This window comes from Pelodiscus sinensis, chromosome 6 (assembly GCF_052426305.1).
Source record: "Pelodiscus sinensis isolate ZL-2025 chromosome 6, ASM5242630v1, whole genome shotgun sequence".
Lineage (NCBI taxonomy): Eukaryota > Metazoa > Chordata > Testudines > Trionychidae > Pelodiscus > Pelodiscus sinensis.
In genome coordinates, this window is record NC_143057.1 from 47,523,674 (window position 1) to 47,812,031 (window position 288,358).

The 288,358-nt window shown below is 42.1% G+C and overlaps 2 protein-coding genes across 5 annotated transcripts; both read left to right on the forward strand.

Annotated features, from left to right (window-relative positions):
- Positions 1–32,817: 32,817 nt before the first annotated feature.
- SPIN1 (spindlin 1) lies at positions 32,818–146,095 on the forward strand. Of its 4 annotated transcripts, none has more exons than XM_075931859.2 (7): positions 32,818–33,098; positions 82,865–82,939; positions 111,018–111,244; positions 126,636–126,684; positions 134,210–134,463; positions 136,104–136,337; positions 142,304–146,095. In XM_075931859.2, exons 3-7 carry the CDS (start codon positions 111,193–111,195, stop codon positions 142,501–142,503), a joined length of 789 nt encoding a protein of 262 aa, XP_075787974.1. In that variant the 5' UTR covers positions 32,818–33,098; positions 82,865–82,939; positions 111,018–111,192; the 3' UTR covers positions 142,504–146,095. The 4 variants fall into 4 exon arrangements, with proteins under 4 accessions (XP_075787974.1, XP_075787976.1, XP_006131957.1 ...); XM_006131895.4 differs by lacking the exon at positions 32,818–33,098 and adding an exon at positions 33,290–34,112; XM_075931860.2 differs by lacking the exon at positions 32,818–33,098 and adding an exon at positions 33,290–33,890.
- A 25,529-nt stretch (positions 146,096–171,624) lies between these two features.
- On the forward strand, positions 171,625–180,681 carry NXNL2 (nucleoredoxin like 2). Its single transcript, XM_075931862.2, has 3 exons — positions 171,625–171,754; positions 172,064–172,477; positions 180,072–180,681. The coding sequence occupies exons 2-3, from the start codon at positions 172,176–172,178 to the stop codon at positions 180,238–180,240; spliced, it is 471 nt and encodes a 156-aa protein (XP_075787977.1). The 5' UTR covers positions 171,625–171,754; positions 172,064–172,175; the 3' UTR covers positions 180,241–180,681.
- Positions 180,682–288,358: the final 107,677 nt, after the last annotated feature.

Below are 288,358 nucleotides of genomic sequence, written 5' to 3' on the forward strand. Positions count from 1 at the left end.
ACTAGGTTTGACCTCGGTAGAGTAAACTTTGCCTCAGGTGCTTGGACTACACATATTTCCTACTTGATAGCTTCTCTCTTGATATTCCCTAGGATATTCCCTGGTCTTTGCCCTTATTTTGTTCCCTGTTGGTTTCTTCCTGATAGCTTCCTTCTCATTTAACTCAAACACATTCAGGCAAGATAATAGCACGCAGGTGAACTGAGGTGAATGTGATTAAAAAGCAAAAAACACACAACTCCCCTATCCACATTGCTCTCACATTAAAGAAAGGACTAAGCAGGGGTCACTTCTCATGGGACAGAGATGTGTTCTGGCACACTTCCTGGATGGTGCATTCATTATAAAGTCCTCTGATTTCAAGCTTCACCCAGTAAGTAAAAATTTCAATAACCAAATCAAGGTTTCACAACACTGTATAAATATTCTTCCTCGTGAGCCTTCTTTAGATTTAACTCTGTGTTCAGGTAGGATAATGTCACAAGTAAACTGAAGTGTACCTGGTATTTATAGAAAAATGTACACACTCCATTCTCCAAACCAATATTTTGAAAAGTGTCTGAATCATTTCCTTTGGAATATTTAAATAGTTTGAGCTGGCAAAATATGAGCAAGAGATCTATGCTGGGCTAAGTGAAAAATCTAAATTTTGTCTCTCTCTAATTGTCATGGGTTCTTAATTTCCTATTACTAAAAAAGTCTGAGTTGACCTAAATATAAAACTGTAACAGTAATAGTTTTCAAATTAAATTACTATATTGTGTACTTTTCCTTTACATTTTCCTTTACATGACCTCTGTATAAAGTGATTGACTACGTATAGGCTGCGTCTAAACTACATCCCTTTTCTCGAAAAGGGGATGTAAATTAGACACTTCAAAATTGCAAATGAAGCCAGGATTTAAATTTCCCATGCTTCATTTGCACAATAGCAGCCACAGTTTTTTTTTAAATGGGGTTTTTCGGAAAAAAATGGCTGTTTAGACAGGGATAGATCAAAAATAAAACCCTTTTTCGAAAGATCCTGTACTCCTGAAAAAATGAGGAGTATAGGATCTTTCAAAAAAGGGTTTTATTTTCAATCAGTCCCCATCTAAACAGCCATTTTTCTTTCAAAAACCTCCATTTCGAAAAAACCCGCAGCCTCCATTATGCAAATGAAACACGGGAAATTTAAATCCCAGCTTCATTTGCAATTTCGAAGTGTCTAATTTACATCCCTTTTTCGAGAAAAGGGATGTAGCTTACAGACAGCGATAGTTTGTCAGTCAGTAGGATATATGGTTGCCAGAGTTGTCAAAGAAGCAGCATAATTTTTAATGCACATTGATATTATTACACACATTATTATGGGGGAGAGGCAATGACCTCTATACTGAAGTTGCCTGACACTTCCTAGAACTTCCATAAAAGACTAATTTCAACCTAGAACAAACATTTCTACCCTGGAGTAAATATTTGTGAGGCTTCTACACTACCATTTATAACCATGCTAGCTACCTCACATTGACAGGAAATCCATTCAATCAAGGTAAAAAACAAATAGTTTAGTGCAGACAAACCCATTTAGGCTTGAGAGTTTTTGGCCTTGGATTTGTTTCTACTATACGTTTTACCTCAAGTGAATCTTGGATAACATAGTTAGACAGTGAAACTGGTAATACTGTGTATTGCACTATATGCCATTTGTTTGGCTTCACACCACCGCTGAAGGTATAAATAAAGCAAAAAACAAACAAAGCCACCTGGGTTGCATTAAATATACTGAATTATTCTAAAACATTTTTCTTAATATTAACTTTTTGAAAATTGCATGTGTGAGAGAGAGATAGCTGGGTGTGAGAGATTTAAGTGATGCAATACATCTTCGTGTTGGTACCCACCAAGTACTCTTAATGAACACTAATATAGGAATATTTTTACCTCTACCATTCTTTGAAAAATTTCCAAATGTATCCGTGTGAATGTTGACTTTAATAGTGTTACATTTTTGTAAGTGAGGTGGATAAAAAACACTGTGGTTTTAAATAATACAGCTGTGACAACTTAATTATTATTTTGTTTCACCAAAGAGGAAGAGTTCCTAGGTTCCTTCTGTAACAAATGTTTATGCAAGACAGGGCAATAATATCTCAGCTGTTCCTAATCAGACAGGACTTATTCTTTCTTCATCTAAATTTCCCAGACCCACAAAAATACTATTCCCACTGTTTTAAAGTAACTTAACACTTCAGATGTTTGCGTAAGTCCTCTAGAAATTTGCCTGCATTATGAATCATGGAAGAACACCCCACATTGTAAACAAAAAATTCTTTCATCGGAGGAAGATCATTTTTTTTTCTAAGAATGCATTCTCCCCCCATTCCTAGATTCAGGCCAAGTTTTGCAATAATAGACACAAGATCTTTTGCATGTGAGTGGGAGGGGGTATAAGGATCTTGTGCAAATGGTTTTTTTTGCACAAAACAGAAGCACCCACACTGCTTCTTTTTGCACAAAAACCTCTTGCGCAAAAATCAGCAGCAGAAAATATGCTAATGACATTGTGACTCATGTTAATGAGCCCCTCATTAGCATATTTTCTGCCGCAAAAACTTGCAGTGTAGACTTAGCTGTAGCCCAAGGGAATCATCCACTAGAAAATTTCAGATAAAATAGTAGCAATCCTTGGAAATCAAGGGCAGCTGAAAGTGTACGTCTCCATCTCACACAATTTTGTTTTCCCTTTGGCTTCCACTACTTGTTCTTGTGGTCTGTGAATTGTGTCCTAATTGCCCCACGTAAAAAACATACCAAAATGTGTCTTCCATTTCAACTACAATGCTTGTCTTTCCTATTGCCATTATTTAATTGTGGTGTCTGACAAAGGATTATTCTGTATGAAACACCTGCAACTAATAAAAGAAAAGCAGAATACTTTAGTAAAAGTATTCTTAAAAAGCAGTGCGCATAACTCTAGTCTTGTCTGTTTTTAAGCCTTTTTGCCCCTGTTGGGATAAAATGAATATCCCCATTTTTAATATAAAATATATATTTTTTAAAATGTGGTACAACAACTCCCAAATTCCAGCAATCACAGTTCTGATTAATAGTGCAACTGTATATGTTGGTATTTATTTTTATAGCTCCAAGTTTATCTGGAAAAAAGAACAAAATTATACTATGTTACTTGTGCATCTTTCCCTCTTGTTTTAGTGGGACTCACACTCATGTAAATAAAAGCATAACTTGGCCCACTATCTCTTTTTCATTTCCAAGCCAGTCTCTCTCTTTATATTCTCTAAGGGTATGTCTACACAGCAACATTATTTCAAAATAACTAGCATTATTTTGAAATAACTTAGTCCATGTCTACACAGCAGGTAGTTATCTAATATATAAAGGAGAATGTTTGTATGTTTGTGCGCTAATAACTTGGACACTATAAGAAGTACTGCAATCAAACTTTGCATGGGATAACCTTTTATCCAGGAGAAAGTTTTAAGGTACTGTGGAAGGGAAGAGATGAGAGACCGACGCTTCTCCCCGGGGCTGCACAGAGCATGGTAGTGCGAGGAAAAGCGGATTCCCGAGGGAAGTGGTGGGCCTGTCACTCACTAAGGCTGGCGGAGGGACAAGAAAGCGGAGGGCGGGCTCAGGCACGGGCAGCAGGTGCACGGCTCCCTTCCCCCTCCCTACCCTCAGTCTCCTCACCTCAGTTATATCAACAGTCAACTCATATTTCAACAATGTATACTGACAAAGCGCAAGGACAGTCACTTAAAGTAGTTGGAATTGATTTGGAGACATCTTGCTTTTCCCATGGACAATTCTATGTTGCATGTTCAAGAGTTGGAAGTGGAAAAAAATTGTACATATTTGTTAAGAGTAATGAAACAAAAATATAGTTTACAATAAAGTTTTTGATGATAACATGTCAAATTGGTTGTTTTATACTTTTTTAAAATATATTTTAATCCCCATAGAACTCAGTGCAACTTTTCTACCATTCAAAAACCAGTAATAGACTACTGTTTTTCTAAATTTTGTTTCTCCACTTTTCCGAGCAACACCGGGTAACTCCCGCTAGTTTTGTAATAATGTCAAAATACTGTCAAGCTGGAGGACTTCTTACTCTAACTCCTGTAACCCTCATTGTACAAGTAGAGGAAAGTCAGAGGAAGAGTGTTCTATTTAAAAATAAGTGCTATGTAGACACTCCCAATTTCTAAATAAGCTATTTTGAAATAAGCTACACAATTGATGTAGCTCAATTTACATAGCTTATTTCGAGTTAAGCCCTAGTATGTAGATACACCTTCAGTATCATTTGTCTTTCTCTGTTACCCCTGCAGTAGTAATAGCTTTTGGATTGGATTTTCTGAAAATACTCAGTGTTGATCCTAACCCTGCTCCCAATAAAGTTAGAGGTAATTCCAGCTCAGTAAAAATTGGCTTTCATGGAAGCAAGTGGACAGAGGGCTGCAGATGGGAATTTAAGAGGGAGGGAAAGAGATCCCGCCACTGAACAGGCTGTCAGGTGAGTGTACTAGCTTTTGGTGTGAGTGAGCTTGCTCGACGGTTTGGATTTTGATTCTGATGTCAGGTGGTTTCAGTTACTGTGGCAGTTGGGTTTGTGTATCTTGGAGTGTTTGATGCTTTGTTCCCTTGATTGCCTTTGATTAGCCTCAGGATCAGCCTTCCCCTGTGAGACTAACGAGGGGATAGGCCTAACATAAGTGATCAGGCTTTAAAAGCCAGAGGCAGAGCGACCAGGGGAGTGAAGGGGACAGGGGGCTGCAGATAGGAGAGTTTGAGGCAGTTTGAAAGAGGAAGGCCTACAATGGTCAGGAAGACCCACAACACCTATGCTAGCATTGCTTCTGTCTCCTCCACCTGCGCCTGTAGCCAGACAGACCACCTGAACATGGATGCTTCTACCGAGATCCTGAAGTGGTTTTTCATGTGGCTTGCAAATCCCACTTACTGAAATCCAGGCTTTTAGTTCAGGCACGAGCGCGTAACCCTCTCACGCCGGGGTTACGGCCCTGTGAGCCTGCCGTCTGTAAGCTCTTTCGTGATGCATACAGCTTGGTTGAATCGAGAAAGTGAAGGAGGGGGATGAGGGCTAGGGGGACCCGGGCTCCCCTTTCCACCGGGACCCAGCTCAGGGCCCTAAGGGTTTGGGTCTTTAGCCCTTACGTGGCTGACGGGGTCCCACCCCGTAACGCGTCAGCCCATGGGCACCAGAACGGCCCTGCCCCGGGCTGCTTCCTAGTCTCCCCCGCGCTGGTCTACCTCTCCAGCGGTGGCCTGTGTCAGTCTGCCTGCATCCTCTTCCAGCATCCGGGGCTTGCTCCTCAGCTGGGAGGGGAGGGATTGCCTCCCTGGTGTCTTCCCCCCTGCTCTGGCACCGGTCCTGGCTTTAAATGCCCCACCGGGGCTCGCGTCTCCAGCGTCCACCCGCCAGCCCTCCTACATCGCGGTGTAGGAGGCGGGGCTGCGTGCCAGCTTGGCCCGCCCCCGGTGCGCTCAGGCTTGCTGGCGCAGCCGGGAAACGCCGCCTGCCCCTGCCCCGCGCCGGGCACGGGGAATGCAGTGTCCCAGTGGGGACTCCACAGGGGCATGCCTCCTGGGTTTTCTGCGGGGGTTGTGGCCTCCGCTCCCCTAGGTGAGGGCCTGGGTCGGCCCGTCACACCATCTAATGTAAAAGGTGCCTGCTGGTGGAATCTCTCAGGAAGCAAGTGGGAGAGCTATAGGAGGTGGCTAGGCTAAGGAGCATCCAAATCCATAAGCAATTCCTGGACAGTATTCATGTCGAGACAGCTGAGGTAGCTGTCCCACTACACAAAACTGCTGACACACCAGTGGTGGAGGAGGAGATGGCTCAGGAGGGAACTGGCAGCTAGTCACTTCTGGCAGCAGGCAGTGCTCCACCCCAGCTCCCAACCCTCCTACTGTGGTACTGGGAAACCATTATGCTCATATTGATACAGGAGATAGGGAATCACCCCCCTACAGCTGAGGAGAAGAAGCCTCGTACTCTCAAGTCTGGGAGGTCTGTGCCACCACTGCGAGGAGGAAACATAGGGTAGTGGTGGTCGGAGACTCTCTGAGGGAGATGGAGGCACCCATCTGTCGCCCTGACATATCATCTCAGGAGGTATGCTGTCTGCCAGGGGCCCATATCCAAGATATTACGGCGGCATTGTCGATGATGATCCAGCCCTCTGACTACTACCCCATGCTACTCATCCATGTGGGCACTAATGATACCGCAAGGTGTGACATTGGATGGCTCAAAAGTGACTACAGGGCTCTAGGTATACGGGTGAAGGAATTTGGCATGCAGGTGGTATTCTCTTCAGTCCTTCCTATCAAAGCTAGGGACCTAGGCAGAAACAGGTGCATTCTGGAGGTGAATGCTTGGCTGCAAAGATGGTGTCACCAGGAGGTCTTTGGCTTCCTCAACCACAGAATGCTATTCCAAGGAGGACTGCTAAACAGAAATGGGGTTCACCATTTGAGGACAGGGAAGACCATATTTGGAGGCAGACTGGCTAACCTAGTGAGGAGGGCTTTAAACAAGGTTCGACAGGGACAGGTGACCAAAGCCTACAGATAAGTGAAGAACATGGAGACCTGGGAGATGGGTCAGAAATGGGAGAGAGTGTGGGCTATAACAGCAGAGAAAAAGGAGAGACAGGCAGAACTGGGAGGCAAGATCAAATCAGTATCTTAGATGCCTATATACAAGTGCAAGAAGTATGGATAATAAATAGGAAGAATTTGAAGTGCTAATAAATAAACACAACTATGACAGTGTTGGTATCACAGAGACTGGGTGGGATAATACACAAGATTGGAATATTGGTATAGGAGGGTACAGATTACTGAGGAAGAATAGGAAGGTGGAAAAGGGAGGAGATGTTGCTTTGTATATTAAAAATGTATACACTTGGGGTATGTCTAGACTACATGCCTCTGTCGCTAGAGGCATGTTAATTAGACTACCCAAAATAGTCAATGAAGCTGGGACTTAAATATCCCCAGCTTCATTAAAATAAAAATGGCTGCCGCGCTGTGCCAACTCAGCTGATCGTCGGCACAGCGCGTGAGTCAAGACACGGATCAGTCGACAAAGGAAGCCTTTGTTGACCGCTCCCTTATGCCTTGTGAAACAAGGTTTACAGGAGCAGTTGACAAAGGCTTCCCTTGTTGACCAATCCGCATCTTGACTCACCCACTGTGCTGACAATCCACTGAGCTGGCACGGTGCGGTGGCCATTTTTATTTTAATGAAGCCAGAGATATTTAAATCCCAGCTTCATTGACTATGTCGGGTAGTCTAATTTACATGCCTCTGGCGACAGAGGCATGTAGTCTAGACATACCCTTGGACTGAGGTGGAGATGGACGTAGAAGACAGATTGAGAGGCTTGTTGAGAGCCTCTGGGTTAGGCTAAAAGTGGTAAAAAACAAGAATGATGTCATCATACTAGGAGTCTACTACAGGACACCTACCCAGGTAGAAGAGGTGGATGAGGCTTTTTTTTTAAACAGCTAACAAAATCATCCAAAGCACAGGATTTGGTGGTGAGGTGGGACTTCAACTATCCAGACATATGTTTGGAAACTAACACAGCAGAGCACAGATTATCCAATAATTTCTTGGACTGGACTGGAGACAATTTTTTATTTCAGAAGGTTGAAAAAGCTTCTAGGGAGTAAACTGTTCTAGATTTGATTTTAACAAATAGTTTGAACCAAGGGGTTTGATTCGAACTAATGGAACCCGGAGCGCACTTCCTGGTTCAAATCAGCTGGCGATCAGAATAGCGCGCGAATGAGATTATGCTAATGAAGCACAGGATATTCAAATTTCGGTGAGCTACATTTGCATCCCTATCTTGAGATAGGGAGCAAGTGTAGACGTACCCTATGGCAAAAGACCACCTTGGCTTAACAAGAAGACCTTACATGATCTACAAATCAAAAAGGAGTCAGATAAAAGTGGAAACTAGGACAAATTACTAAGGATGAAAATAAGCAAACAATACAGGCATGCAGGGGCAAGATTAGAAAGGCAAAGGCACAAAATGAGCTCAAGCTAGCTACAGACATAAAGGGAAACAAGAAGACATTCTATAAATATATTAGAAGCAAGAAGAAGACCAAGGACAGGATAGGCCCACTGCTCAGTGGGGAGGGAGAAACAGTAACAGGAAACTTGGAAATAGCAAAGGTGCTTGTTTTGGTCTTCACTAAGAAGTCTGATGATGAAGGAATGCCTAATATAGTGAATGCTAGTGGGAAGGGGGTAGGTTTAGAAGATAAAATAAAAGAAGAACAAGTTAAAAATCACTTAGAAAAGTTAGATGTCTGCCAGTCCCCAGGGCCTGATTAAATGTATCCTAGAATACTCAAGGAACTGACAGAGGAGGTATCTGAGCTTTTAGCTATCATCTCTGAAAAATCATGTGAGACTGAGAGATTCCAAAAGACTGGAAAAGAGCAAATATAGTGCCCATCTATAAAAAGGGAAATAAAAACAATCCAGGAAACTACAGACCAGTCAGTTTAATTTCTGTGCCAGGAAAGATAATGGAGCAAGGAATTAAGGAATTCATCTACAAACACCTGGAAGATAATAAGCTGATAGGTAACAGCCAGCATGGATTTGTAAAGAACAAATCATGTCAAACCAATCTGATAGCTTTCTGTGATAGGATAACAAGTCTTGTGGATAAGGGAAAAGCAGTGGACATGGTATACCTAGACTTTAGTAAGGCATTTGACATGGTCTCACAGGATATTCTCATCAATAAACTAGGCAAATATAACTTAGATGGGGCAACTATAAGATGGGTGCATAACTGGCTGGATAACCATTCTCACGGTATGTCTACACTACCACCCTAGTTCGAACTATGGTGGTAATGTAGGCAACTGGAGTTGCAAATGAAGCCCGGGATTTGAATTTCCCGAGCTTCATTTGCATCTCGCCGGGCGCCGCCATTTTTAAATGTCCGCTAGTGCAGACTAGGTAGTTCGGACTAGGCTTCCTATTCCGAACTACCGTTACGGTAGTTACGAGGAGTAACGGTAGTTAGGAATAGGAAGCCTAGTCCGAACTACCTAGTCCGCACTAGCGGACATTTAAAAATGGCGGCGCCTGGCGAGATGCAAATGAAGCCCGGGAAATTCAAATCCCGGGCTTCATTTACAACTCCGGTTGCCTACATTACCACCCTAGTTCGAACTAGGGTGGTAGTGTAGACATACCCTCAGAGAATAGTTATTAACAGTTCACAATCCTGCTGGAAGGGCATAACAAGTAAGGTTCTGAAGGGGTCTGTTTTGGGACTAGTTTTGTTCAATAACTTCATTAACGATTTAGATATTGGCATAAAGAGTACACTTACTAAGTTTGCAGATGATACAAAGCTAGGAGGGGCTGCAACTGCTTTGGTGGATAGGGTCATAATTCAAAATGATCTGGACAAACTAGAGAAATTGTCTTAGGTATATAGGATGAAGTTTAATAAGGGGAACTGCAAAGTACTCCACTTACGAAGGAACAATCAGTTAAACACATATAGAATAGGAAGCAACTGTCGAGGGAGTAGTACGACAGAAAGGGATCTAGGAGTCATAGTGGACCACAAGCTAAATGAGTCAACAGTGTGACAATGTTGCAAAAAAAGAAAACATGATTCTGGGATGCATTAACAGGTGTGTTATGAACAGGATACGAGAGGTCATTCTTCTATTCTGCTCTGAGCTGATTAGGCCTCAATTGGAGTATTGTGTCCAGTTCTGGGCACTACATTTCAAGAAAGATGTGGAGAAATTGGAGAAGATCCAGAGAAGAGCAAGAAAAATGATTAAAGGTCTAGAGAACAATATGAAGGAAGACTGAAAGAATTGTGCTTGTTTAGTTTTGAAAGGAGATGACTGAGAGGGAACATGATAGTGATTTTCAGGTATCTAAAAGGGGTGTCACAAGGAGGAGAGAGAAAAATTGTTCTCCTTAGCCTCTGAGGCTATGACAAGAAGCAATGGGCTTAAACTGCAGCAAAGGGAGGTTTAGGTTGGACATTAGGAAAACTTCCTAACTGTCAGGGTGGTTAAACACTGGAATAAGTTGCCTACGGAGGTTGTGGAATCTCCATCTCTGGAGATATTTAAAAGCAGGTTAAATAGACATCTATGACGGATGTTGTAGGTGGTACTGGGTTCTGCCATAAGGGCAGGGGACTGTACTCGATGATCTCTCAAGGTCCCTCCCAGTTCCAGTGGTCTTTGATTCTATGAAGTAGCCAGGTCAATGCTAAGTGCTTCTGAAAAATCTCATCCCTTCAATTTCTTCTCCTCTTGCTTAGTCACACAAACCTTCCCTTACACTTCCCTGCATAACACCAAACTAGAAAACGACATTTTCAAGTATCAGAGGGGTAGCCGTGTTAGTCTGAATCTGCAAAAGCAGTGAGGAGTCCTGTGGCACCTTATAGACTAACTGAAGTGTAGGAGTATAAGCTTTTGTGGGCAAAGACCCCATGCATCTGACGAAGTGGGTCTTTTCCCACGAAAGCTTATGCTCCTACACTTCAGTTAGTCTATAAGGTGCCACAGGACTCCTCGCCGCTTTGACATTTTCAATGCCATTTCACAATTATTTCATCTCAATTTTCTTGTATCAAGACTGAACTAATCATTCATTCGTTGGCATCTTTTCCAATAGATTGTGAACAATAACTGCGTTAAAGAATGGTATAGCATCACTTTCCTGAATATAAGTAACACATTAACTATTTTTAAAAACCCTGTACACTGTCACAGCATATGAAGAATGAGTGGAGAATACAATCTTTCTGACAGTCTACTTTACATAATCTTAATTTGTGGTGATGGATTGATAGGAAAGTATTGAGACCCATCATTTCTTTTTCTTTTTGTCACAGTCTATTGCCACTTCAGAACATTCAAATTTATAAAGATGTCCTTTACAATGGCTTGCTCACTTATTTGGGGTTTTGTTTTGTTTTAGTTTCACGCTCTCTCTCTCTCTAATTCCTACTTCAGCTTTTCTGAATCACTTTCCTTCGAAGTGCCCTTGCTTCTGCACTATGTGTCAAGAAACCACAGTGTTATGACAAGCCATTTGATCCACAACTAGGGTTCTTTCAGTTTATAGTAATATTTATTCTTCTGAAAGACTCTCTCTTGTGTGTTCTCTTTACCTCCTCTTAGATTACGGGAAGCATATATTTTCTCCAAGTAGGCATCTGTCTTAATAGCTTCTAATTTTTCTCATCAGCTGTGATCTTTCTTTCACAACATTTACACTAAATATGTTTGTCTTCTACATATTCATTATGAGTCTGTTTTCTTACTCTCGGCTCAACAACCTATTGCTTCAAGGTCTTCTGGGATTTCGACAAAGTGCTTATGAGCTGGCTGCTGCTCTTTCCTTTTTAGTGTCACTTATCTTTAAAGGGTTCGGAATGCAGATCTTCCTCAAGAAGAAGGGAAACATTTTGGTAATTTAGTAAAAAATAATAAAATAAGAAATGTTTTAAAATTGCCCATTCTGGTATTCTTCTGTGAAATGAGACTAGCACTAGGTAGTCCTCTTTTCAAGATCAGTTAAACAAATCATGCTCAGACCTAATCCCAATTAGATATATATCAGTTTTAAAGACAAATTCAAATTGTTCTTAAAGGATGCATAACCAATTAAAACCTCTTCTTTGCATCTTAAACTATACTAGGGGGCTGCACCCTCTGCTTGCTGTGCTCACCTTCTCTCTTGGGCTGCTTTCACTTCACTGGGGCTGTGTCAAGACTGCATCTCTCTGCTGACAGAGGGATGAAAATCAAGCACTTCGGAAGTGCAAATGAGCCCGGGATTTAAATATCCCAGGCTTCAGTTGCATACTCACGCTTGGGCACTGTGCCGATCACGCACAAAATATGAGGATTACAGGATCTGCCGAAAAAGCTCCTCGCTGTTGGCAGAGCTGCGGCTACACTTTACTTTCACTTTCAAAAGGGCGCGTGATTGGCACAGTGCCCAAGCGTGAGTATGCAACTGAAGCCTGGGATATTTAAATCCCGGGCTCATTTGCACTTCTGAAGTGCTTGATTTGCATCCCTCTGTCAGCAGAGGGATGCAGTCAAGATGTAGCCTGAGAGAGCCTGTTGATGCTGATGACGTGATGATGTCATTCTATCATCTGGCAGGAAAAACTTTTTTATATATATCAAGAGAGAAGAACAGAATGCTTGCCTCTCTAACACACAGCTATGGAGGCTGCCCTGTACTGTTCAGGCATAGATACTGTGACATTCTAGCAGGATTCAGGCTTGACTCCTTCAACCTTGTGGTACTTACTAAGGCTATGTCTAGACTGCAGGCTTCTTTCGAAAGAGGCTCTTTCGAAAGCATCTTTCGAAAGAGCCTCTTTCAAAAGATCGCGTCTAGACTGCAGGCGGATCTTTCGAAAGAGAAATCCGCTTTTTCGAAAGAGAGCACCCAGCGAGTCTGGATGCTCTCTTTCGAAGACGGCCTCTTTACATTGAAGAACGCCTTCTTTCGAAAGAGGAACTTTTGAAAGAAGGCGTTCTTCCTCGTGAAATGAGGTTTACCGCCATCGAAAGAAAAGCCGCGTTCTTTCGAAATAATTTCGAAAGAACGCGGCTTGAGTCTGGACGCAGGGGAAGTTTTTTCGGGAAAAGGCTACTTTTCCCGAAAAAACCCCTGAGTCTGGACACGGCCTAAGAGTGTTAATCACAGTGTTATCCTGATGCCTGGTCATAGAGATTGGCTGGATAATATACAAACACTAATACAGGAAAATAAGTGATTATAAAATTCAATCCTGTTTGCTTAGATAGAGCGTCAACAAAACTCTCTAGTTATTTGGAAGTGACAGGCTGCCAGTAGTGAAGTAACAGAAGTCATTTTAACATCTGTGAATGAAATGCCTTAGCTCTGTTCTTTGACTATCTGTACAATTCACATCTCACTTAGCATTACAGTATTGGATTTCTTATAGATCATATCAATCCAGCTACATGCTTGCCTTAATAAAATTGAAGGTGCAGGGCCAAATTGCGGCTGGCCTCCATCCTGGGATGCAAACAGCAAGCCATGGAGGCATTTAAGGAGCTTCTCTACATCTTGCAACATTGACCATAATTACAACCAGGCTTTCTTGAGAGAAGGGACTTTCTCTGTTAGTGGGTTGAAAAGTCATATGTCAAAAAAGATGCTAGATTTATTTTTTTTTAATTTTCAGATGAAATCCAAGAACCTGAAAGCAAGTTCTGGGTTTGGGTAGGCTGAAATCTCATAACAATGCAACAATACAGAAGAGGAAAGAAAATCAGAAGTGTAAGGGCCCTTAATCTCGTCTCTCTTAACCCAGGAGACAGTGTGCCTGAGGAAACTCACCTCTAGCAGTTGGGCCCAAAGAGATATCTTTAAACAGTGGCTGCATCCAAGGTCTTATGTACTTCAAAAAGATTAGGAGGACACATTTTGATATAACTGAAAGGATCCATTGCAGAGCTGATACACCCTAGTACGTGTCAGGCTGGAGAAGAGACATATTGCAGCCCCACAGCCAAGTCTAAAGGGTGTTCCTATGAGGTCCAGTGTCTGCATTTTTTTCTGAACCCCTTTATTAATCCCCTGCAGTGCAGCCCAAAGCCAATATCATCAGAGCAATCTGGGCCACTACCCCAAGGTAGGTGGTGGCTAGAGTAGGGAAACCTAGGCCTTCCCTCTCCACTAGGTTCTGATCCAGAGCCCTGATGGTGGCAGACTCACCTGCCACCAGCTTTGCAGGGATCCACACTAAGCCCTTAACCAGTTCTAAACACACACACACACACACACACACACACACACACACACGTCTTTTCCTACCCAAGTCTATGAAGTCTCTGATTCAGTAGTTTCTGTACCTGCTGCAACATCCTCTGTGTGAATGTCTAGATCTGGTCCTGTTTGGCTGTCTTCCAAGTCTTGGAGCACAAGCAGTCCACCTGCTGGAGCTCCCTGTGCACCTCTTTCTCCTCCAGGAATCAGCCTAGACTGAACTCCTCTCAACCCATACTGAACTCTGGTTCCATATGGAGCATGCCCAGCACAGCAAGAGGGGCATTGCCTCTTCTGCTAGCAAAGATGGGTTAACCCCTGGTGTGCCAGTGTGGCACTGATATAGCCCATCCCAGGATCTATTTAGTAATCCCAGATAGTTGCAACTGTGGCAGACAAGGCAGTGGGCTGCAGGAGTCTGGTGGAGGGCAGGTACACAGAGGGTATGTCTAGATTACGTGCCTCTGCCAACAGAGGCATGTTAAATAGGCTACCCGACATAGTCAATGAAGTGGGGATTTAAATATCCCTGGCTTCATTAAAATAAAAATGGCTGCCACGCTGTACCAGCTCAGCTGATCGTTGGCACAGGGCACGAGTCAAGACGCGGATCGGTCGACAGAGGAAGCCTTTGTCGACTGCTCCTGTAAACCTTGTTTCATGAGGCATAACAGAGAAGATGACAAAGTCAACCGTTCCGCGTCTTGACTCATGCCCTGTGCTGACGATCAGCTGAGCTGGCACAGCGTGGTGGCCATTTTTATTTTAATGAAGCCGAGGATATTTAAATCCCCGCTTCATTGACTATGTTGGGTAGCCTATTTTACATGCCTCTGTCGGCAGAGGCATGTAATCTAGACATACGCTGGCAGTTGGGTGAGTGGATTCCTGTTCCCTGCAGAAGCTGCCAGAGATTGCTGCTCAGCAATTAAGAAAGGTGGGCACCCAAGATTCATTAAGAGCTGGCCTGCATCCAGTTAAGGCCTGCTGGTCCACTATAAAAGACTTCCCTTTAGGTAAGGGAAGGAGGGAAAGGAGAAGAGTGATGGATTGGAAGGGAGGAAGTGTAGAGTGGAGTAGAGCTGAAGGTTGCAAGTGGGAGAGGTTTCACCAGGGAGAAGGTACTGTGTGTGTGCTTGGGAAAGTGACCCAGGAAGAGGCTGTATTCTGTGGGGATAAGGGCAAGAGCCCTACTAGTGGCTGCTACATAGAGCCCTTGGCTGGAACCCAGAATAAGTGGGTGGGACTGGGTTTCTCCCAACCCTTCCCATGCCTGCTGGCCTGCCACTGGGAAAAAGAGTGGAGCCTACGACCATGGAAGGGGTTTTCCCTAAGCTAGTGACTTGCCTGTAATGAATGCCTTGTTAAGTGGGGACTGTTGCTTCTGGGAGAGACAAGAGGCAGTGGGAGGGTCACTGCAAGCCTGAAAATCCTCTAGGAAACATGGACCCAGGGGTTATAACTAGCTCTCTGCCACACAATATATTGACAGCAGAGGTGAACTCTATTATTTCCTTTCTGACTGGTCCTTTGTTATTAATGCACAATGGAGAAACTGTCAAGAAACAAGAGAACAATTCAGACTCTAATGAAAAGCTGACACTGAGAAGATCAGAGTGGGAGATTAAATACCCTGAAAGACTCACAGAGACTTGCTAACCAGCCTGGAGAAGGGGTATTTGAGGAAAATCAGTGGTAAAGACTCGCTCAAGAGTGATGAGCTGGTAACTGCTCCTCTCTAAGCAATTGACACATAGGATTTATGGAAATGTACTAGATGAGTTAAAAATTTAATGTATGTGTTATTAGATAATTATTAGCTGTTTATAAATATGTATACGAGTTCATTTGTTTTTCCTTAAGAGAGAAGTTGTAGAGAGATGTTTATAGCAGATTGTAATTTAGAGGTTTTCTCTCATAAAGGACAATATTAGGAACACAGGAGTTTGGAGGTGTACTCTCATGATAGGGATTGGGAACACCAAAGGGATGTGAAGTATCAGAGGGGTGACCGTGTTAGTCTGAATCTGCAAAAGCGATGAGGAGTCCTGTGGCACCTTATAGATTAACAGATTTATTGGAGCATAAGCTTTTGTGGGCACAGACCCACTTCGGCAGATGCATGTTGTAGAAATTCCAGAGGCAGTTATAAATATACAGGCATAAGAAAAGAGTACCAATCAAGAGTAAGGATGTGTCTAGACTACATGCCTCTGTCAATGGAGGCATGTGGATTAGACAGATAGGCAAAGGGAAATGAAGCCGCGACTTAAATAATCGCGGCTTCATTTAAATTTACATGGCTGCCGCGCTGAGCCGACAAACAGCTGATCAGCTGTTTGTCCGCTCACCGCGCTAGTCTGGACGCTCCCTTGCTGACATCAAAGCCCTTTGTCGGCAGCCCCATTATTCCTCGTGGGACGAGGTTTACCGGGGCTGCCGACAAAGGGCTTTGATGTCGGCAGGGGTGCGTCCAGACTAGCGCGCTGAGCGGACAAACAGCTGATCAGCTGTTTGTCGGCTCAGCGCGGCAGCCATGTAAATTTAAATGAAGCCGCGATCATTTAAATCGCGGCTTCATTTGCCTTTGCCAAAACAACAAATCTACATGGCTCCGTCGACGGAGCCATGTAGTTTAGACGTACCCCAAGAGAGTAGAAACTGCTGTTGTAGTTGGCTAGCCATTCACAATGAGGTTGATGGATTTTCACTCCATATGGCTAAATGAAGTGCCTTGCATGGTGTCAAGTATCAGAGGGGTAGCGAATGGCTAGCCAACAAAAGCAGTTTCTCCTCTTTGGTGTTCATACCTCCACATCAGCTGCTAGAAGTGGGCCTCATCCTCCCTGACTGAATTGATCTTGTTATCTCTAGCCTTGCTCTTGATTGGTACTCTTTTGTTATGCCTGTATATTTATATCTGCCTCTGGAATTTCCACTAAATGCATCGGATGAAGTGGGTCTTTGCCCATAAAAGCTTATGCTCCAATAAATCTGTTAGTCTATAAGGTGCCATAGGACTCCTCATCGCTTTCACAGGGATGTGGTTCACCATAGAAGCAGTTCACCATAGCAGCTCTCCAGTTTGTTTTATTGAAGTTTTTTTTCTGTCTCATTGACTGGTTTGTTTATTGAATGAAGCCCAAGATTGTAACAGTAGGGAAGTGCCAATGATGATTCTGGGGAATAGAGCCTCCACCTTGCTCCCGTGGCTCATGAAGCCACACACTAGCCAGCTAAACAGCACCAAGGAAAGAGCCAGCATCTATTTCAGCAGGTTCAGAATGACAATTGAACATAGTTTGGTAGATAGAAGAGATGCTGGTTGTGTTGACTCACTAGATTGGAGCTCAGGGGGAAAAAATATCGCAATGGTTATAGCTTCCTGTTGTGTTGTGCATAATATCTGTGAGGTCAAAGGGGAAAAAGCCACTAAAATGGATGGTGAGCATAGAGCTGCTGACTTTGAACAGCCAGACGCAATGGCCTTAACAACAGATCTGGTTTCAAGATTAAACTAGATGGGTTTATGAAGGGGATGGTTTGATGAGATAACATGATCTTGGTAACTAATTGTCCATTCATTATCAGTGGGAATAGTTCAATGGAGGGATGATAGGAGTTAGTACAGAGAACTTTCTGGGTGTCTGGCTGATGAGTCTTGCCCACATGCTCAGGGTTTAGCTGATCGCCATATTTGGGGTCGGGAAGGAATTTTCCTCCAGGGTAGATTGGCAGAGGCCCTGGAGGTTTTTCACCTTCCTCTGTAGCATGGGGTACAGATCACAGCTAGAGGATTCTCTGCATCTTGGGGTCTTCAAAGTATTTGAAGGCTTCAATATCTGAGATATAAGTGAGAGGATTATTCTGGGAGGGGTGGGTGAGATTCTGTGGCCTGCACTGTGCAGGGGGTCAGACTAGATGATCATAATGGTCCCTTCTGACCTTAAAGTCTATGAGTCTATGAACAGCTCAGTGTGGATTTAGGCAGAACCCTTCAACAGTCAGTCGCAGCAGTGTTCTGTGCTGAAGTGTTCTCCCGACCTGACGTTTTGGGTGTGTCATGTAGCAGGTCCTTTTGATCACGACCTCACGCGTATTGCCCATACTGCCACACTAAAACCCCCCCACAAGAAAAACACAGGCCGCTGAGGCAAATCCAGAGACAGATCTTGAAGTCCCTCGGGTGCTCAGCACTGTTCTCAGTAAACGGAACTTAACTTGGCAAGCACCTGGGCCAGGGGCCTTGAAGCCTCAGTAAACGGAACTTAACTTGGCAAGTACCTGGGCCAAAAAGATAAGAGCAGGGACACAAGCTGTCCCATACACTAAGTTAATGAGCACTATAAAACAGGACAAGATAGGAATAAGAGAAATGAGCTGTCATATACATCTGTTAACAAGAACCTGGAGCAGGGAAGCAAAAACATAGCTAGCTTTCACGTGTGCCAGTCATGTCTGCATCAGACACTGACCACAATGCCTTGAGACAGACATCATATCACAAGGAAGGAAGCGGATATCAAATAACCCTAATATGGTACCGGATGTCAAAAATTATAGTGTAAAGCACCCTGCGCTCTAAGCTCGGGGAGGTTCCGTATCAAAAAATAGAAGGCACGTATCATCCAGCCTGGCTGAGGGGTTGATCACCCAAGGCCACCTCCCACCCACCGAATCACGAAAGGGTGTACGAATCCGGAACATGCTACGCGTTATTTTGTGTTTGTGTATCGTAGTTGTTCTGGGCTCGTGAGTATTGCTTACTATATTGTATTAACCATTTCATATTTAGAGGTTGTTAAGTATATGTAGATTAATGACTAACTTCACCAGCTGTTCAAAGATAACCATAGAAAGATTGGCTACAGGAGGAGATTTTATTATTGCTGTATTGGTTTTATTTGTTATATTCTTTTTTTGCATGCTGCGCTGTCTAAGACGAATCAGAGACAGTGATCTAATATAATCAAATTGTAGTTAATAAAGTTTGTAATTGATTAAGTGCATTTAAGTCTCGGGCTTTTCCTCCTTCGCAGCCCCAATCCCTTGCCACAAAAAACCACCCCTAAACAATCCTTGAACCTCTGGTTCATCAGGGTGCTGCCAAGAACTGTGTAAACATAACCATGTTTTCCTTATGCTATAAATTGTGGTGCTTGCTAATATGTTTAGGAGTACAGTTTGCTTGGACTACCACTACGCATTCTGCCATATTTGTTATGGACTAAAAGATCATTTGACTCTCCAAAAATAGAACTTTAGTAAGTGGGGGAGGGGAGAAATAGTGCAGAAATTCAGTGTGAAAATAATTAAAAAAAACAAAACTCACAGGCCATGTTGTACACACACAAAAGGGCGATAATTTAAATGAGAAAGGATGGCAAAGAGAGGAGAATCTGCAATTATTGGATATGTGGGTTAACCAGGGTTTGCAACGTTTGAGTTTGGTGTGTGAGAAGACCTATTATGTCCTGAAACATTTCCCTCTCCTTGTCCTGCCTAGACTCTTAGACCTTTTTCCTGTCCTCTCTTTGGTTTTCTGTGCTGTCAGTCATATTGACCCTTTGCTCACAGTCCAATGTGTCACTGGCTTGCAGGATCTTACATAATCTTCCTTCTTCTCTTTTTCCTCCCTTCTCATCACCAGGTTCAGAAGTACTGGAAGGGGCACCCCTCAAGGGTGCCACACCAGAAACTGATAATAAAAATGGACAGATTTGCATTCAATTTATAGACACAGGGGAAAAAGGTTTCAAAATTCACCTCTTTCCTCTCCCAAACATGCCTTTTCATAAACAATGCTTATTCATGCTTCTGCTTTGGAACTCCTTGGACAGCAGTGTTCACTAGTCCCAGCTGGGGTGAGTTTGGCCTGCCAGGATCAAGCAGTGAAAGATTTTCTGTTGCATTAAGCTATAACGTTTCTGACCCTGTGCCATAGATCTAAGCATATGGCAATGACACTAAATACTGGCATTATTTTCCCACAGCCTGTGGTGATTTGAGCTGATATCTCACTCCTGAGGGCCACAAAGACACTGAGACCATGTCTGTTACTTGCATCCCAAAGCTGTCTGGACCCATATGCTGCCAGCCTGCTGCCTGCACTGTTGCCAGCTGAACTCCTTGCCAAGTTGTGTTCAGAAGTACTGTGGGCATGGAAGGGGCAAGACTGTCACACCAGAAGCTGCTAATAAAAATAGACAGATTTACAGATGAGAAAGTGCTCCTCTGTGGAGGAAGAAACAAGGCAGTCCTCCACAAAAATCTTCATGAGAAGATTGCAGAGTATTTCCATTAAGGTTTCACTGAGAACTTACAGGAAAACGGACATCCCTATATATTTAAACAAAACACTCTGTATACCTATCCCAAAAGGTGAATGGAAAACACACTCCAACTCTACCTCTATTGTATCATTACTTTGTCTCCTATGAGCAAATCATGGAAAAGTTGTTATCTATGTCTTTTTAGCTGAGGAAAAAGATGGACACCATCTTTAAATTTAAGCACTGTAAGGAAAAAAGCATGCACACACACACTTACCTGAGTTCCTGCCTCTTTTGTCAGGCTTATCTCCTCTCGACTGTGGGACTGGCATTATGGCAGCTTCAAACAGGTCCAGGCCCATAGTACTGTGTTTCTCATTCTTTCAGCTCCTCCTCACTGTTCATGGCAGGGGTTTTTGTCTCAGGCTCAAGTAATGGGCAGGGTGCTTGTGTGATCTCTGTCAAGTACGACATGCAGTGCCTTGTAGAAGTGGCAGGTGTGCAGTGCAGCACCACACCTACTGGTGCACTCTGTGGCCTTGTCATATCTTTGAAGAAGCTGCTTCATTTTCACCTGGCATTGCTACTGATCCCTATAATACCTTTTAACCTGTACCGATCAAGCAATTTGCTTATAGATATCAGTGTTTCTCCGGCCAATCCATAGCTATGCCTGCACAGCCTCTTCTGTCCACAGGCCCAGGAGATCCTGTACCTCCGGTCTATTCCAAGTAGGAGCACATCTATTACATGCAGCTGGTATGTTAGTTGGAACACTACACACAACAAGGACAAGCTGCTAGATGTGCATATTAATGTGGGCAATTGGATAAAGGGATTTCAAAAATGTCAGGATTTTAAATGTGTGAGTAGCTTGTGAGGCTCCTGGCAATGGAGGTTAAAGTGTGATCAGAACAATCACTGTTGCAGGGATTCGGGTGTTGTGGGACAGTTGCTGCAGCACTGTAAGGGTTAAACACAGGCTATCGGTCTCTACACTATCCCAGGAGGTCAATAAACAGCTGTACACTATTTGGGAAGGTGATTTTACTGTGTCATTGTAATGGAGGGCCTAGGTTGTCCAAAGACAAACTTGAGCGTATAGACAGATGCACAAGTAGATCAACGCAAGGTGACTAACAACAGCCTAGCTTTGTAGAGTAGACCAGGCATTAGTCACTTTTCCTTCAATGCCAACTCAAAATGGATTGATGCTTTGATTATTTTTTCTTTTTATATAGCCTAGACAGATATCTTTAAAAAATGGGCTTTAACCAGAAGTATGTGCCTTACCCACAATGCTCGATTCCCTGCAACCATGATTGTTCTTATCCCATTTTAAATTCTGTTGCCTAGGGGTCACACAAACCACTCACATATTGAAAATCCTCATACTTTTGAAATGCCTTTTCCTGATTGTCATAAGTATATCTAACAGCTTGTTCTTGTTGTGTGCCATTTCCCAACTCACATGACAGCTCCATGCACTAGATGTGCTCCTGCTTGGAGTAGACAGGAATTCATTATGGATCTTCTGGGCCTGTGGGCAGAAGAGGCTGTGCAGGCACTTAATTATAATCATCTTAATTATAGTAGCACTACATAGCTGCACAAACTTAATAATGTAGAAAGAAGATACCATAACAAGAACAGAGAATAAACAATAAATAATAGCAAATTGTGTAACACATACCTCATCAGATTTTGCTTTAATCATGTGTAAGATAAGTTCTATTATAATTTTAAAGTGCTCTGACATAGTTACAAACTATTTAAAAGTCATGGAAGCAAAAACACAGAGGCTTTATTTATACTCTGTATCTTTATAGAGGGGGAGGAAGTTCACTTTCAATTTTTGTTAAGAAACTTGTGTCTGTATTTCAGACTCTCTTCTCCATCATCAGTACTGTGTTTCTGAAAGAAAAGCATTTTCATATTTGCTGTTGGGGCTACTGGGATGTGATGTAAGGAGGTCATCTCCTTCCTCTGAGATTTCTTTACCAGTTTTTTCCCCCTTGCTATGTTTGTTTCTGTGTTATCACTGTTAGGTTCCCCAGGGGAGCAGTAAAACACAAAGCACAGATGGTACATGTCTCTCAAATATTTCCTAGCTTGATATTCAACAAAACTTCTCAAGTTGAAAATTGAACATTTTTTTATTTGAAAATTTCCTAGCTTGATATTCAACAAAACTTCTCAAGTTGAAAATTGAACATTTTTTTATTTGAAAATTAAGTTGCTAAGGATCACAAGGTCGTTGCAAAGGAAATAAGGAAGAGAACACACATACCTGAAATATACTCCTACTTTGGTCTTTATGGAATTTGCATAGAAACCACCAGGAAAAAAACACATTATTTGTCTACCAGAAAGCAAATAACATATAGTGTACCTGCATTGCAAGTGTAACTCATTCGAGATTGCCTCTTGCTATGACTGGAGAAAGTCTTTTGAAAGATGAGACCCCTCTGCATGATGAATAGTCACTTATGTTTTAAAGGGGTATCTGGCTAAGAGTAACTTTCTCTCTTGACATTTATTAGAGTATCTCTTCAATAGTGTGTCATTAGCTCGTATCTGCTAAGGGCATGAGATTATTCATTTACAAAAGGGGATAATGGAGTAACTATGCTTGAAAAAGGTGAAGGATATTGCTAGTAGGAGACAACATAATGGATGGATGCACACAAAGTTATGTCAAAATGGCTAGTTTTGCCAGTACCGCCTTTTAGTGTAAACCTACACAATGTAAATTTTCTGCTACAGCTCCACTACTTCTCTGGTACTGATCACTTTTTTAACTCATTCCACTCTTTTGAACTCTCTGATGGATGAATTAAACCAACAGTATAAATGTCAATGTTTCAGATTCTAAATGTGAGCCATCTTTAGCTGATTCTCCCCCACCACTTCTCAGGTTTAGGGATTCCGTGTTTCTCATTCCAGACAAGGCTGTGAGTTTTTGCAACCTTATTTCTCTGGGAGCAGAGGAATTTTGATCTGAAGTCAAATGGTGTGATTTTAGAATAGACAGAGCCTTAGAAATACACTGGCTTATAGACAGCAAATAGGGCACTTTCCTTTGCAAGCTGGGCCTTTTTCACTTGCTTCTGCAGAATGTAGGCTGTCATTAAAAATAAACAAACAAAGCCCCAAATCTGCAGAAGTATTTAGGAACCTAACTTCCATTCTTTTCCCTGCAAGTTAGGCACCTACACATGTTTGTAGATTGGACCAAAACCTTTTTGATTGGGAATACCTTCTGAATGTGAAAGTCATTACTGTGATGCTGCAGACTGATATCCTAAAATACTAGAGACATATGAACTTGCTTCATTCATATCATTGAGGTGTTATTGCTAAAGCCGGCCACAGTGACACTTATTTGATCCACACATACTGTGAAAAACAATGGAATCAGAGAACCCTTGTGTGACACTACACTCCATATTTGTCATAATATTATTATGGTATGATTATGGCATAATTATGATGGTTTTTGTATTCAATTGGTCATGTAATGCGCCATTGGGAAAGTTATGATTGGCTAACTCTGATTATCCTATTTGTATGCATATCTCTATGTGAAGTTATGAATTTTGACTATGGATCTGTTTTTCAAATGGAAAACTCTAGAAAACACCCACAGCTAGCTTTTCAGACACAGTGATAAACAAACCAAACAGTGCTAATGGCTCATTGGTAAAGACAATGGGCTGTGGAATAGCAGAGCCTTTCTGTGGACATTTCTGCCAGCCTTTAAGTAAGTGTTTCTCAATTGGTGCTCCGCGGACCTCTGGGGTTCTGCAAAGCGAAAGCAGGGGTTCTGCGAAGAGCCAAAACTCCCCCGCCGCCTTTGAAAGAGAGAGAGCCAGCTAGCCAGCTTCTTAAAGAAGCAGCACACTTGTTTCCCGTTCCTCCCTGGCAATGCAGAGGCATAGTGACGCAGGGGCAGAGAGAACAGTTGCTCCTGGCTGGCACACTGGAGGGTGCCGGACAGGAGTAACCCCATGTGACCCACAGCGGGGCGGGAAGCACTTCCCCTCCCCAAAGGAGCCGCCACGTGGTGCCTGAACAGCTGGGGCTGTGGCACCCAGCAACTTGGTTCCGCCACCTTTGTGCGGGAGGCCATGGGGGGAAGTCAGGAGACCCGGGTCTGTGCAGCTCCGGCTGTGCAGGCAGCACTCTCTGCCCTGGGACTCACCACACCCTCCCCCGCAGGATGACATCGCGGAAGTAAGTTGCTGGAGTGCAAGAGCCTCTACTGCTCAGGCAGCGCACACGCCAGCTGTTTGAGGAGGGGAAGTGCAGTCGCACACTTCCCATAATCCAGAGGTACTGCAGGGTTCCCAGGTACTGGTCCCAGCTGCCCCTGTCCCCTGCCCAGACCCCCCACGAGTACCTTGTCTCCTTCCCCCACCAGCACTATCCTCAGAACCCAGCAGCACCCTGTCCCCGGCCCCAGCACTCTGCCGCCCACCTCAGGACCCTGGCCCTGACCCCAGCACCTTTCCTCTCACCCCAGCACCACCCTGACCCCAGCCCCAGCACCCTGCCACCCACCCCAGCACCCAGCACCACCCTGTCCCCAGCCACAGCACCCTGCCATCTACCCTAGCACCCAGCACCACCTTGTCCCCGGCCCAGCACCATGCCACCCACCACAGTACCCAGCACCACCCTGTCCCTGGCCCCTGCCACCCAACGCAGCACCCAGCACCACCCTGTTCCTTGTCCCAGCACCCTGCCATCCACCCTAGCATCCTGTTCCTTGTCCCTAACACCCTGCCACCCAACTACACCCTGGCCCCGGCCCCACATTTTATTTAAAAATGAAATCTGGCCAACAAACCCCCATCTGTCTGCAGCATCAACACATTCCTGAACACACACCCCGACACTAGATTTCAGCCTATCATACACTGGAACCCCCTGTCCTGAGCCTCTTACATCCCCAAACTCCTGCACATCCCCACATCCTCTGTCTTCTGCCACAACACTCCTGCACCATTCACACATCACAAATCTGTGTCCTGAGCCCCTCACATATCCAGCCCAAACTCCTGCACCCTCACATCCACAAGCCTGTGACTTGCTCGGTACCACAACCTTCCACCTTAGCCCAACACTCCTAAGCCTGGAGCCCCCTCCGCAAGCCAGCATTCCCTTCTCCTGCATCCAAATTCCCTTCCAGAGCTTGCACTTCTCACCCCTTCCCATAGCCAAATCCTTCATTCCCACTCCAGAGCCCGCACCTCCTGTCTCAACCCAGTGAGAGTGTATAAGGGCTGGGGATTGCAAGTGATGGAGAGGAGGGGAACAGAGAGGATGGGGCCTCAAAGGGGTGGGGTCTTGGGGAAGGAATGTGATTTTCATGCATTGGTGGGTCTGCCTCCCCCCTCCTTTTTTTTTTTTTGCTTGACAAACCAAGGGGTTCCTTGAAATTCTGAAAAGCTGAAAAGGGTTCCATGGCCAAATAAAATTGGGAAACACTGTTTAAGTAATAGCTGCTGTGACTTTGTAAGGGCATGTGATCAGACCAAATGTCTCTGCACTTCATTTTGGATACCTGTATATTTCCATGAATGGGGCTGAGATCTGCTTTTTGAACAAAGGGTTCTCACCATATGCTAAAGCTATATAAGGCAAGGAGTGGTATCATCTGCTGTTCTTCTCTCCCCACTACTCAACACCTAAGGGAAGCCCCTAAGGAAAAGGACTTGGAATGGGGGAGAGGAGCTGAAGCTGCAAATTCATATAAAATCGTTCCAGGATTTTAGGCATCATAGTAATTATCTCTTTGCGATGATGTGTAATCACCTACAATCTGTCTTTTTGTAGTTAATACATTTTTTTTTGTTTTAACCCAAAGCAGTGTACCTTTAAGTGAGTGACAGGGGGAGGGGGAGAATCTCAACTTGGTTACCACAAGTATGTATATTCCTCTCCACATTGAAGGAGAGGTGAATTGGATGGTAAATCAAAACTGGTCGGGGGCAGGGGGCAAGTGATCAGGGCATGCCAGTACAGATCTGGAGTCCTAGACTAGGGGTTATTTCAGCTGAGCCTCTCTATTGTTGGTTCATACAATGGCTGCTCAGCCTGAATGTAACTGCAGCTGGGTGTGTCCCTGCCTGTGTGAATGCTAGTGGAAGTGTAGGACCAGGAGTGATCTATAGCTTGTCCCTACAGTACAGTGTGAGAGGTAGCCTACTCTGGTGAGTCAGAGGGCTCTGTGGTACTGCAATTCCAGGTGGTACACCCAGGAGGAGCCCATCACACCCCAGATAGCAGTTATACTCCATCCATATGACATATCTTAACCATATTGTAACCAGGTCATTTAATATTCATGTTAGTAATAGATGAAACAGTCTATGTGTTAGTGATTCACCCAGAAACCATCATATTCCTCATTTATATAAGATCTTACATTTAACACATGCCTTGCAAGGTATCGGGGGAAGATTATGAGATGCTGAAAGTAATTTCTCTATCGAGGTTTGTATAATAGAGGTTTGTATATTATTAATGCATATGAAGTTATGAGACTGTGTTGTATGGTTGTCACTAAAGCATGCTGTAAGCTGGAGAATCAGCCAGATATTAGCTGCCCAGAGATAACAGAAAGGACAGTGGCCAACACCGAGGCTGTGTCAGGCAGCTATCCACAACCACTGTCCAGCATTGTCCAGCTTCAACTCGATTTCTCACCTGCATGAACCACACCAGACATGCCTGGGGTTACGTTCTCCAAGCACATGGGACTGAATGTATAAAACAGAAGATAGTGACCAAATGCTGGGGCTTTCTCCAACCTATGCTAAAAGCAACCAGGACACTGCGAAGACTCAACTGAGGGGACTGACCCAGATTTCAAGGGTGAAATCTGTGTACTATGAACTTCAATACCCAGTGAGGTAAAAAAAACTGCTTGATCTAGTTGTCCAGCCTAATAGGGTTGAGTATTTAGACTGCATACTTATATTTTCTTTTCTTTTGATAACTATGATGACTTTTTGCCCAACACTTCTAGTGACTTGAATTCTAATTTTTGTAATTGATAAATTTCTTGTATTGTTTATCTTTGCCAGTGAGTTTGCATGAAATGCATGACAAATCTGCTCAGGTTTTACAAAAGTGGGTGTATGTCCACTTTTCACGGAGGAAGTGGTGAAACAATTAATAAAATTGCACTGTTCATCTTGAGCAATGAAGAACAATGTATTCCTGGGGTAAAGAGCTGGGAGCTGGGGAAATTTGGCTGGTCCTTTCTTTGTGTAATTTATAGGTGGTTCTGGGAGCATTTATGAAATCTAGCTAGGTGTATGGGGCTCCCCATGTGGTTGTACTGAATGAAGGCTGCACCTGGATGGGTTTGTTGACACTGGAAAGACATTGGGGGCATGTCTAGACTTATGAGAAGATCAATGTTTTGGAGGTCGATCTTCTAGTATTTGATTTAGCGGGTCTAGTATAGATCTGCTAAAGCAAACACTGATGGCAGCCCGCACTAGCATTCAGTACTCCTCCTTCTGCAAGGAGAAAGGGAAGCCGACAGGAATATTTGCTCCCATCGGCCTCCTGCAGTGTGGACGGTAACACGGCTCAGTTTAAGGTAAGCTGACTCCAGCTATGCATTTTGTGTAGCTGGAGTTGTGTACCTTAAGCCAACCTGCCTGGTCTGGTATAGTATAGACCAGGTCTGGGAGAGAGAACCCAGTCTGGAGACAGTTAAAAGGGCACAGCTATCTGTGAAGGAAGTTATGAGCTGTTATTGTGGGGTTGTTATTGAAACATGCTGTTAATTTCTGAGCTGTCCACTTCTAGCTCTTCAGTGACAACAAAGGAGATGACCCACACCCAGGCAAGTGCTAAATGACCATTAATCAACAAGAGAGATGTAAACTAGAGATTTCCAGTTCTATAAAAGAATTGTGAAAGTATCACACAATGGGGATTTCTCAACTCTGTGACTCAGAGAGGCCCACCAGAACATGTCTGGACTAGTAGTTTCCAGGACTGAAGCTATAAAACAGGAATGGGGAACCTTTATTGGGTTGGGGGTTGCTGACCCACAGACAAATCAGTTGAGGACTACACAAAAGTGAGAAGCAACCTACCCCCAAACAAAAACACCTCACTCATGTGACCCTTGATTGAGAAACAGAAAGACGCTCCCCGCTTCCCCTCACACACTAAAGCCTAGGGGGCCCAGGCTAGTAGATTGTGTGGGCCCCATTAGGCTCTGGGGTGGGGCCAAAAATGAGGGGTTAACTGTGAGGGCTTGGTGGGTCTGAGATAGTGGTAGTGTGCAGGAGTGAGTTTGGGGTGTGAAGGCTGGGCAAGGGTGGGGTGCAGGAACAGAATGGGGGTGCATCAGTGGACTGGAGTTTGGGGTGTTACAGGGATGGAACTTAAGCACCAGCTTCCTGGTGCTGCAGGGGGAGCTGTGAGCCTCGGGGGCTGGATTCAGGCAACCCAGCCCCCAGGCCATAGATTCCGCATGCCTGCTATAAAAAAAAGGGGAAAGTGGCATCATAAAATTACCTCTTCCTACTCTGAAGGCAACAAGAACACTGGGAAGATGAAGATTTGAGCTGAGGAGACTAGTCTGAGGCTAAGAAGGAAAGTTATAAATGGTTGTAACCTTGCTGCAAAATCATAGGGGAGAGGAAAAAAAGCTTGAGCCAAACACTGCTTAAAAATAAGTAGTCCTGTAGCACCTTAGGGTATGTCTATACTACCCTCCTAGTTCGAACTAAGAGGGTAATGTAGGCATACCGCACTTGCAAATGAAGCCCGGAATTTGAATTTCCCGGGCTTCATTTGCATAAGCGGGGAGCCGCCATTTTTAAAACCCTGCTGGTTCGAACCACGTGCAGCGCAGCTACATGGGGCACGAACTAGGTAGTTTGGACTAGGCTTCCTCGAGGTGTACCGGTAGTTCGGAATAGGAAGCCTAGTCCGAACTACCTGGTTCGAGCCCCGTGTAGCCGCGCTGCACGGGGTTCGAACCAGCTGGATTTTAAAAATGGCGGCTCCCCGCTTATGCAAATGAAGCCTGGGAAATTCAAATCCCGGGCTTCATTTGCAAGTGCGGTATGCCTACATTACCCTCCTAGTTCGAACTAGGGGGGTAGTGTAGACATACCCATAGATACTAACAAAAAGATTATTAATGTTTAGATTGTATGCTTACTTTTTCTTTTCTTTGCTTACTATCTCTGACTTTTATGTCTAACACTTACAATCATAAGAATGGCCATACTGGGTCAGACCAAAGGTCCATTTAGCCCAGTATCCTGTCTGCCTAAAGTGGCCAATGCCAGATGCCTCATAGGGAGGGAACACAACAGATAATCCTCACATGATCCCTCTTCTGTCACCCATTTCCTGACAAACAGAGCCTAGGGCATCATTCCTATCCATCCTGGTTAATAGCCATTGATGGGCCTAACCTCCATGAATCTATCTAGCTTTTATTTTAATAACTTAAAATCTATCTTTTTTATGCTAATAATCTTATTTTAATGTTTTTATCCTTACCAGTGAGATTGTTTGTTTGAAGTGCTTGAGGAATCTGTTCAGGTTAGAAAGGCTGGTGCCTGTTCACTTTTCTTTGGCAAGCTAATAAGTTTTCATTGTTCAAGAGGTCTTGAGCTGTGCAAGACAGTCTATTTGTAAGTGCAAAGGAGAAAGGGACTTAGGAGACTTGCTTGTGTTTTCCTGCATATAGTTCATGAGTGGCTTGGAAAACATTCATGCAACATAGCAGGGTATGCCTCTGCATGTTAACAGTTTCTGGAGGGATTTGCTGCTCATCACTGACAAAACAGTGTGAGAGTCTGGAGAATTAGGGGGACACAGCAGTTCCATGGTTCTAGGTTGTATCTGTAGAATCCCATCACAGTGGTTAGTTCAGATTACTGCCTCACCCATTCACCCAGTTTTATCATTGGTTGTTTGGCAGAGAAGAGTATGTTTGATTAGATTATGTTTTTCATGTATTGCTTGCATTTGTAAAGCTGTGAAAAAGTCTTGATTTTATGTTCTTAGGTGAATGAGTATTATTAGGTGACAATGGTGTTCTTATTTTATATGGTTCCATCTGAAATCTTTGTTTTCATATCTAACTGTATGAGGATTATGTTCTTTTGAAAAAATTTTGGAATCTTTCACTGGGTCTTTAGCTGACTACCTTGTGCAGATCTCATAAATTAAACAGACAGGTCATACTGTTCAGAGTGATTTTCAGGGAACACGGAAGTGCTGCAGGAAATGATCTTAATGACTCAATAGGAGACACTTTCCCCTGTGAGTCTAGTGAAATGTAAAACGATGCTATCCTTTGGATTACTTGTCACTTTCCACAAGAGGTGTTGCTTCTGGTCTGAATTGTAGGTGAAATTCCAAGCTCTCACAGGGAAGTTTTCCACTCGGAGCTGAAATTGGTGATGTGCAGTAAGAAAATTCATAGTTATTTTATTTTAAAAATTTACACAAGCTCTGTTTCTTTGGACCATAGTAAGAAGAAACTGCATTTATATACCAGGATTCCCTACAAAGGAGAGTTAAGAAACTATTTCCATGTCTCAAGAGCTTTTCTTCTGGTGCTCATGCAGAGATCACATTACATCCAATGTGACTGTTTAACATACCTTTGACTGAGCTTGCACCCTTTGGCTGTGTCTAGACTGGCAAGTTTCTCTGGAAAATCAGCCGCTTTTCCGGAAAAACTTGCCAGCTGTCTACACTGGCCTCTTGAATTTCCGCAAAAGCACTGACTTCCTAGTGTAAGAAATCAGTGCTTCTTGTGGAAATGCTATTCTGCTCCCGTTCAGGCAAAAGTCCCTTTTGCGCAAAGCTTTTGCGCAAAAGGGCCAGTGTAGACAGCTCAGATTTGTTTTGCGCAAAAAAGCCCCGATCGCGAAAATGGTGATCGGGGCTTTCTTGCGGAAAAGTGCGTCTAGATTGGCACGGACGCTTTTCCGCAAAAAGTGCTTTTGCGGAAAAGCGTCCATGCCAATCTAGACGCTCTGTTCCAAAAATGCTTTTAATGGAAAACTTTTCCGTTAAAAGCATTTCCGGAAAATCATGCCAATCTAGACGCGGCCTTTTAGTTTGAAAACTAGGATCCCTTGTTAGCTGACCCTTGGATTCCCCTGGATTAATACTACTTGAATTTACTGAAGATGACTTTAATAACCCAGTCCAAGGTTCAGTCCATTGACATGAATAGGAATATGTGTGGTGTTGGGTGAAAGGTCTTCAACCTCTTTGTGGAAGATGAGAAGAAATGTAAGAGAAACTTAGCTGCAAATTTCCTGCGCTTCTAGCCTTTAGATTTAAAAAAAAAAACCATTCTGCTGTTATTTTAAATGTCAATGTGTTCGGAATCTTCTCTTTGTTCTAATAAAGATTTTTGGCTCGGAATACACTTATATTTGTGCTATCCCAGTTTCCCCAGTCGAGCAATTTTTATCTAAAACTCTTCATTTCAATGCAATAATGAAAATTTAAAGTTTTAAACTTGAATTTTTATATTCACAACATAGCCCTTGCCTTCTTACATCCAGTAGTCTTAGAACACTCATATATCAATGACTGCATTGGAATACAATATATGCAGCTGCATTAGAATCAGGAAGTGAAAACAGAGTTGGGAACTAGAAATAACTAGCCAACATCAGTATACTTCAAAAGTAGGGGTAGGGAGGAGTTCTTCCGCCAGAAATGAAGCAATTGCTTTCAAAGATGTTGAGAAGCAGCATGTGTATTTGTATACTTAAACAGTAATATTTTACAAGTTTAAAACAATGAATTAATTTAGAGTTATATTTGAACTTTCAAAAACCATATAGTATATAACACATTAATATGTGAGTTGGTAGATACTAATACAGCTATGTTCCCTCTCAGGAGAGTCCTCTTTCTTTGAAAGTTCAAATATGGTAACCCTAAATTCTACTCTCATTATGTGAACATTACAGGGCAGTTTTTTCTGGTTTTTCTAGGTTGGCCTAGAGATTAATGAGCAGGGATACGGAAACATTGCCCTTTTAAGGAGATGGAATGTGGGGAATTCTGGCTTTTTATAGTAGGGCAGCTGTATTTCTCTATTTGTGCAACTGATCTTTCCCTTCGATGATTGTTAGTTTTTGCAGAAATTACCAGAATCTGCCCTTTATTGCAGTGAGGAACAAGACCCAGCTTTCTATCTACAATGCCACTACACGTTTTGCACTTTTTCCAAAGTTTAATGCATTCCGTTCTGCAGAGGGCACAGAGGAGCAAGCTTTTTAGCAACCTGGCTGCATGAGCTTCCCGGGGTTACGTGGAGAGCTCTGTGGCCAAGCTGCCCTCAAAGTTGGGGCATCCACACCCCACGTGCCACCTCCCCGGAAAGGCCGTTAGGGTCAGGCAGGGCCAGGCAACTCCGGAAGGGAGGTGGTGCTGGCCGCCCCTGGCGCGTACTGCGCAGAGAGCTCAGTACAGCGAGGGCCGGCTGCTGACCACAGCACGGGGCGGGCAAGCTCATTCCACGCAGGCGCACTGTGCTGAGCGCAGGCTGCAAGTGGCCATGGAGGGGAGGGGAGGGGAGCTTCCTGTTCTCCTGTCGCAGTTAGGCAGGCGGAGTGCGCCTGCGCGCGGGAGGTGGCGGTGGAGGAGGGCGGGGCTGTATTTTGAACGCCTGGGATGCGGGTGGCTCACTATTTGGCAGGAAGGTGAGGAGGCCTCTACCCTGGCCGCGGAACCAGCGCGGGGAGCGGCGGCTCCAAATGTGGCAGAGGCGAGCAGCAGGCAGCGGCGGCAGCGGAGGGGGGCACGCGAGAGACGGGGCGCAGCTGTCCCCGCGGCGGAGCTGAGCGGCCTGAGGCGGGGGGGGCTCCGGCAGCTGCAGCGCTGGCACCCCCAGGCCGCCCGCCTGGCACCCGCGGGCCCCGTCCGGCCAGCAGGTGAGCGCGAGGGAGCGGAGGGGGAGGGGGAGAGCTCGTCGCGCCGCCCTTGGCCTGGCCCAGTACCAGGGCGCGCCGGAGGGAGTCGCTGTGGGGGGAGCCGGAGCCGCCGCTCCCAGCCTCCCCCTCCCCCGGGGCCGCTATTACTTATTTATTTGCTCCTGGCTCGCCCCGCCCCGGGGCCCCCTCCCGGCCGCCGCGAGCGGCTCAGCCTCGGGGCCCCGCTTCCTCCTGGGGCGTGCCGGGGAGGGCCCCTGTGTGCCCGCTCCCGGCCCGCCCCCCACGGGCCCTGGGGGAGGGATCCCACCGCCGCCTGCCCCGGCACCGCTCTCCCCCCGCCTCCCGGCTGCGCCCTCCTGCCCAGCTCGCGGGCTGCGGGCCCCGCACGGGGGAGGGTCCCCTGGCTGGCAAAGCCCCAGAATTCAGCCCCGCTGCGGCGTGTGTGTCTCTTCCCCCCCCCCCCCCCGGCGCAGGGGACCGGTGCCCGCTGGGGCACATGGGGTTAGCGGGGCCTGGGGGGCGCTGGTGTGGCGGCGGGACTGAGCCCGGCCCCCCGCACCGGAGCGACGCGGCGCTGCCGCTGTCTGAGACACTCCGTGTGCGCGTGTGTGTGAGCGCGCCTAGCTCGGGCTCTGCTGGCTTCCTTTGTCTGCTGCTGCCGCCGCGCTCCCCCTCCTCCCTCTCTGCCTGCCTGCCTCGGTACCTCTCTCCCTCCCGCCCCCTCGCCCTTCCCCCTCCCTCTCTCCCTTCCTTCCCCTCTCTCCCAGACTCCAAGCGCTGCTGCAGCTGCAGGTTTGTAAATACTGGACCAACACACACACAACATGGCTGACGCTCGCCCTGCTCTTCCACCAGGCTGCTCTCTTCTGGCTCTCTCCGTTTCTTAATGTTTCATCCGTCCGTGCTTTTCTGTCTCTCCCCCCATCCCTAATCTCCTTCCCCACCCCCTCCGCCCCCCCCAAAGGAGGAAAAGCAGTTCACCCTCCTTCTTGCGCGCATGGCGGGATTTCAAGGGTAAGGATCCTTGCTTTGGCAGCATTCTCCTTTCGCTTTGCTGTTTACAACAAAATGAAACCTAAAATCAGAGGGAGCCCGGCAAGGCCCGGGGCGGAGGGAGGGAGAGGGAGGTGAATGGGGTGAGCCCTGCTGAGTGAGGCTTGTTTGGAATGTGCGTGTCTTTTTCTCTTTAGGGAGGTGGTGGGGGTGGGGGGGAAACTGATGCACCAAAATGTTGGCAAAGATGAAATGCTCTGTGCTGCACTTGCAGAATGCTCTAGAGCAGTTTTTTTTGTTTTGTTTTGTTTGAAGAATATGGCTCACTAGAAAGGTATCAACTCAATACAGTCCCTTGAAAAAGAACTGGATGACTTAGGTCAGAATGGGTGTTTAAATAAAAATGATAATGTAGGCTTTTGGAATTTTTGTGTATATCTTCAATACAGTATTGAGGTGCTACCATGCCAAAAGATCCAAAAACTGAAATGGAAGCTTGCTGAATCCTCTTTTGCAATGCCAGGTTTGTTGTACAAACCTGTTTGCCCTTGTCATGACCACATCATGGCTGAAGGATGTTTTCTTTAAGAAACATGATGGTGGGTATGCCAGAAATCTGAAAAGCATTGTGAATTTCAGTGTGCTGTGTTGAACCGCAACAAGAGAGCATGCCTCTGTCCTACTGGCTCCAAGACTTTTGAGTCCTAGCACTGGGCTAACATTCAGTCCCATACCCTTACATTTCAGTTAACCACAGCACCCCCTACTGGCTTCCAGAAGAATTCCTCGAAGTCAGTCTATGAATGATGAATTTCTAAATTAGATGTCAGCTTATATTTTCAGGCAAATTCTTGTGCATATTTTCCCTATTATCTGAAGTAGTGTTGATTTTTTTTCCCCCCTTAGGTTTGTTTTAGCCTAGGAAGATGAAGGAAAACAAGTCCTCTTAATAATGACTTTCTAGTGCTTCCCAGGCATCTTGGTACATGTTGCGACTTTAGTAATAAACATTTTATTTTCAAAGTTTAAATTTACAGTATAATTCTGTTGGTGTATTGTCTGCAATGCAGCTAACGTAGTTGAAACTAAAATTATTTTGCCGACTTGGATAACATGCACCATTGCAGATTTTTCTGGAATCATTACAGTTACTTACTGATAAGCCTAACTTCCATTAATAAATATCTGACTTGTGCTCCAAGGTGACATTTTAACTTTTTGATAGTGTGCTTTGCTTTTAAAGCTTCTGGGTGAGAAACAGACTGATATGCTTGCCTTTGTGTAGGTTTTGAGATACGGTTAAGTGGAATTAGGTATGATGTATTTTACTGGCTGTGTCAATTTTCTATAATTTGTACCTCTCTTACAAAATGTCAGTTGAGTAGAACTGAGGTCCAAATTAGAAGATCAGTTTGGAATGTGTATCCTCTATATTTCCTGCAATGGAGGTATTGTGGTTTTCAGTTATTTCTTTAACCTTACAAAGTTCTTCAGTAATAGACGTGGAACCATTAAAATTTCCTAAGAGAAGTAAACTACTAGACTACAGTGCATCATATATCAAATACATTTCAAAACTGCAATTCTTTTTTTATTATTATTATTCTGTCTTAAAAGCCTTCACCAGTACTATGCATGTGGCGGTCCCATCTCTTTCTTAAAGGCCTGTTAATATGCAACTGCCATCTTGTTGAAGTAAAACTAACGTGATAGACTTATATGTAACTGTTTCAAGATAATTTAAAGTCAAAATGTTTACCCACATAATTCACCAGTGAAAACTGGCATTTATGTTGGAGCTGGATTTTGCTCTCTAAGCTAGGCGCTAACTTTTCTTGCAGTTGAATAAATGCAGTTCATGGTTGCTTAGTGCTGTTGTAGACTGCCTATAAGTAACTTTGTATATCCTGTATGCTTTACAAAATGAATGTTTTTAGTGTGTTATAGAGATAGATCAATTACTTCTTTCTCAATAGTGTTCCATAGGGAACTGCTTGGATTTTCTTCCCAACTTTTCTCTCTTTTTTTTTTTTTTTCTTTAAATTCAAATAGAGCAGGTTGGGTACCATTGGAAGACTACTTCTGGGAGTTGGAAGTCAAATAAAATATAACATTCAAGAAGCTATCAAGGTTATTGTGCTTGAAATGCGAAGTGTGATATTAGTGGAAAAACATAGAACAGGACAATATTCATCAAGATTTATTATAAATTACTCATTAACATAACTAAAACAAGTAATATAAGTAAAACAAGATTGATAGGGGAAGAACATGTAAACACTTTATTGATAGGCTAGCAGGAGGGGGTGAAAAGTGGGAAACTTATAAACCAACCTATTAACATTTTTTTTTATTCGTGGATTTTGGTGCAAACAACAACCACCATTGAGTATAGTTATGCATTTTAGCACAGAGCTTTACAAATAATTAAATGGACTTTGAATGTATAGGCCATTTTAATTCATGTACTCTTGAATTCCTCCAGCTCTTCTGTTTTAGCTGTTAATATGGTTGTGTCAATAATACCCTTCCATCATTCATCTTATTCTGTATCTTCCTCCCAATAACAGCTTCCAAACCCTTCTTGCCATATTGAGATTTAAAGAAACGTTGTTGATGCAATGTCTGTTAATCTTGCTTTAAAATATTTTAATTCATTATAGATAACTTCATTAAATTCCAACTTGTTTTGCCAGATAGAATTAAGGTTTTTGAAGAGCAAGACAGAACAGCTTATCTTTTCTATTAAAGGTCTGTTATTGTAAACAAGTTGTGCTTTTGGTTTTACTCACAAACTTATCAGGGAGTTCAAACTGACTCTGTTAATATGGGCAGGAAGGTATTTTATACATAACCTTGTGGAAACTTATTGTGATGGTATGATTGAAGACACAATTTTAGACCATGGCCAAAACTATCCTCATGTTGGTGTGTCCAAATGATGTTATCTGAAAAATGCATAACAGGTTTATTTTGTTTCTATCTGACTGTGTAGTATTGATGTGATGGTGCTTTAGAATATATGAGAGGAAGTACACTTTCAGATCAAAATGGCAATAAAATACTTTCATTGACTCCATTTCATTCTGTATGTAAAGGATTCATCTTCATTCTTTGAAATATTCTTGTGGTGTTTTCGTTGTTTAAAACCACCCAAAGAAACAAACTACTATGTTGGATGAGAGAGAACCTCCCTTTTACAGAGGATTTAAGTTGATTTATTTTCTCATCTTCAACTTTCTTTTAAGTAGTTGGCATAGATAGGTAGCTTACACCTAGAAGGTTAATCATTTAGCTTGCTCTTACCTAGAACTTAAAAGATTTCTGGTTATAGCTCTATTAAAAGCTGTAGGTTTGCACATGATGGTGTGGTCCATTTTCAAACTCAGAGAAGCCTACCTAAACATCAACATACTGCATAACAAAAACATGAATCAGAATTAATTTTGAGTAAATGTCTGTATTCTGTTCCTTCCCCAACATACAGTAAATGAGTTTTTTTAAAGCAGTCGAGGGATTTGTCATAATTTTCATTAAAAGTTTAATAGAAGATGTCTATAACCACCAGATAACTTTGAATAGCTCAACCAAGGCATTCACTTTGAATTACTATCAATATCCAGGATTGTTTTATCATACGGATGAATGTTAAATATTGAACCAAAACAGGCAGCCAAATATAAGCCAGCATAACTCCTAATTTAATAATGTAATTGACAAATGTTGAAAGTATTTCCCAGACTGGAGGCGCTTTCTCGATGTTCCTTTTCTGAAGTGTATGGCATGGAACTGGTATGGTTCCATATTAAGAGAAGTCAAACATTTCCTTCATCTACCCTTTAACTTTTTTTAAGTGTATTGGTACCTCCAGCTCTCACAGGCATCTACAGTGGCAAAAGCTTACGTTGTAGAATACCTTAATTTTCAGTATGGGGTTCTAGTGTCTGCAGATCTTTGCAAGGTGGTTATTGATGCCTATAGAATTACTTTACATTAATACTAGGGGGCTGAGCCCCCTGTTTGCTACACTCACCAACTCCCCTCCCTCTCTAGGCATCCCTGGCTCTTCCCCCCAGCCACTGAGGAGGGTCGGGCCAAGGCCGCAGCGTAGGAGCCCCTCCTCCCTATCCAGCCAAGGCCACGTCCGCCCAGACTTCCCCTCCCTTGCCACTGGGGCAGGAGGAAGCTGCACAGCTGAGGGTGGAGGTAGGCAACACTAAACTATTTTTTTTTCCACTTTACAGCATTTATTTCCTAAAGCATTCTTCAGCCATTCTAGACTTGCAGATAAAATTTTTGGGGTTGTGGATGAAGATGCCAAGATAAGACATCTGAGTCTTTTCAGTTAATGTATTTTTCAACTACCCCAACTGTTATATTGTGAGAAATTTTAGAGAAATAGAATGTATAGCTTATTGTTCAAGGAGCTAAGGTCGTGAACCACGGATGGTATTTTGCAAACATCTAAAATAATTTATTTAAAACTTCAGTAACTATCCTGTAACTTTTCTTTGTTGCTGAATGTGTGTATTGTTTAGAGCCTGTTCCTGCAAGTGTTTACTGTCAAATATAGTACTTATTGCCATGAGAAGTCCCTGGTCTTCAAGGCAACTATTTATGAGCATTGTGTTTGATAACAGATGTGTGCATGCTAAAGCTCTTAAACTGCAGTCTGTCTGGAGATGAAACTCATTTTGTCCCCTCCTTCTCTCTCCAGACAGAGTGATGCTGGCATGTTAAAAAATGTCTTCTATGAAGTAGCCGTTTTGATTTCACACTTGTGCCATCTAACTATTTCCATGATGGTGACTTGTGACATCGTAGCACTTAAATCTAGGACGAATGTCTTGTCACAGTTACTAGGCTATCCACACCTCTGACCTTCCTTGGTCTTTGCAAATTGTCTTCTATCCAATCTCACTCTTAAGTCTCTTTGCATAGAATCTCATGATTTTACCACACTCAGGAGTTGGTCTTGTTCTGAAGTACAAACAGTGATTACCTCAGTAGACCAGAGTTGTTTTCTGTGCCTGTAGTTGTGCTCCTCAGAAGCAGTGGCAGTCATGGTACCCAGTGACCAGACAGCATCCTTATAAAACAAGTATTCTGTATGTCTCTAGAAAAAAGTTTTTCCTGACAGGCGTCTGAATGACGACATCCCTCTCTGTGGCCACAAAAGCTGCCAGAGAGAGGAAGAGTTGGCAAGTATAGTAAGTAGAGGGTACAGCCCCCTGTTTGATTTATAATCAAAGCATTACAGAGAAAACAGATTTCAAAACAGTAAGCAGTTCATATGCACATCTTCAGATTTGCCATCCGTTTGAATTTTGGGAAGGCTTCAGATTACTTGAGGCACACTGCCGAGCCCTTTTGCTGTGTATATCCATATCTGAACTCATTGACAATTTTTCTCCCTTCCAATAATCCTTTTAACCATTTAGTGACCTTTGACTTCCATTCCCAGCCTTGGCAAAACAGCCATGTAACTTCATCTAGAGCAGGAGTTCTCAAAGCAAATTTTTTGATGACCTCAGAGTGCAGTTACTACCTCTTGCTGGTGGCCACCAGGAAGCTTTTTTTTCCTAAAAATACTTAGCTTTAGGAAAAAACAAATATGCCTGTATATAGATGATTAAAATGGATTTTTGAGTTTTTTGCATATTTGATAATAAAATGTTATGAAAAGCAATATGTGTATGTAAATATTGCTTTTCGCAGCATGTCCTGGGAAGTTAAAATCTGAATTGGGGCATGAGGTAGCAGAGGTTGGGATGATATGGGGGTTGGGGGGATGTGTCTGCACTGTGTGATCAGGGGTGTGAATTGGTGCCTGAAAGAGGGAGGAAGGGGACGGTTAGAGCCCAGGGTTGGCATCTTTAATCCCCAGGGCTGGGGATTAGCACATGCTGCCATGTAGGCTGGGATTGGCACCCCTAGCTTGTAACCATTGCTGTGTCATTGTGGATCAGCACCTTGGGTTGGTGCTTCACGGCTGCACCTGCTGTTGCAGAGTCAGGGTTAGAAGTTAGTGGCCTGGGTAGGCACCTACTGGAGCTTGCTGCTGTGCAATTGGGACTTGACATTGGCATCTAGGGCCAGCACCTGCTAGAGCCTGGAGTTGGCAACTGTTGCAGTGTGACGAGGGCTGGGGATCTGCTTCTGGGTTCAGGACTGGTGCTCGTGGACAGCATCCACCAGAACCCCGGATCGACATCCTGGCGCAGTGGCCGAGGTTGGAGGTTGGAGTGTGCAGCTGGGGGTCAACCATGGTTGGGTTGGGAGTTGGTGCTTGGGATCTGAGTCTTCTGCCGCACAGCCAAGGATCAGCGTAGAGGTCCAGCATGTGCTATAGCCTGAAGCCATGGCCAGAGATCTACACCTACAGCCGGAAATCGGAGCATATGGATGAAAGTCAGTGCCACATTCCCCATATCTTTTCCATCTAGGTGCAGAATAATTTTATGTTCTCCAAGGAACACATGAATATGCACCACCAGTAGAAACAAAAACCTAGCTGTGGGAGCTCTGCTAATCAGCAGAGTGGCATTGGAATCTTTTCCTGAGCGGTTGCACAAGATCACAACTTACAGGGAATCCAGCACTGCATGACCAGAGACAGGGACTGGAGTCTGTTGCTGAAGGTCTGGGACTTGGAATCTGAAGCCCTATGGCTGAGGGCCAGAGATGCATGGCCAGGGTTGGGAGTCAGTGCTTCAGACTTCAGGGTTAAAGCTGGATGTTGTGGCTTGAAGCCCAATAGCTGAAGCCTTGATCTTCAGCCAGGCTCCTTAAATTCCTACTCCCTGAAAGTAGAAATCACCTTTCTCCTTCAGCGTTGCGAGACCTGCAGAGTGGTGCATCCAGGAGCAATAGGGGAGAGGGGGAGTGGCTGTTGCATTGTGCTTCTCGTTCTTCCCTCCGTGTCCCCAAACCACAATCCAGAAGACTCTCATGGACACATGGAAAACCCCTGGCAGCTGCCAAAATGGCTGCATTTGATAAACAGTGAGCTAAGGCCTGGAAATAAGCCCTTGTTGTGAAACTGTACTCATTCCCAACAGTTTTAAAGAGATTGCTTTCTTGCTTATTCCAGCAGCTGTCTGTTGAGATAGAGTAGGAACTTCCCAGTTGTGGTAAGTGATCATGATATCCCATCCATTCACTTCTTAGCAGTTTAAGAAGGTGAACCAATGAAGCCTGGGAGCAGCTGAGCTAGACGACATACATTTACACAAGAAACTGGTAACCCTGTATATCTCACTTTACCTCATAGACTAGATAACAGTCTACATTAATAAAGTTTAATATCTGTATTATTGAATAGCAGTAGCACATCAGCAACAGGTGTCTGTCTTCTGCACAGTTAGAGTGGAATATATTTGCACATATTTGGTGCAAAAATTGAATGGTTTACAGTAAAACTCCCCAAGTTTGTTCTAAACTATATGAAGCTCTCCTGGCCTAACATAGCTGCTGTCTTGTAGCTTTCTCTATAACAACACATTTCTGTTTTTTCACAATACTTTGGATTCCTTCTTCTGAAAGAGAGGTAGCTATCTCTCCTTTATATTTCAAAACACTTTTGCTCAACTTTGAATCCTACAAAAATGTAAAAAATTACCCTATGTCATTTTAGTCTTTCTTTCCATGTCTGGAAACAAAATCGAAGGGGAGGGAGGCGTATCTGACACTCAATCAGTTTTGGCAGTCTTTTATGAACTAGTTCATGTCACTCTTCTCAGAATTCTGGTTATCTTATTAATGTAAGTTGTTCTATTACTGGTCATTTTCTTAATGTCTTCTATTCCATGACCACCATGTTGTGTAACCCAGTGGTGGCCAAGTTGATCATTATAGTTCTTGTGTGATAGAGCTAAAGAAAAAATGGCAGAGTAGACCAGGCTGCTGAAGATGCCTCTTGACAAGTGGAAATACAAAGTGACAAGAGATGTGAACCCCTTTTACTTTGTGTCCTAAGTAATATTAAATCCAATTCACTTTTCAAAGTTCAAAATGTAAGCATGACATCTACTTAATAGAATGTTCTGCTTTTGTATGTCCTGACTTTCAGTACTCCTAAATATTGGTCTTGAAGACCATGTAAATAGATGGTAGGTGTTCAACACCTTTTGAAAATCAGACCACTGATCGTAAAATATATTTTGATTGTTGGCACTGCAGAGTCAGTACATCAGCAAAATGGTGAGCTGGATGCTCTTCTAGCTCACCTGTCAACAGAAATGTTATTTAAGTTTCAGGGTTAACTGTATCCCTCAGTTATCTGGCATTGGCTTGCCTACATATTAAAAAGTACACAATTTGCTCCACAGTATCTTTCCATTTAATCATCTTTAGTAGTAAAGTCACAGCTTAAAAACATATGTTTTGAATGGTTATTCCTTATGGTCAGGGCTCACCAAGCGGCGGCGAGCCCCACTCGCCAGCCGCGTGGTTCTGCGCATGCGCAGATCGCTCTGTGCCAGCTCTTCCGGGTTGTGGCAAGCCGATTAAGTTATTTGTCCAGCCTTGCTTATGGTTACAAGTAAAACCTATAACAAAGATGGGAACATATAAACCTATGTTTACAATTCCGATTTGACACTATTTTTATGGGTAGTTGGTTTCACTTTTTGCACTTGCTGCTTGTGCAAGTCTTTATACAACAGCAAGTCAGAGAAACATACTTTTTTATTTTAAATGTGTGAATGTATAGAGAGAATGATGTAAATCCTCTGTTTGGGTTCTGTAGGAACTTTTGAAATAAGCAATTGATTTTTGCTGAGGTAGCAATGGGTACAGGAGATAGTCGAGAGTGGTTTGCTCATGTGCACTCTCAGGCTGAACCTGCCCAAGACCTGAGAGAGGAGGGAGATGAGAAAATTCACAAGCTTAGGGGAAAGGGGAGCTAACTACAGATTGGACCTCCCTGGTCCGAAGCCTTTGGGACCTGACCGTCCCGGATGAGGGATTTTTCTGGACCAGGGGAGGTCATTTCTGGCCTCCCTGCCACTGCCCATCTCCCTAGCCTTGGTCCAGCCCAGTCCACCTGCTGCCAGCCCCGCTGCCCTGCCCACCACACTGAGCAGCTACTGCAGCCATGGCTCCTAGCCCTACCAGGCAGCTGTGTACTGGGGCTCCTTGCTCACTGGGCAGCTGCATGCTGCAGCTCCTACCCCCACCAGGCAGCCAAGCACTGGGTCTCCCAGCTCCACTGGGAAGTCCTGCTGGCAGCTCACTGCAGGCTGCCCACTGCCCTACCGGCCCCACAGGGCTCTCTGCTGCTGGCTTTCCACCCGGACTCTCTGGTCCTGCAACATCCATGCTAGACCACGGATGTTGCTGGACCAAGAAGTTGAGAGAGTTTTAACCTGTAATTTGTTAGTTTTTTTTTTTAAGTACTGTGTTCTTGAAAGACAATGCAGTTTTCCCCCTTTTGTATCACTTGCTTTTCCCTCCTCCAATACTCTGTGATCTAATAATTTGTAGGACATGTTTCTTTTCAAATTCCTGAAGGTGAATTAAGTTCTATCCTCACCCCAGAAAAAGGTATTTGGTTCTTTTTACATCAAGATAGCTCTCTTAATATAAAATCCTTGAGGAGACCAAGCACAGATAGTTTTGACCTAGCTCAGCTCAATCACAGCTGGGGAGTACTAGATTGACTTTAAGTACCTACAATGAGATTAAAGTTATCTGTGCCCTTGGTCTCTTCTAGGATTTTACATTGAGGTAGGTGCCTTTTTACATTGTTAGCATTTTTTTGTAATGAAGGCATAGCCTTAGTTTCACACAAGCAGGAGGAGAAAAAACTACAAACCTAAGAGGAAAAGGAATGCACATTTCTCCTTATTCTGACCTTGCCCAGAAAAAGTTCCAAAGAAAACATTTAGAATGGAGACCTCCCTCTCATTGTTGAGTCCTTAATTCTTTTGCTTTTCAAGCCCACTTTTTACATTTTTAATTGATTTTTAGAGCAGGCAGTCTCCTGGTTACTCTGCTTTGTCCTTGAGGAGCTGTTTCTGTACACAGACTATCCTTTTCTTTCAAAATATTACAAAGTTGAAAGTTCCAGCAAGTTAAAAAGTGACCAAGTCTAGCATCTTAAATATTCTTTTGTTGGTGTAGGCTATTGTATGTAATTTCACGTCATACAGACTTAATGTAGCCCCAATTATTTCCTTGCCATTGCAGGGGCCTCAGGCACTTGTGTACCTTATTCCACCTCTTCTCTTCGTATGGCACATAATCGTCTTCTGTGGGCTGTAAGACTTTGATTCAGCTTCAGTTGTTGGGTTTAATGGCGTGCAGGGTTTCTAAGTAGTTGGTAGTCTGTGATACCAGGAGGTCCCTTCTGGCCTTATATTCATTAAGAGTCAGAGATTAAATACAAGATTGGGCCTCTGATCACAGGTGGAGTTGGTATTCATTTGCTCTTTCCCTCTCCCCATCGTGAGTAGATTTCAACCGTGCGCCCTGTTTACCGGCGCCGTGCACATGTGCAATGCGGCTCGTGCACATGTGCAGTGTGGGACTGGTGAGCGGCTTTCACAGCCGTTTGTCAAGCCCTGTCTATGCATATACAAGTTAGAACTCCCTGGTCCAGCACCCTCGGGACTTGTCTAGGACTGGTCATGGTAGTTTGCCAGACCAAGGGAGGTCTGGGAGTGGGGTGGGGAGGGGTGTTAGCCACCCTACTCCCCTCCCCCGCTCCTGTAGGGCTCCTTTCCCTAGCAATCACTCCCCAGCCTTCTGGCTTTGGGAGCTGTGGTAGCCTCGCTTCAGTGCTCTGCAGCCAAGCTGGCTGCAGGCTCCATTCCAAGTTGCCGGCAACCTTTGCCACTGGGGTTCTCTAGTCCCGCAACATCTGTGGTCCTTTTGGACCACAAATGTTGTCAGCCCAGAGTGACCTGGACCACAGAGGTTCAACCTGTACTTTTATATAAAACTTCTGTAATAAATCACCTCTTTCCTTCTCACAGTTCAATAAATCATTTTTCATCAAATAATTTTAAATAGTTTTACCCTACATTCATGACCTACCATGTTAGTTGGGCTCTTTCGTTACCACTGTCTTCCTGAGTGTGTATATTTCCTCCACTGTATAGCTCTGAAGTTGCTGCTTTTTTTTCTCTCACTTCTCCACCAAAATAGCAACACTTGGGCCTGTCTGTTCCTTGCTTCCCTCCATTCCTTCAAAGGAGGAGCAATCTGTTCGCCAGCTGGACTTTCCCAGTTATGAGTAAATATTCTCATGGACATGTTGACTTTTTTGGAAACCCTATGGGAAAACTGTTCTCTTGTTAATCGAGTAAAGGTGATAACTTGAGACATAATAAAGGAATCCTCCACTATCGCTGCTTCTCATTTTTCTGAGGACGAATGCTTTTATGGAGTATTCAAAGTGTTGCATAAATTGCTGGTTTCGTCCCCTTGGAGGCTAGTCTGATTTACCCCAAGAAGAGAGTCACATTTTCAGGCTGGGTCCAACTCAAGTTTATTGGTTGCAACCAAGGTACGGCTAAGGAACTCAATGTTCAAAGCAGAGCCGACCCCCAACATCTCATAGGCAGGGGTTTTTATAGGGTTCACATCTTTCCTGGTTTAGGTGCCTTAACATGATAGGTTACTTCATCTTTGACATTTAGCATTCCTATAGGTCAGGTTAATTTTCCAAATGAGGTTAAATACAGTGCCTACTTGCTGACTTTGCAGTTACAGCTGTGTTACATTCATTCACTTTTGCTGAACAGTGGGCAAGCCATAGTTCCCTTTTCCCTTTCCTGCTTGAGCCGGTCACAAGTTTAAAGGATGTGGAATCTATCCATATCTCTACTTAACAGAAGACTGGTTTCACTTCCCCTCGTCTCCTTATTATAAGTTATTACCTGTGACAGGCCTTGACCTTTGTCATGTCTTACTCCTATACAAATAGCAAATATATCTAAGCATTAGCAATGTATGTATATTGTACGTGCCCCTCATAGGGGAATCAATGGCTCCGGGGGATTTGACTTCCCTTTTACACATAAAAAGTTTAAGTAAGAAGTAGTTCTAAATGTGCATTTAATGTGGACTGTAATACTGGTTAATAGTTAAGATTTTCATTTCTTTCTGTTATCCATATACAATTCATGAAATTTTGGTTAAACTTTAACCTATTCATGTTCCAAGTTTATCTAGTCAACTTTTTTTTGCTAATTGGAGCTAGATGTATGTGTGTTACCAATTCTGCAAGTACCAACAGTTAAAGGTTTCATTTTTCTATGCCTTGATCCTGCAAAAATTTAAGCACATGCTATATCGTGGCTACTTGCATACTTAGTAACTTACTCATGTAAATCTTAGCAGTATTAAGGTTTGAAGGAACAACAGTGTTAAATGTTACAGTGAGATGAATATTGTGGCGGTATCCAAATTTAGCAGAAATATAAACTATGTAATGAATATGCTATTTATAACTTGGAATTTCATATTCTATAAACTTTTTTCAGCTATGTCAAAACATTTTCAGAGTGGGGGTTGCTTTCACAAACTCTGGAGGCTTTGCATGAGGTACAGAGCCATGTGTGGCCCTGGAAATGGGGTGCCAAGTAGTTGACCCACCCCTTCCTTCTAGATCCTGTACCCTTTGTTATTCCCAGACCCTGCACCTCTATCCCTAGCATCCTTCATCATGGTAGACACCCATGATTTGGAAAATTCCATAGTCTGGTATACTGTGTTTCACGAGATTGATGGCTTAAGAGGTTCAAGTGTATCTACATTACTTAATCTTAACTCATTATTTGATTAAACTTATCAGAAACTAGCAATAAATGCACAAGATAAGTTAGATGGCTTGTTCTTCTGGTCTCTGCAAAGGTACAGTTCAAGTGACTGGAAGAGTTCCTTTCTTCGTTCATTTGTCCGTTTTTCTTATTAAACACTTATATAGTAGTTGAGCACCTGTGTGAATCTTTGCACAAATAAAACAATAGATAGCAATGATAATTTCCCCCTTTTGCCTTTGGGCAATCCTTAGAGTCTTAGTTATGTATTGAACTACTCTTTCACTATGATAGATAATACTTAACAAGATCACTTTGATTAAGTTTTAACAGTTGAAAGAGACTTCTTTCTTGTTGATAGTATTAACTTTGATTTTTTTTTTTTTTTGGAGGAGTGATAGGGGACGGTTATAGACTTGATACATAATATGATTTCTTTACTAGATTATCTTCATTCAGTGCTGCTTGTAATGAACTATTGAACTCTTAAAACATTCAAAATAGGGTTATAGTTAACACATTTATCATTATTGGCAGTTATCAGTTGAACTATAAATTGATCAGCCAGATATTAATGGGGTATAAAAAGGGAGTTGTAGCTCATTAATAATAGCTTGTATTTATATATGACTGGTTACCTGGAAACTTTCAACTAGGCTTTAAAGTGGACTCCACACGTAGAAATTGAACTTGGTAGCAGTACACAAACTTGAGGAGAGGAGTTAAACTTAAATTCTGTAGCTTAAATGACAGGATTCATTTTCAGTAGATAAATCATGAGTAACTAACTTGAAATTATGACTAGAAAGATCTCTCCTGAGAGATACATTGATGACATGAGTGATTATGGCTTACAATTTTATCTGATCTGAAAGAAGGTAGTATTAATATATCCTCACTATCCTATATAAAAAGTGATGCCTACTTGATGCTGTACATGCATTGTCCTTTAAAACACTGCAATTTTTTTTCTTGGTGGCCTTGTATCCAAGTACCAGGTAGGCCTGACACAGCTAAATATAAGAATTTGAAAAACAATGGTACAGGAAAGGAACCTGTTTTTCAAATTCCTCCTTGAACCAAAATAATGAAACTTGATGTGTCTTCAAGTATTCTTACCAAGATGCTGAAAATGAATTCTTTCTTTGACAGGGTCTAGTGGATGTGAGGCAGTAGTAGACAGTGAGATATCTATCTTGATTTTTATTAAAGCTTTTGTCAGTCCCACAAGATGATCTCATCAAACTAAAGAAATACGATCTTGATGAAAGTAATGTAAGTAGGTGCCCAACAAGTTGAAAGACCATATTCAGAGTAGTTATCGGTATCAAACGGGGCTGGCCTATCCAAGGAGGTCCCATGAGCGTCAGACTTGGGTTCAGTACTAGTCAGTATTTTCATTAATGACTCGGATAATGGAGTAGAAAATATACTTATAAATCTTGTAGATGACTCCAATCTGAGAGGGCTGCAAGCACTTTAGAAGACAGTATTATAATTAAAAAGGACCTTGACAAATTAGAGAATTGGTCTGAATTAAACAAGACAATTGAATAAAGCACTTAAGACAGAAAAATTAAATGTGCTACAACAAAATGGGAATAACTGGCTAGATGGTAGTACTGCTGGAATATAGACAGTTTGATGCATTTGCAAAAAGGCTAATATTCTGAGGTATATTCAGGAGCATCTGACTTATTCTGCTTGGCACAGTAAGACCTCAGCAGATCTGTGTCCAGTTCTGGGCACCACACTTTAGGAAAGATGTGGACAAATTAGAATCCAGAGGATGGGGGCGGGGGGGGGGGGGGAAGGTTTAGAAAACCTGACATGTAAGGGAAAGTTAAAACACCAGGCATAGTTAGGCTTCAGAAGGGGAGACCAGATAAGTCTTACTATGTTAAGGACTGTTTTAAAGGGGTTGGTGCTCAAATATTTTCCATGTCCAATGAAATTAGGACAAAAAGTAATGACCCTCATCTGCAGCAAAGGAGATTTTGATTAAACTTTATTTACTTTTATAGCTAGAATTTTTTTCATAATCTTGGAAATAGTCTTCCAAGGGGAATTGTAGAATTCCCATAATTAGAGAATTTTAAAAACAGGTTGAACAAACACAAGGCAAGAGTGATGTAGGTTTACTTGGTTTTGCCTCATTACAGTGCGCTGCATTGTTCCTCCTCTAGCTCTATGCCTGTATGATTCTCTGAGAAACTAGATCCCTTAATTAATCAAGTAGGTTGTAGAACAAAGCAACCTGTGGGTCTGATAAGTATTTCAGTTAGCTCTTTCCTGGAAAGAGTGAATGAACAAATGATTAGCATAATACTGAGAAGTGTGCAAGGGGTGGCAGAAGTCCTGCCTTAAAACTGTAGGAATGTTAGGGTATAACAATAGCATGGTGTACAGACAAAGGAATGTTTACTAGTTGGTCCCATTTTAAATATACTAAATGGCTTGCAACTTTTCAGGGTTGCTCTGTGTATAAATAGATATTTATATGCAACTTTGTGGTAAAGTTCTTTGTGTAATGGATTACAAGTGCCCACATAAACGCACATGTCTTTAGTGTTTTACTAGCCAAGGTGCAAGAATAATTGTTCTGCAATAATTTACACACTTTTCCTCCTCTTCTTTGGTCCAGTGAGATAGATAGATATAGATATAGATATAGATATAGATATATACACACACACACACACACACACACACTGTATTGTATGTACATACAGAATATAAATATTTATACTAGTTGGTACCAATGCGCTTTATTTAAAGTTGACTTAAGTTTTTTCCAGCTTTGTTTTGCACTGGTTTGTTCTTTTTCTCTTATACCTGACTCTTAAACAGTGGGTTGTTCCATTGAGGGTTTTTGTGTGTGTGTTTGTTTGTTAAAATATTAAACCTCAGATCTGTCTTAGAATCATTCCGTTCAAATTTAATGTCTGGATAAATCTGGGAGCAAGAAATTCTCCATAGGGACAGCAGATTAAGGCATTGGATAATTTGCAGTTTTGCCAGATCTTCTTGGATATGGCTGTGGTGTTACTTATGAGGGAGGCAGGACAAATAGAAAACTATTACATTTACATTTTACCAAAATATTACTAGTTTTGTTTTACTGTCAACGATCCCAAAGTAATATTAGAACTACTGATACTTTTGGGGGCATACCCTATGCAGAATTTAGTTAGTTTTTTGTTTGCATACAGCCCTTTCCTGACTTCTAGGGTGGGTGCTTGAGAATTGAGGGATACATTTTATAAGTCTGCGTTGGGTATGGGGGGGTGCAAGGAGCTGGTGTCATTCTAGTGCTGAAATTAAGCAGTTCACTCGTTTCCTCATTGTGTTTAGATTTGTTTGTTTTTTTTCATCCTCATCCATGTTATCTATCTCCCACTACCATCCTCTTGGGCCTCTTTGGACTTTTCTTTTTTATATTGGCATCGAGATCTTTTTTTTTCTTTCAAATTGGACTTTATGTGGTAGTGACCATCTACACTACAGAATTAAACTAGTGATAAATGAAACCATTGCAATAACCATTGCAATAACACTGAATTAAGTGCCCACAGTACAGTGTACACATGAAGTATGGTTGTTTAAGTCTAGTACTATATCCATACTTTTTCACTATTTTGGTTACATTGTTTTTCAATACCCATTTTGCAACTGTTGGTGCAGTTACCTTCCGTATCTGCTCGTTGGAGACTTAGAAAGGCCTTTGTGCAATCCAGAGAAAATGGTAGAGGAGGTCAGGTCTCCAGAATCAGTTTTATAATATATAATATGTTGTCATGTCAGACACACAACCAGGAAAATAAGTTAGGAAAGGGGCTTTCAAACTTTTTTTTCTTCCGGCCCCCTTGGAAAAAAAATTGTTGATGCCCATGACTCAACATAATTATATCTTTTGATTAGAGTGCAAGGCTCCAGAGTGGGACTGCAGGGATGAGGGGTTAAGGTAGGTGAGGGGAGTGAAGGCTTTGCCGGGTAGTGGGCTCTGGGGTGGAGGCAGAGTTCAGTATGTGGGCAGAGGGACTCTGTGCTGGGTATGGAGGTGGAGTAGATGGAGTGCAGGCTATGGAATGGGGTTAGGGATGAGATGTTTGGGGTACAGAAGGGGTTTCTGACAGGGAAATTGTTGGGGCACAGACTAACCTTTGGCAGCTCCTGGTCAGTGATGCAGTGAGTTTTGGTAAGGCAGGCTTCCTGCCTGTCCTGGCACAGTGGACAACACTGTACCCTGGAAGTAGCCAGCAGCAGGATCAGTTCCACAGGCTGTCCCCACTCCAACCTCTGGCTCCACGCTTGCATTGGCGAGTTCCTGATTTATCTCCAGCCATTGTGAAGCAAAAATGGGTGAAGCTCATTTTGGACTTGTTTTGAAATAGGATTGGTTTCGGTTTTTGGCTTATTTTGCTTTTTTTATCTTGAGAGTTGGCTACTTGCCTCCACCTTGGAGCCAGACCTTCTGCTGGCCACTTGCAGGGAACAGTGCAGAACTCTGTGCCAGGACAGATAGGAAGCTGACCTCAGTATCCCCGCTGGTCACCATGTCACCCTCCAGCATTGTTTCCCAATCTTATTTGGCCATTGAACCCTTTTCAGAATTTCAAGGAACCCCTTGGTTTGTCAAGCAAAACAAAAAAAAAATCAGGGAGGGGGACCCACCAATGTATGAATCAAATTCCTTCCCCAAGGCATCATCCTCTCTGTTCCCCTCCTCTCCATCACTTGCAATCCCCAGCCCTTACACACTCTCACTGGTTTGAGACAGGAGGTGCGGGCTCTGGAGTGGGAATGAAGGATTTGGCTATGGGAAGGGGTGAGAAGTGCAAGCTCTGGAAAGGAATTTGGATGCAGGAGAAAGGGATGTTGGCTTGCGGAGGGGGCTCCAGGCTTGGGAGTGTTGGGCTCAGGTGGAAGGTTGTGGTGCAGAGCAAGTCACAGGCTTGTGGATGTGAGGGTGCAGGAGTTTGGACTGGATATGTGAGGGGCTCAGGGCAAGGAGGCTGTGAGTATGATGGGCTCAGGACACAGATTTGTGATGTGTGAATGGTGCAGGAGTGTTGTGGCAGAAGACTGAGGATGTGGGGATTCAGGAGTTTGGGGATGTAAGAGGCTCAGGACAGAGGGTCGGGGGGGTGTGCAGGAGTGTTATGATGCTGCGGACAGATGGGGGTTTGTTGGTCAGGCTTAATTTTTAAATAAAATATGGAGTCGGGGCCACGGTGCGGCAGGGTGCTAGGGACAGGGTGGTGCTGGGTGCTGCAGTGGGTGGCAGGGTGCTCCTTGGTCAGCAGGAAAGGTTTGAGCTTTTTAGGCAAGGTGAAATTGTAGCTATTCAGGGAGGTGATGGGAATTTACTGCCAGGGTGTCCTCACAGATCTCTAGCTCCATTGATGATGATAACCAGAAGGCTGCTTTTGTGTGTGCTCAGTGATGTGTGCCATGTCAATTTGTGCATTTAGTCTCCACAGCAGACCCCAAGAGAGCCCCCAAAGACCACAAACTAGATAAGGATCAAAGGTTCCAGGCCAGGTTTATTGTTAAAGTACAGTAATATTTGTCAGTAGACTCTACTGAAGCACTACACATATGTACTTGCCACAAGGGAATGACTGAGTCAGTGGGAAATTTCCACTGCCCCCTAGATCTGTGGTCACCAACCGGTTGATTGCGAGGCGTTCGGGCAACCCCACCCCCCATCCCCGAGAAGCCCCACTACCTACCTCTAGTGGAGTGCCGGCTTCCCGCGTGGTGGACGGAAGTCCTGTCTGAAGCCTGCGTCACTTCCGGGAGTTTCGGAAGTGTGTGGGCAGCTCCCCTCCCACAGCTCTGTTGCGTGCTGGGGAAAGGGGTGTCGGCCCTGAAGGAGGAGTGTGGAGGCTTCCCTGTGACACCGGTGCCAGAGGGCTGAGTTGAGCGCAGGGGTTTCCCTGCGCCGCAGGAGCGGGGGTCGACCCCGGCGTTTGGCCGTGCTGTGGGAGGGGAGGGAGTTGGCTGGGCCAGCCCAGGCCACGCCGCGGAAAGAGTTTTTGGCCCCCGGGTAGGCGCACGCGGGGGTTGGCCATGCTGCGGGAGGGGTTGGCCATGACGTGCCGTGGGAGGCGGGTTTGACTCCAGGGTAGGTGCCTGTGGGGGTTGGCCATGCTGCAGGACGGGGTTGGCTGCGCTGCGCCACGGGAGTGGGGTTTGGCCCCGGGGCAGGTGCCCGCGGGAGTTGGTCGCGCTGCGGAAGGAGAGGGGAATGGTGGGATGGGCCGGGCTGCGCCGTGGAAGGGGGGTTTGGCCCCAGAGAAGGCTCCTGTGGGGGGTTGGCCCCGCTGCCAGGGGGGGTTGGCCCTGGGGCAGGCATGCGCGGGGGTTCCCTGTGCCGTGGCGGGGGGAGAGAGGTTGGGCCCGGAGGAGGCATGATCTGGCTTCGCTCAGGCGGGGGGGGGGGAGGGGGGAGAATCCTGGGAGGAGGCAGATGCAGGGGACTCTCTGCTGCCACTGGCACCTTGTCCCCACTCCCAAGTTCCCTCTCCCCGCTCCCCCAGCCTCCATTCCCCAGCCACAGAACAGAACTTTGTCCCCTGTCCCGAGCCACAGAACTCTGTCCCCACTGGCACCCTGTCTCCTGCCAAAGTACCCACTAACACCCTTCCCCAGTACTATCTCCCCTTTTCCCACAGTTGGGGCCACATTAGTGAAGCTTGGGGGAGGGGTTGGAGGAGGATTTTTTTTTTTTTTTTTTTTTTTTTGCATTTCACTTGTGTGGCTCCAACTGACTTTTCTTGGGTGAGTGACCCCCTGACTCAAAAAAGGTTCACTGCCCTTCTCAGAAATAAAGACAATGAAGAAACTTTTTGTTTTACATAGTATTTTATTTAAAAATGAAGCCTGGCCAACAAACCCCAAATTGAGGCCAAGCCCCCATCTGGCCACAGCATCATAACACTCCTGCACTCCCCTTTCCCCCAGACCCTACATCTGAGCCTATCATACACTGGAGCCGCCTGCCCTGATCCCCTCGCATACCTGAACCCAAATTCCTGAACCCTCACATCCAGAAGTCTGTGGCTTGCTTAGTACCCTAACCCTACATCTGACTCCAACACTGCCTGGCCTGGCGCCCCTCCCCTCCCCCTGTCCCCTTATCCACTTTCTGCATCCAGATTTCTTTCCAGAGCTTGCACCTCTCACCACTCATTCCCACCCCAGAGCCTACGCATCCTGACTCAACCCAGCGAGGTTACGGCTAGACTGCAGGAGTTTTTCAGGATTCCAGAGAGATCCCAGAAAAACACTTCTGCATCCAGGGATGTGTTTGTTCTTCTGCTTCTTTTAGTGGAAGAGCAAACATGATCTTTCGGTCACCCATATATTCCTCTTTCCACGAGGAATAAGGGTCTTCCAAAAGAAGGGTTTTTTCTGACATTTGGTCCAATCTATACAGGCCAAATGTTGGAAAAACCTCTTCCTACAGAAGAATTGGGGGGGAAAAAGCAGCAGTATAAGGGTTGGAGATAGCAAGTGATGGAGAATAGAGGGGGCGGGGCTTCAAGGAAAGGGCGGGACAGTAGATCTTGGCTTGTTCTATCATTTAAAAAGTGATCTTGGGTGTGTAAAGGTTGCAGGCCACTGCCTTACAGCTTCTGCCCAGCTCAGGGCTTCCCTTGCTCTGTGGCTACTGCTTTGGCCCAGGACTCCAACTCTGATTGTGGCTGCTGCCCCACCTCTCCTTTCCCCTGCAGTTCCTGCCAGGGCTATGGGAACCCCGGGCTTCTTTTCTTTCCCTCATAGCTCAGGAGGCCTGAACTCCAGTATTTCTGCTAGTCCCTCTCTCTCGTTGCAGTTCCTGCCAGAGTTCACTTCTGTTCCCTCCCCACCTTGTGGCTCAGGCTTAGGATGTCGGGGCTCTGGGATTGCTGTTGCCATCGCCACCCCCTCCCGCTGCCCCCCTTCCATGGTGGCTCCTGTCCAGTCTTTGGGCTGCTGCCGGAGTTGGGAGATGTCTGGGCTCTAGCTGGGACTTAATGCTTCCACTTCATGCAACTCTTTTCTGGGGTTCCCCCCAATTCCTAACTGAGCTCTAGGCTTTCCCTCCCATGACTCTAGTTGGGGCTTGAGCTATCTGGGCTCAGGGCTTTAGCCCACATAGTACCTGCTGGGGCTTGGGACTTGCACCTCATGGCTTGTGTCAGGGCTGAGATCCATTTTTTAAAGTTGTCCTGGACCCCTGAGCACAGGCCCCCTGGTCCCATGCGGTATCCCACCACTCAGCTTGAGTCTGACTAGCAGTTAGGAGCTGGTTTGGGGCCTTCCCAACAGCAGTGGGGGGATTGTACCTTCCTCCACTTTTGGGAGCCTTCTCTAGCTGCAGGAAACTTTAGCTGCTGCCTTCTGATCTGGGTTCAACTGACAGCACAGGAGTATGTCAGTCCCCCCGCAACAGGTTTCTCTTACAGTCCCCTTTTGGATCAGGACCTCCACAATTACAATACTGTGAAATTACAGATATAAAAGTTTGAAATAATGAAATTGATCAATTTTAAGAACCCTGTGGCTGTGAAATTGATTTAAGTGAACTGTGACTTGGGTAGGAAGCAATACTGAAGCAAACTGCAGTTTGGCCAGGGCTGTGGAAAGAGATTTCAGTATATTCAGCATATCTTTGTTACTCTGATGCTGATTACTTTGGCTGTGGTATTTCCATCTACTTTATGATGATCTTCACAAATTATCAGAATAGGCTGATTCTTAATAAATAGTTTAGAACAGTCAAGTGAATTGCATAGTATATCTTGTGGGGAGAATTACGTACAGCTTAAGCAAAGTGGTTGCTATGGAAGTACTTTTTCGTTTCAACATATTCCTTAATTAGTGAAATTGTACTTAATGCATCTTTTAGCCAGAGTTAATTGAGCACTTCATGAGTGCTGTAAATTTCAAGTTCCCTTCATTATCTTTTTTGTAGATTTCTTCTAATCTTCACCATACTTACAGCATTGTCTGTGACACAACTATGCACTTGACACTTGAATTTCTGTTTACACTGTTAAAAGTTTTTATTGCTACTTATACAGGGGAATACTTATGGGCACTTCTGCTGTAGACAGTTACATCCTCTGTCATACACATGCATACTACAGGATCATTGTGTACAATGGTCTCCTCATAAAGACTCAGATAAATGTATTTCCTGTCAATGTTTTTGCATGCTTTTCAATTTCTGTCTCATGCACTATATTCAACAACCATTCAGTAATGTCTGCATTGCCGTAATGATTGACTGGTAATGAAATCTTTGGCCTGAACTAGACAAAAGGGAGAACTTGTTGAATGAATGAACCAAGTAATCTTTTCATATGTGGAGTCTTGCTGGAGTTTGCTAGTTCTGATTTACAAGCTCGTCTGTAGCTTTACTGGATGATGGAAATGGGGTTTTTTGTTTGTTTTTTGATACAGGTAATTTACTAGTTCTGCTAGTGGTATCAACAGATGACTCTGAAGTTGTAGACATTGCAGATGATTGATATTCTTAACACCTTATGTTTAAATTGTACCCTGAAACAAAATGATTTAAAACAAGTCATTTTCACTTGAGTTTATTGCTTAGTACATTGCTTCTAAAAAATGAGATGGTAAATGAGATTTCTCCTACTACAGTTGTTTTTACCACTATTGAAATGTTACAATTTATTCTAAACCAGTGGTTCCTAAACTTTTCGGCATTACGTCCCCTTTTTGATTTTTGAGAAACCCTCATGCCGCCTCCCCCCTGCCCCCAATAGCAGCAAAACTTGTTGAGCAAAAAACCAAAAATAGCAGCAAAACTAATGGGGGAGGGGAGGGATTCCTCGCGCCCCCCCACCCCCTCCCTTCTGGAATTTCTCCACGCCCTCCCCCCAGTTTGGGAACTCGTGTTGTAAACCCATTTTTATAGGAATAGTAAGTGTTAATTCATAAATGCTTAACACTTTTTAAATAGGAAATTTATACTAGATCATTTAATTATGCTGAGCAATAAGAAAAACACATTTAGAAGTCTGCCAGTAATAGTAGAAACTAGGCAAGTTAGATAGCAGGTAATAGAATAGTTGAGTAACCGTATGAATTCTTAGCGGTTATTCTGTAGCTGCTTGGAGCGGGGCTGGAAGCCAATGCATTCTAGCCCCAATCCTGTGGAGTGCTCTGCCACTCTGCGCTGCTGCCTCTGTTTCAGAAGCAGCAGCACTGGGTGCCTGGTGGGAGCTTGTCTGCAAGAGAAGTCAGTTGAAAAACCAGCTGCCCTCGCAGACTGGTTGCCTGCAGCCCCACGTTGTTGCACAGAGTGGCAGCAGCCCCTGTCTGTGTGAGGGTCCAAGCTTCGTGTGGACAAATGATGCTGGGTTTGGGAGGGTGAAGGCTGCCGTGAGCAGCCTCCCTTTTTGGTGGCCCAGACAGGGGCTGCTGCCAGGACCATCTTCTGTCCGTAGTGGGTCCAAGCTCACTAGGGACAGGGGCTGCTCCGTGGGATGCAGAACAGCCTCTGTCCATGGGGAGCTCAGATCCCTTGTGGACAGGGGCTGCTACTGTGAAGCGGCCTCTGCCCGGGGCAAGCCAAGGCATGCCACAGGCAGAAGCTGCTTTGTGGCAGCGTCCCCTGGCTCCCCCACCCCTTGTGCTGCTGCCTCTAATAGAGGCAAGAGCGTAGTGTGGGGGGAGGGGGGGAACAGGCAGCCAGTGCAGGAGATGGTGCTGGGGGAGGAGGGGAGAACTGGCTTTTAAGCTGGCTTTTCTCCCAGCATCAGCTCCTGCTTCTCCCTCCCCTCCCCCACCCTTCTTCTGACAGTGCCATTCGTTGATAGCGACACTGGTATTTTGCAGTAGGGATGTAAAATCTTCTTTGATTGGTTAAATGTTAGGTTGAACTGGTTAACTGATTTAAACTAAGCTGGAGCAGCCCCCTTTCTGCAGACAAGGGCCACTGCGGCTGGACAGTTGGAGCAGCTCCTGCCTGCGGTGAGGGGGCTGGGCTGGATCTGCCATGGTCGGGGCAAGGATGTTAAATTTAGATTAATCAACTAATTGAATAGTCGATGCAGTTTGCTATATTTCAGTGTAGTTTGCATTGACTATTTGTATAGTCGATAAGGGTACCTCCATCTTTGAAATGTAGCAAGAGCCCTGCTGGCTCTTGCTGCACTTCAAAAGCGGAAGCACTGAGAGGAGCATGGAGCCGTAGGGGGCCCTGGCTCTGTGCTCCCTACTTTTGAAATGTACAAGAAGCGCTGTGGGAGCAGAGAGTGAGCCAGGGGTTAAAGCAGTACCCCACGGGCCCCAAACTTGAATCCCCCGCTCATCCTCTGCTCCCGCGGCACTTTCGCTTTTGAATTGTAGCAAGAGTCCTGCTCTTTTACATTTCAAAGGAGGAAAAACTGCCAGTTGCCTGCTGCATCTCTGTCCCTCTCCCCTTTCCAGAGACTCTCGGATAGAGGCAGCAAGGGTGGGGAGAGTGACTAGTCTAGTCACTAGTTGACTGTCTGATAAGCATATGGTTATTGGATAGTTGACTAGTCGCTTACATGCCTACTCAGGGGCTGCTCTAGATGGCTGTAACATAGTGTGAAACCTTCTAGATCAGTGGTTCCCAATCTTTTCCAGATGGAGACCCATTTTGACAATTCAGGAAGACTTGGTGACTCAGGGAAATTCAAAAAATGTGTGACTGGCTCCTTAAGAGCCACCTGGGGAGATACCTGGCGACCCTTTTGAAATGTAATGGTGACCCATATTTGGGTCCTGACCCATAGGTTGGAAAACCCTGTTCTAGATGGTCTCAGTGGATTATCCAGGTCACAGTCATGTGTCTCATTAGGAGTCAGAGTCCGCATCCCCTTCACCAATCTTTCACCATCCATTAGTACAGCCCACTGGTCCTCCACAGGACCAAGCCCATAATACAGTACATGACCTATTGTGCCATATTTATAAAGCTTGACCTCAACAGTTAGATGGTTTTCTCTAAATCTTTCTTTATATATAAAAGCAACCATTTTTGATAGAGGATTATGGATTCAGTATATTTTTAAAAATTTAAGAGATCATAATAGTTTTAGATCTTTTTGTATGTAATTCAGATTTCCTTTTAAATAGAACTATTAAAAAAAAAACCCTATCCATTCTGTTTTGAGGTGACCACAGTGAATTAGTAAAGGGTATTTCTATAATTCTGGCAGAAATGGACTAACAGTTTGTCACTGAGAAGCATGCTTTTGTGTTGGGAGAAACCAATTTCTGGATAGAACATGCAGTTGGACAGAGTTATTCTTGGGACTGGCATCACTGAAGTGCAGCACTTTTGAAATTAGAAGGTATATTTGTTTATATCTCACTGATGAGTTAGTTCAAGTTGTGCCTCTCTAAACTGGGACTCTGTGGTCCAGCAGTGGGCCATGGTTGAGGGAGGAGAGCCCAGGTGCACAACAGTGAGATCCGGCCCAGTGGCTCTAGGGCTGGCCCTGGCCGTGGAGCGCTGTCCCCTGAGGTCACAGCCCAGCAGCAGTGGGGTAGGCTGGTGCTCAAGCTACCTGGGGACAGTGGTGCGGAGCACAGGCCATGAGGGGAGGTGGGCAGTGAGAGGTCATGGCAGCAGACCTCCTCTAGCCCAGCAAATCCCCTTGCTTAGGTCCTGAGGGTGCTAGAGTCCAGACCAGGGAGCTTCAGCCTGTACTAGAATTGCAGTTGCAGAAAATAGAGATTATCCTCTTTGTGTAGATTGACCAGTGGAAGCTGGCCACTTTGGTAGTTACCAATAAATTATGCATAGCTTTCAGGTTAGACAGTCTGAGTGCGCTGTTCTGATAAAGATTTGCTTTGCAACAAATATTTCGTCACTTGAGTTTGTGACATTTGTTTGAAATGGACAGTGCCAGAGATTGCTGAGGTTTATAGAGGATTAGGATTGCTGAGGTATGCAAGAGTTATTCATGGAATCAGAGTGCACATTTTGTGCTCCCTTGCGTCTCATAACAAAGTATTCAGGAAGAGTGTCTGATTAGTGGTGATGCAAGCCGAATGATCATTGTGACAAGTTCTTGGTTGTGTTTGCAAAGTTGCCTGGCAAAGTGAATAATGCCACAAGATTCAGAAACTCTTGATAGAGGCAGGGACTAGTCTCACTTACTGCAGATCAATGGAAAAACCATTTAATTATTATTGAAAGTCATTGTCTTTTGCATTTTCATAATAAATTAGAATCCAAGGCAGATGATTTTATATGAAAGTAGTAAAGATGTAGTGAAAGCACATATGTGTGTGGTGTCTTGCCTTCCTTTTACAGCTCCAAGTGAAGACAAGCCCTAAGAAATAGTGGTGTAGGGTTAGTATTTCCCAGACTTCCTTCTTTCCCTCAGTAGAAAAACCAGCTGCTTTGATCCATGGGCCTCAGTAGCCCCACTTACTTGGGAAAACTTGTTTAAGTCCAAGTGGAAGATTTAAAACTTTAAATTTAAAGCTTTAACTTTTTCAAATATTTAGCTATTGTAGAGATGTTGTGTTATAACAGGACTACTCAACTTTGGAAGCCGTGGGGGCCACAATGATACTCATAGCACATGCCGAGGGCCGCAATTTAAGTGTGGTTGCATATATATGCAAATAACTTCTTTCCCACTGACAGGCATGGATACGATTAAGGCAAGACTACTCAACACACAAGCCCCATTTAAGTCAGTTCTGCTGATATTAATAAAATGCAGTATTTATCTGATTTCCACTCATATGACAGCACTTTTAAAGAGCTTTTCTAAAAAGAAAATTGTATACCAATGTTTTGGATGTTTAGCTTGAAGCTTCAGGTTGTGTTCCTTGGAGTGATTTTACTCAGAAAAAGTTTCCAAGCTAGAGCGCTCCAACCTGCTGTGGGCAGGGAGCTGGGAGAGTCAGGCTGGACACGAGAGGCAAAAAAGGACAGGTGCCCAGGAACCTGTCCTGGATTCCCAGCAGGGCTGATGTCCCCAAGCGGGAGTCGGTCGCTCCGTGAGGGACGGAGGCAAGGCTGCATGGCAGTGGTGCCGGATCCAAATGTGGCTAGTGTAAGCCAGTCAGCACCTCTCAGGCTCTGCCCACAAGGCTAAGCAGCCAGCAATTCCCACAATGCCCCAGCACTCCCAGCACCTCTTCCCAGGGGGCTAGAAACGCCGACACCCCATACCCATTTGTTCCAGCCAGCCTGTCTGCTTGTATCTTTCAGTGCTCACCCTGCCTGGGAGATGCTTTGCTGTTGTGGAGTGTGTTCCCAATAGAGGCCATGTTCAAAGGATCTCACCCTTGGGCCGTATGTTGAGCCCCATGTAAATCCAAACTGCACCACAGGCCGCAAACAATGTAGCCTGCGAGTCGCATGTTAAGTAGCTCTGTTATATAGTTTTTAAACCAGCTCCCCTCGCAGCCCAGCTCCCGCCTGCCCACCCTTGTGTTACTGCCTCTTATAGAGAGGCATCAGTATGGGGAGGCAGTGGGCTCCCCGCAAGTGAAGCTGGGAGTGCACTGGCTGCCAGTGTTGCCTTTGGTCATGTAACTGCTAAACTTTTATACGGTTACACAACTATTCAGTTACAAGTTATCTAACATCCCTAGTAGAGATGCATTCTTGCACGATAAACTAATATTAAGACTTGTTGCTCCATGCTTTGGAATCAGTTTTGATCAAGACATGTTCATCAGTGATGGCATTAACTATTGTATTAATGCTGCCTTGCTTTGTGGAAAAGCTGGAGAAATTCAGTTCTACCTTCCGAAGTCTCCAATATGCCATCTGTGCTGTGGGGTTGAATGTCTCATGGTTGACAGCAAAAATCCAGAACTCCTAAACTGTGCTGCCAGATCCCCCTGATTCAGGTGGAATCAAGTCCTGTGGAGAGTGTTGACGAGTTCATCTACTAGCTGGAAGCAGAGTTCAAATTGTTATTTCTTTAAATAGATCGTGCTGCCTTGTCCACGTTTGTGAATACAAATATGTCTTTGAACTGAGTGTGAGAGTTCTGGGTCTGTTAAACTGGAGTATTGCCTGTTATGTGGGCCATCTTATAGATTTGAAGTGTCTAGAAACATGTCATGTTTGTCAGTGCCATATCCTGAGCTTAAAAGGTTTGATTGTGCAAAATGTTGCAGAGATCTGGCTTTCCTTCAGTCACTCACTACATGAAAAAGCAGCATTGTGTACTCTTTGGTGATCTTTTCAGGCTGGACAAACTACCCCAGCAGGCTGTGCTCAAATTGTCCATTGGCGTGCAGAGGGGGAAGTGTGCCCACTTTTATGTTCCCAGGCCACCCCACATATTCATTTGCATGTTTGAGCCAGTTCTGAGAACTTCACTAAAGAATGGTTGATGCTGCAATGACCTGAACCTTCATCACTCTGCCCTATGATGGTTTAACATGTTTGTTCTATGTTCTCAGTTTTGCTTTTAAGGTTATGAAGTCTTACTGCACTGTGTGTTGGCTGTTGGGAAGGAAGGTGAATGCCTGTGAGTTAATGATATTAGAGGTGGGGAAGGGTAGATGTCTGTGAGTTAATGGTATTAGAGGTGATAATTGGGGAAGCTATCTTTGTAATGGGTAAGGTAGTTGGGGTCTTTGTTCAGCCCCCTGCGGAGAGTGTCGAATTTTAGCATGAATGCCAGTTCAGAGGATTCCCTTTCAAGTGCAGATTTGAAAGTCTTCTGAAGTAGGATGCATTTGATTAGGTCATTAAGACAGTGTCCTTTCTGGTTGAAATGGCAAGAAACTGTTTTTTCTTTGTGATCCTGTCTAATGTCTGTTTTGTGGGCATTGATTCTTTGGCGAAGTGTCTGAGACGTCTGTCCAATATACATAGCAGACGGACACTTTCGGCACATGATAGCATAGATTATATTTCTGGAGGCGCAGGAATATGTATTCTTGATCTTATAACTCACTTGGTTAGGCCCAATAATGATGTCAGCAGAGTGAATATGTGGACAAAGTGAATATGTGGGAGACAGACCCATAGTCTCCTATAGACAACCACCTAACCTCAAGATGATTCTTACCAACAACCACAGGACATAGCACACTAATACCAACCCTGGTACTTTCCCTTGCAACAAACCCCATTGCCAGCTTTGTCCACATATTCACTCTGCTGCAGCCGTCCCGCCACCTCGACCTCCGGGGCGAGAAAAGCTGCTCCCGGTGCCCCTGGTCTGCTGGAGACGGTCCCCAGCAGACCAGGGGCACCGGGAGCAAAGCCGCAGCGGCGGCGGGTCCCGCGCCTCTGAGGCTTTGCCAGAGCAAAGCCACAGAGGCGCGGCACCCCGCCGCCGCTGTGGCTTTGCTCCCCGTGTCCCTGGTCTGCTGGGGGGGGGGGGAGCGCAGCTAGTGTGCCCCCCCCCAGCAGACCAGGCTTTTGTTGTGGACCCTGGGGTAGAGCAGCTGGGGTGCTGCCGGGTTGGTCCTGCAGGGACCTACCTGGCAGCCCAGCTGTTCTGTCCCAGGCTCGAGATTCAGCCGCTGTTGAAACTGATCAGTGGCTGATTCCAGGAAGCTGGGGGCAGAGCAATTCTGCCTCCAGCTTCCTTTAGTCAGCCCCTGGTCAGTTTCAGCAGCAGCGGCTGAATCTGGAGCCAGTTCCGACTTATATACAGATTCAACTTAAGAACAAACCTATAGTCCCTATCTTGTACGTAATCCGGGGACTGCCTGTATATTTGAATATATTGATGTCATGCCAGTACAAAAATAAGTGTTGTATTTTTTGGCTTATGCTGCTCGATATATTGACAAAAAGCTTTTTATAGTGCCTACTGGAGAAAATAATGGCGGACCCAGAGTAAAATATTACTATTTGTTTCCATGCCACTTCAGCAATTTCATCACAATGCTGTGAGAGTTCAGTGATTATAGACAGGTCAGGTTGCCGTTCTGTAATTACTGGTTCCTACGCCATATTTTACAGAGTGAATAGAAATGCAGAAATTGCTGAGGTAAAAAGATCAACTAAATATTCATTTATTCTAAAGCTTGTTTTTGAATCTAGTTGTGCGTAATCTATCTTTTTCTTTTTTAGTTGGACTGGGGGATTGTTTACTTTTCCTCCACCCCTTTCTCCTCCTCTCTCCCCCGACAGAAACACCTACCTTGTAGAAATCCCAATCTTGTCTTCTGTTTTTTTTTCTCTAACACCCTCTATTGAAGATTTTTAGCAATATCTTAAAGTAATTAAATGAAGAAACTTTGGGTGTGTCTAGACTACCTAGTTTTGTCGACAAAAGTGGACTTTTGTCGACAAAACAATACCAGCGTCTACACTACCGCGGAGTTCTGTCGACATAACGTCGACAGAACTTCGCGGTTTTGTCGACGCTGGTATACCTCATTTTACGAGGCATAACACTTTCTGTCGACAGAACTCTGTCGACAGAAGGTGTTATTGCCTGTAACACTGCGTCCAGACTACGGAGTTCTGTCGACAAAGCGGCTTGCTTTGTCGACAGAACTCCATGTGTCTGGACGCAAATTGTCGACGGAAGTTTTGTCGACAGTATCTGTCGACAAAACTTCCGTCGACAAAACGCGGTAGTCTAGACATACCCTTTGACTGATCTAACCTAAGTAATCAAGTTCAGTTGTATTACTCATATACAATATCATTTTGAGTTGTCACACAAGTCTCAAAATTGTCATTTCTCCCCCATACTTCCTTTGTAACTATACATTTCTTCAGTCATTGTATGCTCTCTGTCCCCAGCACATAATTTAATTTGTATGTTGTGGATAGGATTTTAGGGGATTCTTTGTATTTTTGCATGTGATTGTTTGGAATTTTGCACCCATATTGCTACCAGAGTAGGATGATAGGCATTTGTTTAGCACTTCAAGTTAAACATCTGGCAAACAGTACGAATACTAACAATCCTCTTCAAAAGTAACCCTCCTGCTCTAATGAGTATCTCTTTCTGTGTCTGCAGACACAGCATGCGTACAGAAGCAGCTCTGTTTAGATGGCTTGCTTTATTAAAACAGATTGACAGGTGTAGTTAAGCTTAAGAGCAGTGTTCTGTTTAATATTTGGCAGTTGAGCACTCTTAATCTTCTCCATTACTCGGATTGCCTTGAAATTTGGTGTGCCTCACTCTAGGTGGATTTGATTTAAATCACTAGTCAGGAAGACTCAATTTAATCATGATTTTCTACATAAAAGTGCATTCTTGTTGGCTGTTAGAACCTTAATAAATATTCTTCACAACTCAAAGATGTAGCTTTCCTTTTTAGAAGATGCACACTATGTATTTTTAAACTGTGACTTATTTTGAAAAACTTTTTAGATTAGTTTTACAGCTATATCAGGGATGAAAGATTGTTTGGTTATTTCATTTACCAAAGGTAATTGAAACAGATATTTATAAAGTCATTGGGAGGTGAACTATGTACAATTCAATAGGTTAATAATTAATATTTGGAGGATTTTCTTGCCATGATGCATTAGGAGGAGAATATCACCAGACAGACATTTAAGTTGTTTTATTTTATTTAACTAAAACAACATTATGTATTCTGGACTTTTCATCAACAGCAAACACAATTTTAACAAAACAAGCATATACATTTTTAAGCTTAGTTAAACATGCTAGCTTTTTTAAAAATCCATTTTTTGTTAAAATTAACTAAACTAGTTCAATGAAATTATTAAACAAATCAAACATGTCAGCCAGGTCAACATGAGAAACTTAAAATATTGGCTTTTGCAGCTAATTCAGTCAGCTTCACCTTCATTTTGCTGTTTGTTTATAATCTGGAAAAGAACAAGAAGCTTTCCTGTGTTTTTAGGTCCCAGTCAGTGTCTCCGTTTGGAATAAATTAGTCCAAAGGAAGAAAATATTATTTCTACAGTGGCAGAATAAGATATTGCTGTTAAAATTGAGACGATCACTTCAACAGTCTCTGAATCCAAGCGCTTAAATGACTTCCACCAGTTGACTTTCTTTAAAACATCATCAGCAAACGTGTATTTCTTCAGTGGTTTGCTCTTAGCTCTGACGTTTATTAAAATTGGCATTATGGAGGGATGACTGCTGAATGCCCATGTCATAGCTAACTCCTCTTCTTCAGCAGGTGAGGTTTGACCCTTTGCAAGAAAATTAGCTAAGGATAGTGTTTGTCCCATTTGTTTTTTTTAATGTTTGTAATTTAACTTTGTCATTTCATATTTCTCTTTCTAAGATCTCACTCAGTTCCTTCCACATTTCAGCAGCATCAGCAGTAAAACAGCTATTTCCCTGCATTTTGTTCAGGGCTACAGAATTGGAGGTCAGAGTACTCAGCATGTGTTCAACATTTCTCTTCAGTCCAATGTTGAGAACTTTCTCTATGATAGTGTCATCTATTTTTTTTCATGATTTTCTTCACAAACTGTCATCAGATTAGGCCAGTTTTTGATATAGTGCTTAAAATAGACCACTACTGAGTTCCATCACACTTCTTGTGGGAGACTTAGCTTAGTTCCTCCCATTTTTTTCAGAGCAGCTGCTGTAAAGTGTTTAACTGAAGTATTTTTCAATTTCAGCAACATTAGCCTTTATTTATGGAACACTGAAGTCTTTGGCTAGGAGGTGCATCAAATGAGCATTGCAACTGTATGTTATTAGCTTGGGACTCTGTTCTTTCTTCTAAACTTCTTCTCATTTTCATTTTCAGCATTGTCTGATCAAACTGTACTAGAACATTGAATTTTTTCAGTTTGCTATGGCATTTATTGCTGCTACTTTGTAAGTATTCTGCTGTGTGTGTGCATTTCCCTATGTATCAATTATTATTGTAAGGAAGACATTTCTTTCTTCTGTTGTGACACGAGCACATACAACAGGATCATTGTGGGCATTGCTCCACCCATCAAGACTCGGGTTAATAATTTTACCTTCTAGACTTCATTAGACTAGACCTTCTAGAAGAACTTCATTAAAATATTCACAGTCTGGGTCTCTTATACAGCCTGCTACTATTACAGGCTTTCCCTTCTACTGAGATAATGCTATGTAGATGTCAAATCAATGAAAGCTATGCTCCGAAAGACTTGAAGATTTCTGGAATATGCTGCTTGAACATTTTCACTTCTGTTTCTGCTCCCTGTCCCTGCTTCTCACATTTATTCCCAGACTTTCTCACCTTGTCCAGATCTATTCTGCCCCCATCAATCTTCTGTTCATTGAACTTTTTCAAACTTTGCACTTTTAGAAAGAGGTAAGGGATTGACTCTGTGTATGCAAATTTGCAGAGGGACAATAGAGTTGAGGTCTATCATTTGTCATCTCTCTGTATATTAAGTGTCTGTTTAAAAACATTTTTGCTGTTAACAAGCATGTTATCTCTGGAAACACAAATCCAGCGTGAGAACTGCAAAACTGAGCATCTCAGGTATTTTTTAGACTAAGCACTGAGTCCTATTGAGTAGATAAAAAGATTAATCTATAAAAAAGCCTTTTGAACTCCAAAAGATTGGGTCTCTAATCCATGTACTATTGGAATTTATTTTCTTAAACAGTACATGAGTATATTGTCTTTTATACTATAGAATTAGAATTTATAATCCCATTAGTTGGGCCCGCTAGGGCTCTTGTACATTTCAAAAGCAGAATCGCAGGAGAAGTAACGTGAACAGAAACTGCTTCATTCCCTGCTCGCACCGTTTACTGCTATGCCTCTACCTCCCTGTCCTTCTGCAGAGACGATGCTGGGGAGAAATGGCTTTTAAGTCGCCTCCCCCCAGCACTGGTTCCTGCTCTCTCCCCTCCCCCTTGCTGATTCTCTCTGATAGAGGTGGGAGGAAGGGGGGGGAGTGACTAGTCGCATCAGTAGTCGACTATCCATAGTCGACTATGCTTCTTGGATAGTAGATTAGTCTCTTATATCCCTAGTATGAAGTGTTTCATTTCTTTTCAAGCACTTCACTCCTGATAGCAATCATAGGCATCTGAAGGAACAGCAGTTTGGCATGGCACTTGTACCACATAAAAACCTCACTGATAAGTTGAACCAGTGCGGCTTCTGAGGGAGAAATCCTGTGCATTTTGGGGGAGGGGGCAGACAAACCTCTCTAACAGTTTTTTGACATCATTTCAAAAAAAAATCAAAGCTGTTAGAAAGATGGGTGGAGGTTCTAGAGGCTAGTCTTTAAGTGAGATTATTGGGCAGGGTACAAATGAAGTATTAGAAGTTTATGATAAACTGAAGAACCACACAGTCTTTATCATGCATACATTGTGGCCTTATATATGAATATAAAGGAAAATATATTCATATAAGCTATCATGAGGCTGTCAGGAGTTCCTGGACCTTGACATGTGAGCAAGCACACTAAAGCATTGCATTTCATAATGCTAATGCCTTCAAAGTGTTTGCTTTTTATAATGAGGGTCTTACTGTTACCATGAGAGTAGTAGTAGGGAACCTGTGGCCTGCAGGTCTCATCCATCCTGCAGCTTGCCTTAATCCAGCCTGTGAGACTTGGGGCTTGCCCCTTTTCCCCACAGTGGGGCAAGTCAGCACTGGCATTCCAGCCACGTGGGGGTGCTGTGGTGCTAGAACTAGCGTGGACTCCCTGCTGTAGGGTGAGGGGGTGGGCCTCAAAGCAAGCTGTGGGCCAGATCCAGCCCACGGGCTGTGTCTGGCTGGGGGTTAGGGTGAATAGTCTCCTGTTCTTCCTGTAAACCTGAACTATGGTTGGCCCTGCTAATACACGTGGCCAGGTCACCTTAATACTGGAACCCATTTTGGATGTACTTTTCCATGACAAAGGAAGGGTTTGAAACTGAACGCACAAGATCCTTGCCTTGAGCGAAATCTATTTGGAAACAGGAAATCAAACAATAGGAGTTGGCAGTTTCTAGAATCAGACACCCCCTGTTTCTCACTAAGATGTGTACTGGAAACATCTAAGACTGATGAGGGAGAAGGATCGGGCCCAAACTACATGGCTGCCCTTCTTGTGTGTGAGGGGGAGAGAGGGAATTAAAACTATTAGGGTAAAATTGAATATAACAAATTTCTTAAGCTTAGCTGCCAGGTTTTATTTTATTTAGCTTAGTAACTTACTTTGATCTCTCTCTTACCACTTGCACCCTCTTAAATCTTACTTTGTATGTCGACTAAAATCATTTTTGTTTATTATTAAACCCAGTGTAAATTGTTACTGGGAGAAGGAAGGGAGACTGCATATATCTCATTGATAAAGGAAACAATCTATGAGCATGATCTGTATAAAATTTTTTAATACAGGGTTAGATGGATTTATCTGGGGTTCTGGTCTAGGAATGTAAGACTGAAACTGTGTAAAGAGTTAATCAATAAACATCAGCTTATCCATTTCCATTACAATGATATGCCAGCTCTTGGTTCTGCTCCTGGGGAGCTGGTTGCAGCCCCGTGCTGAAGACTATGCAGTATAAAACTTATCTTGCAGTGCTCACAGCTCAGTGTAAGCCAGCTCCTGGGTAAGCCAGCTCCTGGTGCTTACTGGCTCCCAGGGAGCATGACCAGCAGCTGGGAGTCAGTGGCATAACCTGTCTTCTGGTACACACCATCTCCAGCTGCCAGCCCTGCTCTCAGGGAGCTAGCTGTTGCCCCACACTGCAGGCTCTGCAATATAAAATGTATACTGCAGGCCAACAGCAGGTGTAACAATGTAACCCCTAGAATTTTTAATGGTTGTATGGTTACATTTTTAACTGTTTTTACATTACTATTCTGGTCCCATTGGGGTATTGTACCTTGGTGCTGGGTCAAGTTCCTGTGACTGAGCATTCCGAAAGCTGAGCTGCTATCAGGTGTCTATGTTGCTGTGCTGTGGGCTGTGACCCCAACTCTGTGCCTTTGCTGTGGGAGACCAGAGGTTAGGGCAGTGTAGCGGGGTGCCCCAGAAGCCAGAGATGGGGCTGCAGTGGTATAATCAGTCTGTTGGGCAATAGTCTCAAGAGGATCACTGAGGAAAAAACTCATCACAATGCCTACCTATAAAAGTGGAAAAGATTTCAAATTTGATACTAGCCCAATTGTCACCATGAATCATTCTTCTCCCATCTCACTACATCTCTGAGGTTCCTCAGAGGCATAATGAACATATTTCCCCAACCCAGACTTCCCACACCTGAATGCGATCTCAGACTAATGCTAAGAAGGTATTAGACCACCATTTGAATCCATGGCAATTTGTTCATTAACTCACCTTTCCATTTAAATTATGTTTTTGATTGTCTGGGAAGAACACAATGAAGAAGAATATACCTGAACTGCTATTCCTCCTATTTTTCTTCAGGTGGTAATTAATGGCAAAGTCACCTGTAGACCACATGCATAGTTCATTCCCAAGGCGTTATCGTATTTCATGTAAATGAGCACATTCAACTTCCACTGTTTCATCCCAGACTGCATCAGGAAATAGAGAAGCCATTCTTCATACACTTAACATAAGGAGAGCCTTGGTCTTCTATTTGTACATGACAAAAGCTTTTAGAAAACTGACTCTTCCTCTCTGTTGCAGGTGAGTCTTAAAGTTACAGCGATTTCACTCAAACACTTTGCAAAAGGGTCTTGAACTGTATCAGGCTCTGTTACCACATGCATAATATAGCACCCCCCATCTTCAGTATGTATTCACTCTGAAATCGGTCACCACGTCTGTGTCCTTCTCCAAAGGTATTTCTATATCAGATATCTGCAGAGCAGTTACTGGGTAACTACATGCACTTTTGAAGAACGCTATGTCATCGAGGGTGACTCTGCTGCAGACACCAAATTTGGTGCCACAGAATTATCATCCATAACAGACTCCATTACAAAGTTCCAACCTCCAGAGGTAGTTAATCATATTATGCAGTCAGGATGATTCTTGCAGATGTGTCCCTATAGGTACTCCATGACCTGTCCTCCTTCCCTCTACTTTGGAGTTTTTGTCATGAACTCTGTATTAAAGAGGGAAATAAGGAGGGTTTGCCTGTGCAAACTGGCTAGCTCATGGCAGACCAAGAGTAGTGCATATATGATCTAAAGCAGCATGCTGTGCACAACCTGTGGGTCATGACCCCAAGGAGGTTGCGTCTGTTTTCCGGGGAGTGGGGGTCGCAGGGCTGGCCCGGCCACCATTTTTCTCCCAGCTCTGCGTACGAGTGAGGGGAGCAGCAAGTGAGCGGAGTGGCATTTAAAGGGGCTCTCTTTTCCTCAACCAAAATTTTCCCGGGGGTCCCACCACTGATCTAAAGTTCTAACACTGCTACTCAAGTCCTATGATCAGCAGCAAAGGGATGCAGAGACGCATCTCAAAAAAAATCATTATTGCATTGCATGAGTAACTTCTCTAGTTTCTTTTCTTTTGTGTTAATATGGTGTTGTGGGGTACACCTCTAACTTCAGGCAAGCTATGAAAAATGCATTAGCATACAATGCAATCCTTATCCAGTTTATTCACTTCTATGCAATAATTCTAGAATATCAAGTTGTGTTAATTAAAATAAAGAATGGAAGTCATAACAAATTCTACCTTTATTCACCAGTTTGCTTCACAGAATAAAATGGAAATAATAAGTTTATTGCACAATTAAAGCATTTTTATGTTATGTCAGGCTCATGCTGCAGTGTAGAAATAGTACTAAAATTGTATTGTCTGTGTACCTATCATTTTATTTAATTACCCCTTTTGTACATTTATATATTGTATGGAGTAGAAAGATGTTAAATATTTTTCAACAGCAAAGATGGTGTGAACAGGATGAACTTCAGGGAAAGGGATTGAAGTATGTTTTCAGCATTTCCAGAATAGCAAAAGAAAGATAGACTTGTAGTTTTCAGTCTCCCCTGTTGTGACATTTCAGTGAATTGTACCAGAAACACAGCTTCTATTAATGATGTGTGTTCTCAGCTCTAGAACTCAACAAAGATGAGTCTGGGCATGTTTTTCCCCTTTTCCCCCTTGTTTAAGTATAGGAAGATAGAGGATGCAGCTAGTTGTAAGTTGTGTTGTCTTTTGTTCAAAGAGCAAACTTTGGATGTTGAAAGTTTTACAAACTGTTGATCAATTACTGATCTCTCCTTCAAAGTGTAAAGATATCTGAAAAGGTGGTTCAGAGGCTTCTCTTACGGGGGGGGGGGGGGTGAGGAAGTCCAGTGGCTTCAAAGATTATCTTTTGGGCTATAGAATATAGAAACTGGGTTTGAGGCAGAAACTAATACAACTGCCTAGTAGTAGTGTTTCTGTTGGTTTTTTTTAAAGCCTGTTGCCATACCATTGGCAATAAGGTTTTTGGCAACTTGCATGCCGAACCTAGCAGAGATGAAGGGTAATGCTCTTGAGTAGGACTACTCAACACGTGGCCCGTGGTTCTCATGTGGCCCGCAGCCCATTAGATTGCAAAACAAAGTAGTCATCAATATAATGGTCTTCAGTTGATACGGTTTTTAGCAGTTAAATTCCTGTACGGTCATTGCTCATTAAAAGTGCTGTCATATGGGTAGAAATTGGGTAAATATTGCACTTTATTAATATTAGCAGAACTGACTTAAATGGGGCCTGTGTTGTGTAGTCTTACCTTAATCTTTGCATTCATGTCTGTCAATGTGAAAGAAGCTACTTGCATGTATATGCAACCACACTTGAGTTGTGGCCCTCAGCATGTGCTGTGAGTATCATTGTGGCCCTCTGGGTTTCCAAAGTTGAGTAGCCCTGATCTTGAGAGTTGCTCCATTCTGAGATAAAAAATGGACAGTTGCTCCTCTGCCCCAGAGGCGGCTCCTCCTATAGTACATGGGAATTATCTGTCCTTGTACATGACACTGAAAGTTAATTAGGAACGTGGGCTGTGATGCTGTTCTGCTGACATGTATAGTTTGGGCGGCTGCAGTGGAAGAAATTCATGCCTAGAGCAATAGTGGGCAACATGCGGACTGCATGTAGCCGCTAGGGCCATCCTTGTGGCATGCAGACCCCCATGGCTGCCCTCCCCCACGTATCTGTCATGCACTGAGACACCAGAGCCCTGCACATCCCTGTTGTATCCCTCTCAGGATTTCCTGGAGCATGTGAATTACCTGTCTCTGCTCTTCCCCCTCCCTCCCAGAACTGGAATGCAGAGAATCATTCTAGAGTGGGGGAGGAACATGGATGGCAAGTACTTGGAGGGAAGGGGAAGGTTAGGGGATACATTGAAGGCTTGGATGGCTTATATGTAATGTGGTGTAATCATGGTTGCATCCTCCCTATTACTGAATAATAGATAATGTTCATGAGATTAATCCAACTTTATTAAAAAGTTCTCAAATTGGGTGGGGAGGCAAGGGAGAGGATTGGAGGGAGTTGTTAGGGAAGGGGTTAGTATTTACCTGCCAGTCAAACTCTTCATTTTTCAGTGCAGGCTGAAGTAAGTAGTGTCTTAGTTCTGTGGGTAGGTCTGACCTTGCTGCTAAACAGTCAGTCTGCATACAGATTTGTGCATTTAACAACTGATGCAGTCTGATTAGTGTTATTCCTTGCACATTTGCAACTGTAATGACTTATTGTTTATTTGCACAGCTTGTTTCGGCAAGCTTCTAAGTAGTTAAATCCATGAAAAAATTGCATTGACAAATCCTGTGCTGCAAAGGAGGAGATACTGATAAAAATGCTTAAGTTCAAGACTGATGAACCACCGAATGTACAGTTGAAATGTAAAGTCGTTGACAAATAACATACTGTAGGGAAAAAAAGCTGTGGGGGCACTCAAATCTCTGTTCACAAACGTCTAACATTATCACTACTAATAGATCTTTGAGAGCAAAGAGTATTCTAAACATTAACATGAATATGATGCAGAACATCTTGCTGTGATTTGAGTTTTTTTTAAATACCATTACAGTCATCCTAATCCAGACTTGGAACCATAGGCATTTTTTGTTTTGTTTTTTTGTCCTTATGTTGGGTTTTGTGATTATATTAGTGTTTGGCAGCTTTCTAGAGTGAAAGAATGGTCTACAGAGAAGAATTGCATTAGAAATGGACGCTTAGCTTCTGTACTGACCAGAAGTGGCATTGAAATGCATTTGCCACAGAAAAAAACACGGAATTTGCATGTTTATAGAGTCCCTTTAGTTTTTACATTTTATGAAATAAATTGAAAAAAACAGTATAACTAAATTTTACTGAAAGTACCAGTGTTAACTGGTTCAGTGCCTGTAACTTTCCATCTTGCGGTGCTTGGTTTTTTTAATGCACTTTAAATTTACATACAGTAAAATCCTGTTTATCCAAGTGTCTGTTATCTGGGTCTCCATGTTAATGAACCCACTGGCAGACTGCCCCATGACTGGCGCTTCAGTTAACATGGGGAGCCTGATAATGGAAGCTTGCATAAAACAGTTGTACTGAATATTAGTGAAATATAGTGTTCAATTGATATCTGTATGTATTGTGGTTAGGAGGAACTAAAGTTCAGTGTTTGATTTTAGACACAGCTTGGGGGTTCCCCCCATGGAAAACCAAGATCCTTGCCCATCAGCCTCTCTGGCTTTCTTAATTATTATCTGCCCCATCTCTCTCTCTCCCCCCTCATGCCCAATCCCATAATATTTTATAGCTGAAATGTTTCAGCTAAGTTTCTGTTAGTTCTGGCAGTTAGCTACCGGAAATAGCAGAAACAACTTCGTGGCTGTAATGAAACAACATTAAAAAAAAATCACCAAATGGGCACTGGACTGAAATGGTATTGCAAACAGCTGGAAACACTTGAGGAGGATAGCTAAGTGTGAGTCAATGTTACTGAATGCCATCTTGCAGGTACAGAGAATAACTGATCAACCTGGGAGTGATTCAAAATCTCCGAATAAGTGCTAGCAGGTCAAAAGTCAGTATCCAGGTCCCTCAAAGTACAGGATGACCCTCCCGAATGAGACACTCTTGACCAAGGAGCTAAGGGGGTCAGGAGTGGGAGCTGGCCGTGAGATTGCTGCAACAGCTGCACCAAGAGGCAGAGCCCCAGCCAGGCTAGGGAATCCCCATCAACAGTGGGGTTTGGGGGGCTGTTCCACCTTCCAACCAAGTGGCTGTTCCACCTTCTTCCTCTGTGAGAGGGTAGGACAATGTAGGATGAAGCACAGTGTGAAAGGGCCAAGGACTGCTCAGCTTCTGAAACGTGCTCAGTTCTGACTGACTGTGGAGTTGCTGCCCAGTCTACCCTCCACAGTTGCTGTGTTGCCAGGGAGCCATTAATGGATTCTGAGCAGTTAACTGAAGGAGAGTCTGGTAAAAGGACTTTGGTCCAAATCCCTTCCTATATTTCACAACTTGCCCCTGTCCAGCTCTGCAGTGGTTCATTTCTATTCTTGGTCATCAGTGTCCACTCTCTCTCTATTCTTGGTCATCAGTGTCCACTCTCTCTCCCATTGCAGCAAGCAAACCAGAGACTCACTTTGAGTCTCCAAAGTTGGAAATTGGTGTCCTTAGGGTGAGATCATCCTGTGTCAGGGCTGCATCTGAATAGCACCGTTAAAATGGAGAAAGGGACCATGAGAAGACTCCTTCATCCCATCCGGCATAACCCTTCATCTGAACCACCTTTCTTAGGGCAAGAAAACTGTTTTGAAAGACTAATCACCGAATTCTTACCTTCACCAATTTATATATCGGTTGATTTAATAGTCTATTAACCTCATTAATTCTTATTGGTTATTGGACTAGTGTGTATAGTCCCTAGGAGTGGGCCGGCAGCCAGTGTGCTCCAGCTTCACTCCTTAGGAGCCCCCTGCAGGGGATGTATCAGAGGCAGCAGCACAGGGTAGCAGTAGACCCTTTCCAAGGGTGGGGAGGAGTCTGAGCTCCCAGACCCAGCTTGAGCCAGAACTGATCTGGCCTGCCTGCCCACCTCACTCCTAATATACCTTAAATTCAGAGCAGTAGTAGGGGTAGGTACCAGACATGGCACAAGCCAGGACTGAGCTGGGCTGGCTGCCCACCCACTTTCTAATACTTTAGATGCAGAGCTGCAGCAGGGATAGGTCCTGGACCTGGCACAAGCCAGGCTTGCCAGCCTGTTTAAAAATGTACTTGCAGTGGGGGTGCTGGAAATCCATGTGTTCTATAGCCTAACCAATCGACTACACTATTGCATCCCTATATCACAACCCATTCTTCTAGGAGACTATGAATTTTCACTCTGCATTTAAGGACGAAGATCAAAGGAGACCTAAGAAAGATTTGTTAGATATTTAGGCTAGGTCTACACTGCAAAAATAAATGGGGGAAAAAACTCAATTTGCATTACGCAGATTGCAAATCATAATATGCTTTGTTGTTGAAAGAGGCTTTTCTGAAATTGAATGTATCTACACGGTGCCAAATTTTGTAAAAAAGTGCTCTTTCAACACATCCCTTCTTCCTCGTATAATGAGGTTATATAATAATAGGGATGGTGAAGAGCCTGGCCACTTTTTAAAAAAAAATTCAGAAAAAGGGGATGCATTCCTTGGACGCAGCATTTCTTTTCCGGGATATCTCCATATCCTGGAAAAGCACTGCAGTCTAGACGTAGCCTCAGAATCTCTTCAGTGCTCCAGCATAAAATGCTAAGGGAAGGAAAAAGGCTCCCATAATTTCCATCTTAAGAGTCTGATTTAGGGGATTGCTCCAGGAGGCACTTCTAAAGGCACAAAGTGGAATCTGTGTGTCTTACAATACATACATCTGCAGAGTTCAATAGGGCAGATGAACATCAGTGTCAAGCTCTCTAGCTCTTCATTGTGGGGTGCAGCAAGGCCAATTAATGCAAAAAAGGCCAGACCATACAGGGGCTAATCCTTATGGAAATGCATACTCTCAACCTTGCAAAAGAAAATTCATGCTTATGGGAAGAAGGCCAGGATTCCAGATTAGAGTTAGAGGATCAAATAGTTAAAATAACACCAACAACACATGGAAGATAGACTTTTAGGTGAAAGTGAACTGATTATTGTAAATTATGATTGAGGCTTGCAGAGGTTTTAGCTATAGGTATATATGCCTCATGCACTATGGAAAGTGTAACAGTGGGATACAGTGTTCCTGTGACATCTAAAAGTTTGTGAAATATTGAGTTGTCACAATTCCTTTAACTATGAGGCTGTCATTTGCTGCTACTGGAGATCACCATGCTTTAATGTCCTGTTTTTTTCCCCCCAGCTTCTGATGCAGGTTGCCATGCCTTGTTTTACAACCACTTCGTAGATGAATATGGAGTGATGAGGCGCAGTCCAGATCTGGAAGGACTGGCCAGTAGAAAGGGGCTTCTTGTCCCCCTACTCATTTATTTCTAATTCATGATCATTCCTGGTCTCTGTTATAGAAGGCCAAAAGGCACCATGCTTCGCACCAGTGAAAGTGTATCCTGTAATAACTACAAAAGATGATGTGCCTGTTACCCTGATCAGGCAAAATGAGTGAGGTAATACCTTTTAGTGGAGCAACTTCTGTTGATGAGAGAGCTGAGCTTTCAAGCTACACAGAGCCCTTCTGAAGTTGAAAGCTTCTGAAAGTTTGTGTCTCATCAACAGAAGTTGGTCCAGTAAAAGATACTTTTGCCAACTTTGTGTCATATCCTGAGACCAACACAGCTACTACACTGCACATTTCCCATGTTGCTCAGGAACATGTTTCTAACTAGAAGTACTCTGAAAGAATTGTTTCCTCACTGTACAGGATTGTCACTAGCCTCCAAACTCACGCAGGCATAGTCTTAGCCCTCTTCTTCAGGCATGAAATTTTCTGAGGAAATCAGGTCAACAAGAATAAGTAAATGCAACAAGAACTGTTATTTGGTAACCTAAATCTCTCTGCATATTTTCACAAGTAAAGCTAACTTGGGTGGACAGTATTGCCAGTATTGTTCCTATCAGACTAAACAAAAAAAACCTTGCCTATAGGTTTCTTCCTGACAAGAGGAGTCTGAGCATTCAAAATAGCCACCCTAAATTATCTGTGAATGGTGCTGGTAGTAGTAGAAGCTGTCCCTTCTCTGAAGAGGAAATAAGGCCTTTACTTCTAATGTCTAAAGCAGGAAGGACTTGAAGTGCTAATAAACAAACACCGCTATGACCTAGTTAGTATCACACAGATGTGGTGGGATATTATACACAATAGGAATATTGTTATAGAAGGGTACAGCTTGCTCACGAAGGATAGGCAGGGGAAAAAGGGAATGTGGTATTGCCTTATAGACTAAAAATGTGTACACTTGGACTGAGGTTGAGGTGGACATAGGAGACCAGACTTGTTGAGAGTCTGAGTTGGGTAAAAAGGGTTAAAAAAACAAGGGTGATGTCTGTAGTAGACCCCTAGCATGACCACCTACCCAGGCAGAAGAGATGAGTGAGACTTTTTTTTAAACAATTAACAGTCATCCAAAGCACAGGATTTGATGGTGATGGGGGATTTCAACTATGCAGATATATGTTGGGAAACTAACAGAGCAAGGCACAGATGATCTAATAAGTTATTGAACTGCATTGGAGGTGGGTTTTTTTAATTTCAGAAGGTTGAGAAAGCTACTGTGGGGAAGCTATTCTAGATTTGATTTTAACCAACATGGAGGAACTGGTTGAAAACTTGAAAGTGGAAGGCAGCTTGGGTAAAAGTGATCATGAAATCCTAGAGATCATGATTCTAAGGAATGGTAGTCGGGAGAACAGCAAAATAGAGACGGTGGATTGCAGGAAAGTATGTTTCAGTAACTCACAGAGCTGGTAGGCAAAGTCCCATGGAAAGCAAGACTAAGAAGGAAAAACAACTGAAGGCAGTTGATAGTTTTTCAAAGGGGAGCTAAGGGCCAAGAAGCAAACTATTCCATTGCGTATACCACCTTGGCTTAACCAGGAGATCTTACATGATTTACAAATCAAAAAGGAGTTGTATAAAAAGTGGAGACCAGACCAAATTACAAATGATGAATATATGCAAATAATGCAAGTACACAAGGGCAAGATTAGGAAGGCAAAGGCTCAAAACGAGCTCAGTCTAGATAGTGACATAAACGGTAACAAGAAAATATTTTACAAATATGCTAGAAGCAAGAGGAAGTTCAAGGACTGAAGCCTGTTGCTCAGTGAGGAGAGAGGAAAGTAACAGGAAACCTGGAAATGGCAGAGGTGCTTAACTTGTTTTGATTTTCACGAAAGATTTATGATGATGCGATGCCAAACATAGTGAATGCTAGTAGAAATGGTGTAGATTTAGAAATTAAAAAAAACACAAGTTAAAATTACTTACAAAAGTTAGAGGTCTGCAAGTCACCAAGGCCTGATGAAATGCATCCTAGAATACTCAGGAGGTATTTGAGCATTTAGCCATCATCTTTGAAAAATCGTGGAAGACGGGAGAGATTCCAGAAGACTGGAAAAGGGCAAATACAGTACCCATCTATAAAAAGGGAAATAAGAACAACCAAGGAAACTACAGATCAGTCAGTTTAACTTCTGTGTCAGGGGAAACAAAGGGGCAAATAGTTAAGGAATTCATCTGCAAACATCTGGAAGATAAAGTGATTGGTTACAGCTAGCATGGATTTGTAAAGAACAAATCATGTCAAACCAATCTGAGAGCTTTCTTTGATAGGATGGCAAGACTTGTGGACAAGGGAGAAGCGATGGACATGATATACCTAGACTTTAGTAAAGCTTTTGATGCGGTCTCACATGACCACCTTATTGATAAACTAGATCAATAAATCAGTACAACCTAGATGGAGCTACTATAAGGTTGGTGTAAAACTGGCTGCATAATCAGTCTCAGAGTAGTTAATAATGGTTCACAGTCATGCTGGAAGGGCATAACTGGGGTTCTGCAGAGGTCTATTTTGGGACCGGTTCTGTTCAGTATCTTCATCAATGATTTAGATATTGGCATAGAGAGTATGCTTATTAAGTTTGCAGATGATAAAAAGCTGGGAGGGTTTGCAAGTGCCTTGGAGGATAGGATCCTAATTCAAAATTATCTGGACAAATGGGAGAAATGGCCTGAAGTAAACGGGATGAAGTTTAATAAGGACAAATGCAAAGTACTCAATTTAGGAAGGAACAATCAGTTTCACACATACAGAATGGGAAGTGACTATGGAAAGAAGTACTGCAAAAAAGATCTAGGTGTTATAATGCACCACAAGCTAAGTCAACAGTGTGACATTTGCACACAAAAAAGCAAGCATGATTCTGGGATGTGTTAACAGGAATGTTGTGAGCAAGACACAAGTAATTATTCCACTCTACTCTGCACGGATTATGCCTCAACTGTAGTATTGTATCCAGTTCTGGGCACCACATTTCAGGAAAGAGATGGAGAAATTGGAGAAGGTCCAGAAAAGAGCGACAAAAATTATTCAAAATCTGGAAAACATGACCTATGGAGGAAGACTGAAAGAACTGAGCTTGTTTAGTTTAGGGAAGACATGATAGCAGTTTTCAAGTATTTAAAAGGCTGTTACAAGGAGGAGGGAGGAAAAATTGTTCTCCTTGGCCTCTGCTGATAGGACAAGAAGCGGTGGGCTTAAATTTCAGCAAGGGGGTTTAGGTTGGACATTAGGAAAAAGTTCCTAAGTGTCAGGATTGCTTACTCTTTCCTTACTAAAAACATCTTTTCCCCAGGAGCAGTCTCAGGCCATTCTGCTGGATGAGTGTGAGGATTCTAGTCAAACTTTCCAATAAGCAAACTCAACAGGACACTTATCACCACAAGGCTGGAGGAATGGGGTTCAGACTTCTGAGAGAGCCAGTCAAATGAGAACAATGCAGGATAGAATGAAATATCACCACAGTCCAATATATAATCAGGCAATATGTAGACTTCATGCTGCCAACAGATACCTCAGTCATGTTCTATGTCAGCAGAGCAAAAGAGAATGGCATCTACAGACAGAGAAGCTCAAGTTCTATGACTTGACCTGAGGAGAATCAGCAGTTACTCTGCTTCCTTTGTGTCCATTACAAAGTGAATGTCACAGCTCACTTCTCAGCATGCAAAAGATAGATTATACAGAATGAGGACTACACCCAGAGGTCTTCCATCTACTGGAAAAGAAACTTGGTTTCCTAGCAATAGATCTGTTTGCATACCATTTGAATCACAAAGATTCAATGTTCCATTCTTGCCAGTGAGATTATGAAGCCAAGGCAACAGATGCCTTGTAGCAAAGATGTCTCAAAAGGAACTGATCTTTATTTTTAATATTCCTTTTCTCTCATTAGAACACTTCAGAAGAAAAGCAGAACTGGTAATTCTGGTAGTCCTGTTCTGGCCATGGAGACCTCCTTATTGTGGTACAAAGACCTTCCTCCTCTATCCACGCAGATGGGATCTTTATTACAAAATCCAGTCATAAATAAGAATCCAGACAGTCTGAGCCTTGTTGTCTAGTTGGTGAACAAAGCTTCTTGAGCCAAAGAGGTTATTCGGAAGAGATAATATCCACATTTTAAGTTTCTAGAAGGACGTTCAACACAGCATATACTGGGACTTTGGGTGACTTTTGGTACCAGGATGAGAGTGTCACTCTTAAATCTGTGTCAGTACTGCAGATTCTTGGATTTTTTTCAAGATGGGTTCAGGGCTTGATAGTTCAGACATTTGAAAGTCAAGTTGCTGCTTCGTCTGGCAAGTTCTTAGTTAGAGCAGAGAATTGGTATATTTCATCTTTCCTAGATGTCTGATAGGCATTTTTTGAGAATAGCATGACTTCTGCATCTTCCCAAAGTACAGAGTTATTTCATGGGATTTTACCTGATTAAGGTACCTCGACAAGCTCTCTATTGAAGCTGTTTATGAAAGTAGTTCATTACTTTCTAATCAGTTAATTTTTTTCATAACTATCATAGTGGTTCACAGTGTATCAGAATTAGGCACATTTTACGTGTAACCCGAGCATTTTAAAACTTGACACCCATCTTTCTGTGAAGATTAAGTGATACTCACTCAACCATATACCAGAAGACTAAACTCCAGGCTCTGTAGAGTATCCCAAAGACAATTTGTGGCATTTTTTGGGAACCACAGTAGGGATGTTAGCAATTATCCAGCTACTTTTATCCAGGGGATAAAATGATGTTCTTGGCCTCTGTTTGTCAGAGGCTGGAGAGGGATGGCAGGAGACAAATCGCTTGATCATTGTCTTCGGTCCACCCTCTCTGGGGCACCTGGTGCTGGCCACTGTCGGTAGACAGGATACTGGGCTAGATGGACCTTTGGTCTGACTCAGTACGGCCGTTCTTATGTTCTTATGTACTTGACTGGCATAAGCTTATCGGGTAGTCGAGTGTAGTACTTGACTACTCCTCCCCCCGCCACCCTCCTTTCTGCCTCTGTATGAGAGACCGCAAGGGGAGAGGGAACAGGAACCCATGCCTCTGCAGTACTGCCTACCCCCTCCCCCTGCTTTCTCTATTAGAGGCAGCAGGGAGGTATGGGGGAGGCTGCTCCGAAAGCAGTCCCCGTCCGCATGGGTCACAGCAAGGAGCTCCCCTCTGCGCCTGCCAGCCGAGAGAGGTTGCTGCCACCACGCAGCTCCTGATCATGGCAGTTGGGGCTGGCTGCGTGCAGGGGTTGCTTTAGCAGCAGCAGCCTGTTCCCATGGCCCTCCCTGGCCGCTGTGAACAGGGACTGCTGGACTTGGCCTGAGCTGGGACTGAGCAATCCTGGCTTGGCCTGTTCCAGGATGCTGCACCTCTGCATTTTAAATGTAGTAGGAGTCTGGCGGTTCTTGATAAATTTAAAATGCAGAACTGCAGTGCGGGTGATTCCTGGAGCCAGCACAAGCTGGGACTGCTCAGTCCTGGCTTCAGCCAGCTTCAGGATCTACCCTACTAAGGCTCTGCGAGCAGCCCCTTATCGACTAATCATGTAGTTGATACAAATTGTATTGATTACACAATTAGTCAGATAACTGCAATTTAACATCCTTAAACTACAGAAATCTAAAGTATATACTCACTGCACAGCTCAATGCAGAAAGACAAATACTTTCTTTGTGCTTTATTATACAGTGTCAAGAGGAAAGAAGGCTTCAAAATCACTGTCTCAGAACCATAACAGTGAAAATCATCTGATGCTGCCTTTTGGTAAGTTGGTACTCCTCGTTTTGGTATTTCAGTAATTTTTTTAGAATGGCGTTATGTAGCCTCTTTTACATCTTTACATAACTCTGTATAGCATACATCCTCTCCCCTCAAGTGGATAGTGCTATAAAAATCCCAATGTCCTGGATCTGTAACCTCATTGCAAATATGAATAGACAGATTTTTCCTTTTTTGGAATAGAGCATAAATAAATGTTCATGTAATGAATTCCACAGATCTAACCTACCCCAAGTAGGCTGTCAGTTGGGGAAAGAGATGGGATTACTAATTGTTAGTGTTATTTTATTTTATTTTTTTCAAATTGAATTTCATGCTCTTCTGGTTGGTTGCTGTATTTAGTCTCAATGCTTGCTCTCATAATTAGTTTTTTCCTGGGCTACAGAGGTGTTTCGATTAGTGGCTGAACAGAGATGGAGCTGTATCTCCCTTGCCATGGGTAATAGATCTGGTTTGCTCCAAAGTTGTTGAGCAGACATCTATGTCATAACTCTTTTCCTGTAAATTTCCTTTCTTGGAGTAAGGCCTGGATAAACTTTCATATTATGCATTGGGATTACTTTATTTCAGAGTGACTCACTCCAGAAAAAATGTAGATCAATATTATGACCTTGACATTTAATTTGTGTCCTTAGAAGCTGGAGATTGCATCTAGCACTTCTAAAAAGCAGGAAGGTTTTGGAAGGCCAAACTGGGGGAAAGTTATAAAAAACCAAACTCAAAAAGTCCGAGAGGAATCCACTAGAGGGTGCCAAAAGGCCTACTCATGAATAATTAGGTGTAATTCCACATTGACGTTTTATTGAATAGAACAGAAATTGAAATGCAGTAAGCCTCTCTTGCACTACTTTGCCATGATTGAATTGTTACAGTGGAGCTGATACTAAAAGCAGATTTCTAATGGCAGTGTAGTGGTAATTCTTATTTACTGCTGTATTAATGATGATGATTCTTCTCTATTGTCAATGTTATCTAATTATATTCGATATTAAATTTCTTTAAATACATAAATCTTTGATACAAATTTTAACTGGTATAACTATAAAGAAAAACAATAGTTCATTCAAAACTGATCAAAATGATTTGTTACACAAAATATTAAACATTCTTAAGTCTGAATTGATTGGCATTAAGCTCATTTTTCATAGCTGTGAACATTTTATTTATAGGGATTATTTTAATAGGAAAATATTTGTATTGCTAGATAAAAATTTAGCAAATTAGGAATTACTGTAATCCCTTTAGTGTTATCTATCCATTTCCTAGTGGGCAGTTGTGTCTATGTACAAGTGATCACAATTAATACTTCTTGTTGCAACTTTTTGAAGAGATCTTCCTCCAGAGTTGAGAAACTTCCAGTACTACATGAGCTGAAATCTGGTTAGCAGGCCACTAGCCCCTATTTGGTATTGGAAAGGCCTATGTCAAAGCATTCAGGCCTCGAGCAGTCTGCAGAGAATTTTTTCCCATTGGTGCCCTTATTCATGGTGATGAAAGTGCCAGGATGAGAGCTGAGCTAGAGACAGGTGTTCTATTTGTTGTGGTTTTAAGTCTCAGGACAAAGAAAAGGAGGGAGCAGTATCTTAGCTGCTGCCCCCGACTTGGGACGCGATTGGTTATTGGGATAGAGTTGCAAGTCAGGGGCATTTGACAGGCGTTGTGCGCTGTCGTAAAAGTGGGGCTGAGGACGTAAGTCGGGGTATTTCGGTCCCTTCTGCACTTATGGCAAAAGTTGTAAGTACAGGGGGTCATAAATCAGGCAGTCATAAAGCAGGGGCCTCTGTAGTGAGGAGTCAGACATGAGGTGTTCTGACAGGACTCCTGCTCCTTAAGTGATGATGATTGTTCAGCTGTGTGTTTGGCCCTTCTGTGTGTCATAGGCTTGCGCTAATAGTCAACACAGCAGATTCTGAAAGCCCCCAAAAGACCACAAAATCAGATTAGGGTCAAAAGCACCAAAGAAAGTATAATAATAATTGACAGACAATACCAAATCACTGCATATATGTACTACCTGACAATGGACCAACTCAGTCAGTGCCAGGAGTGCGACAGTGCCCCCTCAGTTGAAGAAAGACAGCCTTTCCAAGACAACTTTATTTACAGGTGCACATATTACCTTGTATGTGTGAGTTTGATCACTATCATGCTGTCAGTTTAGACCCTGTCCTGAAGCTGGGTCAGTATGTTCCTCTTACTTGTGAGGAGTATGGTAGTAGCAAGATGTTGCTTCATGATGCGTCCTGTTACAACAGCTCTGGAATATGCTTATGGCATGGGCTTACAGCTACTTATGAGTGTTTCTGTAATATCAGCCCTATTCTTGCCAAGTTCTTAGCCAGGGCGTGTCTCTTGTTCACAGCTCTGCCTTGCTTTATATTAGCGAAGTCTTGAGCATTGCTATCTAGGTCTCAGGCCTCTCACCAGGCCTGTGATACCTGAGCTTGTTTCAGGCCCTCATCTTACTACAGCTATATCTTAATGGAGGCAGTCCTGTAACCCATCTCACAACCCTCTTAGTCATCAAAAGGAAGATCTTTGAAAGGCTTCTTCTCAGAATTATTTGCCAGAGGAGATCCCTGTGACCAGATCTGTCAGTTTCAGTGTCGAGAACAGTCTTGACCTGAAAGCATAGGAAAAATTCAGTATTGGGTTCCTCAAAGTCCAGAGCCCAGGACTTCTCCACAGAAGATTAGTCTGGTATTGATGGTAGAGCATTCTCTTAAGCTTGCTGATCCCATCTTACTCAGACAGATCTGAGCCGTCCTTTCTGGCACCATTGTTGACTGTTGAAACTGGCTACCTCATCATAGAGCAGTTCTTAATTCATGTAGGTCCATAGGCTAGGTCAATTGCAACCACTCTGGAAGCCTTTGCTATAGCCAGAGACACATTGTGCCTTTTTGCATGATACCCGGTGGCAGGGTATTTCCATTATTTCCTGATATCATGTCTGATTTGTGGTTTGCGACTTAAACTAGTTGAGGTTATCAACATCCAAGTATCAAGTTGATGAAGTTCCAGCTGATAGTCCCTAGCTATAGGATCATAAAACTGGGAGAGACCTCCGAAGGTCATCAAGTCCAGCCCCCTGCTCTAGGCAGGACCAATTCCAACTAAATCAAGCCAGCAAGGACTTTGTCAAGCCAAGACTTAAACACCTCTAGGGATGGAGACGCCACTACTTCCCTAGGTAACCCATTCCAGTGCTTCACCATCCTCCTAGTGAAATAGTTTTTCCTAATATCCAACCCGGACCTCTCCCACCACAACTTGAGACCATTGCTCCTTGTTCTGCCATCTGTCACTACTGAGAACAGCCTCTCCATCCTCTTTGGAACCTCCCTTCAGGAAGTTGAAGGCTGCTATCAAATCCCCCCTCACTTTTTGCTTTTGCAGACTAAACAGACCCAAGTCCCTCAGCCTCTCCTTGTAGGTCATATGGTCCAGCCCCCTAATTTTGGTTGCCCTCCGCTGGATCCTCTCCAATGCGTCCACATCCTTTTTGTAGTGGGGGGCCCAGAACTGGATACACGACTCCAGATGTAGCCTCACCAAAGCCGAATAATGACATCTCTGGATCTGCTGGCAATGCTCCTCTTAATGCAACCTGATATGCCATTAACCTTCTTGGCTACAAGGGCACACTGTTGACTCATATCCAGCTTCTCATCCACTGTAACCCCCAGGTCCTTTTCTGCAGAACTCCTACAGGCAGTCCCCAGGTTACGTACAAGATAGGGACTGTAGGTTTGTTCTTAAGTTGAATTTGTATGTAAGTCGGAACTGGTACATATTGTAGGGGAAACTCTAGCCAAACATTTCTCCAGAGATCAGTTTTATTCTCCAACACCTCACTTCCCTCAGTCCTTTATTCTCAAGCTGAGGTGTCTGCTGAGAAAAGCCGCTCCGCATCTCCCTGGTCTGCTAGGGTGGTGGGGGGGGGGGGAGGGGCTAGCTTCACGTCTCCCTGGTCTGCTGGGGGGAAGCAGCTAGTGCGGGGTTGCCTCACCCCGTTTGTAAGTAGGGATCTGATGTAAGTCGGATCCATGTAACCCGGGGACTGCCTGTACTTAACTGGTTGGTCCCCAGCTAGTAACAATGCTTGGGATTCTTCCATCCCAAGTGCAGGACTCTACACTTGTCCTTGTTGAACCTCATCAGATTTCTTGTGGCCCAATCCTCCAATTTGTCTAAGTCACTCTGGACCCTATCTCTGCCCTCAAGCATATCTACCTCTTCCCCCTAGCTTAGTGTCATCCGCAAACTTGCTGAGGGTGCAATCCATCCCCTCATCCAGGTCATTAATAAAGATATTGAACAAAACCGGTCCTAGAACCGAACCTTGGGGCACTCCGCTAGAAACCGACCGCCATCCTGACATCAAGCCATTGATCACTACCTGCTGGGCCCGGCCTTCTATCCATCTTACCATCCATTTATCCAATCCACATTCCCTTAACTTGCTGGGAAGAATATTGTGGAAGACGGTATCAAAAGCCTTGCTAAAGTCAAGGTATATTACATCCACTGATTTTTCCCATGTCCACTGAGCCAGTTAGCTCATCATAGAAGCTAATCAGATTGGTCAGGCACAACTTGCCCTTTGTGAATCCATGCTGACTATTCCTAATCATTTTCCTCTCGTCCAAATGCCTCAAAATGGATTCCTTAAGGATCCCTTCCATGATTCTTTCAGGAACTGAGGTAAGACTGACGGACCTATAGTTCCCTGGATCGTCCTTCCATTTTTTGAAGATGGGCACTACATTTGCTTGTTTCCAATCATCCGGGATTTCTTCCGATCTCCACAACTTTTCAAAGATAATAGTCAAAGGCTCCTCAAGGACATTTGCCAACTCCCTCAGTACCCTCGGGTGCATTAAGTCCGGACCCATGGATCGTGTACATTTAGCTTTTCTAAATAGTTCCTAACCTGTTCTTTACCCACCACGGGCTGGCCATCTTCATCCCATCTTGCGTCACTTAGCGCAGAAGTTCAGGAGCTGACCTTGTCCGTGAATACAGAGGCAAAGAAAGCATTGAGTACTTCAGCTTTCCCCACATCATCTGTCACTAGGTTACCTCCTTCATCCATTAGGGGCCGCACACCCTCTCTGATCACCACCTTCTTGTTAACATGCCTGTAGAAACTTTTCTTGTTATCCTTCACATCCTTAGCCAGTCAGAATTCCGTTTGTGCTTTCGCCTTCCTGATAACCCCCCGGCATTCTTGAGCTATACATTTAAACTCTTCCCTGGCCATTTGTCCAAGTTTCCACTTTTTGTAAGCTTCCTTTTTGTGCTTAAGTTCACCAAGGATTTCCCCTTTCCGCCCATCTGGTCTCTTACCATGTTTGCCTCTCTTGCTACGCGTTGGGATGGTTTTTTTTCTGTGCCTTCAATAAGGCTTCTTTAAAATACAGCCGTTTGGGACCATCCTCCTGCCTCCCATCCAGACAGTGCCCAGGGATTTTACCTCATGAGAGGGGCCTTGGCATTTGTCAGGTGGTAAATCCTAACCAAGACCTTCTAATGTTGTTCTTACTTGATTCATGGCCTCTTGGACCTCATCGGAGGAATCTCCTCCTATTAAGATGTCATCTATGTACTGCAATATTTGGACACTCTGTGGCAGGGTCAGACCATCTAGGACCCTTGCCAGTGCCCCATTGCAGGTTGTTGGGGAATGTTTATAGCCTTGAGGCATACGAGTAAAAGTATATTGAACCCCTTTCCAGGTGAAAGCAAATTTTTCCCGATCTGCAGGTTGCAGGGGAACCATGAAAAACATATCCTTTACATCTAGTACAGCCAACCACTGCTTGTTCCAAGTCTGTATACTGTTTACAATGTCGACAATGCTAGGACCTGCAGCCGTTAAAGGTCCCGTGCTGCTATTTAGTTTTCGATAGTCTATAGTGAGTCTCCATTTCCCATTGGGTTTCTTGACTGGCCATAGTGGTGAGTTATATGGGGAGTAAGTGCGAGCTAAGATTCCCTATTTTTCCAAGTCTTTGATTAGTTCAGAGACCGGAGCTATAGCTTCGGCTCGGATACTGTACTGTTTCATTGTGGTTACTGTGGAAGGTGGGAGAGCGGGGGCTTGAGTCAGCAAACTAATCTTGTAGTGAGGGGTGTCTGTATCATCCAGGACAGTCATGTGTGACTTAAGGCCAGCTCCAAAAGCCCATCTTTCTCCATTAATCACTCCCTTCTTCTTAAGATATCCATGCAAAGTATGTTGGCATTTCCAAGGACTATTTCATGCTTTCGGGGCTGTCTGTGGGGTTTTAAGGGAATATCCAATTTTACTTTGACCAGGGGATAAGTTGTAACTGTGCCATTTACTCCAGTAACTAGTATTTGCTTTCGGCCAGAAGGTGGCAGGCCATGAAAATCTTCCTGCCTAATCATGGATATTTGAGCTCCAGTATCCACCAAAAAAGATACTGTGTGTTTATCATTTACAATTATTTGGATCCGGGGGTCATTGCTGGGATTTTCCTCCCCTTTGAGCTCGTTTATGTGGAGGGGAGCCTGACCCCCACTATTTAGTTTCCCTGGTTGCAGCTAACCGGGGAAGGTGGCAGTTCATGCAGTTGCTGTCGCAGTGTCGTATAAGGGGTGTCTGTAGCAGGAGGGGCACTAGGAGTTATGTTTGCCCCCTCTGAATCAGCTTTCTTAAAAGTGGCCAGGAGCTTTAATCTTCCAGTTGGTAGTCCGTGAATTACATCTCTGGAGTAGCCTAAGGCTAAGCACTGCTTCCAGAGTCTAGTTCGGAGCTCCTTTTCTTCCGGAGTTATCTCACGCCTGGGCTTGAAACCCTCTGGTTTACCTTTGGGGTTTCCTTTTAGCTTCCACACCTTGGCTTTAGCCGGTGGTGCGCCGCCTTCCCCAAACTCCCGGAAGTACTGTATCATCATTGTCAGTAACCCTTGATAGGTGGTGTCCGGCTCCGCTCAGACGGTGTCTCGGAGACTTAGGGACATAGCCTTATGGGCACTGGGTGCTCCCTTCAGAAGCGGTCTGAGTTCATCTAGTCGGCCCTTTTGTTCCCAGGGGTTCCCTACCTCCCGCTCCGGGTTGGATTTGTTCCGATTCAACAGGCTGATAGTGGCTGCTATTTGCAAGGCCCGCTTAAGTTCATCTACGTTCGCCCACGGTGTAGTGGTAGGCTCACCTTGGTCTGCCCGAAAGATTCCTGTAGCCCACCTACAGGCTAAGACCCAGAGAGTTTTTGGGCCTCTGTTATCTGAGTGACTGAGAAATACTCCAGCACCCAGATTAAGCCTACTGCACTCTGAGGAGGATAAATGCGTGTGTCCGGCTCCGCTGTCCCATATACGGACTAGCCAATCTATGATTCCTTCCTCAGGTCTCTTAGTGAATTCTGCCTGTATTTCCCGTAATTCTGCGGGCTTATAGGATCGTGTAGTCCTTTCTGTTCGGCTCCCTTTCTTCCTCTGTCTGATTTACACCCATCAGAAATGCCAGAGGCGGAAGTTTCCTCCCCCTCACTGCCTAAGCTTCCTCCATCCTCACCTGATATTTTAAAGGTGACAACTGGTCTCATCTGAACTGGGGCTGCTTTCCTTTCGTTAGGAAGCTGATTCTCCGTCAGAGGAATCCCAGATGTCTCCGTCCCAGTCATCTGGATCTAACCACAGAGCAGTTTCTACTTTGGCTCTATTAATGCTTCATGGCTTGGCTTCCAATTTCTCTCTACGTGTAATCCCTTCCTTTTCTAACATTGGGAGGAGCCGCCCCTGTAGGTGCTCCATGTCTTTACTTAGTGTCCGCACCCGGGTATCTAAGTTCTGACATTGTTTCCGCAGTTCCTCCTTCTCATTTCTAACCTTTATCAGCTCAGTTTCTAAGTCCCAGTAGCTAGCACAGGCTGCCTGCCAGGCATCCTTTAACAGCCAGATGCAAGCGCCTTTCCCTTTTCCCTTTTTGATCTTACAAGCGGCTCGCCAGCTATGAAACTGTTCCCAGATCTCCTGGGATTTCCCCCAATCTTTCTCTAACATCTCTTTGTCCCATTTAGGGTTACCCCGTCCCTCTCGGGCAAACCCTTTCTCTATACCACTAAAATCCATGTTTATTAGGACAGGCTTCATGTTGCTATATGTGAACCAGTAGCACAATCCTGCTGACTACGCCAATTCTGTCAGCCGACGGTCAGGGCAGTGAGTGGTGTGTGTGTGTGTGTGTGTGTGTACACTATACACCCGAGACTTCAACTGCTGAGACCGGGGTCCCTTGCAGTGGGCAACCTGGAAGAGGTTGACGGGCGCCCCAATAAGTGTACAGGAAGAGCTTATTACACTTCAGATTTTAGCTGCTAGAATCTGTGATTCCTTCGCAGCGGGCAGCCTGGGGGAGGCTGAGAAGTGCCCCAACGGATTTTGCCACCTGGGTGTGACACAGATACAAACGCCCAAGCTCTTCCTATACTGTGCCTAATGACTTCCTATACTGTGCCTAAGTTTTTATATATTGTGCCTGGTTTTGTTACAGCAACTGAAGGAGTCAGGTTAAAGCTTAAACATTTACAGGTTTATTGAGGAAGCTTATAAATCATATGGTTGCAATGGCTATTGTTCTATTTCTTAACTGCTGACAAATATAAATATATATATATATATAGGAAAAAAATGGTTACAAAGAAGATAAAGATAGGAAATAGAAAATAATGGTACCAAATGACAGCTTAATCTTTAAAGAGCTCTATTCTATGCATGCACTATATCAAAAGGACACATACAGGTACAATTTTTACCCCCTTCTGCGTCACTCGGTCCCAGCGTGTCAGGCCAGGATCGGTCCCTCAATTCCTCGGAAAGACGAAAATACGAGGTGGGCGTCCCCGTGGAACCTCAGGAGGTCAAACACCTAACCCGACCAGCAGGTAGAGGGCAGATTGACACTCAAAAGAGAGTGTGCTACTGTACCACCTTATATACCCGTTGGGTCACGTATTTTCTCTTTCTTATCTGTAATGCCAAATGGTGCTGGTCTGTCTTTTGTGAGACCAGTTCTTACAAAGGAGTTGTGAACTTAATTTACACTTGTAAGAGAGAGTTGAGAGGATTAAATTGGAAGTACTGGATGTTCTTTTTCTCAGTGGGAAATTCCTCTCCCAGGGACTCTGTTAGAATCAACATGGGTGCCAGCCGGGCACTTCTTGCAGCCTCGAGCTCAGTTTGTTTCCTTAATCGTTACTCAGTCAGAGAAACTCGCATATCCTGGTCTCGCATCAAAGCAGATCAAAGCTTAATGGCTATGCTGATTTTCTTATTGTTCCTTCTCTGCCCTGTATACAGACATCTCAGAGGGCAAGCAAGATTGTTTGAGATTGGGGGGGGGGGGACTGTCTGGCTACAGTCTGGCCGGGGATTCCATTCCCCCCCTCCCGCCCCCCCGCCCAGTACCTTTCCTGGAGTAGTTGCGAACTGCCTGGCAAATAGACACACTCAGGCAGCGTGAGCACATCTACCAGCCAGGCAGCTAAGGACTAATACACCTAATTATAATAAAACTTACCTAATTAGAAAATACCAGACACTTTATATGTCTGGTAATTTCTCAATTTCTTTCCCAGATAAAACCTTCAAATACCAGACTGTCCAGTACAAAACCAGACATTTGGCAACCCTACTCTTCCTTGCACCCTCCTTCCTAGCCAGATACCCTACCCCCAATCTGTTCCTGCTCCCGCCTCCTGAAGTGCTCATGTGGCACCGGGTCCCCCACGCCCTGGCCCAGGCTGGGTGGAGGATGCAGCCAGAGGAAACACTGAAAACGTATTCATTTTTCATTCTTTTTTTTATATGCGTTTATATTTTAGGGCTGCAAAAGACAGTACTGAAAAAAATGGGTTCCAACTAAAGTAAAAAGTTTGGGAAACGCTGATCTAGCAAGCTTTCTATCCATCTTACAGTCCCATTTATCCAATCCATATTCCTTTAACTTGCTGGCAAGAATATTGTGGGTGACTGTATCAAAAGCTTTGCTAACGCTGACACTGGGGGCTTTGGGAGGACCAGAAACAACTTATTTGAATATTCATCATTTTCTTACTGACTATGCAAATGAATGTTACCGGTCCTCCAAAAGCTCGTGAATGGATTTACTGGTCCCCATGTCAAAAAGTTTGGAAACCCCTGCCCTAGATCCTGTAGAACGGAAAACTACTTCAGCTTGCATGGTACGTGACAATTGAGATGAGTAAGAGATGGGGCATAACTGTGCCCTTTATACTCTCACTTTGCCACATCTGGAGCTCTGTGATGGGCATGGCCAACCCTATAGGTCAATGTTTTCCAATTTTGTTTAGCTATGGAACCCTTTTAAACTTGAAAGAATTTTGCAGAACACCTAACAACAGTCTTATATATGGAGCTGAAAAAGTAGACCACAAATAACTAAGGATAGTAATAAACAAATGCTAAACAAGGTCATGAGATCACCATTTAGTTTACTTGCACATATTTTAAAACTTTTTTTAAAAATCATAATATATTGTTGCAATGGGATTTTCTTGCAGAACCCTTATTTTCAGTTTGCGGAACCTTGGGGTTCGTGGAACACCATTTGGGAAATACTGCTATGGGTACAGGTAGCACTCTGGCAACGGTTTACAACAGAATATCATACTTGGTCATACGTGTCTTCTCCACCCAAGTTTTACTATCTTGTGTTTTAATGTGAGACTGGTAAAATCTGTGAAGCAAGTTAATGGTTCCTTAATGACCATTAGTAAGGTTTTATTTTGTACTTTGGCTTCATGTTTATTCAGCAGGATTACACTGGTACTATTGGATAACTATAGTATCATATAGTACATAAAACAAGGATCACAAAACCCCACATCAGTGAAAATCAGTCTGTATATTCATCAAATTGTGTGTCTAACTATTTAAGTAATCTAGGGATATTGTGAAGTGCCTGCTTCATAACCACTCATAGTGGGCCACTGTGATGGTCAATTATTGACCAGTGCAAATATTTATATTTACAGTAAACTTCCGGTAATCCAGGGGGTGCCGGATTATCAGATATGCCGGACTATCAGAAGGGGAGGCTATGAGGGGTCTGGGGTGGGGGGGTGATGCCACCCCAGACCCCTCATAGCCTTCCCTTCCGATAGTCCAGCTCTGCCCCAGGCGTCCCCGATTCAGCCGCTGCTGGTCAGTTTCAGCAGTTTCTGAATCGGGGACGCCTGGGGCAGAGCAGCTGGGGTGCTGCCAGGTTGGTCCGGTAGCGCCGCCCCTCTGCGCTGCGAGACTAACCCAGCAGCACTCCAGCTGCTCTGCCCCAGGTGTCCCCAAGAGCAGCTGGGGTGCTTCCGGGTTGGTCCTGCAGCCCCGAGGGGCGGTGCTACGGGACCAACCCGGCAGTACCCCAGCTGCTTTGCCCCAGGCGTCCCCGATTCAGCTGCTGGTCAGTTTCAGCAGCGGCTGGATCGGGGAAGCCAGGTCCAGAGCAGCTCCAATTGTCCGGCTGCCTGGAGCACTTCTGGGTTCCCGATGGTGCTGGACCATCATTGGATGCCGAACCACTGGAGTTTTATTGTATTAAAAGGTAATATTTTGAAAGAATCTGGTGTCAGAAGAGTAAAAGCCCATATCTTAAACTACATGTGAGAGGTACTATATGTTAATTTAAATTACTAATTGCACATCTTTTTGAAGATACCTGCCTAATTCAGTACAAGCCAAGATTATTTAACTAAACACTTTATTTGCTTCTTTGAAATGCTAAATTGTTACTGTGTAAACCCACCTGCTTTTCAGTAGGTATTTACTAAATATATTTTTTAAAATACAGTATATAATAATGGCTAAACTTTTTTCTCTGACTGCATTCACTGCAATAGAGGTTTTTAAATCAAGATGGCAAGTGTGAGTTAGTTGAATTAATACATTAATAGTTTAAATCCGAGGTTTTGATTTGGTTGTGAACGTAATAGGGTTAAACTAGACTAATTATACTGAACTCTGCAAGTAAAGATTGCCCATATCATGTTTCTGCTGAGACAGAGGTGGTTTTTATCCATGTTTTGAAGTGAAGACATAGATACATTAAGAAGGTTCAAACTTTTTATGAGCATTTTTGGTGCTGATTGGTTTGCCCGTATAAACACCAGGAATGGAAATGTGACCTCTTCTGGCTTGTTGAAACTCCCTTTTTGGCAACATCTCAAAGGTTTATTCTTGCAGCACTACTGAATACTAGAGATGGTTGACTCTCTCTAATAGCTCTCTTCAGTATCATTTTTAATAGTTAATTTTTAATAAAGTTAAATATTTGTTTCATATAAGCTAAAACCCAGCTTTTTTTAACAAGATTGTCAGTTCACTCAGTTGGTCAGTTTGAACCCTCTTAGACCGTGAAATTATTTTGTTAGTTCTCCATTCATAGGGTCTCAGAAATAACTTTAATTTCCTTTATATAAAAGAGCAGGAAAATCTTTCATGTCTCTTCTGTGTCTCATGAAGAAGCAAAAAGGTAGAGTATTTTTCCCTTGCATAGGTTACATTTAACAGTCGCAAGGGTTCAATTTAATTTCTAGCAGCCTTGGCACATGATAGAATTTGTTACAAGGAAATTGTGACTGAAAGTGAAGTAGATGAGCAAACATTGTGAATGCTAAATGGAAGATATTTTAAACTCCTGCTGTTTATTGGTCTTTGGACTCAAGAAGCCTAAACTAATCTTCCTATAAAAAAACTAGGTAAATACAACTTAGATGGAACTACTATAAGTGGGTGCATAAATGACTGGGTAACCATTCTCAGAGAGTTTAACGGTTCACAATCCTGCTGGAAGGGCATACCCAGCGGGCTTTCGCAAGGGTCTGTTTTGGGGCAAGTTCTGTTCAATATCTTCAATGATTTAGATATTGGCATAGAGAGTACACTTACTAAGTTTGAAGATGATACGAAGCTGGGAGGATAGGGTCATAATTCAAAATCATCTGGACAAACTGGAAAAATGGTCTGAGGTAAATAGGATGAAGTTTAATAAAGGACAAATGCAAAGTGCTCCAATTAGGAAGGAACAATCCATTTCACACATACAGAATGGGAAGTAACTGTGTAGAAAGGAGTTTTGCAGAAACGGAATTAAGAGTCATAGTGGACTACAAGCTAAATGAGTTGACAGTGTTGCAAAAAAAGCAAACATGATTCTGGAAGGCATTAACAGGAGTGTTGTAAGCAAGACACGAGAGGTCATTCTGCCACTCTACTCAGCGTTGATCTGGCCTCAGTTGGAGTATTGTGTCCAGTTCTGGGCACCACATTTCAAGAAAGATGTGGAGAAATTGGAGAGGGTCCAGAGAAGAGCAACAAGAATGATTAAAGGTCTAGAGAACATGGCCAATGAAGGAAGACTGAAAGAATTAGGCTTGTTTAGTTTGGAAAGGAGAATATTGAGAGGGAACATGATTGTGATTTTTCAGGTATCTAAAAGGGTGTCACAAGGAGGAGGGAGGAAAAATTGTTCTCCTTAGCCTCTGAGGATAGGACAAGAAGCAGTGGGCTTTAACTGCAGGAGGGAGGTTTAGGTTGAACTTTAGGAAAACTTCCTAACTGTCAGGGTGGTTAAACACTGGAATAAGTTGCCTAGGGAGGTTGTGGAATCTCCATCTCTGGAGATATTTAAGAGCAGGTTAGATAGACATCTGTCAGGAATGGTTTAGACCGGGCCTGGGCAAAATACAGCCCGTGGGCTGGATTAGGCCCCCCAAGCCACTGGATCCAGCCTGAAGAGGCAGCGGAGAGCCCGAGGCAAGCTGCCCAGATTGCCTTGCAGCTCCACATGCCATGCAGAAAAGCAGCTGCATAGCTCCGTTTCTGTTTTGAAACTGGAGGGGAAGGGGAAAGTTTTAGGAGCCGCCCCACCTACAGCACATTCCCATTGGCTGGTTTCTAGCAGATAAGAAGAATCACGCCTCCTCTCTTGGGCTCAGTTATTCATGAAGCACATGGCCAAGCTAGCTGGCTGGGAAACATTTTAAGCTCTACAGGCAGTCAGGCTAGTTTGGCAGCTGATGAGACTCTTGGCCACAGCCAGCCCTTTCCTGCCCCAACTCTCTCTCCCCTCCCCCCCTTAACATACCCAAACTCTCTGTCCCCCTCTTACACTTGTACCCACTCCCAGATCTGGAACCCCGATTTCCTGCCCCAGATCACAGTCCCCTCCTACCCTACGTCACATCCCAAACCCCTGCACTGCAGTCCGTCTGCTTCATCCCAACTCGCTCCCAGACTCCAGCCCCACTCCTGCATCCCAGTCCCTTACACCAAGCTCTCTTCTGCACCCAACCTCCAGTGTAGACCCTGCAGCTCCATTAATATCATGTAAGAGTGCAGTCCTCAACCACTTTCCAAAATCTTGGAAATTAAAAATGATTGCCCACTCCTGATCTAGATGGTACTGGGTCCTGCCATGAAAGCAGGGGACTGGATTTGATGACTTTTCGAGGTCCCTTCCAATTCTTGTTTTCTGTGATTCTATGAATCTATAGATAACTCTCCCAAATACAGCCTACAACTTACCTAAGAATGGTATTTTGCCAAATGCTTAATTGACCAAGATAGGGATGTTAAAATGGTTAACTGATAAGCATGAGGCTTATGGTATGTTTACAGGTTAACTGGTTAATCGACCCGTGCTGGTGAACTCTGGCAGCAGCTAGTTGTGAAGGACCAAAACAGCCCCAGCTATGGAGGGGACAGTGGGCTGAGCCTCATGGCCACAGTGGAAGCAGCAGAGACACCCCTCACAACTGCAGTTGGACTCCACATTCACAGTGGGCCAGGCAAGAAGCCCTAAGTTAACTGGTTAACAGGTTAAGTGTTAACATCCCAACCTAGTAATATCAACACTACAAGTCAGAGAATTTCATATATGATTTTTCTTGTATTTTGTTCTATTTATTCTAATTTAAACAAACGGCTGGTTTCATATCTTTATCTGAATAGTGCTATATGTACCAGTATCTATGGTCACTTAAGAACTGGTATAGGTAAGAAAATATACACGATATAGATTATACAGGACATTATATTGCCCTTCCTTTATCACCATTAGGCCTTCGCACATATAAGGATTTAGTACCTGGACGAAACAATTCTCTGGTGTATTGCATACTGAAATGAGAAAATTTTCCAGAAGTATTTGGTTATAAACTAGCTATTACAGTAGTCCTTTGCTTTGTCACAATTACTAGTGTGAAGTATGATTTAACTAAGGATGTTAAATTGCAGTTAATTTACTAGTCGATAGACACTTCTGCATTCCTCCTTTGATACGTATATGTACTCAGAGTAGTTATTAATGGTTCACAATCCTGCTGGAAAGGTATAACAAGTGGGGTTCTGCAGGGGTCTGTTTTGAGACCGTCTGTTTAGTATCTTCTTCAACGATTTAGATATTGGCATAGAAAGTACGCTTATTAAGTTGGCAGATGATACCAAGCTGGGAGGGGTTGCAACTAACCTGACAGATAGGGTCATAATTCAAAATAATCTGGACAAATTGGAGAAATGGTCTGACGTAAACAGGATGAAGCTTAATAAGGACAAATGCAAAGTGCTCCACTTAGGAAGGAACAATCAGTTTCACACATACAGAATGGGAAGCGACTGTCTAGGAAGGAATACGGCAGAAAGGAATCTAGGGGTTATAGTGGACCACAAGCTGAATATGAGTCAGCAGTGTGATGCTGTTGCAAAAAAAGCAAACATGATTCTGGGTGCATTAACAGGTGTGTTGTGAGCAAGACACGAGAAGTCATTCTTCCGCTCTACTCTGCACTGGTTAGGCCTCAGTTGGAGTATTTTGTCCAGTTCTGGGCATCACATTCCAAGAAGGATGTGGAGAAATTGGAGAGGGTCCAGAGAAGAGCAACAAGAATGATTAAAGGTCTAGGGAACATGACCTATGAAGGAAGTCTGAAGGGATTGGGTTTGTTTAGTTTAGAAAAGAGAAGATTGAGAAGGAATATGATACCCGTTTTCAGGTATCTAAAAGGGTATCAGGAGGAGGGTGAAAAATTGTTCACATTGGCCTTTGAGGATAGAACAAGAAGCAATGGGCTTAAACTGCAGCAAGGGAAGTTTAGGTTGGACATTAGGAAAAAGTTCCGAACTGTCAGGGTACTCAAACACTGGAATAAATTGCCTAGGGAGGTTGTGGAATCTCCATCTGTGGAGATATTTAAGAGTAGGTTAGATAAATGTCCATCAGGGATGGTCTAGACAGTATTTGGTCCTGCCATGAGGGCAGGAGGCTATACTCGATGACCTCTTGAAGTCCCTTCCAGTCCTAGTATTCTATGATTCTGTATTTCGAAGGAGGAATGTAGAACTTCACATGAAGCCTGGGGCCAGTCCCGCTGACTATGGGCTGCACGCCAGTGTGCCAACTTTGAAATGTACAAGAGTCCTGAGCAGGGGAACTTGTGCATTTCAAAGTGGAAGTGCATTCATGGAGCCCGGGGTCAGCAGGGTACTCAGAGTCCCCCGCTGACCCCCAGTTCCATATTGCACTGCTGTTTTGAAATGCCATGGAGCCCAAGATCAGCTGGGGAGTCTCCAGTTGACTCAAGGCGACACTGCTGCTTCGATGGCATTTCAAAGGGGGCAGCACTGCATAGCTTAGCTGGGATCAGCTGTGCGGTGCCGCCCTTTGAAGTACCTCCTCTCCCCCTGCCCTCCCCCCCAACTTGGAAGTAGCAAAGAGGGGGGAATTGACTAGTCAACTGACAATATCGGATAAGCATTTGACTACTCTGATAGTTGACTTGTCTTTACCATCCTTAGATTTAACTAGTTGTTAGTATAATGTTTAAGCAGGCTTGCTTGTTACAAGTTAATTAAATGGTTTTTTATCACTTGAGGTATGGATTTAAATTCTAATTAAGTTACAAATGAGATGACTTAACCTGTTCTTGTTTTAGTTCCTAGAGGACATTTGTCAACGTGATATGTTCAGATAGTTTGGCAAAATTTGGCCCTCATCATACACAATGACAGTCTATTACCATCTTGGGCTTCATTGTGTATGTAACTCAAGAAGAGAAGTGCTGTAACAAAATGAAAGCAATATTTGCATACCACCTGTGCGTGCTAATATGCTTTCTCTTTCCTAGTGCTACTAGTGCATTTTCCATGTACATCAAATTCTTGTATATTTATATTTAAGTACTCGACAACTTAAACAGTGGTGCCTGAGTCAGGCCGCAGGGTGGGAGAGCGGTTGTGCAAGCCATCTGGGCATGGCTCCACTGGGCAGCCTTTCAGTGCTAGGGGGCGTGGCTCCTGCAGGGGGAAAAGTGGAGCTGTGCTGCCAGATTCTGGTGGAGTTCTGGACGGGGCATGGTGGTGAGGCAGGCAGTGTTTCTCTCCCCCTTCGCCAGTCTGGTGCTGCGGCTTGGCAGCGGGAGGAGCTTGGAGCAGGGAGGCTCCTACCTCAGATGGTGGCCGGCAAGATGGCAAACCCCATCACCAGCTGACCACTCTCTTCCTTTTATGGCTTCCCCGGTGGTCACTGTACAGTATAGCTGTCCCCAGTGCTCGCTACCCTCAGTGGTCACTGTGCAGTATCGTGTCCCTCAGAACAGCTCCCTCCCTTTTCATGTTATGGAAAACAGTGTAATTTCAGGTACATTCCATTTTCTTGGCACAACCAAACCCTGACCTTACTTTGTTAGGATAAGAGGAAGCTGCATACCAAAGTTGATGGCCCTAGTCTTACCATTTAGGGGGAGTTCTTGAACAAATGGACTCACAGGCGCACACAAAAATCTCTAAAATGTATAGAGATGACTTGATATTAACATTTTTTTGCTGTTTAGGCTTCCATGGATGTGACCGTCATTATTACTGGTTAATTGTTGAATACTAGTACAAGTAGATTTTCTAAATTTTGAAGTTTTCCAACATTTTGGGGCATTAAATTACTTTTATAATACAACATTTTGCATATAACCTCTTAAAATGATTCTTCCTAAAATGCTAAGAAAAATTTGATAATGGGCTGTACACATTGTAACAGTATATTTTGTAGCCATCTATCATATTTTTGCGGTTTTATGATAAAAAACCACAATTGCTACTACAGTAAGAAAATTAAGTCTGAAATAAGACTAGATTCAATCATATAATTAACATGAAAAGTTGCTTAACAGATGGCTAGCTTACACTGAGGAATACAAATGTAGGAATTTACAAAAATGCCATATTAATCAGACTCCGGGGTTAGCTAAAGTGAGAATTGTATCAGACTGCAACCAGTACCAGATGCTTCAAACAAAGAAGCAAGACATCTAATGATCAACAATTCTAGAATAGCCCGCCTCTAGGTGAAAATTCTTATGAATAGTTGATAATTGTCATATTTTTGGAAGTTGGGGGGTACATATTGCTTTAAATGTTGTATCCATGTATATGCTTTTTTTCTTGAAATAAGTGGATCTCTTGGACTTCAATGATGTCTTGTGGCGGAGAGGTCCATAGACTGGCTATGCATTATGTACACAATGCTTCCTTTTTCAGTTGAGTTTAGTATTCTTTTTTCATAGTTTTGAGGGAGCAGATTAGGCTGTTGTATATATCATTCCATTTGTATGTCTATTATGTCTTGATCTTTAAATTAAACATTTCAGATTCTTTTTTCTACATGGAAGTGATTCCATGTCTCTGGAGAAATTAGACTTCTAACTTTTTCCTCTTTTCTAGTTTTGCCTTTTCTTTGAATTGTATATATGAACTGAATGCAGTATTCCAGAAAGTGAAATCCAAACACAATTTTTTTTAAAAAAAGTAAAAATGTGTGATTTCCGTTGATCTCTGAAGCTTTTGCCTCAAGGCTGGAGCTCCCAGTTACTTCTTCCGCCTTCCTTTCCCTCAGCTTCCGGGCCTCACCTTGGTGGGAGACCTCCCTGCAGCTATGGCAGGTAGTGAGGAGCCCCAGAGCTACCATTCGCTGTAATGGTGGGGACCCTGAAGCCGTGGCAGCAGTGGGTGTTGAACCTGCTTCCCCATTTTGTTAGGGATATTTTTATTCAAAGTCAGGGACAGTTCACGGGCTTCTGTAAATTTGTTTGTGATGTGTCCCTGACTTTTACTAAAAATATCTGAGACAAAACTTAGCCTGAGTTATAGATCATGATCACTTTCAGATTATGCCTGTGTCCATATTTCATTGGTCATGTCTACACTACAGGCTAAAGATGACCCACATTATATAACTTCAGCTATGTAAATAAGAGTCAGCATACCTTAGGTCGCTGTGGTGAATGTGCCACCCTAGGTTGATGGGAGAATCTCTCCTGTTAACTTACCGTATGCATCTTTTTCTAGTGGAGTAACAGTTGACATGAGTGCCTTTTGGTGGTTGATTTAGTCTTCTAATGGCTCGATAGCCACATCATTGATCTGCCCAATTGTGGAAACAAGCCCATAGTTGTCAGATTAGCAATTTGGGTATAGGCTATAGTCTATTGGGGTAGGTAACCTACAGCATGCGTGCCACAAGTGACATGCAAGCTGATTTTTTTCATTGGCATGTGAGGCAGGAGCTCAGCTCTGCCCCCCTGCAGCCAGGAGCCTGCACTGATGTTTCCTTGATGTGCGTGCCTATGTGACGACGCACAAAAATTTGTAATCTAAGCCCTCCCATCTCCGCAGCAGCACTCATTTTCTTTCTGCTCCTGGAAGGTGAGTGTCGTGGCTGCTCTTGCTGATGGAGATGGCCCAGGGCCGCGTTGTGGCATGGCTGCTGTTTGCCAGAGCTACGTTGGGGACTAGCTGCTACTGAAACCACTTGTAGGGCAGCTGTCACAGGCATTTCTGGCCTAGAACAGGAGGTGGGTGGGCGAGTGTCAGCCAAGGGTCAGGGCAGTGAGTCCCTTATGACCGGCTGAAGTTCTTTTAAAATTGTGCTTGGTTCTGGTCCAGCAACTGCAGGAGTCAGGTTAAAGCTTAAACAGTTACTATTTTATTGTTACAGGGTAAACTTAGTTGTTAAATGCTACTACTGTGTTACAGATAATACAGTCACTACAAAGGACAGGACAGAAATTGCACTAAGAAGTCACTTACAGGTACCATGAAACCCCTTTGGTTCTCTGAGCTCTTATTAAATGCATGCAAATAGACACCTAGCAGGTATATATTCTCACCCCTGCGTTCCAGACTTGGCGTGGCCAGCGTCTTTCTCTCAATCCCTCAGGAAGAAGTAGGGCGAGGTTGGGCGTCCCACAGACCTCGGGAGACAATCAATACCTCCCGAGGAGGTGGGCTGGGGTTTCAGTCCTGCAGGTGGTACCTAAGCTTCAGCAGCACATGCTCATTATAACAAGAAACTATAGTGCTATGTAGACCTCATATGTTATGGGAAGGGAGGGATAGCTCAGTGGTTTGAGCATTGGCCTGCTAAACCCAGGGTTGTGAGTTCAATCCTTGTGGAGGCCATTTAGGGATTTGGGGCAAAAATTTGTCAGGGATGGTACTTGGTCCTGCTGTGAAGGCAGGGGACTGGAACTCAATGACCTTTCAAGGTCCCTTCCAGTTCTAGGAGATGGGCAATCTCCATTAATTTATAATTTATTTATGATCTCCTTCCATACTACACTCTACAGGTTGTTTACTGTTCTTAAGTCACAATTGAATTTTTTTGGATTTGTTAACTTTACATTAATTTTGTGGCTGATAACATCTTCAAAGTATAAGAAATGCATGTTTAAAGATGAAAGCCAAAGTTTTCATCAGAATGGGAGGAAGATTCTGCTTTCACTAATAGATGGCAAACTCCTGTGCTTATTTTCAGTGAATTACACTTGCATTTCAAAGCAAGAAACCTGAAATGTCACTCTGAAATGAATCTCAGGAATTTTTCCTCTAAATTATCTCTTGCATCAAAATTAAGTAAAAGCAGGCTAACCACAGATACTCAAAATACACCACAGCTACTGATACGTGTTTGCTGTGTTTTTTCAGATGTAATTGTGGAGAAAGAAATGTTTGGATTAAGTGGTCCTAAAAGTAACATCTTGCAGTGTTAACATAAAGAACACACTTGACAAAGCATTGACAAAAGCCAATGTATCTGTGGAAAAAACATTGACAAAAGCCAAGGTATCAGTATTGTAACACATGAAGCACATGGAATGGTTTTGGGGGAGGAGAAGTAGGCCCTATCAGACTTTTGAAATCCAACCCCAAATTTCCAGAGTTTCTTCCTGTTCATTTCATTATCTATTGTGAACATCTCACGGGCAGATAGTTCAGGTGTGAAAATGTTACAAAATCAGTTCTGGAGATAGTCAGTTTTTATATATGTGAACAGGAAGATTCATTGACCAGTTAAAAAATTACATTGAAAAGCTGCAGAGGGGTAGCCGAGTTAGTCTGTAACAGGAAAAACTTAAACAACAAATAGTCTAGTAGCATCTTAAAGACTAACAAAACATGTGGATGGTGGTATGAGCTTTTATGGTATAACCCACTTCTTTAGATGACAGGAGTATTGGAAGTCTAGATCCAAGAATAAATAAGGGAAGAAGTGTGTGTGTTGGGGGGGGGGGGGGGGAGGATAAGTTTTTTTTTTAAAGTTTTTCCTGTTACAGACTAACTCCGCATCTCTAAAAAACAATAGTCTAGTAGCACCTTAAAGACTAATTAGTTACAAGAGGCTGATAAGAACAATAGTTATCAGCCTCTTGTAACTATTTAGTCTTTACGGTGCTACTGCAAAGACTTGAAACAGCCTCACGTAGAACAGGGATTACAAATAAACTGTGCAAAACCAATTTAATTTCAGTGCTGGATTAAGGCACAAACTAAGTAAAATACAGTTTAGAACCTCACAATATGGGGAGCTCTAAAAAAATAAAATAAAAACTGCCCTATTTCAAATTGTATCAGAATGATTTGATAAATAAAGGAGATGTAGGGAAAAGGAGATTCTCAATCTGTGGTGTCCAGTACACAGTTGAGAGTGGATAGTTTGCTATAGCAGTAGCTGCTATAACGGCTACTGCTTCAGAACCAGTTGGACACCATAGCTCTAAATAGAGAGCGTTTTGTTCAGATACGACAAAAATATACACATCTGGCTCTTCAGATACCTTTTTTCCCTTGGTGCTGGCCGTCCACCTATCAACAATGCACAATGAGGTAAGGGTAATAGAATATAAGAAAAAATAGCACTTGTAAAGTTAGTATTTCAGCATGTAAGTCTATTATGGAAAGAATAGGTTAGGAACTATTTTAAAAAGCTAAAGCTACATAAATCCATGGGTCCGGACTTAATACATCTGAGGGTACTGAGAGAGTTGGCAAATGTTGTTGAGGAGCCTTTGGCCATTATGTTTGAAAAGTCGTGGCGATCGGGAGAGATCCCAGATGATTGGAAAAAGGCAAATGTAGTGCCCATCTTTAAGAAAGGGAAGGAGGACAATCCAGGGAACTATAGGCGGGTCAGTCTTACCTCAGTCCTTGGAAAAATCATGGAGGGGATCCTCAAAGAATCCATTTTGAAGCACTTGGAAGAGGGGAAGGTGATCAGGAATAGTCAGCATGGATTCATGAAGGGCAGGTCGTGCCTGACCAATCCGATTAGCTTCTATAATGAGCTAACTAGATATGGATATGGGGAAGTCAGTGGATGTAATATATCTTGACTTTAGCAAGGCTTTTGATACGGTCTCCCACAATATTCTTGCAAGCAAGTAAAGGGAATGTGAGTTGGATAAATGGACGGTAAGATAGAAAGCTCTTTGGTTCTATGATTCTATCAGTCTCCTAAGACAGTATTTTGTTGGTCAGCTGCTACAGTAAAAATCTGACCATGACTTTTTAAAAAATAAATTCTCTCGCTGCTGATGAAAATCAGGAAAAGCATGAGGTCGGAGATGTCAGAGTTGTGAAACAATCCTGTCAAGCTATTAGTCATATGGGACTTGGAGTGATGTCATATATAGCATACTGCTTGGCTGGTAACAGCTCAAAGACCACCATCTTTTGTTAGCAGCCCAACACACTGTTGTACAATTCCTTCATTCCTTTTTTATTTTATTTTTTTCATTTTCTTACCTGTTAGTGTTCTTTCTTCTGATCTGTACGTAGGTGTAATTGTATGTTAGGGATGTAAGTGACTAATCAGCTAGTCAACTTGTACATTTCAAAGTGGAGATGTCCCCCGCTGGCCCCAGGCTCCATGCGGTGTTTCAGTCTTTGAAATGCACAAGAGCCACTGCTGGGGCTCTCTTGTACATTTCAAAGGCAGAACACTGCCTGACACTTCCACCTTGGAACTATAGCAACAGCTGAGTGAGCTCCTGCTATATTTCAAAGCTGAAGCACCCTTATCAACTAAGCGAATTGTTGATGGAAACTCCATCAATGATTTGATTAGGTAATTAATCTTATTTTAGCATCCTTAGTTTTAGTGTGCTTGCTGCTTTTTGTTTTACGTGCTATTTTTCACATTGAGCCTGCTGGTGATTATCTTACAGACTTGAGTGGAACTTGAGGAAGACAAATTGTGTTTGGTATCTCTCTGTTTCATGAACAATCACTGAATTTTATAGTATGGTAAAAGAAAAAAAAAACCCAAACATTTCAGTGTTTTATAGTGAAAACTAAATCTCAGTAGATATTTGCAAACATATTTTATGTGTATATTAAGGGGCTGTGCTTGCCAACTCTCCTCTCTCTGGGGTAGGCAGCCCTGGCTGCAGGGGGGGCCATGCCAAGGTGTGCCAGCCCTGGCTCTGCTGACGGCCAAACAGGTCTGAGGCCATGCCAGCCCAGCTCTCCTCCCTTCCCCCAGGTGCTCTCCCCCATCCTGGGGGGAGGGGTAAGCCTGGCTGCTGAGAAGGGGGTTGACCTAGGCCAGGCCAGCCAACCCCCACCCCCCTCCCCCCCCCAAACACACACAACAGGCCCTGCGCTCTCCTCCTGGCTGCAATGGAGGGATCGGGTGCTGAGGCCAGGCCTGCCCCAGCCTTTACCCTCTTTCCCTTCTCCCTAGCCTCTCCAGGCCGATGTCTCTCCCTGCAGCTGCCCCGGGGTTGGGCTGGGCTGAGGCCTGGCTACAGCAGGCCCAGTTCTCTCCCCTCAGCTGGTGGGGGAGGCCTAAGCCAGCCCCAGCCCTGCTCGTTTCCTCCCCCCTTTCCCCGGCCTGGCCAGGCCCAGCTCTGTCCCCTTAGCTTCCTTTGTTAGCAAAGTGTCAATGCACATGTCCTATTCACTCTTCTGAGTTAATGAAAAATGGAAAGTGTTTGAGTGTCTACTTTTTTTTTTTTAAATAGACTGCAACATAGTTTTAGTCTCACTAGTTTTAATATACTGTGTGGAATTTTGCTGTCTGAAGGATGGAAGTCATAGAATGCCAAGGATGTCAGGTGATCTAATGGATATAAATTTCTTCTTTAAAATGAATAGTTTTTTACTTCCTACCCATCAGTTAGATGTTCCTTTTGCTCGTGAGCTCCAGTTCGTAGGGGCGCAAAAGAGTGCCCAGCATGGAGCGTGCTGTAGATTTTCAACCTCGTTGAGTCGTGATGAAAGGAATCCATTCCCTTGGCACTCCAAAACAGGAAAAGAAACACTGATATCTATGTGAAGATACCAAAGTGCATGGAGGAGAGAATAGTGGAGCAACAGGAGAACATGCTGCAACGGAACTGCAAGTGAAGCAACCGGAGAATGTCTTTTCATCCTTGATGGCTGTGATGGAGCTCATGGTGGCATCCCTGGAGAGGATCCCTCTGACCCCATGCAGAACAGCTTTTCCTTCTCCCCCAGTTGCATAGCCTCCATACCCATAGGCCCCAGGACATGAGAGGAACTCAAGGGAAACCTCACAAACAATCTCCAGGGTCTCAAGAGGCAAAAAGCTGTCCTCCTTATGTTTCTGACCTCCTTCCCCTGCCCTCTGGTCCTATCATAAACTTCTTTTCTGTCCCCATGCTGTGTGCTCTCCTTATTCCCCGGGTGTCTGGCTGCTCAAAATTTCCAGCTTGGCACTCTGCCTCAGTCCCCCACCCTAATAGATAACTTTTCCCCTTGCTCTCACAAATATTACAGAGCACACAGAAGGCTGCTGCCACAAAGGGAATGTTAGTTGAGGTCCAACCTAGTCAAGTGGGGGGCCGTTCCAGCCCAGGTGGGCCCAGAGCAGCCACTCTGCCCACCATGGCAGGCCCTGTGGAGCCGTAGCACCCCGCTGCCCGTGGCATTGAGGAGCTGCTACAGCTCCCACCGGTTAACCATTCACATCCCTGTCAGGGCTGTTCCCCACTCTGGCACTTGGAGTGCAGAAGGTCAGGGCCCACAAGAGAGCTTAAAAACCTTGCCTCTGTAGCCACTGGTTACTAAAACTTCCCATAGTCACAGATTCCCTGGCTCTGAGAAATAAACACCATAAATAAAGAAAGCTGCCACCATCAAATTATTTTTTATCCCTAAAACAAGGGTCAACGCTTGAAGCCACCTCCAGGGGCACCCCACGTTCTTTTTGCCCCAAAAGAGCTTGAAAAGAGAAAACAAGCTGCAGTCTGTGGTAGTTGACCCTTCAGTCTGAGGCATGCAGATACAGACAGACAGACCTTCCAGAATACAAGAAGCAAATCATCACCTTAAAAAAAAAATAATTTTTATTACAAAATAAATGATAAACTTGATAAGGCATACTTTGTTGCTAGACGTTGCAAAGTAACTAAGGAAGACTAATTAAAACACAGAGAAGTCTCAGGAAACAAAGTTTAGATGTTAACTGGGGAGGGAAGGCATAGATTCACACAGAGCAGTTCAAACCAAACCACAAAATAAAGAGAAAATATCCTGCATGTGACTAGATCCACTTTGGAAGTAAGTAAAAGGGAAATAATCTCCTCTTCAGTCCTCTCCTATGCTCTGAATTCTTTAGAGGCATGGTAGTCCTGCCTGGGTTCAAAATCATTCTGTCTCACTCAACTCCTGGTTTTTCTCTCCCATACAAAGAAAGCAGTCAAGGAATCTATATCCAATTCAAATTTCTCGATTGGTTCTCCTGGCCCCCTGGTCAACACCTTTGCTAGCTATCTGTGTTTAACCCCTTGATCACCTGGTGCTGGTCAGCATTCCTGTCCATTACGGTCCCTAATTCTGCACTTGTTCAGCCTGTAGTTGAACTGCTCCTTACTCTGGTCCAGGTTGCCAAGGATTGCTATTGGCATTTCTGCCTCTCAGATTCTAATTTTCCAGTCTGGGAGAAAAATCCAACATGGAACTTTCTGGAGAGTCTGGAGTTCCTAAAGATGTGTGTGTCGTGCACCTTTCCCAACCATCGCACATTGATAACGGTGAAACAGCCATTGTGAGCCATGAAGAAGTGTCCCTTGCGGTTTATGTACTCTGTAGCAAGGTCGTCAGTGCCAAGATGGGGATGTGTGTGTATTGCTTTCCAAGTCAACTGCAGTCTTCCTACTGGGGACACACTACTTTGAACCACAGTGAATTCTTATGTGCAGTGTGAACGTGGACCTTCAACTTTACAGAATCGGGTGGCAAGAAATCAACCTTAATAAATTCAGCCTTACCTCATAGTGTTGACATAACTTCAGAAACACCCAAAAGCTCTGTCCCTCCATGCCAAGCATGCCATAAGAACTTTGTATGTGTTTTTCATAGATATGACTGCCCAGCCATTCTACCCTAGCGAGTGATTTTGCATCTCTACTACCTGCTCCAGGAACCAAAACCAATCTGCCTGCACTGCTGGGAAGGGTTGAAAGTCTCTTCTCATGGCTTTCCTTTACTTGCTCATAAGAAATCCTTTTTCTGTGGGAAAGCAAATCTGTGGATGCTGTGAATTCTGCACACACACACACTGATGCAGAATTCCTCCGGAAGTAACAGAGCAAGTAACGCATTCTAAAACGTTAACCCCTTGTTTATTGAACAAATCAATTTAATAAGCATCTTATTTTCTTTAGATTTACCTTCCTTGTCTTAATTTTCCATGACCCCATGAAATTGTCAAGTTATTCTTAAACCCTAATTAAGCCAGGACAGCAGATGTTTGTGGTGTGAAAAAGCGATAAAGCAAAAAAAGCTTTAAGTTGTTTCAGATCAGTTAATGTGATGTGATTTCTCTTGTTCTGTTTGGTTAGCAGGGGCCGTTTTAGCAAAGATGTTGCCAATTTTCCGGGAAAAACTGCTTGTTAAATGTGTTCTAAGCATATTTCTATGAAAAGCTCTTGCAGCAACTGATCTAGATAAATTGAAGAAGATTAAATATTTGAGAAGCTTTAATTCCCTTCACTTATCATTACAAATTATTGTGCTCAAATACCTATCCTTTACTGAGAACTTCTCTAAAATTTGTGATTAATTGTACATAGTGCAGAACATTTTCCTTCCTTTGGTTCTGTTTTCTGTAGAACTGGTTTCCTCTACTGAAACATAAGTCTGGTGTTTTATTAGCTAACAGCAGTTGGTTACTGCTAATACCTCCTGCTATGTAGATAAATTGATTTATTTTCTTATTCTGAAGCAAAGACTTTTATACAGATATCTACATTTTAACACTTAAAAATTAATGCCCTGTATTAGCCTGCCTAAAAACAAACTGTTGGTTTATTGGTACTTAATCATTATATTCTGTTTTTGCTTTTGCTCATTTTCATCCATATCTTTAAAAACTGGCTTAAACTGTTGGTTTATTGGTACTTAATCATTATATTCTGTTTTTGCTTTTGCTCATTTTCATCCATATCTTTAAAAACTGGCTTACAGAGTGGCACTGTATAATACACAGAAATTAATTTAAGAGATACACTAACATATATTGATAGGCTTAAATTGGTTTTGTGGCAGTTTATTCCATTGTTTTTACTTTACACAGTGCCAAAACAGTGCTTAAAAAGTAAAACTTCCTTGGGCATGAAAAGTAACTTTTGTTGATGTAACTTTTAGTTTTTAACTTTCACATGATTTGTCTTGAGCACACTTCTCAAATTTGACTACTTATACAAAAATATCTTTTTGTTTTGCAGAGCGACGTAATTGAAAATACTTCAACTAATCTTCGGGCATGCAAATTCTCATTTGAATGGTGGATTAACTGGTAGTAATTTATCATTTTAAGAATAAGACGACATTTTAAGAGTGGCAAAGAACTGGATTTTCACCCTAGTCCAGCAGCTTTGCTGCTCACTTAAACACAGATGAATGAAGACCCCATTCGGAAAAACACCAGGTCAGCGATCCAGAGCTGATGCAGGTATACAGTCTTTTTTTAAAAAAATTGGGTGGTCAAATACTGAATTGAAACACAGAAGTATATGTTATAGTTTTATAAAGTTTTTGTAACTTTCCTTTTTCCTATCTTAGTATTAAAATAGTACATACTTCTGCTCTTGACATCATCCTTGACTTTATTTTGTTTAAGACATCAACTTGTCAGTAATCCAGTGGAGACTTGCATGTAAATATACCCTGCATTTTAGTTTTGTTCAAGCTTTCATATGGCACACAGACGTGTGAAATTTTGAAAGGGGGGGGGGGGGGGGACACAACAAAATTAGTGTTGGTTTGATTCAGAACCTAAGCAGTTCACCAGTGAATCCCTTCTGCTTCTCCTCCCCCCCCCCCCAAAAAAAAAGTGCTAGTAGAGAAAACTCAGGAACATGATACATTCAATAGTGCTGTTAAAAACTTCTTAGAAAATAATGTCATTCTGAAGAAGCTGCTCAGCCATTATCTGAAATGAAGCATCTCTAAGATATTTTTGGCTTTGTTTACATGAGATTTAGGACTCATCTCAGTAGGCAAATAAATTAAAATTAAGGTAGTATGTGAAGTTTAAGCTCTTCCTAAATAACTGTGTGGGTGCTCTTCTGCCACTTAAGAATGCTTTATTTTAAGTTAGCTTGATCCATTTCTAGAGCATCCATGCAGGAAGAACTCCCTCTGTAGAAAATCTTCTAAACCAGTGCAACTTCTTTATATGGACAATCCTTATCTTGGTGTTAATGTCTTATTTCAGTAGAGTTGAAACCAATTCCAAGTCACCCCTTCCATTTTGACCTCAGCAAGTTACAGAGCTGTAAAGCGCCAGTGTGAACCAGGCTATAGCACTGGGAGCTGTACTCCTAGTGCTGTTAGCTTACTCCCCTTGTGATGGTGGTTTTCACTCTCTTTGCACTCATGCCATGGTCTCGCTTTCAACCCAAAAAGTGCTGCCATGGCTGCACTTTTAAACTATTAATTGTAAACATATCTAATTAAGTGCGACTTTGTTTTGCAGACAAGCACTTATTTCATGCATTGGTGGCGAGAAGAATTCAAGACAATAGAAGTATAAACTAAGTGTCTCGTTCTCTGAACAAAAGCTAACTAATTCAGCTTTCCCCTTGCGGTGGGTGGTAAAGAGAGATGTCTGTGAGAGCTTGTATACTTGTAGAACTATACTTCTTGTACTTCAAATTTCGACCTCCTGTAATCTGAGCTGACTTTCAAATATAGACAAGCCTGAAAAGGCAATTCTTGTGAGTTGGGGGAAAGTGACTTTGGGGAATAGAACTCCACATCCAGACTTTTTAGGAAACTGTTGAACCAAACGCTGGTCATTATGTTTTAATCTCTTCGAAAAACCTTCATTTATAAATGCAAAACAGTTTCTTGAGAGAGGGGAAGTTTACTTAATACAACTGTGGTGGTGGTGGTGGGGTTGATTTGGGAATTGGAGTGTGTGTGCATGCATGCGCTACAGGTCAATCGATTATCCTTCATTCCCAGCAGAAAAAAATCTTTTTTTTTTTTTTTAAATAATAATAGAATGTAACTAATGAGCTGGAGAGATTAATTCAGTACAGTGTATAGTACATGTACCACAATAGATTTATTGTGGACTTCCTGTAGTCAGCCGCTGGTCAGTTTCAGCAGCAGCTGACTTGGGAACACCTGGGGCAGAGCAGCTGGGGTGCTTCCGGGTTGGTCCAGTAGCGCCGAGGAGCGGCGGGACCAACCCAGCAGCACCCCAGCTGCTCTGCCCCCAGGCATGTCCGATTCAGCCGCTGCTGGTCAGTTTCAACAGCGGCTGAATCTGGACACCAGTTCCGACTTAAATACAAATTCAACTTAAGAACAAACCTACAGTCCCTATCTTGTACGTATCCCGGGGACTGCCTGTAACACAATTTGATGACTAATTGTTGCATCAGTTCAGTTCATAATTAGCTGATAAAACTATTCATTGGCTGAGATTTAAGAATTGCTTCCCTTTTTCTTTCAGAAAGTAATCTTCACATCTGAGGGACAAGTGGGTAAAATGTTTTCAAATGTCAGCCTATGTATAAGTAAAAATTTTAAAATTATCAAAGTCTTTGCTGGCAACCAGCAGGAATCAAACAATGCCTATGTCTAAACCATTGATGTGAAGATAGAGGTAAAATGTACTGATGAAGATTAGAACGTATGGAGATGTCTGAATCAAAATGATTATATACAAAGTTTCTTCAACTTCTTCAAAAGTCTTGAAATGTGTGTGTACTCCATGTGTCTATGCCTGGAAGGATTTTTTTTTCCATGTACGGTATCCTTTCATCTGCACGTACTCCTTTATTGTGCGCCCATCTGATGGGATAAGGCAAAGTGCAGACTGGTCACTTCTGTAGTTTCTTTCTACTATCTATGGTGTGAGATGGAACATCGCTAGTATCAACAGCTTCAGCAAACATGTTTTGTTTTATTTGTTCCCCTTTTCCATCTAATTCTTCGTTTTAGTGTTAGTTTTGGAAAGCTGTGGGGGTTTCATCCCCACCCATCTACCTGAATTGAGTGCCTATCATGCCTCAGTCCTTCTCAAATAGTGAAGGTCATGACACCTACCTGTATTGCCATGGGGAAGCAGATATTCCCTCAAGTGTTGTATCTACTGGACTTTCCCTTGCTGAGCCCCTCAATTTTGTGAGTTCAGACTTCATACTTCCTTGATGGATTGTTTGAGACAAGTCTGACGCTGGTACATCAATCCAAAGCATGGGAATCAGCCCTTTGTACACAGTTGTAGGATTGTTTTAAGTAGAATTAGTGACCAGTAGGGAACAGGGAAGTCAGAAGTTTAAGGAACAAGGACAGAAGTGAGCCAAACCCCTTTAGGTTCTTATCTAATAAAAGGGCTACTTCTCTGATCCATTCTTATGTTTGGTGTGAGACTGTGCCTCAATACAGATTTATCAGGAGCTCAAAGAAAACTTAGTATCTGTCCGTTGGCACAGAAAACTAAAAGTGGTCTGAAACCACTGTATAGTGGAGTATAGTGACCACTAGCCAAATTAGCCTTGCTGAAAGACTGAAGCATGACAGTAAAAAAAAATAAGATGAATAATTGCCATATTCCCAACTTACTTCATGTATTTATGAATTCTCCATGGAAGATGGTTCATATGTGTGAATGTGAATCAATATACCACAATCTTAGATGGAAAATTGCTCTAAAAAGGTGTGAAGGGACCCTTTCTCTCTTCGTACTGCAGTTGCATGCAGGAGTTCATTGGGGAGCATGTTAGGGGAATGTTAGTGTGTAATTGAATAGTCATGTAAACGCACAAATATTGTTTGTTACATGACTATTTGATAATCCTGAGCACAGGGCCAGCAGCCAGTCTCACTCCCAGGGAACTCCCTGCCACACTCTGCTGCTGCCTCTATATCAGAGGCAACAGTGCAGGGTGGCAAGTGGGAGCCAGTCCGCAAGTGAAGCCTGTTTAAAAAAACAGGTCCCCATGCGGAGACTGGCTGCGTGCCATCCTGCGCTGCTGCCTCAGATACAAAGGCAGCAATGCTAGGTGGCAGAAGCCCCTATCTTGTGTGGGTGGGGAGGGGAGTCCAAGCTCGCCATGGACAGGTTGCTCTGCAGCAGCAGCCCCTGTCCATGGGGAACTCTGGCCCCTGTGGATAAGGGCTGCGCCAGGGGATGCCAGAGCAGCCTCTGTCTTTGAACCAGGCCTGATGCAGCGAGAGGCTATTTTGTATCAGGCTCCCCTGCTCTCCCCTCCCAAAAGCCTGTATCCGTAGGAAGCTCAGAACCCAGTGGACAGGGGCTGCTGCTACCCCATGCTGTTGTCTCTGCTGGTCCATGAAGGGAACTTGGTTTTTAAACTGGCCCCCCTTGCAGACCTGCTCCCACCTGCCACCGTGCACAGCTGCCTTTGATACAGAGGCAATAGTGCAGCGTGGCAGGGGGCTCCCCAGGAGTGGGGCTAGGAGTGCACTGGCTGTCAGGCCTGCTCCCGGGGACTATCAAATAATCATGTAACAGACAATATTTTGTACGGTTACACAACTAGTCAATTAACCAATATCCCTAGGCTGGAGTGATATTTCATGTTTAGAAGGTAATTGTCCCTAAGCAGAAGGATCGCTCTAATGGGTGGGTGGGAGGGGGGGGGGGAACCATCCAAGCCAATCTCCAATTACATCAAGCTTTGATCCTTTAGTATTGGCAAGTTAGTACACATTCTAGGACAAATTTATTTCAAGTATTTTTAAATTGCTTTAGTGTTGTTTTGAGGCATATTTTATTTCTATGTAAATCATTTTTTATGAAGATTTACTCCTTAAAAGTACAAATAAAAAAATTATGAAATATTTTAACAGGATCTTAATCTGGATAGCATAATGACACACTCCATCACAGCCATGGCTACCTCAATAGCATTCCTCTGCGACGTTTCCATAAGAGACATTTGCACAGCTGCTACATGGTCTTCCAACTACATGTTTGCAAAGCACTAAGCACTTATGCAGGAACCTTTCTCCAAAATAAAACTCTCTAAGGCGGACCTTTCCACTTGATTTCTGCCACATCCAAAGTCCCTACCTCCCTAACCAGAAATAGCTTTGTAGTCCGCTAATGTGACGCACCCATGGGAATGTGTCTCGAAGAAAAGGAAATTACTCACCTCGACAGGAACTGACGTTCTTCAAGATGAATGTCCCCATGGGCGCGCCTCAACTCTCCCTTCCTTCACTCTACTTCAGGATTCTGGTCTTCTCAAAGGTATTGTTCCGGGGTAGAGAAAGAATGGGGGTAGAGGGAGGGCTCGCACATGCACGATGCCTGCCACCTGAGAGCACATGGCCCAAGGGACACTGCTCTGAAATCTCTGATCTAAGGCTCGACGGCAGTGCACCGATCTAATGTGGAGCGCCCTTGGGGACACTCACCTTGAAGAATGACAGTTAATATCGAGGTGAGTAATTTCCTCTTATTTACTCGTTCTCATAACATAAGGACTAGGGGTCACCAAATGAAATTCATAGGTAGCGGGTTTAAAACAAACAAAAGGAAGTTTGTCCTTACACACCACAGGCAGCCCCTGGAACTCCTTTCCAGTGGATCATGAAGACCAGGACTAACAAGGTTTAAAAAAAAAACCTAGATAAATGTATGGAGGTTAGGTATATCAATACTTATTAACCAGAATGGGTAGAAATGGTGACCCTAGCCTCTGTTTGTCAGGGGCTAGAAATGGATGAGAGGAGAGGAATCACTTGATGATGACCTGTTTCTGTTCACTTCCTTTGGGCCATCTGACATTGGCTGCTGTCAGAAGACCGGACAGTGGGCTAGATGGACCTTTTGGTCTGACACTATGTACAGCTTTGGTATGGCCATTCTTATGTACAACTTTGGTACTGCCGAAGTGTCACATTTGGATTATTTTAGACACAAACCTATTCTGCATATGCTTGTGTAAGACACAATTTAGTGAATCTGAGCAAAGCTTATAATGCTTGAAGCATTTTACTGAAAAATGGCATTAGTCTTGCTTCCCTGCAAAATCTTGTTTTAAATACTAGTGAAAATTGACTTTTGAATAACGGGGGGTTTGTGGGAAAAGATTTGTCACAGCGCAGTTTTGCTGATAGTTGATGTTTTAGTTTTTTCTTTAGGCACCTTTGACAGAAGTTTGTACATTTTACTAGAAATCAAACAAGCAAGTGTAGTGTTGTCAGATCCTATACAAGTTTCTTCATAATAGTTAACTGTTGCCCAGGAGCAGCCACCCACTCTGAGCCTGCCACAGGCGAGGGTTGCTCCAAACAGCCGGGAGCTGATTAACTGATTCATTGGGATTTTACATCCCTATTCCCAACCCTGAAGTCAACACTTAATTCCTAAGTCTCTAATTTCAGCAGCGAGACTTCCAATAAACACTAAATAAAGCAGCAGTTTTGTGGTGTGAAGAATTTACAGGTCAGTCTCCGATGCTGTTTTTCATTTGTGATTTAAGCAGAAATTAAATGGAGAATGAACAGTGAGTGGCTGGTTGAGTAAAAGGGGGTGGGGGGAATACCTAGAAATTTTAATATAAATATTTCACCTGGCATTTAATAATTGGAAAGATCAGTGTGGATGTTTTTTGGTATAAGTAAAGTTTGGTCTCTGGCAGTAATTGGTATTAAAGTAGCCAACATTAATGAATTTATGACAAAGGATCTGTCAGATTTCACAATGCATGAATTAAATGTGATAAGGTTTATATTCACATCACTTGCTACAGCTTCTATGCTACTTTGATAATTACACACAACATCATGCTACTGTTCCACTTGAGAGACTGCTTTCAAGATAAGCTTCACAACTGGAAAGACTTCAAAAAAAATCTGTTAGTCGAGTCTATATCCAATATAACTTTTACAAATTAATATTCAGCATAGCTAATAAAATATACTATAACAAGGGACGTTTGTGTCTTGTGAGTTCCCTGTTGACTTGGTGTGCTGATGCAATTTTTTTCTGGTCCTGGTGCACCCTGTAGGTTGATACCGAGCTTGCTTGTTAGGTCTGCAGAGGTTCAGCCCTCTAGCCAAGGAGCCAAGCTCCTTCTTGGGGGGCATAGGTCACTTTCCCAGGCCTGCCCACCGGAGACCCTAAAAACAGCAGTCCTGCTCTGTTTGCTGCTGCCATTACCTGGGTTTTTCCCCTCCACATGATCCTGTTCCTTTATCTGGTTACATTAGGGCTTCATTTTCATGTCCTAACCCCCATCCAGTAAATGTGGCCTCTTAAGTTCCTTTGTCCATAGTGTAACACCCTTCAGTGCCCTTCTGGTCCCACCCAGGACCTGACCAGGTCAGGTCCTGCAACATCTTTTATCTTTTAACCTGCTGTGTCTGATGGCTTCTGTTGAGCCCTTTTAGACAGGCTTGGAGGATCCACTTTCACTGCTCATTCCTAGGGAAGGAAGGGTGGTAGGAATGGAGTCCCTCCAGCAGGAGGCCTTGGATGACCTGGCATACCACATTACATATTCCCACCCTTCCCCAAAGAAGGCTTTAGGATGGTAGGACTTTGTGGAAGTTAATGCCTATCCAGCCTTTGCCCTGTGTATTCGTGGTCTCCTTGTCCAGGCCAGTCTACGTGAAGAGCCATTTGAATCTCAGCACTGATTCTCAGTGTCTTCTCTGTCAGGAGAGCTTTTACTAGTCACTTGTCCTCAATAGACAGGGTTTCCAAGTTCATACCTCTTGGCCTGGAGAACTTTTTGCACTCTCCTTGCTCTGCTTTTTCAGGGTCTTTCCTCCAAGGTTACTCTGCCAAGAGAACTATTAGCTTCTGCCCTGGTTGGCCAAGGAGTCTCTCAGACCCCTTTGCCTAAAAAGCTTTTGCTGCTTTGCCCTAGTTTCTCTGATCTCTCTTCCAGTTCATCCAAGGACAAGCCCTTCTTAAATGTCCCATCTACAATCATAATACCTTTTGACCAAGTCTCAGGCTTCCAGCCAATTGCATCCCTCTTATCTACTTAGTATCTGTACCTGTTAATGCTGGTTTTGCAGGATCCATAACAGTACTGCTGATGTTCTTTTACCCTGCTATAATTCTGACTATGCCACCTGCCACTCTGAGAGCCCCACTGAACTGCTTTGCACTGCTGAAGCAATACCCGCATCTGCTTTACAGACCCAATCATCCCCAGAAGTGGAGGCGTAAATTTTGGTGTCCACATGGCCGCCTGGCTCCTTGTTGCCCTCCAGCTAGCAAGCAGTTTTTCACAGAGCTGTGCTACTCCTGAGAGAGAACTATTTTTCAGTGCATCTATTGTCTCCTTATTTCATAGGTTGGTCTAAAAAGGCCCTACTTCTGGTACCAAGAAAAGGTGTAACTGCAATATTGGGAATTTTGTTGTTGACCAGACTGGAAAAAAAAAATTGCCAGACCTTGATTCCTGTTTGCTCACTGGATAAATTTAAATTAATTAAAATGGTGTATACAATTAAGTAAGTCTACTTGTCACTAGAAGCTCTTCTGGGAGGTCGGAAAGGAGCATGGCAGAGGTAGAAATTACCACTACTTCCTTTCTTTCATGGGGAGCTACCAGGGAGGAGGAGATTAAGCAATTGCCCATTGTTCGAGTGCTTGTTCACGTCCTTTCCAGTGAAGGCATGTGCGTGTTATGTGCACACATGCCAGAAACTTTTCCCTAGCAGCCTCCATAGGGTTAGCCAGGGAGTCCTCGGAGTAGCGCTAGCATATGACCCTCAGTTCATTCTTACCCTCCATGATGGCATTGGAACATTGCTTGCTTGTTCTGCAAGTGCTCCATTCCCTAGCCTAGTTGGCTTTCATTGTTCTCATTTTGTTCTCTCTTTAGTATTAATCATTATAGTATTTGAGGTGGTAGATAACAGCTACCACCTGCCTTGGGCAGTGTACTGTGCCACAAGCCCAAGACTTCAAGGCTTGTGGTTCTTGCTGTAAGCCAATGCCAAATAGTGACTCCCATGACTCCTATCTACCATGCTTGGAGGAGACTCATCAAGCAGACCGGTGTAAGTTCTGCAGGAGCTTCAAGCCCTGCACAAAGGTAGGAATGTAAAATCCTGTTTGAGGTTAAATGGTTAAACCATAATGGCTAACTAATCAACAGGATGGGTGGGGTCTGCTTTGGCCAGGCTGATTGGCCACACTAGTGGCACGCCAGGCCCACCTGGAGGCTGCTCTGGCCAGGCCACTAGTTAACCATAACTGGTAAATCTTAGCCAGGAAGAACGATACTAGTTAATAATTCACATCCCTACGCAAAGGAGAGGGACTTTCATTTGCGGCAGCTACTAATGGAAGTGACTCTTAAGCCAGGGGCACTGCACCAGATCATCTAGTTCCCAGTTCAAGAGTGCAGAGTGCCCCAGCATCTGTTCAGGATACAACATCGCCTAAAGAAGCTGCAGAAGAGGCTCGGCTTGTAGATCTCTGGTGCTACAATGAGACGCCAATGCCCCAACACCAATCCACCGCCTAAGAGGCAAAAGAAGTCTGATAGAGCAGATTCCCCTCTTTGATCTCCAAACCTCCTTCAAGCTGTAGAACCTCTCAGTAGAGGGAGACAGTACTGCTAGCTCTTGATGAATAATACAATGAAAATTTACCATTGGGTGGCCACTTTGATCCTCAATGATCTTTACAGAGCCCTTCTGTTTTCTGACCATAACAGGGGCACCATTAGTTGTCTCAAAATATTTTTCAGGTATTAATTCCTCTTTCCTCAAAATGATTAACAAACAACTTCATTATATCTTCCCCTGTTTGTAAACTTCCCTCTCTGTTTTGATTCTTAAAGACACAGAAGTTAGTAAAAACAAAAAACAGGACTGTTTCAGCTGCACCAGACTAACACGGATACATTTCTACCACTAAGTTAGTAAAGACACTGCTTTGCTTTCTGTACCTTGTGATAGCCTGTTTGACTCAGCCTTGTCCACATCATCCTTGAAGTGTTTCTCATACTTTGTCTGCAAATGTTGTTCGACACTTGATGTGCAGCAAACAATGCTCTCACAACATAGAATGCAAACAGCATGGTCTTTGTTGAACAAATCCATATTTGTGTCTCCGAGAAGGCTGAAATAAGCAAACATCTAACTTAGCTTTCTTAAGAACCGCCATTAGTGGCTGAGAACCAATTTTTCTTGCTGCCAGGATCTGTTGGGGTTTTTTTAAACTTATTTAATATACTATTTTGAGGCTTTTCTTCTTCCTTCCTCAGGCTTCAGGTGCCTCAGTATAACAGTAGGCTAGTGCACATGGGGAAAGCTGGAGACTGTCAAAGAGTAACAGTTTTTCCAGTCAGTACTATGCACCAGTGATGTTGCCATCAACCACATTTAATATTTAAGCCCTGAACTGAAGGCCATACAGAGGGAGCTATGTGCATAGTAGCCTCTTTGCTAGGAGCTCTTCACATATCCTGGGTGCTTCAAAAAGAGTCTGTGCTGACCAGAAGAGGGATCATCAGCTCCATATCTAAGTAAATGCGTAGGCTGCAGTATAAATGGGGTCACTATTGTAGGTAATCATTCAGGGTTTATGCACTTTGAATTCAATTCCTGAGCTGCTGTGAAGCAGCCCTACTCCTGGCTGCCATGAAACAGCCCTGTCTCAGTCCTCCCATTTGCCGCCAGCAGCCTGAGCAGCTGTTGCTTGTGAAGAAGTTGTGTCCCAGTTCCTCTCCTCCCCTCCTCCTACCCCCAATTGGCAGTCTGAGCTGCTGCAGCCGCAAAGCAGCTCTGGCCCCCAGCTGCTGGAGGAGTAGCCCGCGTGGCCGAAGCCCCTGCCACTGAGGAGCAGCCATTGCGACCCTGGTCCCAGCCCTGGCTACTGGAGGAGAAGCCTCATGGCCCAAGCCTCAGCTGCTGGGAGAGCTTGGCCTGCTGAGCCCACACACGCCTACCACCACCACCAGCAGCAGCAGCTTACTGCTGCAATGGAGTTGGGCAGAGAAGGGGGAGAGCACTGGCTGCTCATGCACAGCCCAAGTCTGCAGCCTTTCTGCCTGGCCTCCCCTTCTTCCTGCCAACTCCCCCCCCCCCACACACACACACACACACGCACCCCCGCTGCTGCAGCTGTGCTGCAACTGCACAACAACCACAAGGCTCACATGGCAGCACAGGGAGGAGCAGCAGGGCTGAGCTCCCGCCCATGTGCCACTGAAAATCAGCTTAAACAAAATACAGGTCTATGTAGCACTTTAAAGACTAACAAGATGGTTTATTAGATGATGAGCTTTCGTGTGCCAGACCCACTTCCTCAGATCAAATAATGGAAGAAAATAGTCACAACCATATATACCAAAGGATACAATTTTTAAAAAATGAACACACATGAAAAGGACAAATCACATTACAGAACAGAAGGGGGATGTAGAGGGGGGGGAAGGAGGTGAATGCCAGTGAGTTAATGATATTAGAGGTGGGGAAGGGGAGATGTCTGTGAGTTAATAGAATTAGAGGTGATAATGGGGGAAGCTATCTTTGTAATGGGTAAGATAGCTGGGGTCCCGTGCGGAGAGTGTCAAATTTTAGCATGAATGCCAGTTCAGAGGATTCCCTTTCAAGTGCAGTTTGGAATGTCTTCTGAAGTAGGATGCAGGTTAGCAGGTCATTCAGACAGTGTCCTTTCTGGTTGAAATGACAAGCAACTGTTTTTTCTTTGTGATCCTGTCTAATGTCTGTTTTGTGGGCATTGATTCTTTGGCGAAGTGTCTGAGACGTTTGTCCAATGTACATAGCAGACGGACACTTTCGGCACATGATAGCATAGATTATATTTCTTGAGGCGCAGGAATATATATTCTTGATCTTATAACTCACTTGGTTAGGCCCAATAATGGTGTCAGCAGAGTGAATATGTGGACAAAGCTGGCAGCGGGGTTTGTTGCAACCAAACAGGAAGACCTACATTTTTTAAATCAGCATTGATTTTAAGTGTCCCAATTCTTAAATCCCTGAAGTCCCCAACTCTCAGAAGGAGACTCTCGGAAAATTCGGTCCTTTAAGGCATTTCACATCGACATCCAAAAGTTATTCAAAATTAGGTGAATCCTTCTGTATCTTGACTGACTTACCTCTTCCTGCCATCTTGGGAAGAGAATGCCCTTTGTCTATACTGATAGCAGCTATTTAAAAATATATATATATTTAACTGCCATTTCTGAGACTATTGCTTACAATTATCATTGTCTCCCCCCCCCCCCCCCCCCCCCCCATCTGCTTTACCCAACTGGGGAAAAACTAAACGTATTACCTGTACAAAAATACTTTGAATTTTGAAACAGCAATGTTAATTTTCTAGATGCTTGAGAGTATTAGCACTGCATGAACATAGTTAGCCATGCTAATATATATACACATTGGAAACAGCCTTTGTGCAATGATTTGCAATCCTAACAATGACCTCAGAAAGTTTCCCAGGTACTCATCACCTTAGAAAATATTTCCAAAGCCAGGAGAAATGAAGGACAAAAAGAAGAGGATGAGGAATAAATCAGTTTAAAGAAAAATGTCTAGTTCTCTAGGAAAAATGTCATGTTTTCCAGTAAATAAATATGTCAATCCGGTAGCTGTAGTGAAGTGACAATGAGTAGAGGGGAAAAACGGGGAGGAGGAGAGAGTTTGGTAGGAATAGAATACCACTAGTGAAAAAGAGAGAATAAATTATACAGAAATAAACTACTCATACAACCTGGCAACCACAAAGCTCAGATAATTCTCCACTAAAACTGACAAAAGCACCATAGGTTAGCACTAGCATACAATTCTTTAATAAGCTGATATGGTAGGTTGAAAACTCATACGTTGTCTTTCACACTGTCAAGATCATAAGTCAGGTCCTTTGTTTTTTTAAATCAAAATGGCTTCAGCCAGTAGATGCCAATTTTAATGAATATAGTCAATATTTGCTAATTGCTCAATTTATTAGTATGCTACAGTAGTTTTTAAGAAAATACACATTATAATTTTCAATGTAAAAAGGATCACTATATAATCAACTAATCACAGCCCATAGAACTTCATCCATATATTTCTCCAGTGGAAGCAATTCTCATCTTACATGTAAAAAAACCTTGTTCCTGTAGTGTTTATAGAATCACAGAATTCTAGGGGAAGAAAGTCAAATATCACCTTTCTAAAGGTTTGAGAATGTGGTTGCAAATCACTTTGCATTGAGGTAATATGTCTGTAAGGATTATTAGTATTGAATCTTTTAGCTACAGCTAGTGGATTCTTTAGATGTATGATGATTGTAGTCTCTATTTATAATGGGGGGAGAGAAATGTAAGCAGAGTAGTTACAAATGTTTTTCTCCCCCAAATAATTGGCTGTTAAGCCACAATATAAAACTCTACAAAATGCTAGCAGAACTCATGATGTATTTTGCTAGTTAAGATTAATTACTTTAGCAAGTGTAACTCACCTAACTCAAAAGCTTCAGAGGGGTAGCCGAGTTGGTCTGGAACTAGAAAAACTAAAAAGCAACTAATAGTCTGGCAGTACCGTAGAGACTAATAAAACATGTAACTGGTACAGTTTCATGAGCCATGGGTACATCCCACTTCAGACGACTAGAATATGAGAAGTCCAGATGCAAGAATAAATAAGGGATGGCAGTGGGGGAGAGCGGGAAGGAAAAAGGGGGGGGGGAATAGCAAATTGGATTGTTCAAGTTACATGAAGCTGATAACAATTTGCACCTCTACAATTACCCATTGTTTGGTTGGTTGGTTAGTTAAGTCATGAGGATGTGGAAGGTAGTGGGTGAGCTAGCCAATAAATATCTTTATTCATTTCTCTCCGATAAGAATCAAACTTGTAAATGAATTTAAGTTCCAACCCTTCCCTGTGTATTTAGCTTGTGGAATTGGCTTGAAACAACAGTGACTTTGAGATCCATTAATGAGTGCCTGCGCAGGTTAAAGTGTTCTCCAACAGGTTTCTGTGTGTTGCCTTTTTGAATATCTGATGTGTGCATTAATTCTTTCCTGTAGAAACTGTCCAGTTTGGCCAATATACATGGCACTAATGCCAGCAATGCCCCACATATGTGCAGGAACTCACTGAATTAAGCAGTTGTACCTGTTGACAGAGTGAAACACTGATTTTGGACCCAGAAGACAAGCACAAACTGGTGGGACTGCATAGTTATGCAGCTTTGGGAAGGTGATCAGTGACTGCAAAACTTGTGCATGCATAAGGCCACTTTCATTGAACTTTTGCAAATTGATCCTCCGCCCCATCCGTTGAAGTGCAACAGTACCAGAATGAGACCTGTTCTGAGTGTTGAGGAGTGGTGATAGACCTGTGGGAGCTTTCAAAGCCAGACTGCTACCAGTCAGTCAGGAATCAGTTCAGAGTGGATAAATCTACAGTGGCATCTGTTGTAATGCAAGTAGACAGGGCAATCAATATCCTTCTAGGACGGATAGTGATTGAGGAATGTGCAGGAGATAATGGATGGCTTTGCCACAGTGTGTGTGGGGGGGGGGGGGTTCCTTAACTGTGGCGAGGCAATAGATGGAATGCATATCCCTCTTTTGGCACCAGACCACCTTGCCAAAGAATACATAAACCACACGAGGTGGTACTTAATGGTGTTACAGGAGCTGGTGGATCACAAGAGCCATTTCTCCAACATCAGCATGGGATGGTCAAGAAAGTGCATAATGCAGGCATCTTTAGCAACTAATCTCTTCAGAAAGTTGCAAGACAATTTTTTTTCCCAGACTGGAAAATGGCCATTGAAGATATTGAAATGCCAATAGTTATCCTTGGAGACCCAGCCTTACCCCTTGTTCCCATGGCTCATGAAACTGTACACAGGCAAATTGGACGGCAGTAAGGAGCACTTCAACTACACAGGCTGAGCAAGTGTACAATGGTCATAGAATGTGTCTTTGGCCATTTAAAGGGACATGTTTGCAGTTTGTCTAGGTTAGATCTTAGCAAAAGCAATATTCCTGTTGTTGCCACTTGCTGTGTGCTGCATAACATATGTAAGAGTAAAGGGGAAAGTTTCTGGCAAGGTTAGGGTTGACAGAATGGAAACACCAATTCTGGTCCCGAGAGGCAAGCACAAACTGGTAGGACAACATAGTTATGCAGTTATGGAATAATGACCAGTGGTTGCAAAACTTGTGCATGCAGAAGGCCACTTTCATGGAACTTTTGCAAATTGCTTTGCCCTGCTGCTTATGATGAGCAGCCATACACAAGGGTAATAAGGAGAGCACATTAAGGGGCACTGCACATCAGAAAAGCTTTGAAAACCAATTTCATGAATGACCAGACAAGAAATACAGGGAACACTGACGGAAAAGGAGAAGTGGGTGCAAGGTCTGTTAAGGGGGGGATGTCTTACTACAGTCTTCTGTATTTTGAATTGGCATATGTTTAGTTAAGGCATACAACATTTTATTATCTTTTCATTCACATTCATCATTTAACAATGCTGACGTGGCAAAATTAATACAGTTAATTCTAACCCACAAGACAAAGTTTTCCTGTCAATACTCTCATTACCTAAATGAGGGGTAACAAAATATTGAGATGTTTTTTAAACTTTGTGCTGTTTAGGTTTTTTTTTTTTTTTCCCTGTAGAATGTTTTCATCTGACATCTGAGTTGCATTAAGTACACTTCTAATTTCAAGTTTATCTCCTAAAATATTTTAAAAATTTTAAGTCAGGATACTTATATTCTTGTTTATATTACGTTTAGGTATTTAACTCCCTATATAATTACAGCACTTCATCTACGTCTTGGCATTCAAAACAGCAGCCTTTCTTAGCACTCTGCATGAACATAATATCTCATTCATTTCTGTTATAGGGCATGCAGGAGTATCTGCCAGCATGATGAAGAAGAGAACCTCTCACAAGTAAGGGATTTCTTATTTTCTGTAAATTTCATCTATTTGTACTTCCCTATGTTGGTTGTTACCCAGAGTTATCTTGTTGGAAATACATGTTTCTGTTCTTATTACTCCTGTTCCAACCTTTATTATTTTTGTTCTAGGAACAGTGTGAGATTTTGTTCTGCTATTGTATATCCATTGGCAGATACACACGTGTTTCTACACTGCTTTTGTTAACATGCTATTTTTTTAACTGCCTGATGTTTGAATAGCACTATCACATGAGAAATAAGAGTATAGAGATAAATACTATAACTTTCTTAAAGACTTCAAGGAGAGGAAATGGCAAGGAAGACTATAATAACTTAATTGAGTGGTGCATTATAACTAGGTCAATATGAAGTTATTGTCATCAAGTATTTTTACTGATGTCTGCACTTGAAAATAATTTCAGACATGCAATAGATTTCTTTCTGCTTCTTGTGATTTTAATTTTTTTCAGATACATTTTTTGTCATGGAATTTTCTTAGGCTTATTTTTTCAAATGGGGTGATTGGGTTCGGCCTGCCAGTTTGGACTGGTTGGTAGAGATGGTCATGATTCACTTTGCCATTAACTTACTTGTTGTTCTGATGAACAGCAGCAGAATATTGAAGGAACTAAGATTTTGGGATTCTATTCTAAGACCAACATTTAAAATGGAGTTAAAGTTGAGAATACATATACCGTATATACTCGAGTATAAGCTGAGTTTTTCAGCACATTTTTTGTGCTGAAAAATACCCCCCTCGGCTTATACTCGAGTCAGCGTCTCGAGAACTGAGGAAAGTGAGTACGCTGGTCAGGTTCTATGGCATCCAGGTTGTCGTATCTGTCAGGAGGTGTTATTGTTATGGACTGCGCTGTAAATTCATCATCAAAGTATCTCGTGTCAATTTCTGAGGTCTGAAAGCTCTATGTATGTGCAATGAACAGCGCACATACATAGGCTTGTTGGCTGCACAGTGACTGCCAGTGATTGGCTTGTCACTGTGCTGTGGGCAGGGGGCGGGTCCGGAGGCAGAAGCGCAGCTCGGTGCAGGCTGAAGAGAAGAGATAAGGTGTAAGGGGTCTGAATGGAAAGGATAAAATCCTTATGGAAAGCAGGATCTGCCCAGGGATTGTGGAAATATTTTATCCTCTGTGTCGGGGGAATGGTATATGTGGAGAGGGAGTTGCCATCTGCAAGTTTCCCTCAGCTAAAAACACGAAAACAGCTAGGAAGCCGGGACACCTGAGGAAAAGAGCTATGGGGAGCTGATTGAGCTTGGTTGCTGATTGAGCTAAGGTTGTTGTACTTTTAAAGTTACGGTATTTTTGATACCATATTGTTTTTGTTGACCCCATTTTCCACTTACAGAGCTAGGTTATTGTTTTTCTTTGAAATAAATATTCATGTAATTTTATTGGTATCTATCTTCATTTTTTACATTTACCAGTAGCTGCCTCATTTCCTACCCTAGGCTTATACTCGAGTCAATATTTTTTCCCAGTTCTTTGTGGTAAAATTAGGTGCCTCGGCTTATATTCGGGTCGGCTTATACTCGAGTATATACAGGTAACTAATTTAAGCTTAAAATATATTACAGGAGTTTTGTAATTACCTCACAAACAAGTATTATAAGTCCAGAAAATTGAGACTTAAGATGAAATTTTAAAAATCCAAATATGTTAAGAAAGAAAAAGCATAGTTAAGGTACCCAGACAACTTTAATTGTCCTGTAAAACCATTCTTTAAAAAAAATAGTGGCTAACTAGAAATATTTTAACATCCATTCATTGACTTTATTTTCCTCTTTGTATGACCTAAATTTGAAATTGTGATTCTCAATATAATAAAAAGGTATTTGATATCACCTTGATTGTAAAACACTTTGGAAGTAGTTATTCTGAAATTTGGAAGAAATGCTTTCTCTAGGCAGTGGTGTGTTTAAAAGTAGCTATCAGCTAAACACTTTTGGATTATTTTACAGGTAGTTCAGGTGCAAAATGTAAGTTGCAGTAACCATGGCATGTTATTTTGCTGAAAATAGTGGGGTTTTTAAAACATCCCACTGAAGTATTTGCAATCCCAGTATCAAATCATTGTATGCACCATAACCAGAAAATGAAGTGGACTACAAAAAAAAGATGAAACGGAATGCTTCAATATGTCTATAATGAATGAAACGTAAAGCATAAACATGATATATGGTGTGGAGGGTACAGATATTTTTAAAAATTATACTTTTAATTCTAAGGTACTGGTAATATGCTAAATAACTTTAAACAAGTTTTCTAAACTTGACAGTGTCAATTGTTCTAATAGATTTTTTTTTTCCAGTTAGCATTCAGAAAGAATTAAGCTTCTTCACCAGTTAATCAAAAGATGTCTTAGCATGGGATTCCATGTTGAAGTAAATTTATTGCACACAAAATCAGATTTTTTTCATTATGCAAATTTCACATTATAGATTCCTTGTGAATGACATTGTAGTGGATATATTCAATAAGAGAAGTTAACAAAAGAAATTAGCAGAGACCTGATATATCTCTTAAACAGGCATGTTCTAAAAATGTACTTAACAAAAGTTGCTGATGCAACCAAATGCTGAACTTGATGTTTCTGCTGTATTTAATTGGGAAAATGTTATCTGTGAGACCAAAGTAGCTGCTCAGTGCTTTTCTAGAAAATAGTGCTAAAGATTGCATATAATCGTGAGAGAAGAGAAATCTGAAAGTAAAGATACACTGAACTACATATCAATAAGTTCTCCTTGAGAAGTGCAAGTCTGGAGCTCAAATGAGTTGCAGAGGATTTGCATTCCCTCTCTCAGAAACCCCAGTGAATATTGTAGCTGTAATTATAGCTGATGGAACTCAACGTTTCCTACTTAAGCAACTTTATAGCATGATAGAAGCATTTTATTATCAGATTTCTCTAGATTTCACTATTGGTCATTTCTTGGGATTTTTACCAAACATTGTTTTCGAGTATGAGTAAATGTCCTGATGAGAAGCAGGATAAATAGCTTCATAAGTCCTTAAGAAAAGGACTGCTTCTCATCTAGTCAGACTCCATGCCCAGGAAAGGATGTGTCTAGAGCTCACAGGAGTACATATCTGCACTGACCATACTAAAAGTGAAGAACACTTAGAAATATCAGACTGACCTCTTGCACATCTTACTTGTGCATATACTTACAACTCTTTCTGAATCTATGGTCAAGTAAATGGGACAACATTCAATAAGGACAAATGCAAAGTACTGAAGGAGAGAATCAGCGGAACACATGGAAGGGACTGCCTAGGAACAAATACTGGAGGTCAGAGTAGATCATAAGCTAAATATGTTATTTTACTGCTGAACTTGACACTAATTAGAGCTGAACTGGAGTACTGTGTTCAGTTCTGGGTGCGGCATTTCAGGAAAGATGCGGACAAATTGGCAAAGGTCCAGAAAAGAGCAACAAAAATTATTATAAGTCTAGAAAAGATGACCTATGGGGAGAGATTGAAAACTGGGTTTATTTAGTTTTAAAAAGAGAAATTGGGAGAGGACATAACAGCTTTCAAGTATCTAAAAGGTTGGTAGAGGAGGGAGAAAAAGTATTGCCCTTAATACCTGATGATAGGAAAAGAAGCAACGGACTTAAATTTCAGCATGGGAGGTTTAGTTTGGACATTAGGAAAAATGTCCTAACTGTCAAGGTGGTTAAGCACTGGAACAAATTGCCTAGGGAGGTTTTAGAATCATCATTGGAGATGTTTAAGAGCAGATTAGCCAAACACTTGTCGGGATGTTTTAGATGATGCTAGGTCCCTTCCAGTTCTGTGATTCTAAGAAAACAAAATGCCATCTAATGGAAGCAGTTCCTTTTAGTTTTATCAGCTTTACTTACACCAAAAGGATTCTGTAATCCCTCCTATCTTAAAGACAGAAGATTATCCAAGACATCTAGTCTGTCCATTACTTATTTGTCAATATGTTTGGCAGCTGTTACTCTTTTCCATCATCTGGTGATGAGCTTCTTGGCTTTTATCCATCCTACAACTTGTGAGATTCTTAGTGTATTATCAGAATCTTTCCTCCATCATGAAACCATACTTCTCTCTAAAACTTGAACCTGGTTCTCTCAGCCCACCATTCAAGCAGACACAACATGGCAGACACCTTCTTACAAAGTGTTTCTCAGAGACACATTGTCCTTGAGGTTGCATCACAGGTTTATCCAAAGGTTCCCTGTGAATTTTACGTGAATCAAACTTGCTTATTTTTCTTCGCAAACCTCACAATGGACAAGTACGTTTGCAGTATTCTAGCCTACTCACAAAGGATAAATGTTTTAGGGAATTGATGAGCCTATTCTTTCCATCACTGAGAGAATGAAATGAAAAGCAGTCTTTTTGCAAAAACTCTGTAAATGGATGTTTAGGCATCATTCTAGGCCAGAGGATTATGAAAGCTCTTCTCTAAAGAATGTCAGGACAGTCTACTTCACGTGCGTTTCCTGGAAAGAATTCACTTCAAAAGTCTATAGATTAGCATCTACAGACTCGTATCCAATTTTTTTTGTTGGAAATCATGCCTTTGCTCAAGCTTCAGCTTCAGAAACCTACTTCTGTCATGTGATTTATGGTGCACATTTTCTTGAACCTCTTCTAGTTAGTGAAGAACATAAGAACGGCCGTACTGGGTCAGACCAAAGGTCCTTCTAGCCCAGTATCCTGTCTGCCGACAGTGGCCAGCACCAGGTGCCCCAGAGAGGGTGGACCGAAGACAATGATCAAGCAATTTGTCTCCTGCCATCTCTCTCCAGCCTCTGACAAACAGAGGCGAAGGACACCATTTTATCCCCTGGCTAATAGCCTTTTATGGACCTAACCTCCATGAAATTATCTAGCTTCTCTTTAAACTCTATTATAGTCCTAGCCTTCACAGCCTCCTCTGGCAAGGAGTTCCACAGGTTGACTACACGCTGTGTGAAGAAGAACTTTCTTTTATTCGTTTTAAACCTGCTACCCATTAATTTCATTTGGTGTCCTTAGTTCTTCTATTTAGGGAACTTAATAAATAACTTTTCTTTATCGGCCCTCTCCACACCACTCATGATTTAATAGACCTCTATCATATCCCCCCTCAGTCTCCTCTTTTCTAAACTGAAAAGTCCCAGTCGCTTTAACCTCTCCTCATATGGGACCCGTTCCAAACCCCTAATCATTTTAGTTGCCCCTTTCCAAGGCCAAAATATCTTTTTTGAGGTGAGGAGACCACATCTGTACACAGTATTCAAGATGTGGGCGTACCATAGTTTTATACAGGGGCAGTAAGATATTCTGGGTCTTATTTTCTATCCCTTTCCTAATAATTCCTAGCATCCTATTTGCCTTTTTGACCGCTGCTGCACACTGTGTGGAAGTTTTCAGAGAACCGTCCACAATAACTCCAAGATCTCTTTCCTGATATGTCGTAGCCAAATTAGCCCCCATTATACTGTACGTATGGTTGGGGTTATTTTTCCCGATGTGCATTACTTTACACTTATCCACATTAAATTTATTTGTCATTTTGTTGCCCAATCACTCAGTTTGGTGAGATCTTCTTGGAGTCCCTCACAGTTTTGTATACACAGTTTTCCTAAACAGTTTTGTATCATCTGCAAACTTTACTACCTCACTGCTTACCCCTTTCTCCAGATCATTTATGAATAAGTTGAAAAGGATTGGTGCCAGGACTGACCCTTGAGGGACACCACTAGTTACCCCTCTCCAATCTGAAAATTCACCATTTATTCCTACCCTATGTTTCCTGGCCTTTAACCAGTTCTCAATCCAAGAAAGGACCTTCCCTCTTATCCCATGGCCATGTAATTTACACAAGAGCCTTTGGTGAGGGACCTTGTCAAAGGCTTTCTGAAAATCCAAGTATACTATATCTACTGGATCCCCCTTATCCGCATGTTTGTTAACCCCTTCAAAGAATTCTAATAGATTAGTAAGACAGGATTTCCCTTTACAGAAGCCATGTTGACTTTTGTCCAACAAATTATGTTCTTCTACACGCTTCACAATTTTATTCTTTACTATTGTTTCGACTAATTTGCCCGGTTCTGAAGTTAGACTTACCGGTTTGTAATTGCCAGGATCGCCTCTATAGCCCTTTTTAAATATTGGTATCAAATGAAGGAAATGGATATGTCTGGAAATAGATGACGGGAGAGGGATCAAGTGATGATTACCTGTTGTGTTCACTCCCTCTGGGGCTTCTGGCATTGGCTACTGTCAGCATACAGGATACTGGGCTACATGGACCTTTGGTCTGACCCAGTATGGCCGTTCTTATGTTTGTGTGAGTTCTTCTAGAGTCAACTACAGTGAATTACCCGGAGGTGGATGGGGGCGCGCACACAAAGAAAGTAAAGTTACGTGTCTTACAGACTCCACCCTCAGATCATCTCTTGATACAGAGGAAATAATAGGAGAGGTGATTGAGCTGCATCACCCCTTAATGTCCTAGATTCAGAGAACAAGACAGTATAGGTTGCAGGCACAGATCAATGGACCGTGCTTCTGACAAGTCTTCCAGTCTCAGGTGCATGGTTGGCAAGAATACCATTAAGGACCATGCATGTTGAGCTTCAGTTATTGCAAAGTAAGTAATCTTTCTGAGAGGCCACTTGCTACTGCTGAGAAATTCTGTTGCCAACTTTCTTCTGAGAATGATATAGGTTGTTTGTGTGACATTCAGTTTCTAATAATTGAAGGAATTAATACTGTGTAGGTATTTGCATGAGGTTAAATGAAGTTAGCAGTAAATAATATTTATTCCAAAACTATACTGAAATTATTTTATCATGAGAAAAACAGTCATGACTTGATCTTAATCCGACAGCCTTGTGCGTACACTTGAAACCTACCTAATCTGAGTGTCTGATCCAGGAGCCCCGTTGGTTCAGATCCACTTACTGTTCTTCCAGACCTGGAGCTCAGGCAGACCAAGTATACCTAAACCATCCTATGCATGTGTGATATAGAATATAAATTAAAGTTTGAATATTACAGTAGAAACAAAATTATTTGAACCCACACTATTGAAATGCAACTTCTGAATTTTTCTTGTTAATTTTGTTAAAATGTATATATTCCTCTGAAACACTTTTAATTGGATAAAAGTACAATTTTTGCTGAAAAAGTGATAGGGCGAAAGTTTGATCATCTCTGTTTCAAATTATTAGCAAGAGATCACAGTGACATTATTTTTCTTTTCAGCATTACGGTAATGTGTTTCCTAAATAATTTAAGGCAAAGAACTTAATACAAAATGCACTATAATACAAAATGTAGTAGAAAGAGGATGCACTAAAATACAAGATGCATTAAAACTTGTCTAGAATGGTTAAATGAACATAAGGATATTGAGAAATTTGGAGTACTTGCGTATTAAAACAAAAAGATTTAATTAATTGGCTTATAAATACAATAAAACATGTTTCTGTACACTAGAGTAAACCTGTTTGTATCTATATACAGAAAGCATCGAAACAACGTGGGACCTAGTAAACCCATTTCTCAGCCCCGAAGAAATATTGTAGGGTGCAGAATACAGCATGGATGGAAAGAAGGGAGTGGACCTGTAACACAATGGAAAGGGACAGTTCTTGATCAGGTTCCAGTAAATCCTTCTCTCTACCTTATTAAATATGATGGATTTGATTGTGTCTATGGACTAGAACTGCACAAAGATGAGAGAGTATCAGCGCTTGAAGTCCTTCCAGACAGAGTTGGTAAGTACTCTTTTGATTGCATATTCATATATATTGCAAGCTCTGGACAGGACGCTGGATGGAGCTGCTATATTGTATTTTGTCACATCTGTGGACTTTTAATAGGAAATATTTTCCTTATTTTGGAACAAGGAGGGAATTCTGCACTCAAATTAAACAACTTCTTTGATATCAGATGGAGTGCAATAGACATTAATTAGTATAATTATCTAATTAGAATGCTTATAAATTATATAATATTGATCAACCATTGTCACCGCCAAGGTTTCTCTCTAAAAAGCTTATATAGTGCTTAGATTAATATTTCTGTTGTTGATGCTGAGTGAGAGATCACATTTTACAGTTCAATTTCATGAAAATTTTCTTTGCTGTGCTCCGTATTTTATGGTTCTGTATTAAATTTTTCTCGTATGCCTTTCCCGAGAAGCAATAAAAATAAAGTGAAAGTTCTTTTAAAATGAAATAATTGAATTCATGTGTTTTGTTATCAATTCTTCAGTCAGCTGTCTAAAACACTTATCACTGTTCAGAATTCATGCCATTTGTCACTCACTCTCAAATGGGGTCAGCTTTTTTTATTGGCTGAAATAAATTGGCAGTGTTTCAAGAGGAAAAAATTCAGTGACAAAACCCCTAAATGCTATTTTAGCAAATGTGGGAGGGCTGGTCATAAAAGTTTATTTTTAATAGAAATGAAGATGATGTGGTATCTTCTCTGTAACCCACAATAAGTCTTTTAGTGATTCTATTATTTTCTAGACTGGAGGTATGGCTTGTATTGGAATACACTAGGTTGTGAGTTTAAAGTGGATTAATTTTCTGATTAGCTCCATATGTGGATGCTCTTGTTCCAGAATAAATGTGTTCACTAGGGATGTCAACGTGTACTTGACCATGCAATTAACTGATAAGCCCAGGCTTATTGATTAACCTTGTCGACTACATGCATTTCTCCCCCGCCCTTTGCTGTTGCTGATGCAGTCAGCAGGGGGAAGGGAGCAGGAGCCAGTGCTGGGGGGAGCTGGCTTTAGAAGCTGATTCTCCCCAGCACTGGTTCCACGGTGCCGCCTGGCTCCCCTCCTCTCCAGCACTGCTGCCTCTATCAGAGGCAATAGCCAGGGTGAGGGAAAGGGGAGATTGCTGTGGAACAGTTTCTGCCCATGGTGGGCCCGAGTGCCCTGTGGACGGAGGCTGCTCTGCTTCCTACAGAACAGCCTCTGTCCATGGGGAGCTCAGACTCACCCCGCACTCCCTCTCACGGACAGGGGCTGCTGCCAGCCCTTTTTAAATTGGCTCATCTCATGGACTGGCTCCTATAAAGGCAGCCGCGTGCGGTGGCAGGGGGCTCCCCAGGGTCTATTGAATAGTCATGTAAACAGCTAAGATTTCATGAGTGTACACGATTATTCAGTTACCTGACAGTTATCTAACATCCTTAATGTCTACACATGGGATTTAATCAAAAATAGCTATTTTAAATGACATTGTAGACAAGCTCTTATTTAATATTTGTAGTCTGGATACACCCAGAGAATAGAAACAATTTGAATGAAACCTTTTTTATGATTTGTTTGAAAGGTGCAGTATGCATGCTTCTGAAATGGTCCTGAACTTTATGAAATATTGTGTACGTATTTCAGCTTCATCTCGAATCAGTGATGCCCACCTTGCAGATACAATGATTGGCAAAGCTGTGGAACATATGTTTGAAACAGAAGATGGCTCAAAAGATGAGTGGAGGGGGATGGTGTTGGCTCGAGCTCCTATAATGAACACATGGTTTTATATTACCTATGAGAAGGATCCTGTCTTGTACATGTATCAGCTCTTAGATGACTATAAAGAAGGTGATCTCCGCATTATGCCTGATTCCAGTACGTACATCAGTATGTTTTTTTTCTTCTAAACTACAAAACATCTCACTTCCCATGGACATTGGGTTTATTTGTTTATTTGTTATTGAAATGAAAGAGCTGACAAACTGCAGAAGATTCATGTGAACTTAATTAGGACTGTCTAGCACTTAAAAAACGAATCATGATTGAGTGTGCTGTTGATATAAGGCCATTTATGTAAATATTTTTTGATGTTTTCCACATTTTTCTCTCTCTCTCTCTCTCTCTCACACTCACACTCACTTCAATTACAATACAGAATATAAAGTGTATAATGGTCATTATATTTTCTATTATAAATATACGCACTATCACAATGAAAGGAATAGTATTTTCAGTTCATACAATACAAGTACTGTGATGCAGTCTCTTCATTACAAAAGTTGAATTTAATTGTGCAGAGTTATGTTACCCCCAAAAAAAAATTCAGAGCCTACAAGTCCACACAGTTCTCCTTCATGTTCTGTCAGTCACTCAGACAAACAAGTCCGGTTACATTTGCAGAGATAATGTTGTCCACGTCTCACTGTAAACAAGAAGTGGCATTCACAGGCACAGTGGTAGCCAATATTGTGAGATATTTACATGCAAGATCTATAGATTCATGTATCCCAACTTGATTACTTGGTCCTTGTGCAGATATATTGATAGCAGATCTCCAGCTAGTCACAATGTCTTCAAGTGTAGAAAATATTGAACTGGAAATATAGAAAACAAATAGGAAACCCCCTTTCAGAAAGAAAAAAAAATTGAGTGGAGCTCTATACTCTTCTCTCTAGCTGAATGGATTGTGACAGAGCTTTGGCTTTATAATGAGTTGGTTGTTCATTTAGTTGGGGTCCTCGATAGGTGAAGCTTTTCATAAAGATTAGAGCTGGAAGCTATTCATTGGGTTCTTAAGTCTCACTTCATATGGAGGACTACATGGTACACTTATTAGCAGACAGTATCACACCAGTATTGTCATACTTGAACACCATGCAAGCAACATGAATCACAGAGGATAGAAACTGTAGTTGTATATTCTCCTAAAGGAGTCAATGGTATGAGATCTATTTCAGAAATGGGGTTATGAATCAATACATCTTTTTTTTTACCAAAAGCAATTTAAAATGCCAGTGTCCTTTTTTTATCTTTAAGGAGAGGAAAGATTCCCAGGTCTGACAAATGTCACTCTATTGGACTGGAACCATCATTTTATATTTTTTCCTTCTCCTCTCCCTCCCTGCTCCAGTCCTATAGATAAGGGGACAAGGTTATAATTATAGATTTGGTTAATCAGTTCTGGTACTATGAACTCCTGGACTTGTTGCTGGAGTCTCTCATACTTGTCACTGTGTTTCTAGATAATATCTGGAACAGTCAGTCTTCCCTGCATCTGGAAACATTTCAGTTAGTGGCTTGAATTGTGCTCTGGGTACAGAAGTTCAGTGATTCGGGACCTAATTTTTAAGTATGATTTTAAAAACTGGCAAGATTTTCTGTGTAGACTTGAAACTTAGCACATAAATTGATTTTTATTTCCTTTAAAAGCTTTGGAAGGTTTTAATACCTGTCCATGAGACAACTTTTCTATTACATCTGCAAGGAGACTAACTGAACTTTTATGGCTGACCTTTTATTATTGTGTTCCATGAACAAAATATTTTTTTTGTCCTAGCAAGAAATCTTTCCTAAACGTAGTTTCAGAATTCCTTCTGAATCAGACTTCACCAGTTTTCTTTTTTGTAAGCCGGTCTCTCTGCCAAAGGAAGCTAAGTCAAATAAATGTTATGTTAAGTTTAGCATAAAGACCCACAAAATCACACTAGTTTCTTTGTTGTAACATTTGTTATCAGTTCTAACAATGTTAGCATTAGTTTAAGGGGGGGGGGGGGGTGAGGATAACCCCTGTACCTCATTTAAGTACTAAATAGTGCCCAGGACACAGGGCTTCAAACTCTGTGCTTCCTGCCCACAATCCTCCTTATCATTAAAGACCACCACCATTATCTGCACTGCCTTGAGGAAGCTTATGGTGGTAAGGTGTAGTATATGCCAATCATTCCCCAGTCCTACCTGAAAAAGTAGGAGCTTCATCTCTGCCGGTAGAATGTCATGGAGAATGTCATGAGGCTCTAATCAGACCCCGGCTGGGGAATCCTACCTGTTCATTGGTTTGATTCAACAAGAAGTGCATATCCTGCTGTCAAGTCTGATGTGGGAAAGAGACTACTCTCATAGATCCTCTGCTGAGGTCTTTTCAATAAATTAGGAAGCATTCTCATAAGCATGAGACTGTAAAAAAAACTCACTTCAAAGAAGCCATATGTAACTGTAAGAAAACCTACCAGCTTAGCCCATAAGGACTTAGGACAGAAGCACTAAAAGAAAAGCATTGGGATCCATCGGTCCCAGATCATGTCCTGTTGTCCATCATTCCCAGGTGTTCACAAACAGATGGTAATGTTAAAGCCCAGTCACTGCAAGATACCACCCTCCTCGCTAGCTTGGATGGTCCTTACAAGCAGAGTCCCTCTCATCAGAATGCCTGAATCTGTTTCAACCCCCATGATATCCTCACTTGCATGGATCCAGAATCCCCTACCCTACTCCCCTACCCTCAATTTTCAGGGAGAGCTGTCTCCTCTGAGAGAACCCACTGCAGGATAGAGCTTATCAACCCCCACCAGATGCAGAATACATTTCTCCTCCAACATCACCAATGGTACCATCACAGGAACAAGAATTGGCCGCATACTCAGAAGATTAGGAGCCATTTGATGATCTGTTCTTTGCTTGCCATACTTATCCTCAACTCCCCAATAAACTTGCACAAGTTCAAGAACAACCTCCATCTCTGAGTTGGAGCTGTTGGTACCCCATACAATTGGGGCCAATGTGATCACTTACTGACCCCTCACAGTGACCATAATGTGACCCCTCACAGTGGCTTTGGGACCAGTGTCACCTCTTCCTCCCTTCTAATAGAATGCTTTTATCAGAGCTGGAAGAACAATTTGTATAGTGGGGTTGCTGAGAGCATTAAAATAACCTGTACATGATGGAAATCACTTCAAGCCAGCAGGTGCAGCAGCACCCCCTTGACCTGTAGTTCTAGCACTTATTTGCTCAGATCTATCTTTGGATCTGACAGAGGGGGAAGAATGCAACATGTCAGATCCATCAGAACCGGCAAGACTGCCATCATCATCCCTGGATGAAGTGGTGACTTTTAGATCTCCAAGTCACCATGTGCACACACCATCCAATTACTTAAGACAATTCCATGCCCACTTCTGCAGTGTCTGGAGCTCTTCATATTCCCCTTCTGGAAATTCAGGACTCCCAGGGCATACTTTTAATCATGCTGCACCTCTCTGGATCCAAGGTTATAGCTCTGCCTGTTAACAGAACTGTACTGGAGTCAACTAATACAGTTTGGCTACCTCTGCTGCCTGCGCTCCTACCCTCAAAGTGTGAGAAGCGTTACTATGTTCCAACTAAGGATGCAAAATGTTTGTCTCACCCAGCTTCTAATTCACTGTTGGTCCATACCATCTCTGAAAGGACCAGACAACAGTGTGCAAGAAGAATAAACACCTGGAACTACTTAATATATAGTTCTTCTCATCTTTTAGCAACCAATTCAGGATAGTCAATTACCAGGTGTTGCTGGCTAACTGCGATTTCCTGAATTATAGCAAACCTGCAAAGTTCATTGACAGGGCTCACTTCCAAGCTCTGATAGATGAACGCAAACTGATAACCAGGACCAACTTTTAATCCCCAGTCAGTGCCACTGATGCCTCCTCTTGAATAAAGGCAACTGCTGTTGTCATGTACAGGGAGTCATGACTTTGTGCATCAGCTCCTTTGAGTCCAGTTGGCAGCAATCAGTGCCTGCAATTCACCTCTCAAGGCTGTTTCGATTTTGCACACCAGCTGATCAATAGATTCTGGAAGGGCTTAGTAAGAACCTTCTTACCTACTCAGAAGCTTGCACTGCAGTGGAACCTGAAACTTATTCTCACTTTTAACGAGATATCCGGGTCCCTTTGAGGTTTTTAGCTTCTTGCCCCATGTCCTTCTTTTCCATGAATGTCCTTTCTTGTAGCCTTCACAACAGCGAGAAGAGTGGCATATTTGAAGCAAAGATTGCCGACCCTGCATACACCATATTCCGTAAGGATTAGATGTAGCTACATCTGCTGTCACATGCTATTTTCAGAATCTCCAACAGGGTCAACTATTTCAGTTTACATGGTATAAGGAATAAATGAATAGGAGCACAGCCTATCGATCTGATAAGATTAATGCAAGAAACCATGCTTTCTTTAAAACTACACACAAACATAAGCAATAGGTTTACACCATTCCAGATAATTACCTACCATTTGGAATGGCATTGAGTAATTAACAGCAGGTTTGCAGTTGCCAGTTGCTCACCTTCCAGGGAGAAAGGTGTCAGGAAAAGTGAAGGTTGTCTTAGAGGACTGTTTTAGAGTATATTTTAACAACAATTTTTTTATATTTAACTTTTACGCAACACATAGGTTATAATGACCCCTACTAAATTATTATTTTTTTAAACTTTTGATAACCTTGTAATATAGAATTCATTTAGACTTAAAGTTTTAATCACTAAGGTTTTTAGTATTAATTGTTTATCTCCTTCCATTCTGATTAGCAGAAACTGCTAGCTAGATATGACTTTCCTTTTGAAAGCCTGTCTTCAAATTAACCCTTAACTGTGGTGATTTTAGGGAGGCTGAATGAGTGTAAGATTGTTGCAACTACTAACTTGATTACATTTTGTCATATACATACCCCTCAAATCCAGGGGAACACAACATCCCAAATTCATCCCTAAGTAGTTTTGGAGTTCAGTCTTAAGCAATCCATTCACTTACCTGTGTTCTTCCTCAAACCACATGCTTCTGTACAAGTACAGAGATTCCATTCCCTGTATGTTCAATGAGTCTTAGCTTGCTACCTGCATAGAACAAAGCCAATCAGAAAGTCCTTGTGACTGTACGTCTCTGTAAGAACAAAAGTTGGAAGGCAGCAGGCCATCTCAATCCAGAGAATGGACAAAAAGACATTCTTCTCTCAGGTCTCAAACACCTTACCTTTCAGCTAAGAGATCATTCCACCAGCGAACAAGCAACAACAGTAGCATCTCTTCAGTGCGTACCCTCCTGGACATTTGTAAAGCAGATGCTTGGCGTTCCATTCACACATTTGCAAGACATTTATGCCGTGGTGCAGGATTGTTCTGCTAATGCCTTCTGTAGGACAGCAGTAGTCTGCGCAGATCTACCATTCACATAGTCATATTCTCTTCCTGTTTAGGTGATATTTGTCATCACCTACAGTGGACTACAACAGGGACCTTCACTCAGATTGGAAGAGGAAGTGACATAACTGTTAATGGTGGTTCTTCTAGATGTGTGATTGCTATTTGTATTCCACTGCCCACTGTCCTTCCCCTCTGCTTTTGATCTTATCTGATTTGTGGTAGAGAAGCAACTGGAGAGGTGAGCCAGGGTGTGTGCACAGACATTACTTTTAAAATCTCTGGCTCTACGCACAGTGTGCATACATAACCTGCAGTGTATTATAGACAAAGACCACACATGTAAAACTTTTTCATTTGTTACTTTGCTTTAGGTGTATATGACTACATAGGAGCAAATAGATGCCATAAGGCTAGTATAGGATTTCAGTTTCTTAAAATACCGGTTACAGTGTTACCTAACTACATTTTCCCCTGCAGTTGTAAACTGTGAAAGATGTAAACTCAGTTTGACTGAATTTATTACAACTTTTAAAATGTTCTTCTCAAAAACTGTAATTCTCACCATTCATTTCTGATATATTTAGATATTCTGACGTCATCTTTGCAGTTATGTGGATTGAAAATCTTTAAACTCCAAAGTAAACATCATATTTTTGTGTTTCAGATGATTCTCCTCCAGCAGAACGGGAACCAGGTGAAGTTGTGGACAGCCTGGTAGGCAAACAAGTGGAATATGCCAAAGAAGATGGCTCTAAAAGGACTGGCATGGTCATTCACCAAGTTGAAGCCAAACCTTCTGTCTATTTCATCAAGTTTGATGACGATTTCCATATTTATGTCTACGATTTGGTGAAAACATCCTAGACATCATTGTGAACTTTTGCCAAACTTGTGGAACTATTAAATGTAAAATTTGTAGACACAAAGACTTGATGCTTTCCAGTTTAATGAAAGCTTAAATGTCCCTGCGAACCCACAATCTCTGCCAGCAAAACTGTTTTGTTCTGAATAATACAAACAATGTGTGTGAACATGACACATTTTGTGTAAGAGAACTCCTTTTCTTGAAGGAAGTCTCTATATTTTTGGGGAGAGGGAGTTAAAGTAAACAGCTGCAAATTCAAGCTGTGTAAAGTTAATCTAGTATTGTAATCATTAATCTAAATTTTTTTTCATAGACTAACTTTCTTCAACCTCACACTCACCTGTTCAACTGCCACATGCAAGTGTAGTTTGATATTTCAATATTGCCTTCTTATGTAACATTAAATTTAATTTCTTGGCTACTGGCAGTCCTTGTTTTCAGGGTTGGGGCTGAGATTACAAAATAAATTAAATTGTTGGTTTGTGCAGTGTTAAGGAGTGCCTAACCCAAGTAAAATCAATCTACTGTGTTTCTACACCTTATTTCAAAGTAACTTGTTAAGAAATAGCAGTACATGGGGATATTTGTGCCTCTTAGTAGACACAAGACAGTACAACATCGAGTGTTTGACTTGCACCTTTCAGTGAAAAGGCTTTAAACTATAAAAGGTTTAATCAATAAACTATTGATTAGAAAATGCAGATTAGTGGCCCACATTTACAAGTTGTAGGAACCAGTAAATCTACACACAAGACTGCCTTCAATTCTAAATGTTGCATTTTTGTTATACACACTTCTTAACAAACCCAAGTGCTTGGTGCCACAACAGTCATAATATATGTTACTTCAGAAAGATCTTTAGACTACACATTGGCAATCAGTAGTCTCTCATTTGGTATCAAAACTAGCGACCTGGATGCTTGTGTGGACTTAAAAGCCTAATAGTAGTTTATCTGTTACATGTAAAGACAAAAACCTCATGAAAGAACAGTCTTCTTACATTAAAGACTTACTTGGAGAAGGAGAAGCATTTGTTGCCTTCTGCTCAGTCTGCTGCATTCCTTTCCCTCCTCCACCCCTCCCCTAAAGAAAGCATCTTTCTTGGCTCTTCTTTCTGGCTTTTCTACGAGTGTCCGGACAAATCATCTACAGCTTAAACCTGTTGTCGCCTTTTGTGGTGTACGTTGTACTTGCTTTGAGGTATGCTGTTATGTGAATTTCATTCAATGAACACTAGAATTCTGCATGCCAGTGGTGTACTAACTAATGAAAGCTAGGCAGCCTCAGTGGTTCGATCATCTGCATTAGATTGTGGATGTAAATAGCAGCCCACAGCAGCAGAATCCTTTCACAGTTTTAATCTTGCAAGATAGTTGTAAACCAAGAATTTCTAAAATGTGGCAGTTTTTAAAAGTCCTCAGAATTGCAAAAACGGTCAATTCAGTAGCGAAGTTTTCACGTCACATTAAGGCAGAGCTTTGCAAGTTTGAAAGCAGTGCTTCACAGAAGGCTAGAATGTGACGCCATTGTTCACTGTTCAGAGAAAGAATACCCAGATACCCAACCTTACGCTGTTAGAAGGCTAGAAAAAGAGGTGCTGTTAATCTGATCTGAGGGCCAGATAACCTCTAGTATGGGTGTTACTGATATTGGAGGTTCAGTGATTTAAGCCCTTTTCTATCCATTTTTGCCTGATTTCATATTTTAGCCTTAAGGCTTGTGCCTCATTATGCTGTTGAATGGTAACAAATACTCATCATATAAATACAGTACCTTAATTCTTTGTCCATTGCTACTATTGCATTATGTCCAGTATTTCATCATGGGCAACCAAAGGCAGGCTATTGTCTTTCAGTGAATAGCTTCTCAATGCAGTCCTTAAGTACTAAGTACCTGAATCATAAATGTTCCTTGTGTTTTTGAACAAAGTGAGCAGATTTGCAACACAGTGTTTTCATCCTGCAGATCTGTTATGTGTTTTCTATTGACTCTTAAGAGTCCTGCATGTAAATCTCAAAGCTGAGCCTGGCTCCATGAGCCCAAGTTGATATTTGTGGCACAAGAATGAGTGAGTGTATTGACTATACACAGGATACGTGCATAACGTAGTACAGTGAATTTTGGGCTATACATCTGAGGAAAACAAAGTTTGTTTTGAAATATTTGAGGTTTAGGTCTACTGAAACATTTTTAGCATTAAAGGCTTGCATTTGTGGGTTTTCTGCAAGCCAATTTAATATACCACATAATCTGCCAATTAGTGGAGTATAATCTGTAAACTTTTATGACTTTTTAAGTGTCCCCTATTGTCTGTTTGGTTTGTTATTTTTCGTTTTTGTTTCTGGTTTTTTGGTTAGCTTAAACCACCTTTTTTGAGGCTTGAGACTAATTCCACTCCCTGCCCTTCTGCTTTGGGCTTTGTTTTAGGCTCATGTTTCAGATCTGCATGCAGTGCTTGCGTTACCCTGGTAACTAAATGTTGGTTCCTTGTTCTAGGGGTTCAACATTACTTTCCAAAATTATCATGGGGCTTGTGACAGCACAAGCCAGGATCTGTGTATAAAAGTTATTGGCCTTTCTCATTTACCTGCTGTAGTATTGTTGTATATTGTGTGCGTGTGTGTGTGTGTATGATGTCAGGCTGCCATGTAAAATTTTAAAAAGGAAAAAAAATCTTAAATGCAGACCATCCTTTTTTGCATGCTTAGAAGGTAGAACGTTCAATGTAACAAACTAAAGTTGCATGTTAAAATGTTTAGGTTTTTTGTTTTTGTTTGTTTTATTTTGTGTTCAGTTTTTGTGAATTTGCTTATTGTGCTGTTTTAATGGTTGTTAGTAGGACTAAATGCACCGGTGAGGCGAGCATAGTGCCAACGGAAGGTAATTTTCCGGTTGTATCTGTCACAGCATTTGAAGGGACCATGTATTCTGTTCACTAGTAAATAAAATCACTGATAAATCTAAAAACACTACACACCTTTTTTTTTCCTTTCTTTTGAGTGCCAAACCCTAAATTAAGTCAGAGGTAGACTACAGAAAGGGAAAATCCCCTTTAAACTTCATAAATTGCAATACATAAAAGCCTTTTAAAATTGATTCATTTTAAAACTGAAGGTTTCTCTGAGTACAGCAGCAATTACAATCAATTCAGGGAAGAAGAATTATAGCTAAAACAGTTTCTGGTTCCTTTAAAATGCTGTGCTTTTTGTATTTTACATCATTAGTGCAATTTGGATGGTTCTTGGTATGTGTATAGTTCAAAGGTCTTCGTGTTCACATTTTAAAATTGGGTAATGACTTCATCTTTAGAGCTTGGTTTCATTATTTTTATTTTATTTTGAACAATGTAGACAGTTCCCTGTTCTCTGCATTTAGAAGTATAAACACTTTAAATCTGTTACTTAATTCTGTAAGTAATTTTTATAATTATGATGTAACTCTATCCTTAAAACATTTAAAATAAACCCTTTATGTGCAACTTATGACTGTAAATTTTGTTCTCACGAGCAAAATGTATTGATGTGTTCTAAAATTGTGAAGAAGCAGTTTCTTCTGTTTTATAATTAAAAAGGATAATTATTTTAACATTGAGCCATTTATGCTGGTATAATAATTTGCCATTTGAAACCTCTTTGCTTGTTAAAACAAATCTTTGTTCTCTCTTTTGCCAAGTAGGTATGAATGTTGATAAGATGCCATTTAAAGTGGATAAAATGATTGAGGTGAAGCATAGTGTTTACATTTTCTTTATCAAAAAGCAACAACAAATTGTGTAAGGGAATTCTGCATGTGTGTGAAAGAGCCTGTAAATTAATGTATTTTCAGTGTACATTATAGTTGGCACTCCTAAAAGTGGTGGCTCAGAAATTATGAGCGTGAGACACTTTGTCAGTTTGTAGATGCTTGCTTCCATACCTACTTTGAATCAACATTCATAATTAAATAACAAAATAAAACTTGGATTTTTATTTCACTCGACTGAAAATTGGAGATCTGAAACTGCTTCAGTTATAGGCAAAATATGTTTTGCCTCAGAGCTTTTACAGAGATGGATGGGTAAGTATTATTCCCACTGTATAAGTGAAGACAGTGCTTTTTTTTTTTAAGGGGGTGCCTAAAGGTAAGCTCCTAAGCCAGTCATTAGATATATAAACTAAGTAATCTGTTTTTCAAACGTTGTGAGCATACAGGAAGCCCTGTTGAAGTCAATGATAGCTATTGGGTACTCAGCACTTTGGGCATCCAAATATGTGGCTTGATTTTCAAAAAACTTTTCACATCAACCTGAGAGAATCCTAATTAAGAGGCTAGCCCTAGGTTGAACAGCAAACTAGCTGCAGCACTGGGAATTGAACCCAGAACCTCCTGATTCTCATTCCTGTGCTCTCTTGACTGAATTATGCTGTATGTGAAACAAGTCTGAGTGAAAGTTACTTTAATTGACTCATATCTGTTCCATTGCAAGCAATTCAAACCCCTAGATTATATTTACAATCAGGCAGCCAGTCAGAGGACTAAAATACAGTGTCTTTGATGCTCTGTATCTTTTTCACCACATTTATCCAACAGCTTAATTGTTCCCATAGTGGATAGCTGCCAGAGCTCTGCGTGTGGTGTGTACCCCCCTCTCCCAATCTCCCCAGAAGTGTTAACTCTTCTCATGGTGCTTGGTCACTTCAACCATCCATACATAACTCGTTAACGAAGACTTGGCAATGAAAGAAGAGAATGATACTCAGGAAGGCAGATGCGTTAATCCATCTGAGGGCAACATACAAGAAGCTAGCAATAAGTTGTTTAATGTGTGTAAACGTTAAATATAAGATACCAGAGTCCTAAATAGTCATTTGTATTGTGTGGGGCTCAATGTATTCTCTGACTACAGAAACTAAAGCTGAACTATAGCTAAAGGTCGTCTTAGACCTCTTATGGATGGAAGGATAGCCTTCCAAGTATGAACTGGCTTTAAAATGATGCAATGTTGTCTTCATTTGTCTGCAAACGTTCCTAAACAATTTCTCTGAAAGGAATAATTTATTCCTGTTTAGCTCTGAGATGTTTATTTTGAAGCCCAATAGCCATTGAAATAGCATTGTTGTTAACATTTGCCACTGATTAGTACAGCAAAAATACCATTGTTTCTTGATGGAGGGAGAATATTTGCCAGGAGTAAATTGGAGTAGCTGGTTCTTGCTAAGTTTTGTGCTGTTCCCTGTGTGACATTGCTCTATTTTGAGGAGGAATGATCAATCATTTGGATTTGAGAGGGGGGAGGGGAAATCCCCTCTTGTATCCTCAAAGGCTAGATTTGAATTCTTAAACCATATCTTAACAGATGTGTCTAATTCAGTCTTCTTCCCAGTGATGGTGATTCTGCAATCTCTCTGGGTATGACAAACTTCCAATTCTGTTTGTGTTTCTTGCTGATACCCATAACAATTTGATTTGGATGACTAAGAATGAATGATCCCTAGCCATTTTAACATCCCTTTTTATATTTGTAAAGAGTTGTCTTCCATATGTAAGCTTGCTTTAGATTCTATTCCCATGTTGTTAGTGTTGTTGCTCTCTCTGAATTCTCATTAATTTCTCTTCCAAATTTGGAGTATAAAAACCATTCAAATACTGCAGTTAAGGCACTAACTAGTGCCAAAATAAGCTGGCATCTAGATAATATATTTCCCATTCCATTCTAATATAGTTAATTTTTTTCACATGTGAAAGTTTACTGTATTTTTTTTAATTTTATTTCAATCAATTGCTCTGATTTAAAGATTTTAAATCTTGCTCAACAAGACAATCTCACAGATACATGCATAGAATTTGGCATACTCTGTATCCTGCCCATCAGCTCGTTCGCTATATCTGAGACCTGACCTCTGTAAAACCTCACTGACCAGCTTCCCTCAACTTATCACTGATCATTATGTAGGTAGGCATTCTCTACCCCAAACTTCAACGGGTTTTATTAAAATCACTCTAGTCTAACAAATGAAAATGTCTATGTGAATGTGTTGGGATTTCTTAAACCTGCTTCACATTGACTTGATCTAAACCAAAATAGATCACTCAAATGAAATAGGAATAACACACAGCTTTTTACAGTAATTCTATAGCATATTTTAAGTGTAAACAAGCACAACTTTTTGTAGACAAGCCTTTTTGTTTTTAGAGTATCCCTTTTATCTCTCACTTGCTTGTGAGACTGTCCTGTTGTGTTATATCAGATGCCAGAAATGACTGTAACTTTCATTAGGTTTGTTAACTTACCAAAAAAGTTGAGGCTGAGTGGGCATTTGGTGTAATGCTGTTAGATTCACTAACCATAGATGAAGTTGTACTCACCTGGAACTGGATTGTGGAACTATCTTATGGGACATGAGGCTAATTCTTTGTGCCCATTCTATTCCTGCTCTCTAATGAAGTTGTCTGCTTGTGGTGATACAAATTTTTTTTTTTTTTTTGTAATGTGGGCATATCTTAAGAGTGGAGTTTGAGTGGATTTCACTGTGTTCTGATTATTTGATTCTTCAGTGGGTATTTTTTAATCCTCTGAAAATGTGAATCAGTTTACATTAAGTCTCTTTTCACAAGTTTGATCAATTAGAAATTAAGGAGAACTTTTTTTAAAAACCTAGTTGTTACATACAGGACATAATTATAAAGTTATTATAATTAACCTATGATATCCAGAGAAAGCTGAAGAAATTTTCTGCTGAGGCTCCTCTTGTTTGGGAGTTGGCATGGCCCTGTAGACAGGGCACTAGACAAGGAAGGTGATGCTATTCCCATTTCTGATCCCAATTTCCTATCACCGGGGTGAGTCCCTTTCATTTCCTTGTCTTTAAAATGAGAATAATCACTTATCTTTTGAGAATTGATCTTGGGTTAAGCACAGGGAAAAGGCTAAAGAGCTAAATATTACTGCACTCTCTGGGCAGCTCGGCAACTCAAGCAAGGCATACTCTAACAGAATCCCCAAAGCTACAAAATACATTTTGTATATGTTCATTGCGTTGATACATAAACAAATTCCAGGACAAATTGTTATTTGATTCAAATGTCACAACTCTCCACTAGCAAAACGCAATGCGGCAAAGCGTAAACTATGTTGTGCTGCGTGAGGAACAAAAGTCTTGGTATAGCTAAGTGTGCTTCAAGAAACTGCCTTATTACCATGGTAATTAACCATGCCCAGGAGTCACTTAATAAGGATGTTGCTGTGGTAACAAACTGCATGATGAGGCCACAGCAGGATTGTAACAGTTGGTCCAGGTTGCAGGGTCGTTGAGGCACTGCACTTCCCCAGCCTCCCTTCCCGAAGGGGAAGGCCGCATGGTGTGGGTGCATGAGGAACCCTAGCTCTGGGGTCCGCCTGCTGCTTTTTACTGTAAAGTAGGTAAGCTTTTAAATGCCATTGAATTGTAGATTGGATAGGTGAGGAAATAACTTCTGTACTAGGGATGTAAAATCCTGCTTAATCAGTTAACCAGTTAAAGGTTACGTTTACCAAGTTACCCATTTAAAGAGGGGTGGACTGGGCACCCACTCCCTACCTCTGCCAGCAGGGGTTGCTCCACCCAGGCCAGGCCCATTGCATCAGGTTACCAGATTTACCTATGACTCTGGGATATATGCTCATTTATTAGGATTAACTCTTACGAGGATAATTTTTTTTTATCCGTGTGTTCCTTGTGTTACTTATGCTCTCATATGGCGCTTTACTTCTCCCTTTTGCCAATTCCCTCTCAATGGCGCTCTTCTGTAGGAACCCTATTCTTCCCACCCCAGAATCAAATGAACACCCACTAACACATCTGAGAGGACCACTTAATCAGCACTCACAAGATGACCCCTTATATGCCCCTGTCCTCAGTAGGCTGGGTTGCACAGCAATGTGAAGCTGTGACCCTCATGTGCCCTTGGACTAAGGTGAGCTGGGTTAAAAAGCACTTTAAGCTGCCACCCCAGGTTCAGCACCTCCCTGTCCCTGCTTTCGCACCACAACTGTTCTGCTAGTAACCTACTTGAGGAGCAAACCCCACAGGATTTTTGGGCAATACAGAGATCTTTACTCGTAAATAAGGAAGCCAAAACACCACCGCTGGGGGAGCGGGGGGGGGGGGGGCAGGGAGAGGAAAAGACAGAAAAGCACCCAGATTAACAGTTATATTTCTAAGTAGTGTCCATACAAATAAAACACAATTATTACAATATTAAATATTACAAACATTAGCGTTAGCAAACCATAACTGATCAGGTGTAGCCTTCTGAACCTGCCTTGAAGGAGAGAAGAGAGAGAAATCACCATTTCCTGAAATTTGAACTGATCCAGATTCTTAGATGGTGGTAGCTGTGGCTCCGGAGTATTGGAGACAGGCAGAGCAAAGTCCCCAGCAGGATCAGTGAGAAGATCAAGTCCCTGTGGAACTGAGGCAGGCTTTAGATCCAGCTATCAGAACCTTTACTTGAGTTTTTGTAGGGACACAACAATGGTTCAAGGGGAACACTGGATTTGTTTATGGGTAAACAGATGGTTCAAGGGAGTATTCTAAGTTGTTTTGTTCAGGCTAAACAATAGAAACTGGCTATGGGTAGTGTTCAATAATGCAATTAAGTAGTTTCAGTATTTATCACCCTTTATCACTCTGCTGTCTTATGTGAGTGAGTGCATCATAATGCAAAGGAGTTAGGTTTAAATCCTGTAAAGGGTGGGCCATCGCTGAAATTTCTGGTAACTACACTGACCATATGTCCTGATTTTTCCAGGACTCTCCCGAATGTGAATACTCTGTCCTGGTTCCCCATCAAGTATGTCCCAGAAAGCCCCCCAGACATTTCACTACTTGATGGGGACACCGACGTGGCACAGCAGCCTCTTCCTCAACCCCCCACCCCAAGCAGGGCACGTAGGGCAGCTGGGCCGGCTTCCGATGACATGAAGCCCCTCCCTCTCTTCCTTCCCCCTGTGGGACTGCCTCTGCCACGTAGGGTCCTAGTCTGGGGACACTGCTGCTGCCTCTTCCGGGCCACCTTGGAGTCCAGGCAGTAGCTAAGCGGAGCCCAGCTGGGGCGCATTCAAGCTGGCAGGTGCCGGGAATGGAGTGGAGGCCACCTGTGATGCTATTTTTAGTACTGCAGTCCAGATCCCCACGAGCATCCCCAGCTCCAGCTGGAGTCAAGCAGCAGCCACACAAGGTGTGTTCCAGCTGGGGTCTGATTGTGCGACTGCTGCTTGATTCTAGCTGGAGTCTGGCAGCCCGTGCGGGTGGGACTGCGGCACTAAAAACAGCACCACGGGTGGCCTTTGCTGCAGTCCTGGCATGCAGTCCCACCCCAGTAGCAGCTGGGGCCAGGGCTTCTGGGGCTGGACCATGGGCTCCAGCCCCACACACTGCTTTCCATGTGGAAAAGAGGGAGAACTAAAGGAGAGGTAGGGGTGAGGAGAGCAGGGCAGGAGAAGAAAGGGGAAGGCACAAAGGGTCAGGGTGGAGGGGGAGTCAAATGCCAGCGGGCCAAGAGAAGACCATGAGGAAAAGGGCAGGAGGGGAAAAGGGAGGGGACAGAGTGATGCTGGGAGAGGAAAGGGGAGGGACAATGGGGGCAAGAGGGAGGGAGGGGAGAAGAAGGATTGAAAGGAGGGATGGAGCAAGTCATGTGTGAGGGCACAGAGGGGCAAGAGGAGAACTGGGGTAAAGGATGGTGAAGGGGTGGGCACCAGAGAGAAAGAGGGCAAGGAGGGCAGAGGGAAGGGAGGAAAGCCCCAGGAAGGTGCAGGGCTAAGGGAAGGTGAAGGTGCCAGGAGATTGAGGGTGAAGCAGAAGGGCACCAGAGGGCAGAGGAGAGAGGCAGGGCAGGTGGATAGAGGGAGGTGTTAGGAGAAGGGATGAGGAGGGGGAGCTACAGATGATCAGAGTGGGGCTAGAGGAGGAATGGACACGGGGAAGAGAAGGGCTGGTGCAGAGGAGAGGGGCAGGTCCCCCAGTTTGAGGGGAGTGAGAACAGCAGGAGTCAGACCACAAAGGAGGGTGAGGGATGGGGGGCAGCAATTACCAGGGGAGCAGATGGGGTGAATGGAGGGTGGGAGACATGGCAGCAGAGGGGAAAGGGTGAGGTTTATAAGGTATTTATTAATAACTTGGGTGCCACAGTGGCACATCCGAACAAGTATACGTGAACTCAATACTGGTGTAAAAGACAAAATTCACTCTGCTCATGGGAGGGAAAATCTTAGAGGGAACACTTCCTCCAGCCTCTCCTCCGCAACATAATACAATGCAAATTGGGTTAATGCAATTGCAAGATAGTTGCATTGGGGGTCCTGTGGGGACCTAACCCAACCCTATTGGTAGGAGGATGGTGGGAAGAGTTCTTAGAGGGGTCACACAACATCCTTTACTTGTGGTCATGTCCGTCTTGACTCCTGGAGTACTACCTCTAAGGAGGGACTTCTGGTGGCAAGGGGTGTGGCTAACATGGGTTAGGAGGCATGGCTAATTTTGGTTCAGAAAATATGGTCACTCTATCTATCTATCTATCTATCTATCTATCTATCTATATATATATATATATATATATATATATATATATATAAATAAGGCAAATTTAGAAAGTGCCATGAACAATGCAAAAAAAAATTGAGGGGAGGGGGCTTTTGGCATGGAAACAGCCTTCAATACAAATTGAATTTAAACAGGACTGTGTAACAGGTTTCTGTGGCAGGGCAGAAAGCAGGAAGTGGAATACAAGTGCCTTGTGACCAGAGTTCCCTGAAATTCTAAACTGTCTGATTAGTGACTGCTGGTTGGAGGCAAGTGAGAGAATAAAGGAGCAGGTATGTTAGGCCCCATCAACATAGGCAGGACACCTGATCAGAACACAAGTCTTCTTAATGCCCATGCTGGATTTGGACAATCTTGGGCCCAAACCATGTGTCTTTTCCTGCTTGGGGTGGCAGGGGCCCTAGAAAGTCACCACACTTCCTGTTTGGGCAGGGTGAGGCTTATCCTATCCCTCCCTGCCCCAGGCAAACTGGAGTCTGTACCAAAGACTGACCCCATGCAGTTACCTGAGCAGAGGACTGTTGTAGGTGGCTGTTGCTACAGTCACCCCAATAAAGCCTTAATGGGGTATTTGCAACTCCCAAGATTCCCTTCAGATTTCTCTGCTAGGGTGATCTTGGCATAGGACCCTGAATTTGCAGTTTTCAAAGTTAACACTGAGATGAAGGGGCATTTTATTCAGAACCATTTCATGGTGTTTGCAGACCCACACAAAAATCACTGCAGCAGACATGCTAGGTTTGTTTTCACGGTAGGTTTGTTTTACCCATACAGACTAATCACTTTTTTAATGAAAGCCACTAGTGTCTCTCGATTAGGTAGTTTGGGAGAAGCACAACACCCCTGGTATTTGTGTGCAGGCATATATAATTCTATATAAGCCGTGCACACAAGATACTGCTTTCTGTATATGGACTTTGGACGCAATATCTACAGAGCTCTCTGAATGGTTTCACAGTGGCACTTGCCTACCAACATACTTACAGACAATGTAATTTTTTGATAGTTTTCCTTAAATATAGGGAAGTCTATCAGGTGTGACTTGATGGGAGAAGGCCGAGCACTGGTCAATTACCCAAGAGTATGTCAACACTACAGAGGAAGATTGAAGCTGCTGCTGTCAATCTTTCAAGGTTTGAATTAGCGGTCTAGTTAACTAATTCAAAGTGAGAGGGGCATGCCAATTGATGCCAGCAACCTGCTTTCACAAGGAGTAAGGGAAGTGGAAGGAAGAGTGTTCTTTTGACTTCCTGCAGTGTAGACAATTTCAAAAGCCAAGTTAAGCTACTTCAATTTCAGCTACACAATTAACGTAGCTGAAGTTGTGTATCTTAATTTGACTTTGTCCCGTAATGTAGACATATCCATGTAAATTTGGAAGAGCAGATGTGCCCAGATTTTGTATTTAAAGAGCTTGCACAATTGTGGGGGGAAAGGGGAGTTTTAGTAGTACTCCTTTGCATTTAAACTTTTGCCTGCATGCCATCCAGTAATGGGGGCAGTATATAAGCCTAGATAGAGATGTGAGTGTATTATTAATAATGTAATGATGGAAGTTTTGTGAAATACAGTCTTTGACCTTCTAAAATACTAAATACAACATTCTGAACTGGCCTCAGATTTTTACTGCTGTCTGTACTCCTGCTCCCATCCCTCAGGGTACACACATGAAACAGCAGAGATGCTCTGGACATACTGTTCTTGGGTACGATGTGTGATTCCTTGAGTAGATTTATTACTAAATGTGCATCAGAACAACAAATGATGTGCAGAATCCATTTTAACAGTTTTAATAAGTAAATCTGCTGACAACTTTTTTTTACTATTTCGTACTTGATATTTAATATAGCATTAGTCCTTCATCTGATATTGCTTTGAAACCAGAGCTTAATCACAATCCTAAAATCTGGTGAAGATTGTTCTTCATGAAATGTGTTTTCTCAGCAGGATTAGTATTCTCACATAATTGAGTAAATGGCCTTTGTTCTATAAATTTAGCCTCTCAGTGGAGAACAAACACATTTCTACATTATTTAATTGTTGGGAAGTCCAAACTCTCAGCATCCACGGGTCAAGATAACTGTGTGTGTGTGTGTGTGTGTGTGTGTGTGTGTGTGTGTGTAAGTATAAATATAAATATAAATGTTGATGATTAGCATCATCATCATCATAAATACACACCCACTATATCTATATAAATGAAGAGAAAACATCTCTTTAAAGAAAATTATTTAATGCAAATTATCCTTCCCTTTTTTCCCCTTGAAGACCTAAAAAGGAATCTGGTCCTTTCTTAACTGAATATGTTGAAGGATGTGACTCATTCTTATCTTGCCTAAAATTGGAAATGTTCTCTAATGAACACATCTAACAAAGGTAAAGATACAGAACTGCAGTTAAATGAACCTTTTATTTAATAGTGAGGATGGAAACATTTTGACATTCAACATTCTTGACTATTTCAAAGTCATGTTGACTATAATTAAAGTGTATCTTCACCTTGTGCCTTTTTGTTGTACATTATAACCGCCTCACCTGCTGAAATTAGCCAGTTACATCATCACTTACTTGTTTTTGCTTGCTTCACCAAAATCCCTTTTTTAAAGACAAAGGAAATCGAAGATCTCTTGAGCCAAAAGGCCTTTCTCTCTTTCCAGAACTCTTTACCAGTATGTTCTTAAATAAGAGGGAGTCAAGCAGATGTCCCATAACTCTATCCAAGCACATCAAACTTCATATGGGAAAACTATTCTCCAGCAGGTTCTCCAGATATTATCCACGTTCCCCATAGTTTTTAATTTGAGAGAGTTTACTGAGAGGACTCATTTGTCTGATCCAGGCTAGTTGTTCAAAAAGTGCCAAAACTACACATGATGAAATGTTAAGCAAAACTATGTACTTATTAATAGAGTGTATATAATTAAGAAATGAGAGACAGTGAAAAAGTTCAGATACATTACCTGATTTAGAAACACAGGAAGAACCATCATTTGAATATTTTTTTTTTTTACAAAACAAAAAGCTTTTTAAATTGATAGGAAGCATATTTATTAACTCTGGATTATCCAGAAAAAGTCACATTCATCATATTAAATAACAATTTGAATGATTAAGTTCCTCTATATAAAATGTGAGGCATTAGGAAACATGAAATTCAGTCCTACAATGCAGTGGAAAGGACTAATTTATCTTATTGTCTCGCCCCTGCCAATGCTGATATCCTCTCCCTGGCAAAAAACTCATTTGCTATAAATAAACTCCCTTTTTAAGGTTGTTTATATAGTTTTATCTATCACTCTGGGTGCCAGTTTAACTCCCTCTGTTAATTATGTAAAGGAACAACACAAGTGAAAGCAGCAGCAAACCCCAAGAAAAATGCCATCTCCAAAACACCCCAAACTTTTCAAAATATCTGTCCCCTCCACACACACCTAAACAGTAGGTGTCCCCAGACCACACCCTTTTCCAAAGCTCTGGCAAAGAAAGAGCTTTAGAAGTTCAAGATCCTGATGTACCTGAACTAGAAAAGATATAGGAGCAGTGACAGCATGGCATCCCGAAGAAAGGACCACTTAACATAATTACAGTAAATTGCTATAAGGACAAAGAGAGGAGTGAAAAAGAGAGAATGACTGGGGACAAATGAACTGGTGCAGAATTTTATGCAAGTGTTTTTCCATTGCTGTAGGCACAAAAACTGTTCATTGTTGCTGTGATGCTAAGGCTGTATTCAATCATTCAGAATTGCTCCCTAATAATACCTGCTCATTGCATCAGCATTCTTGACTTCTGAAGTCTAGAATACCTACCAGTAATTGGCAGCTTGATGTACATTAGCACAAGACACAGATATCAAAACGCTCTTAGTAGCTCAGGTTTTCTCTAGGGAGAAAGTACTAAGCTTAGCTAATTTCCTAAGGCTATCTTGAGGCTCAAAGTCACTTCTGTAATTTCCAGCACTAATTAGCAGTGCTGGAAATTCAGCCCTGAGTCTCACTATGCTTTATAAAGTGTACTACATGCTTATTTAGCCTCTATGTATACTTCTTTTTCATTTAAAAAAATTGTTTCTTTCAACATGTCAAATTCAGAGGGCTTGTAAATTTTTATAATGGCATTTTCTCCCTTCCCTAACATAATTTCCCTATCAGTTGTTTTATTGAATTCTACACGGTGTTCTGGAATAAAGTTTGTATGTAAGATATGATTCAAAGTAAATATCATAGAACTATCAGAATTGTAGAAAAGCTGTTGCTCAGAAGACATTAATGTGATCGATATGCATTGAACTACCATACCATTCTGAAGTACTTTGGTAAATGGTCAAATCCTACAGTCTTTACTCATTCCTTACCTGTCATCTTTTCCCCCTGAGTAAGAACTGCAGGATGTGGCCAAAGATCTATCTTTTCCACAAAAAGGGAATTTATATCCAGTTAACTTGATGTTAGCCTTTTATGGATATAGTAACTTTTCTCTGTTTAAAAAAGGGTGAAAGGGATGTAATTTACAAAACTTCTGTACTAGTTACTTTATCAAGGAACACTGGGCTTATATGTTGTTTACTATTTCCGGTTCAAAGGGCATTGTGTCTTTGTACTTATTATTCAGGAAAGTGCCTCCAGTGAAATTCACAAGAGAATTGCACTTGTATTGTGTTTAGTATATCTCATATATACTGCATGTGTGTCTGGTTTTCCCCTCTTACCTGACTAGGAAATAGTACGTCAGATGTGGCATGTACAACCAGGGCTGTGAATTTTATATGAGAGATGTCAGTCATTTAAAATATTTTGCATGGTGGTGAAATTTTGAGTATTCTGTTTTCCCTTGTGTTTTTGATTTGTACTGTGTTTTGTCTTCAGAGCAATGTGACTGCTGAGAGGGGACACAAGAGATCTGTCTTTCACTGGTCTGATGTGTAACCTTGGGCAGACCACTTTTCCTCACCATGGTTCTCTATTCCCGTCTGTAACATGGAAATAATATTGACCTTTGTCAAGAGCTTAGATATCTACAGAAGAAAATATAGAGCCATGTGCCAACCTAGCGGGTATATGGCCAGGGCCTCTCCTTCCATGTAGCACCATCGGAAGGCCAAAGCAATTATGATCCCTTACATCATTCATGACTGAAGACTTCCGGCCAGCACTGCTTGAGAACCTCTGCTATAATCAGCTTTCTTAGTATTTGTTTTGTTTGATAAATGTCTGTTCAAGGTGGCTGCTGGTCTTTCATATTGACATTATGCTTGTATCCTAAGGTGTTTCCATTGACTCAAACCAACAGTGGTTCCAGAAAGGTTTGCTTTTCCTATTTCTCACACTTCTCGAAGGACTTACTCCTGTGTCTATTGACCTCAATAGACTCCCATCAACTTCAGTGGCTTAGATCTGAAGCGAAGAATTGAGACACGCTGCTACTCAGGTTTCTCAAAATGTGGCTCAGTAGAGCCCTGCAAATCCATGGATATCAACTGGTATCCACTGATGTAGGTGTGGATATCTGTGGCTCATTTTGTGGTAGTAGATGCAGATGCTGATATATATTTTATATCTAGAACAAATTTGTGGATACCTGCTTTATATCTGTGGGTAGCCACATTTACAGATGTCAGTGTAGATATCAGTGACTCATTTTTTGTGGCTACAGATATGGATGTGGATACAAATTTGGCATCTGTGCAGGGCTCAATGGATCAGTGTTAAGTCTGCTATGCCCTCACTGCAAGGCCTACATTCACATGGCTTGGTCTCCTACCAGACGAAGTACTGAGCTTTCACTGTAAACTTCTCTCTTGCTTGGTGCACATTCTAACATTCTGAACACTCTGAACAGCTTCAGAGAACTGTCTTTTATCAAATCAGCCTACCAGAGAGGTGCTTTCTGCTTCTTCCTCCAAATGTGAATTTCCTGCATCTATATTTGAATGGTACACCTCAGAAATTCATTAACCAACCATATAAATAAGATACCACTTCAAAGTTTGATCTCTGGTACCCTACAGAGCTCTAATGAGGAGTTTTTATGCCATTAGGGCGAACAGAGTTCCAATTCATGCTCCTAACTTTTCAGGGCCATGAGATTACAACTTTGAGAGCTATGACGCTTCTAGGTGTAGGAAAGTTATCTTCAGAGACTTGAATAGTTTCCTGAGAGATATGTACAGTTGAATTCATAGTGGCTAACACATGAGTTAAAAGATGGAGTGGTACAGTAAAGAGCCCAAAAATCTTTTAATTTTCCCTCTCTTAAATAATGCTAAAATACCTTTTTGTAATACTTGTGACCTACAAAATACATTGCAGTGAGGCATGGCATAAATTAATGTACTGGCACTCATTTTGGCATGGCTTTGTCATTAATGCATAATATGTCCATACCTCTCATTTGTGTTCTCAATACTGTGTTCCTAGATACTGTATGCTGCTTTGCAAGCAAATTAAAAAGATAAATCCATGTTCTAAGAAGCTTACAATCTAGAGCCCAACCATTTAAACCTTTTGCTTACCGACCAGACACAGTGCTTACTACTGTGAGCTATTCTGTTGATTTCAATGGGACTATTTGCAGAGCAAGCATTGGAAGTGTTTGCAGGATCGGGTCCTTCATTTCAGGGGACACAGCAAGTAATGACAAAAAAGGATGGATGAGGGAGTGTAGGGTATGTTTAGAAAGCACACAAACTATGAGTAAAATATAATATGCTTTCAGTACATATTTCCTCTTTGTTCTTTTAATTTGTGTGTGCAGCATATAGGAACAAATGTAAGGGCAGGAGAATAATGCCATTTAAGTACATTGTTAATAGAAATGTGATATTCGTTAGCTGAACACTGTAGACATGCTATTATGTTAAAATAAACAAAACAAAACTATCCACTAAGGCATTAAAAATACAGTGAACTTAATCATCAATGTTTATATCTGCCCGTAAAAATCTGAATGGCACTTTTTAGGGTGGAAAGTGTCTTACATTGAATTGTGTTAAAATTTGATATTTGCCAGAGGATTTCATTAAGCAGGTATTGTTTACAAGCTTTCAAGAGGCAGTGTAATCTCTGTCTAGAGCGAACATGTTCTCCTGAGGAAGGATCAGGGGCTCTATATATAGCTCTATGCATATGAATCTCAGAGAGGATTAAAGAACTAAGCAAAGCAATAATGTTAATGCCCTTAATGAAAATAAAAGGAAAGAATCCCAGACAATATTTGCTATAAATAAAGGTCAAAATCATTCAGTAAATACAGCAGTCTTCTGTTCTGTTTATAAATGGAAAGGAAACCTCTTTGTACCAGCATATGTTAATGTCATGGGCTGTGTCTAGACTGCGTCTCTTTTCCGCAAAAGTGATGCAAATTAGACCTATTGCAATTGCAAATGAAGCGGGGATTTAAATCCCCCCCACCCCCGCTTCATTAGCATCAAAATGGCTGCCGCTTTTTTCCAGCTCAGAGCTTTGCCGGAAAAAAGCACCAGTTTAGACGCGGATCTTTTGGAAAATAAAGCCTTTTCCGGAAGATCCCTTATCCCTCTTAAAATGAGGGATAAGAGATCTTTCGGAAAAGGCTTTATTTTCCGAAAGATCCGCGTCTACACTGGCGCTTTTTTCCGGCAAAGCTCCGAGCCGGAAAAAAGCAGCAGCCATTTTTATGCTAATGAAGCAGGGGGGATTTAAATCTTCGCTTCATTTGCAATTGCGATAGGTCTAATTTGCATCCCCTTTACGGAACAGGGATGCAGTCTAGATACAGCCATGGAGAGTTGTGCTCTAAGGTGCTGCAAGCTAAGTCTTTTGACTCAGCGTTGTGTTGTCAGTAACCTGTAATGTACTGGCTAGATGTTCAACACAATCTTTTGCAATGGGTTGAGGTTCATGAGCTGGAATATTGGCCAGACAATGAGCTGAGATCCATTCACTAATTTTACTTTTGACTTACCTTTAAAAAAGAACAAGATGGACTTAAAGGATGGCCCTGGCTACACAGATTCAAGACCAAGTCTAAAACAGTTAGCTTTATTATTCCTTTTCTTTTCCGTACATAAAAAATAGGCCTCTATATTTGATGCAAACTGACCTTTATTTTAGATGAAAGAAAATAAAGTGAATTTTTCCATAAGTGAGGCTCCTCTATTGTGTTGAACTATCAGAACAAACTGGTTGCTGTCTTTGCCCACAGAGTTCCAGCAATTTACAGGTGGGGGACTCAGAAAACAAAAGCCTCAAAGTGTCTCAGCTACTTACACTACAAATTTTAAAATTCATTCTACTGTCTTATTTATTAGCTAGCTCGGTGTGGGGACTTGGGTGCAGGATGCATGATAACTCAAACCAGGGAGTGGGCAATAATTTTTAAAGGGAGGCCACTTCACAAATTTCTAAAGTGGCCCAGGGCTGCCCCGAAAGTGTCAGAGCTTCTCGTTCTCTCCTGCCGACAGATCCTGACTGGCCGGGGGTAGAGGAGTGTGTGAAGTCTTTGCCATCCCCTCCCCCGCCCCAGTGCCTAGAGAGAATCGCCAGCTGTTTTGAACAGCTAGAGGTTCCTTCTAGATGCCGCAGCAGGAGGAAACTTTGCACCGTCCCCCAGTCCCAGTCCAATGAGTTCCTGGGGGTGGGGACAGTGGGAGAAGTCTCTCGCCCCCTGGCCCTGCCCTGCCAGGGGTGTGCAGCAGCTAGAGACAGCTGGCAGTTCTCTCTGGTGCCGCATACCCCTAGCAGGGGGAGGAGACTTTGCATGTTCCCCTGCCCCCACATCTCAATCGGCCTGGATTGGAGGGGGGTATGGATCAACCATCTTGGTTGGCCAGATTTGGCCCACGGATGCTGTCTTGCCCACCCTTCCTCAAACTTCTGCTCCCCTTCCACTTACGTGGGAACTCTACCCTGCAAGACCAGAAGAAAGGAGTAAAGAGTCAGAACAGTCGCTCTACAATATACAGTATGCTCCTCTGACAGTGAAACCCAGCAATCACTTTGCCTTGAAACAGCATTTTAAATATGATGAAGTATAAGGTATTACTCAGACATGCTGTTAATATAACTTGGACATTCCTAATGAATTCCCCAAAAAGCATCAGCAATTACTTCTCTTCTACCTTGCAGAGGTGAGCTGGTTCTGAGTTTGCAGAGTCACCAACCAATGACCTCATGTTACTTCTGAAGACTGTGGTTTCCATTGATGGGAAGACAGGGCAGCTTGGTGCATGGGCAAGAGCAGAAGAACCGATGTGCAACCAGAAAGCCATATGGTTTTCCTTCCAAGTTCTTATCTGTCTCCAGGTTTCTAGTGCACATGTCCGTGATTTCCAATCTACTCCATAAGCCATCTTTGGTGGAGGCAGTGTGGTAGATTGGTGGCTTTTGAAAGAAATCCTGTATCTTAGAGGCTGAGCCCCTTTTGAGCTGTTTGAAGCACAAGAAGAGCATGTAAACCTTCATCAGCTACCCTGTTGTTCCTGCTTTTGTTCTCTGGACAAAGGAGTAAACAAACATGGGGGCGGGGAGGGAAAGTAGTCAGAAGTCTGGAGGAATATAGCAGGAAAGAGCTTCTTCTTTATATGATCAAGTTTTCATTTTAAAATCACTGGTTTCCACTGAAAGCAGGTAAGAATACCTATAGGATTGGAGGTTTATGATGAGAAAAGTGGGATGCCTGGTTGTCAAGAATCTGGCAAAATTAGAGAATTATTATGCTTGAATCCAAAAAATTTCTAACCACCTAATAAATTCTCCAGTGGCTATTGTGGTGCATCAGCACAGTAATTAATGATTGGTCATACATCTTGGAAAGAAACTGCGCTGATGGCTAATTTGTGTATCTAAAACCTCTTATCAAAGCAAAATATTGGCCGTAGCCAAGTGTGGATTACATTTGCTATGAAAGGATGAATTTGGCATGTAGAAAACCAGCACCATCTCGATCAATAGTGTGTGGAATGCTACATGGCTCTGGCTACAGATAAAATATAAAAGATGGTGGGCAGGGGAATGTCAGGAGGTCTCCCTAAATCAAAATGACTAACACCATGTGTTAAAAATCTATATAATACAAACCAATAGTTACCTTTGTAAGAGTATCAGAAACATATTACCATGTTTCCAAAAAATTGCTATGGTCATGTGGGAAAAAAATCAAATAACTCCAATTATGTCTAAAGGGGGGACTGTGCAGGAAATCAAAACTCTCTAAAAGAAAACTGCTGTAAGGGTTAAAAAGTTTTCCAGGCCTCTCTCCCTGTAACAGAGAGAAATCAAATTAACTCTAATCAAGACCCTTACAATGCCTCCTATCTCAAGTTCATGGATACTCCTAGTCTGTCACAATTTGTCATGTAAACCCTTATCTTTGTCACAGTTTGCCTTGTAGACTCCTCCACTCAAGTTCTCATGTGGCTTTGTGTACTGTAAAAACTTACTTCTAGCACTCCTGGTGTGAACAGAAACATCTCAAAGTACTTCTGCTGAGACTTTGATATGTTAAAAAAAAAACAATCAACAACTGAGCTGTCTGAAGAATCCCTGAATCTGTCTGTCAGGGCTGCTTTCACTCTTGGTGTGACAGCCTGCATGCATGCATCATAAAGTTTTCTCTTCTAGGTTTCTCTCCTGCCTCACTGATTTGATTTGACCTCCAGCCTCGAACCCTTCTGGGGGCTCTGTACCCCAGGGGAGCGAGATTTCCCCCTCAGTAACAACCAAAACTATGGCTTGGAGTTGCCTTGACACACTCAAGCCCTGAAAGAGACCACTTTGCTTTTCTTTCCCCCACAAGCTGCAGTAACAGCCTCCAGAGAAAGATATGTCAGCTAGAATGTTGGGTCAGCCCAATGAAAGGCCTTTGAGAGAACTAAAGGGGAGGGGAACTCCTAGAAGCTCTCTCCAGAAATATTTAAAATACTATTTGGTGTCAACTCAGATTGCACATACAACAGAAACTGAGTTACGAACATCTCATGAATGGACAAACATTATGCTTGTTCATTCAAAAGTTTACAACGGAACGTTGACTTAATAATAACTTTGAAACTTCTACACAGGAGAGAAAAAAGATGCTTTTAATCATTACTAATTTAAATGAAACAAGTACAGACATAATTTCCTTATTCTGTAGTGCTCTTTGTGGTGACACCTATACTCCTGCCAACCTGATTCCTGCTTCAGTTCCTTGTTGCTGGAACAGTCACACAGAGCAGAAGCCAGTAGATTTAGAATGGATATGAGTAATGCATCCTGAAGAACAACAATTACAAAGGTAAGTAACCGTCCCAAAGGTAAATAACTATTCCTTATAAAATCTTTTTACAATTTTTCCATTTTTAGTACTTTACATTTAATACAATACAGTATTTTTTTTTGTATTTTTTTTTTGGTGAAGGGAGAAGGTTGGATTGATTGATTGTTTGTTTATGTATTTGTTTATTTGGTTTGTCTCTGCTGCCTGATTGCATGCTTCCAATTCCAAATGACCCATGTGGCTGACAGATCAGTTCGTAAACTAACTGAACAACTAACAATCAACAGATACCAAGAATGCACTTGCAGAGCAAGAGCACTAATAAGCTCCAACAGTGCACCTGACAAAGTGTTTTTTACCTGCAAAAGCTTATGCCCAAATAAATCTGTTAGTCTTTGAAGTGCCACAGGCCACCTTGTTGTTTTAGACATACAGACTAACACGGCTACCCCCTGAGACTTGTCTCCATTGTACTAGGCTCTGTACAGAGACAGAACACAAAGAAAGCCCTGCCCCAAAGGAGCTTATAATCCATATAAGCAGGATATATTTTTTTCAAGCAAAGTATTAGATTGTGTCTGAAAAAATGTTTTCCTCACATTCAGTGACACTTCAGTTTAGTAGTGGCTGAGTCTTGAGATGGGAGACGATCAATTGCATGAGGGAGAAGAGAGAGAGCAAGCATATTACAACCATACTGGATATTAGGGTAGTGGCTGAGTAGTCAGGTCATGATTGCATCGTAACTCTTTTTTTTTTTTTTTTAAGTGAAGAGAACACCTGAAAGAGTACTATGTATCTTTACAGAATGATCAAATAAAGAGAGGGAAAAGATTGAGAAATGCAAGCTGTGAAATAATTGTACAGTTTATATTAGGCATTTATTTGTTGGATGTTATCCAAATAATATCAAAATATTCACTGTATATATACAGGGTTTCTGTATATTTTACAGTAGGGGAAACAAAACAGCTTGCACTTCAGTTTGTGATTTGTATTGTTTAGCATAACCCTTCCTTTAACGTATACACACTGCATTCTTTCTGTAAGTATTATTCAGTACTGGCTTGAGAGTTTTTGGTATCCTAGCCAAACCAGAAAATGTATAACCTTCACAGTAAGTAATCCCTAAATATTTCACTGACCTCAATACTTTGCTGTTCTTGTAGTCACCTCTTGCTATGCATGTATGGTACAGCCATCTTCTTTATCTGATAAGGTTTAGCACGGGGGTCTCAAACTCCCAGCCCATTGGCCATCTGCTGCACTCTGCTTCCTTGTGGCTCCTGCCACTATGAGGAATGTTGGGGGCCCAACTGTTGCTGTCACCCTGCACCAGTCTCTTCCCCCCCCCCCCCCGTAGACCCCAAAGTTGTGTTCTCAAGGGATGGGGTACTATGGTGGCAGAGGTCGGGGCTGTGGCAGGAAGGGGCAGGGCTGGGACTCCTGGGCCAGATTGAGCAACTGCTCTGGCTGGGGATAGCCCAAAGGCGGGGAATTGGAGACGCCTGGTTATGGAATTAAAGCCAAAAACATGCAGCTCACCTCTTCCCAATAAATTCACTTTGAAAACCTTTTGTAAAAGAATACAATGCAGACCCAACCTCCTCACTTCAAACAGAAATCACCTTTCAGGTGTTCTCATGCATGATTGTGCCCTAAAAGGTCATTTTAAAATCATTTCTACATTTCTATCACTAGCCGTGTTAGTCTGGTGTAGCTGAAACAAAAAACAGGACTATGTAGAACTTTAAAGACTAACAAGATGGTTTATTAGGTGATGAGCTTTCGTGGGCCAGACCCATTTCCTCAGATCAAATAGTGGAAGAAAATTGTCACAACCATATATACCACAGGATACAATTAAAAAGAGAACACATGAAAAGGACAAATAAAATTTCAGAACAGAAGGGTGATGGGGGGGGGGGGGGAGGAAGGTAAATGTCTCTGAGTTAATGACATTAGAGGCGATAATTGGGGAAGCTATCTTTGTAATGGGTAAGATAATTAATGTCTTTGTTTACGCTTAGGTGTAAAGTGTCGAATTTAAGCATAAATGACAGTTCAGAGGATTCTCTTTCAAGTCATTCATGCTTAAATTCGACACTTTACACCTAAGCTTAAAAAAAGACATTAATTATCTTCAAAAGCGGCGAGGAGTCCTGTGGCACCTTATAGACTAACTGAAGTGTTGGAGCATAAGCTTTCGTGGGCAAAGACCCACTTCGTCAGATGCATGTAGTGGAAATTTCTAGAGGCAGGTATAAATATGCAGGCCAGAATCAGGCTGGAGATGACAAGGTGGATCCAATCAGGGAGGATGAGGCCCACTTCTAGTAGCTGATCTGGAGGTGTGAATTCCAAGAGAGGAGAAGCTGCTTTTGTAGTTAGCTAGCCATTCACAGTCTTTGTTTAATCCTGAGTTGATTGTGTCAAACTTGAAGATGAACTGTAGCTCAGCAGTTTCTCTTTGAAGTCTGGTCCTGAAGTTTTTTTTGCTGCAGGTTGGCTATCTTTAGATCTGCAATTGTATGTCCAGTGAGATTGAAGTGTTCCCCTACAGGTTTTTGTATGTTGCCATTCCTAATACCTGATTTGTGTCCATTGATTCTTTTACGTAGGGACTGTCCAGTTTGGCCGGTGTATATAGCAGTGGGGCACTGTTGGCACATGATGGCATATATTACGTTAGTAGATGTGCAGGAGAATGTACCAGTGACAGTATGGCTGATCTGGTTCGGTCCTGTGATGGTGTTGCTGGTGTACATATGTGGGCAGAGTTGGCACCAAGGTTTGTTGCATGGATTGGTTCCTGAGTTAGAGTTATTATGGTGCGGTGTGTAGTTGCTGGTGAGAATATGCTTCAGGTTGGCGGGTTGTCTGTGGGCAAGGACTGGCCTGCCTCCCAAGGCCTGTGAAAGCGAGGGATCGTTGTCCAGGATGGGTTGTAGATCACTAATGATGTGTTGGAGAGGTTTTAGCTGAGGACTGTAGGTGATAGCCCATGGTGTTCTGTTGGTTTCTTTCTCGAGCTTGTCCCATAGCAGGAGGCTTCTGGGTACACGTCCGGCTCTGTCAATCTGTCTCCTCACTTCTTCGTGTGGGTATCGTAGTTTACAGAATGTTTGTTGAAGATCTTGTAGGTGTAGGTCTCTGTCTGAGGGGTTGGAGCATATGTGGTTGTACCTCAGTGCTTGGCTGTAAACAATGGATCATGTGGTGTGTCCGGGATGGAAGCTGGAGGCATGCAGGTAAGCATAGCGGTCAGTAGGTTTTCGGTATAGAGTGGTATTGATGTGACCGTCACTTATTTGCACCATGGTGTCCAGTCTCCCGTGTAGACTGGTCCATGCTGAAGTTGATGGTGGGGTGGAAGCTGTTGAAATCATGGTGAAATTCTTCCAGAGTCTCCTTCCCATGGGTCCAGGTGATGAAGATGTCATCAGTGTAGCATAGGTAGAGAAGGGGCGTAAGTGGATGAGAGCTGAGGAAGTGTTGTTCCAGATCAGCCATAAAAATGTTGACGTATTGTGGGGCCATGCGGGTGCCCATAGCAGTGCCACTGGTCTGGAGGTATATATTGTCACCAAATCTGAAATAGTTGTGTGTGAGGATAATTAATTTATTATCTTACCCATTACAAAGATAGCTTCCCCAATTATCACCTCTAATATCATTAACTCACAGACATTTACCTTCTTTCCCTCCCCCCTCCATCCCTCTTCTGTTCTGAAATTTGATTTGTCCTTTTCATATGTGTTCATTTTTTAAAATTGTATCCTTTGGGATATATGGTTGTGACAATTTTCTTCCACTATTTGATCTGAGGAAATGGGTCTGGCCCATGAAAGCTCATCACCTAATAAGCCATCTTGTTAGTCTTTAAAGTGCCACATAGTCCTGTTTTTGTTTTAACTTGGCTAGGAGCCCTTGTTAGAAAAGAATCACCTCCTAAAATCCAAAGAGATTTTTATTTTGGAACACAGATTCATCCTGCATCTGAAAATGTAACAATGATGACAAAATAACCGTTGACTCAAAACAAAACAATACTGAATATATCTGTCTGTTTTTCCTAGGGTGGGAAGGGATGCAATTAAGATAACGCTAGATAGTCATTTTTAACAGCTTCCTTGATGCACCCTGTTGTGCTAGAGAGGAGAACTCACATCAGCAAAACTATTGTTCTAAACTTTTATATTCAAAATCTCTTTGAATGAAAAACAGCTGAGATTTTGGATAGGAAAATGACAGAAATTCAGCAATTGCAACTCAGCATCCGTATAGATTCATAAACTTAGAAGGAACCACGTGAGTTATTTAGTCTGACCCACTGCCAAGATGTAGAATCTGTAAACCAGCCAAGACAGATGGCTATCTAGCCTTCTTTTAAGAATCTCTATTGAAGGAACTACTATGATCTCCCTAGGCAGTCTGTTCTGTTTTCCTACTGTTCTTACAGTTTGGAAGTTTTTAATCTACATCTGCATGCAATATTTCCATAGGTCCAAGATAGGAAATACTGGGGAAATGCTGTCTGTTTGCAAAAGCAAGATTGCAATGGTGGCCACTGTGATACACAGTATTACTGCTTATGGTGCCTTTTTTTTAATGGATTGCTTTTTCCTGAGAGCCAGAATTCTGTGTTTCCTTTGGTGTATGTGTACTAAATCTCTAACCTTACATGGTGCAAACATAATTTTAGGAATTAGAGCCCAAATGTTCAGGTTTTGGATGCCTAAAGTTAGCCTGTCATTTCCATATTTGGGCATCTAAATAAAGTGGCCTGGTTTAAAAAGGTATGGAGTACCTCCTATTCCTATTAACACATTTGTTTTACCACTTTTCTTTTCATAACTAGTGGTCCTTTTTTGTTTAGGTTTTTAAATCCAAAATTAGCTATCTAACAGGCAACCACTCAGGATTTTTGTTGCAAAATCAGGTAATTGCACATGTATATGTTATTTGAAGAACTATGTGTAAGTACCTGATTTACATGAGCACATCTAGAATCAGCATGCACAAATATCTCCATATCCCTGGCTTAGACCTTCTGTTCCTTGATCTAGAACAGAGGTGGACCAAAGGGCCTCTGAGAGCCAGATCAAGCCCACCAAGTGAGTTGATCCGGCCCATGAAGGCCCTGCCGCTGCCCCATCCCCAGGCCAATTAGGGCCTAGGGGCGGGGGGAAGCACACCAAGTCTCTTCCCATCCTGCCCCTGCCCTGCATGGAATGCATGGCACTTAGAAGCACTGCACACTCATGGCAGGGAGGAAGGAGACTTTGCATGCTCCCCCCACTCCCAAGTAGGGATGCCAGGTGTCTGGTTCTTGCCTGGACAGTCTGGTAATTGCGTCTTCTGTCCAGTTAAAAAAAAAAAGAAAAACAGAAAATACTGGAAAATGTCACAAACGTTTTTTTTTTTTTTTTTTTTTTTTTTTTTTGCGCTCAACCAATTTTTCTCCCTGCCATGTTCGTGATTTTTTGTGAAGGTATCTGACAACTCTACTCCCAAGTCCTGGTTGGCCTGGAGGTGGAGTGGGGAAAGTGCGCAAAGTCTCTTTCCACAATGAGAGGGGCACAGCACTTCTAAGCGCCACATGCTCCTTGCAGGATTGGGGCAGGGCGGGAGGAAACTTTGTGCTACCCCATCCCAAGGCCAATCAGTGCTTGGGGGCAGGGGAGTGTGTGAAGTCTCCTTCCACCCTGCAAGGAGCTTAGCAATTAGTCAAATGCCATCAACTGACCTGGGGGCAGCAGGGGGGATCCATGTGAAGCCTCCTTCCACTGCCAGGTGCACCAGTACCTAGAGGGAACCGCCAGCTGTTCAGAACAGCTGGCAATTCTCTTGTGGGGGGAGAGGGGATAAAGACTTTGCATGCTCCCCCACCCCCACACCAATCAGGATCTGCGGGTGGGGAAGCATGGAAGTGTCTTGGTCCCGCCCCTTCCAGAGTGGCCCCCGGTCAAAAATTATTGCCCACCCCTGGACTTAGAATGAGGGGTTGGGTCTGTGAAAAGTTTGAAGTTCTAATGAAACAAAGTACATTTTAGGGATGTAATAGTGTCGTTGATTAACCAATTAACCAATAGACAAAATCTTATACCGGCTGCCCCCGACTTGCGACATGATTGGTTCCAGAGATAGTGTCACAAGTCAGGGGCATCGTAACTTGAGCCCGCATTTACGACAGGCGTCATACTCTGTTGTGAATGTGGGGCCAAGGACATAAGTTGAGGGATTTCGGCCCCTTCCGCACTTACAGAAAAGGTCGTAAGTGCGGGGGGGAGGGGGGGGGAGGTTTGTAAATCGGGCCGTGACAAAGCGGAGGCTACCTGTAGGTTAATACTATAGACTACATGCATTTCTACCACCCCCGTGCCAGTAAACGTTTTAGCAGCCTGGCCAGCAGCCTGGCTCAGTCCTGGCTTGCACTGGATCCGGGAGCACAGCTCCCACACCCGAGACGGGCTGTTACCGCCCCTGCGCTGCTACCTCTCTATCAGAGGCACCAGTACAGGGCAACGGGCAACTGGTACACGAGGGGAGCTGGTTTTTAAACAGGCTCCCCTGGTGGACCAGCTCCTGCCTGGCAGACGGCACCGTAAAAGAGGCAGCAGTGCGAAGTGGCAGGGGGCTCCTTGGGAGTAGGGCCAGAGCACACTGGCTGCCTGCCCCACCCCCAGTGACCATAGTTGAGTAACAGATCAGAATTCATGAGGTTAATCGACTATTCAATTAACCGATCCCTAACATCCCTAGTATATATATACTGTTGTTTTTAAAAAGTTGCTCTAGCACAAAGTCTTATCCACGAACTGCTCTTGTCTCTTTTCAAACATCCACAACGCTAGACAAAACCGTACCAAGCTTTCCAAAACAAATCCACTTTTCATCTCAAAAGGTTTAAATGATAAGCCTACGGAATGGGAGGGCTCAGGATGAAAGTGCCTCTCTGCTCTCACTAGGATTAGTTTAATTAAAATCCTTAATTCGTTTCTGCAAGGAGGGGGGAATGAGGTATTTTGGTTCTTTCATCCGTTTTCAGTTTCTCTCTCTTCCCGTGCTGTGTCTAGCCCTGGGGCTGCGTTTTCTGCACCGCGCTATTTCTGTAGAGGTGGTTAGGTGGGAGACTAAGAACCATTGGGGCATTCGTGTAACTTGGGCAGGTTGGCGCGTTGAAATGGGACTTTTTCGGTTTCCATAGTGATTGGGATTGGTAATTAGTGTCTCCCCTGAAATGCAAACGGAGGCCCTGAGCAGTGTTTGGGGGGGGGTCAGCTTCTCGCAGAGCGCTCCAGCCGCGATTGGCAAACGTAGCTGTCAGTCAGTGGCAGAGCGCGAGAGGGCAGGAGGCGTGTGTTACTAAGGGCAGTAGTGGGTGTGGAGCACACGGGGCAGAGGCGCTGCAGCCGACACATCATGGGAAGAAACGAGCTTTGCCGCTAGGGTAAGTGCTTCTGTTGAGATTCTGGTTCAGGTTTAAATCTCTCACCCCTCCCCCCCCCCCCCAAAGGGTGCCCCGGGCCGGCAGAGTGCGGAGCCTCCCAGCGGCTGGCAGGGGAGCTGATCCGCTCGTGTGAACGCTCCTGCCTCGCCCCGGCGCGGGTGCGCGCTGCCAGCTGGGGCAGGTTTCTATGCAGGGAGCGCGGGAGCAGCCGGGCGGGGGGAGCCGCACGCAGCTCGGACTTTGCTCAGACTGGAGTGTTCGCTGCCGCCCCGCGCGCCTCTGATCACGTGCTCCCCCCCCCCCCCCCAGCGGCCCCGGGACTCTCGCAGGCGCCTGGCCGGCGGCGGCAGCGGAGGAGCAGCGGAGCCGCCTTCGCCCCCCCCCCCCGCTGGACTCGGCGCCCGCGTGGCCGACGGGCGGGATGGTGGACGTGTTCAGCGGGCGGGCGCTGCTCAGCAGGGCCGGGCAGGCGGTGGACCCCGAGGAGGTGCTGCAGAACAAGATCGTGGGCTTGTACTTCTCGGCCGGCTGGTGCTCCCCGTGCCGGGACTTCACGCCCCTCCTGTGCGACTTCTACACCGAGCTGCTGGAGGGCGCCCAGCCGCCCGCCCCCTTCGAGATCGTCTTCATCTCGTCCGACCGCAGCCCCGAGGAGATGGCCGAGTACATGCACGACATGCACGGGGACTGGCTGGCGCTGCCTTTCCACGACCCCTACAAGCAGTGAGTGCTCCGCGTGGGGGTTACCTGCAGGCTGGGGGCCCCCTGGGGCAGCCGCGTGATCCGTGGGGCGGGGTGGCCGGGGCCACAACAGCTGCTGTTCCCCACACGGCAGGTCCTTCGGGCTGGACTTTAAATCCCAGCGAGATCCACCCAAATTTGCCCCCCAGCCTCCCCAATCCCACTGGCTGAACGTGCCCAGAGAGCCTGGCTCTTGCCAGAGCCTGGTGGTGCCAGTGCTGCAAAATCCCAGAAGTGACATCTGAGTCCAGACAGCTCCAAAATCTAAAGTGAAAATCTAGACGATTTTCTGTTCTGGCAGACACCAAATGAAATCTAGACAAATATTGCACCCTGGCACTATAGCACCTCACATCCCATACTTCTGGAGGGTTTGCTTTTGGCCCCCAATTCTTCCACATAAATAGAGAACAAGAGTAGAAGCTCCACCATTCCCATTGTACCAGGGCCCTGAAGAAGAGCTCAGTGTAGCTCAAAAGCTTGTCCCTTGCCTAGCAAACTTGGTCCAATAAAAAAAAGGTCTGATAGCACTTTATAGACTATCAAAACATGTAGATGGTATCATGAGCTTTCTTGAGCACAGCCCACTTCTTCTGATGACCAGAGTAAAAGATGATCTTGTCTCTAGGGGTGGGGAATCCTTTTTCCTGACGACAGATTAACAGCAAGGTGCCTTAAGATTTCTGCTAGGGTCCTGTATCAATTTATAAATTAACTGCGTGGAAAGGGAGGGGCAAGGTACCAAACTTTGCAGGTAACACAAAAGTTAATTAGATGAATCCAGTCCAGAGAAGTGTGAGGAATGAAAGAGACACACACAAGCTAGGTGATTGGATAGCTTGATAAAGTTCAATATAGACAAAAGATAATGTATATAGTAGAGAAAAGTTTGGATTACTGGCATGTTTTACAGGGTTCTAAACTAATTGTATCCTCTCAGGAAAGTGACCTAGGCATCAGTGTAGCTTGCTCAATTTACATAAAAAAATCCTATGAAAAATAGTTCATTGGAAATTTATCTGTCTTTGCTTCCACAAATTGTGGCAATTTCCCAACCAGGTGGAACTGCGAAGGAAATTCAGATAAATATCGGTGTTTGTAAAAAAAGTCTGTTAACATTTTGTAACATTTGCTGGAGTGTGGAAGTGATCTTGTAAAGTTAGCTTGTGAGTCTGATGCTTGGTGTTGCTTTGGCTAGTTGGCTCACTCCTCTCATGACTAACAGAGTGCAGTGATTTAAATCAAAGCAATTTAATATATTTTAATCATTATTTAAATCCGAAAGGAGGAAACATTTGATATAGCCAGTTTTAATTGTTTTGCTTTTGTACTTTTATAGTTATTTTCCTAAAGAAATGTTGATTCTCATTAGTTGGTAACCATGAAAACGTATTATTTAAACTGAATATAGCATTTACCCTAAACTCGCTTTTTTCTTGCTAAGAGTATACACTCCATCTATACATATTTATTTACGCAATTATATAGCTTAATTTATTTTATTCAGTTATATATTTAATTATGTCAGGAAGGGTTGAATGGTGCTTTTCTTATTTTCTACATTAAGTTTTTAACTTGTGTTTTGTATCAAGGTCTATTTGGATGGAAATTCAAATTCAGTTAATGCACAAAAACAGCATTTACGTTTTATGATTAAATAAAACTAAATGCCAGATAAACGTTTACAAATGTATCACAATGTATTTTGTATTTATAAGTAATTGATGGATTAAACAAAGGAAGAATTATCAGCTGTTAGTTAATTGACCTGATTGTTTCAAGACACCATTTCTTTCAAGATTCTAGAAGTTCTTACTTTTTCATATGGCTAATCAAGGTCTTTCTCTTCAAAAGTTCCAGAGAGCTGTAATGTTTCAGTATTAAAGCTAACAATACCATAAGACATCACACTTAGAAGAGTTTAAGTATAACAAGTAACTGAAATTTAAATAGGAGTTAATTATGAAAGCTGAAATGAGAGAGAATATTATGCCAAAGATACATTTGAACTGTTAACCTCAGTCATTTTTGTTTTTAAAAACTGTTCACTCGGTTAGAACTTCTGAGAGAGAGATTTCTATACCGTTTAATACTATGTTTAGTCCCAACTCATGCATGTGGAATAAACTGGCAGATTGGATGGTGAACTTTCATAAGGCAGTGAAGGGAAAAAGACAAAGGGGATTTTTTTTTAAGTGCCTTTGTACCTCTGGAGTGAAACCCAGACTCCAGTGAAGTCAATGTCATAACTCTCTGTGGCTACGTCTACACTGGCCACAATTTCCGGAAAAGGGATGCAAATCAGGTAAGTCAGGATAGGGAAATCCGCGGGGGATTTAAATATCCCCCGCGGATTTAAATAAACATGTCCGCCGCTTTTTTTCCGGCTTGGGGAAAAGCCGGAAAAAAAGCATCTAGACTGGCGCGATCCTCCGGAATAAAGCCCTTTTCCGGAGGATCTCTTATTCCTACTGCAAAGTAGGAATAAGAGATCTTCCGGAAAAGGGATTTATTCCTACTTCAAAGTAGGAATAAGAGATCCTCCGGAAAAGGGCTTTATTCCGGAGGATCGCGCCAGTGTAGATGCTTTTTTTCTGGCTTTTCCCCAAGCCAGAAAAAAAGCGGCGGACATGTTTATTTAAATCTGCGGGGGATATTTAAATCCCCCGCGGATTTCCCTATCCTGACTTACCTGATTTGCATCCCTTTTCCGGAAATTGTGGCCAGTGTAGACGTAGCCACAGAGAGTTTTGCTCTCAGTAGGTCTAATTGACATAGTGCCTAAAACTATGTTGACAGCTTTTTCCACTTAGTTTATCCAGAACAGCGGTTCTCAAACTTTTTGGGCTCCGGAGCCCTTTACATGCATAAAATTTATGTGGAGCCCCAGCTGTCCACTGATTGTGTGTGTTGTACCTATCGATGTTTCCAGTTTGTCAATCTCACGGAGGCCCTGGAGATGTCTCGCAGAGCCCCAAGGCTCCGCGGAGCACAGTTTGAGAAACACTGATCTAGAACATCTGGTTCAGTTCTGGGAGAAAACTTGATCCCGTTCTCTGGAAATTAGGTCTGAATCTGACTTTATTTCTGATACTTTTTAAAAAGTGACTTTTTTTTAAAAGCCACGTCTGGTGTGATCACGCTTAGATGTAAGGAGTTGGTTAGGGTGCACCACAACCTCTCTGCCCCCCATCCCTCCGAGTACATAACTATAAATCAGAATATACAGAGATTCCAAAACAGATATTGCTTGCTTTATGATTGCCTTGCTAATTTTGTGAACCGATTCTTGTATAGATCATGAACTGTCCACACTCTTGTGCTAGTAAACAAAGCTACAGCAGCAAACTTATTACATGGTACTCCTCTTCTTAATATTTCTTTATTTACTAGTTACATATTATTTACACAGCCTCTTGTGAATACATGCTTTGTCCATTTCTGTTTCCTTACTTCTGTTTTCTTTCATTGTTTATGCAAGGTCTACACCATAGGAAACACAATTGCTATGAAGTAGCTGCAGTAAGACCCTGGAACAGGATTTCCTCTACACCCCTTTCTCCATGGGATAAGTGGTGGCTTTTTCTCATTTACTCTCTCTGAGCAGAGGGGGAGGAGGCAGTGATATTATCTTACGACAACAATCACTACAACATCAAAATAAATCTGGTGGAGCATTTGTGGCATTCCAATAGTATTATCATTATGGAAAGCCAAGGGTCACTGTAGTGTAAGCAGAGTGGAGCAAAAGTCTGTTGAAATTAATTGAATGATTTGGCATTTGAACTATATAGTCAGTAATTTCCTATAGTAGCACTCATATAAAGAAAGTCCCCCTCTGTTTAATAAACATACAACAGGCTCTGGGGAGAGGGACGCCATGGAAACAGGAACTGGGTTGTTATAGGGGTTTCTTTAATTCAACTCCTGGGAGAATTTGTGTGTGTGTGTCTGTATTGTTACAGACATACTAGCTGAAAGGTATTTTGAAATAAATTAACAAAATAATGGAAACTGGTGTGGTAATATAGTGTTATTTTGACAAATAATATTTGAAGAATTTTGCAGAAAATTTAACTTTTTCATGCAGAATTCCCCCAGGAGTAGTGTTTATTGGCTTTGTGTTGCAGGTGTGAACCTTCCGATCCTGGAGGGAGAGAGGAATAAACAGGAGGGAGATGAAGAAAAGGAAGAGATTAGTGGCTAGGAAGGAGTTACAAGCAAGCAATTTAGCAGCTGCAATTTAGGCTCTGTTTTTATCATCGTGACCTGTACAAGCAGACTGCTGTGCCTGTTCTGCATCCCCACAGACTTCATGTGGATGCAGCAGTTCATCCATCTGTATCACAGTGCAGGATTCAGGCCTTCATATGTGGTAGTTGAGTTTCCTACTCCCACTTGCCAGCAGACCTGAAACCCCTGTACAAGCAGCTTATTTCACCCCAGAGTTGTTTGTGTTTCATCCTGGCAATTCCTTCTAGCTAAGTGGCAAGCCAGATTCAACTGATTACATGTTCAGCGCAGCTTAATTGGAGTAAAAACTTGAGTGTCAAGAGCTTTGGGGCTTGCGAGAGTAGTATCCCAAAAAAACTCCAAAAAAGGGAGTGTAGAAGGTAGTCAAAAGACAGAGTGGTGGAAGGACTGAAACTAGCTATATATTTATACTAAGCTCCTCGCTACAGTATGAGGTGTATGGGTCTGGGAAGAGGGAATGGCAGATAGGAGCATGTATGAATGAGGCAATAATGAACATGAGAGGGAAGAAGGGGAACTTATAGGAAGGGGAAGAGGATCTTTGCTTATCTTTAAGCAAGTGATTGAGTTGATAGTTGAAGAATCCTTCTGTCCTAGGAAAGCATGTACCTGAATCCCCCCATCCCTGAGCTTGCATCCCAGGCCGCAGCCTGTACCCCTCCCCACCCCAACCCTTTGTGCTAGTCCTGAGCCTCCCCTCCCCCCCGCCTAAACTGCAAACTGCTCATCCAAAGCCCTCAGCCCCACCCCTGCTCCAGATTGTCCATGTGCAGAATGCAATGTTATGTGCACTGATATGGAGGTGGTGTGTTGCACATCTCCATATTGGGTGCACATAACAAAATTCATTCTGCATGTGGACATCAAAATTAGAGGAAACACTGGCTCAGCCCCAGAGGACAAAATTACACTCCTGGCTTGTGATATTCTTGAGGATAGGTCTTTAACGCTTAATGTAGCCAGTTATTAAATACGCAATACATATTATAAATAGAATAATACAAAGGTCCTGTTTATTTACCATAATAAAGATTATCGAGATTCCCACTATTTATAGGGATAGCTGTCTTTTTTGAATAATGAATCTTACCCTTCCAAATGGAGAGAGAGAGACATCTTATAATTACCTATTATTAAATGTCGTATATAGCATACTATTGCTTCCATTAACTTTCTGTTTTTCATCAGTTCACTATGTATTTTAGAAGAACTGAAAAATAACTAATGGCTATGAAGTTCTTTCTACTCTTAGGTGAATTGAAATGAGTTCATTTTTCATTACAGTTCACTTTAATCAGAGGTATCTGCTGAAGCCTTTGGTATAATGGATGTAACGTTAGGAGGAAACACAAAGACACATAGTTGAGTAAGACACCTTCTGGAGTAAAAGCAGTTTTTGTAATGAATCATCCTTGTCAGAAACAGCAATAGCCAATTTAGTAAATGTGTTGGCAGGCTACAGTGTACAGTTGTAGTGGTTGGAATCATTGAACAAATGGATTGGTTTAGGTACCTCTGACATCGCCTGGATATTCTAGCTTGGGGTAGACATCCCTATCTGCCCCAACTCTCCTTTCTATAAAGGTTGAAAATCTCACTGTATCTTTCTGATTCACTTCTCCAACTTAGTTGGAGACCTGACCATCTAGAAAGAGACCACACGATGCACTGGAAATATTTAGGTCACAGATTTTATAAGTACCCTGCGAGCAAATCAGGCTAGCATATTATTTGGTTTTTAATTTTATTTATTCATTTTACCAAGGAGAGGGGAGAGTAGTAGATCTCTGTGAAATGTGTTGCATTTTCATTTTGGCCCAAAGGTTAGAAATGTGTGATTATGATAAGCATGTCCAGTAGACTAGACGGAAGGTAGCTGGCAGAAATGTTTCTTCCTGTGCACACAGATGCATGCAGTTATCTAAATGATGGTACCCTCTGTGAGGATATCTGAGTATTTCTATCCATTCACTTAACTGTTCATTGCTATAATGTTAAATGCTAGGATGTTTTTAACTTTGATGTTCCATAATGCAGTCTTTTCTCTTAGTTTCTGTGAGGTAAAATGATGGCATTGTTGAGGAGCTTTGGCTCGCCCATGTGTCTGCCATCTTCTGTTCTTCAGAGTCCTCAACTCTGACCCCGTCTCTCTTTCTACAAGGTGGAGCCATCCCTTGCTCTCACTGTCCTGCAGAGCTTCAAACCGTTGGTTCACAGAGTAAAGTGGCTGCCTGCACTACTGTGCAGTGTATCTCTTCTCCACCTCTCCTTGCCTGATGCTGGCTTGGCCCTCCCATAACCAGAACCAATCTCTGGCTCCTAGGCTGCTAGTTCCCTCCCTCAGAGCACCTTGCTACTTTAAGAAAACAGAGCAAAGGGCCTTCTAGCAGCAAAAAGCCAAGCCAACACTGATTGTATTAAGTGAAAGAGGGGACCAACATTAATTACGTAGAGGAAGGAGCTAGCATTGATTTTTATCGGGGGTAGGATTATTGTACCCAGCCTCAGTTGGATTGAGAGGCAGCTGCTATCACTGTGGCTGTTAGTCCCTCACATCAGAAAGTACTTGTTTTATTCCTGCAGTTTGATGAAACCTGTATGAAAATTCAAATATTTATAGGAATCCCTACATCTGCCGTGTTTCTTAATATTAGAAACATAGGTTTTCTGTTTTGTTAAAAGGACACTGTAATAACTAGATTTGAATTTCCTCAGATTTGGTCACTTTGCTATCAGTTTTACATTCGTGTAAGCTGAGAGACACTGTCACTTTGAATTAATTTTCAGGTAGTTTTGTTTCAATTAGATTTCAAATGAAAACTCCTGAAGTAAGAATGTTATCCCCGTGCAGCCACATCACACATAGTAAAAGGGCCAGAGCAGCATAATGGGTCTTGAGAATTGTTCTGGCTACAGGAGATTTCCTGGGTGCAGATGCACCATGGAAGAGGGCAGCCTTCCCAGGATTCTCTTGTAAGCCACAGGCGTGTTGGGGTAAGACTGGAGCATGCCGTGCTTATGGAGGTTCTAAGCAGTACTGCAGCCCATGTGGAAGCCCAAGGGAGACAGCGATAATTTCAGTTAGGACTACAAACTGCAGAGCAGCCCAGAAACTTGAGGGTGCAAAGAGGGGCTAAAAGCCATCTTATTATCCCTGCTTTCCCTGTGTGGTAAGTTCTGTGTTTGCGCCTCTGAGATACAGTGCAGAATCTCACCCCTAGTGTGTGTTCAGTTTGTATTGCATAGACCTCCCCTTCAAAAATAGCAAATGGTTGCCTACAATGTTTCTAACAGTGTGTTTAATTTTGTGTTTTATTTCCAGTGATTTGAAGAAGAAGTACAATATAACGGCCATCCCTAAACTGGTGATTGTGAAACAAACTGGAGAAGTCATTACTGACAAGGGAAGGAAACAGATCAGAGAAAGAGGGCTAACCTGCTTCCGAAACTGGCTTGAGGGGGCAGATGTCTTTCAGAATTTTTCTAACTGAACAGAAATTGGGAGATATAAGTAAGACAGAGAAGGTTTTCGTCCTCAAACTGTCACGTTTTTAGTTAGAACCAAGGGCATTATTGCGTAGGAGCCATTTTTGTTTTAGTCCAGACTATAGAAAGCAGAATATGCCAATAGGCTAATGTGGTTTGGAACAAATGCATTTACCATTTTATTCATGTTGTCTTGTTTACTTAGTTAGCATGAACACCAAAGCACTCATAATAAAATTCAAGAGCTGTGTATTGTAGGGCTCTTCCAGACAGCTAGAAGGGCAGCCCTGTGAAATCTATGCAAATGTTTTATTTTTGCAGAAGTGTACAGGAAAAAAAATGTATTTTCTCAACAACCAGACTTTTCTGGTGATTAGTACATAATTTGTATTTATTGATAAAACAGAAGTATACTTGCTTTAATAAAGTACTATTTATGCATTGCATGTCTTTTAGATGTCTCCTTTGATATGTTACACATAAATCTGAACAGAAAATGACATGACATGACATGACTTTTAAATAGAGTGCACTGTTTGCCCACGTATAAGAAGAAATTTGTCTATGTTGGAGTGGATTTTTCATACACTTTAGTCTCTCGCTTTCCATATTCTTATCCCCAGATTCTTTCCTCCAGTACCGTAGTGAGAATCAGTGTATCCAATTTTCAGTCCATCTTTTGTAGGCTGGATCCAAATCAATCATTTAAAAAAAAAAATAAAAACTATCAGATTTTTTTATTTAAATTGTTTTTTAAATTTAAAAAAAAATCATCTATAAATGTTAAGTTACAATTTAATCTTATCAGAAACATGCTATACCTATACTTACAATCTCATAAAAATGAACTGATGTCTCTAATCTGTCCAGCCTAACAACCAGCTCTTGCTCTTTGAAAGTTTTGGACTTTCAATTTCTGTTTCTCAGCAGACTTACATGTGCAAAGACAGACACAGGCTGGATAGGTTTGTTGTTGTTCTGTGCTTACGTGGTGGTGAACTTGGGCAAAGCACGGAAGAGTTAGTGAAGACACTAAAGACAGACACACAATATATAGCAAAGGATGGAGGCAGAATAGAAGGGAACTTTGGAATGGACTGGAAAGAAAAAAGAGAAGACATTATTCAGCACAAACACAGTTTCCTATATTTTGCCAGAGAAAAACGGTCATGTCTTTTGGGTGTAAGAGAGACCCTGTCTGGGAATATTTTAAAGAAATTTGTTCCCTGGGTAAAAAAGGAAAATGTGTCAAGTATAAGTGTGCAATAAGAAGGTGCAGAGCTTAGCTGCAACTATGAAACATCATAAGGAAAACTGTTTATTGGGAGAAAATTATGTGGGTGAAAATGAGGATATGTCTGAAGAACAATGTGGAGCAACTTTGCAACGCATCATTCTTCAGGACTTCTGCCTTTTAGTATAAGTGTGATTTGACAAGTAAATTCCCAAGCTCTATGCTATGTTGGATATTGCTAGGAAAAAAAAGTTTAGCTTAATTCATCCTTATGGCTTGTTTAATTAAGTTTAGAATCTATCACCCAAGTATACAGTACAGAAAGCTGCAGTAAGAGAAATCTAGAGTTGCCAGCTTTCACTGAGTGTCATTTTCTTATTTTATATTTTATAATACATGGCACTTATTTTGGAACATCATGGTCGCAGACCATGATGGTGATGCCATAAGTTTGTTCCCTATTTTACTTCAGCGTAACTCAACTTTCCCAAAACAACCCCATTCTCTACTTGTTTTAAATGGGCTTACTCCAAACTACGTGCATTCTAATCAGAGTCAGTCTTAGCTTTTTTGGTAACTTGTAATCAGATGGATCTGCTTCAAAATGACAGCAGATGTGGGGAAGATGAAAACTAGTTGTAGAAATTGTGAGGGCACCATACATTTAGTGTTCTGACGACTTGTCTGTTAGAGTTAATAAAATTTGAAAAATAAAAAAATAAAGAGTTTAAGGATAGCCACTAGCTGGCAACTCAGGAGCCTCCTTCAATTGCAAATGTGAAACATTTTAAGATTTAGCTGTACAAAATATAAGTGCTATTGTGTTTGTGTGTATGAATGAACTCTTACCGTTCCCAATGTACTGCTGCTACATCTGCAGCTTGACACAAGTACTGAGTATTTACTCTTTCCTAATTCATAAAAAACAAGTTACCTTAAAAATTACACAAGATGCACCCTCTTGGATTATGTAAAATGCTATACTGGGCTATAGAAATAGTTTTTCTGGTAATCAGATTGCACTACTGTTCGAAGAAATATGTAAAGTATCAATGGGAAACTTGATTTAAATCAATGATTTTTTTTCATGATTTAAATTGTGATTTAAATCAATCTACCTTTACTTTGTATGTGAGTTTGCAATGGGAACAGGAGTGGAGAGAAGGAGGAGAAAGGCAGGGGATAGTGACCATGTTAAGCAAGATGCTCACCAGGCTATCTAGTATTTAGAGCACAAACTTATACCCTTTGACTTAGCAGAGTCCATGTAAAACTGATAGGAGTGAGAGGAGAATTTGTCCAATTTCTGGATGAACTGTGGATGAGGATTGTTAAGCACATCTCTCAGGGTGAAAGTTAATTCACAGAAAGTGAGGCATTCTGCCTGTAGGACGCTCACATGCTCTAAATTAAATATACAGTTACCATAAACGTGTTAATATTTGGAAAGCCTAACTAAACAATTTCCATGCTATAAACTGGAAGAAGTTGGATGGGAGTTATATTTAGTATTTGAATTTGCTGATTCATTTTCCTGTAATGGTGGAAATGATGTTTTCTCCTCAAAGTGTGTAGTCTAGTTCTCAAAAATAAGCCATGAAACAAGAGCTTCAAAGAGAAGTAGAAAAACCAGGTTATCTCAATGAGGTGATTAAGTATATTTTGTGAGTCAGAGGCTCTGGAAGCTGGGTTCTTGAGTTGATATTTGGCAGTATTGCAGCCTGTTTCTGATACTTCACTATCTAACCAGTTTTAATACTCTGCTAAAGATTACTGAGCTATGAATGAGTTTTCTGAAGTGGTTTTATGCCACGGTACCTGCTGTTCTGGGACCAGATAATGACTGTAGTTTGAATAAGTTCAATCAGACCTTGAAAAAGCATTAATAAAAAAACAGTTCCAGTACTGAAGTATATAAAGGTATGTGGCCTGAAATATGGGCCAACTCATAATGCTAAAGACCCCAGTTGTTGCCCAATAGGTACCTTCTCAGTTAGCTTTCATGTTCAGTTTAAAGTAGATGGCCATTGGTTGCCTAACTCTGGATATATGCATCTATGTGTAAATGAAAGACTTCTAAAAATTTGACTGTGTGTTTGAAAATGGACTGCTGAATCAAGTCACCCAATCCAGTCTAAAAGGGAAGTCCTGCTGGAGTTAACAGAAAAAGACTGTCACCTGTGATGAAGAAAAAGAAGTGCACGTGTTCCTGTCCTGTGAAAGTGGGACTATCATATTCTTACATGTTGAGTGCCTTAAAGATAATTGCCACCCCTCTTTGCATTATGCTTTTCATGGTATTTCACATTACAAGTCTAGGAAGCATGGTGGTGAAGAAAAACAGTGCAATACAGTCTCTTTAATTTCTCTACGTATAGTAGGAGCTGTAAAAGAAATGCCTCGAACTGAGACTACAGAGGGAGCCTCATGTATTGCATTGACTTGCATGTTTATACTTGAAATCGTGGCTTTTACTCCTTTCTTTTTGCTTTAAACCTAAACCTTAAATAGATCTGTCATTTGTTAGTAATTCTTCTACTGTCTTTCCTTTTTGTGTGTGATAAAATGCCATGAATATTAATTGGTGGCCAGCTTTTATTCTTGACGAGAAGGAATGATACTGTGTTTGAGTACAGTTATATGCAGTAGCATGACTGCTATGGATAGATACACACTTAAAAGGAAATTAATGAAAAACTGACTGAGGGGAGGTGAGCCCCTGCTGGGAATAGACAGGATATTATTCTTTATTAGTAGCTGACTTATGTGCCAACTCACTTGTGGCACAGCACATGTAAAGCAATCTCTTCCAGGCTCTAGTTATTAGACAAGTTACAACATTTCACTAGGAAAAAATGGCAAGGTTTGTATGCTGAAGCATTGTGAGTTGATCCATAATATAATTCTGAGGAAGAAGAGCTAGCATTTATGTTCAAACAAATCAGTGCTGCAGGCTCTCTTGTGACCACTGAACATATCATTTGGGAAGAAACAAAGCATAGAGCTCAGCGGAAGAGTGATAGATTCACTAATAAAGTAAACAATATAAATGTGAGGGAAACCAGTGTTTGAGGGGTACAGTGCATCTCTTGCTCATCTGTCATTGAGTTCATTCTCTCCCCAAAATTCCATGGTGCATATAGGCATTCTTTGATACTTTGAGTTGTGTATATGTTGTGTGAGGCTTTTAAATTAGAGAAGTAGTAGTGTTACAGTATAATCCTCCATTATATTAGTAAGATTCTTATCTGGAGTATTTGCATGCTGATATTGCAATGTGATCTTTCAGATATCTATTTGCCATGCATTTAATACACACATTCAGAATATAATTACTTTCTTTGATATCTAAGACTAATAGTAATTTTCTCCTCATCCCCTTCCTCTTGGCAAGGTCCACTGATGGAGTGCACCATAGATTAATGTCTAAATCTTGAAGGTTTTGATCTTTGTCACCTATGGACATAGCAAGCCAATCACACGTAATCACCAAAACCTTGTCCGTACTGAATAATAGGCCTTTGTCATGGGAACCTTTTACTGTTTGCAGATATCCACCTGTTAGCTTCCTCTAGGGTTTAATTTGTGTGTGTGTATCTTCTAGTTAGCAACAGTCATCTGTGCTATGCAGAAATGACTCATACATCTGTCCCAATTTTCTCTTGTATGTCATCACTGCAGGCAGTCAAAACTGTCTGATCAAGGAAATATAAAAAGAGAATTCCAAAAATGAATAGAAATTAAATGGGTATAAGATGTTGTACATGCAATGTTGCCCATACAAACAGCCATTGTCTCAGAAAGTAGAATCAGGAATAAATAAATGTGTGCTACCAGTTGTTAGCATATCAGTCCATAGTTCAGCAAACTGCATAAACATTTGCTTACTTTTAAATATGTGCTTAAGTTCCATTGAAGTCCATGAGATTTGAGCACATGCTTAAGTGCTTTGTTGAACCAGGGCCCAATTGGAGGACATTGTGTTTTTAACAGGTGTAGGTTGTGGATGTAATCATTGAAGATTACTGCTGCAGAAAATTACCATGTTTCACTTAAATCCGGGAGATTTTTATGTGCCAAAATGTGGTTCATGATGCACTCTATAGGGGAAAATACAAAGCCAGACTAAAATAACTGAAACCGATTGAAAAATAACAATAAAATGATTTCAGAAAGAACTGACAGAGTCAGTGAGCTAATGATATGCATTCATCCACTGATTCTATAGTGGTTTCATTCCCTTTTGAAAGGGTGCATAAGGAAGCAATGTAAGTTGAGGAATATAAGACATGGAAAATTCTTTCAGAACAATATTTTATGATATAGAAGCATCTGGAAATGGAAGTGCAGTTATCCAGTGTGCAAGAGGACAAGAACAAAACACATTCTTCAATATGGCTGGGTTTTTTTCCCCTTTGGTATGTATGTGTACCACTGCCCTTAAGAACTACAGTGATGCATGTTTGTTCTTTTCTCTATTACCCATATAAAGGCCAAGCTTATCCTTGTATATCTATAATTTGCAGGAGCTCAGTCAAACTGCCAATCATGATCTGTCTGTGAACATCATACATGGGCATGTGAAGTATGGAAAAACTGATCTCGTGAACCTATTTCCATAAACACAGAGTCTCATGTAGTTGGGCAAAGGGAGATTTTCTTTTGCTGTCAATAGCAATAGGCTCATGTTCTTTTGTTAAGGCATATCACTAGATACCGCTCTAGATCTAGCATTCTTTCTGCTAAAAGGCAAGAATTTATACGCGCAAAAGAGAGGACTAATCTTACTATATAACTAAAAGTTAAATTTTTCTTTGGAACCAGGTCCAAGTTAGGGTTATTTTTTGCAGCTATGGAGAGGTCCTTCTCACCTGCCCCCAAGCTGCTGCAGTGAGAAAGTGCTGGGGTTGTCTCTCCCCAGGGAAGCCATTGTCCTGGCACAACAAAACCCTTACCTTGCTTTAAATTATTATTGGAGGACACTATATACCAAATTTGGTGGTCCTAGCTCATCCCTGGTCTCACCCCAGAACAATTATTTAAATGAGAAAAAACAATTATTTGGGTTAAGGTCCCAAACCACGCAGGGTAAATCTTCTAGTATTTTATGTATCCATTTATTTTTAATTTCAAATCTCAATTTACAAGTAATAGGAAGTGAAATAGATCTTTGTAGGAAGGGGTAAACTCAAAGCTTAGAAGTGGTGCTTTTTTTAAAATAAGGAATAGTTTAGAGCTTATACAGGCCATGTGGATCTGATCAGTAATAAACCTTTTTTGGCCTCCAATTCCCCCTTTCCACAACACATGGGTCTGGTGGTGGGTGCAGCTATCATGTTACAGGATGTGCTGCTTTTGTTCAATGTGTGACTGAGTTGCTTGTCAACTGATGATGAAGGAAAGCATTAACTCAAGTGGTTATCTGTACTGTGTGTGGGTGAAGGGTTTTAGATGTTACTCAGTGCATAAATATGTGGATGACCTTAAAGTCTCTGCTGTAGACTGCCATGAAGATGAATGTGTAGATGGGTGAATCTGTGATAGGGAGGGATTTATGCTCTTCTTCTTTTCCATTTTGTTTAAACTGCTTCACAGCTATATGAAGGGAAATATGAATGGCTACCTGTTCCTTTCCTTTAAGGATACATCTAAACTACATCCCTTTTTTGATAAGTTAGACGTATCAAAATTGTAAATGGAGCTGGGATTTGAATTTCCCATGCTTCATTTACATAATGGTGGACGCACCTTTTTTTTCCGAAACTCTGCTTTTCGGGGGGAAAAACCCTCAGTCAAGACGGGGACCCCGTTTCGAAATATCCTGTAACTGAAAAGAAGCGGTGGCTGCCATTATGTAAATGAAGCACGGAAAATTCAAATCCTGGCTTTATTTACAATTTTGATACGTCTAATTGACATCCCTCTATCGAAAAAGGGATGTAATTTGTATGTACCCTAAATGATGTATGGATAGTTGCAAGGGGTGTGCACTGCAGGATGAAGAGGTTGCTAAGGTAAGTTCCTTCTTGCCCAAACTGAAATCCAAATTTAAACCCTATATTACATTTCCATATAAATGGTTTGAATGCAGTTTTGAATAATTTATTATGAGTGTTCTCAGACTGCTGCAGCTGAGGGAATCCAGATAATAGCCCTCAAGCATGTGCTGACATCTCAAGTAGATACGATAGCTGCTCAGGCATGTTGTAAAGTGGTTGTATGTGCTGCTCAGGAAATGTTCTTGACTGTGGTGATAGCAAATTGACTTTAGTGACACTTGTCATTTAACCTCCGTTACGGTTTTGCACAGCCTGTAGGTAGATTCCTAGAGTCACAAAACACACAGTTGGTTTTGAGTAGGCAATGATTTAAATTGATTAATTTACTGTTCTGTGCACCTAACAAAATTTTCCAAAAAAGAATGTGTTTTTCTCATGACTGCAGTATAACTACACAATTTCAATATTAAGTTCCATTAGAGTTGTATCTTCATTGTCCTGCTCAGATCAAAGTTCTTTTTAAAAGCAATTATTTATCAAAGGTAGCACACCTTTAACAGACACCTGGGCATTTTAGGGAGGTTCTGCTTTTTTAAAAATCCAGTTTTCCAGCAGGGTTTGGTTAGGCACAAGGAAATAGAAGTAACTTGCCTCAGGTCAGAGAAACTCAGTGATCAGTCTGGGTCAGAATCCTAGGGTCTCTGGGCTCTTAATGACTTAATCTGTTTTGTCATCAAGACCAGGGGAAGTTCTCTGAAGTTCTCAGTCTGCTGAAGAATTGAGTGCAGACAGTGGCAGTGCATTACTTGTATCAAAGTGTTTCAGCCTTTACACAAGAGGGTCACCTTTAGCAGTGAGTCAATATAATCTCCATGCTCCTCAGGCCTCTCTACCAACAAAGTAGTGTTAAACCAGGACGGTAGCTTTTTCTTGAGAGAGAATCAGTTTAGGGCACATCTACATTGCCGCACAGTTCACACTGCAGAGGTGTGTGCAGCACTGTGCACCAATGTGCAGTCCTATAACTCCCCTCTGTGGAAAATGTGGGTGCAAACTAAAGGGCTTCTAGTTTGCATGAATGTAGTCTTGTTTGAAGAAGATGATGTTGTAAATTTAGGAACCATTTAGTACATGCCTTCAGCAGCCACATGGAGAAATTGTTGTGCCCTGTCCCTCAAAGTCTGAAATGTGGGGTAATGTAAATAGGCCACAAGATTTGAAATGGGAGCACTTGAGCATTTCATTACAGAGGTCAGTGTACAGCTGGTACCCCTTTTGGTTACTCTTTACTTCGGTCAGATTTCAACACTGAAAGGTGTGTTCTGAGTGTGAAATTCTTCAGTCTTTAGTTGGAATTTGATGTGCCACATCTCTCTAGCCTTGGGTAAGTCACTCAGCCTCTTGGCCTCAAATTGCCTTGCCTGTCACATGGGGCTAATGACCAGGGCTTTCCCTATTGGTGCTGGTGCCCTACACAACCCAATGCCAGTAGGGAGGCTGAAGCTGTGGGGGGGAAAGAGGTTGCCAAGTCTCCCTGACTTGAAGTCATTTACTGCAGTGACATCTGGTCTGTGAGAACTGGGAATCTCGAGCATTGCCAGGAGGGAGGCACAGGCTGGAAGACTCCAGAATAGCAGCAGGCAACCATGCAGCAGAAGTGGTGCTTCTCTCCAGCTGTCTTCTGCATGGCTGCCCCCTGCTCTGAGTCCTCCAGCATGCAAGGGCCACTCAGCGCTGCCTCGGGAGGCAGGGGTGGGTGTCTGGGGTGGGGGGAGGCTGTACTACAGATACAGCATGTGGCTGCCTAGGGCACCATGAAATTTGAGAGAATTTGGTTCTGAAAATTTTGTGTCTGCGTGTTTTGCATATGGGAAGGGGAGGCCCTGCTAATGACACTTGTGTGTTCTGAGGATTGGTTGGTGTGTGTGTGTGTGTGTGTGTGTGTGTGTGTGTGTGTGTGTGTGTGTGTGTGTGTGTGTGTGTGTGTGTGTGTGTGTGTAGTATTTAGGATTTCAAAAATTGCTTAGATAGTTCCAAGCCACATCCCTTTTATTCCTCCCCCCCACCACTTTGGATTTCTACCGTATCTTCCTTAGTGTAGGTCACAGCAGTGCCAAAATCCCTAATGTAGATGTGCCCTTAGTCTACAATTCTAGATGAAACAAAAGACAGGACTATGCAGCACTTTAAAGACTAACAAGATGGTTTATTAGGCGATGAGCTTTCATGGGCCAGACCCACTTCCTCATAGATGATATGATCTAGATCACAATTCTAGATGATGTGTCCACAACACCCAAACCACCCATTTAACCCTAACTGGCAATCTGAGAGGCTGGGTAGGAAAATGGACAATCTTCTCAGTCCTGGAAAGACCTATTCTGGGCCTCAACCCTGCCTTGATGATGCCTTTAGGTCAGGACTGGGTCTCTTGGACATGGTTCTTCAGAGAAAAGCATTCATTGCCATTCTTAGTCCTGTGCCTCATGCGTGGGTATATAATGCTTCATGCTCTAGTACCCTCAATCTGTCACCGCTCACCAGCATTACATTCATATAAATATAGATGGATTTTGGAGAAATGTATGTGACCAAATACAGTAAAACTCCAGTGGTCTGGCATCCAATGGTCTGGCACTCCTGATGGTCCGGCACCATCTGGAACCCGGAAGTGCTCCGGGCAGCCGGACAATTGGAGCTACTCTGCCCCCAGCTTCCCCGATTCAGCCGCTGCTGAAACTGACCAGTGGCTGACTGGGAAGCCCGGGGCAGAACACCTGGGGTGCTGCGGGTTGGCCCCACAGTGCCGAGGGGCACATCCCCCCCACTCCACCCCAGACCCCTCATAGCCCTCCCCCTTCCGATAGTCCGTCATAACTGATAATTTGGCACCCTCTGGGTCCTAAAAGTGCCGGATTACCGGAAGTTTACTGTACCATTATTATGAATAGTATGTATAGGGACACTTTTTATAATACAAACAGTGTCAAATAAAGAAATACAACAAACCAAGGGCATCTCATTCTGTGTCTCTTAAATCTGTACCGTGCTGCATTTCATCTTTGGAATTGCCTCAGAGTAACTGGTTAGTTGAACTCTGAGGCCAGGTAGGATGTTCTGTAGGCATACATTTAGGAATCATTTGTAATCGTCTTACCAGATTTGCTTTAAAAAGATTTGACACATTTGACCTTTGGGAGAAGATGATTAGTTTGTATTTATTTCCATTGCCTAAATGGAACCGTAAAAGGAGGCTTTGGGGTGACTGGAGGCTGAACTGAATGTCCACTGACATCTTTCCATTTTTAGAACTCGAAAGATGAATGTACTCTAAACTGTAACGATCAAGTGCATTCTGTGAATGCCAGAGTGCATTCCTGTTTGAGGGCTGGACTTTGTAATCAATGGCTTGTTGCTATATCCCTCTTATTTTAGTGATTACATAATCCTGCTCTTTTCAGTTTCTCATCTGAGGAAATGATCCCATACGAGACACATTTTTCTTTCAAGGATCAGAGCACACATGATTTTAATCACAATAGGCATCATTATTTGCTTGACACTGTCATTTCAGCGTAGACAGAGGATTTGAGAGCTCAGCAGTTGCTTGATGGCTATTAGGACATAGCCCTTGTTTTTCTTTTCTTTTTTTTTATTCCTCATGTTCATATTTTGGGGCTTAAATCCTGCAGGGCCTTGTATAAGAGCATGGATTTAAAGGCAAAAGCAAGCTGTTTCATGAGGTTTCAATTACATTTACTGTTACCCTTTTTTGACGTGAGCAATTAGCCATAATTCAGGATATATCAGGTTTTTTTTTCTGTTAGGTGTAATTGGTGATGGAGTAGAGTATTTCCCTAAGGCAATCTTGTTCAGAAGAATGACAGTAAGTGTCAGTGGTGTATCCAGAAGAGCCCACTGGTATGGGCCCTGATTTTGGGTGGGTGGCCAGTGATGGGGGCAGGGGTCAGATGGGAGTGCCGGAAGAAGCAGGATCAGTACTTGTGCCCTGGCTGGAGCTCTGGGCAGAGCATGTAAGTCCCTGTATCCCAACCCTACTCCCCAGCTACAGTGTCAGGTAGAGTGGGATTAGCCTCCACACCCGTCCTATTCCCTGGCTGGAGTGCAGAGCAGGGTGATAAAGCAGGACGAGCTGGGTCACCAGGAGATTCATGGGGGCCTGTCTGGGTTGACTTGGGTGCAAAGTGGGTGGGTAGGGTTGCCAGGTGTCTGGTATTCATCCGGACAATCTGGTATTTTCGCCTCCTGTGCGGTAAAAAAACATTCAGAGAATACCAGACACCTAAAATGTCCTGGCAACCCTACAAACACTCAGCGCCCATCCTCCCTCCTCCTGAGCCCCCCAGTCTCCAACATCCCCAGACCTCATGCTTACCTGGTTTCGCAAGGCTGCTGGCACAAAATGGCTGCCGGCAAAAAGACCAAGGGGAAGCCATGACTCCCCTGGGTCTTAGTGCTTAACTGCTCTCCTGTTCCTATCCCTGCACTAATTCTTAAAGGGGACATGCTGTTTCCTGTCTTTTAACCAGTTATTGTGTGTGTGTGTGTGTATGTATTTATTTATTTGCTTAAGTCTTTTTTTGTTGCTCAGCAACTTGGTCCCCCCCCTTTTTTCTTCAGAATTTTTTCCTGTGTGATTTTTTTTTTGGGGGGGGGGGGGGTTCATTATTTTTTTTCAACCATCTGGCAACCCTATGAGTGGGCCACATCTTACTCGGGTCTTCTGTGTCTGCACCTCAGTACATGAAGTCCTGTTTCTCTGAGCACTGTAGGACTCAAGCCACTGGTGGCAATCTGCTTGCTTCTTCTCTCGCTAGACTTTTCTCAGGGCCATATTTCTCATTCTTATTCTCGCTACTGTATGTCCTTGGCTTTCTTTTGCTTCTTTGTCAACATCTTTGTAGGAATTTTGCAGCTGAGCCATTTCACGGGAAGGCAACAGTTCCAATTAAACTTTCTTTGAGAGGTTTCTCAGATCCAGGCTAGAATTTCTGGCCAGAGAGATAGTGAGCCCAGAATAGCCAAGAGACTACTGGTTAGGGCACTCACCTGAGATCTAGGAGACGCCCAGTTCAAGTCTCCAGGCTGGTGTAGAATTGTTGTGTGATATGAACTTTAGGAAATGGGTTGAAGTTGAATGTGATAATCCATGTACAATTTAGTCATGGGAAGGTACGCTTGCACTTTTAAACAGGTAGAAATAAATATTCTGTTAAATAAAGCTTAAGTTCAGGTCATGTCACCAGAAAGAGACACTAGGCAGAGCTGAAGTGAAACAACCTTATGCTTCACACCACTGTCAATTCTCTGCAATTATCCAACAGTATGCTTATTCAAAGAAGTTGTTAGTTCTAGTTGAACTGTGTTTTTATAGCATTTCTCCAAATCTTCCCAGAAGTGTACATTGATTCTCCATAGACTTTTCTCTTTCAGTAAACATTTTATAATGACTATTTGAAACATCAATGTGTATACTCTGTTGTGAAATAAATGTAATAATTAAATAAATTCAAACTTGAATTGATCAGACAATATACTGTTTATCCTTTGCATTTGTACCTATTGCCCGTGACAACAAACATACAGTATCATTAGCTAAAAAACAAAACAACAAAAAACCCAACAATGGGCTCACATTTCTTACTCATACTAGATTTTATTAGTATAATTCCATTGACTTCAGTGGAGTTACTCCTGGTTTATGCTAGTGAGAGAAGAAAGTCAGGTTCAGTGTCATTTGGTATTTTTTGAAAAATTGAACCTGTATTTCAGAATCTAAAGTGATCCTGAAGATTTTTGTATGCCATTATCATCTGTCCACTCTCAGAAGGCAACTGAAACAGAAGTATAGCACAAGAGGCTAATAAACGTTGCCAAGAGATCCAGTTTCTTTAGAGGTCTGATTATTTGTTTGGACTTCTTGGATAACGATTTTTGGTCTGTTCTCATCTTTGTCATAGGAGAGAGAGGGCTCTACAATTCTACAAACACATACATTACTTGTTTGATAAGTACTTACGCAACATCACCGACTCTTGCTTTACGGGTAACAGTCTGATTCCTGGGCAAATAAATTGAATGGGTCATCAACCTTCTAGTTTATTGTGGCAAGGGAATTTGATTACTGCCTTGGAAGATAAAGAGAGGGCTATGACAGTGCTGGTATGTTTAGTATTAAATTAATATTATACCATTTTAATTTAATTCTTCACCGCCCCCATTTTCTCTCTAGTTCAAAACCCATGGTGATGTGCTGCTCATTATGTACATGTCTGGAAGATGCTGATCTCATTAGTAAGTCTCTGGTAAGGGGATGTTTCTGGATAAAAGCCCAGAGATATGGCATTACTGATCATGTCTATATACCACGAATATTCACACAACGTTGACTAGATTTCTGTGGGGAAAATTTCCCTAGTGCAAAGAACCAGAATGAGGCAGATTCAAACAAGTACATCCCATTTAGAATTAAGCAGTGCAGTACTTAGGGCTTACCCTTTGCCCAGAGGTGAAAAATCATTCCCTATGCACTAGAGTCAGAATGAACCATGGGAGAGATCCTCAGGAGCAATCTTCGAGTGTTCCAAATTTCTGGCCAGGAGTAGAGAGGACAGGGCTTTCCATCATCATTATCCATAATATTTTAAATATGCAGGATCACTTCCAATGCATGGAACTGCAAAGTAAGGATTATCCTGAACCACCAAGTGTCCAAGATTTTCCACTTTTATTATTATGCCTAGCAGTAAAATATATATTATTGGAACCAAGAGTCTAGACCTCAAAGATTGCAAATACAATCTTTTTGTATTTTCCACCAAGTGGCAATCTTCCAACAGTCTGCTACAGAATGTAATACTTGGGGAATAAAAGCAAGTCTGCACAAGTAGCAATAATAGGGGCAAAATGTTTTCCCTCTGTGGACTTGTATAATGGAAGAATGAAAAGCAGACATTTGTTCTTACTGTGAAATTAGCAAGTAGGGCCAATAGACATCTGTCGGCATGAGAAAATTGCAAATGCTGGGTGATTTTTGTAACGGTTGCTTCTGTTTGTTGTTGTTTTTTTTTTTTTTTTTTCAGAAACTTATCATTCAGTGAAACTCTTTACTTCATGCACAATGAAGTTTATAGCCAAATGAGTAAGTGTGTTCAAAACTGAATTAGATAAGTCATAAGAACAGCCATACTGGATCAGACCAAAGGTCCCTCTAGCCCAGTATCTTGTCTGCTGACAGTGGCCAGTACCAGATGCTCCAGAGGGAGTGAACACAACAAGTAATCATCACATGATCCCTCTCCTGTCATCCATTTCCAGACAAACATAAGCTAGGGACACCATTCTTACCCATCATGGTTAATAGCCATTGATGGACCTAAACTCCTTGAATCTTAGCTCTTTTTTGAACTCTGTTAAAGTCCTAGTCTTCAACACATCATGTGGCAAGGAATTCCATGGGTTGACTGTGCTGAGTGAAGAAAAACTTCCTTTTGTTTGTTTTAAACCTGCTGCCTATTAATTTCATTTCATGATCCTTAATTCTTACACTGTGGGAATAAGTTAATAACTTTTCCTTATTCACTTTTTCCACACCAGTCATGACTTTATAGAAATTTTTGTAATCTCTCTTCATATGGGATCCATTCCAAACTCCTAATAATTTTTGTTGCCCTTTTCTGAACCTTTTCCAATGCCAATATATTTTTTCTGAGATGAGGCAATCACATCAGTATGCAGTATTCAAGATGTGGGCATACAACAGTTTTATACAGAGGCAATAAGATACTCTCTCTTATTCTGTACCCCTTTTTTAATGATTCCTAACATTGTTTGCTTTTTTAATAACCGCTGCACACTGAGGGGGTGTCTAGACTACAGGATTTAAAAAAAAAAAAGTCGCCTTTTTTGAAAAAACTTCACCTGCATCTAGACTGGCAGTTTTTTTGATCATGGTAAACCTAATTTTACAATGAATAACGCCTTTTTTTGAAAGTACTCTTTCGAAAAAAGGTGCTATTGAATGCAAACTGCTTTTTCAAAAAATCTTTCAAAAGAGGCTTGTAGTCTAGACATAACCTGAGTAGATGTTTTCAGAGAACTCTCCTTGGTGACACCAAGATCTCTCTGAGTAGTTGTAGCTAAATTTCTCCCCATCATATTTTATGTTTAGTTGGGATTATTTTTCCAATGCACATTACTTTACATTTATCAATATTACATTTCATTTGCCATTTTGTTGCCCAGTCACTTAGTTTGTGTCAGTCTCCGTAATACAAGAGGTTCGAAGGGATGCCGGAAAGGATGAGACCACAACTGGGGGCTTTAAAAAGCACAAACTGATTTTATTTTGATGGCGCCAGACAATCATCAGAACAAAAATTAAACAGATTGCCAGACAACACAAAACAATTCCCTGAGGCTTTTCTAAATCACAGTAATTCCCAATAACTGCCCAGGGGTTAGGAACAGTTGAATTAACACTGGTATTGTCCATAGGGCTGATTATTTACACAACTTTATACAAGGAAACAGTAAAAACCCCAAACCACAACTATTTATAAACTAACTTAGTAACTTTTTAACCACTGTCATTTGACAAGCAATAAGGACAACTAAGAAATCAATTAGGATAGGGATGATGGTGGGGGGGGGGGTTATACCAGTTCTGGAGACAGCAGGAACACAAGTACCGGTCGCATGCTCATAAACTGTCTCCACTTGGGTCGACCAACTCGGAGTATGCTCAGTAAGACTCGAGAGCGGGGGGTGCAAGGCGTCTGGGTGATCAGGCCAGGCATTCACTTGATGCGAATCCCCAGTGAGAGAGGGGCTGCCTGCCTGTTTTATTGCCTGTGAACTTATCACCCCATAGGTTGGTTTTTGCTGCAGTGGGTGGAGTAGCAGGCCTGAGCACAAGTCAGCCCATTGGCTGATCTTTCACTGCAATGGGTGGAGCGAGCAGGGGAAGATTATTAATTTACATGCCCTTATATGGAAAACACTCCACCTCACAGACAGAGCCCCCTATACCAGCCTCAGAGGTATTACAGGCTATGGCTCCCTGCAACGGGCAGCCATTTCTGATGTTCTGTCTCGGACAGTTTGGTGAGATCTTTTTGAAGCTCTTCAGTCTGCTTTGGTCTTCACTATCTTGAGCAATTTGGTATCATCTGCAAATTTTTCCACATCTCGGTTTACCTCTTTCTCCAAATCATTTATAAATATGTTGAATAGGATGGGTCCCAGGACCGATCCTTGCGGGACCCAACTAGTTACCTCTCTCCATCTGAAAATTTACCATTTATTCCTACTGTTCGTTTCCTGTCTTTTAACCAGTTATTAGTCCGTGAAAGGACTTTCCCTCTTATCTCATGACAACTTACTTTACTTAAGAGCCTTTAGTGAGGGACCTTTTCAAAGGCTTTCTGGAAATCTAAGTATCCACTGGATCCCCCTTGTCTACCTGTTTGTTTGACCCCCTCAAAGAACTCTAGTGGATAAGTAAGACAAGATTTCCCTTTACAGAAACCATATTGATTTTCCCTCAACAAATTATGTTCATCTATGTGTCTGACAATTTTATTCTTTACTATAGTTCTAACTAATTTGTCTGGTACTGACATTAGACTTACCGGTCTGTAATTGCCAGGATCACATCAAGAGTCCTTTTTAAATATTGTCGTCACATTAGCTATCTTCTAGTCATTAGGTACAAAAGGTGATTTAAAGGATAGGTTGCAAACCACAGTTAATAGTTCTGCAATTTGACCTTTGAGTTCTTTTAGAACTCTTGGGTGAATGCCATCTGGTCCCACTGACTTGTTTCTGTTAAGTTTATTAATTTGTTCCAAAACCACCTCTAATGACACCTCAATCTGGGACAAATTCCTCAGATTTGTCACCTAAAAAGAATGGCTCACATTCTTACCTGTGAAGACTGAAGCAAAGAATTCATTTAGCTTCTCTGCAATGACTGTCATCTTTGAATGCTCCTTTAGCATCTCAGTCGTCCAAGGGCCCTTCTGGTTGTTTAGCAGGTTTCCTGCCTCAGCGCTATGTGTACATTATGCATTCTTGTGCAAGAAGATGTGCCTTATTTTTAAGCAGAATGGCTCTTGCGTAAGAAGGGAGTTTTGCGCAAGAAGGAGTAGTGTAGACTGCTCCTTCTTGCGCAAAAGCCCCTTGCGCAAAAATGGCAGCTCATTAGGGATGCAAATGAGGCGTGGTGATATTCATTGCCGCACCTCATTTGCATATCTTCTTGCATATCTTATAGACATAGCCCAGATGTACTTAAAAACATTTTATTATTACTTTTTGAGTTTTTGGCTAACTGTTCTTCAAACTCCTTTTAGGCTTTTCTTCTTATATTTTTACACTTATTTTGACAACATTTATGCTCTTTTTTTATTTTCCTCACTAGGATTTGACTTCCATTTTTTCAAAGATGTCTTTTTATTTCTCACTGCTTCTTTTACTTGGTTGTTAAGCCACAATGACACTTTTTGGGTTCTCTTACTGTGTTTTTTAACTTGCGGGTATATATTTAAGTTGGGCCTCTATTATGGTGACTTTGAAAAGTTTCCATGCAGCTTGCAGAGATTTTACTTTTGTGACTATACCATTTAATTTCTGCTTAAGTAAGCTCCTCATTTTCATGTAGTTCCCCTTTCTAAAATTAAATGCCACAGTGTTGGGATGCTGAAGTGTGTTTTCCACCACAGGGATGTTACATTTTATTACATTATAGTTATATTTACCTCTTGCACCAGATCCTGTGCTCCATTCAGGACTGAATCAAGAATTGCCTCTCCCATTATGGGTTCCGGAACCAGCTGCTCTAAGAAGCAGTCATTTAAGGTATTAAGAAATTTAATCTCTGCATCCCATCCTGAGGTAACGTGTACCTAGTCAATATGGGGATAGTTGAAATCCCTCACTATTATTGAGCTGTTTATTTTCATAGCTTCCCTAATCTCACTTAGCATTTCATAGTCACTACCACCGTCCTGATCAGGTGTTCGATAAAATATTCCTATTGCTATATTCTTATTGGAGCATGGAATTACTATCCATAGAGAATCCATAGAGTTTTGGCTCATTTAAGATTTTTACTTCATTTGATTCTACATTTTCTTCCATGTATAGTGCCACTCTCCCACCAGCATCACATATTCTGTCCTTCTATTATATTTTGTACCCTGGTACGACTGCGTTCATTGATTGTCCTCATTCCATCAAGTTTCTGTGATGCCTATTATATCAATACAAGGCACTTCAGTTCTTCTTCTTTAGACTGTAGGATGAAAATTTCTGAGGCAGGCTATGATATTCTGTTAAGAACCCCTATTCTAAATTTGGAGTCTGGGATTAGCACACAAACAGTACATGATGGTTACCCCCTGCCCCCCGCCAGTCTAGCCCATCAAAGAAAGGCCATCGTACAGCTAACAACCCAGGATGCGAGGCAGGACATGACACATTCAATGGTGCTAGGAACAAATGTGCCATTGTCAAGTACTCCTAATGTCTCTGCTTTAATCCCCAGATGAACCACATCCATTCAGAGACACCTTCTTGAAGCTGATAGACATCCCCAAGTAGATCACATCCTGCAGAGATACCTTCTTGAAGTTGACAGACATATCGCCACTTAACACATAATTGACGCCTGCTTTGTTTAAAAACTTGTTTTACTGGAAACACTATGTAACTTCGTATTATTGCTCTTATTTTGCCTCAAAATTAGCGCCTATCCAGGGGTCCGGAATCTTACCCCCACATCACTTTGATCTGCCAATGAGCATCCTATATAATTAGTTGTAACCTATTGTTTGGCAGTGTTCACTGAGCCCTAATAAGTGATGACACTCCAACAGCGCTGTGTGTAATAAACTCTCCTGCTTGCTTCTCATACGGTGTCCAGATTCTGTTTCTTCAACTTCTAGCGTTTGTGTATAAGCACTTTAAACATTTTTCACTATTTATTGGTCTGCCATTTCCTAATATCATTTCTTGCCAAGTCCATGAGAATAGGTCCATCAATGGCTATGAGCCAGGAGAGTCAGGGATGCAATCCATGTAAACCTCTGCTCTGACTACCAGAAACCAGAAGGGAGAGGACAGACCTGGATTACACTCCAACTGCACCATTCTGAACACTGAAACTATTTGTGGCACCACCAGGAATAGAACCCTAGTCTTGTATTTTAACCCCAATTCAATACTTCTGCAAAGAGAAGTACTACTATTTGATCTGAGGAAGTGAGTCTGGCCCACGAAAGCTCATCATCTAATAAACCATCTTGTTAGTCTTTAAAGTGCTACATAGTCCTGTATTTTGCTTCATGGTCTATCTAGAAATTGCTAAACCAATTTCTATATCATGTGTCCCACTTTTTCCACTTTAGGTTTCTACAAGAATGCTATTTTCAGCATACTACGATCTTTAGCCCCTATAGCTACATAAGAATATTTATAAAAGAGAAGGTGATGAGGTGAAAGCAGGGAAAGAGAAAGAGAGAGAGACGGGGAAGGGAATAGATTTGTTCCTGGAAATGTAACCCATTCCCAGCTATATTTTGGAAACATGCATGTGGAATGTTATGATGGTTTCTGCTAATTTCATTTTAAAGAGACAGTAACACTATGGCATCTTAATTTAGGTAAGTAGTTGTTGTGTCTTTTGCTCTATACACACACATAAAATGAAGGGAAACATAAAAGCATAATGGAGCACAAATAACTGTTTACTAATGATGCAGAACATTCAAGGTCAAGCTATATATATATATATATATATATATATATATATATATATATATATATATATATATACTGCTCTTCTGGCAGCTGTCTTGAGGTTTTGGGAACACAGGAGTCAAAGAAGGCCATTAGATAGGCCATTAGATGACTCTCAAACTATTTACACAGTTCGATACCTTTCAGCAACTGTGATGTTATGATTTAGATGGTGCGTGGCTCCAACAGGAAATGTTAATACTGCATTGCCCATCCTCCTTGTGATGTCATGATTTCTTAGACCTGGCCTACACACAAATTTGTGCGATTTACTCAATGAATTGAACATTGTGTCTTTTAAGTAAATGATGGATGCTACTTGTATGTTTAAAAAAGAGAGACTGGAATTATTTCAGAAGCCATTTTGGGTACAGATCAGTTCTCATTTTTCTGTTTCCATTGAACACTAGACTTGGATACACCCAACTTGCATGTACATCTGCTATTTCTACAAGTTTTTGTCCTTTTAGTTTCTTAGGCACTAGCTGTCCAGTACTATGAGGATAGATATATTTTTTCCAGTGCACTTTCATTCTGCTTTTTATGTTGAACTGAAGGGCAATTTCTTTGAATGTCACTTCTTTTTGTGTGCCTCAATCTGTTAGACAGTCCACTTAGTGCCTGTCTTATTTTTCCCAGCACGTTGGTAGGCAGCAATGCCATCTTCAAAAATGAGATTGTTCTCTGAATCCAGTATTGTTCTTTAAAAACAAAAAAAACCCTTCAGTTAAATTTAGACTCCTGTTTTCCCCTCCTTCTCCCTTTCAACCCTTGAGCAAGTATTTTTCCTCCATTTCCAAATAATAGAAATCAAGATGGTTAAAAATGGGAAGGAGAATATGGAGGAATTGGGGCTTTAATAGGTGGCTGTATTTTCTAACCACACGTAAGTATTTGAGAGAGACTTAGAAGTAGAGCCCTCCATGGGACTGTTTTTAATCTTGCTCCCATTTGTTCCTGTTGTTATGGCAGCAAGACCCATGGGATCCAGGGCCCACACAAAGCTCTACTCGGAAGTTAAACCTCAAATAGGATTCTTTCTAAAAGCTGAATGTAATGCTTTACATTCTTTTTTGTTTGTTTTGTAATAGCATCTCCCACCCTTCAATTGAAGATGGAGGGAGGGTATTCTCTTCTGGTATTAAGGCATAGTCTCAGCACGAGTTCCTACTGAAATGCTCTCATATGTAACAGACATTTGCACTCACTTTCTCCCCATTTAAGAGTCTGGCTCAGAGACCAAGGAGGACGCAGTGTCCGGACCTATGGGGAAGAGAGCAGTACTGATGGCTTGAATGGCCATTCCTAAGGGGCTATGCTGGATATGGAGAGGACACAGGAAAATACTCTTTTTAGTGCTGGAACCATAGAGGAGAGAGAGCTAACTCCTTCCCCTGGCTCCTGCAGCATCAGCATGTTTACAGCCTTCTTGTTAAAGGGAATGAAGCAGGCTGTTCCAGCAGACAAAGGAAGTGGACAGAGCCATCTCCTGCTAATACTTCCAGCCCAGCTGCTCAAGAGGTCATATTGCTTTGATCAGCAGACACCCAGACCTTAAAGGATATGCCAGTCTTTTGCTCATATCCTGTAACTTGGGACCTCTGATTGGGATATTACTTGCAAGCAAACTATCCTGCTCATAACCTCATTAAAGGAGTATGCCCAATTCCTTTCCTCAGCCAGGAAGTGGAGTCGGGGCTTGTAAATCAATATAATCCACATTGACACTATTTCCAAGGGGTCTTTGACTAAAGTGTGAACTGGCTGGAGGGCCAAGTCATTAAAAAAAAGCAACCTGATTGTTGGCCATGCTCAACTACAAGAGGGTGCTCTAGTGCCGAGTCTACGTTTTCTCAAGCTGACATGAAAAAAGGAATATTCACTTCCCAGCTGTACCCTGCATGGATCCAATTGCAACTCACTGATTCTGGGTCTGGTCTTATATCAGATTACTTTAGAACAGACTTGAGGACAATATTCCCTCTAATTTTTTCCATTGCGTGCAGAATAAATTTTATGTGCACCCAGGCATGTGCAGATGTACACCACTACTAGAAACACATGCTTCTTGCTGTGGGCACTGTGGGTACTCTGCTAATGAGCTGGGTGGCATTTGAATCTCTCCTGGGCAGCTCCCAACCACTCAGCTTACAGGGACTTCTGCTTGAGGGTGTTGTCAAGTACAGCAGTTTGGATGGCTTTCTTGGGAGCTGTTACATAAGTGAGGGATTTCAGAAACACAGTGCATTTCAGTTCTGTCCATTCCTAGCCCTACCTCCAGGCAACTGAGAGATTTTTAGGATGGGGATGGGGAAGTGGGGAAGCAGGAGTTGGCTGTTTTGGCTCTGTGTTTCTTGTGGCCTCTGCAAAGCCAGGGGAATTCCTAGTGAAGATTTGTCCACTTACCAATGCCTTTATGCTATGAGCACCGTTCAGGATTGCGAGATCACAGCTCCTATATCTGTCCCAGAATGCCGAGCCTTCAAGAAATAACATGCCTTCCAAAAATCAGACTAGTGTTATTTATTTTCATAGTTTGATTTCCAGATCCCTCAATATAATCCACAAACAGTTTCCATATGTTTCCAGATAAAATCACTCTTGTCCTGTGACGTACAAATTGTTCTCCTAAGAGATACAATCTGAGTAAGATTATACATCTGTTAACTGGCATTATAGAAGGTATGCTTAAAGACAAACTCCTATTCAGACTTGTCTTCTCAGGGCCTAACAACATATGACTGGTATATGTCTGGGAAAATGTATTTGAATCCTTGTGGGACATGGATGGAGGGATGGAAATTGTGCCTCGATAGAATTCAGAAGGCTATAAAAAAATCCCACTTCAGTGTACTATGTTTTTTTGAGGGTATCAGAGTCTTTCTTTTCTTTCACCCAGCTCCAGGTAGTCTCATTGTGACATAACAGAATCTGCAAATTAAAAGACCCTAGGATCTTTCAGTGAAGTGTCAGTATTCCTCATTTTGTAGGTGAATAGTAACGGAGAGGTAGCCATGTTAGTCTGATAGAGGTAAAACAAAAAAAGCAGTCATGTAGCACTGTAAAGACTAACAAGATGGTTTATTAGGTGATGAGCTTTTGTGGGGCAGATCTGAAGAAATGGGTCTGCCGCACGAAAGCTCATCACTTAATAAACCATCTTGTTAGTCTTTACAGTGCTAGATGACTGCTTTTTTTGTTTGTAGGTGAATAGCAGTATTAGTCACCACCTTGGCTTTTGTAAGCTGCACGGCAACCTTGCAAGATCTGGAGAGCCCTCAACTTCATAGGAGCTAAGCATATGTAGTAGCTTGCAAAAAGGATTAATGCCATACAGGATCAGATCCTTAGTTGGCCAGAGTTTGAATCTCAGCTGACTGCTTGCTGCAACACCAGTTCCAAAGCTTGTCAATTTCCATTTCACTGGTTCCCACAAGAGGGCAATGTAATCCTTAAATTCAGTGGCTGTTACTGCATCAAAATACATGATAGGCTTTTAACATTTTGCTTCCTGGTACATCAGCATTTTCCATTTGTCTGTCTGCTCTAATCTACACATATTTACCAAGATATTTTTAAAAAGTTAGTAAGTGAAATGCTGTGGGTATAAGCACACAGCATTAATCACAGGGTAATTACAACACTAACAATCTACTGTGAAAAGGCTCGGGGGAGGGGGGTCGTCATGTTACTCTAGCTTTAAAAACAGCAAAGTGGGTTTTACCCATGAAAGCTCATGCTATATATTTGTTAGTCTGTAAGGTGCCACAGGACTGCTTGTTGTTTTTTCTCTATTGTGAGTTTGCTTGTGTCACGTTACTGGATTTTGAGGGGAGCAGCCAGATCACTGCTGTGCCTGGGGGGGAGGGTGTGTTTGCCCAAAAGGTTGGTACAAAGGTATCAAACAAAAGCTTATTTTCTACTGATTCTGTATATGCTCTTCATCAGGGCTTGACAAACGGCTGCGAAAACCACTCGCCAGCCCCGTACTGTGCATGCGCTAGACCCGCATTGCGTATGCGTGCACCGCCGATGAACGGGGTGCGTGGCTGAAATCTACTCGCCACAGGCGAGTAGATTCTATAGTTTGTCGAGCCCTGCTCTTCATATATCTGTATAATGTCTGTGTGTGGAGTTATGAATATGTATTCTGTATGGAGACTGGAAGTTTCTCTGTATGTGGCTGAGCAATAGGTGAGAAAAGCTCAGCCTATGGACATGCTAATTAGCAAGCCACCAGGAACAATAGGTGTCTTAAGTACTGGAGACCCACCTGGGAAGGAATCTAAGTGCCTGGCCACTGACCATGTGACTGTCTCCAGCTTGGAAGAAGCCAAGGAGGGATATAAAAGTGCCATGCAGCATGCTTCATTTTGGTATCCAGTTTTGCTCCTGACCCCAGAGGCAGCTTTGCAGGGAATCACGATCCAGAAAAACTGTGAACCCATCCTGACATAGGATGTACACCAAAGACTTTTAACCGGCAATTATAACACCTCTGCTTGTGAGCCTGCATCGAGAACTGGGAGATTTGATGCATGTAATGTATGATACTTTAACAACCTGACTCTCATGCTTTTATTTCTTTTAGTAATAAACCTTTAGATTTTAGATTCCGAAGGACTAGCTCAGCGTGGGTAAGATCCAGAGTGCAAATTGATCAGGACCTGTGGCTGGTTTCTTGGGACCAGACAGAACTCGTTCAGGGAAGATGAGATTGGGTTCTAAAACCCCTCATCTGTGTGCTAGGCCCGAGGCTGTTTGGGGCACGAAGAAAGCTGGGGTATCAGAGGGGTTTGCTTGTGAGGCTTCTGGCTGGCCAGGCTGGCAGCAGAAGTGCTCTGAAGGACTGGCTTGTGGCCTGTTTGGGAAGGTCTCCAATCTGGGGCTGTACAGAACCCCTAGTTTGAGCAATTCACCCTGAGCGGACGCCCTCAGCTGTGCCCAGATCCGGCCCGGTCCGTCACAGCTTGTTCTGCTGAAAGCTTGTTACATATCACTAAATACCTTCCATTTATACAAATAAAAAAGATTAGTGGTTTAATAATAAACCTCAGAAAATAGCAATCAGGGCTGGTACTTCTTCCTTCAATCACAACAATCACTGAGTCTATTTAAAAAACCGCACTTGCTCAACTGTGTGCTTGTTCCTCCTAGAGAATGGTGGGGGTGGAGCAATATAGGAGCCAGCTAATGTTCAGTGGTACAGCTAGTCTCCAATGTTTGTTGATCTGTATCAGAATTTTGATACACAAACATGTAGTTTTGGCTGTGTAGTTGGCAAGGGTTTTGTTTTGCTTTGTTTTTGTGTAGCGTAGCTTTAAAAAACAAACCCAAATCAAACCATAGCAAAGCTAACGTCTCTATTTATTTGAGAGACATAGGCTGTCCCATGTGGAATCATTATGGTCTCGCCAGTGAACATACGCATCTCATTTAACAGCACCCCTTTCCCGAACACTTTTTGTTCTCTTTGGGGAAAAAAGTGAACATGGGCTGGGCAAAGTAACAGCAAAGGTTTGCCAAAATCCATCTGTCATTTTCCCATCTGATCTATATCATCAGCATCTTCAACTTCCTGTTTCTCCTTATGGTTCTAATGGCTTTTGGAAAGGGCTGCCTTCACTTTTGCTTCACCCAAAGGACAAAGAGATCCAGGACCTCCTGACTCTAGGCAGCTGTGCACAGCATGGTACAACACTCATGTAACGGTACTGCTGGAATGCTTAGGTAGGCAACTTGAGGAGCCACTGGATCAATCTTTGCTTTGTGCCAGCATTAAAATGGAGAGGGGGCATCAGATCAACATCACTCCAGAGCAGTGGATCAGCATCACTCTGGGAGTCAGGTTGGTCCGGGTGACATGCAATGGCTGTGGGATAGAATTTAGAGCAGGGGTGTCCAAACTTTTTTCAAAGAGGGCCAGATTTGATGAAGTGAACAAGCGTGAGGGCCGACCATTTTGCCTGACATTCTTTGAACCATTAAAATTAAATGCAAATTAACTATTTTATGCAAAGTTTATTGCAAACGGCATACTTTTCATTTCGTCACATGGATGACACATCTAAACAGGTGTTAAATCACTCTGCCTTTCATATCTGAAGGCCAGATGAAAAAAAAAATCCAGGAAGCTGAAATATATGTCAGGAACATTGTAAAGTACATTACATATTATTGGTAATAAAGGTTGTCTGTCAACTTTTAAGTTCAAAAAATATGAACAGGAACATAACACCAAGTATACATGTTGTGTCCAAATATATTTATAACTGATTTAGACCAACTGACATTAACTGAGATTTTACAATGTATTCATCTCAATACATATGGATTCGTTGGGGGCCATAAAAGATAGATATTGCCAAATTACCTGGGGGGCCGTATTAAACCGGAACATGGGCCGCAATTGGCCCGCGGGCCGGACTTTGGACATGCCTGATTTAGAGGATTGCCTAGCTAGTGTGAAAGGGCAATGTGCGCGCATGACCATGTATGTGTACTGACTACACAGTGAACACACACTGGATTATAGAATACTAGAAGACTTACCCAACGTGGCTCAGGTCCTTAACACAATTAATTTTGTTTTTATTCATTTAAAGCACTACTCTGGGGTAGGGCTGAGGGTGAGGGGTTCTGTATGCAGTCCTTCCTGGGGAGAGAAAACAACCCCAGCCCCCTCTCAGCGCTGCAGCTTGGGGCCAAGTAAGAAGCGCCTCTCTATGGCTGCTGCAGTTCCAGTAAGCACAGCCCCGGGAGGGGTGCATGTCTCCCAGCTGGAGCAGGTCCAGGCTCATCTGCCTGCTGTTCTCCCCAGCCAGGGTGAGGAATGCAGCAAACGCTGCACTTTCCCCTCATTCCCTGATGAAGGGGTACAGCCAGCAATGTTCCCATATGAATCAGGGCAGTGAGTTTCTGCCTCCCCTGCCCTCCCTAAAGGGCACCTGGGGGTGAGGTGTGAATCTCAGCGCTGAGGCAATCCCAATGGGGAGAGAGTGAGAAAGCCATCTCCCTTTCACCTGCCTGGTGATTCGATCTCTTTTCTATATGGTTTTATGAGAAGCAATCCCAGTCCAGGCACATCCCATTTTCCTGCCACAACCAAACCCTTCCCTTGCTTTGTTATAAGCAGAAGCTGTATAACAAATGTGGTGGTCCTAGCTCTTACTGTTTAGGAGGAGTCCTTGAACAGATAGACAGACAGGCACAACACAGACAGACAATCGCTCTCAAATACATGGTAGATGTATTACTTAAGCAGTTAGTTGGAATTGTTATGTGTATGCAGGGCATTTTAATGCACATAAACTAAAGTCAGTGCAGAGCAAAGGAGACAAATGGTGCTCTGTGCAAGAGACCACAAGAGAAGACAGTGGAAGTGCAGGTCTTAGTACTTCATAGGAAGTGCTGAATATCTCCCAGGATCAAACCCTAAATGGCTTTCCCAAGGGAGGCCATGTCACATCCAGGGTCAGAAGCAGAATTTGCTGGCTTCTAGCCTTGTGGACAAACCTTGCTTTTCCCTAAAGGGGACCTGCTGTACAGGATAATACAGGGTATTAATTAAATTCACATTATGTTTTTTTACTCTCCAGTACAGAGGTATCAGTTCTTAAGATTCTTAAATTAAAAACACTTGAAACTAATTTATAAAAATAGTTTGTAAGTCTCACTGCATTTACACCAACTGAAGCAAAATTCAAACGGGAAGTGTTTTTTTCCCTCCCAAAACATGTATGGAATATGATAATCCATAAAACTGTAGGAGCATCGGTCTAAAACTTTGTATAGCAGAAATGGGATTTGCTGAATACTTTTGATGATGATGTCAGTACCTACCTGTTTAGATACGTTTTTGTTGTGTTGTTTAATGGGTGCTGTGTAGTTACCACATTTTCTGATGTTTACAGACTTGCTGTTGTTTATTTTCCTAGAAGGAAGATACTCTTAAAGTCTCCATTTGGGTAGCAGCTGTGTGATTGCAATTGGACCCCGAGGCATCACTAAGAACAACATTACATCATAAATGGTATGGGCCTGATTTTAATTTATGCTGGGCACTTTTTACACTGCCACAGCACTACCCTTTACACTTCTGGAATAGTCATTTTCACCCACATAAAGCTCACAGATGTTAGATCAGTGCTTCTCAATCTTTTGGGGCTCACAACCCATTTGTAAACACAATGGATACTTAATTTCAATAGCTTCATTAACAGCTTTGACTCAAAAGAAGGTTCATACAATAAATCATTCCACTGGTTGCGGAAAGGAGCAGTTTTACTGTTCTAGGTTCAATACTTCTTCTTAAATGCTGCCATGTCACATAGTTCAGAGCCGGTGCCCTGAAGGATTAAAGTCTCACAGTGGTGCCATCAGGCATTGCTGCCCTGGACCAAAGAGGAGCAAGTAGGTTTGCCAAAGAATCTCACTTTCCATCTCTTTTAACAGGTAGCATTACTGTGCCCTCTGTGAATCACCTGCCACTCTCTCAGCGCTCTAGTTTTCTGCTAAGCCTCCTCCCGTCCTGGCCCCAGCAGGAAAAAGTGTGGGGACAGTGTAGGTGGGAGGGGGACGGGAAGGGACAAGAGGGCTCATAGCTAGAACCCTGGTAGTCTTGGCTAAGTCTTAGCTGCCAGAGATTTGTTTGAGGACTATAGTCAATTGGCACGGCAAGAGCAGCCCCTAAGACCTGTATGCCACCCCCAGACTGGGACTGCACTTCTTTCTCTTGCACTGAATGGATCTCAGTGCAGGAGCAAATCAGGTCCATAACCTGCTAAAGTGTAATTGTGCCATTTTTAACCAGCTCATACTCCAGAAGTGTCCATTTCTCTACCCTCATGGTGTTTGGCCACAAACCAGTATCAACAAACTTCTTGTCATGATTTTAGTTTTCCCTTCCTCGGAACAGCAACTGTCAGAATATGTGCTCAGGGCGAACCAGTCCTCCACAGTCCTTAGATTTGTATTGAGCCTCTGTTGAGCTGTGCGGCACCAACTGGTATTATATTGGCCTCAAAGGTCAAAAGAGTTAAAGCTATAAACATCACCCAGCCCCTGTCCAGCAATGAACATAGTTAGATAAGGTGTGTGTGGAGGGGGGGAGGGGAGGGAATTGGTATGCAGAGGCCTTGGCCTGCTCAGCACAAACTGACCATTAAATGTCTTTTAAACCTTTTGTGAAAAATCCAGGAAAGGACAACCAGGACATTTGAAATGCAAAGTGCAGAGTAAGGTTTTCATTTTCACATCTCTTGTTTCCTCTCCCTTTAGCAGGGAAAGAGAGGTTTTTTGGAAGGGAAACCTCATCTGCCTGACAATCTCCTAGAAGGCACTGAAGCTGGTATTAACTGTCCTTTTGGGGAAAAGAGATGACGTTAGCAAGGATGAGCTCAAGCTGTTGTTGTGGCTGCTGTTGCTAGAGTCTGGTCCCATTTCACCATTGGCATTCAGCGGGAGCTGGTAAAAGTGGTGATGTCACCTGGCTCCCTTTCTCTGGTCTGGCCAGGACATTACTCAGGATTAATGGAGGTTCAGGCTCCCAGGAAATGATGGAAGTGGCAGTTGGGATGGTGACTCTTACTTCTGTATCCACCCTTCGTTCTTTCCTTGTATTCCCCTCTGCTTCCGCCCCCCTCCCAAACTCTATTCTTAATTCTTTAGGGATCCCAAAAGAGAGTAAGAGGTGGAATAGCCCATCCCCTCATTATTTTGACCACAAGTTAGATCCAACATCGAACACCCCACTAATTTATGATGTAAGACCTTCAATTTTTACCAAGCATACTTCTTGAATTATATCATTGTGGCCTTTTTTGTTAGGACTCCTTGCGTTTCTGTCTAGTTCTCTTGCACCTGTTTATAATATTCATTCATGAAAGCAAATTGAACTATTTTCACAGATTCTGTAATTATAGTTTATTGTATCATCTTACAAACTTTTGCATACTTTTTACAGTTGAGCTCACAAAGTAAATTTGCAGGTCCACATATCAAAATAGTGACCATCCAAATGAAAGAACGCAATATTGATCTAAAAGGGGCTCAGAGTTGTGTGTGTATATGTTTTGTTTTTGCTTTTTAAAAAATTATATTATTATTATTTATTTATTTTGCTGTTTCTGCTATACTCTTTCAGGTACATAGAATTACGGAACGGGAAGGAACCTTGACAGGCCATCAAATCCAGTCCCCTGCACTCATGGCAGGACAAAGTACCATCTAGACTATCCCTAACAGGTGTTTGTCTAACCTGCTCTAAAAAATCTCCACAACCTTCCTAGGCAATTTATTCCAGTGTTTAACCCCCCTGACAGCTAGGAAGTTTTCCTAATTTCCAGCCTTAACTTTCCTTTCTGCAGTTTAAGCCCTTTGCTGCTTGTCCTATCTTTAGAAGTTAAGGAGAATAATTTTTCTCTCTCTTCCTTGTAACAACCTTTTAGATAATTGAAAGTTGCTATCTCAGTCTTCTCCTTTCCAAACTAAACAAACCCAATTTTTCCTCATAGGTCATGTTTTTCGGACCTTTATTTTTGTTGCTCTTCTCTGGACCTTCTCCAATTTGTCCACAACTTTACTGAAATGTGGTGCCCAAAACTGGACACAATACACCTGTTGAGGCCTAATAAGTGCAGAGTAAAGCAGAAGAATGTCTTGCTCACAACAGTCCTGTTAATGCATCTCAAAATTATGTTTGTTTTCTTCTACAACAGTGTCACACGGTTGACTCATATTTAGCTTGTGGTCCATTATGACATCTAGATCCTTTTCTGCAGTACTAATTTCTAAATAGTCATTTCCCATTTTATGTGTGTGCAATTGATTGTTCCTCCCCAAGTAGAGCACTTTGCATTTGTCCTTGTTACATTTCATCCTGTTTACCTCCAACCATTTGTCTAGTTTTTCTAGATTATTTTGAATTCTAGCACTACCCTCCTAAGCACTTGCAACCCCACCCGTACTTTATACAGCCTCTTCCTGACTTACGAACTGGTTACGGACCAAGCAGTTGGTCGTAACTTGGTTCGTTTGTAAGTCGGACCCCATAGAGTTACACACGACTGTGCTGTTCGTAAGCGCGGATCGCGTTCGTAATTCGGGGTCCACCATTTACGACAGCTTCAGTCGTAACTGCGAACGGTCGTAAGTTGACCGTTCGCAACTCGGGGACCAGCTATAAGTGTACTCTCTATGCCATTATCTAAAAGGTGGGTGCATAGTTTCGGCAGGCTGAGTGAAAACATGCCTGCAGGGTATGGGTAGGTACTCGATCACATACCCATATGACTCTCTACTTGCCCAAGCCATGCTTCCCTGTCTGCCCTGCTATTTTTAGCAGTGCAATGTCTGCTGCTTCCTTGCTGCAGGGAAAGACTCCAGAGCTGGGAAAGGGTCCAGCAACTCACGCCACCTAGAGCCCTTCCCCTGCTGCAGAGAAATGCGCCAGTGGCTCCCTAGTGCCTGAGCTTTTCCTTGCTATAGTGCAAGACTCTGGTCGGGGGAGCTGTTGAAGTCTTTCCCAGCTATCCCCTCTGTCGGTGCCTTTTACAGCTGTAGGTGCACAGCACAATGGGGACTTGGTGTGCTTTCCACTAAGGTGTGTATCTACACTGCATGTCACTTCCAGGAGTGTGTAGTCGGGGCTGGTGACAGATGTCACTGGGCCCTGGGGGTAATGTCAGGGTGGTGGTGGCTCTGGGCATCCGCAGAAGGGAAGGGGCTAAAAGCAGCCAGGCCTCAGTACTGCCTGGACTACACTGTGCCTCCCGCACCCAGCCCTTAGTGCCACTCAGACCGTGCCACAGGGACTCCAGGCCCCTTTAAATCATCAGCTCTGGAGCAACTGCCCCCTTTGCTTCCCTCCATAGTCAACCCTGTCTACAGTGAAGATGTAGCCTCAGTGATGAAAACCAGGATGAATTGACTAGGAATCAGTGGGCACGACACCTTTATAAAACTGGTGTGAGATTAGAATTGGACCCCCTCCGTATGTCTGTATGTGTACAAATCAAATTAAATACATCCGTTGCAACTGTCATCTACATCTGAGTTCATTTCCTGGTGCTTTGCACAGTTTAAGTGTTTCACGTTGTGTGGAATTATACCGTGCAATTCATTGCTATTGGAGGTGGGGGAGGTCAAGAATTTAGGAAGAATGGAGATGAGGCTAAACATTTATACTGATAGAATATCCAATGTTACAAAAGTTAATAGTGAAAAAAACTTTGGAAGGGATATAAACCCTTATGCTTCAGGGTTTGAGGCAATTTCTATCTATTGTGGGTTAAAATGAGGGCAGATGGGGGCAGATGATCTCGCAGCTGCCTATAGCAGTCTTGCATGTTCCTCGGAAACATCTAAAACTGGCTACAATTGAAGATAGGGTACTTGCTTAAATGGACCTTGGGTCTGATCTAACATGGCAATACCTATCTCCAGTATGATTACTACAACATGTCATGTATATGGATGCCTTGGATATCAAGTTTCTCTCCTTTGCTTTCTCTGAGATGGCAGCATTTGGAGATGCATGTCTCAGAGAGGAGTCAACCATGCTACTCTACCATTCAATGGATATTTTTACAAGAGTTCTATAGCACTACGATAAAAAGGAGTGGCTAGTAAATCATCCTACTTACTACGATAAGGAGGTATTAAGGAACAAGCACAGTCGTCCTTTGTGAATGTTGCCAAGTGCCCCATCTGGACCTCTGTCTGGATGAGAACCCTGCTGTAAGCTCTGTGTCTACACTTCTCTGGAGCCAAGGAGCCCACCATAAGCATTAGAAAATCTCTTCCCATTCTTCCTTCTAGGAAAGGTTCTCGCTCTTGCTGTGTAGTGAGCAGTCACCTATTGAAAGGCCTCAGAACCTGATATGGTGCATGCTCTAACAGAGACTATTCTGCCAAGGCCAAGTCTGAGGTAAGAATGTTTATCAGTGAGTAATTCAAGGTGCTTCTAGGTTTCAGGGATTCCTTGCTAGGAATGTCACTATTAGTTGGAACAAATGATATAACAGTAGGAAATGCCTATATCAATCTGCAAAAGGCACTTGGGGCCCAATCCTGCAAGGTGCTGAGCACCTTAGGAGAGGTTTTTTCATTGTGTGCACACCCAACACAACGGGAGTCTGGTCTCTGATTCGTGTCTGTAGGGGCCACTGAACTGCTAATGGTAACTGTATCCCATTTAGAACAGATTAATTGTATTTAACAGATCTGATCAACAGCATTAAAAAAATGCGTTTGTGACAGAATTTATAAGCATAAAATGCAGCCAGTAAATGGCTGACTTCACACACAGTCATTTTCATCATCTGGGCTGAACGCACTTGCTAAATATAGCGTGTATATACAAAAGCGATGTCATGACCTTTATTATAGGCAACCAACTGCCACCCATCTTTCTCATACACTTTATAAAAGCAATGAGCTCATCCCATTGTGCTGGCTCATAGCTCTGCAGACTGTGTGGCACTCGAAATGGTTCCCTGCAGGGAAGCACTATTAGGCTGTGAATATAGTTTTAAGTTACTCTTTGACTTGAACACATGCCTCAGGCACTTTCTTCTCACAATTGCACTTGGACTTAAGTAGATCTTGTTTTGTGGCTCAACTGGAATGGAAAGCCATGTGTCTATAAGGGAGAGGCAACCAGGATAGCTCATAGGATGTGGTGGTACTGGGAGGGGGGGGGGGGGGAAGAGTGTCAAAACATCCTGGTTTTGTTTCTGACACCAACTTGCTGTGTGACCTTGAACCAAATCATTTCCCAAAGTACAATGGAGATGATTTCCAATCTCAGTAAAATGCGTAGAGATCAATGGGTACTAAGTGATGTTATCAATGAGACCAAGAGTGATAGGTAGTGTCCAGGAGGGATGAAGTACAGGGAAGGTGTCACCTCTCTAGATCTTTATAGACATTTATCTTCCTTGTTATCAATACCTTGGGCCCTCACTTATTCTAAGTGACTTTAGCATAGCAATAAGAGAGCATCAGTTTTACAAAGAAAACAACAGAACAACATTAAAATCCAGCATCAAGGTTTTCAAAATGCCCCTCTGCACTGAAACAACCCTGGGGAGCTATTTGGTTCAACTGAAACCATCCCAATCCCCCCCCCCCCAAAACCTACCTTCTACAGGCCTTTCAGAGGCAAGTCTGGAAGGATTTACTTGTCCTCTTTCCTGCAAACCTGAGGGGGGAGTCTGCCTTCTCTCCAGGACTATGAGGATGACTGTGGGGAGTAACCTGGCCTCACCTTCCACAAAGAACATGGGTGAAGGCCACTTTCAGGGAGAAGTGTCACTCCTCACTAGGCTAGAGGCCAGGCAGAGCAGCTGCAATACCTGCTAGCTCTCCTACATTGCCTGTGTGAGCCAAGTGAGAGCTAACCTCTACATTGACTCTCTCCTAGTTCTGCTTTAGGGACTCTTCATCAAGATCTGTTCTCCTGCTCCCCCAGACCGAGTGGGAGATGAAACTGTTGAGTGTTCAGAACTGTGAACAGACAGATACAGGGGAAAGGGGTGTGGGGCAGAACATGGAAATCCAAACTGGTAGATAGTATGGACTGATACATCTAGCAAAGAACTGCTATAGGTAAGGTACTAATGTCATACAATGTGATAATTGGGGGAAGTAGACAGAAATTTCTCTATGGCCATGTCATATGGTAAGCAGGCTTCTTCCATACAAGGAATAGGAAATTCCATGATTTACACTAGGGGGCTGGATTCTCTAATCAGCTTTGACCACTTTGCATGCCATAAGCAGCCTTAAATTGGCTGGCAATATCATGCAATCACATGCATCTGACGAAGTGGGTCTTTGCCCACGAAAGCTTATGCTCCTACACTTCAGTTAGTCTATAAGGTGCCACAGGACTCCTCGTCCATATCATGCAAGGAATTCCTCTTGAGCAGAAGAAGAAAGGTTGTTCACCACTGCTTTAAATCATGATTTGAGGACTTTAGTAATTCAGCCAGAGGTTATGGATCTATTACAGGTCCTGTGGCTTGCATTGTGCAGGAGGTAGGATAGAAGATCGCAATGGTCCTTTCTGGCCTTAAAGCCTGAGTTTGTTGTTCTCTCTCCAGATATTATTGATATCCATGCACAAGCATTGCGTTTATATAGATTTGATTTAACGTATGTGGGAAGACACAAGCTATCCCCTTCCTCTTGTAGTATTTACAGCCAAAGCAACTTCCCCTTTCCATCTTTTCCTGCTAAAATAATAGCTTTGTGAATGCACAGCACTTCGTTTTTCATCTCACCTACAAATTGCATTGGTAGTTTTGTTCTTTGTTATTATAACCTTTAGGATACAGATCTGTGACAGATCATCTGTAAAGCGATATAAAAGTCTATAAAGAATAAATCTGCAAAAGACACAATAGTTTACAACGTATCATCATATCTTTCAGTATTACCATTGTCTCTTGCTTCCTGTCTCCGTGTAAAGACAAAGAGGTATTTGTCTTTCCTCCGCTCTCTTTTCATTCTACCTCTCACCATAATCGGATGAATTTTTAAAAACAATACTAACATCAGTGTTATTTTAAAGCTGACATGCTGTCATCTCTTTGAAATGAGCATTAGCAGAGGAAAGAAAAGGTTTGCTCCAAGGATGCTGCTAAAATAAAGTAGAATGTGAAGCAATCAGACGATGAGTCTTGATAGGCGTAGCTGATTGTGTCCCTTAGCCTTTCTAATCTTGTCCATACATGTTTGTGCTATTCTTTTGGCCAACCTGCCTCCCCTAGGTCAGGTCAGCCAAAAGGCAGGCATCCCCGGGGCAGGAGGGATAAGGGGCGCCCGGATGATAAGGTGCTAGGGCAGGTTCCTGCATGGCCTAGGGGATCGGGTGCTTGCCTGGGGAGGATAGGGTTGGGGGCTCAAGTCCAGCCTCCCCTGGGTCCAGTCAGGATGGCATAGGAGGGATAAGGGTGCTCTGACAGCAAGGTGCCATCTTTAGCAACTTGCCTGTATTTTTCCTTTTTGTAGGATTTATTTTTGATATTTAGGTCACTGAAGAACTCCTGATAGCCATATTGGCCTTTTACTGTTCTTCCTGGGGCTGGGGATGAGGGGTTCAGTATGCAGGCTGCTTGGGGGAGAGAGGATAATCAGAGCCCTCTCTCAGGGCAGCAGCATGAGGCCAAGTGAAAAGCACCTCTCCAGGGCTGCTGCAGATCCAGTGGGCACAGCCAGGGGAGAGGTACATGTCTCCAGGCTAGGACAAGTCCAGATTTGTCTGTCCCCTGTGTTTCCCAGCCAGAGTGATGAGTGTAGCAAACTGCCAGCAATGCTCCTGTACAAATCGGGAAGAGAGGAGAATTCAGCTCACCCCACAAAGGGCATGTGGAGGGTGGGAGGCAGTCCCAGATGAGGGGGGCATGCCCCAAGCCAGCCCCTTTCACCTGCCTGGTGGTTCTGTCTCTTTTCTATATGGTTTTATGAGAAGCAACCCCATTCCAGGCATATCCAATTTTCCTGGTACTGCCTGCCTTGCTTTAAATCAGTGGTCTCCAACCTTTTTACACCCAAGATCACTTTTTAAGTCTCAGAACAGGCGAAGATCTACTGCCCCGCCCCTTCCTTGAAGCCCCGCCTACATTACCTGAGGAAATCTAATGTAAATGTACTGCGCAGGTGCACAGTTCAGAGAGGGCTCAAGAGCTACTCTTAGAGCCCCTGAGATCTACCGGTAGATCGCGATCTACTGGTTGGTGACCACGGCTTTAAATTATGATAAGAGGAGGCTGTATACCAAGTTTGGTGGTCCTAGCTCTTGCCGTTTAGGATGCGTTCTTGAATAGAGAGACAGACCGACTCATGCACAAACTCTCTCAAATATATAGTAGATTTGTTCTAGAAATGCCTCATCCTCACCCAGCGATTTGTAGTAAACTCCTACAACATCAACCCTGTTTTCCCCATTTTATCTTCTCCCAGAGACTGTCAGCTTGTCTGCCTTGCTCCTCTTCCTTGACATCAGAACAAGTATATATGTTCCTGATGTAAAATGCAAGACTCTATTGGCAGCTTCCCCTGCTTAGATCTCTCTCTCAACCCATGCCAGCATTTTCACTTCTCTGCTTTCTCCCACTCTCCCTTCCTTGTTTCCATCCATTCACGACCTCTGTTTGGCTTCAAATCCATGGGCTGTTGGCCAGCTCTACTTCCTCTACCTTGCCACTCGGGCACCAAGTACTCCTCCTGAGGTAAGCGGGGGGGAAAGGGGCGGGGGGAATTCTGCATTGAGGGAACCCATCTCCAAAGACCCAAACTGAACTGAAAACTCAGAGGCTGTGTCTAGACTGGCCAGTTTTTCCGGAAAATCAGCCGCTTTTCCGGAAAAACTTGCCAACTGTCTACACTGGCTGCTTGAATTTCCGCAAGAACACTGATTTCCTACTGTCTGAAATCAGTGCGTCTTGCGTAAATACTATGCTGCTCCCGTTTGGGCAAAAGTCCTTTCGCACAAAGCTTTTGTGCAAAAGGGCCAGTGTAGACAGCTCAGATTTCTTTTGCCCAAAAAAGCCCCGATCGTGAAAATGGTGATCAGGGCTTTTTTGCGCAAAAACACGTCTAATTTGGCACGGATGCTTTTCCGCAAAAAGTGCTTTTGCGGAAAAGCATCCGTGCCAATCTAGACGCTCTTTTCCGCAAATGCTTTTAACGGAAAACTTTTCCGTTAAAAGCATTTGTGGAAAATCATGCCAGTCTAGACGTAGCCAGACTGTTCTGAATGACATCCTCTGATTTCACCTCCTATCTATACTTTCTCTTGATGCCACCAGCTCCTCTGTGCTTCTGCTGTCCTGAAAGAGCGAGAGACTGCACAGCCTATCTTGGACTTAGAACGTATTCCATGATGTTGCACCACGAGAAAAGGGGATGAGAGCTTTATATCTTTAAAGGAAGAAAAGAGAGTTTAATTTGTGCTGTTTAGTCGTTTACCCACTCATTATTTGTAGTAACTTTACTTTAGCTGTTTTCTTGATCATACGCCAGAAGTAGTTCTGAAATATTAGTTTCCCCATAGACACAAAGCAAGACAGTTTTTTTGGTGTGTGGTTTTAATTTCAAATTAAGGACAAGAAGCAAAGACACAAAGAAAGCACAGCTGCAAAGTGTGTACGAGAGGAAGCATGCATGCATAGTACATTTCTCTAGCATTCCCCATCTGAGCTAAAATTCTAAATCATAGTGCCCTCTACGTTTGGCAGGGATTACATAATGTATATCAGCACAACACCTGCATAAACAAGTATATTTGCATTTCATCTTAAAGGTGTGATGTGCAAATCATATTTAAATAAAGGTAGCTAATTTAAGATTTATGTGGATTGATGACCCTGCAAAATGTGGGCTGATTAATCAGAATCATGGCACTGCAAATGTGAAGCTGGGAACTTCAGATTAAGAGGAAATGGTTTCTTTAGTACAAAAATGTGTTCACTGTAGAACTGTGTGTTTATGTTGGGTTCTAAAACATGTTGTTGCTAGTATTTGTAGGAAGATCTGATCTTCAGGTTGTGGTTTTTGAGCCACGTAGCTCTCTCATTGAGTCACAAGCAAGTGAGAATTCCTCGATAGAAGAGTTGGAGCCACGTAGGCAGGAAGGGGTGGAGGGGAGACAACAATTAGAGCCACAAAGTTCCTGTTTTTCAAACTTTTAACATCCCACTGCGTTGTGTTGTATATCAAGGTGTTGTGTTCCATCATCACTTTGCTAACATATGCAAGAACAGGGCCCAAATGGAAACCCCAGGTGTACCTACATTCCCACTAATCTGCAGACCTGGGCATTAGTGAATATATATTCACATACCCAATACTTAATTTGCTTGCCAAGCCAGGAGCTATAATTGTTTACATATTTAAGTTCAGAATATTGTTAAGCCATCACTGAACTAAATAAGCCTTTGTTGATTGGCCAACTGCGGAAGTTCAAGTTTCTTAAGGCTCCAATCCATTATTATTTAGCTGCAGGGGTCATGCTAAAACAGAGAGATCAAATCAATGTCAGAGGAATGGGAACTCCCTCCAGCTCAAGAGAAGCCTGTGCAGTTAGTTGCACAACAATTACCCATACAAAGAAAAGTTCCTTTCAGAATAGTTGGTGAGGCTAAATGATTGCAACTTGTAGTTATTGGATTTTCAAAAAGTGTTGGTTGAACTGAAAATGATGGATGCCTTGTTGGCTTGGCTTTATTATGCCAGTAATGTGTCATGATTAGATACTACTTAGCTTATATTTTGGAAAATTCATATCAGTGAAATCTTTACACAAAACTCTTAACATTTTTGGTTCTTCATACTATACAACATTCACCAGGCTTTCCTAAATCTTTTAAGTTTCATTTATTGAATGAGGAAAAGCTCTTCCTAAATAGTGTATATCAGTTTCAAGCCTATCTTAATCTTTTTAAATCTAATTTTCAATTTAGCTGACAAAGGCATGGAAAGTCAAGTGATTTTCCCATTGTCACACAGTAAAGTAATGGCTTTGCTGGGGTTAAAAGTTGACTCTTGGTATCTGTTCCTTATTCTAACCATTAGATTAGTCTATTTGAATAAACAGTCTACAAAGCTTGTTAAGAAGGTGAAAATATCAGTTCAAGTATGCTTTAAAATGTTGGAAGTCCTCATGGAATGCAAACTCTGGGATCAAATAAATATTTAGTCAGAAGGCTTCAATGATCCTACATAATTGCACGAGCAACTTGAAGAAGCTGGAGTCCCTCATAATCCTCTAGTGAATCCTCTAGAGCATTTTGCTGTATTCAGACAGTAGACATTTTGCACGCTTGTATGAAAATCTTACTCCCTAATCAGGCAAATGAGAATTAAGTAATCATTCTATTACACTGAACAGGTTTTAGGGTATATAAAATCAAACAGTTTTATCAGCTATTAAGAGTGAGTAAAAAAAAAAAATTAGTGGTAGAAATGTAGCCATATTAGTCTGGTGCAGCTGAAACAAAAAACAGGGCTGTGTAGAACTTTAAAGACTAACAAGATGGTTTAATAGGTGATGAGCTTTTGTGGGCCAGACCCACTTCCTCAGATCAAATAGTGGAAGAAAATTGTCACAACCATATATACCAAAGGATACAATTTAAAAAAATTAACACATATGAAAAGGACAAATCAAATTTCAGAACAGAAGGGGGGGGGGGAAGGAGGAGGTAAATGTCTGTGAGCTGATATTAGAGGTGATAATTGGGGAAGCTATCTTTGTAATGGGTAAGATAATTAGCGTCTTTATTCAAATTTGCGTATAAAGTGTCTAATTTAAGCATGAATGACAGTTCAGAGGATTCTCTTTCAAGTGTATTCTTAAAAGGTCTTTGAAGCAGGATGCAAGTAATCAAGTCGTTGAGACAATGTCCTTTCTGGTTGAAATGTCAAGAAACTGTTTTTTCTTTGTGATCCTGTCTAATGTCTGTTTTGTGGGCATTGATCCTTTGGCGAAGTGTCTGAGACGTTTGTACAATGTACATAGCGGACGGACACTTGCAGCACAGGATAGCATAAATTATATTTCTGAATGAGCAGGAATATGTGTTCTTGGTCTTATAACTCACTTGGTTGGGTCCAATAATGGTATCAGCAGAGTGAATATGTGGACAAAGCCGGCAATGGGGTTTGTTGCAAGAGAAGGTACCAGGGTTGGTGTTAGTGTGGTATGTCCTGTGGTTGTTGGTAAGAATCATCTTGAGGTTAGGTGGTTGTCTATAGGAGACTATGGGTCTGTCTCCCAGAGCCTTTCGGAGTTTAGTATCCTGTTCCAGTATAGGCTGTAGTTTATTGATAATGTGTTGGACAGGTTTAAGTTGAGGGCTGTAGGTGATGACAAATTAGTGGAGTTTCTGCAATTTAGCAATATGGTTATAACATTTCAGAAGAAAAATAAGTAGGCCTGTCAATTGACCTGTGTTAACACCTGTGATTAACACAGGACCGAGTTAACACATTAATCGCAGGCATTAATGGTGCGCTACCCTTTTGAAGTGCTGCTCTGGCACTTCAAAGGGGCAGCTCGAGTAAAGCTGGGGATCAGCAGGAGGGCCTTTGAAGTGCCAATTAGGTGCTTTATGGGGGTTTTGCAACACGGAGCCGGAGATAAGCTGGAGTTCCAGCTTATCCCAGGTGCCTAATGCACTGCCTCTTTAAAGCGCCAAAACGGCACTTCAAAGGGGAAGCACAAGCAGAGCCAGGGATCAGCTGGGGACTCCGGAGCCAGGGATCAGCTGGAGCAGCACTTCAAAGGGGCTTTGAAACGTGGAGCCAAGGCAGCTCTTCAAAAGGGCTTTGCAACATGGAGCTGGGGATCAGCTGGGCACTCCAACTGATCCCTGGCTCCTCTTGCACTGCCCCTTTGAAGTACAGTTTTGGTACTTTAAAGGGGGAGTGCATTAGGAGCCTGCGATCAGCTGGGACGCGGCACTTCAAAGGGGCTTTGCAATGTAGAGCCGGGGATCAGCTGGAGTCCCCAGCTGATCCCAGGCTCCTAATGTGCTGCCCCTTTGAAGTGCTGCAGCATTTCAAAGCGGCAGTGCATGCCATTAATTGCACGATTAATCGCAATTCATTTTTTAAATCACTTGACAGCCCTAAAAATAAGGGAGATAGTAAACTTTTTTTTTTTTTTTTTTTTTTACCAAGTCATGATTTGTGTGTGTGTGTAGGCAAAAGTGGGGGGGGAGAGGTTAACCACATCACCTGATTGTTCTGCTGTAGGAAATGACTGCACTTGATTTGGAAAAGCTGCAAACAGTAAGTGCTAAAAATGGAATTAAAATGGGATCCTGGCTCTCAAAATGCAACACGTTGACAAATGGGTCTTTTCCAGGTTTGAGGAGAAACACTGATTTCCATTTAGACAGAGCCTCAAAGTAATGTCTCTGAAATCCTTTGGCCCCCCCTTCCCCAGAGGCCCATCAGAATTTGGTGCCATGCAGTATTAATTCTGGTTCAGGATTCAGTCTTGGGTCTCCTCTCAGTAAAGTGCAGGTTTGTGCACGTACATACGCCTGTTTATGTATTTAGGCCAAGATCCTCAAATGCTAATTGTAATCAATGGGTGTCAGGAGCCTAAATACCTTTAGGAATCCGGGAACTAACACCTGTGTGTGCAAGTTTCATAGACCAAAGGTACAGCTAGCCGTTATGTTTGAGCATGTCCACAAAAGCAGGAGAACTCGGGGGGGGGGGGGGGATTTAAAAAAGAGACCCACAGTTGGTGTCTAAATTAAGAAGAAATCACTTTAATTACTCCCTTTTTATCTGCATTACAGTGCCTTCCTGACAAATGCTGTATAGCCATGTTCCCTGTAAACTGTGCCCTTGAGTGGCCCCTCAGGAGAGATTCACATGCTACCCAATAGATTAGCTGTTTGTAATGGTGTTGCACATTAGCACATGTTCTGGTGCACATGAAATGTATTCTGCACATGAATGGAGAAGATTAGAGGGCACATTGCTGTACAAACATATTAAGGAGCACTCTTCGCTTCTTACAGTATAAATAGTAAAGGCAGGGAAAAGACAAGAGAAAATGTACACTATTATTTCCACTTAACCGATGAGGAACTGAGGCACAAAGAGATTGCCATTGATCTAAGGCCTGAAGGGACCACCAGATAATCTAGTCTAGCCTCCTGTATATCACTGACCACTAACACACACTCACCCCAACAGGCAAAACTGGACCAAAAGGTAACAGCCCACTGTATTAGTATGTGCCAAAGGCAGAGAACGGGAGCTGGTAAGTAACTTATCAAAGAGACTGATTAGGTGGAATTGGTCAAGCTGATCAGCTGGTATCCACCCAGATCTTTAAAGGTTCTGAACCCGCATAGCTTACTGAAAGAAATGTAAATCTATATCATTTTCTAAATTTTATTAAACACATCAATTAAGAAAAGCTATCACCAGGGCAGAGTGAGTATTAATGATATTAAACTAAACTAAAAATAATTTTACAACAAGCACATCAACAAGTTACTCTGAAGAATGGATGGTAATTGAATCAAATTATTTAATAATTCAGATAGTACTAAAAATAATCAACACTTATAAATGTTAAGAAATTTCTAAGGAGGCAGCTGTTTATTTACTTATATAGGCCAACCAAAGAATTTTAGCAAAGTCCATCAAATTAGGATTTAAAGCTAGTCAAGAGCTTAATATTGAAAACATAACTGTGGTGTATCTCCGCAAACATAGCTGTGGTTTGTCTAATTATAAAACACCCTTCTTAGAATTTAATTTTTGTGCAAGAGTTAAACCTTTTCTTTCCTCCAATAGATATATTAAAATACAGACTTTACCAAGATAAACTTAAAAAAAACAACCAATAGACTAATAGCACTTTAAAGACTAACAAAACATGTAGATGGTATCTTTAAGGTGCAACTAAACCATTCATTGTTTTTAAAGTTTTTCTAGTTACTGACTAACTCGGCTAGACTTTACCCCTGAGACTTTACCAAAACACTGTTGATACATGGAAGTTTGATGATGCTTATTTACCTGAAATTACAGATGATCATTTCAATTCTTTCAGGACTTTTAAATATAAAACAGATCATTTTTAGTTTTTAGAAATCAGTCTCCTGGCAGGGAATAATAATGACATCAGAGGTAAGATACCCTGTTAACTGTTTTTAAGAAAACATGGCCACCAAGGTTTGACTGTTTTACAATTGAAACATTTGATTTCACTGTTCCTAAATCTCTTGCTCTTTAACCAAAAGTTTTGAAGGCTTGTGAGCAGCAAAGCTTTTTTTTAAAAAACATTGTTAAAAATAAGCAGAACCAACACGGCCGCCATTAAATACTAAAGGTTAGTTACCAATAAACTGCAGTAAATAAATTAATGGGGAGACTGGAATTTCCCATGCTTACAAACATCAAGGCACTCTGCTGTCAGACAGTTTTTCATGTCTAGAAGCAAGCCAAACATTACCAAAAAAGGAAAACCAGGGAGAATGGTGGTATTAGGGGGAGAGGTCTCTCATGCAGCTGTGAGCATTGTCTATTTTATTTATTAAAAACCTAGATGGAATGGAACAACAAAAAGAGAGAAAAGTCTGAACAGAAACTCAGAAAGCAGGTCTTAACTTACTCGTTAATAAAGGTAACACTTGACAGAAACTGAAACAGGTCATTAAATCAAATTCTAGCTATCAAAATATTATTATAATAAGAACATACATAAACTGGCCTTTGTGTATTGCCACGGCACACACTTGTTAAGATGATTAGTTCTGACCTTGATCACACTCCAGTAGAAGCAAATGAGAGGAAATGATAGGAGAGTTACATGAGAACAAAAATGCTTCTGTTATAGAGCAAGCAAAATACAAAACCTAATGAGGTTAGAAAAACAACCTTAGCTTTAGAAAAAATCATAAATGAAGGTAAAAAACTTAAAACAGAAGGTAAATGATTAAAAAGTATAGTCACATAAATAACTATCTATAAAAATAACAAGGTAAGTAAAAGGATGAGCTAAATAAATATTTGGGTTAAACAAGTTAAAGACAGTCTAAGAGCTGCTGCCTTCTGTGATTCAGGGCTTCCGTATGTGTATTTGCAAAGTCTAGGAAGGAGGCCAAGCTAGCTCAGTTGTGTTATTTAATTTGGCCATTTATCCAACTAAGCAACTAATTATTTTCTTCTGTTGTTATTTTTCTAGAACTCAGGCTGAATCTGCTGTGTGAATCTGAAGCTATTCACTGAAGTCAGTGGAGTAACTCTGTATTTGCACTGATGTAACTGACATCAGAATCTGATCATTAGCTACGGCCTGCAAAATATTTATCATTGTGGGACTAGACTGTGTACCTGATTCCACAATCTAATTCACAATAATTTAGAGGTGCTAAACTAGTTAGGAGCAGTTGGAACAGAATAAAAGAGGGAGCCTCTGTTGATGGCTATCATAACAAGTAAACAGTATATGGTGACAAGGCATAGTAATGGGGATTGATGGAGAAGATGAATGGTCCAGCAGGAATTGACACCTGAATTTCCTTACTCTGTTATAGAATTCCAATGTGTCCTGGGGAAAACCACTGCTTCAGTGCATAACAGCACTTCTTTAACTCACAGAGGTATTGTGAGGATACAGGATTGGTGGGTACACAGACACTATCATAATGGAAGCCATAGAGATAGATAGAAAAGAATCCTCACAGCCATCCAAGTATGTGTGTACATGCATGCACACCTCCCTCCCCCTGCAGTACAGCTGATCAGAAATTTTTGGATGGAATATTTTTCTGTTAGAAAACACTGATTTGCCAAAAGGGAAACATTTTGCAGAAATATGTCTGTTAGACAAAATTTCATTTTGAAAGAGACCGGAAAAGCATTTTGAGACAGATGAAATGGAACACGCTGACCTTTAAGAATGGAACAACTCAACGATCCATTCTCTTAACAGCTTTTAATGTCTATTCACATACTATAAAATAAAGATAAAATTCAAATGAAACATTTTCCATTTTTATCCAAACAAAATCTATCAATTGACCCAAACCAATTTTTTGCATTTCTGTTCATGTGAAATTTCAATGCTTGTTTTCTTTCCAACAATATAAAAATTAGTTTCCCTTCCCCCACAGTTCTAGTTTGCAGTCCATGGACCTCCTTATGACCATTTCTATAAATGCTACCACTTGGGATTGACGAGGAGGGAGAATCTAAAACAGAGAAAATTGGAGTCTGGGAAAGTTAGAATCCTGGAGAAAAATTCCAGCATTTCAGAAAATTTGAAGCAATTCCATGGAAGATTTTGTGCACTTTGGAAAGAGAAGCAAACTTATCTGGCATTTACTATACAGGCAGTCCCCGACTTACGCGGATCCGACTTATGTCGGATCCGCACTTACGAACGGGGTTTCTCGCCCCGGAGGTCGAGGTAGCGGATTGCTACCCGCGAGCTCCGGGGCGCGAGAGCCCCGTTCGTAAGCTGCTCCGGTGCCCCTGGTCTGCTGGAGACCGTCTCCAGCAGACCAGGGGCACCGGGCGGGTTCCCGCGCTTCTGAGGCTTTGCCAGAGCAAAGCCTCAGAGGCGCGGCACCCCGCTGCCGCTGCTGCTCTGTTCCCCGTGTCCCTGGTCTGCTGGGGGAGGGGGGGGGGGCGCGGATAGTGTGGCCCCCCCCAGAAGACCAGGCTTTTGTTTTGGACCCTGGAGCAGAGCAGCTGGGGCGCTGCGGATTGGTCCTGCAGCACCCGCTCTGGGCACTACTGGACCAACCCGGCAGCACCCCAGCTGCTCTGCCCCAGGTCCTGATTCAGCCGCTGCTGGTCAGTTTCAGCAGTGGCTGAATCAGGACGCCTGGGGCAGAGCAGCTGGGGTGCTGCTGGGTTGGTCCAGTAGCGCCGAGGAGCGGTGCTACTGGAGCAACCCAGCAGCACCCCACTGCTCTGCCCCAGGCGTCCCCAAGTCAGCCGCTGCTGAAACTGACCAGCACTGACTACAGGAAGCCCGAGGCAGAGTTGCTCTGCCCAAGGCTTCCTGGAATCAGCGCTCATCAGTTTCAGCAGCAGCTGACTTAGGGAAGCCTGGGGTTCTTAAGTTGAATTTGTATGTAAGTCAGAACTGGCGGTCAGTTTCAGCAGCGGCTGAATCTGGACACCAGTTCCGACTTACATACAGATTCAACTTAAGAACAAACCTACAGTCCGTATCTTGTACGTAACCCGGGGACTGCCTGTACTTACCACTGGCAAGTTATGTCAGTTTAAAACACAGGCACTGAAAACACCAGTATCAGTGGATCCTAAATATACATGCATTTCCAATAAGATATCAAAACACATAAAAACAAGGCAAATGCCAGCATTAACAGCAGGGAAAAAGCAGTCCCCACCCAAGCAGGTTACCCTCTCTTTAATCTTACATTACAAAGCTAGGCTCCTATCCTCCTCACACACAAATTCCCTGGTGCTAATGCTTCTTCATTCTAACAATTCCTGTCGTCTATCTCCCAAGGCAATTCTTTTCTCAGCACACAGTCCATCTCTTTCTCATTCGTCTTCCCTACTCCTTGTAAAGCCACGTAGCTTTATTTTTTAATGGAAAGTTGTTAAGCCATCTGTGCTTCTATAAAACTCTTTTTGCTCTCTAAGGTTAATTATTGGATGAGGATGACTGCTCTGGTTCTCCTGTGTCACTGCTGTTCACCAGAGTGCTGTTGTAGTTCTCTAAAATCCCAGATTATGTCATGAACCTCACAAAGTTTATTTTGCCTGTTTAGACATAATGCCAGGAAGGGCAATAAAGACATATACTTTATCGTAATGGTTTTTACTTATTCCTGTCTTACATGGAAAATTACTTGGGAGCTTAATGCAGAAGGCTTAGTTAGCAGACAAGGATGCTGCTGGAGAACATTAATGATAATACATTTTAGAAAGAGCTAGTGTAGAAGATAACATTATATTACATTAGCCATTTCCATCCATCATTGCCCTGAGGTGTTATAAATGTTCATCAAGTAAAGAGGCATGCATGTAACCCATAGGGAAAAGGGCTAGTAGCTTTAAAAATAGCAAGCAGGGTTTTATAAGAACTGACCCTGAGCACGTACTGATACATGGTGCAGGAAGAACTAACTCTGCAGAAACAGATGTTGTTTTTATTTAGTCTATATCTTGCTGAAGAGACTAGAAACTAGAGAGCCTTATACAAAAACCCACAATCCATGAAGAAGGATTAAATTCTCGTATCTGCAAGAAAATAACTGAATGCAGTGAAATTAGTCAATGTGATATACATTCAGACACTAGAGTGAAGCCAGTGAGTTCTCAGATTTTATACCAGTGGGGTTGAGGGCAGAAATCCTTTGGCTTCAACACCGATTTAACTAAACTCAGAAATTGGTCCCAAAACTTTTAGAAAGCAGTGACTTTGTTATTGGGGATCTGAAAAACTTTTCCACAGTCTTCAGAGCTGGAGGTGATGATCTTCTGAGAAATGTAGTCATTGCAGAGCACAAGGACATACAATGGCCACTAGTATATGAATAAAAGCTTCATAAGCGAACTCCCAACATGATTACATATAGCACGAGGGGAAGTATAGCTTGATGGTTGTGTACCATTGATGCAGGATGGTGGATATGAATGCAGTACACTTATAAAAATAAAAACAGATTAAGAGAGTCACTGAAAACAGTTAATACTGGCATTATGTAGGTATACTAACTGTGTCTTTGTGAAAACGTATATAGGGCTGCCTTCTCCTCTCCTGTACATTTCTATAAATCAGGAGTAACTCTACAGACTGCAATGGGTATATCTACTCTTTGAGCTGATGGGTTCATGTCCAGCTCCAGAATTACATACCAGTACTAGCTCTGATTGAACTATCTTAAAAACAGAAATGAGGCAGTGCAACCAGTGAGAGGTGTTAGCTGCCCCAATATGCACTTGGAATCTCTGACAGGTACATACTCTGGCTAACTAGTCCCTCCCATGCATTATATTGCCACAGTTGCACTTTTACTTTTCAAGTACTAGCTTGATCAAAACTAGTGCAGATACATTTATTTAGGCTGGGAATTACACCTCTAGGTCAGAGTGTAGTCGTACTAAATTGGATTACTGTTGTTAAACTGGTGTCGTTAAGAGTAGAATGGAACCCAGTATCAGATCTCCAGGCCAATACTTGTTTTCACTTGCAAATAATTGGATCTCTATTTCTGAACTAGCAATAAGCCTTCAAATTAAAAAACAAACAAACTATTTAAGCTCACAGAAACAGATTATGGATGTTTGCATTTCTCCAGTGTGTTATGGGATATTTACTGAGGACCACAGACTTGTACAGAAAACAGGTGATCATTTAAACTGTATTTTAAAATAATTTATTGTAGTTACCCATATATATAGCAAGACCATTTCATTACATGTTCATGAGTACATTTTTTAGCACCATCACCAGTGCATTGCACACCAGAGATCTAAAATGGGGTGATCAATAGCAGGTTGTCCACGTATCTTTCCTAAATTTTCCATTGCTTAATAAATTGATTTGAATTATATCCCTCGGGACCATCCTACAGATTCCTATTTACCATGTCTTTGACAATCAACAGCATTTTTTCTGAAGGAATAGGGACCCTATGTAGTAGAGTATGTTGAACTTTTTGCTATTTCAGCTTCTCATCCTAATTCAAAACAAAAGGAAATGTTAAAATACTGAGTTTCCTGTGGGACAGAAACATCATGTTTTAATCGCATAAGTCACAAGGCCTGGCTGAAGGAAGTGAACAACATGTCCAGCTGGGGGTAGCTAATGGCCTATGTAGCTAGACGGTAGGCCTCTGGACCAAATATGAGCCTTAAAAGAGCTCAGTTGGAAAACTTCCTGAGGAGACGGAGAAGCTCTAGAAGAGGGAGCTTCCAGAGAGACTGAATCAAGCAAAAGCTGCCTGGGTAAGACCCTGGTAGGGTTGCCAGGTGTCCAGTATTTAACCGGACAGTCCGGTTTTTGTACCCTCTGTGCAGTAAAAAAAAAAAAAAAAAAAATCAGAAAATACTGGTCATGTGAAATGTCCAGTATTTTCTGCTTTTCTGGCTGGGTGCCCAAGAGAAGCCTGGTGGGGCTGGGGCTGCGGCTGCGATCAGTGTTGGGAGCCCTCAGCTCAGCTGGTTGTGTGCAGAAGCCTAGCCGGGGCGGGAGGAGTGGCTAGGGAGGAGGGGCCGCGATCGGCGCTGGGAGGTTCATGTAGTCAAAATATATGATATAGACTGTTGATTGTTTATAATAAAGTTCCCATTCATGTTAAGCATAGTTGTGGTGGGATTTTTTTTTGTTTCGTTTCGTTTTTGCTCGACAAAATTTTAGCATGTGTTTGGTATTTTTTGGGAAACCATCTGGCAACCCTAGACCCTGAACAACCTACGGAGAGACTGCAGAACTCTCCAGACAGCAGAGAAGCTTGAGGTTTTAGAGTAGAAGGGGCTGCTACTGAACCTGGAGACTTTATTTCTTGATGTAAGTTGTAGTTGGTCTCTGAGATAAGAGCCTTTAAATTGTGGTGCAAGTGTTCTTTCAGACGGCTTTAGTAAAAGGAGGTGTACTGCTGTAACGTAGAATGTTTGGCTTCTCCTTGACCAGACTGCTTAAGTGACTTCACTGGGAAGTAAACTGAAGCAGGGCACAGCAGACCCCCAACTTAGCTGCACGGGGATATTTGGAAGACAATGGTGTCCCCTCTATACAACTCTAGTATAAAGAGCTTAGCATGCGAGTTTGATTTTTTTTTTTTTTGCCTGTCAGCTAATGTATGAGAATTACTATTTCACAGAAACCTATTGAAATGCAACACTAACTTGGAAGAAAGTAGCCAAATGGTTTCGTTTTAAGCCAGCACGCCAAAGGATGAAGCACTAGGGGATACACAACCAGTATAATATTTTAACAGAGACTATACAGCTGTTTTCTATTAACTTTGCTTGAGATAAGTAAGGAATCAGGGTTTCCTGTGGCTTAAAGGCAATTTGGATTTCCTGTGCCTCAGCAGGAGGCATTATATGAAACCAAAAAAAGGCCATAATGATCCTAAAAGACTCATGTTTCACAAAAAATAACACCTACAAAAATTCCTGCAGGCTGTCAGTGTTATTTGGGGCTCTTAAGCCTTTCCATGTTCCTAACCTTGATACTCAAGTCAGAACAAAATTATACCACATACTCATGTAATTTCCCTGCTTAAAAATCACTTATTCAGAAGAAGCAACACTTAAATTAATTGGTCAAATAAATATTAATCAGATGATATGAACACTGGCATTATCCTAATGGATTCAATCTGGCTGAGGGCTATGTAAAGGTCGAGTAAAAGATTCCATTAGGATGACATCATTAATCACACCAACTGATGGTAGTTCAGATGCCAATGAACCAACCATTAGGTATGCCAAGAGTTTCAAAATTCTCATTAAGGGATTTTAGGTGCCTCAGTTTTTAGCTTCCAAATTTGAGATATTTTAAAAGGTCTGATTTTTCAGCAAACACTGAATGGGGAGCATTAGGCCCCATTAGCATAACTCATGGTGGACAATGAAAAAAAGGAGGCGCCCAAAACGGCTAGTCACTTGTGAAAATGGTGATCTTGGCTGCTCTGGGATTATTAAAGCAATAGTGATATTATGGGTGTATAAATATAAAACATAACGAGGGAGGAAATGGACACATTATATCCTTTTATTTGGTTGTGTTACAAACTGTACATCTCTGTCACTTTGAGAGGCAGGAGGAAATTTCTTCTGCTAACCTACCAAACTGAGTTGTCAACTTTTTCTTTTGATGAATGTTATCTGCATCACTTCGCCTACTTGCTTTGGGTGAATCTTGGTTCCACTGAAGTTAATACTAGTTGAACATCTCTAGTCCAGCACTCTCTGGGCTGGCAACATCTGTGGTGCAGCAGAAGGCCACTTATGGGTGTGGCCAAGTTTCCCATGGTCCCACAAAGTTTGTTTACAGCCACTTGTCTTGACTCTGTGTTCTCTGCTGTTATTTAGTTCTAATTTGCCCCTAAATGTCTTCTAAGAGCCCAGCAAGCAGTGAAACTGTTGGTAATGCTTCTAGACAGTATTGACCTACTGTGGTTCGGCAAATTCTCTGGTTTGAGACTGGTCAGGTCCCAAGAGTGCCAGACTAAAGAGGTTCAATCTACAGGAATTTTGACATCGAAATCAATGAGGCTGGGATTTTGCCATTCATGTTATGGAAGAGGATGCAAAGATTCCTGCATCTGACGAAGTGGGTCTTTGCCCACAAAAGCTTATGCTCCTACACTTCAGTTAGTCTATAAGGTGCCACAGGACTCCTTGTCGCTTTTGCAGATTCAGACTAACCCAGCTACCCCTCTGATACAAGATAAAGTTAAGTAATCCTTGAATCCTTTCATCCTGGAGCCATCCAGTGCTGGTCCAGTTATCTGTTCTAACTTGGGTTAGCTGTCAACAGCTCCCAGGATACACTGGGGCATGTAAATGTCCCATGTGCCCTGGCTATCCTTCCCATCCCATGCCATCTTCAGGGACAGGTGGTGGTATAGTAGTAACTATGATGGCTCTGCGCCATTTAAGAGTCCCTGGCTATGTCTAAACTACACCCCTCTGTCGGCAGAGGGATGTAAATTAGACACATTGAAAGTGCAAATGAAGCCAGGATTTAAATATTCCTCACTTCATTTGCATAATGGCAGCCACCGCTTTTTTCGAAACAAGACTTTTCGAAAAAAACGGCAGTTTAGACAGGGCATTTTCGACAAAAATGCGCCATTTCGAAAGATCCTATACTCATTTTTTGAGTACAGGATCTTTCAAAACAGGGCATTTCCGTCAAAAATGCCCTGTCTAAACTGCTGTTTTTTCCCGAAAAGCACAGGATATGTAAATCTCGGCTTCATTTGCACTTTCAATGTGTCTAATTTACATCCCTCTTCCGACAGAGGGGTGTAGTTTAGATGTAGCCCCTCTGTGCTGGCGAAACCATCTACTAGCTTGGTGTGTCAGCTTCAGGGCAATTTTCTACCAGTGGAGCAGTATTTACCTCTGGCTCTTTGTCTCTTTAACTATTACTATATTACTAGCCAGACTGTAGGTCCCCTCTGCCTTCAGAGGTCATTGTAACCCATTATTTAACATTAAAAAAAATCAATCATTGAAATGGAAAATTCCCATCTACTTTATTCCTATGACTCTGCAGAAGTATATTTGTTAATGCTTCATCTAGGTTAAGTTTCTCAGTTATTTACATGACATTTTGGGGGAAGACACTGCAGTTGCTAAATATGTCATTTTTCTGCACTAAATTCAAATTGCATATTAGGAAAAAGCTAAAACTGATTGGAAATTAGGAATATTCTCAGTGCATAATTGACTTTTCATTAGAAATTCAGCCGAAACCCAAAAGGTTTTGATTAAAACCTGCCATTTTCTGCAGAAGACAGATTCTACAAAAGCAACATTGTGTAAACTTAGTTTTCCATCAAAAATCAGTTTGAATGGAAAAACATCAATAAGGTTTTGAAGCCATGAGGCCCAATTGTTCCTGTAAGTATATTTTTCCTTCTCTCTCCCATTTTTAAGTGTCTCATGAAATAAGGCTTTCCTTTTAAGACTGTTCCACAAGTTGTAATTATGGCATGTTTAATTATTGTCAACTTAAATTTTCACTTGCTACATGTTGTCCACTATTCCTATCTAGTACAACTAATTGTAGTTTGAGAAAAAGTGAGAAAAAGCTCTATGCAGTCTCCGTGACTTCCACTAAATGAGTGTGTATAACCCTTCAGACACGGTACTGAAAATGTGCTTCTTACCATCCAATAATGAGTAATAAGGGTTACTATAACAGCATAAGTCAGTCATGAAAATATGGGTTGAGGTAGTTGATTACTCGTATTTGTGGGATAGGGAGGAAGGCAAAGAATGTGAAAGTGAAGTGGTGGTTTTGTTTAACATGAATAGCTCTTTATCATGAAGGATCTTTAAATCAGTTAAAATGGGATACTTTTCCAGACGTTCCATCAGATTGATAAGGAGTATTGAATTTTTTTTTTGTAGTGCAGTTGTAGTAGAATCATGTCATTCATGGCAAAAGCACAACAGAACCACTTAGGTAACCAAAGCAAAGCATCTTTTACTGGTAATCTCAAAACCACAGGGGAAAAAGTGCCAAGAAGGAACGTAACACTGCTTTTCTGTTTAAGTTTTATCTTTCTTCTCGCAAAGCCAGATACTTCTGAAACACCAGCTGGAGGTTCGATTCAGTTGCTTTGACCATCGCACTACAGTGGTTGGAATTCTATAGTATTTATTGTAGTTGGTTCTTTCTACAGCTGAAATCAGTAAACAACATGGACAATTCACTCACTGGGCTGTTGAAAGACTTCACTATCATTGTTTTGGAATAGAAAAAGCTTCTGTCATCTGAGCAGGAGACAGGTGCTTGCATGAACTTTCCTGACATCTCTCTAAAGGGCATTCAACTGGGTATAGTAGTCTGTAACAGTGTGACTCACCATCAGGGCTTCTCCTGCTGGTCACTTGTGGAATTAGCTCCTTGGTGCTGGAGCACACCCTTGTGTCTGGTGTCTCCCATGTCTCTGCACTCTGGGGTTCTCCTCCTCTGGGAGCCCCGTATGCCCTCCTTGCCTCAGTGACCATCTAGCCCCTTCCTCTGGGGCAAATTGCAGTCTGAAATGGCCACTCATCATTGGCAAGGGGGTGTGGACCTGCTGCTTTTGCCTACACTTGCTGCTTCTCTGCAGTCTTAGTACACTCAGGTCTTGCTTCAGGCTCTGCAGCCTGGGAGCTTGCCTGGCCAGAGCTTCCCCAGCTCTGCCTGCCTTTCCCCAGTCCTGCTCTAACTACAGCCCTAGGCTATGTATACACTCGTGGCTTCTTGGACAAGAAATATACAAATGAGGCTAAGCGTGGAATATCGCCGAGCCTCATTTGCCTACCTAATGAGCCACCATTTTTGCGGAAGAAGCTTTTGCATATTTCTTGCGCAAGAAGCCGCGAGAGTAGACATAGCCTTAGTGTTCTCAGGCCCTGCAGCCTGGAGTGAGGTCAGGCCAGAGCTCCCCAACATAGCTCTGTCTCTACTCAGCATAGCTCTGTCTCAGGAAGTCCTTAGCTTCCCTGGCAGCTAGTTCCCTCCTGCTCCCAGCCAGAGCAAGAATGTGTCTGTCACCCTCCCTCAGGAGCCTTTATTTATACAGCCCTCAGCTGGGCCTTTATTGGCTCATACTGACCACAGCTGCTGGCTCCATAGCTCCACTGCTTCAGCCTTCTCCCTTAAAGGGCCAGTTTGGGGCAGACGCCCTGGCACACAGTCATTTTTTTGAAACCCTTGGCCTTATGTATGCTGAGTGTTCCAGGTATTCTAAGATGTATTGTTGACATGCAGCTGTTATTTAATATTACTGGGGGGGGGGGGAAAGAGAGGGGGAGTGGGAATGCAACACTGCTCTTTTATATGGGCTAATAGCTATTTTGAGCAGAGGCTTGCATGATGTATCTCATGTCCACGCGTGTATCATGTTTCATGGCATACATCACTGTAACCTTTTCTGCCATTTTTCTAACGGTTTCAAATATTTTTTCTTTACTAAATCACAAAGTCATTTGTGGCTGCTCTGAAAGAAAAATGGTCAAAATTCAAATACAGAGGCAGTGACTAACATAAGAAAGTTGTATTTTTTAAAGGGAGATATTTTCTATAGAATTTTATCATGCTAATGGATTCCTGCAGCAACTTCATGGCATGGGAAATGCAGTAGTAGCTGAACCTAGTTATTAAGGAAATGCAGAGCTGCCAACCAGAGAAAGAGGGAATAATCTAAGGAACACTAACGTTGGTGAAAAGACTCCCATTGAGTTCAATGCACATTTGATCAAGCCTAATAGAATTTATCTGTAAAGACAGCTATCTTCAAATACCAGAGTTCTCTTCTGAATTATCTCTATGTATTTGAATCAAAATTATATGTTCAATTTGTTTATACCACAGAAATCCAACCAGAAAGAAAACTCTTTGGCTGTGTCTACACTGCTCCCCTTTTCCGGAAAAGGGATGCAGATGAGACAAGTCGGAATTGCAAATGAAGCGGGGGATTTAAATATCCCCCACTTCATTTGCATAAACATGGCTGCCGCTTTTTTCCGGCTCAGGGCTTTGCCAGAAAAAAGTGCCAGTCTAGACGGGGATCTTTCAGAAAATAAAACCACAGCCAAAAAGTATAACAGTTATGTATCTCACTGCTGTCCAGAACACCCACAAAGATATTTGTCACAGTCCTGAGCTGTGCTAGTCTAGTTCCGGACTGGTATAGACCCAAATCTGGAATCAAGGAGCCACAACTACCTTATTCATTCCCTTATTTTCAGTCAACCTGTGGAACTTGTTGCCAGGGGATGTTGTAAAGCACAGAAATATAACTGTTTGCAAAAAAAAAGAACTCATTACTATCATGTAGATACTGTCGATGGCTATTAGCTAGGATGGTAGGAATACAACCCCATGTTTTGGGTGTTCCTGAATCTTTGAGTGCTGGAAGCTGGGGCTGAATAACAAGGGATCATAAAATCATAGAATACTAGGACTGGAAGGGACCTCGAGAGGTCATCGAGTCCAGTCCCCTGCCCTCATGGCAGGACCAAATACTGTCTAGACCATCCCTGATAGACATTTATCTAACCTCTTAAATATCTCCAGAAATGGAGACTCCACAAACTCCCTGGGCAATTTATTCCAGTGTTTGACTACCCTGGCGGTTAGAAACCTTTTCGTAATGTCTAACCTAAACCTCCCTTGCTGCAGTTTAAGCCCATTGCTTCTTGTCCTATCCTCAGAGGCCAAGATGAACAAGTTTTTTCCCTTCTCCTTATGACACCCTTTTAGATATCTGAAAACTGCTCTCATGTCCCCTCTCAGTCTTCTCTTTTCTAAACTAAACAAACCCAGTTCTTTCAGCCTTCCTTCATAGGTCATGTTCTCTAGACCTTTAATCATTCTTGTTGCTCTTCTCTGGACCCTCTCCAATTTCTCCATCTTTCTTGAAATGTGGTGCCCAGAACTGGACACACTATTCCAACTGAGGCCTAACTAGCACAGAGTAGAGCGGAAGAATGACTTCTCGTGTCTTGCTCACTACACACCGCATCCCGGAATCATGTTTGCTTTTTTGCAACAGCATCACACTGCTGACTCATATTCAGCTTGTGGTCCACTATAACCCCTAGATCCCTTTCCACTGTACTCCTTCCTAGACAGTTGCTTCCCATTCTGTATGTGTGAAATGGATTGTTCTTTCCTATGTGGAGCACTTTGTATTTGTCTTTATTAAACTTCATCCTGTTTACTTCAGACCATTTCTCCAATTTGTCCAGATCATTTTGAATTATGACCCTGTCCTCCAGAGCAGTCGCAACCCCTCCCAGGTGTTGGAGGCTACAGAGATGTGTTTGAGGGAGGAAGGGAAGGTTAATAGCTGTGAAATAGTAAAATTAAGTAATACAGAATTCTGTGTTACACAGTCACATTTGGAGGAATATAATAACTACAGGTTGAACCTCTCTAGTCTAGCACAGTCTAGTCCGGCAACATTCATGGTCTGGCATGATTTATTTATTCAGATGTCCACTTACAATGGGTGTGGCCAAATTTCCCACAGTCCCATAAAGATTGTTTACAGCCAGCGGTCTTGTTCTGTGTTCTTATTTAGCTATAATTTACCCCTAAATGTCTTCTAAGAGCCTAGTAAACAATGGAAGTGCTGGTTTGGCAAATTCTTTGGTTCAGCACTGGCTGGGTCCCGAGGGTTCCTGGACTAGAGAGGTTCAACCTGTACTGGGATTATCTATACAGGTATGGAAGGAAGTGTAGTTTATTAGGAAAGAATGATTATAAACATATTGTTAATAATTACCAGTTACTAATAAAAAAGAAAAACCATATATTGGGCCTAAAACTTCAAGTCTGTATGGGTATGTCTACACTTCATTTGCATCTCGCTGGGCGCCGCCATTTTTAAATGTCCGAGGAATAATGGTAGTTCGGAATAGGAAGCCTAGTCCGAGCTACCTAGTCCGTGCTGCGTGTAGCCGCGCGGCACGGAGTCCGCACTAGCGGACATTTAAAAATGGCGGTGCCCGGCGAGATGCAAATGAAGCCCGGGAAATTCAAATCCCGGGTTCATTTGCAACTCCGGTTGCCTACATTACCACCCTAGTTCAAACTAGGGTGGTAGTGTAGACATACCCTATGACATATGGAGGTAAAGAAGGCAATGGGCAAGTCTTTTCTCATAATAGGGTAGAACATTATGTTCTGAAATCAATAGAGGTGTGCCAGTTATACCAACTGAGAACTTGGACCTTTGCATTTCACATCTTATCTTTTTTTGTAATAGAGTCCTAAGTAGCTCATACGAGTTCCTTCAGAGCCTATTCATTTTGCTGTGTTAAAGAAAGCCTGCATGCGTGCTCACGTCCATGTATAACACATCATATACTAGACAAGTTCTTGGAGGCTGCTATTTTTGAGATTTATGTCCCTCCACACCCTCTCTTGTTGAAATTCGTAGAAAAAATCCCACACTTCGAAATTCATCATAATAGTGTTGTTTACTGTATATATTCTTAACAAAATCCAGACTGCGGCTTTTTGTAGCAAAGAAAGGACTGAGACTGAACATTCTGGAAATCCAGAGAGAATTCCAACAATGAAAATAAATGTTACAAACATCTTAGCAGTACCTTTGTGAGAAAGGGGGAGAGAAAACATGTGCACATGAAATATGATCGTTATTGCCTATTTTACACAATAAGAGGATAGTTTTCTCACAATGGGATCACAAGAGTCCAAAATTTAAATTTAAATTAAGGATAGCCCTCTTGTTTGGACATCACAACTGTTTGAAGTTTAAAAAATATGGAGAAGCAAACATTCCTCGGCTTTAGCTTTTCGGTGGAATGTATGCATCTTAGTTATAGTTTACAGCAGTCATGACAAATGTTGAAATTATTTTTTAAGATTTATTCATAAGCACTTCAAAATTCTGTACCAAAATGAACATTGTCAGTATAAGATAGGCAAATCATGTTGGTCCATAAATTATATGTAACTGACCAGGAGAATTGAATAAAAACCACAGTATCTATTTAGATACTTTGAAGTAAAGTTAAGTCAAGGATTTCTTTGAGAGGTCTTCAAGGGTCAGTAATCACCTAGAGCAAATCCTGACTGGTAACTTTTTATGTCCTACATCTGACTGCGCTCTGAGGTCAAATGGAGTTGCTTTGATTAAATGAATCCACAATTGCCAAATATTCTCACTGCAGTGGCAGGTTTTTGTGTGACTGTTCCAAACAAGTTACTATAGGTATGCCAAGGAACTTCATTTGATTATTTCTTTAGGGTTATATCCACTTCCAGCACAGAAATGAATTTGAGGGACAAAGGAAAACCTATTCATGTTTTGAGGAAATATAAGTAAATATTTGGGCTGAACTATGTTCACTGAAATGTAAACTGATTTAGAGGATGGAATATATGTATTTATTAGATGCCAAAATAGAAATGTATTTGTGGGGTAGTTTACTACTGAACTGGAAGGTTATTTGGCAACTATAAATCATTATAAATGTGTCTGGATTTCATTAAACATTTGAGTACATTGCCAAACATGCTGTATGTTGCTTGGCAATCTCTTGAGCAAAGTGGTATTTGAAACCAGATGTATGCCATATGTGTAGTTGATACCCCAGTGAACATAACCAATCATTACTTCCTGTTCATACCATAAAATGTAGGGTAGATGGAAGGTGGTGCAGAAAAAAAGTCTGGAGAAATCATGATGCTTTTAAGTAACATCAAACAACAATGTGCAGCTGTCAGGAGGTTTGAACGTCTAATAAGTTAGGAGACAGTATCACACTGAGACTGTGAACCAAACAATAGATAAGCCTTGATATTTTTAAACTAATCTTTTGTACGTATTCCTAGAATTCATACGGGAAAAAGGGAAGTCTGTTCACAAATTAGTCATTGAAATCTTTTTTTGATGGCAAATTTGGCTTTCAGTTGAACTATAAACTTTTATAGAAATCTCTTATTTTTCTGGAAGTAGAAGGGAGAACTTTTTCTTCTTAGTACTTAGCAAAAGACAGAAAAGTGAAAGATGTGAAAGATTCTGGCTGAATGAAAAATGTTTTGGTTTCCAGTCCCTTCCCCTTGCAAAAAAAACCCCAACAAACCAACCAACCAAACAAACCAGCTAAAAAACAAAAACAGTAACAGCAATTTTCTGCTGAAAATGTTGGATTTTTAGTTGTTGACCATAAAAAAAATCTTCCTTTGAAGGCTGACAGTTTTTTAATGAAAAGTCAACATTTTCTGTAGACAAATCACTTCCCAGGTAGTTTTAATAAAGGAATATATGTATGTATGTATGCATGCTAGTGTGAGGTTTCCCACACAGTGATCATTTACATTTAGAAGAAATTATTTACAAATGACTCTTACGCTCTGAAAATATTACAACACACCCAATGGCCTTATTGAAATCAATGAGAGTATTTGCCATTATCTTTAATGGGGCCAGGATTTCACTCAGTGAGCTTAGAAAGACTGCTTATGGGCAGCGGTGTGGACTTGAGAGAATGGTACTCCAGGACTTGCTAAAAACACTGGAGCCATCCACATTTATGTTACCATTGCTTGTTGAATGGGGATTCAGCTTCTGTGAAACTGGGCAAACAAGTTGCAATTAATGTACTCAAACATACCCACTTTCAATGATCTGAAGCAAAAATGTCAAATCAGTTTGTCTTTCTGGGATTAATTCAATTGGTACATTGTGAATATTTGTGATTCACAGTATCCAGTGTGATGGTGAATTGCATATATCACATAATGATGTTTCTGTTCCCTGATTGGATAAGCTATGGTACCCACCAAGACCATGAGTTTTACTGAGAGATAAAATGTGTCAAAAGTATTAGCATATTCCAGACTAAAAGCAACATTTGGGGTTGTGTGGTTGTAACGGTGCTTACCTACATTCTGTGAGCTTTGGTAATTCCATGGCACTTTACAAATGATAACTGGAAGAACAAATCTTTGGAGTAGGGGTGTCTGTCCCTGTTTTCCTGACCTGCAAAGAAGTTAAAGCTAAAATTGTCACATTTGGGAACAAGTTTAAAAATATCATTGCCTAATGGAAATGCCTCAGTTGGATGCCTATATAAATGTTGCCTGATTTTTCAGAATGCTCAGCATCCAGAAGCACCCATTGATGCCAGACCCATTGATTGTGTAGGTAGTTTCTTAGTACCTTTGAACCTAGATACCTTGGTTTAGAAACCAGTATTTCAAAATTCTGACCTGTGACTTGATCAAGGCCTCAGAAGAAGTCACTATCATGGCACATTACTCTCAGGCCTTTGCTTTGACCACCTGCCATGCTTGCCCTCCCTGCGTCCATAGGTCATGCTCGCTTCTCAGCAGAGAAGCTTGTAACCATAACACCACTTGGAGAGAACCAGAGCAATGAACTGATCTTAGGATCTCCCAGCTAACCTCCCAAATCAAGAGATTTATGGCTAGTCCTTGAACAGCTGTGGATAACTTGTGATCTTCACTGATATGACTGATAACATTTCACTCATTTCATTGCATTGCATTGCATTGGAGAGGGAGGGATAGCTCAGTGGTTTGAACATTGGTTTGCTAAACCCAGGGTTGTGAATTCAGTCTGTGAGAAGGCCATTTTGGGATCTGGGGCAAATCTATCAGGGATGGTACTTGACCCTGCCACAAGGGCAGAGGACTGGACTTGATGACCTCTCAAGGTTCCTTCCAGTTCTAGGGAAAAAATACATTCAACTGCATTTTATTTACAAAGAAAAAGATGCTTCTGTACATGTACGGCTCTCCAATTTGTGGTAGCCAGTAGCCTTGGACTTTGCAGGCCTACAAAGGTTAGCTCTCGACTGCATTAAAAAAATGCCTACCAAATGCCTGATTCCATCCAATGCAGTCTTTCTAAATGGGTACATCTAGACAGTGAAGCAATTTTGGGATACCAGAGGTATCCCAAAATAGTTATTCCGCATCTTTTATATGCACCTCTTATTTCGAAATAACGGACACAGTATTCCGGAATCCCTGTAACCCTCATTCCATGACAGTTAAGGGTTGTCTCGAAATAGCACAATATTTTGAAAATTGATGCTGTGTAGACAGTGCCAAATTTTGAAATAAGCTATTTCAAAATACATTTGAAATAAGCTATGCAATTTGCATTAGCACAAGTTTAGTAGCTTATTCTGAGATAAAGGTGCTGTCTAGATGCTCCCTAAATGTTTTCAGTGTCTCCTACAGGAATAGAAATATCGAATTACCCCTGATCTTCATTAGACTTGTCGATTTTTACCTGTACAAACCTGTCAGGGATTCCCGGACTTAGAACAGATTTTAAAAGGGGAGGTTTTTTTAGGACTGAAATGACCTCTATGGACAGTGGAAAATATCGAATTGTTTGGTAGTTGCCTAGGTGCTTGTAATTCTGAACTGTATCTCATTCTCAAACTTCTCCAAGACTCGTTAATCTCTGTTCAGTTAGTCTCTATTTAGGGTCAAAAAACTCTGCTTGACATTTAGTGTGGCACTCGGCCAATACAATATGTATAAACTGTGTTTAAACTATAGCTCAGAAATTGGATCATACGTCCGCCCATATCATTTTGGAAACCATTAGTTTTATATCTTCTGGGCTGACAGCACGGTAGGAACTCTGTGAATTTCCAGCCAGCTGAGCTGACTTTTTTGTCTGTCTTACAGCATGCTCTCCCTTCACATATTTTGACTGACCTTTTCTTCTTGGAACTGTGAGGGGCTTGTGTAGTGTGGTGTGTGATTTGTGACTGAGAGGCTGTAATAGGTTCTGCTCAGTGGCTGTTGTAGCTATGTTACACTTCAGAGGAAATTAATGGGACCAGTGACATGTAGGGAGTTCAGGAGAATAGCGAAATATAAAACAGCAGGCTCTGGTGCTATTGCAATTAAGGGCTCCTGTGATCTTCTCCCTTTACATTGATATAAAGACGTTGAAGCAGTGCACCAAAAAGCAGCCAAGTTCCAGCAAAATAATGCTAGATTGGATTTGTTGAGCTCTTGTCATTTAGGCTTTTCAAGATGAAATAGCAAAATGGTGGTACACGAGGAGAGGAAAGCAGCCCAGAAAAAAGAGACTAAGGATGAGAGGATGTGATGGGGCTCTCTCTGGCCAGGCCAGGGGAAATGCTGGCTCAGTACTCGGCCAGGAAAGCTCTGCCCCTCTGGCACAATCATACATACTTCCTGGGATAGAAACAATATAAAAAGAGCTCCAGGAAGCCAGGCGTGGAGGAGAGAAGCCATTTCCAGGAGGAGCACTGTCCTGAGGAATGACTGACGTCTGAGTGTCCTGAAGTCTGACAGAATCTTCTCTCTTCCATTGAGACATCACCCAGAGGTAGGGAGAGCCACTTGCAGGGACAGTAGAGGGTTGCCTGCCTCAGCCATGAGACTGAGGGTTTAGGGCAAATGACTATAATCAGACAGCAGCCAAACCCCAAACAGACATGGGGGAAGGAATTAGCCCCAGGGAAGGTAAACAAGAGGTGCACAAAGCACAGGCCAGCCTGAACGGTTGCTCTTTCAAACCTCTGGGCTAGGACACCCTCCCCACCCCAGATTCCCCCTACACATAACCTTGGGAAGGGCAGGACCAGGAGGTTGTCCCACTTGAACTCCATCCAGGGGTCCTCAAGGCATTGTGTGAAAAGACAGACTGGGGCAGCAGGTCCTAACCACTAGGCCTGCTGATCGAAGCAGCAATTCTGCTACAGAGACCAACAGACTATGCTCAAATTTAGCCCAGGGTATTTTATCTATTACATGGCCTCTGTCAAAGCGTCCAATGGTAAAAATAAATATTCTTCTTTGCTGACAAGACCTGATTGGCAAGTCTTTCAGACAATACAGAAACAGTCTGTTTGAAGTGGAAGATCAGAGCAGCCTTGTTGTACAGTGCTGTTAAGTTCTTTTACAGTAAAACTACCTTTGTGAAGGTCGCACCACAGCTGACTTTGATTTAAGCAGGGTGGAATTGTTCTGTGCCTCACTTATATTATCCTATTTCTCAGCTGACTTTTTGACCCATTTTCTGTGTTTATTGATCATGGACTCTTTTTTTGGATAGTTTTAAGCTAGCCTCAAAAGCTGATATGCCATGGAATCAATTAGCTTTTCTTAGCCAAATACTTTCCAAATGTGCCTTTATATTGAACATTTTCATTGTCTGATGTCTTGAAAAAAGGGGCTTGTAATGGAAATGTGGAGGGTACACTCAGTATCAGAAGACATACAAGGAGTACACTGTAAGTCAAACTTTGACCCCATAAGGTCCCACCCAACTGTCACCATAAACCCCAACCCCTCAGTATATTATTTCCAGGGTTGAGACTGACAAATGACCTGAAAAAGGGGTGACACATAACCCTTCTTACTACCTTCAACCAGTTTGGATGGCTTTCTTCCCCATATGACCTTCCTGAGAGAAGATTTGACAGACCAAGGAAGTTCTGAGGCATGTGTGGGCTTCTTAAAAAAGTTATTCTGTTGTAAACCAAATGTTTAAAAATATTAGGGTTTTTGCTCTGCAATATCTGTTTTGTGTGTGTGTTTAAATGGGTTTTTTTCAGTGTAAGACATAGTCAGGAGATAATTGTGGGTTTCTTGAAAAGTATTTGGTTTTACTGATGAGTTGCTAGAAACACTGACCCATAGCATTATATAAACTCCTGGGCTACGTCTACACTGGCCCCTTTTCCGGAAGGGGCATGTTAATTCCAGAGGTCGCAATAGGGAAATCCGCGGGGGATTTAAATATCCCCCGCGGCATTTAAATAAAAATGTCCGCCGCTTTTTTCCGGCTTTTAGAAAAGCCGGAAAAGAGCATCTACACTGGCCCCGATCCTCCGGAAAAAGCGCCCTTTTCCGGAGGATCTTATTCCTACTTCAAAAGGGCGCTTTTTCCGGAGGATCGGGGCCAGTGTAGATGCTCTTTTCCGGCTTTTCTAAAAGCCGGAAAAAAAGGCGGACATTTTTATTTAAATGCCGCGGGGGATATTTAAATCCCCCGCGGATTTCCCTATTGCAACCTCTGAAATTAACATGCCCCTTCCGGAAAAGGGGCCAGTGTAGACGTAGCCCTGAGGTTTTATTTAAACTGTCTGATCCTATTCTATGATCTCTTGAGTTTTTACTTCATTTAATATTGATCACAGCTCACCATCCATACTAACTTTCCTTCTCCTGTGAGTGAATGCCCATCAAATTTCATCAGTGGTGGTAATTTTTCCAGCCCTAGCAAAAGGTAATATCTTTCAGTTCCACCCCATCCTTCTTTTTCAATAGGCTATGGCTAATCCAATGCATTTCAACAGGGCTGAGTCAGGTCTGTTGTACTCAAATACATGTCTCAAACATCCATGTTTTATGTAGACTTTTTTTTTTCTTTATGGTAAATGTTTTGTTCCATTTTATTTCCTCTGGATTCTGTAGATAGGTCTCTTTTCTCAAAGATACAATAGCTGGGTTTTCATAAGCTATTTTTATTTGAATGATAGAGAAATCCTTGAAAACACAGATGCCTATCAAAACTTTAGTCTTACAACATTTCTATAACTTTATGCATACCAGATGGTAAATGTCATGCACAAAGAGAGGTATTTTTCAGATTGGTAATTTTATTTAAAACACTGTTAGAGTCGTAAGCTCTTTGCACAGCATTCACCAGTGTCATCACTGGTGCTTAATTTTCTAGGGTTAAGAGCAGACATTCCATTTCACAACTTATACTAATAACAGCATTTAATAAGTTTGCAAATGCAGGTCAGCCCATAGGCTCTGGAGCTTGCAGTGTCTGTTCTCTGAAGTTCATTTCACACGGTCATGATATCACTGGCCATATGCATTTGTAATACAGTCCTCTCGATTTTCAAAAAAAGCTTCTCTAAGATAATGATTAAAGGACAACATAAACAGAATTGTGAGCAATAGATCACACAGTTGTTTTCCACTCATGATGTGGCACTGGCTCCATTAGTTCTAGGCTAAGGGCTTTCCTTAAATCCATGTAGCCATTATCCTTCTCAACCATTGTCCTGTCTTAAACAAGTTGTCTTGAGGCTGAGCAAACCCAAGTTGGATCAGATGCACCTTCATGCTCTTATGCAAAAAACAATCTCCTTCTGGATGGCACCCTATCTCTTAGTGACATCAGTGGAAGTTGAAGATACTCAACACCTCACAGGATTGGTTCCTTTAGTTCATAATCTGGCCTCCACACAAAAGACAACTGCATATTTTAAAAAAAGCGGCGAGGAGTCCTGTGGCACCTTATAGACTAACTGAAGTGTTGGAGCATAAGCTTTCGTGGGCAAAGACCCACTTCGTCAGATACATGTAGTGGAAATTTCCAGAGGCAGGTATAAATATGCAGGCCAGGATCAGGCTGGAGATGACAAGGTAGATCCAATCAGGGAGGATGAGGCCCACTTCTAGCAGCTGATCTGGAGGTGTGAATTCCAAGAGAGCAGAAGCTGCTTTTGTAGTTAGCGAGACATTCACAGTCTTTGTTTAATCCAGAGTTGATTGTGTCAGATTTGAAGATGAACTGTAGCTCAGCAGTTTCTCTTTGAAGTCTGGTCCTGAAGTTTTTTTGCTGCAGGATGGCTACTTTTAGATCTGCAATTATGTGTCCAGGAAGATTGAAGTGTTCCCCTACAGGTTTTTGTATGTTGCTATTCCTAATATCAGATTTGTGTCCATTGATTCTTTTACGTAGGGACTGTCCAGTTTGGCCGATGTATATAGCAGTGGGGCATTGTTGGCACATGATGGCATATTACGTTGGTAAATGTGCAGGAGAATGTACCTGTGACAGTATGGCTGATATGGTTAGGTCCTGTGATGGTGTTGCTGGTGTATATATGTGAGCAGAGTTGGCACCAAGGTTTGTTGCAAGGATTGGTTCCTGAGTTCGAGTTATTATGGTGCGGTGTGTAGTTGCTGGCGAGAATATGCTTCAGGTTGGCAGATTGTCTGTGGGCAAGGACCAGCCTACCTCCCAAGGCCTGTGAAAGCGAGGGATCATTGTCCAGATGGGTTGTAGATCACAATGATGACAAAAGCAGCTTCTGCTCTCTTGGAATTCACACCTCCAGATCAGCTGCTAGAAGTGGGCCTCATCCTCCTTGATTGGATCCACCTTGTCATCTCCAGCCTGATCCTGGCCTGCATATTTATACCTGCCTCTGGAAATTTCCACTACATGCATCTGACGAAGTGGGTCTTTGCCCACGAAAGCTTATGCTCCAACACTTCAGTTAGTCTATAAGGTGCCACAGGACTCCTCGTCGCTTTTGCAGATTCAGACTAACACGGCTACCCCTCTGATACTTGCATATTTTTAGCCTCCAGAAAGCACAAAACAAATTGACTGGTGTATTCTTGGCATCTTTCTGAATATAATAATTAATAAAGCTCTTTTGCACCCATTTTTTTTAGTTCGTGTTCATGAGACTTCTGATCTCTGTAGCTATGGTTATCAGTTTTATTCTGCTCCTCAGTTTGAAGCTGAAAAAGACAAATGAAACTTGACAGTCTAAGATATTTAGGAATTTTGGTCATCTGGGGGGAGAGAGCAAATTTTGAAGTGATGACTTGCAGACTTGCTGTGTAGCGAGTGGAGCTATGTTGATTTATACTGGTGAGGCTCTCTTTCCCACATGTCTAATATTTCTGGGACTGCTAGTAATTGAAGCAAAACCCCTTTACTATATAAAAATAAAATAAATGCCAAATATAATAATGCAATAAAGAATACAACCTAAATTATCGTGGCAGTGCACAAATAAAGATATATGCAAACATAAGAAACTCCTAATGGAATCAGATGAATTCTAAAAGGCATCTGAAAAAAATTATTAGAGTAGGTATTTTTTACACATCCAAAGGAACAGATTCAGACTTACTGTAGGAGAAAAACATAGAATAGTGAACAAGGAGGATTTCACAATTTAGCTATAACATAATTAGGACAATAATACTTATTTACTAAACCTACGTCACACAGGTTTGAATTTTAATTCACTAATGTTCACCTTTGGAAGGTGCTATAGAAATGTGTGGTGTGTTTTTTAATTACATCTCACAATATGGGAATACTAATTAATATATTAATCCTTCAAAACTACAGTAAAAAAAAAATCCCTCTGTTCACATTCTCTCTTTGTCCTGTATCACTCAACCAATATGTATACAGACTCTGATTTGGGAGAAAGAAGAGCTATATTATTGGCTCATTCGAAGTGGATGATATGAGTTTGTTCAACATATTATCTCTGGGCTCTGTTATGCACCACCGAATACCTAATCACAGAGGCTGGCACCAAAAACTAGTCATTCAGTCTGAGGTTACCAATATTCTTTGATTTAACATGGGGGCAGGGTCCCTGAAATCAGAACTGTGACATGTTGATGAACTTGTAGGAAAATTTAAGTACTGTATTCATGTAAACAGAGTAACTTACTAGTAGCTGTCAAAATATGAAAATATTTATTTTAGGATTATTACAATCTTAAAATCTTAAGAATCATAGTTTTCCCAGACAAAAGAGCTCTTAGGTTATAGAGCTGAGTTATATTTCAAAATTTTGGATGATTCCAAAAGAATCCCCGTGATGGTTCTTTCAAGCTTATCATTCTGTATACTTAAAAGAACCAATTTTCAAAACTGAATTGTACTTTTAAAAGTTATATAAAGAAAAGATCTGCATATGCAAATTAGAGTGTTGCCTGCATATGCAGATCTTTTCCATTTGTAAACTCAGTTGCGTAGGTAACTCGTGGTTGCATCCCTTATGTCCCCACCAAATTTTAATTGCCAAATGAGGTGTCTCTGGCTGCCCCTTTGGGTGGGCCTCCATACAGGCACCAGTCACCCTGCTCTGTTACCTGATATATAAGTAATTGTAGACTTTGAATTTGTAATATTTTACAGATACACATCTGAGGTTGCAATTTAGGGTCTGAGTTTAGAACATTTGGCCTAAAGAATATTTAATTGCTAGACTATTCAAACTAGTAAAGAGGAGGGAGAAAAATTCTTTTTTTCCCCTGCCCCTCAGCAAAAGATTTAGATGATTGACACTGATCTGAAATTTTCCAAACCAATTTGGTCTGAAAATTGAGCTAGGAATCTTGTGAAAAAGAACTTACTGCACTGTGTCCAGTACCTCCTGGGTTTGGTCCATCTGAAAAGGCCAACCCTCTTATGCCTTTGTTGTGCTATTTTGGTGTATGAAATTCAGATTGAGATCAGGAAATGTGAATTAGAAAGATTACCCCCCTTCCAAAATGTACACCCAACATTTTCTAGACTCAAAAACACTTCCAGTTTTCAGCGTGATTCTAGGTCAGTTTTTATATGATCTGAACTAGCTTTCTCACCTCTGACAATCACAATTGTCCATCTTCGGTCTGTCTCCCTTCTATGCATCCTTTTCTAAATATTCTTTCCTTTTGGGAGAATGAATAATTGGGATCTTAGCAAATTAGGGCAATGTCGCTTCAGGATTCCCTCAACACAGACTACATGCTGTTTCATTCAGAAGCCTTTGATAAATCATCTGTTTTCAGAATGTAGCCTGTGGGATACCTTGTTTATCTCATTGTCTTCTGGCAAATGGATAATAGAGCTTTGTCAAGTCTTCGTTTCATTTGCCTCATCAGAGCGTTGTCTGATAATTTTGCAAAACAGTCAAATAAAATGAAGTGATCCAATCCCAACCATTTCACAATATTCTTTATGAATAGACAAAGGACATGCTCTGTGTAGGCCAAACAGCTGCCACTAGGGAGATTTCTGGGTGAGAAATTGCTCTGTTGATTCAGCCTTCTGATGACCTCCCCTCTGTCTACCTCCAGCCTATTGTTCACTCAACCAAGTAAAAGAGTTAAGCCAACTAGCGGATTCCTTTCCCTCATCATTCTAACTCACAGTTATGGCCCATCTAACTATCGGTGCAGCATCTTTGTGAAATATGATGATTCGCCATCATGAGTGTGGCAGTGTTGTTAATACTTTGTTAACCTGTCAGTCTCCTGAGTGCTGGACTGTAAAGGGGTTGGCTACTTGCTATGTCACCTGCTTGTGGCTCAGGCTTATGCTACAAGTAGCCAGCCTCAGTTTCTTCCTCATGGGGCTTCTTAAATTCCAAACAGGCTTTCCTTGTCCATTTACCACCTGTTCTCCTGAGTCCAAGTTTAGTTATATAAGTAAAATGCCAAAATTAAATCCAGAATTGGTTCCAAAAGAGAGCCTGTCAGTTTGACTATCTCATCAGGCCATTCCCAAAGTTTCCTTCCTGTAGTCGTAGTAGGGAAGCCCCATGTTGCAGGTCTTTCTTCTGGAGCCGGCTCTCTCACAGCAGTCTTCAGTTCACCCTGCTCCTAGGCCTTCCTACTTGACTGGGGACTTAAGAATTTGATTTGATTTCCAAACTTCCAGGGGTCAGCGTTTTCCCTGCAGGAGCCTTTCTTACTTCTGCCCTAGTTTTACTTTAGATTGACTGTGGAGAAGGCTCATGTTACCAAGCCCCAATCTAATCTCAACCTCTTTTCCTAATATATGGACTGTATACTGTCATCACTTGCTCCCTGAAGCTTAATGCCATTGCTTATTTTTAGATGACACTTCATTGATTGCTTTGCAATAATTTAATTACAAAATAATAAGTGCTGACATTTCCCCTTCACTTTAATGGAGACAAAAGTGAAATCTGACTGTGTCTCATTAATATCCATGTAACAGAGTGGCCTGCTCTGTAAGGCCTGTGGCTAACCAGCTCTGATTTTCTAAAGGCACAAACACCTGGGTTGGAGCAGAAAAATGCCTATAAAGAGCAGCACATGGCTGCAATGAAAGGGGAAGTCCAGAGCACTGCAGGAGCATTCCTTACTTATTACTAGGATTGCCAGGTAGACCCTGCCAAAAAACTGGACACACTTGATTGTGGGCTGGGAGTGGGGGTGGGAGGGAGAGAACTGGCTGCGAGGGGTGGAGGGGCTGGCCGGGAGGTGGGTGGGGTGGGGGGATTGGAGATCCGGGGACTTCGGGGCTAGATGGAAGGAGGGGGAGCGGGAAGCAGAGCTGGCAGGGGGGATGTCCGGTGGCCGCGGGGCTGGCTGGGAGGAAGGGGCAGGGTGGGGGGAGGCTTGACGGGACGAGAGGGGGCCTGGAGGAAGGGGGGCGGGAAGCAGACCTGCTGGGGGGGGTGCAGCCACTGGCCACAGCCGGAGTCCTTTGGGCCGCACCCCCAGCAGGCATTCCCTTTAGTTGAGAGCAGAAGGCAGGCGGGGGCGGGGCTGAGAGTCACTCCCCCCCCCGCCTGGCTTCTACACGCAACCAGAGGCTCCCAGCTGGGAGGCGGGGCTTCGATTGGTGCTGGGAGCCTCTAGTCGCATGCAAAAGCCAGGCAGAGGGAGTGGCTGGCCCTCGCCCTGCCCCACTCGGCTTTTGCGTGTGACCACAGGGCTCCCAGCGCCAATCGCAGCCCTGCCTCCCAGTTGCTCCCCTTTCCCCCGGCAGGCTTCAGTCTGGCGCCCAGCTGGGAATTCAGAAAATACCAGACATTGCACATGTCTGGTATTTTCTGATTTTTTCAATCGGACAGATGGTGCAAATACTGGACTGTCCAGTAGAAAACCGGACACCTGGCAACCCTACATTACTGCTGGCAGTATACAGACCTTGTATATATTAGGAAAAGTGGTTGAGGTCAGACTGGGGTTTGCTAACATGAGCATCCTCCCCAGTCGGTTTAAATCAGGGTAAAATACCAATGTTAACCATTATCCACATAAGAGAATGAGTCTGGCTTGCTAACCCTGATATAACCTCAATTTAAACAAAACCATAGTAGTCCATCTATACTAGTTTCTTGTCAACATGGAGGTGACTGATCACCATGGCTAGTTTCATGTAATCTAGTTGTTCCAGAATAACTCCTCCCCCTGCCCTGCCGTGGCCATTCTATTCCAGAATAAACATGATATTCCGAATAATCACTTTACTCTGTGTGCAGAACAATTATTTTTGAACAAAGTCACTTTTATTCTAGAACAGTGTCCAAATGGGGTGCTATTCCACAACTGTTGCAGAATAGTTATTCTACAATAGCTATGCTGGTCAAAGTCCTGTGTAGACAAATCCTAGGTGTCGCAACATTGCTCACACTGATGGAGCTGACCAAAAAGTAGCTAAAGTGTTATATTTCATAACTTGCCTTCTGTGGAGACAAGGCTCTAATTATCCTTCTCCAAAACATGATTCTTTGCATATTGCTTTTTTGTACACAGGTAGCTAGTAGTGCCTACTAAATATTGTAGTGTTTTCCCAATGCAGTTTAAAATGATATATAACTAACTGGTCTGAGCTCCCAACAAATGACTAATTACATGCCCATTGAAATTATTTCACATATTGGAAATCAGCATAGTTATAGTACAATGGGCAGCCCGATTTGCATATCACTCTCTGCTTGAACAAGAATTTTGAAAAGGGCATTGTACCATGTACTATTATTGAATTTTCAAATAAAATAAATTAGAAATGACATGTAGCTGACAGGAACTTCAGGGAGTTTGCAGGGAACACAATGGAGCTGGCTGTAATTGTTCAAACAATTCTCTTCATATCCAAATGCCAGAGGCATGAATGCTCACCCATCCCCCCAATGCAATTTTAATGCCTCTGACAAAATAGCGATGCAATAGATACTTCATGTGCATAGTAAAATCAAAGAGTTTTTGTTAAACATTTTTTAAATCTCAAAGGCAATGAAGATACTCATGACATTTTAAAAAGAAAATAAATTACTAAACAATAGAAATGACTTTCTGAAATTCAATGTGATGTGAGGGAGATGCCTAAACACTGTGGAGGGAATCAGGCCATAGGATAACAGACATCTCATACTATCTGACATCAGATAAAATTTCATAATACTGAACAGAATAAATATTGGTAGAGTGCAGTCATTTAATAATTATCTGATATAATTTTGCTACCGGTGAAAAATGAGTGTGCTGGATTACTTAAATTGTGCATATTTAAAACTGTAATTATATCAGTATAAAATAAAACATGGAAGAAAAAGACAAGGACGAACATTTAAGTTAAGTATTTTGGAATACTTTTGGATGTTAATTTTTGCCATAAAGACTGTTATATGGTTTTCCAGTGGCAGAGAGTTTTGGGTTAGGCCACATGCAAGTGGACTATGTACTACTGATAGCTACATAACAAGCAAAGAATTTTAGCCCAGAAAAAAATGATTATTCACTCTGAAATGCCATTGAAATTAAAGAAAGAAGATGGGTGGGAGATCTTTTATTGGAAATAACATCTGTTGGTGAGAGAGACATGCTTCTGAGTTTATAGACCTGAAGAAGAACTCTGTGTGGCATCTTTCCCCAGCAGAAGTTGGTCTTGGTTCAGCAAAAGGTATTACCTCATCCACTTTGTTTTTCTAATATCCTTTGACTCCAGTGGTTTACAACTGCCGGTATATGGGCCGGTGCTGGGCTGCAAACCGCTGGTTGCCGGGCCACAGTGGCTCTTCCGGCTAGGGTATACCTCTCAGCCAACCAGCACCAGGCAGGGGTGGTTTCTCCTCCCCGACATGGAAGAGCAGCCGCAAAGTAAGAATGCCGCATGGAGCCCAGCACAGCGGCCTTAGAGCAGCCATGAGCCAGGCAGCAGTGCTCAGCTGGTGGCTGGGAGGCAGCACAGGGCTAAGTGAGGCAGATGGGCCAGGCCCCAGAGCTCCCCGGTGGTATAAAAAACCCAGTGGTATAAAAATGGTTGGGAACCACTGCTCTGTAAGACACAGAACAAGAAAATTTGTGGCCTTGGATGCTGGTTTATGGGGTTCTCCCTGTTTGATCTACTATACGGAAGCAGCTTAATGGGATACTAGAGCTCCTCTGCAAGCCATGGAAGGAAAAAGGAGCTAAAATAACTAACAAGATGTGCTCTGTCTGAGGGAAGACTGAGAAGCGCTGGGACCTTTTGTGAAGGAGAATTTACTGAAGTCAAAGAGGAACTGGGAATGAGCCTATAATAAAGGGGCCAGGTTCTGAGAATTCCAGTCTGGGGATCGGGAGGTGGTGTTATTGCCAACCTCAGCACCAGATTGTTGTGCCGGTGACAAGGGTCCTTTGAATTCAATGAACTAAGCAGGGATGGTTAATTATTAAATCCATCAGGCAGGGAAAAGAAAAGAGGTGCAGATATACCATGTAAATCTGTTTGAAGGCCTACAAGGACCATGCATACATCCTAACATCTTTTTCATTTGTGTCTGAGCTTGGCCTGCTGTCACTCATAGTCTATACTCTACTGAATGAGGAAGGACCACAAGATGGCAGATATATGAAGCAGAAGAACAAGGATTCCATGTAGAATCCCAGCTCTGGGCTTGAGGACAAGGGCATAGGATGGGGGTATACAAACCCCATACTGGAATAGATATGGTTAAGGAACAGTTCTGGGACAAGGTGGCCCCACACTACTACACATGCAACACCTGCTACAGGTGCAGGAGGAACTTAACAGAGAAACAGCTCAGAAGGAAAGTCAGCGTAGGAAGACAAGCCTAACTTGGGAACATGTCAGCCGACGGTCAGGGCAGTGTGTGTGTGTATGTTTCCGAGAAAAGGTTTTAACGTCCGTGCCTTTACTGCTAGGACCGGGGTCCCATCGCAGAGGGTGGCCAGCAGGCCAACAGACGCCCCGTTATATAGGAAGAGCTTATTACATCTTAGATTTCAGCTGCTAGAATTCCATAATTCCTTCGCAGCGGGCAGCCTTGAGGAAAGACTGAAAGATGCCCCAGTGGGTCCTGTCACCTGGGAGTGACACAGATCCAAACGCCCAAGCTCTTCCTATAACTGTCCCTTTAGACCGGCTGAAGTTCTTTTAAATTGTGCTTGGTTCTGTTACAGCAACTGAAGGAGTCAGGTTAAAGCTTAAACAGTTACAGGTTTATTAAAGAAGCTTATAAATCATATGGTTACAATGGCTATTGCTCTATTTCTTAACTATTAGCAAAATATAGGTCTTAAAAATGGTTACAAAGAAGATAAAGATAGAAAAATAGAAATAATGGTACCAAGTAACAGCTTACTCTTTCTATGTGTACACTTAAGACAGAGGACCACATCCAGGTACCATTTTTACCCCCTTCTGTGCCTCTCGACTCCAGCATGTCAGGCCAGGGCCGGTCCCTCAATTCCTAGGAAAGACGAAAATACGAGGTGGGCGTCCCCATAGAACCTCGGGAGGTCAAACACCTAACCCGACCAGCAGGTAGAGGGTAGAATGACACTCAAAGTGAGTGTGTGCTGGGCCCATCTTTTATAATCATGGGGTCACGTATTTCTTTCTTATCTTAATTGCCAATTGATGCTGGTCTGTCTGCTGTGAGACCAGTTCTTACAAGGGAGTTGTGAACTTAATTTACACTTGTAAGAGAGATTTGAGATGATTAAATTTTGAAGTACTGGACATTGTTTTCTCAGTGGGAAATTCCTCTTCCTGGGACTGTGTGTTCGAATCAACATAGGTGCCAGCCGGTGGCAGTCTCACATATCCTGATCTCTCCTCATATCTATGTTTCAGCTTCTCAGGATCAGATGAGCCAGCATAGACTATGCTGATATTATTGCTCCTTCTCTGTCCTGTATGCTTCAGAGAGGCAAATAAGATGGATAATATGGAGGCAGGCTGTCTGGCCACATTCCACCCCCTGATACGACACACCGCATCCCAGGAATGCAAGATGGTGGCTTGCCAGTGCCTCTTGCCCACCTTGGAGGAATTTCAAAGTAACCAATGGCCTGATTAGAGGGTTCAGGATCTAGGAATTGACTGGGGACCTTTCCTGGTGCTGTGTATCAAATGTGCACACAAGAGATAGCTACATTATCTAGGCATTGCACAATACATAGGGTTATGCAGAAAAGGAGTACAACAATCAAAACAATTAAAACAGTGGTCATCATAGGGTGTAGGAAAGGAGTTAAGGAAAGTTCTAGCTGTTGGGCTAACCAATTTAGCCATGAGTTATTTACATTCTTAGTTACAGCATGTCTTATCCCATTCCGTTCATTGCCACTTCCCTTGCCTCCCCCCAAAGTTATTTTGAGGACTGCGGTAGTCGCTGTCATCGAACCATACTGGTCCCCATCTGAAGATGTCACTCTTGTTTCACCAGTCATTTGGGTTGAGAGGGACAAACTCGATTCCCAGTCCAGTGGAGGAGTTAAGTAAGGTGTTCTGGTACAGCAGTAGCAGTTGGGATGAGGAAGAAGACCATGGCGAATTGGAGTGCCATGTCTCATTTCAATAGTCTGTACCTAACAACAGTGGTTGCAAGCGCTACAACAGCAAGTGGTATATATATATACAAAAGTTCATGGTGGTTTCCCGGATCCAACCAGCATTGGGAGGGATCCATCCCACTGGAGCACTGTTCAGGGTCATTGCCTCAGTTTCCTGTGATAAAACATAAGGTTCGCCGGTCTTGGATACAATCCAAGCCTCAGTAATGGTTATTGGTGTTAGCCCAGCGTCTGCAGTGGTCCAGACTCCTTTTCCTTTGTAGGAGTGCAGTACATGGGTTTGTGTTCCCAAACTGGGGTGTTGGGACAGGGCTATTAAGCCATTTAGTCCCATGACTGTAAACAACCCTGTTGCCACTGGGGTTGAGTAAGTAAAACCAATTCCTGAAACAATTTTCACTCCAGTTAAAACATACTTCCACCTTTGCTTACTGGTGGGTAGTGTACCAATATAGTCTACTTGCCAGGTTGCCCATAGTGCTTTTCCATCTCTTAGTTTGGCAAACCATTGCCCTTCTGTTACATGTTTCCTGAGTTCAGCACATAGGGTGCAAGCTTGTACCAGATCTCTGGCTTGTTTGTGGGTGATAGGCCACCCCCTGGCATGTGCCTGCCGCACCAGCTCATCGCTTTCTGTGTATCCCAAGGTTTCATGTAGCCAAATGTACAGGCGTTCCCAATCCACCTGGGCAGCAAAAATTTGTACTGCTGCATCTGCTAGGTTATTTAACTGTGCAGCTAGAGTATTATTCTTTTGGACACATGACTTATGCTTAAGGCATGTGGGTTTGCATGCTGGTATATCCATTTCCAATATTCCAATCTCCAAACAGGCTTTCCTATTTCCCAGTTATTATTCTTCCAATTAGTTATCCACTGGGTGGCTCCAGCCCATACAGCATAGGAATTAGTGTAGATGGTACTGGCCCCTGCCTCACAAGCTAATTGATTGCTGCCAGCTCTGCAAGCTTGAGCTGTTCCTTCTATGTTTGTGGTCAGGGGTGCGGTGGATATGTCTGCTGAGACAGCAACAGCCTTCCCTGTCCACTTTCCTTTGAAATAGCCAGGCAGCCTGTATTCACATATAATGTTGAATTTAAAAGCAAGCCAAAAGTGTTATCAACTCAGCCTTGAAAGAGACAGTTAAGTTTCAAAGCTTGAGTTTCTAAACTAATAATTTGGTTTCTAGAAAGTTAAATGTTCTTTGAGTGCCCAACACAAGCACTAACCAATTTGTGCCTTGTCTGTTTGCAATTTTAAGCAAGCGGACATTATCCAAAACAAAATAAAACTAGTGAATTTGAAATCCACAAAATAGAGTTACAATATAGAGCTCATTCTTTTATGCAGTTAACCAATTAAGTTTCAGTAGAATCCCTAATTTTCCTTTGTAGATTTAACAAAAGTGTCCATAGACAAAATGTTTACATTTGATTGTTTCTTTGCATAGATCGTTTGCACAGTGCTTAAGGAAGAGGCTGCAAAGAAACAAGGTGTCATTTTTAAAACAAGATTTCCCTTCACATATTACAACCATCACTTAATTCCTTCCACACTCCCATGGAGTCCACCTTTTATCTTCACATTCCCTCAAGTCACTTGCTTTGTCCTTTCAAAGAAAATGTTTCTCATTCCTAGTAACTTTCCAATGTCTGCTCTACTTTCCTTATTCCTGCTAAATGACTTTTCCCAATGAGACAGGTTTGTCTACTATTAATTTGGTAAGGAGGGTGAGCTTGTTCACTAAACCTCATACCTCCTGGTCCTTTTCTTAAACATATTCCTGAGGGAGGAAAAACAAAAAAAATAAATCTGAGTTGCTTTAACTCTCAGCACCCATCCTTAAGGGAATCTAGCTTTGTCTGGGTACTGAGGGACATGCATTTCTACCTCTCTAAGTCTGCAGCAGAGGTATCAGCCAATTTTGAAGAACACCTCATTACAGGGTTTCCATAGAAGTTAAGCTGCAGCTGTTTCCCTCTTCATTGGAGCCAAGGATTTACATATTTACAGGTAGTTAGCCACTTTGTCTTTTAGGTCTGAAATTGTATGGACAAGCAGTTAACACTTGATCAGACCAAGGGCTATGCCCAAACCTTTGCAAGATTTTGTTCAAAAGGGGTAACATCTTTTACAAATGCCAATTGTCTCAGTCTTCTCTCTGCCTTCTTAAAAGACTGCTTACATTTAAACTTTTCCTAGTATACCCAACCTCTTATTGGGACTAAAATAGCAATACCAGTACCTCCTTTTCTTTCTTTCTGGAGGGCTACAATTTGAACTTTCTGATCTCAGCTAGTTTGCTAATCAAACTTAGCTATTACCTGCAAAGCTTCTTTGTGTTGCCAGCTAGGGCATTTACATCACAAAGGAAATCACAACCTGTTGTGGCTCTTGGAGCTTTCACAGCATTTTAGTTTGTTTGCAGTTTTTCTTTGCTCATTCTATAGTTTACAGGAAAATGTGCAATCTTTGTTTACAACACTACTTAGCCACATTAAACTTTGCATATAGTGTAACTCTTTCTTTATGCTTACAGTTTTCCTGTACCTTCATTAAACAACTTGGACTAAAATGGTCTTACTGAAAGTAAACCAAACCAATCTGTTTTAAACCTACAAACAAGATTACTGGACCTTAAAACTTCATTTATTTACACTATATATATATATCTACACACAGATACACATACATTCTCTCTGAACCTTTCTTACACTATTTCTACATAGCTGTACAACAATTACATTCCCTTTTTATTCAATGGGGTAGTTCAGTTCCAATAGAACCCCCTCTCTTTAGAGTTCTTTTAGCAGTCTCTCTAATCAAATGTACAGATTTGAATCAAATTTGCCTGGATTATTTACAGACATTCCTTTGGAAAAAGGGCCCATTTTTCCTTCAGAATGACTGTAAAGAAACCACAATTTTCTATCTACACCATTTTAGCATTTGCACAACTGCATTTGCTCTCCATTCTCTGCAGAGTTTAAATTCTCTGATTCTCTTTTCTTAAAACACTTTCTTATCTCTAAAATAAAACTGGCTTTGTTTCAGATATTACTCTTGTAAGTATGCTTAAGGACTTAGATTTCCAGTACTTACAGCCTTTTTCTCAGTTCTACCACAAGGCTTTCAATCTTATCTGTTACCTGCCTGCTTGTCTGGGCCTGATCCTGTTTTCCTTTTTCTGCCTGCTTGCCTGGGCCTGATCCTGTTTTCCTTGCTAAATGGAAAGTGGCTCCTTTCCACAGACTCAGGCTTTGTCCCATTCTTTAGCTTGCAGGCAGTTCTATCCTTACAGAACTGCATCCACAAATCCTCAGGATTTCCCCAATCCTTTCCTAACATTTCTCTATCCCATTTTGGGTTGCCCCAGCCTTCCTGGGCAAACCCTTTCTCTATACCACTAAACTCCATGTCTATCATGACAGGCTTCATGTTGCTGTATGTGAACCAGTAGCACAATCCTGCCGACTACGCCAATTCTGTCAGCCGACGGTCAGGGCAGTGTGTGTGTGTATGTTTCCGAGAAAAGGTTTTAACGTCCGTGCCTTTACTGCTAGGACCGGGGTCCCATCGCAGAGGGTGGCCAGCAGGCCAACAGACGCCCCGTTATATAGGAAGAGCTTATTACATCTTAGATTTCAGCTGCTAGAATTCCATAATTCCTTCGCAGCGGGCAGCCTTGAGGAAAGACTGAAAGATGCCCCAGTGGGTCCTGTCACCTGGGAGTGACACAGATCCAAACGCCCAAGCTCTTCCTATAACTGTCCCTTTAGACCGGCTGAAGTTCTTTTAAATTGTGCTTGGTTCTGTTACAGCAACTGAAGGAGTCAGGTTAAAGCTTAAACAGTTACAGGTTTATTAAAGAAGCTTATAAATCATATGGTTACAATGGCTATTGCTCTATTTCTTAACTATTAGCAAAATATAGGTCTTAAAAATGGTTACAAAGAAGATAAAGATAGAAAAATAGAAATAATGGTACCAAGTAACAGCTTACTCTTTCTATGTGTACACTTAAGACAGAGGACCACATCCAGGTACCATTTTTACCCCCTTCTGTGCCTCTCGACTCCAGCATGTCAGGCCAGGGCCGGTCCCTCAATTCCTAGGAAAGACGAAAATACGAGGTGGGCGTCCCCATAGAACCTCGGGAGGTCAAACACCTAACCCGACCAGCAGGTAGAGGGTAGAATGACACTCAAAGTGAGTGTGTGCTGGGCCCATCTTTTATAATCATGGGGTCACGTATTTCTTTCTTATCTTAATTGCCAATTGATGCTGGTCTGTCTGCTGTGAGACCAGTTCTTACAAGGGAGTTGTGAACTTAATTTACACTTGTAAGAGAGATTTGAGATGATTAAATTTTGAAGTACTGGACATTGTTTTCTCAGTGGGAAATTCCTCTTCCTGGGACTGTGTGTTCGAATCAACATAGGTGCCAGCCGGTGGCAGTCTCACATATCCTGATCTCTCCTCATATCTATGTTTCAGCTTCTCAGGATCAGATGAGCCAGCATAGACTATGCTGATATTATTGCTCCTTCTCTGTCCTGTATGCTTCAGAGAGGCAAATAAGATGGATAATATGGAGGCAGGCTGTCTGGCCACAGAACATGTGGGTGAAAGTCCAGTTGGAGCCCTGGATGCAGACAAGAGGTCTACCCTAGGACCTCAAGGAGGTGACAAGCTTTTTTCCCCCTAGCCCTAAGGAATTTTTCACTATATCGACACGTGGATCATTTGCAAGGCTTTTTGACCACATCCTGACTAGGTGGTTGAAGCAATTGCTAGGAAGTGGACCACTGAAGCAGCCCTGAAGCACTCCTGGGTGTTTGATATTGCTGCCTCTCGTAGGGTCCTGGTCTGGAGCCCAGTGGAAAGAGAGTGACCAGGCTCTCCTGCCAGCCACCTTCCCTTGACAGGGGCAAAGTGCCCTCCCGGAGATAAGGAGCTGCAATAGAGACTTTGTAATCCCTGTGGCAAGGGCACAGAGTCATTTCCTTTGTGGGGAAGTTGGATTTATATATCCATAGTGGAATAAGCACTGGTAAGGGAAGGGAATGCAGGAAGTAGGGATAGGGGAGACCCCCTAGACATAGTGGGAAAGACACAACCAAAGTATCTAACCTGTACACCTAGTTTGTCACACTACCAGAAATTTTTAGTCCAAAGTGGATAGATATAAAGCAAACTAAGGTCAGAATGAGAGGATTGTACCTAAGTATTAAAAGCTTGAGTGGCACTGAAAATTTTACTGAGCGTTCCAAAGAAATGACATATACCAATATCAATACAATAATTCCTGATATTTGTCTGAGGTGATGTTCTCTATACCTAAGCACGGGCTATGTTTTGAGTTTTTCAGGTAATTAGAAGTTGAGGCAAGGCTGAGACATTTGGTGACCGGCAACAGTTTCTTTTATTGGATGTTCTGTTAATTTATTAATTTTCATGTTCACACAGAAGATATATTTAGGCTCTGAAACACTTATGCTCATGAGTAGTCTCACTGGTTTACTGCAATACCAGTTAACTGTATCACTCAGTAATTTTTGCCTCTATTACACTGGTCTACAATTTTTTAGAAGTCGTCTGCTTCAGAGATAAAATGTGCTATTTATTATGTATTTTGATGTGCTGAATTCAAATATGACAATTAAAACAACTGATTGGCTACTGTTTCCAAGATATTTAAGTTTTTACATTTTACGTCTATGTATATTGTGTAGATAGTAGAGTTTTAATCATAAATTGTAAACCTAGGTCTTTTCATCTGTTTATGGTTGCATTACATGATAATATTTCACCTGTCCTGTTTATGTAACACTTTAAAAATCAGCAAAAGGGTTATATACATAAAATTTATTATGAAACAAAAGGCAAAAAACTATTATGTACGTAGTTTAGTCCTATTCAGTGTCTACTCGGCGCTTCTTGGCTTGTCTCTTGTATTCATTAAATGGAGCATTTTGTATTCATTAAATTGTCACTGTCCAGCAATAGTTTGCAAGCATTGATAGGCTCCATTTGCCTTGATAGCGTTTCTCCCTTGTTGCAATGTCCTGGTGAAATCGCTCGCCATGCTTGTCGCTCACTGCTCCGCAGTTCGGTGGAAAAAAATCTAGATGAGAGTGCAAAAAATGTATCTTTAGTGACATGTTGCAACCAAGGCTTTTGTATGCCTTGAGGAGTTTTTCCACCAACAACCTGTAGTTGTCTGCCTTGTTGTTTCCGTGAAAATTTATTGCCACTAACTGGAAGGCTTTCCATGCCGTCTTTTCCTTGCCACGCAGTGCATGGTCAAATGCATCATCTCGAAGAAGTTCACGAATCTGAGGACCAACAAAGACACCTTCCTTTATCTTAGCTTCACTTAACCTTGGAAATTTTCCACGGAGGTACTTGAAAGCTGCTTGTGTTTTGTCCATGGCCTTGACAAAGTTCTTTCAGACCCAGCTTTATGTGTAAGGGTGGTAACAAAATCTTCCTTGATTCAACAAGTGGTGGATGCTGAACACTTTTCCTCCCAGGCTCCAATGACTGTCAGAGTGGCCAATCTATCTTGATGTAGTGGGAGTCTCTTGCACGACTATCCCATTCGCAGAGAAAACAGCAGTACTTTATGTATCCAGTCTGCAGACCAAGCAAGAGAGCAACAACCTTCAACTCGCCACAAAGCTGCCACTGATGTTGGTCATAGTTTATGCACCTCAAAAGTTGTTTCATGTTGTCAGAGATTTCCTTCATATGGACTGCATGACCAACTGGAATTGATGGCAAAACGTTGCCATTATGCAGCAAAACAGCTTTAAGACTCGTCTTTGATGAATCAATGAACAGTCTCCATTCATCTGGATCGTGAACGATGTTGAGGGCTGCCATCACACCTGTTGTTGCAGGCTACAAGATCACCTTCCATGAAGAAGAATGGGACAATATCCTTTTGACGGTCACGGAACATGGAAACCCTAACATCACCTGCCAGGAGATTCCACTGCTGTAGTCTGGAGCTCAACAGCTCTGCCTTACTCTTGGGTAGTTCCAAATCCCTGACAAGGTCATTCAGTTCACCTTGTGTTATGAGGTGTGGTTCAGAGGAGGAGGATGGGAGAAAATGTGGGTCCTGTGACATTGGTGGTTCAGGACCAGAAGTTTCATCCTCTTCCTCTTCCTCATCTGACTCAAGTGAGAATGATTCTGGTGCATCAGGAACCGGCAGTCCTCCTCTGTGGGGTACTGGGCGTATAGCTGATGGAATGTTTGGATAATGCACAGTCCACTTTTTCTTCTTTGACACACACCTTTCCCAACTGGAGGCACCATGCAGAAGTAACAATTGTTGGTATGATCTGTTGGCTTTCTCCAAATCATTGGCACTGCAAAAGGCATAGATTTCCTTTTCCTGTTCAACCACTGGCGAAGATTTGTTGCACAAGTGTTGCAGCATATGTGTGGGGCCCACCTCTTGTCCTGATCTCCAATTTTGCAGCCAAAATAAAGGTGATAGGCTTTCTTAACCATAGTGGTTATAGTGTGCTTTTGTGATGAAAAAGTCACTTCACCACAAACATAGCAGAAGTTATCTGCACTGTTTACACAAGTACGAGGCATCTCTGCTCACTTTGGCTAAACAGAAATGTGTCCCTTTGCAAAATCAAACACTGACAAATAAGAGAGCACGACACTGTATGATTTCTAGAGCTGATATAGGGCAATTTGTTCAGCAGAGTGATGAAAGCTTCATTATGATTGCATCATCCATGACTTCTAGGAATAACATGATGCAATTCATATCATGTATGACGCAATACCAGCTTCAGATTGCATCATTCATTGTTTTGCCTAAAAAGCAAGTACTGTCCAAACCCAGTCATAGATTTATTCATAGATCCAGTCAAAGATGCATTTTAGTCATTTCTGGTTTAAATTGAGATCCCTTCCCTTTATAACTCACTTATCCTCCTCCATTCGCAAGTCAAGGGTCGTATATACTGACCCAATAGCATATCTTGAAAAGTAGATCCAATTTTAAGCATCATTTTCGTTCTCAGTGACCCAGAATTAGTAAAGTTTGACTACATTTATTTCAGAAGCATTTTTGCTGTAGAGCAGTGTTACCACTAGAGGTCAGATAATAGAGAAAATCAGATCCTCTGACAGAACTGCATCTTCAAATATACCCCACAAAAATAAATTCAGCCTATATATATATATATATATATATATATATATAAAAGAAATACCACCACCACCAAGAACAAACCAACAAAAACAATGACTGGAACTTTCTGCTTAATATTGTTTAAAACAATCTCATGCAACTGATACCAATATTCTGAAGACATTTAATAACAAAAAACACCCCTTCTTTTCTTCGTTCTATTATTTTGGAATATCATTACTTTACATCACTGTCATACAATATCAGCCATCAGTGACAATATTTATTGAGTCCTGTGAAGAGTGGAGGGGTGACAGCCTGATCCTATTCAATTCAGTGGTAATTTTCACTGGCACCAGGATTTCACCCTAAGACAGGGGTGTCCAAACTTTTTTCAAAGAGGGCCAGATTTTATGAAGTGAACATGCGTGAGGGCCGACCATTTTGCCTGACATTCTTTGAACCATTAAAATTAAATGCAAGTTAACTATTTTATGCAAAGTTTATTGCAAACAGCATACTTTTCATTTCATCACATGGATGACAAATCTAAACAGGTGTTAAATCACTCTGCCTTTCATATCTGAAGGCCAGATGAAAAAAAAAATCCAGGAAGCTGAAATATATGTCAGGAACATTGTAAAGTACATTACATATTATTGGTAATAAAGATTGTCTGTCAACTTTTAAGTTCAAAAAATATGAACAGGAACATAACACCAAGTATACATGTTGTGTCCAAATATATTTATAACTGATTTAGACCAACTGACATTAACTGAGATTTTACAATGTATTCATCTCAATACATATGGATTCGTTGGGGGCCATAAAAGATAGATATTACCAAATTACCTGTGGGGCCGTATTAAACCGGAACACGGGCCGCAATTGTCCCACGGGCCTGACTTTGGACATGCCTGCCCTAAGACTATCAATTGTCCCAGGCAAAATGCCACACTACATAAATCACTGGCAATTCCTATGTTATAATATTTTGTCTTCCTTCTGCTACTTCCTTGGCAGCACTTCTGGAGGCTTGTTTTCATTATGGGGTGGATGCATGTGATCATTGATCCACCAGACATCAATTTCGTGGATATATACCTGCTAAATTGACTGCCAATCACTTTCCTGTCAATCTGTTACTCCTCTAGAATGAGATGAGTAAAGAGTCAGTGGGAGTGTTTCTCCTATCAATCCAGCATGTTGTGAACTCTTCACTAAGTAGATCTAAATTACATTAATTTGAGTTATGCTATTAACATAACACAAATTGTGTAACTTAAATATACTTGTCCCCATCGTGTAACTGGCCCTGAGACTTGTTCCTTATAAAATGGCATTTAGGGCATAGGTTGATTACGCAGACAAAATACTTTTCTAAATCTCAAGCCTCTACAGCTGAAGCACTGAAGCTCACCAAAGATCAGTCCAGCCCATCTCCATCACAGAATTCATGAAGACGAAGTAAGAATTCTATGCCCTATAGAAACTTGTCATAACAGGAATAAGAATGAATCATTAGTGACCCAAAGCTTGATTTTGAAATTAATGGAAAGACTCCTCTGGATTTCAAATGGGCTTTGAATCAGGCCCTATTTAGCTTGTATTTTTAGGTGTTCACATCCAATTTATTGCTTAGATGACTCAGATTTTCTACTTGACTCATAATTTTAAAATAATTACTTTGCACTTAAACAATGTCCTATATTTACCCTTTCATAAAGGAATAGTTCTCGTCTATAGACTGGAAATTTCCATTCTTTTATGATAATTATGAGATAATTTTTGATTTATAAGGGATTTGGAAGATACAGTTTGTATGTTAGTACATGATTCCTATTTATATTCCAGCTCTGCTTCTATTTACTTAACCACAAAAAATAACAATGGCTGTAATCCAACTAAACCAGCTTTATAAATTTCCAATACTTCATTTTTGCCCTGTTTGAAATATCACATTATTATACAAACAGGAGGGGGATATTTCCTGTTTAAAAATCAGTAAAAATAAAATCCCTAAATGGAGACAAGAGACACTTTTTGAAACACAAAGACTTATCCTGCTCCAGTTGGAGTCTGTAGTTTGTATACTGGATCAGGGCTATAAAAATGAGCAAGAATTGTAAATATGATTGCAAGAATCAGCTTGCCTGTGACATGTCAACGCTTCATTAAGAGAGCAAGGAAATACAGTGGAAGCCTCCTGAAGCCTTGTCTACACTGAAGAAATTTATTAAAAAGTTCTGAATGGGAGATCTGCTGAGAGCCCTCATATTGACAAGCTTACTAAGGTCTGATTCATATTTGTCACCATTTCAGAGTGACTTGTTGTCAGAGCTGAAGTGATGGCAAAACAGATACATAGTTAACTAGGTACCATTTATCTTGTGCACTAAATGAAATGGGGCTTCTGTAGGTGTAAAAAAAATCTCATATAATGATTATGTAATAAAACACTGAGTGAGGGTCACAAGCAGGTGGTGCAAAGCAGCTGTAACTCAGCTGATAATACCTCGTAGAGAATTTCCCACTGGAGGTAAACTCTTGGCTGGTACCTTTACCATGCATCCAGGCCCAGCCCCTCCACTATCCCATTCTCCAGTTTGTCAGAGAAGAGCGAAGATATTTTGGGGCATTTTGGAGGTTGTAAGTTGGCGTGTCAATGCTCTGCTCCATCAAGACAATCCCCAGGGGCTTATGGTCAACTAACGACTTCCTGGTAGCAACCTTGAGTTGTATCCATGACAGTGCTGGCCCCCAAAATCAGGCTCCTGAATTCAGCTCCCTGATGCCACACTTCCTGCCTCTGCTCAGTAAATCTGAACTTGTTTTATACCAAGTACATTCAAATAGGCAGAGCACCTTAACTTTGCCATTTTCTAGCCTGGGAGGGCTTAATTCTACAAAAGTTATAGTCTTGTAATAGAAGCTTGTGAACTGGTGGATCCCTTCCATTCTGAAAAAGGGAATATGAAGAAGCAAGGAAATTCTACATCTGTTAACTACCTGCAGACGGTAGGGCTTACGTCTACACTACAAGTTTTCTTAGCAAAAAATAGGCAAACGAGGGACTCATTTGCCTAAGTTGCAATCTCATTTGCATATTTTCTGCCAATCCATTTTTGAGCTGGGGTTTTTGCAGAAAACAAGCAGTGCGGACATTTTCTTTTTGTGCAAAAACCCCTTTTCCTACAAGATCATTATGCCCCCCAAAAAGGAGGTATACTAATCTTGCAGAAAAAGGGGGGGGTTTTTTGCACAAAAAGGAAACGTCCACACTGCTTGTTTTTGCACAAAAACGCCTAACATAAAAACAGATCAGCAGAAAATATGCAAATAAGATCGTGACTCATGCAAATAAATCCCTCATTTGCATATTTTTTGTCGCAAACACTCAGAGTGTAGACGTAGCCTACAAGAATGTTCTACAATATGCGCAGGCCATAACGCAGGAACTTTTCCCTCATTCCCTACACTCCTTTCTATCTTTCTTTCATCTGAAGAAGTGGGTTGTGCCCACAAAAACTCACGAGACCATCTATGTGTTTTGTTAGTCTTTAAGGTGCTACTAGACTGTTGTTTTTTCAGTTTTTCTAGTTACAGACTAACTCGGCTACCCTCTGAAATGCCTTTCTAGGTCATCCAGAAGAAGGCAGGAACTTTGGATCCTTGCATTTTTCTGTATCCCATCATAAAGGAAAACACAACAGGCCGACCAACGGGGTGAGCAAAGGGGGCAATTGCTCCGGGGCCTACTGATTCAAAGGGGCTCTGAGCTTCCAGCTGCTGTGACTGCAGTGGCAGCAGGAGCCCCAGGCCCTTTAAATCTCCCCTGTAGCACTGCATGTTCTGGGCAGTGCTAAGGGCTGGGTCATACCCAGGGGTTGGCATGGCACACTCTGGGTGGTTCTCAGGGCTGGTCTTCCTGGCTGTGCCCCTGCTACTTGAGGGCCCTGTCCCTTCTAGGAGTATGGAGTCACCTCCCCTTACTCCCCCCCGTTCCACACATACCTTGCTCAGGGGCCCACAGAGGCTGTCAGTGCCCCTGAAACACAACACCATCTGTGAACTTTCCTAATGTACACACAGTTGCACAAAACCAAAGGAATGTTCACGGATCATTGATATACCACATTCATGAAGGCTAGTGCACATGTGAAAATTACATATGAAAAACCTTAATAACTGACAAATAACATCTTTTAATCTGGCTATTAAAAGCACATCTGGTCTGGGGACTATCTCACGGTCATAGTTCTACCATCGACCACTCTGACATGCTAGATGTTACGGGGAAAAAAAAAGCGGGCAATGAATTTTATGAGTCCAAAAGTACTTTCTCCACAACTCCCTTCTTCATTTTCAAATAGGATTGAAACTTTTAAAAATCAATCCTGGGCTGTGAATAAACCTGTCCAATTTCAGCCAGGAAAATAAGATTGAAAAGTTACAGACAGTTGAAAACAAGCTCTCTGAATATAAATGTCTGTGCCATTTTAGCTATAAATATCATTACGTATTTTGTCGATAGTTATGCCGTGGCATCATACTAACAATACTCTGACCAATATGAGACTTGTGAACTTCTGGTACAGAGAGCTACGCAACTCCCCACACAAGTCAGTAAAAAGACTCCCATTACCCTCAGTGAGATTTGGAATGAGCTTGTAACAAAGGCTAAATGCTTTATTCTGTTGTTAACCATCTTCCTGACTGTTGGCATACTGATTAATTATTGTATCAATTGCTGTTCATCGCCAGTCTGTTCCAGCTTTACTTCCCTTCATAACAATAAACATGTGAATGGATCTAATCCCATTTCACATTCACAGAGACTGATGTATCTGTAAAAAATCAGTGTTTTTCTTCTTGCTTAATTATGACTCCAATTTGTATTAAGCAGAGATGTAATCCTATAGAAATATGTTTCCATCTTTCCAGTATTTATATCAGCTTCACCTATGTGCATATTGTTTTCCCTTATGGTATGCTTGCATGCATTTGAGAAAATTTCTCCTGTGTTGTCTTTCTATATTCTATCCTTTCCTTTATTTAAAGGCAGTTTCTTTGTGAATTTAATTTTCAACATGCTTCATCTGTTTTCCATTCTCCTGCCTGTAGCTGAAGGAAATTACCTCAACCCAACTGGGATAAAATACAGCAAGCAGAGATTTTTCTTTAACCAAAGGAATATCATGGTAACCATCACATTTTTTTCTGAAATAAATAATAATAAATCAGTCATAGCTAAGTATTGCAAATAGGAAATAAATAGCCTAGAAAATGTACTTGACATGTCGTCTTTTTAATGAGTGATTCATTGTTTCTTAACTTGTTGCTTTGCACGGTGGTTTGTAAATGCATTTTAGTGGAAGAAACTTTCTCAGGTATTAATAGTTGTTAGTCCACTCAGAGTTCAGTGTGGTGGAATGTCTCTATAAAATGAATAGGCTAAAATACTTTACAATATTTGAATACAGAGAGGAAGTTGAAATATCAAGGATAGTAACACAGAACCCTTCATAGTCGTTGGGAAAACAAGTAGTGCCAAGAACTTTTTATTGCTGTTATATATTTTAGGTAAAATAATGCAGGCAATGAGAGTTTTGCCTTTCACCTCATGGGGAGCAGAATCAGGCCTGAGATAAACAGTGTACAGAGAACATATATTTTTGAAATGTAATGTGTGCAAAGATGATACACTCCATAGTTACTATACTTCAGTGTCGCTTTGGTCTGTGAGCAGAGATCTCATTCTGGTCATAAAGACTTATGCAGAACCTACCATTAAACTTTAAAAGAACTTTATGCTCTAAGGCTACTTCTAGACTGCAAGCCTCTTTCGAAAGAGGCTTTTTCAAAAGATACTTTTGAAAAAGCCTCTTTCGAAAAAGAGCATCTAGACTGCAAGCGGTACTTTCGAAAAAGCAAGCCGCTTTTTCGAAAGAGAGCACCCAGGCAGTCTGGATGGTCTCTTTCGAAAAACCCCTGTTTGCATTCAAGAATGCCTTTTTTCGAAAGAGCACTTTCAAAAAAAGGCGTTCTTCCTCGTAAAATGAGGTTTTCCGCCGTCGAAAGAAAAGCCACGTTCTTTCGATTTAATTTCGAAAGAACGTGGCTGCAGTCTAGACGCAGGTGAAGTTTTTTTCGAAAAAAAAGCTACTTTTTTTGAAAAAACCCCTGAGTCTGGACACAGCCTAAATGAAGTATCATAGATGTGAAGATAAATAGACTAATACAATGGGACTGGTATGAATTTGACTGCAGTTTGTCTCCTGTCATTCTCAACTGTGCTCAGGAGCACATGCCTAGTTCAATTCATTTTAGTCATTTGCTTACTTCACACGCATACACATCATTTTTAAAGATTTAAACATGTGTAACTAACATATCTGACCTCTCTTATGTAGAGGAAAGCTTGAAAATGAGTCGTAAATGTGCAGTGAATAACTTGTGTGGATAAATAACCATCAGGTAGAACTTCATCTATGATTTTTCATTCTCTCTCATGCTCACTGGAGTAAATAGTATGTCTTAATATTAGTCCTTGAGAAACTACAGAATGTTTTCCTTGAGTACATTTTCATTTTAAAATTAAGAGAAAAAACTTGCAGTACAGCCTGTTAAAATGTCTATTTTTTTTATATGATCCAGGATAGATGCTGAAGCAGAAAATTGTTCCCTTGCTGACTTTTAAAATATTACACTTTAAAAGAAACTAGACTTTAAAAGCATAGAGATTGGATTGATTTGCCCCATTCTTGGATGATGATTGAATCTGGGCACATGGAAGCAATTTAACAGCCTAAAACTCAGACATGGCCCTAGGTCATCACACAAATGGAGATGATAGGTCTTTTTTGCTATGTCTACACTGAAATTAGACACCCATGGTAAGCCTGTGCCAGCTGACCAAGGGTCATGGGGCCCCAGCTAGAGGGCTATTTAGTTACAGCATAGACTTCCAGACTTGGGCTGGAGCCCGGGCTATAGGACCCTGCAAGGTCCCAGAGCTCAGCTGCAGCAATTCAAGCCTCTAGTGTATATGTAACTGCCCACAGGCAGATTTGAACCTGGGACCTCTGAAGCTTAGTGTAGGAATCTCTATAGCTTGAGCTATGAAGCTGGCTTCCTCACAGCATAGGCTGTAGAGCTCACTCATTCCGATTTCTCACTGTAACTGATCTAAGTTCCACTACATGGGGACAGTGAACCATACCCACTGGCTATGTCTACACTGCGCATTGTTGCAGAAGAAGATATGCAAATGAGGCGTGGTGATAAATAGTGCTGCACCTCATTTGCATACCTAGTGAGCTGCCATTTTTGCGGAAGGGGGTTTTGTGCAAGAAGGAGCTGTCTACACTGCTCCTTCTTGTGTAAAAAACCCTCTTGCACAGGAACTGTTCTGCTGCTTATTTTCAGGAAGAACGGTTCCTGTGCAAGAGGGGGGGTTTGTGCAAGAAGGAGCAGTGTAGACAGCTCCTTCCTGCACAAAAGCCCCTTCTGCAAAAATGGCGCCTCATTTGCATATCTTCTTGCGCAACAATGCGCAGTGTGAACATAGCCACTTGGTGTGTGGGTTACATACACAGCAATGAAATGCCACCCAAACTCCAGGACTCTGAGTCAGCTGACATAGGCAAGCTTCCCTTTTATCTTTGCAGTGGTAGACACCCCCTCTGGCTGAGAGGTACTATTTGTGCAGAAAAGCAGGAATTTGGCTGTGGAAGTTTCATCATACTTGTGATTTTTTTAGCTCCAATCCTGTGAACCACCCTATAAATGATCTCTTTTTAAAGTTGTGTGACTTTTTAATAGTATATGTCTAGAAAACTTCTTTTGAATGACATTGCTAAATTTTAAGACTCAGTATTTTATATTTTGCATCCGGGAACAAGGACGGAGGGCCATACTTACAGAATGGAGACTCTATTCTTGGAAATGGAGACTCTGAAAAAGACTTTGGGATCATGATGGATAATCATCTGCACTTGAGTTCCCAGTGCCGCACTGTGGCTAAAAGGATGTGATCCCTGGATGTATGAACAGGGGACTAGAGAAGCTATTTGGCAATGGTGAGACTGCTAATGGAATGCTGTGTCCAGTTTTGGGGCTCACAATTCAAGAAGGATGTTGATACATTGGAGAGAGTTCAGAGAAGAGCCATGTGAATAATAAAAGAATAAGAAAACATGCTTTGGAGAGAGAGACTCAGGAAGTTCAGTCTGAGAAAATTAAGCAGTGACTCATTCAGAGACTCTAGGTACCCTACAGTGGGAACAGAAATTTGATATTAAATGGCTTTTCAATCTCACAGACTTTAACAAGATTCTATGGCTGGAAATTGAAGCTAGAGAAATTCAGACAAAGAAAAAGGCACAAATTGTTAACAATGAACATAATAAGCCACTGGAACAATTTACTGAGGATTCTCCATTTCTAGACATTCTAAAGTCAAGGCTGGTTGTTTTTTTAAAAGATACACTTTATTTCAACCACAGTTATGGGTCTTAAAATTAATGGCTTGTGACATGCAACAGATCAGACTACACAATGGTCCTTTCTGGTCTTCAAATATATGAATCTGGAACTAGAAGGAAGAAAAAGTAACTTAATGAATACTGCTAGTCAAACGCACAATATTTGGCAGATACCAATTTAACAATAAACTCATATAGGCTTGAAAGGAATTCTCTGGTTTTTTTAACTGATTAATATTTGTGCCTTGAATAGCACAACAAAGATATTATATGGAGTCATATTGCATATAATTGCTTGTTCTCCATGAAAATATAAATTCCTATAGTAAATTCACAAGCAAGTAGGAGGAGGGACAGAAGCCAGGGGTAATGACCAAGTGGTTTACATTATTAAATATTCTAACAGTGTGGAAAAAAAGAACTGTGATGGAGATAGAAAGGCCCCTCCTTCACCCAAACTCCTTTCCAGATACCACACCCCCTTACCCTTATACTCCCAAATATGCAAACCAGATACCCATACGCCAAGGTCCCGTCTGCACCCAACCTTCATCCCAGACCCCGCACCTCCTCCATTCATATAATGGAAAAGTGCAGCCCTTGACCACTTTCAAATTCCTGGAGTAGGCCCCCCCCTCAAAAATTGCTGCAGTGGGGACAGCACCCAGATATTCACATTGAAAAACCCTAGAGACGAATTTTCTGCTGAGTTACATTGTTTGCGAAGCTTGAGCAGCACCACAGTGAATGACAACATCCCCCACTTAAAAAACAAAAAACCTAAACATCTGTAATGTTGTAATATGAGCAATACATTGATGGACTGAAGTAATGTATTATGCCCAGGAAGTTAACTTGCAACAAGTAAAACAAACCTATTTGATCCCTACATTAAACACAGAAGTCCCATCTCCCTTCAGGTTCCAATCGTTTTCAAATAAAATCACACACTTCAACAGATTTAGGGTGAAACCTTAATCCAGTTGAAATTAATGGGAGTTATGCTGTGGATTGCAATTGAACCAGGATGTCACCCTCAAATTTTAAAATATAGTCCTGAGTCTTTTTAAATAAAATAAACCAAATCCTGGTGTCCCTACTGAATTTTTCATCAGTCCTTCCTCAAGCAAAAATTGCAAAGAAGTCAATTAATTGTCAGCTTGTAAACCTATCCATGGGAATAGGTACTTTCCCATTACTCAATAAGCTGATGATGTGTGGGTGTAGGTGTGCATGAGCCAAGAAACTGGGTAAGTGATTGTCTCCAGAGGCACAATTTTTCCCACTGCTAATGCCCTTTTCCTCAAGCTCATGTGCAGACTACACAATCTGACCCTAATTCTGTAAAAGAATATGTAGCCATTTAAAAAGAACATGGAAGTGTTTAGATTCTAGAGCGATGGGCACTACAGAAAAGACTAAGACAGCAGGTAGGGCTTGTGAAGCTAATTGTTTCTGAAGTAGCAGATGTCTAGCTCTTATTCCTAGAGCTTACTGCTAAACCTGACTGAATAAAAATGTAAGTGTCTCAGCGTTTGGCAGGTCAGCTGAGTTGTTCAAAGCCTTGCCCATGAGCTACAGGAGATGCACTTTTCCAGCAGGCAGGGTTATGATTATGGTGCTTTCTGGGTACATCTGGAGAAAACAACCCAACAAATATTTTGACTCATTTCATTTCACATATGATGACAACTGTAATTACATGAGTGGCAAGGTTACAAGTAATTATGTTTGGTTCTCTTTTTCTATGTGCATATGCCCAGATCTTCCAGAAAGAGAGCCCTGGTTTTATGCTAGAGTGTAATTTCTTTGTAGGGAATGGAGTTTTTCTCCACTTTGGGCTACCTGTTTCTTTGCCTTTCTTCTCCTGCTGCAGACTGTAGCAATTACAGAGCCTTGAGGGAAACCTCTCTGATTGGCTCATTCTCCTTTGCAATATATACTTTGTGACACTGATCTCTCATTTTTTATGGGTTATCTGAAAATAGATTTTCAGGATTTTTACTATGTCTTCTCTGCCACGAGTTTAGAGGATTCCTAGCATTTTGTGAACAAACTACTCCTAGATGTGTCTGGTATAATTACTCTGTGCCTCTTTCTAGTGCATACCAAGAAAAGCAAGTCCTACATATGGCAAGACTTTTTAGGCTCTATGCCCTACAGAAAGATTAGCATTTCCTTTCACAGTCACCTACAACTAACTCTATATATGATGTAGAGGGCTAGAGCAGTGATGGGCAAGCTGCAGTCTGAGGCCCATCAGGGTTTTATGTGTGAGGTGTGAGACATTTTATTTATCATTGCCCACGTGCAGGATTGCCACATTCTGCTGGGTTCTGTCTGTGTCACTTTTTTCCCCTAATATTGCTATAGTGACACACTCATAAAGCAAGGGCACATGAAGTGGGCTGCGTGCTAATTGCACACAAATTGACGGTAAGAGCCGTGAGCTCCCCCTGTGTCCAACCAAAGTACTGCTAGAGTTCAGTTGGCACACCCTGCAAATACTAGGTATGCAAGTACAGTTTGCAAAACTACCCTATCCTGGGAGATCATCTTGGTTATGACAGTCTGGTGGCCCACTGAGATGAAAGGAGTGAACATTCATGCAGCCCACTCTCTAGCCTGGGTTGCCCATTGCTGGACTGTACGCAACTGGAGCAATTACCAGATGTATTTCTTAGTACACTAAACAGATCGGTGTTCTGCAGTTACAGCAATGCAAATGTGCCTATAAAAAAGTGCATCTGGAGTTTTCTTCCATACTAATGAATGATTCAAAAATGTTCAGAGACACAATGCAGAACCTAACATCATGACCGTATAATGGCTCTTGATTGCACTATATTGTACTGATGTCAGTATGTATGCACAGATCCTATTGATACTAATAGATGTTTTGCCAAACATTATGAACAGAGAATGAAAGTCAATGAAAGACCATACATTTGGAGCTATGTTATATTTTAAAGTGTTCAGATACCATAGTGATATTAAGATGCAAATGTGTAACTAGAATAGACTAGATCTAGGAAAAAGCTCGTTATGGGCAATCTCATTTGATCGTAAGCCTTTTGAGGCAAGGACAGTATCTTGCTATGTATTTGTACAGCATCCAACAGCTCCAGTCCTTAAAGGAGCCTTAGAGTATTGCTGCAATGTAAATATTAACTATTAATTGTCAGGCAACTATTCAATTTAAAGGGCTTGGGTTTTTTTTTATTTTATTTCACAGACTGACAACATTGAGCTACATCCTTTGCTCTGAGGTACAGGACTAAGTGAGTGAAAGAAAACATGGCTTTAAGTCAGCTTTGTGTTCCTCCAAACCTGGGCCTTCTACACATTGGCCTGGTCTCCAGACTCAACACAAAGCAGCATTCAAGGCTTTTCTGCCAAGGGAACAAGTTGTCATAGCTCTGATGTCCAGAGCCAGAAGAAGAGTGTCATAAGAGACCGTGCACCCAACTGATCTATAGTTTTACATACAATATAAAACATCCAGAAAATAATTAAACTACAAGTCTAGATTTACAAACTAACCAACCTGTGAAATAACGATCTCCTGAAACATTTCCAAGCACTATAAATAGTTTATAATATTAGTTATAATGGAAATTGCACGAATTGTAATAATAGTGGGGTCCCTTCAAGGATGACTATCTTCAGAAAATTTTTATGTAAAAGGGCACTACCTTACTGCTCATTTCTGTTCCATTTATGTATTTGTAGTCACATCTCTTTATTCAGCAACAGAAATAATTTTTTACTACTTTTGTATTCCTAGTAGAGGCAAACACAACTGTGAGACAGAGAGGGGATTTTGTGTTTTGTTTTGTTTTTTAAACTATGAGGCTGTTAAACTATGAGGCTATGTCTAGACTGCAAGCCTCTTTCGAAAGAGGCTCTTTCGAAAGATACTTTCGAAAGGCCTCTTTCGAAAGAGAGCGTCTAGACTGCACATTGAACTTTCGAAAAAGGGCTTCGAAGAAGCCCTATTTACATTGAAGAACGCCTTCTTTCGAAAGAGGAACTTTCGAAAGAAGGCGTTCTTCCTCGTGAAATGAGGTTTACCGCCATCGAAAGAAAAGCCGCGTTCTTTCGATTTAATTTCGAAAGAACGCGGCTTGAGTCTGGACGCAGGGGAAGTTTTTTCGGAAAAAGGCTACTTTTCCCGAAAAAACCCCTGAGTCTGGACACAGCCTGTGGCTCTCAAAATCAGGAATAAGGGATCTTCCGGAAAAGGCTTTATTTTCCGAAAGATCCCGTCTAGACTGGCGATTTTCTCCAGCAAAGCCCCGAGCCGGAAAAAAGCGGCAGCCATGTTCATGCAAATGCCGCGGGGGATATTTAAATGCCCCGCGGGATTTGCAATTCGGACTTGTTTCATTAGCATCCCTTTTCTGGAAAAGGGTGCCAATGTAGACACAGTCTGACTGTTGCATTACCATCAGTAGAATACTTACCAAAGTTCCAACTGAAAATCTTTATTGATGGCAATTTACAAGTTAGAAAAAACTAAACTTGGTTTTCAGATTTTAGGCTAATCTGGCAGAGAAACCCAGCATTTTATGCAAACAGCACATTCATATAAAAGTCACTAAGAGGCAATAAAGAAGGAACCTCTAGATGACATTTTTTGCAATCCCCTTTATGAGCAGAAATCTTCTTTGACTCACAGGCCACAAGATCACAAAACAGGGCTCACAAATAAAAGCTAGATATTAAAAATAACAAGCGCGCCTAGGTGTATTTAATGTCTTTTTATTTTTTTTAAATAACTCGGGTGTGAATCCTTTAAACGTTTACACATTTGCTTAACTTTAAAATGGTATTATGTACATGCATAAATGTTTGCAGGATTAGGATCTTTTTGTTGCATATAACATTTTGTACAAAAATAAAGCAATACAATATTTCATGCAACTGGAAAAGAAAAAAAGAAGGGTCTCACACAGGAGGGGATATTTATTTCAGTCTAAACAAACTTTGTTTTCCTGTGACCAACTCTTGAAGTCCATGAAGAACCCAATATGCAACAAGGGAATGTAGTGGTTTGCTTCCAGAGAGCAGAATTCATAGTTTATACACTGCCCCAAAATTACCCCTAATTAATTTATAAAAAGTACGTCAGGGCTAAAGATTGTCTCTCTTCGTGTCATAAAAAGCTGCATTTATTGGTGATGATTACAGCAGGCTGCTTCCTTTCCTTCATCACTTTTCAGTTCCTCTATATAAACAGCTGGCACGCCAGTTAATGATAAATTTTAAAAAGTCGTGTTGAGTTATATACAAATCTTTGGGCGGAGAATACTCAAAAAGGGAACATTATGAAACAAAACCAAGCTATAGGCATATTTATAAACTAATTTCAAAGCATTTGTAGCATACATATACTGGAGAAACCCACTTCAGAATAAATTCCTATTAAATTAAATTAAATATGATTGCCTACATAAACAAATTTAGTAGTATAAACAGTATTGCCACAGATTCTTATTGTTCCAGATTAACGAGCAGATTTCTGGGTGATCTAGATATCTTCGTGAATGAACTGGGAAATCAACCACATGACTTGCCCTTCCTTCTCTCAGATGGTCTGAAAGGTGAGGAGATGTCCGCTAGAATTTTTCCTGCATCTGATAGTCCTGAGGTCTCTGCCAATTTGGGAAACCTGTACAATTTATGAATTTTGTATAAGATTATGAGCTCTGGTCTATATAGGTTTTTATATGGAGTCATCACTTTAGAATCTGAGGGCCTTCCTGTAGTAGAGGAAGAAGGGTGTAGAATGGAGAGTCTTGTTTTGTTTGGATCATTCTTGTCATTGTATTTTATTAAATATACCTGTTGCTTTGTATTTGTACTAGAGAAAAGAAGGTCAAAGAAATGTGCATTGACGTTTGACCAAAAATATGGTCAAAGCTTTAAATGGTTTCTTAGTATCCCAGGCCCAGGCCACGAAGTGCTTTGAAAGACTGATACTTTGAACTTGATTCAAAATGCCATGGGAAGCTAGAGTAGAGAAAGAGGACAGGTGTGATGTGTTTACAGCAGCCTGGGTTGCTTGGAGTTTCCTAAGCACTGGAGGTTTAATGCCCAGAAGTGTCTATATTTTGTCAGGCTTGCCACATTAAAAAAATGCTATGATTTTGGCACTTACATGTGAATTTGAAGAGCCATTGCAAAGCTGCTCACCCTGACTGAGGCAGGCCTGGTCCAGTCTAGTTTTAAGGTTACTATGCATTTGTACTAGAGTATGCCAGAAATCTTGGTGTTTAACAGAACTTTGAAAGCTGAAAGCTCTTTAGCCTGCGTGTGTTATGACATATGGCAGCGCTTTCTGATGGAAACACTTTCTCTCCCCTAAGAGAGAGTATGAGGCCCACCAGTATCAAGGGGAGTTCTATACATGGGTCAAGAGAAACACATGGCCCTTAACATGAATGAATTGGAAATGCTGCCACATCTACATATTGACATAGTTTTAGGAGTATGGACTTTAAAAAAAAATCTGTTAAACCGATTATTACTGGTTTGTATTAATAAGATTCACTTAGAAGCTGGGGATATTGGGCAGAGAGGATGGGGAAGCATCCTGCCTGAATCCAGTTCCTATCCAAGATCTCTGAGTTTAGCCCAGTCTTACTATCTATGGGTATGTCTACACAGCAAAGTTATTTCGAAATAACTTCCCTAGCATCTACACAGCCAAATTGCTATTTCGAAATAAATTCAAAATAGTGGCACACTTATTTCGAATTTGGTAAACCTCATTCTACAAGGAATAACGCCAAATTCAAAATAGCTATTTCAAAATAAGTGCTGTGTAGACACTTACTTCGAAATAGAGGGCCTCCAGCCTTCCCAGGGTGCCCTGGTGGCCACTCCAGCCTCAACCAAGAACACTTCTCTCCCTCCCCCTTCCCCGGAGCCCTTAAAGTGGTAGACTCTGGCCACAGTGCCTGTGCCAGCTCCAAGCCTGCCAGCCCAGAGCCAGCAGTCACTGCCCTGACCCAGTGGCCCCAAAACATGAGCCAGCAAGCCACCGGCAGTCAGACCTCCACCGCTCCCCAGGAGCAGTCTGCCAGCTCCCAGGAGCCTGCCAGGGCCCAGAGAAGGTGAGCACCTTTTTGGTCCAGGGTAGAGATCTTGGACCTTATTCAGGTTTGGGGGGGATGCCCCCAACATCCATGATCTCTGCACTAGACGGAAGAACGCGGCCATCTATGGAAGGATAGCTGCCAGCCTGGCCACCAAATGCCACAAGCGAACCCAGGAGCAGGTTTGCATGAAAATCAAGTTGGTCCAGCGAGACCCCCAGCCCTGAGCCCTGAGCTTCCCCCCCCCCCGTTCTTCCCCTTGCTTCCCTCTTTCAGCTCTCTCCTTCCAAGTTTCCCCCTCCCCTCTTCCACCCTCTCTTCTCCCCTCTCCCTCCTCCTTTCCCCAGTCTCACCAGACTTTCATTCCCTCCCCCCCAGTTTTGTTAAATAAAGAGAGTTTGTGTTCATGAAAATACGTGTATTTTATTTGGCATCAGGAAGGGGGGCTAGGGAGGGGTAAGTGGAAGGATGTGAGGGAGGAATGAGGCACAAGCCCCCAGTGGGGCAGACCAGGGAGGCTCTTAGCGCTCCTCAGGGTAGAAGCTCTCCCTCAGGGCTTCCTGGATACTGACAGTCCCGTGATGGATCTCCCGGATGGCAGCCTGCACAAAGTGCAGCCAGGCTCACAGCAACGTGTCCAAGAGAAGCACCAGAGAGCCCAGGGGCAGCTGTGGCTCCCTGTTGTAGGGTGCTTTGCTGTCCCTCCTCAAGGTAGACAAGGAAGCAGGGAAACCTGAGAACTGGCTGTCCGGAAGCGGGAGTGGGGGGAGAAGATCCTTTTAAGCACAGACCTCAGATAGTCTCAGGCAGCAGCCCCACACAGTAAGTCCTGACCTGGTGCCCTGCTGGAACTGGTTCCGGCCAGCCTTAAATGAGATTCAAAGTCCACTCAGTGTGGACGCGCTACTTCGAAATAAGGTATTTAGAAATAACACTGTAGTGTAGACATACCCTCTGAGAACTGGGGTGAAATTAAAGTTAAAGTATCAAGAGTGAGTTCAATGAGGAAAAAAAGTGAGGAACCACCAAACTTGGCCTTCTGAGAATATTTTTCAATAAAATGTCTCTACTGGGGCACACACCTAGCCACTGATCAAAACAGTTCAGAAAACCACATGTCCGTTTCCACTCCCACAAATGGTAAGAATCTCCCTGAAAAAATCAGAGGAGTTAAACATTTTCCTTATTTTACTTTTGAGAAGCTTTTCTGTGATAGTTCTGGTGAAACCCATGAAATGATTTGCTACCTCAGAGAAAACACACACACAACAGTATATTAGGGACAGCCTGCCTGATTTTGATCTTGCTTGCAACCATTTTTTCATCTATGTGATTACACTAACTTTAGAGGAAAGACTCCTGATTTATAGTAGTGTGAGTTCAGAATCAGTCCATGTGTGAATACATCTTATTCCAACCTCTACAGAAATAGGGCCAGCTTCTCTTCTGATCGGTGTAAATCAGACACAGATGATCTTAAGTGAACAGTGATTCAAGCAGCATAAATTTGGTATGATTGCTGTTATACAGCCACAGTGAGATGTAACAATAATAGGGGGAAAAGACCTAAGCAGCATAGAGGGGCCTGCACTTGGAGCAGACATCTCCAGTTTCGACAGACTTAGGGTTTCTAAATCTTCTCTTTAAAGTTCCCAGCTCAGAATCTCTCCATTTTGTGGTGAAACTCAAGAAAAAAGGTGGCTCACCCTTCTCCTTATTTATCACATTCCGACTTCATTAAACCTCGTGGAGTACAAGAGCAATCAGTGTCCATATACAACAGAATGCTTGCTAGTTGGCGGGAGAAGACAGAGGCTGAAAGGCAAGTTTCTCCAGCATGTAGAGAAGAGAAAAGGGGACAAGCTACATATTTCAAATGAAAATGCTTACCAAGTGATAGAGACATTTTGTCTGCAAGATTCAATAAACATGTCCAGTGAAGAGTATCAGCTGTGTCTACAGTGGATGATGTGAAACAAAGAAACATCTGTTACAGATGTGTTTGCAACATATAGGAAGGCTTGGAGTCAAGGCTAAGGGTCAAGAATGCTTTATATATAGCATAAATTGCCTTTCTGAAACATAAACAATGTTCTGATACTTTGATAACATCCCCTACAGTGAAATTACCACCTAAGGTGAATGTGCTGTCTCCTGATTCTTGATACGAAAAAGACAAAGTGGCTTTGTGTTAAGTCAATCTCTAATACTTCTTATCTAGATAAAAATCACTATACATTTAAAGTTGGACTGGATTCAAAAAAACACTACCAGAGCTAGCTTGTGAGCCTTAGGAAACTTGTGACCGTAGACTCCTGTGATTTGGGGAAGCTAGAAATATAAAGGGACCCTTCGATGTAAGTTTATAGCTTTTTTTCCTTGCAACTGTATCAATGAACATGTAAACGGATTTGACTTTTGGAAGTAATAACAATTGGGCAGCATCAGGCTAGGAGAGGCAGGATATTGGGAGTGGAAGCTAGAGACAGACGCAGACACACCCACACTTTTTTATACCAAAGGTATCTGTTAAGTTTGGGACTGTCCAAAAGAGTCTTGTTCCCACCCAACCCCAGAGCCTGAGCCCTATGCACAGTAGTATGGAAATAGTGGGCAGGAATCTGTTACATTTCTGAAAAGAAGGGGCACTGTGCATTGCAGGCCTGCTCAGAAATGCAGCGGCTGGATCTGCCAGCTACGCTCCAGTCTTCATGAACACTCATCAAAATACCTGTGTATTAAGGGGCACACTGAACCTTTCTGCTTGAAATGGCACATTAGAAGTGATCTGCTCTGGGAGTGCCAACCAAAAATATATTTTAACTCATCTAAGTGAAAGGCCTGGGCTGGGGCTCAGATGATTGTTTTTTTGGTATCTAGGCTTACAGAGGAAGGTCTGCAGGAGAACAGAAGCAGCTGCAACTCCAGAAGAATGTGGAAGTGACAAGTGAGGGGATGGCATAGTGAAAGGCTCTGTGAGCTGGGAGATACACTGAGGAGCAGACAAAGGAAACAGAGCCCTGTTTAAAAACAACAGTAAGGGCTGAAACCCTTTAATCTTTTCCTGGCATTTTTCTTTCTTTCTAGATATGTTGGGACAGTCTAAAGGGTTAATAATGGAGGTTGGTAAACACACATTTCTAGGCATCTATTTAATCTATTGTAGATCTGTTTACAGTACCTATGACTCTGATACCTAAACCTCTAAGTATTTATTTACCTCTGCCAACCAGTAACATTTTGGACACCAGTGTGTAAATCTGTCTCATGTCAGCATGCAGAGTATGGTTTGCTGGAAATGGTACTTTCCAGAATGATGCAAAAGAAATCATATAACAACTATCCACAGAGAGTCCCTCTCTAATTAAAGCTTCTTCTCTCTAGCACTCTGACTAACCTCCCTCCCCCATACTAATCTGTGTGATGATTTATATGAATGGCAGCTGTGCTCTCTGGTCCTCAAGCCAGGACAATTGAATTCACAAAGGGTATGTCTATGCTGGGGCTACAGTCAAGTTAAGATACACAACTTGAGCTATGTTAATTGCGCAGCTGAAGTCAAAGTAGCTTAACTCTGCTTTTGGTGCTGTCAACACAGCAGAAAGTCGAAGAAAGAAGGTTTTCCGACTTCCCTTACTCCTTGGGAAATGAAGGTTACAGGAGTTGAAGTAAGAAGCCCATTATTTTGAAATCATTTGAAAATAACAGGCTTGCTGTGTAGACATGAGTTATTTTGAAATAAACGTGCAGTGCAGACATTGCCAAAGTGTTTCTTTTCTCTTTTCACACTAGAACATACAAGAGTAATGCCAATGAATTAAAAGGAGATATACCCACTGTACAAGCAATACAAGATGAGAATCAGGCTCAGCATATGCTTGTTACAAGCTTATTTCCAAGAAGCAGAGTGGAATAACCAGTGGTTATTCATTTTTTAGGTGGGTTATTTAAAAGAACCCACCTTTTGTTACAGTGGAATCTCCTTCTCTGATTTCACAAATGTATTTGCTATATGATCGCAGATGGCTTTCCTGATGTGTCTCCCCTCTGAGAACCAGAGGGATTGGCAGAGACAGCATATGTTAGTGTTAACTCCAGATTTCTTCAGATGGGACAATGGGTTTTGTGATACATATCTTCCCATGAATTCAGGCGGCAGAGAGATTCCACTATGGAGATTTAAAATGGCAGAAATTCTGAAAAATCAACAGCTCCTTCAGCTAATTAACTTTATATTCTCCAGTGTGTATGAGCTCAATCATCAGTCTTCCTCCATTTTGTTTCTAAAGGGATAAATCCTTTGCACTGCACCAAGCCCAAGTTTGAAGAAGGATTGGCTGTAGAAGTTGGGGATGGAGAGGAATCCTCATGTCACAGCTGCAGAGTAGCTGGCCATGCATCTGCTCCACAAAGCTGATTGGAAAAATTCAAACAAAACATTTGTTGCCAGAATTTACAGATTTGTCTAAATCAAAAAGTTCTGTGTAGATGGTTTGATTCCACAATGAACCCAAGGCTGGGAATGATGAAACTTTGCCTTCAAAAGATTTCAGAACCTGACGCCTCTCCCACCCGGTTCCTCAGCAGCCTGCCAAGGGGACTGCCTCATAGTTGGGGACTCTAGGTCTTCCAGTGTCTGCGGCTCCATGTAGTGATGAAATGGACGCCCATTGCCCTGTAGTGAGGGCTCCAACCCCTTTTGTGCCGAATTTCAAATTTTGAGGGTTTTGGTCTAAATCTGAACAAAACCAAACTTCAAAATATCAAAATCCCCAGTGAAGCAGAATGACCTCTCTCCTCTCAGGTCTATATATCAGTCTCAGGACCACAGTGGATGCCACACATGATTCTTTTTCCATTGGGAAGCCACGGAATTATGTAGCTGCCGATCTGTCTATCTACTGTTATGGGGAGGGGCCTTGGACTCTTGCTCCCATCCCTAGGATACTGCATTTTTCCAGCAGTCTAAACTCTCCACTGTCCAGCCAATCCTAGCGTCTCCCTCTAGGCTTGCTTTCTGACTCCGAGTTTCTGCCTTCCCATCCCAGTCTCTATCCTTCCTTATATCCAGTCCCAGTTGTCTTGCACAGTCAATTCTAGTTCTTCCCTCCTCCCAGCTTCATATCTAATCTCAGGCTCAGCTGCACCCCTTCTTTTTTGCCCAGTCAAGTCTAGTTCTTCCTCCACACACTAGCTTCTTGTCAGATCTGTCTCCCCTTCTGCTCCCAGCTTTCATTCCTCCTCAATGATTTTTAGTCCCTGTCTCTGCTTGCCCAGTCCCCATCTCCTTGCCCAATAAGTCTCTATCTCCATCCCCATTTGCATGTCAATTTCTTTTCCCTGCCACCCATTTTCCTTTCCCCTTTTCCCAGTCTCACAAGACTCCTTGTTCCAGTCTCTTTCCCTGATTTCCTCTTTCAAATCAGACAGCTTCTCCTCTATACTTTCTGGGTTCCAGCAGGAGGATTTTTGGGAGCACAGACGAGACTTGCTCCTTGATCCCAATTTCTACTACCCATTCCCATCCATAACTCAGAGCAGCTTAGGGGTATCAATTAAAAATAAAGTCAAGTTTTGTCTCTCTAGCCTTGGGCTGCTAGACCATGTGCAATTACTCTGTGGGTATGGCACATGCACCATCCGCTCTAAGGAGCTGTGAGAGGCTTGGGCATGGCACATTCAGTGAGGATGGGACCTTTGGAGATTTAACTGTTAAAATCAATGAAGTTCCTATTGAGTAGTAAATGCTAACTGATATTTCTCAAAATCTTATAACTGGGGAAAATCTGGAGCAGCAGATCACAGGAACAGCAAAAGACACATCACCAAAACAAAGTTATGGCCCCAGGCAAATTTTATTCCCCTGCTCCAAACTATGGGAACGCTAGAGCTGTACAGAGAAGAGATGTCAAGAATTTTTAACATGGGCAAAACAAAGCATTGTCCCCTAGCTTCATTCTTAGAAACAACAACTATTTTGGCTAAGATTTTCCAGGAATATTGAGCAGGAAACAGACACCCAGCAAGGGTGTCATAATTTTCATAAAGTTATAAGCAACTGGGATCTTGCAATCAGAAGTGTCAGCAATATGGGTGGTGCTATCAGTCCTGCCTATGATAAGGAATTTTATACCAATATAATGGTTTTCACACTAGAGAGGGTTTACAACTTACCTATTTCAGCATAAGCTTACATACTGCTCCAACAAAACATTCTAATGTAAACACACTTTAATTACTAAGGGAACAGAAGAAAACCTCATTAAAAATGGACATTGATAAATAGGATAGATCCAAAATTTATTTTTAAAAAAGTGAGAGGAATTTATAAACATTATAGGAAGACATGTATGTTCATGGCATCGAAAACAAAATATCTTGTAAACAGTCCCATACAGGGTTATGAACCTATTTGCATTAGGTTGGATTCTATGTAGGTAAAATTAATTTTATCCAGTAAGACGTTGTCTAAAGCTGCTCAAAAAAGAGAACTTCCGGTTCATTGCTGGTCAATTACTGGAGTATTCACAGCCATTGAGTTAAAGATGAAGTGTATTAATTCATTTATTTTTACCAGTTCAAAGCTAAAGCCCTAATTTCATATAATTCTTTGAGTATTACAATTCACCAATGTACAAGGAAGCTAAATAAGGCTTTCCATAATGACTGTACCCGCTGTAAATTTTTAATGCAAGATCAAGCTGCTTGATATATTCCCATAGGGCAGTAAGATAATTGCAACTTTTTTAGGAATGCACGGAGCATCCAACAAGCCCAGAGGTAGTTAAAAAAAAACACCCTAGTTAAATATTTTAATGAAAGTTACTAAGCTCATGAAAAAGACAAAGATATGTCGCAGAAAAAAAATGGCACTATAGGTTAGCAACTGGCATAAAACTGTGTCCACAAAGTTCTAAATGTTTGTAAGTTATATCTGAAGACACAAAAGACTGATGAGATTTCAAACTACGGCATGTCAAATTTATGAGCTGTAGAAGGACATGTCCCTTACCTTCCTGTAAAGTGATTGGCAATAAAGGTTAGTTCTGAAACATTCTGGGGTGATTTTTAAATGTAAAGATAAATCTTAGTTAGATTTTATGAGAAAGTAGAGGGTTGGTCTGGGGAGGAGATCAGAGTGTGAGTGTGTTCAGGATCCGTCAGCAGCTGCTATTCATTAGCATTTCTGTATTGCATGTAGCGTCTGCATGCTAACGTATCTGCATCAGAATGTCTGTCATTTAACTCACGGTATGATGCTCACCAGGGCTTTCCTGCTGTTTCAGAAGTTTATATAGAAATATAATCATTATGGAACAGAGCTGGTCAAAAAATTTTGAATTTTGAAATTCAAAAGGGACAATATTTTCACAAAATAGTGAGAAATACTCCTCTTTTCTAACTATCTCTGCTATCCAAGTGCTGACTATGGCTCTATAATTAAGGCTGATTTGAGTTCTATACTTACTAGAGGGAGTCAATATCTTTTTTTCTGCATGAAAAATGCAGCCAATGCTTCGTAAACATTCATAGAATCATAGAATAATAGGACTGGAAGGGACCTCAAGAGGTCATCGAGTCCAGCCCCCCGCCCTCAAGGCAGGACCAAGCTCCGTCTACACCATCCCTGACAGATGTCTATCCAACCTGTTCTTAAATATCTACATTACAACACTAACTCTAAGTACAGACTTAATTTTCTGGGGATTTCCACAGAAATCATCGTAATTAGATTAAGTTAAAATTGAGTTCAAGCAGAAACAGAGGATGGCCCATTTGGGATGACATTAACTTCAAACTGTAGGTTCAATTCCCTGGTAAGCCCCAAATTTCTTATGTGACTGGGCAAATCACTTAGACCCAAAATTTCTAATGCAAAGTAATGGGTGTTAGGTGCCTAAATGCACCTAAATGTGGCCCTCTGTGATGTAGAGACACAGATGGTTGTTGAAATAATCTATCTACACACATGAGAAGAGCAGGGAAAGGTAATTCAGCTACAAAGACCCAGAACATCCAGAATAATGTCTGGCAACTATTTAACATGCTCAGCTGTTGTTTCTGAAGTGGTATAGGATTTTTTTTTTAGTTGCAGTCCACCTAGAAGGTCACACCCAATCAACTTCCAAGAGTCAAGCCAATCAGAAATCTAGAAGTTAAAGCTAAGCAAGACCAAATGATGTGCCTGTTCTACGATCCGGGTCCCAACACTGTTCGATTTAG

What these genes read in the sequence shown, in the direction of transcription:
- SPIN1 (XM_075931859.2), top strand. Translation starts at nt 111,193, where the DNA reads ATGAAGACCCCATTCGGAAAAACACCAGGTCAGCGATCCAGAGCTGAT. An exon ending in GCGATCCAGAGCTGATGCAG is followed by an intron (nt 111,245 to 126,635) that starts GTATACAGTCTT and finishes TTTCTGTTATAG; the next exon opens with GGCATGCAGGAGTATCTGCC. An exon ending in CCGCATTATGCCTGATTCCA is followed by an intron (nt 136,338 to 142,303) that starts GTACGTACATCA and finishes TTTGTGTTTCAG; the next exon opens with ATGATTCTCCTCCAGCAGAA.
- NXNL2 (XM_075931862.2), top strand. Translation starts at nt 172,176, where the DNA reads ATGGTGGACGTGTTCAGCGGGCGGGCGCTGCTCAGCAGGGCCGGGCAG. An exon ending in TTCCACGACCCCTACAAGCA is followed by an intron (nt 172,478 to 180,071) that starts GTGAGTGCTCCG and finishes TTTTATTTCCAG; the next exon opens with TGATTTGAAGAAGAAGTACA.